The 250700-nt window shown below is 44.1% G+C and overlaps 5 protein-coding genes across 44 annotated transcripts; 2 read left to right on the top strand and 3 right to left on the bottom strand.

The window, feature by feature from the left end:
• Nucleotides 1-8290: 8290 nt before the first annotated feature.
• On the top strand, nt 8291-27581 carry LOC110535648 (chondroitin polymerizing factor 2, non-catalytic subunit). The gene is made up of 4 exons (XM_021620761.3): nt 8291-9617; nt 24098-24662; nt 24847-25029; nt 25681-27581. The coding sequence occupies exons 1-4, from the start codon at nt 9340-9342 to the stop codon at nt 26944-26946; spliced, it is 2292 nt and encodes a 763-aa protein (XP_021476436.3). The 5' UTR covers nt 8291-9339; the 3' UTR covers nt 26947-27581.
• Nucleotides 27582-29517: 1936 nt separating this feature from the next.
• LOC110535649 (SWI/SNF-related matrix-associated actin-dependent regulator of chromatin subfamily D member 3) lies at nt 29518-122680 on the bottom strand. 29 transcript variants are annotated; one of them, XM_021620765.3, is made up of 16 exons: nt 122183-122437; nt 52058-52248; nt 50341-50430; nt 46398-46440; nt 44953-45075; nt 44346-44468; nt 42553-42648; nt 37189-37209; nt 36804-36866; nt 36572-36673; nt 34246-34407; nt 33884-33981; nt 33357-33549; nt 32528-32650; nt 32344-32445; nt 29518-32054 (listed from the first exon to the last, which is right to left on the bottom strand). In XM_021620765.3, the coding sequence occupies exons 1-16, from the start codon at nt 122192-122194 to the stop codon at nt 32001-32003; spliced, it is 1596 nt and encodes a 531-aa protein (XP_021476440.1). In that variant the 5' UTR covers nt 122195-122437; the 3' UTR covers nt 29518-32000. The 29 variants fall into 29 exon arrangements, with proteins under 29 accessions (XP_021476440.1, XP_090046116.1, XP_021476437.1 ...); XM_090189990.1 differs by having other exon boundaries at nt 33414-33549; XM_021620762.3 differs by lacking the exon at nt 122183-122437 and adding an exon at nt 98524-99083.
• Nucleotides 122681-123289: 609 nt separating this feature from the next.
• On the bottom strand, nt 123290-153692 carry LOC110535646 (transcriptional repressor NF-X1). 3 transcript variants are annotated; one of them, XR_005034621.2, is made up of 24 exons: nt 153316-153690; nt 151579-152589; nt 151060-151221; nt 150558-150635; nt 142636-142741; nt 142446-142517; nt 140421-140560; nt 140178-140277; nt 139774-139991; nt 139596-139693; nt 136176-136206; nt 135948-136030; nt 135646-135754; nt 135138-135257; nt 134910-134989; nt 134469-134699; nt 134112-134185; nt 133853-133951; nt 133724-133765; nt 132437-132552; nt 131218-131284; nt 130381-130526; nt 130067-130171; nt 123290-123982 (listed from the first exon to the last, which is right to left on the bottom strand). XR_005034621.2 is itself a non-coding variant. In XM_036935379.2 (24 exons), exons 1-24 carry the CDS (start codon nt 153335-153337, stop codon nt 123907-123909), a joined length of 3369 nt encoding a protein of 1122 aa, XP_036791274.2. In that variant the 5' UTR covers nt 153338-153692; the 3' UTR covers nt 123290-123906. The 3 variants fall into 3 exon arrangements, 1 of the variants encoding a protein (XP_036791274.2); XM_036935379.2 differs by having other exon boundaries at nt 132454-132552; nt 153316-153692; XR_016484464.1 differs by lacking the exon at nt 131218-131284 and having other exon boundaries at nt 132454-132552.
• A 937-nt stretch (nt 153693-154629) lies between these two features.
• Nucleotides 154630-236687, top strand: LOC110535644 (arf-GAP with SH3 domain, ANK repeat and PH domain-containing protein 1). 10 transcript variants are annotated; one of them, XR_016484461.1, is made up of 31 exons: nt 154630-154934; nt 155279-155373; nt 156810-156936; nt 187598-187670; nt 190362-190507; nt 200044-200118; nt 201477-201526; nt 203674-203803; nt 207933-208018; nt 209654-209729; nt 209840-209926; nt 211458-211558; nt 211683-211752; nt 215480-215567; nt 215887-215935; nt 218117-218298; nt 220294-220427; nt 220612-220703; nt 221080-221266; nt 222554-222639; nt 223314-223429; nt 223610-223677; nt 225841-225948; nt 226163-226397; nt 227000-229171; nt 230149-230286; nt 233063-233141; nt 233273-233337; nt 233463-233965; nt 234228-234350; nt 235171-236687. XR_016484461.1 is itself a non-coding variant. In XM_036935374.2 (31 exons), exons 2-31 carry the CDS (start codon nt 155297-155299, stop codon nt 235243-235245), a joined length of 3495 nt encoding a protein of 1164 aa, XP_036791269.1. In that variant the 5' UTR covers nt 154630-154934; nt 155279-155296; the 3' UTR covers nt 235246-236687. The 10 variants fall into 10 exon arrangements, 8 of the variants coding, with proteins under 8 accessions (XP_036791269.1, XP_090046097.1, XP_090046099.1 ...); XM_036935374.2 differs by having other exon boundaries at nt 229103-229171; XM_090189970.1 differs by having other exon boundaries at nt 154712-154934; nt 155279-155369; nt 229103-229171.
• A 2331-nt stretch (nt 236688-239018) lies between these two features.
• On the bottom strand, nt 239019-239596 carry LOC110535645 (elongation factor 1-alpha, oocyte form-like). The gene has a single exon (XM_090189977.1). It carries the CDS (start codon nt 239509-239511, stop codon nt 239095-239097), a length of 417 nt encoding a protein of 138 aa, XP_090046103.1. The 5' UTR covers nt 239512-239596; the 3' UTR covers nt 239019-239094.
• Nucleotides 239597-250700: the final 11104 nt, after the last annotated feature.

Genomic DNA, 250700 nt, shown 5'->3' with positions numbered 1-250700 from the left:
GTTGGTGTCACAGCTCTATATCAGAATGATAGGAAATGAACAAACTTCATTTGAAAACGTGTCCCTTTTCTCCCCAATTCTATTGACCTGGCAGGGTTTTAAATTGTGTTGCACATTAGGCTAAGGGATGTGAAGTACAAATAAGTGCCCGGTCATGGAGTACATAATGGCGGTACCTGCTGGATGAGTCGTGGCTGACCAGCCCCATGCCGCCCTCGTAGTCATTGATGGTGTCAACCAGGGCGTCAATGGTCTTGATGTCCAGGAAAGGCATGTGTGGGTTCTGCCAGGCGAAGCACACCCAACACTTCTGCCCGTTCGACAGGTTTCTTATCGGACTCACCTAGCGGAGTGGACAGAGGTAAGGCACAAGAACGTGTAAGAGTACACATGTTTCTATGCTCTAGAATAACTATTTCATCAATCCAACTTTTTTTCAATATTTATTTTTTCTGGAGAGGTATCTAATTCCATCATGAAGTGCCCATCAGAATACACCACAGGTTAAGGCTTCAATGATTGTGGAGGATTGGATTTTTTTTGTTGTTGCAAGATACAGGGTTTGACAGGAACAGGTATTCCAAAAAACACGGGAAATGCTACAAATTCCTGTACAACAATCATGCCATAGACACTTTCGATATAGGGTTCACTTCAAAACAGTGTTTCTGTACCAGGTGAACAATCTGATTCGGTCTATGCTTCTCTGGTGGTTCATGGGCCCAGACTGAGCTCTTCGATCTCTCCTGTTATTTTCCAGTGTGGCCATAATGGCCGATTTATCTTCCGCATCTCCTTGATCTCTGGGTAGTACTTCATGTACTCCAGAGGAAATAGGTCCAGCTGCTCTGTCATATATCAAATACATTCATATACACATTAACAAGCATAAGTGCTGACCCAGAATAGGTGAAGTACAAAGGCCTTTAGGACTTTGGCTGCAGAGTTGCAACATTCATGCATAAAAGCAGTTTTTTTTGTATGCCTGTCAATCAAAACCCAGTGACCGGCAGGGGATGGCTATCTTTGGGAACACCAGGCAACTTTTAATGTTTCTAGCTGGTGATTTCGGCCAATCTTCACGTAAGAATGTTTCCTAATCATGCCGTCAGTGGGGAGAAGCTGGAGAGCCAAACAAAGAACGAGGGGTATTACCATGTATGCACTACTGTCATTACAATATGGTAAAACAAGAGTTGACTGAAATGGTGCCATCTCCCTCTCCTATCAGGAGTTTGAGTAGTGTAGACTTCCTGCTCCGTTAGGCCCCACCAGAGCCACTCGTGGGTCCAGGTCAACCCCGAACTCCAGGTTCTTGTATACAGTGCCTTACGAAAATATTCGGCCCCCTTGAACTTTGTGACCTTTTGCCACATTTCAGGCTTCAAACATAAAGATATAAAACTGTATTTTTTTGTGAAGAATCAACAACAAGTGGGACACAATCATGAAGTGGAACGACATTTATTGGATATTTCAAACTTTAACAAATCAAAAACTGAAAAATTGGGCATGCAAAATTATTCAGCCCCTTAAGTTAATACTTTGTAGCGCCACCTTTTGCTGCGATTACAGCTGTAAGTCGCTTGGGGTATGTCTCTATCAGTTTTGCACATCGAGAGACTGATTTTTTTTTCCCATTCCTCCTTGCAAAACAGCTTGAGCTCAGTGAGGTTGGATGGAGAGCATTTGTGAACAGCAGTTTTCAGTTCTTTCCACAGATTCTCGATTGGATTCAGGTCTGGACTTTGACTTGGCCATTCTAACACCTGGATATGTTTATTTTTGAACCATTCCATTGTAGATTTTGCTTTATGTTTTGGATCATTGTCTTGTTGGAAGACAAATCTCCGTCCCAGTCTCAGGTCTTTTGCAGACTCCATCAGGTTTTCTTCCAGAATGGTCCTGTATTTGGCTCCATCCATCTTCCCATCAATTTTAATCATCTTCCCTGTCCCTGCTGAAGAAAAGCAGGCCCAAACCATGATGCTGCCACCACCATGTTTGACAGTGGAGATGGTGTGTTCAGGGTGATGAGCTGTGTTGCTTTTACGCCAAACATAACATTTTGCATTGTTGCCAAAAAGTTCAATTTTGGTTTCATCTGACCAGAGCACCTTCTTCCACGTGTCTCCCAGGTGGCTTGTGGCAAACTTTAAACGACACTTTCTATGGATATCTTTAAGAAATGGCTTTCTTCTTGCCACTCTTCCATAAAGGCCAGATTTGTGCAATATACGACTGATTGTTGTCCTATGGACAGAGTCTCCCACCTCAGCTGTAGATCTCTGCAGTTCATCCAGAGTGATCATGGGCCTCTTGGCTGCATCTCTGATCAGTCTTCTCCTTGTATGAGCTGAAAGTTTAGAGGGACGGCCAGGTCTTGGTAGATTTGCAGTGGTCTGATACTCCTTCCATTTCAATATTATCGCTTGCACAGTGCTCCTTGGGATGTTTAAAGCTTGGGAAATCTTTTTGTATCCAAATCCGGCTTTAAACTTCTTCACAACAGTATCTCGGACCTGCCTGGTGTGTTCCTTGTTCTTCATGATGCTCTCTGCGCTTTTAACGGACCTCTGAGACTACCACAGTGCAGGTGCATTTATACGGAGACTTGATTACACACAGGTGGATTGTATTTATCATCATTAGTCATTTAGGTCAACATTGGATCATTCAGAGATCCTCACTGAACTTCTGGAGAGAGTTTGCTGTACTGAAAGTAAAGGGGCTGAATAATTTTGCACGCCCAATTTCAGTTTTTGATTTGTTAAAAAAGTTTGAAATATCCAATAAATGTCGTTCCACTTCATGATTGTGTCCCACTTGTTGTTGATTCTTCACAAAAAAATACAGTTTTATATCTTTATGTTTGAAGCCTGAAATGTGGTAAAAGTTCGCAAAGTTCAAGGGGGCCGAATACTTTCGCAAGGCACTGTATGTGTGACTGGAGGAGGAAGAGACCGTTGAGTGAATAAGAAAGGAACACAAGAAATGAGAGCTCAAACTCCAATAAAAACAGACTCATTGTTTCAGACTGACCTGGTTGTCACTATTTGAAGCTAACATTCTGAACCATGATAACAAGGAGGGGGGGATATTTCCACAGGAAGGAAAATAAAAAGACAGTGTCTATGAGAGAGGGAGCTGATTTCCACCACTGCAACACTAAAACGAGCCATAGTGTGAATAACCTCTGATTTCTTCATAAGAAAATACAGTATTTGTTCAAGAGGAAATTGTGAAAGCCTCTAGAAAGGTTCAATGCATATGAGCAGTTCATTATACGCAACTGCATGATATATTTGTACTTTTAATTAACGATATATAGCCTTTGATTCTTGAATATTATAATTTATAAATGCATCATGGGCTTAGTTCAACTGTTGTTCCCCATCAGAACCAAGACCTCACAAAATGACTACATGCCAAACCAGTTATCATTTTTAAAGATAAAGACATTAATCGCGTTCTAATTAACACATTTATGACCATTTTAAAAACTTCTGTGAAAATCGATATACAGTTGGACTGATCCTACAGCCTTCTTAGACCCTCAAACACTCAAAAATAAATATTAGACATTGTTAAAACATTTGCACGGAAAAAATGACCAGGAAGGGAACGCTTTCCCATAGAATTATATTTAACATTTTGTGAGAAAGTAGCGCCACAATTTACACAAATGACAACACACATGTCACTCAGTTCAGTGCTTCCTAGTTCCATGTATCAAACAGTTATTTCAGTTATATTAAAATCAGGACAATCTGTTGAGTACAGACCCATAAGTTTAATAAATTGTTACAATAACGTAATAACAAAGCTCATAAGCAATAGAATGGCAAAAGTCTTACCAGCCTTGATACATATCAATCAAACACGGTTTATAAAAATAGACACAAATAAATACAAGAACATGTTGCAGTTTAGTACAATAAGCTACACATTTATGACAGGCCTTTTCTATTCAAAACGTTGGAAGCTTTCAACTTTCCAGCTGAAATAATGCAAAAATAATACATTGATGAAATTGCTTTAGAGAGGGACACAGGACGGGGCTATCCCCTCTCCCCCCTCCTGTTTTCACTGGGAACTGAACCGCTTGCAGAAAGAATTAGACAGGACGCAAACGTAACAGATATCAGTATTGATAAAGAGGAATATAAATTCAAGTTATTTGCAGATCATCTCCTGATATACCTGACCAATATTGAAAACTCAGAAACTCAAAACATTAACTCAGAAATTGCTCCAAAAAAATTGCAGATTCATCTAAAATCTCAGCATATAAAATGAACGTGGGGGAAAAAAACCCCGAAATAATTGCGTTAAAGAAAATCTCATGATCTACAGAAATCCTTTAAGTGGACCAAAAAAATCTATGGTTTAGGATGTTTAATAAGTGACAACAAACATATAAAGATAACTATCCTGTTACTGAACAATATGAAAGGAGACCTAATTAAAGGGGAAAATATTCCCATAAATCTTACAGGTAAAATAAACCTCTTTGGAATGGCAATACCAATCACCCCTCTTAAGACATTCTTTAAAAAAATATACTTGGTCACAAGACTTTACATGGCCAAATAAAACTCATAGAATAATAAGGAAAAAGTGTAACATCTTCCTATAAGTCAGAGGCTGCTTTTAACCTTCTAGACATGGAATTGTTTCAACTTGGCTTTTACTTGCGACATATACACTTACACTACCAGTCAAAAGTTTGGACACACCTATTCATTCAAAGGTTTTTCTTCTTCTTTTTTTACATCAAAACTATTAAATAACACATGGAATCATGTAGTAACCAAAAAAGTGTTAATCAAATCAAAATATGTTTTATATTTGAGATTCTTCAAAGTAACCACCCTTTGCCTTGCTGACAGCTTTGCACACTTGGCATTCTCTCAACCAGCTTCACCTGGAATGCTTTTCCAACTGTCTTGAAGGAGTTCACACATATTCTGAGCACTTGAGACCTGAAAATAGCTGTGCAGCAACGCTCCCCATCCAACCTGACAGAGCTTGAGAAAATCTGCAGAGAAGAATGGGAGAAACTCTCCAAATACAGGTGTGCCAAGCTTGTAGCGTCATACCCAAGAAGACTCAAGGCTGTAATAGCTGCCAAACGTGCTTTTTATTGTATTATTTTTTATTTAACCTTTATTTAACTAGGCAAGTCAGTTAAGAACAAAGAAATAGAGGAAGGACTAAAAACAAACAAAATATAACTATTGTAAAATAGATTGTGTCTGTAAAATGTGTATAATATGTATAAACTGAAGGTAGAAGCCTAAGTGTTATTGTTTATTAGTTTACTCCAATTGGGGGAAGGGTGGTAGGGTTTGCTGGGAATAATAAAGGTATATTCTAAAAAAAATGTATGCATATGTATGTGTATGTATATATGGTTATATGTATGAATGTTTATGTATGTATATGTATTGGTATGTACATGTATGTACAGTGGGGCAAAAAAGTCAGCCACCAATTTAGTCAGCCACCAATTGTGCAAGTTCTCCCACTTAAAAAGATGAGAGAGTAATTTTCATCATAGGTACACTTCAACTATGACAGACAAAATGAGAAAAAAAATCCAGAAAATCACATTGTAGGATTTTTAATGAATTTATTTGCATATTATGGTGGAAAATAAGTATTTGGTCAATAACAAAAGTTTATCTCAATACTTTGTTATATACCCTTTGTTGGCAATGACAGAGGTCAAATGTTTTCTGTAAGTCTTCACAAGGTTTTCACACACTGTTGCTGGTATTTTGGCCCATTCCTCCATGCAGATCTCCTCTAGAGCAGTGATGTTTTGGGGCTGTTGCTGGGCAACACGGACTTTCAACTCCCTCCAAAGATTTTCTATGGAGTTGAGATCTGGAGACTGGCTAGGCCACTCCAGGACTTTGAAATGCTTCTTACGAAGCCACTCCTTCGTTGCCCGGGCGGTGTGTTTGGGATCATTGTCATGCTGAAAGACCCAGCCACGTTTCATCTTCAATGCCCGTGCTGATGGAAGGAGGTTTTCACTCAAAATCTCACGATACATGGCCCCATTCATTCTTTCCTTTACACGGATCAGTCATCCTGGTCCCTTTGCAGCAAAACAGCCCCAAAGCATGATGTTTCCACCCCCATGCTTCACAGTAGGTATGGTGTTCTTTGGATGCAACTCAGCATTCATTGTCCTCTAAACACGCCGAGTTGAGTTTTTACCAAAAAGTTATATTTTGGTTTAATCTGACCATATGACATTCTCCCAATCTTCTTCTGGATCATCCAAATGCTCTCTAGCAAACTTCAGACGGGCCTGGACATGTACTGGCTTAAGCAGGGGGACACGTCTGGCACTGCAGGATTTGAGTCCCTGGCGGCGTAGTGTGTTACTGATGGTAGGCTTTGTTACTTTGGTCCCAGCTCTCTGCAGGTCATTCACTAGGTCCCCCCCGTGTGGTTCTGGGATTTTTGCTCACCGTTCTTGTGATCATTTTGACCCCACAGGGTGAGATCTTGCGTGGAGCCCCAGATCGAGGGAGATTATCAGTGGTCTTGTAGGTCTTCCATTTCCTAATAGTTGATTTCTTCAAACCAAGCTGATTACCTATTGCAGATTCAGTCTTCCCAGCCTGGTGCAGGTCTACAATTTTGTTTCTGGTGTCCTTTGACAGCTCTTTAGTCTTGGCCATAGTGGAGTTTGGAGTGTGACTGTTTGAGGTTGTGGACAGGTGTCTTTTATACTGATAACAAGTTCAAACAGGTGCCATTAATACAGGTAACGAGTGGAGGACAGAGGAGCCTCTTAAAGAAGAAGTTACAGGTCTGTGAGAGCCAGAAATCTTGCTAGTTTATAGGTGACCAAATACTTATTTTCCACCATAATTTGAAAATAAATTCATCAAAAATCCTACAATGTGATTTTCTGGATTTTTTTCCTTCTCATTTTGTCTGTCATAGTTTAAGTGTACCTATGATGAACATTACAGGCCTCTCATCTTTTTAAGTGGGAGAACTTGCACAATTGGTGCCTGACTAAATACTTTTTTGTCCCACTGTATATGGATATATATATTTACCAAAAATATATGGGGGATTGGAAATGATGCAGACAATTACATTGATGGAAGCAACAATCTTTCCGCAATATTAAGCTGATCCACCCCTAAAAAAAACTAAAACATTATTGGGCACAGACAACAGCACAAAGGGCAAGCAGGTAGAGACAACACATCACGCAAAGCAGCCACAACTGTCAGTAAGAGTGTCCATGATTGAGTCTTTGAATGAAGCGATTGAGTTAAAACAGTCAGTCCCGTTTGAGTGTTTGTTGCAGCTCGTTACAGTCGCTAGCTGCAGCGAACTGAAAAGAGCAGCGACCCAGGGATGTAGGTACTTTGGGGACTGTAATATTTGTGTTGTAGAGAAATGACCAGGCAGGAGACGGGAGTACAGTTAGTTTTCGCTCTACAGTTCCCGGCACCCTAGTGCGCATGTGCATTTTCTATTAGGTGTAGTAACGTAACACTGCCGCAATACATTACTGCTTTGTAACAGCATAGTAACTAATATAAACAGATGTAGATCCCAGAAACTACAGGGACCTTTAGCAGAATGTCACTGGCAGAACGGGTGTTGTATGTGGAGGATGAGGGCTGCATTAGGCATCTCAGATAGGGGGGAGTGAGGCCTAAGAGGGTTTTATAAATAAGCATGGGTGGGTCTTGCGACGGGTACAAAGAAATGACCAGTTTACAGAAGAGTACAGTGATGTGTTCTATCAGGAGCATTGGTGGCAAATCTGATGGCCGAATGGTAAAGAACATCTAGCTGCTCGAGAGCACCCTTACCTGACGATCTATAAATTATGTCTCAGTAATCTAGCATGGGTAGGATGGTCATCTGAATCAGGGTTAGTTTCAGATTATGGAATGTTGAAAGGATGGATAATAAAGTAATAAGGTAGATATTAAATCAAATGTATTGGTCCATGTTTCAGTTGCATAAGTAATCAGACTATGATTTACAAAATAAAGTAATGATTTGGATATGTGCCCAATGAGTGTTGCCAGCACAACAATCTTTGAAATCAAGTTTGAGTTGAGTCACATAAAAGGAATGATTAGATTCTCTACCCCCTTCAAATTAGATTTTAGCAAAATATTTTCCTCACTACTGTTATGGATGCATACAATGTATCTTTTTGAATGCAAGAAAACGAAGGGAAAAAAATAGAATGAAGCATTCCAAATACGGGGTGGTATTGAATTTGACGGGCATCAGAGACCCCCTCTACAGACGTCTGATGACGACGTGTCTGACAGCATTTTGCCCCACAAGCGCAGTGCAGAATGGATGCAGAATGAGAAGCAATATTTTCAGATAGTACCTTATCCAGTGCACGACACGCTTTCCAGAAGGTTTCTCTCTGACAAGTAGCATTTTTTAAAATTAATTCATGAAGATTTGAAAGAGATGCTTTACTTGGAGGCGGTGAATTATTCACTTTGAGGAAGTGAGAGGAAAAAAAGTCGACTTGGTAAACTACTGTAGCTACATCATTAGCCTGACATAATTTGAAGAAAAGACAGCATGCATGCTGTGTTTCTGTGGATCACGCTGACATGGAATTTCATCGTTTTCTGACCACCTACAGACAAAATATGGATAACTGCGCCTGCATCAACAAAAATGGAGAGGAAAACACACTTTGTTTTGGGGAGAGAACGAAGGACAAACACCGTTAACTAGGTAGCTTGCTACCCGATACCGAGGCTTGGATGTTGTCGTTTTGTCAGGATAGTTATCTAAAACATGAACAACGTTACAGCAGTGTAAAGCCCTGGCTTCATTGTATGTCGCTAGCTAGCTGGGGACACTAGCCAGCCACCTCACTAGCTAGTTAACTCGTAGCAAGCCAATTGCAAATTGTTATTTCAGCTGGCTAGCGTACTTGTTAGCCTACTAGCTAGCTAGATGGTTTATTATTGGACAGAAGCCTATTACAGTAGCTAGGTATTGACTGCTGAAGAGTGGCAGTCAATACAGCTGTCTGTTCAGTGTGCCAAGTTATTCTATAGTAAATACCTTATAGTACCTTATCCTTAAATGGCACTGATAATGATGTAGTGAGCTATCTACTCCATGGTGCAGCACAGCCAGGATTGTGCCAATTTATCAGATTTGACTGAACCTAGCTTGAAAGTGGTTGGCACTTCACCAGAAGGGCGATTACATGGTTTTAAACAGCATTCTACAAATGTTTGTGGAGAATTTCAGAGGAACATAACATAAAACTTGATTGACAGCACTGAAGTCCACCTCTTCGTTATGCATCTTTCCTCCTTCCTGGCCGTGTTCAGGCCTGCTTTCCCCCTTATCCTGGGGCTCTCTTTGGGATGCAGCCTGAGCCTGCTGATGGTCTCCTGGACCCAGGGAGACACATTTGACTCGTGTGGAGATGAACTGGGCAATAGGGGTCTCTTCCTGGGCAGCAACAGGGGAGACCCCCATGGGGACCAGAGAGGTGGTCCTGGGAATGAGGACTTCCAGACACGTGTCATACCATACCACAAGGACCCCAACAAACCACACAAGAAGGTCCTCAGGTGAGCATTTTGGGATGGATGCACAGAGGAATAACACACCCTAGCCTAACACTAGGTTTCAGAGATAAGAGTTTGCAAATGGGGAGGTTTTTCACGTAAAATGGATACCAAACAAAATCCATTGATTTCAAAGTTTAACAAAGCATACAACTCTATGCACAATGATTACTTTTAACAATTTACACAGAGAATTCTACAAGCACATTTATTGGAAGAAAGGTGCAGATGCAAAGTTTTGTAACAGAATTTAGGTAAAATCTTCCTCTGTTTTTAATGTGACCACGTTATCCAAAAATTCATAAATATCTTCTCCAAATTAAGATATAAAGTTGTCTGCAGAAGGAATGGGGTGTCAGCTATGACTTGACACCTTGAGTTTGAAAAGATCTCTTTAGGTTATTGAACTACAATAAGTGAAGTGGATTTACACCCAGTAACAGAATTGCCGTAACATCATTTTATCATGTGTCCCTGATCTATACTACACAGAAATGCATAATTATGGATATGAATGTCATTCTCTTCACGGTGATGTATCCTGAATAGGTACACACAGGTAGAAATATGCAATATCCTCCTTTATGCATATTTGAGTATTATTCTACACACTGGCTATTATTTTAATGAGCTCCGCCAACAAACAAGACCAAATTTGGTTGGTCTGGACCCGACCAATCATAGATGTTTATGTTTCACAAGTTTGGACATCATAGTACAGCAAAGTCGAGTATAGTTCAGAAGAGTATAGTTCAGTACAGTGTACTCAACTCTAATGTTCTCTACTTTGTACTGTACTCTACTCTCCTGACAATCTACTCTACTCAACTGTGCTTGTACTTTGGAACTGTGTGGCGCAGTGGTTTAAGGCACTACATCGCAGTGCTAGAGGCGTCACTACAGACCCGGGTTTGATCCCGGGATGTATCACAACTGGCTGTGATTGGGAGTCCCATAGGGCGGCATACTATTGTCCCAGCGTCGTCTCGGTTAGAGGAGGGTTTGGCCGGGGTAGGCGCTGAAATCCAGGGCAGACTGACCGATTTGATGACAGAATTTAGATTTTGAAAGACTTAATAATTCATATACAAAATTGGTATCAGTAAAAACACTAACTAATTGATAGGTCTACCTTGATAGTTCTGTGAACTTTCATTGTCCTCCCTTCACATGAGGGAAAGAAATTAGACAATATCTTAAAAGATCTGTGGGTTTTTGGTAAAGGAATTTCAAGGCACAAGGCAATGTTTCTTATACTTACAGAAGGCAGAAAAAAGTGTGTATATTAGTTGCCAGGGGTATTTACTTCAATATTATTGTTTTTGTAATACCTTTTAAGACTTTCTGGTAGATGTTTTCTAAGACCCCTTTTATCTGTTTGACAAATCAAAGAATTTAGCTTATTGCACACATATATATATATATATATATATATATATATATATATATATATATATATATATATATATATATATATATATATATACACAGTGCCTTGCGAAAGTATTCGGCCCCCTTGAACTTTGTGACCTTTTGCCACATTTCAGGCTTCAAACATAAAGATATAAAACTGTATTTTTTTGTGAAGAATCAACAACAAGTGGGACACAATCATGAAGTGGAACGACATTTATTGGATATTTCAAACTTTTTTAACAAATCAAAAACTGAAAAATTTGGGCGTGCAAAATTATTCAGCCCCTTTACTTTCAGTGCAGCAAACTCTCTCCAGAAGTTCAGTGAGGATCTCTGAATGATCCAATGTTGACCTAAATGACTAATGAGGATAAATACAATCCACCTGTGTGTAATCAAGTCTCCGTATAAATGCACCTGCACTGTGATAGTCTCAGAGGTCCGTTAAAAGCGCAGAGAGCATCATGAAGAACAAGGAACACACCAGGCAGGTCCGAGATACTGTTGTGAAGAGGTTTAAAGCCGGATTTGGATACAAAAAGATTTCCCAAGCTTTAAACATCCCAAGGAGCACTGTGCAAGCGATAATATTGAAATGGAAGGAGTATCAGACCACTGCAAATCTACCAAGACCTGGCCGTCCCTCTAAACTTTCAGCTCATACAAGGAGAAGACTGATCAGAGATACAGCCAAGAGGCCCATGATCACTCTGGATGAACTGCAGAGATCTACAGCTGAGGTGGGAGACTCTGTCCATAGGACAACAATCAGTCGTATATTGCACAAATCTGGCCTTTATGGAAGAGTGGCAAGAAGAAGGCCATTTCTTAAAGATATCCATAAAAAGTGTTGTTTAAAGTTTGCCACAAGCCACCTGGGAGACACACCAAACATGTGGAAGAAGGTGCTCTGGTCAGATGAAACCAAAATTGAACTTTTTGGCAACAATGCAAAACGTTATGTTTGGCGTAAAAGCAACACAGCTGAACACACCATCCCCACTGTCAAACATGGTGGTGGCAGCATCATGGTTTTGGCCTGCTTTTCTTCAGCAGGGACAGGGAAGATGGTTAAAATTGATGGGAAGATGGATGGAGCCAAATACAGGACCATTCTGGAAGAAAACCTGATGGAGTCTGCAAAAGACCTGAGACTGGGACGGAGATTTGTCTTCCAACAAGACAATGATCCAAAACATAAAGCAAAATCTACAATGGAATGGTTCAAAAATAAACATATCCAGGTGTTAGAATGGCCAAGTCAAAGTCCAGACCTGAATCCAATCGAGAATCTGTGGAAAGAACTGAAAACTGCTGTTCACAAATGCTCTCTATCCAACCTCACTGAGCTCGAGCTGTTTTGCAAGGAGGAATGGGAAAAAATTTCAGTCTCTCGATGTGCAGAACTGAAAGAGACATACCCCAAGCGACTTACAGCTGTAATCGCAGCAAAAGGTGGCGCTACAAAGTATTAACTTAAGGGGGCTGAATAATTTTGCACGCCCAATTTTTCAGTTTTTGATTTGTTAAAAAAGTTTGAAATATCCAATAAATGTCGTTCCACTTCATGATTGTGTCCCACTTGTTGTTGATTCTTCACAAAAAAATACAGTTTTATATCTTTATGTTTGAAGCCTGAAATGTGGTAAAAGGTCGCAAAGTTCAAGGGGGCCGAATACTTTCGCAAGGCACTGTATGTGTGACTGGAGAAGGAAGAGACAGTTGAGTGAATAAGAAAGGAACACAAGAAATGAGAGCTCAAACTCCAATAAAAACAGACTCATTGTTTCAGACTGACCTGGTTGTCACTCTTTGAAGCTAACATTCTGAACCATGATAACAAGGACTGCTTAAAAATATATGCAGAGCTATTGGATCTCTTTTATGAAATCCTCTTTAATAACTGTTATAAAAAATAATGCACCCCAGTGCGAGGCATATGAGTGGTGTTTTCTGGGAACTAACGCTTATGTAACTCGCTAACATTGCCAAATTCGTCATCGATATGTGAATGACGCAAATCATGACTTTCGCTGCAGATGCATCACACGTTGTTTCAAAAGGAAGGCCTTTATAGGCCACTGTCTGTTTGATTCTCACAAATTTTCGTTGTTTGTTCACCCATTTTTAAACGTCTTTTATCTGTTCGTACTGGGTCTAAACCACTCTGATTCATATGACGTAGAATATGTCGGCCTACACTTTTAGGGAACAGATACTATCATTTCTTAGGCTATATGAAAGTTGTTAAAAAAGGAAGGAGAATAATGAGATGGCCAATGCTATTAGACCTCTACTGACATTTCACCCCTTGATAAAGATTTGTTTAAAAAGCCCATGGGCATGTAAAGAACCCTGGCTTGAATACTAACGTGAAGTTCATAGGAGCCCATCAAATTTGGTGTCAAATGAAAGCTAAGAGTCTATATTTGTTTAGATGTAAAGTCCTCTGTTTTTGGGACCTGAGTGTTTCTGGTGCCGGTTCCGACCGACATTTTCATATATAAATCGATATGTGGACACCATAGATCGAAATGGCTTGCATTGAGCGGTAGCCCTGATTCTCACAGACACAGGAGTATGTCTCTTCTGCCTGTGTGATGCAGGATGTGAAATCCGATACCACTTGAAGCGGGGATGTCCCTCCTACCATTTCATTCTCTCTTCCTACTGTCCATCAGAACTCTACATCACAGCATATGTCTGGAATCCTTACATTGTAATGCAGCAGGAGGGAGTGGTTTTGTCGCTGTAGCACATTCAAACAGCGATTTATAGCCAGTCATCTAAAATAGTAGATTAATATGAGATGAAAGGCAAGTTCCTAACGAGTTCAGGAAGCCAAGCTATAGCTCAGTGAGACGTTCACTGTGATGGGGGCAGACGTTTTGATCAAGACAGATCTTTAGAAAATATGCACCTTATCTCTAACACTAAATATACGTACAGTACCAGTCAAAGGTTTGGACACACCTACTCATTCAAGGGTTTTTCTTATTTTATTTGTTTTACTATTTTCTACATTGTAGAATAATATTGAAGACATCACAACTATGAAATAACAATCATGTATAAAACAAATATTATGGAATAATGTAGTAACCAGAAAAGTGTTAAACAAATCCAAATATTTTTTATATTTGAGATTCTTCAAAGTAGCCACCCTTTGTCTTGATGACAGCTTCGCACACTCTTGGCATTCTCTCAACCAGCTTCATGAGGTAGTCACCTGGAATGCATTTCAATTAACAGATGTGCCTTGTTATGTTACTTTGTGGAATTTCTTTCCTGCTTATTGCGTTTGAGCCAATCAGTTGTGTTGTGACAAGGTAGGGCTGGTATACAGACGATAGCCCTATTTGGTAAAAGACCAAGTCCGTATTATGGCAAGAACAGTTTAAATAAGCATAGAGAAACGACAGTCTAAACCACTATTAAAGGACACCAATAAGAAGAAAAGACTTGCTTTGTCCAAGAAACACGAGCAATGGACATCAGACAGGTGGAAATCTGTCATTTCGTCTGATGAGTCCAAATTTGAGATTTTATGGTTCCAACCGCCGTGTCTTTGTGAGACGCAGAGTAGGTGAACGGATGATCTCCGCATGTGTGGTTCCCACCATGAAGCATGGAGGAGGTGGTGTGGGGGGTGTTTTACTGGTGACACTGTCAGTGATTTATTTAGAATTCAAGGCATACTTAACCATCATGGCAACCACAGCATTCTGCAGTGATACGCCATCCCATCTTGTTTGCACTTAGTGGGACTATCATTTGTTTTTCAACAGGACAATGACCCAAAATACACCTCCAGGCTGTGTAAGGGCTATTTTACCAAGGAGGGTGATGGAGTGATGCATCAGATGACCTGGCCTCCACAGCCACCCAACCTCAACCCAATTGAGAAGGTTTGGGATGAGTTGGAACGCAGAGGGAAGGAAAAGCAGCCAACCACATATGTGGGAACTCCTTAAAGACTGTTGGAAAAGCATTCTTCATGAAGCTGGTTGAGAGAATGCCAAGAGTGTGCAAAGCTGTCATCAAGGCAAAGGGTGGCTACTTTGAAGAATCTCAAATATAAAATAATTTTGATTTAACACTTTTTTTGGTTACTACATGATTCCATATGTGTTATTTCATAGTTTGGATGTCTTCACTATTATTCTACAATGTAGAAAATAGTACAAATAAAGAAAAGCCCTTGAATGGCGCAGCGGTCTAAGAAACTGCATCTCAGTGCAAGAGGTGTCACTACAGTCCCTGGTTCGAATCCAGACTATCACATCTGGCCGTGATTGGGAGTTCCATGGCGTCATTGTAAATAAGAATTTGTTCTTAACTGGCTTGCCTAGTTAAATAAAGGTTAACTAAAAAATATATATAATAATAAAATATACAAATTGAAAAATGAGTAGGTGTCCACACTTTTGACTGGTATTGTATATATTAAAATATCGTCTATGTCTCTCAATCATTGTAATGTGGTTGACCTTAATCTAAATGACAATTATAAAAAGTTCAAATTCACCCAGAGCCCTTAGATTGTGTGAAAAAGCCGCACTTAACCGTTGCACTTGAATCAGTCCCACGGTAAATGGCTAAGCCCGCTATGCTATGAAACCATACACTATTGCAGAGACTTTGATATTACTAGCCACAATTGATATGGTGAAAACAATGTGTGGGGAGGCAGAGGCATAGACACTCATATCAATACCTTTGTCAGATAACACTGTGAAACTAATAATTGATGCTATACAGTGCCTTGCGAAAGTATTCGGCCCCCTTGAACTTTGCGACCTTTTGCCACATTTCAGGCTTCAAACATAAAGATATAAAACTGTATTTTTTTGTGAAGAATCAACAACAAGTGGGACACAATCATGAAGTGGAACGACATTTATTGGCTATTTCAAACTTTTTTAACAAATCAAAAACTGAAAATTGGGCGTGCAAAATTATTCAGCCCCCTTAAGTTAATACTTTGTAGCGCCACCTTTTGCTGCGATTACAGCTGTAAGTCGCTTGGGGTATGTCTCTATCAGTTTTGCACATCGAGAGACTGACATTTTTGCCCATTCCTCCTTGCAAAACAGCTCGAGCTCAGTGAGGTTGGATGGAGAGCATTTGTGAACAGCAGTTTTCAGTTCTTTCCACAGATTCTCGATTGGATTCAGGTCTGGACTTTGACTTGGCCATTCTAACACCTGGATATGTTTATTTTTGAACCATTCCATTGCAGATTTTGCTTTATGTTTTGGATCATTGTCTTGTTGGAAGACAAATCTCCGTCCCAGTCTCAGGTCTTTTGCAGACTCCATCAGGTTTTCTTCCAGAATGGTCCTGTATTTGGCTCCATCCATCTTCCCATCAATTTTAACCATCTTCCCTGTCCCTGCTGAAGAAAAGCAGGCCCAAACCATGATGCTGCCGCCACCATGTTTGACAGTGGGGATGGTGTGTTCAGCTGTTGCTTTTACACCAAACATAATGTTTTGCATTGTTGCCAAACAGTTCAATTTTGGTTTCATCTGACCAGAGCACCTTCTTCCACATGTTTGGTGTTTCTCCCAGGTGGCTTGTGGCAAACTTTAAACAACACTTTTTATGGATATCTTTAAGAAATGGCTTTCTTCTTGCCACTCTTCCATAAAGGCCAGATTTGTGCAATATACGACTGATTGTTGTCCTATGGACAGAGTCTCCCACCTCAGCTGTAGATCTCTGCAGTTCATCCAGAGTAATCATGGGCCTCTTGGCTGCATCTCTGATCAGTCTTCTCCTTGTATGAGCTGAAAGTTTAGAGGGACGGCCAGGTCTTGGTAGATTTGCAGTGGTCTGATACTCCTTCCATTTCAATATTATCGCTTGCACAGTGCTCCTTGGGATGTTTAAAGCTTGGGAAATCCTTTTGTATCCAAATCCGGCTTTAAACTTCTTCACAACAGTATCTCGGACCTGCCTGGTGTGTTCCTTGTTCTTCATGATGCTCTCTGCGCTTTTAACGGACCTCTGAGACTATCACAGTGCAGGTGCATTTATACGCAGACTTGATTACACACAGGTGGATTGTATTTATCATCATTAGTCATTTAGGTCAACATTGGATCATTCAGAGATCCTCACTGAACTTCTGGAGAGAGTTTGCTGCACTGAAAGTAAAGGGGCTGAATAATTTTGTACGCCCAATTTTTCAGTTTTTGATTTGTTAAAAAAGTTTGAAATATCCAATAAATGTCGTTCCACTTCATGATTGTGTCCCACTTGTTGTTGATTCTTCACAAAAAAATACAGTTTTATATCTTTATGTTTGAAGCCTGAAATGTGGCAAAAGGTCGCAAAGTTCAAGGGGGCCGAATACTTTCGCAAGGCACTGTATTCGTCACCAGACCCACTGGCTCCAGGTCATCTACAAGTCCATGCTAGGCAAAGCTCCGCCCTATCTCAGTTCACTGTTCACGATGGTAACACGTGCTCCAGCAGGTGTATCTCACTGATCAACTCTAAAGCCAACACCTCATTTGGCTGCCTTTCCTTCCAGTTCTCTGCTGCCTGTGACTGGAACGAATTGCAAAAATCGCTGAAGTTGGAGACTTTTATTTCCCTCACCAACTTTAAACATCTGCTATCTAAGCAGCTAACCGATCGCTGCAGCTGTACATAGTCCATGGCTGAATAGCCCACCCAGTTTACCTACCTCATCCCCATACTGTTTTTATTTATTTACTTTTCTGCTCTTTTGCACACAAGTATCTCTACCTGCACATGATCATCTGATAATTTATCACTCCAGTGTTAATCTGCTAAATTGTAATTATTCACTCCTATGGCCTATTTATTGCCTACCTCCTCATGCCTTTTGCACACAATGTATATAGACTCTTTTTTTTCTCTTTTTTCCTTCTACTGTGTTATTGACTTGTTTATTGTTTACTCCATGTGTAACTCTGTGTTGTTGTCTGTTCACACTGCTATGCTTTATCTTGGCCACGTCGCAGTTGTAAATGAGAACTTGTTCTCAACTAGCCTACCTGGTTAAATAAAGGTTAAATAAAAAAATAAAATGAAAATACTGTGCAGTCTCCCTCTGATGTTTAAAACTTGTGGTATGCTGATTCAGTGCATTAAAAACAAATATTGATCCAGGTTTGATGTGACAGGAGAAATTTAGGTGCACACTGTCGACCATGCCCGCTGACTTTGAGAAGCTCCGACGCGACATGCCTCAAGCAGATCCATCTCATTCGTGGTGGTGAGATAAGGGAAATGATGTCAGACTAATTTGCAACTGACTGTCACAGCCTCTCATTAAATGTATATGATGTTGAGTTGAGAATACAATCAGAAATACTGTTAGAATGTTTTGCAATTGACTGCCATAGCCACAATAAAAAAATACAAATAAAAAAATTAAGTACATTGTTTTTCAATGAGAATTTTCAGTTATCAAAATGAGGTCGTGGGCCCAAAACCTTTGCGAACCCCTGTCCTAAACCAATTTAGAACTGGACCAGAGAGGACAACCCACCTCTCCAGTCTGTCCAGAAGGACATCATGGTAAACAGTGTTGAATGCAGCACTTAAATCCAAGAGTACGAGGACAGAGAGCTGTTTGGCATCTTTGTTGGAGCTAAGATAATTGACCACTTTAACTAAGGCTGTCTCTGTGCCTTGGGGGGCACGAAAACCAAATGGAACATTTTCAAAAATACAGTTGGCACTTAAAAAGTAATTTAGCTGTTTGAAAATCAATTTCTCCAGAATTTTGTTTTAAGAATGGAAGGTTGGAGATTGATTGAAAACTGCTAAAAGCTAAAGACTAGATGACTTTTCTTCTGAAGGCGTTTCACCATAGCAGTTTGTAGTGCAGTGGGGAAAGTGCCCGTGAACAGGGAGGGATTAACAATAGCTTGCATTTCTTCAGATATGCAATAAAAACTGTTTTAAAGAAGGGGTGGGGTAGGATTGAGAAGGCAGGTAAAATACTTAAGTTGTGATATCACTTTCCTGAGCATGTCTGCGTCAACCAGGGAAAATAACTCCACAGTGCCTTTGCGTGGTAGGCACATATCATCAAACTTCTCATCAGGTCTTGCTTGACTGATACTCAGCCTAATGTTTATTATCTTGTCTCTGGCATATGCTGCAATCTCATCACATTTAGATGTGGAGGAATGTTCACATAGGTTTGCGGGGTTAGGATTTATCAGGCCATCAGTGGTCGAGGAGAGCACTCTCAAAATATTCTGATTATTAGTACTCAAGTTAGGCTAATTTTTCTGTCAGGCATTTCTAGTTGTATATATCGAGTGTACAAAACGTTAAGGATACCTTTCTAATATTGAGCTGCACCCCCCCCCCCCCGGCCCCCCTTTGGCCCTCAGAGCAGCCTCAATTTGTCAGGGACTGGACTGTACTGTACAAGGTGTCAAAAGCGTTCCACAGGGATGCTGTCCCATGTTGACTCCAGTTGGCTGGATGTCCTTTGGATGGTAGACCATTCTTGATACACACGGGAAACTGTTGAGTGTGAAAAACCCAGAAGTGTTGCAGTTCTTGACATAAACTGGTGTGCCTGGCATCTGCTCCTATATCCCGTTCAAAGGAACTTAAATATTTTCTCTGCCCATTCACTCTCTGAATGGCACACATACACAATCCATGTCTCGAACGTCTCAAGGCTTAAAAATCATCCTGTCTCCTCCCCTTCATCTGCACTGATTTTAAATGGATTTAACAAGTGACATCAATAAAGGATCATAGGTTTCACCTGGTCAGTCTATGTCATAGAAAGAGCAGGTGTCCTTAATGTTTTGTACGCTGTGTATAGCCAAGTTGCTCTCTCAAAATATCATAGTGGACCTGGAACTTTGACTTTCTCCACTTCTGCTCTGCCTTTCTGCAATTTCTCTTTAATTGATTAGTTTCCTCACTCATCCAAGGGGCTCTCCGTTTAGATGTGTCCCTTTTCAACCTTACTGGAGCTATGGCATCAATGGCCACCCTTACTTTGACATTAAAGTTATGAACTAAGTCATCACAAGAGGACGGCAGAATGGGTGATGGTGTATTGTTCATACACTCAAAATCTGCAGCAACTTCAGAGGTAAGTTAGCGTTTTGTAGCCCTTTCCTGCAATTAATGACCTAAAGAGACATCTTTGGAATGTTATCAATATTTTCCATAATTTCATAATTAATAAAGATTATAAAATAAAATGACATCAGTGTTTCTCTGTCAAACCCACTGGGGAGCCAGGCCCAGCCAATCAGAATGAGTTTTTCCCCACAAAATGGCTAGATTACAAACAGAAATACTTCTCAGTTTCATCAGCTGTCCAGGTAGCTGGGCCTGCAAGCGAAGAATACGGATGTGAAGGTCCTGGGCTGGCATGGTTCCATGTGGTCGGTCTGCGGTTGTGAGGCCGGTTGGACGTACTGCCAAATTCTCTAAAACGACGTTGGGAGGAGGCTTATGGTAGAGAAATGAACATTAAATTATCTGGCAACAGCTCTGGTGGACATTCCTGCAGTCAGCATGCCAATTGCATGCTCCCTCAACTTGAGATATGTGGCATTGTGTTGTGTGACAACTGCACATTTTAGTGGCCTTTTTTTGTCCCCAACACAAGGTGCACCTGTGTATTGATCATGCTCTTTAATCAACTTCTTGATATGCCACACCTGTCAGGTGGATGGATTATCTTGGCAAATGAGAAATGCTCACAAACAGAAAAATAATATTTTTGTGCATATGGAACATTTCAGAGATCTTTAATTTCAGCTCATGAAATATGGGACCAACACTTTAGATGTTGTGTTTATTTTTGTTCCGTATATATAAATTGTAATATTGGGATAAACTCAAAATGTAGTACATTTCAACTCTACTGCTTTTAAGTCCATAGCCATGTGTGTAAGGTGTATACTTTTGTTTCAAATTTGTTTTGTGTAAGACTACCAAGAATCACTCTGTAACCCTGATTTAGCCCACTGCAGTAAAAATGAATGTGTTTAGTTTTACCCTATGCTATGGGCAACAAGGTAGTAAAAAATACACTGTGGTGATCAGATAAAGCAACATCAATAATAGAGTATTTGTCAATAGAAATCCCCTTGGCAATAACCAGGTCCAGAGTATGGCAGCGGTTATGGATGGGCCCAGTAACATGTTGGATAAAGTCCATAGAGCTCAAAATATTAATACGTTCAATGGCCTTGGAGTCAGTATCTTTGTCAACATGAATATTAAAATCGCTCAACACAATGAGTGTATCATAGTTCTCAAGGACAATAGACAATAGCTCAGAGAAATCAGTAAAGAAAGTGGGGCAGTGCTATACAGGGGTATAGCTTACCAAAGATCTGTCACAAGCGTGGACAGCAGAGTACAGTAAAGAAAATTAGAGCAGAGTGTAGGTCAGTACTGTACAGTAGAGTTTAGTACAGTAGAGCACACTACATGGCAGTCTCTATGGGGGTGCCACAGGGTTCAATTCTTGGACCGACTCTCTTCTCTGTATACATCAATGAGGTCGCTCTTGCTGCTGGTGAGTCTCTGATCCACCTCTACGCAGACGACACCATTCTGTATACTTCCGGCCCTTCTTTGGACACTGTGTTAACAACCCTCAAGGCAAGCTTCAATGCCATACAACTCTCCTTCCGTGGCCTCCAATTGCTCTTAAATACAAGTAAAACTAAATGCATGCTCTTCAACCGATCGCTACCTGCACCTACCCGCCTGTCCAACATCACTACTCTGGACGGCTCTGACTTAGAATACGTGGACAACTACAAATACTTAGGTGTCTGGTTAGACTGTAAACTCTCCTTCCAGACCCATATCAAACATCTCCAATCCAAAGTTAAATCTAGAATTGGCTTCCTATTTCGCAACAAAGCATCCTTCACTCATGCTGCCAAACATACCCTTGTAAAACTGACCATCCTACCAATCCTCGACTTTGGCGATGTCATTTACAAAATAGCCTCCAATACCCTACTCAACAAATTGGATGCAGTCTATCACAGTGCAATCCGTTTTGTCACCAAAGCCCCATACACTACCCACCATTGCGACCTGTACGCTCTCGTTGGCTGGCCCTCGCTTCATACTCGTCGCCAAACCCACTGGCTCCATGTCATCTACAAGACCCTGCTAGGTAAAGTCCCCCCTTATCTCAGCTCGCTGGTCACCATAGCATCTCCCACCTGTAGCACACGCTCCAGCAGGTATATCTCTCTAGTCACCCCCAAAACCAATTATTTCTTTGGCCGCCTCTCTTTCCAGTTCTCTGCTGCCAATGACTGGAACGAGCTACAAAAATCTCTGAAACTGGAAACACTTATCTCCCTCACTAGCTTTAAGCACCAACTGTCAGAGCAGCTCACAGATTACTGCACCTGTACATAGCCCACCTATAATTTAGCCCAAACAACTACCTCTTTCCCAACTGTATTTAATTTATTAATTTATTTTGCTCCTTTGCACCCCATTATTTTTATTTCTACTTTGCACATTCTTCCATTGCAAAACTACCATTCCAGTGTTTTACTTGCTATATTGTATTTACCTTGCCACCATGGCCTTTTTTGCCTTTACCTCCCTTCTCACCTCATTTGCTCACATTGTATATAGACTTGTTAATACTGTATTATTGACTGTATGTTGTTTTACTACAACTCTGTGTCGTTGTATCTGTCGAACTGCTTTGCTTTATCTTGGCCAGGTCGCAATTGTAAATGAGAACTTGTTCTCAACTTGCCTACCTGGTTAAATAAAGGTAAAATAAATAAAATAAACATGAGATAATGTACTGCACTGTGCTGTACTGTCCAAACTTGTGAAACAGATTGGTACAAATGTGGTCTTTTTTGGGGGTGGAGCTCATTAGAATAATAGCCAGTGTGTTGAAAGGGGATACCTAGTCAGTTGTACAACTGAATGCTTTCAACTCAAATGTGTCTTCCGCATTTAACCCAACCCCTCTGAATCAGAGATACTTTTGTGTACCTATTCAGGATGCATCACCATGAAGAGAATTACATTTATAATGATGCATTTCTGTGTAGTACATATCAGGGATCCATGATGTCATTCTGTTACCGGGTGTTAATCCACTTCAATAACCATAATATATGTTTTCAAACTCAAGGTGTCATGTCATAGCTGACACCCCACTCTTTGTGCAGACATATTTGAATCATAATTTTGGTTAAATGTAGTCTCTTAAACAGAGGGAGTTTTTACCATCATTCTGTTACCAATTCTGTTTTACATCTGCATTGTATTTTTGTCAAATGTTCCATAGAAATTGTGCATTGTGTATGGTTTGTTTAACTTTGAAATCAATGGTTTTTGTTTGCCATACTTTAAGTATCCAAAAACTCTGATTCTCAGCATCACTCTGTTACTGTGGAATTGACCCCATACAGTTTAATAATCCTACTGTCCTAATCGCTTCTCTCCGAATCACCTCAATGCGGATTATTGGCCTGGATAGTTATAATTAGCCAGTTAACCTAGAGGGTCTGAAGAGACCACCATTTGAACGGTCTGTTTTCAGTCAGTCATGGGACAGAATGATTACATTTTATTGAAGTGTCTTCTTTTATGAAAGGCTTAACCTTAACCGTATTTTGATACCTCTTGAATATGACTATGATCTCCTTTGGTCATAGCCTAAATCCTTACATTTTGCAGAGAGTTAAGTCTACACTGTAGAGTTCAGCAATGATATCCAATCCCAGTACCTAGCCATCTGGACAAGAATGGACACTAGGCGCATTCAAGACTTACATTCTTGACATAGTCATTTACCAGACGTTTTTAAACCAACTTTACTTATAAGAAAAAATAACATTGTAGTTTACAACATTGTAACAACTTTTTATTAGCATATTGTTAAATAGTACATTAGTAAATGCATAGTAAATCACTCCGTAAGACGGAGCCTGTTCCTTATTTCATCTATGTAATAAAATAAATCACCCAGCTCCGCTCAGTAATGAGTGAGTTTGATTTGAAACAGTGAATGTCCCTCTGAACGCCTCCTCTGTGATCAGGACGCGCTACATCCACACGGAGCTGGGCATCCGAGAGCGCCTCCTAGTGGGCGTGCTGACCTCGCGGGCCACCCTCAACACGCTGGCCGTGGCGGTGAACCGCACCGTGGCCCACCACTTCCACCGCACCTTCTTCTTCACGGGCCTGCGCAGCTCCAAGGTCCCCCACGGCATGACGGTGGTGGCCCACGGCGACGACCGGCCCGTGTGGCTGATGTACGAGACGGTACGCCACCTGCACCAGCACTATGGCTTGGACTACGACTGGTTCTTCCTGGCCCAGGACGACACCTACATGCAGGCCGAGAGGCTGGCCGAGCTGGTGGGCCACCTCAGCATGGGACAGGACCTCTACATGGGCCGGTCAGAGGAGTTCATCGGTGGGGAAGAGAGGGCCAGGTACTGCCACGGGGGTTATGGCTACCTGCTCTCCCGCAGCCTGCTGGCCCGCCTGCAGCCCCACCTGGACACCTGCCGCAACGACATCCTCAGCGTCAGGCCTGACGAGTGGCTTGGGCGCTGCATCATCGACTACCTGGGTCTGAGCTGTGTGGAGGTACACCAGGTAAAACACACAGCTAAAACATCATTATTATAAAACATGTTTATAGAGTTGTTCAATAACGATTACCAGTCTTTAAATCAATGCTATGTCATCATGATTTACAGTACTTTGACTACACCCATCAGTTGTCTTACCTGCGGGATGGCTAACATTTCCCTCCCCGCTGTTTGCATGTTACTTACAGGACATGACATATCGCTCCTTTGAGCTGGGGAAGAAAGCAGACCCAGAGCGAGAGGACAGTGCCCAGTTTAAGAATGCCTTCACAGTCCACCCTGTGTCAGAGCCCAGCCTCATGTACCGCCTGCACAAACGCTTCAGCCAGATCGAACTGGACTGGACCTACCTACAGATACAGCAGCTGCAGGTTGATTTTGTTTAATGGAATCAGATGGGCTTTCTGTATGGTTCTGGCTGTTTGAGGAGTCGGCACTGGTGTTGGTTTGACTGGTCACGGGTCCAGTGTGCAAATGTTCAGTTTTCCTACATACCTCACCAATTTCTACAAATATCTACGCCTGGGCAGACATTTCTGTCTGATCCAATATTTAGGCATTTAACAGTGACCAAACCGTTTTGTGAGGATGTGATGTTTGAAATTCCAACATCAATTCATTCTAAATTTACCTGCTAATGTCATTTTGTAAACAATCCGTCAGTTTAAAAGTGTGAACTTTGTAAATCAATTCAATACAACTTTATTTATCTACTCGGGCAATTAAGAATCAAATCACACAAAGTCCTCCACATAGAAAATAGCCTACAGTATACAACAAGCATCACATGATTCCCTAACGCAATACACCCCTCATACAATACATACATAAACAATATACTACGCTTGCAATATTGCTTATAATAAGCTTTGAGAGACGCTGACCAAGAAGAATGTCAACCCATTACAGTTAAACCTTGAATCAACTACCCTCAACATTGTTGATAAATATCCTAGTATTGAAGAAATAAATCTTTATCAAAAGCATCTTAACATGTAAACATGGTTGTGTCTTTTGTCCAGGTCCAGATCAACAACCTGAGTGAGTTGACCCCAGAGGGTAAGGTGGGGGCCATCTGGCCAATCGGGGTCAATCCTCCCTTCATGCCAAAGACTCGTTTCGAGGTCATCAACTGGGAGTATTTCACCGAGGAGCACATCTACTCATGCTCCGACAACGCCCCCAAGTGTGAACTGCGTGGTGCCAACTGGGCCGACGTGAGCGCCGTGCTGGAGACGGCCGTGAAGCACCTCAACGAGCACTACCAGCCCCAGCTGCGCTTCAAGAAACGCCGCCTGCTCAACGGCTACCGGCGCTTCGACCCCACCCGGGGCATGGAGTACGTGCTGGACCTGGCCCTGGAAGCCTTCACACAGAAAGGTCACAGCCAAGTCATCACCAAGCGGGTCAGCCTGCTCCGCCCCCTCAGCACCATTGAGATCATCCCCATGCCCTATGTGACGGAGGCCACCCGGGTGCAGGTCATCCTGCCCGTCACGGTCCGCGAGCAGGACTTTGTGGGTAACTTCCTGGACATGTATGCGATGAACACGCTGGACACGCACGACAATGTCCTGCTCACCTTCCTGTTTGTCTACGACCCCTTTGACGCCCAGCGCGTCAGCGAGTCAGACGTGTTCGCCGGCATCAAGGCCATGATCGGCGAGGTGGAGAAGCGCTACGATGACTTGAGGATCCCCTGGATCAGCGTGAAGACGGAGGTGCCCTCGCAGGTCAAGCTGATGGACATCATCTCTAAGAAGCATCCGGTGGACACGCTCTTCTTCCTGGCCTCGGTGTGGACCGAGGTCAACGCCGACTTCCTCAACCGCTGCCGCATGAACGCCATCAGCAACTGGCAGGTGTTCTTCCCCGCCCACTTCCAGGAGTTCAGCCAGACCATCTTGTACCGCGACCAGCAGACCATGGCCTCCTTCCCCGCCGAGGCCCTGCGCGACGGACGCTTCGACCGCCACGTCTTCGAGGAGGCATGCTTCTACAACGCCGACTACATGGAGTCGCGCACCAAGATGGCCGCTGACATCCTGGACGACGACGAGCTGCTGGAGAGCATGGACGTGTACGAGATCTTCGTGCGCTACTCGGGCTTGCACGTGTTCCGGGCGGTGGAGCCGGCACTAGTGCAGAAGTACGTGCGGCGGGCGTGCAACCCGCGCTTCAGCGAGGACATCTACCACCGCTGTGTGCTCAGTAACCTGGAGGGCCTGGCCTCGCGGTCGCATCTAGCCATGGCCCTGTTTGAGCAGGAGCAGGCCAACAGCACTTAGGGCGTCTAGTGGTACTTTTCCACTGAAGCACTGGTGTCACTCCAGGCTTTTTTCAGGGACAGGCCTCAGAAGGCAACATCTTTGGGCCAAACACAGGTGCAAAGCCTGACAGTGGAAATGCACCATAGGTTTACCATCTAGAATGACTTGATACCTTTGGCCTTCTTTATGAACCTGAACCACACCGCCTAGACTTTTGGACGAGGCATATTATGGGATGTTGAATCTCTAAACGGATCCCTAAGGACCAAGAACCCATGTGCAATCTTAGGCCTGTAAAGACTGAGGAGTGATGTTACAACGTGTGTTCCTGCAAACTGCGTGCAGGCTGGCAGAACTCTGTGCTTTCACTCCAATGGTAGCCCAAGGGGAGCTTCTATCGGTAGGTGATGAATGAACAATGAGCCTTGAGAAAACTGGCATGAGCCATATGTCTTCCTTCATGGCTGTGCTGAATTATAATTCTAATACTGGATTTAAAGAGAAGCCATTGAGTGTATGTGTATTTTCTTTCAATTGACACTTATGTTTATCCCATAGAGAGTGTGATTTGTTTCATGTGGTTTGTTTCATTCCCTAGACAGATAGGGTCTGTTTTTTTTCTACGGATATTTAAGGCAGATGTCGCTTCTGGACTCTTTTCTGATGTTATTTTGGAATCCCAGACCTAGCTATTTCCTTTGCTAGCTACAGTATCTTGTGTGCAGTTCAATGTTTGTTTGAAACACAGTCGTCGTACCGTGCGGTCTCAATTAGAGAAGACAAAACAGAACAGCTTGTTTTTGAGACCTACGGCCACATGACAACGGCAGCTGTTTTTCACTGAGTGATGCATACTTTGCAAGTGAAGATCATGGTTTACAAGCCAAGGACAAGCTAATAGGGTAGGAGATTCTAGTGGTTGATACTCCTCCAGTCATATTCAGAGGTCTGAACTCTGTATTCTTCCTGGCTTGCCTCATAGCCTCACCCTGAGGCAATGTACAGTTTGTACCAAAGTCTGCCTCCTCACATTAAGGTAGTAATCCGGGCTTCCCTAGGTTTTAGCTGGAACTCTTTCACGTGTCCTAGGGGAGGAGTGAGTGAGCTCAGTGCACATTCAGAATGATCACACCCCTTGCGTTACGTGCTCGAGCGTTGCAAAATAAATGTACAAGTACCATGTTATTCAATGACTGCATCCAAAACTGCTCGCGAGTGTCTGCATAGCCAGGCGCTAAAATAGAACTTTGTTATATTTGTGACGCGCTGCAAGTCCCACCTCTCCCATCTCCTCATTGGTTGATAGGAGCATATACCCACATGGGTGATTGATAGATGAGCTGAGGTCCACACTCCAGTCCAGTTGGTGGTGGTAATGCACCTTAATATTGGTTGCCAACCGCTATATAAAGTCCAAAGAAGAGAGATTACTAGAAACTAACTCGGTTTACCCTGTCATCTGTGGATTAATTGTCGAGGACCTTGTGCATTTCAGGTAAAAATAACAACCCAATGTTTATATCCCAAGACAAATAAGCTAGCTAGCTAAATTGCCATGAATGTTTAATGCTTTTCGACCTGTCCCCAAATTAATATAGTCGGTTCAGAGTATCGATTTGATATTTCAACCGGTGTGTCCTGCTCGCGTCTGGTGTGGATGGACAAAATCAACATGCGTGCACACCCGGTCTAGTCAGCATGTTAGCAGGGTGGGTTCTGTCCACTTGGCAGCGGTCCAACAGGGAGTGGGAAAAGCTGTTTCTCCAGAGTGGGGTGCGGGGTTCAGAGAAATAAATGGGCCACTTCACATCCTCTGTCTTCTCCCTTTCTCTCTGGGCAGGAGCGAGGGGATTTTACTGAGGGGCGAAGTTGCCCCCAGTGATCGTCAATTTAGCTAGCTAGCTCATTTGTGTTGGTGATCGTGTGCCCAATAGAGCAGCTTCTTCTTGTTGTTAGCTGTCTGGTCGTTTGCAATAGCCCATCCGTGACAAGGATTGACGAGTTGTGCGTTCAGAGATGCCGTTCTGCATGACGCTGTTGTACTGCACCGTTATGTCTGTTTGCGGCCCACCTGTTAGCTTGCACTATTCTTGCCACTCCTTTAAACCTCTCTCATCAACAAGCTGTTTTTGCCCACAGGACTGCCGCCAACTGGATGTATTTTTTTTTTGTCGCACCATTCTCTGTAAACTTTATACACTGTCGCGCATGAAAAGCCCGGGGGGGGTCAGTCGTTTCTGAGATACTGGAACCGCCACGCCTGGCTCCAAAGATCATACAACGCTCAAAGTCGCTTATGTCACTCGTTTTGCGAATTCTAACGTTCAAACAGTAACTGAATGCCTCGATGCCTGTCTTCCTGCTTTATATGGCAAACCATGACCACGAGACTCGCTGTCTGTAAGAGCGATCTAGTTACGGGAATGGGGTGGTGTACCTAATAAAGTGGCAGACACAAATGGTGTAAAAAGAGAGCTGTGAGGAACATGGACTCTCCACAAAGTCATGCACAGAGACTGCGGTTACCACCTATCCATGTAGGTAGACCAATACACAAATGCGGTTTGTCAGAGAGAGAGGAGCACACAGTTTAAGTACAGTCTTTTTATATTAGTCAAATGATAGGTTTCCATTGTCAGACAGAGGGTGTCAGTGAGTTGTAGTTTCTAGAATGCCCAGCAAGGGGTGCCCAACAGTCAAAGATGCTCCATGACTGCCAAACATACAAGAACATCTGGGTCAAACAAGTATCGATTGACACAATTGAATACAACAACTAGTATGCTCCCTTGATTGGTGAAGTTGACATACATGGAACCTGTAGTGACAAAAACTCTCATATGCAGATAACATCTATGCTGCCTGGGTAGCATACAGGTTTTTAGCAAATGGTTGAAAAAGGCCCCATTCACAAAAGATATTGTCTCAAATCCAGTGCTCTTCAGATCCGCTTCCATGCATTCATGAGGGTATTTACATGTCCTGTTTGAAATGTATAAAACCTGTCCATGCAGCATGCCTAGGTCTTTATGAAATGCAACCTCTTTATGCTGAGTATAGGAGCCCTCAGCCATGTTGAAGAGAATCTTGACACAAAACAAATGTAACAAGGACACAAGTCTGAACGTTACAGAAGACAGCCGTGTCGATTTCAAATCAGAAACTGAAAAGGTTTCTCCCATGACACACAAAACTAGAAGGGCACAGAACGGAGTTGCTGTGGTAGTTAGAGATGAGCAAGCCTTGTATGTAGCGAGATGGAGGCATCATCACTCCCAGCATTCAATTCTATGGTTCTGCCCCATTAAAACTCAACAAGGACCTAAAATACCCCCCCAAGTGTACATAGAGGGACACTAGCATCCCTGTCCTACAGCTTTAAACATATGAAACCCAATCCTTCCCACCCCATATGTCCCGCCGTTCCCTAAACGAAACACACAAACAGGCTGTACAGTTGCCATCAAGGGGAAAAAAATGATATTTACATTCACATATCCCTTAAAAATTTCTTCATATTCAACCTTCAGTTTCAACTGGTAACATAGCTTTATCGAGCTGAGACAAAATCACAGTAACCATTGTTCATTGTCTATTTTAACTAGTATAATACTCTTTTATCGAGACCTTTGGTGACTCCGTCAAAATGGTCAAGGACAAAATACTGTCAGACAGATCCATTTGGGACAGGTAGTTCACAATAGATGTTAACTAAAAAAAATACAATGAACAAAGACCCATTTCTTCATTCATTTCAAATAATAGAATTAGTTACCGGCCAACAATTTTCACAGCAGGCAATGTACAGATGTTGTGGCTGAAGCTTCACTGCCCGCCCCATGATTGTTCAACATAGGAAATGGTGTTGGTTACATCATATTCCAAAATGTGTCCATTGTTAATATTAAAAACACTGGCTTGAGTATTGGGAGAGATCTGTAGCTAATACTGTTCCCAGACATGACTTTTGTAGCGTTATTATGACAGGACAATGAAGCAGCACAAACAATTAACCACTAAAGCTAATCCATTTGCATGGCAATTTGCTGCGACAAGTCCGTCTGGGTGCTTTCTTACAGAGAGCTAGTCTGTGTAAAAGCATACAGGGTGTACTGACTCCAAGGCTCCACGCTATGGCTGCCAAGTGTTAGCACAGTACTTCACCTTGCGCTTACTCATCCTGTCACCATCTATCCTTTCTACAGCCAGCAGATATTGGTGTTAATTGTCATTGTCCCTTTTAACAATCTGCTGAAATACATATTGACTAATACAGAGATCTACTTATACTGTTACATTGTTTTAAGTAAATTACAGAAGAAAGTTGAACGAAATTAAGCTAATCTTAAGATTGCATTTTAGATTAGTTTATAATGAGGGCAAATCTAATTCATGAAAGCTGCCTACCTGGAACAAATTCATGTTTTAAAATGACAGACATCAGCATTTGGGCTTCAGAAGAGAAATGAGCCCAGTCCCACGACCCATTACTTCATACTGTAATCTTCATTCCGCTGGTGTTCATTTGGTTCCACACACACACACACACACACACACGGCTCACATGAACCGTACAGCTAATGATACACTAAAAACAAATGGACACAATCCAAACGGTGTGTGAGTCAAGACACTTGAAACATTAGGTTACAAACAGCCACTTTGGACTCATGAATGAGATGCAGTGGACCATTATGACCGTTTGATTATGTACAGTACTTTTGGATTCAGTCCATCTGGTTGAGATGAGAAGGATCCAAGACACTGATCATTCTGCAGGCAGCTGGTACAATGACTTGTAGTCTCTATGGAAAGACTGACATGCTAGTGGGTGACATTAAAAGTAACCAACCGTGGGCCTGGGATTCCAGGAGTGTGGAGAGAGATGCCCGGTCATGTCCATCAGAGATGAACAGATTGTTAAAGTTTTTTTTTTTTAGATACATGCGATTGGGGATGGGTCAGAGGCCACGGGTCACAGTACTACAGTAATGTGAAGAAAGCATAAAAATAAACTAAAAACACAGGTCTGGGGTCAGATGAAGAGTGCAGCGTGACGTCCGAGATGGCGTTTAGGTGTTCCTCACGGCCAAGGCCTGCTCCAGCTCCTGTCTCCTCTGCTGGATCTGTGAGAGGGAAGTGGCATCAGCATCACACACACAAAGACAACCCGACCTCAATATACCTAAGTGGATACACAGTATCAATCAATCAATTTGTAAAAAATGGTAAATCAAATATTTGATTGCTTGTGAATGTGATAGGCATTGGCAAGACTGGTAAAACAGAGCAGGTACAGCTTCAACACAAAATATGACTTATCTGATCACAATTCCTAGTTTGTGTTTCTACTTGCATGCTGTTGTGCGAGTTATTAAAAGGTTTTAAGGTGCAGCGTCTGGCATTTCTCCTCACCTTGCAGTAGAAGTAGCGACTGACGGCCTCCTGGGACCAGGGCTCGTGGTAAAACGCCGCCCTCCTCTCCTCCTCTGGGTTCCCCACCACGTCTGTCATCATCTGCAGCCAATCAGAGAGCACTGTTGTTCAGGTAGGTGTGTGTGTGTGCGTGCGTGCGTGCGTGTGCGTGCGTGTCTCTCACCTTCAGGTCTCTGCTCTGGGACTTGAGCCAGTCCTGGATGTAGCCTTTAGGATCCCTGGAGAAGCTGAGCATAAAGTCCCTCTGGATCTTCAACTGGTTGATGGACTCAATGGTCTCATGGATCTACAGGGTTCATAATTATCCCTGATGTTAGAGGACAGCTTACACAGATCTAAGCATATGAAAATAACTTTCCAATTTCAATACACCAATTTATTTGAGCCACTGCGTTTCTTCGGAATTTGCATTCAAATAGTAGTGTAAGAAACGGGGGTGACGGTGTAAAGAACAAGGCTTTTCCCACGGGAACATGAAGCCACAACACCTATGTAAAGGTAGATTTACATTGTGGAGATGCGGGAACAACGGTCCCAGCTCTGACAACAGAGATTTTCTCCACACGGCCGACATGCAATTTATACCAGTGCGATTGTTTATGAAGGGTTGGGCTCAATTCCATTTCAATTCCAGTCGATTTAGAAAGTAAACCAAATTTCATTTCCAAGTTTTCCCCATTTGAAAAGCATTTCAGTGTACTTCCAGAATTGAAATGGAATTGCAGAGCATTTCAGTGTACTTCCAGAATTGAAATGGAATTGCAGAGCATTTCAGTGTACTTCCAGAATTTAAATGGAATTGTAGAGCATTTCAGTGTACTTCCAGAATTGAAATGGAATTGACCCCAACCCTGGTGATTGCACTTCGGGCGACAAGATTCTCAGGGAGAATCAGATAGAAATCTATCCGACGCGGTCAGACAGCTCTGAACTCTAATTCACATATAACTGACGGTAATTAGTCGTCACACATCTCCGCAATGTAAATCTACCTTTAAGGTCATCTTGGGTAATTGTGATTGGCTATCCTTCCTGTGTGGTTGTCCCACCTTGTTGTCCAATGAGGCGATCTCCTGCTGGTTGGCGGTGGAGAGCAGGAAGCTGCTCATCTGGCTCTTCAGGGGGTCCTCCACCTCCACGTCAATGTCATAGCATGCCGTCTTCTTCTGGTCATTAGGGTCCACACTGCATGGAGAGGCGGGGAAGGATGGTGAGACTGAGGTTGTTGGCAGCATTTCAAATGTAATAAAAATGAAAAGCCTGGAAGGCAAGAATGCTGGTAGTCTGTATCTTACCAGGATTCTTGCCTCCCAGCCTTTACACTTTAATTGGATTATCTACCATTTGGGACAGTATTAACTGAAGCGCTGTGCCCACATTGTTATCTTATAGCTTTTCAAAATATATTCATCTGCTAGGTTTTTATATTTTTTATTACATAAAAAAATGCCTTTTATGACCAGGCATTCACCCTTCAATTCAAACCAGGAAGGTGTTACAGTAAGTGTGAGCTACTCACCTGATGACGTGGTTGATGACGATGGGGTCAGGGGGCAGGAGGAGGTTGGTGAGACGCTGGGGGATCTCCGAGAACTTGAGCCTCGGGCAGTCAAAGATCTGAGAGGAAGACAATAACATTGCAGAATACAGACCAATCAGCAGGGAAGGGCAAATGTGTGTCTCCCAAATGGCACCATATTCCATTTATAGTGCACTACTTTTGTCTAGGGCCTTAGGGTTCTTGTCGAAATTAATGAATTATATAGGGTGCAATTCAGGACGCAACCAATAACAAAAGGCATACTCTCCCTACTGAAGGTACTATGACAACAGCTAACAAGTAATAGAGTACCAGAGGTGAACTAGAAGGGTGTCGTCTACCTGCTGAAAGTACTTGTCACAGTTGATGTACTCCTTGTCATGGGAGTCCTGCAGCTTGTTGGTCTTGACATACTGCCACAGGGCCTGGATGATACAGGAGCGGGTCTGGGTGTGGATACCAAGCAGCCGAGCCAGACGAGGGTCCAGTTTAAACTGTGGGGGCTGCGGAGAGGTCACAGTCAGTACTAGCCGACTGACCTCAGGAACTATTACAACTGCCAGATGACAGCTGCTTTGGGGACACTTTTGTTAGAGTTTTGTAAGTCTTCTAAATAGATTTTAGCCTCGTGCACGACTGACAATTAAAAGGACTGACAAAGCAGCAGCTACTCTTCCTGGGGTCCAGCCAAATTAAGGCAGTTTATACAATTTTAAAACATTACAATATATTTCACAACAAAACGGTGTGCCCTCAGGCCCCGACCACATACCTACATTACTAAATCCATGTGTATGTATAGTGCGTATGTTATCGTATCTGTGCTTATGTTTGTGTTGCTTCACAGTCCCCGCTGTTCCATAAGGTGATTTTTTTAATCTGTTTTTTAAATCTAATTTTACTGCCTGAGTCAGTTACTTGATGTGGAATAGAGTTCCATGTAGTCATGGCTCTATGTAGTACTGTGTGTCTCCCATAGTCTGTTCTGGACCTCTTGTGGCATGTCTTGTGGGGTATGCATGGGTGTCCGAGCTGTGTGCCAGTAGTCAGACAGCTCGGTGCAGTCAACATGTCAATAAATAAAAGTAGTGATGCAGTCAATCTCTCCTCCACTTTCAGCCAGGAGAGATTGACATACATATTCTTAATATTAGCTCTCTGTGTACATCCAAGGGCCATCCGTGCTGCCCTGTTCTGAGCCAGGTGCGACAAAACTAGGGCCTATAAAACCAGCCTTGTTGATAGTGTTGTTAAGAAGGCAGAGCATCACTTTATTATAGACAGGCTTCTCCCCATCTTAACTACTACTGAATCAATATGTTTGGACCATGACAGTTTAATCTAGTGTTACTCCAAGCAGTTGTCATCTGAACTTGCTCAATATCCACATTATTTATTACAAGATTTAGGGTTTAGTGAGTGTTTTGTTCCAAATACAATGCTTTTAGTTTTATAAATATTTAGGGCTAACTTATTCCTTGCCACCCACTCTGAAACTAACTGCAGCTCTTTGTTGAGTGTTGCAGTCATTTCAGTCGCTGACGTGTATAGCGTTGAACTCTGGCTTTACTCAAGTCAGTGGCATGTAGTTAGTCAAAATTTTAAAAAGCAAAGGGCCCAAACAGCTACCCTGGGGAATCCTGATAATAACTGGATTCTATTTGATAGGCTTCCATTAAAGAACACCCTCTGTGTTCTGTTAGACAAGTAACTCTTTATCCGCATTATAGCTGGGGGTGTAAAGCCATAACACATAAGTTTTTCTAGCAGTAGACTATGATCAATAATGTCAAAAGCTGCACTGAAGTCTAACAAGACAGCCCCCACAATCATTTTATCATAAATTTCTCTCAGCCAATCATCAGTAATTTGGGTAAGTGCTGTACTTGTTGAGTGTCCTTCCCTATAAGCATGCTGAAATTCTGTTGTCAATTTGTTTACTGTAAAATAGCATTGTATCTGGTCAAAATTGTTTCCAGTAAAACATTTTTTATTTTTATTTAACCCCTTTTTTTCTACCCAATTTCATGGTATCCAATTGGTTGTAGTTACAGTCTGATATCTCCCGGACTCGGGAGAGGCGAAGGTCGAGAGCCGTGTGTCCTCCGAAACACAACCCAACCAAGCCGCACTGCTTCTTGACACAACGCACATCCAACCCGGAAGCCAGCCGCACCAATGTGTCGGAGGAAATGCCGTACACCTGGAGACCTGGTCAGCGTGCACTGCGCCCGGCCCGCCACAGGAGTCACTAGTGCGCGACAAGACAAGGATATCCCTGCCGGCCAAACCCTCCCTAACCCGGACGACGCTGGGTCAATTGTGCGTCGCCACATGGACCTCCCGGTCGCGGCCAGCTGCGACAGAGCCTGGGCTCGAACCTCGAATCTCTGGTGTGCGTCGCCTTAGACCATTGTGCCACCCGGGAGGGCTTTACTATTCTTGGGTATCGGAATGACTTTAGCTTCCCTCTAGGCCTGAGGGCACACACTTTCTAGTAGGCTTAAATTGAAGATGTGGCAATATCGTCTGCTATTATCCTCAGTAATTTTCCATCTAGATTGTCAGACCCTGGTGGCTTGTCATTGTTGATAGACAAAAAATTCCCCCCTTCCACACCGACTTTACGGAATTCAAAAGTACAATTCTGGTTTATGGCGCCCCCACCTGGTAGTCCAGCATTAGCAGCAGTGTGCAGCGCACGCTCACGTCCCCTGGCCGCTTCACCTGGAAGCCGTCCGTCTCCTGGGTGGTGGGAGTGCGGTGCCACTAGCAGGAAACACAGAGACAGAAACCCCACCTTGAACACTACCTACAGGCACCGGCCACAGAATTCCAGAATATGTACATACAAACGTGCACACAAAGACGATAAAAGAATACAAAACCAAATGTGTACACTTTCAACGAGCAGCCTTGCTCTCGACCCTTTGAGTATGTTGTCTTTTGGAAGGCTGAATCGCTGTAAAAGAATAGATCATGCATGGTGTGGTAAGGAACTGAGTGAACTATCAAGACAGCAAAGGGTTGATCATTTGTTTTTCCAGAGGCGCTAACGCATATATTGGCATTCAAAATAATAAAATAAATCAGATTGAGAATCACTATATCAGAAGTATTTTACAACCTAACAAGAGCATGGCTTATCAAGTTGAGACTGTACCCCTACCCAAATAAAACCTCTATTTGGCATTACAGTATCAATTTTCTCCTCTGATATCCAGATATCAAACCCTCCCTGGTATTTTATCTATGTGGAAATGTTAGTTGAGTCTGCATCTTACCTTCGCTTTACTGGTCAGCAGCTGAAAAGAAAAACACTTCAAGTTCCCTGCGTTTCAGTGAATTGTAGCCACTTAGCATGCAACACTGGGAGGGAACTGATGGAATGCTTTTCTACTGCTTCACCACTAACTCACTGTAGGGTTTACAAAAATATGTTTTCATTGCTGTGTTGCGGTACATTCCGTTTGATGGACAGATTCATTCCAAGCAAAGCTTTATCTATGCCATCTATCCTTGCTAAAATATTACACGGTGGGAAACCTTGAGAAGTACTCTAACCTCAAAACACTCGAGGAAGCCTTTTGTCAAGTTAGAACACCTTTGTGTGTGAATGTGCTTACAGTGTCAAAAACATGTTTTTACAATTCAGAAAGGTTGGAACCCCAGACACCATTCTCTGGTAAAAAAAAGTTGAATTCTCCGGTAAAGTGGATTCCTCAAGATCTAAAACCCCATTGAATACTAAACTCCGAATACTAAACTCCGTAATAAGCTGTTTAGGACTGGCTGTGTTTTACTGCCTTTTCAGTAAAACATCTGTTCTCAGATGATAACATCCACCAGCTAAGTCAATAAGAGTGATGTCAGATCTTCTAGTAGCCAACAATACCAAAATAGGCAAAATACAGTAGATGAGAATACCCAATGGGCACACACTGGTTGAATCAACATTTCCACGTTATTTATTAACGCATTGTCAAAAATATATTGGATTCTAAAAAAAGTAAATCAACCAGTACTTTCTCAACTCATTTCAAACTCAGTTTCACAATTCCTGACATTTAAATCCTAGTAAAAAAAATCTGTCTTACGTCAGTTAGGATCACCACTTTATTTTAAGAACGTGAAATGTCAGAATAATAGTAGAGTGATTTATTTCAGCTTTTATTTCTTTCATCACATTCCCAGTGGGTCAGAAGTTTACATACACTCAATTAGTATTTGGTAGCATTGCCTTTAAATTGTTTCACTTGGGTCAAACGTTTTGGGTAGCCTTCCACAAGCTTCCCACAATAAGTTGGGTGAATTTTGGCCCATTCCTCCTGACAGAGCTGGAGCAGGTTTGTAGGCCTCCTTACTCACACATGCTTTTTCAGTTCTGCCCACAAATGTTCTATAGGATTGAGGTCAGGGCTTTGTGATGGCCACTCCAATACCTAGACTTTGTTGTCCTTAAGCCATTTTCCACAACTTTGGAAGTATGCTTGGGGTCATTGTCAATTTGGAAGACCCATTTGTGACCAAGCTTTAACTTCCTGACTGATGTATTGATATTGCTTCAATATATCCACATAATTTTCTTTTCTCATGATGCCATCTATTTTGTGAAGTGCACCAGTCCCTCCTGCATCAAAGCACCCCCACAACATGCTGCTGCCACCCCCGTGCTTCAGGGTTGGGATGGTGTTCTTTGGCTTGCAAGCATCCCCCTTTTTCCTCCAAACATAACGATGGTCATTATGGCCAAACAGTTCTATTTTTGTTTCATCAGACCAGAGGACATTTCTCCAAAAAGTACGATCTTTGTCCCCAAACCGTAGTCTGGCTTTTTTATGGTGGTTTTGGAGCAGTGGCTTCTTCCTTGCTGAGCGACCTTTCAGGTTATGTCGATATAGGACTTATTTTACTGTGGATATAGATACTTTTGTACATGTTTCCTCCAGCATCTTCACAAGGTCCTTTGCTGTTCTGGGATTGATTTGCACTTCTTGCAACAAAGTACATTCATCTCTATGAGACAGAATGTGTCTCCTTCCTGAGCGGTATGACAGCTGTGTGGCCCCATGGTGTTTATTCTTGCGTGGTACGTGGTACTTTCAGGCGTTTGGAAATTGCTCCCAAGGATGAACCCGACTTGTGGAACTCTACAAAAAAACATTCTAAGGTCTTGGCTGATTTCTTTTGATTTTCCCATGATGTCAAGCAAGGAGGCACTGAGTTTGAAGGTAGGCCTTGAAATACATCCACAGGTACACCTCCAATTGACTCAAATTATGTCAATTAGCCTATCAGAAGCTTCTAAAGCCATGACATCATTTTGGGGAATTTTCCAAGCTGTTTAAAGGCACAGCGAACTTAGTGTATGTAAACTTCTGACCCACTGGAATTGTGATACAGTGAATTAATCTGTCTGTAAACAATTGTTGGAAAATTTTTGTTGTGTCATGCACAAATGTCCGAACCGACTTGCCAAAACTATAGTTCGTTAACAAGAAATTTGTGGAGTGGTTGAAAAACGAGATTTAATGACTCCAACCTAAGTGGATGTAAACTTCCGACTTCAACTGTACACACACACACCAGAATAAGTGAAGACATCAACACTATTAAATAACAAATGGAATCATGTAGGAACCAAAAAAGGGTTAAACAAATCAAGATATATTTGAGATTCTTAGCTACCCTTTGCCTTGATGACTGCTTTGCACACTCTTGGCATTCTCTCAATCAGCTTCACCTAGAATGCTTTTCCAACAGTCTTGATGGAGTTCCCACATATGCTGAGCAGTTGTTGGCTGCTTTTCCTTCAATCTGCGGTCCAACTCATCCCAAACCATCTCAATTGGGTCAAGGTCAGGGGATTGTGTAGGGCAGGTCATCTGATCTCCATCAGCAGAACTCCATCTCCAGGAGCAGAACTCCATCAATCTCATTGGTCAAGTAGCCCTTACACAGCCTGGAGGTGTGTTGGGTCATTGTCCTGTTAAAAAACAAATGATAGTCCCACAAAGCGCAAACCAGATAGGATGGCGTATCGCTGCAGAATGCTGTGGTAGCAATGCTGGTTAAGTGTGCCTTGAATTCTAAATAAATCACAGACAGTATCACCAGCAAAGCACCCCCACACCATCACACCTCCATGCTTCACTGTGGGAACCACACATGGAGTTTATCTGTTCACCTACTCTGCTTCACAAAGACACCGGTTGGAACCAAAAATCTAAAATTTGGACTCATCAGACCAAAGGACAGATTTCCACCGGTCTAATGTCCATTGCTTGTGTTTCTTGGCTCAAGTAAGTCTCTTCTTCTTATTGGTGTCCTTTAGTAGTGTTTTCTTTGCAACAATTGTACTATGAAGGCCTGATTCACGCAGTCTCCTTTGAACAGTTGATGTTGAGATGTGTCTGTTACTTGAACTCTGAAGCATTTATTTGGGCTGCAATTTCAGAGGCTGGTAACTCTAATGAACTTATCCTCTTCAGCAGAAGTAACTCTGGGTCTTCCTTTTCTGTGGCGATCCTCACGAGAGCCAGTTTCATCTTAGCGCTTGATGGTTTTTGAGACTGCACTTGAAGAAAGTTGAAACAAAGATTCACAGAAGTTGACGGAACTTCCATCAAGCCAATTAGAGGCTGGAGAGGGGCAGGTCAATTAAACCAACATTTCTTTCACATAAAAAGCCTGCTGAGATAAAATGCTGATTAAAAGTATCACTTTTCATTTTTCTCAATAATGATGCCAGAGTCTGACAACTTGCTAAGGCATGGAAGAAGAGGAATTTCTGTGCTTCAGTGCATGAACTGTTTTCCAAAATGTAGACGGATCACCAGCAGAGTCTGAGATAGAAAGTAGCTATATTTAGCATTCTTGAATGTGGAAGTGTATCCATTTCTCAATTGCCTGAAAAGCTTCCAAACAGCTACAGCCAGTTTTTCTAACCTTGGCCCAGGCCTGTTTAATTTTTTTTATTTTTATTATAACTAGATCTGAAAGTTCTATAGAGAACCAAGGATTTGTTCTATTTTTTCACACTACGGTGTTTAAAGGGAGAGCATGTTTGTCTGCCAGAGAGAGAAAAAGAGATGAGAACAATTCTAGAGCTAATTCAGGGTCAGGTATGCAGCTGAGATAGAGGAGAGGTCAGGGTAATACACATCATGAAGAAAACCTTGTGGGGGAAAAATGTCTCTTCATAGTTATACAAGGATCTGTGTTAATCCTTGTGGTTTCTCGAATACAATGACAGGAGAGCGATCGCTGAGATCATTAGCAAAGACACCACTCGACAAATACTTGTGGGGATTATTTGTTAGAATTCGGTCAGTCAGTGAGAAGTTTGCTGGACTTTGTATTAACCCGTGTGGGTTATGCAATCGGTTGAGTCAGGTTAAAGTCAAGAAAAATATTCTTAAAATGGTCTGAGGCCGGAAGAAGCCGATCTAAGTTAAAATCCCCTAAAACCACAAATTGAGATGAAAGAAAAGTTTTTTAAATAGTACCAACATGGTGTCCTTTGTTGGGCAAATCAGCTGTCAATGTTAACTTCATAAATCCAACCTCACTCTGAATTGACATTCACATACAGCCTGGGTAAGAAAAGTTAGAGGATTTACTTTCAACGTTATTTAGGTCATCTACACAAATGAGTATGGATGCTGAGCAATGTCTAAATGTGTTCAGCTGAAACATACACAGCTTGTTTCCAAATCTAAGCACGGTACATAGAGGTAGGCATTTGGATGGTAAACTTGTTCTCACTGAAGTGCATTACCCCTCATTTACCAGTAGGTGTCCCTGTTTAACTTGGACTGTGGCTTCACATTTTATTTCAATATACCCCTTTATTTAGGTTGATGGCATGACGTTGAAACGATGACGTTGATTCAAACATTTTACTATCAACATTGAAACAAGGTCAAATAAAATCTGTCGATTCAAATATAAAAATCAAACATGGAATTTTCTATGCAATTTCAACATATACATAGTTCTGATGATTATATTGATGTAACAACCTGTAAGTCAGGTTAAGTTGAAGTTTACCCTAATTTCAATGTTTACAAGGCAGGTTGAAATGAGACGAAAACAGCACTGGTTGATTACTTTTTTTCAAATCTAATCTATTTTCCATGTTGATCCCACATCACAATACGTTGACAAATTACATTGAAAGAATGTTGATTTAACAAGTGTGTGCACAGTGGGTAGTATATATTTTTTCTCAGAATCATAGCTAGCCTATGGCCTAATCTTCTACAGGGGTGTACATTGTGAGCTGCATTGTAACTAAAGATACGATGCCAAGAGTCTTTAGTGGTTAAACACTATAGTAAACCCCTTGTTTGCCCAAAACCTGCTGAATAGATCTGGATGAGGCTGAAGACCATAGAATTAGAATGAATAGAATGGATGTCCTCATTCATGTTAATTACGCCATTATGAGTGGACTGGGAGCCATTTTGAGGGTCCCCAAAACAGTAAAGCACAAAGCGTCCTCAACTGACATTCCAAAAAATATATTCCATTCTCATTCTATTTCTATGGGCGGAACACAGACAGGGTAAAGGAGACGAGAGTGAGACAGAGAGGACAGAGGGTGCAGGTATATGGTCAGCGGTCATCAGGGAACATGAACTCACCTCTACAAGGTGGTTGTCAGGACCGTATAGGTCTTTGTCCAGCTCAATCACCAGGCTCTTGAAGAAAGAGGAGAATTTCCTCTTCAGCTTCCCAGGCTATGAAATAAAGAGAGGTGGTTAGTTAGTTTAACGTGGACGGAACATTTGGGCTGATATGAACATTTGAAGAGTGTAACACAGGACAAACTCTCACTCACACACACACACACACTTACATTGTAGATAGGGTTTCCCCACTTTGCAAAGCAGTTTGTTGTAGTCTGAAATATGCATACTTTCTTTATGAAACAGGATTTCTCACCACTATTTTAGAGTGGCTAATGCCTGAGAATGCTAGTCCCGGATGTTGCTTATTGCATTCAGCCAATCAAGCTGCAGCAGTCTGTTTACTAACCCTGGCTGAACGCGGGTGCAACATCAGGAAGTAACATTGTCCACTCTAGCATGGTGTTTCATAAAGAAAGTATGCATATTCCCCCCCGTCTTCTAAGAAATAAATGGATTCCTTTGTAGCCTGAATATAGAATGTTTTATGTACAAACCGGTCCACAGGGGAAACAAGTGTATAGCCGGCTGCATGCATTCCCTTTGGACGGTAAGATGAAACTCCATAGCGCCATCTGCTGGCCTTTGGGCTAGGCCCTGGTTTGTTTCCTGGTTACTGAACATCTGTCTCCGGGAGTGATTCCAACTAGACCCCTATGCACTACTGTTGAACACCTGCCTTAGATAACTTGATATACTGTTGTCATTGACTATAGCAACATTTCTAGGACAACAAAGCAGTGATATCATTAAATTTACTGTAGGCCCTAGGGCAAGGGGATGACCAAAGACGTAGAAGGGACCACATACAATGTGAAAACAGGATATTCTCAGAGTTCACTTCCTTAAAAAGTGGGCTGAAAATATTTGTGGGCTCAGAAACCTCAAATAGTTCAAACCACTGTGAAATGACAGCCTTGACTCAAAACTGATGAGAGAATTAGTTGAGCCACCATTTGAAGTCGATCTTACTCTGTGAAAGAAATCTATGGTCATCTTGCTTTTCATGTTGCAGAAATAATCTGTGCAAACGTTTAGCGAAACATTTATCATTCCTCAGAAGGCCTAACAAAACAAACAAATCTTGTTGCTGACTGAAGTGGGCCGACTGTGGAATTGTGGAGATATGTTAGAACTATACAAGACTGCCATACATGAGTGTGGGGCAAACACTCCACAAAGCAGCTCCTGGATCAAAGAGCTAGCAATATTCATACTTGGTTGAATGATTGAGACAAGGCCACAGATTTTTTTTGAAGGTATTTCACCATGGTGAAAAGTACATTTAACCCACCATGCTGCCACATTTCAAATATAGTCCCCCATAAAATAGCAGGTTAGCATTTTTCGTCATGAATCTTGTTCTAGAGGCAGTTCTCCAGAGTGGTCACTAGCTGGCAAAGCCACAAAGTGATAAAATCTGGTGTTAAACTTAACCCTAACCACACTGCTAACCCTAATGCCTAACCTTAAATTTAGACCAAAAATCTTGTTTTCATGATTTTTTTTAACAAAAGCCTCCATGACAAGACTCATCACAATAAACGTCAACCTGCCAGAAAATATGTACTGATTCAGTGGTGGGGATACAGCTCAAAAGAAACCGTGCATAGTCACTATCATACATAGAGGAGACTTCACAATGAGAGGGGGAAAAACTGTACTTTTCTAAACAAAATCAAACAAACCACATCACAATGATTCGATCCAGTGATATTCCATCGTCCTACAGGAAGTGGAATACTCACATCATCCAGTAGCTTCCCCTCAACCCGCAGCTCCCATGATGCAATACTGCCATCCGAGTCGTCAGCGTCGGGCTTGGCAGGGTTGAAGGTGTTGGAGATGTACAGCCTCAGTTTACGCTTTTGCTGTCGACACAAACACAAAGACACTGTTGGAACCAGTGGACATTTCTGGACACATCAGTCTTGGGCACTTTGGTACCAAAGAAAAATACAGAGATGTTTCATGTTCCGTTGTTCAAAGGGCATAGTATTTTCGTATAGGGAAAGGGAATACCTACATAGTCAGTTGCACAACTGAATGATTTCAACCGAAATGTGTCTTCTGCATTTAACCCCACCCCTCTGAACCAGAGAGGTGCAGGAGACTGCCTTAAATCAACGTCATCAGCGCCCAGGGAGCAGTTGTTGTTGGGGGGTTAACTGCCTTGCTCAAGGGCAAAACGGAAGATTCTTCCACCTTGTCAGCTTGAGGATTCAAACCTTTGGGTTACTGGACCAACCGCTAGGCTTTGGGTTACTGGCTCTTAACCGCTAGGCTACCTGCTGCTGCTCGTACAGTAAAGTATATTATAGTAGTGAGATACTTCAGGCCTATGATGCATGTTACCTTCATGGGTCTCTTCAGGGCTTCCTGGATGTCCACCCGTTTACGCATGATGGTCTGGTCCAGTTTACGTTCGAAGGCCAGCAGGTCCATGTAAGCCTGTGACTCGGGGACCAGCTCACGGATCTGATCAGAGGAGAAATCAAACAACCAACTCTTAGTGTCTCGGACGCAATATACTCAATCATATTTAACACTGCCAGTGTATTGCTGTAGAAGAACAAGAATCCTAGTATCCAGTCAAATTGAACTGGGGAAAAAAGATAGTGACAATAAGTCGTGGTATTGACTGAGTTTTGCGTTTTAAGCTTCATTAAAGGTAAGGCATTCTGCCATCAAAGCATGTCTGCACTGCAACGGTGACTGTATTCTCTCAAGCCACCATTTTCCACAAAAAACATTTTCGTCCTTCTGTTACAGGAGTGACGCACCTAATGAAGGTGACAGAGCGGGCAGTGGTGCCCCACAGGAGCTGTGACTGCTCAACACCACTCACTAATTGGTGCACCAGTCCAGCCTTTAGTGGTGCTAAGGCTGCATTTGAAATGCAGCGGGCGCATCAGCGCGAACCCCACCCCTACCCAACCTGCCCCTACCCTCCTTGACACATTACCATACTCATCCCCAGATGGGAGTCCGCACTCTGCCAAGGCTACTTACCAAACTGGGCACAGACTCCCAGATTCTCCCACTGCATTACCCCTCTCCATCCTTCTAATCTGTCTGTCTCTCCCTTCATTGTTCCCTCGATCATCTCATCTCATTCCTTCTCTACCTGCATCTGTCTGTCACCAAGTTGAGGTGTAGTGCAGACAGAATGCAGTGCGGGACATTCCCTGTCCCTGAGCCATGCAGCCATCTCCATCCTCTGTCTGGCTTGTGTTACGATAAGACCCACAGACTACAGAGACACTCATAGGAGAGACTGGGATCAGTATGGGGCTCCAGTCCAGTGCCACCAGCAGCAGCCTTTACAAAATCAATGCCCGGGCTGCGCAGGGCTGAGACGGGGCTGAGACGGGGCATGAAGGGGATAGCGGAGGTTGTGGCGCAGGCAGGCAGAGGATATGGCTAGACGTGGGTTTGTTTAGCCCTGACGCGGACCACACACTAGACCCACCCTCACCTGTGGAGAAGATGTGCCTCCTCAATTGCCTCCTCTAAACCCGAAAGGTTGTTTTATACTGCCTCTGTTTCCTACCAGTCTATTGATTATTCCATTTGAAAATAAGAGGAATCATTACAACAACGGTACCCACCGCCAAGCCTGCGCCAAGCCTCTGATCACCCGAGCATCTCTTTACGCTCCATTTGCAATAACACATAATCATCTGCCCCTCCAAGCCCCTAGATCAAAAACTCACACATGTTCTATTCAACAGAGAATGGATAACAACACGCAAACACTCGAGTTAATGGGAGAAAAATACAAATATACGCAATCTCACCCTCTGTGGGAGAATCTTGTCTGCCATTTTCCTTCTCTTGGCGCTACAGAGAGGGAGAGAAAGACAGAGAGAAAATGGAAAAAGAGAGGATGTTACTATGGTGACTGATAGCGTAGCACCCAGGCCATCTGCTAAAATGCTGGGCCACATCCAGCACCCCAGTGTCCCAGCTGTGTGTGTGTGTGTGTGTGTGTGTGTGTGTAAGCAATGCGGATGTGTGTGTTTTGGGGGATCCAGCAGAGGCAGGACTATGGTATACCACCTGGAGAGCAGGGACCAGTGACACATCTAATACCTCATGCACGCACGCACACACACACACACACACACACACACCTCATGCTGTACCATCCAATGTACAGTATAGCCTTCTCTTTATTAATGCTGTATATTGTTTGTATGTTAGTGAATGTTGGCTCCTACACCAACTGTGGCCATCTCCAGATCCAAATATGTTATGTGACCCCCAATAACAATGCTTCTGAATCCAACTTTCTTCTTTCCGATGAGGAGAAAAGTACAGTCGCCCATAACCCTTGTGATCTTATGTGAAGTTAACGTGACATGTAAAAACACGTGATACCATAAAACCACACGTGGCAACATTTGAACGAGACAAAAATCTCCAGGGGACCATGACACCATCCCAAGAATGTCATTGCCCTTTCGGGAAAACCACAGGATGTGGACAATCACATGATTGCACATGTGGACTATCACACGTTTTCACATTTCCACATGTGTTGCTTGTGAAATGTGGTGATCTGGTGACATAATCCAACAGTTGGGATAGTTATAGTCTGAGGATATGGGAGTACTGTCAAACTGCACCGCTATTTTAGTGATCAGTTATTCTGACTAGTCAGTTATCATTGATTTCATTTACTATATTTCAGCATTTTCAGTTTTTTTTTTGTACAGTTGTTGACAGGGACATGGTGTAGTAGCAGAAAGATTGGAATGGTGAGTTCAAATCCCAGGTTTGTTTTTGTTATTTCACCTTTATTTAACCAGGTCGGCCAGTTGAGAACAAGTTCTCATTTACAACTGCGACCTGGCCAAGATAAAGCAAAGCAGTGCGACAAACAACACAGAGTTACACATAGGAGAAACAAACGTACAGTCAATAACACAATAGAAAAATCTATGTACAGTGTGTGCAAATGTAGAAGAGTAGGGAGGGTAAGGCAATAAATAGGCCACAGAGGTGAAATAATTTCAATTCAGCATTAGGTGAGGACATGTTGAATTATAATTACTGTATAAATAAACACACACAATTTCAAAGTGTGTCAAATATTTCAGTTGAAAACACTATGTTAAATGCACTGTATGTGTACCATAACGGACATGTTCAGGGCATTACCCGTGAAATCTCATGTGGAAAAAAAACACCTTTCGGTAGCATACTTGGCATTCTTTGGGTATGAAAAAATATTGAAAATATAATAAATATTTGAATTTATTGTCTTGGAAATAATTTGTGTTACAACACCTGATGGATTACTTACCATTGGTCCCAGCTAATGCAAATGAGGTGTGCTGGTATGGTTAAGATGCCAAACCTTTCTAGTTCGGTTCTGCAGCTGCAGTCTGTGCCTCCTCAGCGACGCTTGGCTTACACATATATATATATATATATATATTTTTGTTATGAATCGCCGGAAAAGTGGTGCATTGTTAATATTGGGCCCAGATACTGATTTGAGAGAACAAGTTTGAAATAGTGTCATAGGTTTGTGCTCTCTCAAGCTTCCTCAGTACGTCTGGTCGGGGTCCAAGGGATGTCATTTTGGAAGCCCTGTGTTAAGTGAACTATAGGACGGAGACAGACGTGTATGCTTGGGACAGATACAGTTGAAGTCGGAAGTTTATATATACACCTTATCCAAATACATTTAAACTCAGTTTTTCACAATTCCCGCCATTTAATTCTAGTAAAAATCCCCTGTCTAAGGTCAGTTAGGATCACCACTTTATTTTAAGAATGTGAAATGTCAGAATAATAGTAGAGTGATTTATTTCAGCTTTTATTTCTTTCATCACATTCCCAGTGGGTCAGAAGTTTACATACATCAATTAGTATTTGGTAGCATTGCCTTTAAATTGTTTAACTTGGGTCAAACGTTTTGGGTAGCCTTCCACAAGCTTCCCACAATAAGTTGGGTGAATTTTGGCCCATTCCTCCTAACAGAGCTGGTGTAACTGAGTCAGGTTTGTAGGCCTCCTTACTTGCACATGCTTTTTCAGTTCTGCCCACATATTTTCTATGGGATTGAGGTCAGGGCTTTGATGGCCACTCCAATACATTGACTTTGTTGTCCTTAAGCCATTTTGCCACAACTTTGGAAGTATGCTTGGGGTCATTGTCCACTTGGAAGACCCATTTGTGACTAAGCTTCAGCTTCCTGACTGACTGATTTTCCTACCTCATGATGCCATCTATTTTGTGAAGTGCACCAGTCCCTCCTGCATCAAAGCACCCCCACAACATGATACTGCCATCCCCCTTTTTCCTCCAAACATAACAATGGTCATTATGGCCAAACAGTTCTATTTTTGTTCCATCAGCCCAGAGGACATTTCTCCAAAAAGTACGATCTTTGTCCCCATGTGCAGTTGCAAACTATAGTCTGGCTTTTTTATGGCGGTTTTGGAGCAGTGACTTCTTCCTTGCTGAGCGGCCTTTCAGGTTATGTTGATATAGGACTCGTTTTACTGTGGATATAGATACTGTTGTACCCGTTTCCTCCAGCATCTTCACAAGGTCTTTGCTGTTGTTCTGGGATTGATTTGCACTTTTCACACCAAAGTACGTTCATCTCTTAGGAGACAGAACGCGTCTACTTCCTGAGCGGTATGAAGGCTGAGCTGTCCCATAGTGTTTATATTACGTACTATTGTTTGTACAGATGAACGTGGTACCTTCAGGCATTTGGAAATTGCTCCCAAGGATGAACCAGACTTGTGGAGATCTACCATTTTTTTTCTGAGGTCTTGGCTGATTTCTTTTGATTTTCCCATGATGTCAAGCAAAGAGGCACTGAGTTAGAAGGTAGGCCTTGAAATACATCCACAAGTACACCTCCAATTGACTCAAATGATGTCAATTAGCCTATCAGAAGCTTCTGACGCCATGACATTACTTAGTGTGTGTAAACGTCTGACCCACTGGAATTGTGATTATGAATTATAAGTGAAATAATCTGTAAACTATTGTTGGAAAAATCACTTGTGTCATGCACAAAGTAGATGTCCTAACTGACTTGACAAAACTATAGTTTGTTAACAAGAAATTTGTGGAGTGGTTGAAAAACAAGTTAATGACTTCAACCTAAGTGTATGTAAACTTCCGACTTCAACTGTATAGTATGAGGATATGTGAGTAATGTTAAACTGTATTAGACATTGGCACACCAGCAGAGACCTCAGACTCACACAGAAGTATTTTAACAGGGCAGGGCAAAATAATTAGTGTAAGTTAACAGGCCAAATGTTGAAACGCATTGGAGCAACATCGAGGGCTGGCCTGGTTACATTTCAAAGGGATCTGAGTGTCACAAACTGGGAATCACAACCCTCTAGAGATTATGAAACATCGCATCTTACCAAAACAGAAAAAAACAGAGTTGATTAAAGAGGTGTTAGGGCATCCTTTGGTATAGCTGACATTCCTAAAAGAGACACTTGCAGCATAATTTGTTCCCATCATGCCATGCTTCAGTCTACAGCATGCATCTCCACATTCGGAGGTACCCCAATGAACACCTGATAAAGCTTTCCTCATGGGGAGACAAACATGGGGGTTTGTTTGGGGTAACATTTGGGGGTGGGTTGACCGAGCCTACACTCGGAAGTGCTGGGGTTGGGGGTCAGGGGAGAGGGCAGGGCGGCGAGTAAAAACGTGTCAAAAAAACAGACATGCAGCAGAATAAACTCCTACTTTGATCCGAGCGTTGGATCTGATTGGGCATCTCTCATGTCCATCTGCCTCGCTGGCATCTCATTGGCTCCAGGGAATCCCACTGGCTTCCTAAGGGTTGATGTGATTTGAAGGTTGTCCGATTAAAAGAGGTTGGTTGGTGGGACAACACACTAGTGGCAGCAAGCAGGATGTCTGTACTGAAGGACAAACTCGTGGTTGTGTGTACGTCTGGGTAGGTGAGGGTGCGTTAGTATCGGTGCAAGTGTGGAGGTAGTATGTACAGGCATCAGTGTGGGGTGCATCTGTGTGCATGCACACACAAAGTGAGAGAGGAGGACATAGTGGATCCTGGGGATCAGTGGATCTGGGGGCCTCATTTGACACTTGTCTAGCAGGGAAAGGTTCTCATTGGACAGTGTGGAATCATGCTTCACTCACTTCAGTGTTTAGATGGCACACTAACAACAAGCAGACACATTGGTAATGAACACACTGGGACTAAGGCACAGACTAGCACACCGTGGAACAGGGAAACACCCCATCTAGTCCTACTAGGATCCAGGTTGAATTGATAAAAGTAGTGCGTGGGCTTACTGGGCATATCTGAATGCTTCAATGTAGGCCTATAGTCTTTGTGGGTTTTCTATGTGCAAGGTATAGCTGCACCTGAAGCGTTTTCACAGATTATAGGGCTGTCCTGTAATTCTCAGCCCAAAACATCCTTCCTATTGTCTACAATGCAAAAAGTACCAAATTAAATCTGATCTTTGACTCAACTGCAATTACATGAAACTATTTCTAGCATCCTTGTAAATTGAAATTTGAATATGCCCTATTTTTAGAAGCATGGCAGATTTGTATGGGTAGAAAAGTGCTGGCTCGACAGGACGAGCTCAGGTGCATCTAGCCAATAGCCATACGGTTTCAATGACACTGCAAACACAGGTGGCTGTGCTTGTGCTGGGCTGTTGGCTGGGGAGGGGGCTGTCAGCTGCCAGAGGACAAGCATATGCTTTGCCAGAGAAAGTGTCACCTACTGGGTCACCCTGGGACATCGATCGGGCAGGCCCTCAACGGGAGGGAGCCGTGGGGGTAGGGGTGGAAGGCCGACATAGGACAACAATTTTTCTGGCCCTTGTTTGACAAGGCTGCTTAATTGTGAGTGGATCAATTGCACTGTGGATACAGAGAAGGAGAGAGGGAGAATATTGATCTACTCTCTAATAACTACACCTGGCTCTATCACCTCCCTGAGGAATTACTCAGGGCCGGTGGTGTGGTTCTGAGGAACTGTTTTTGTGACTGTCAAGTATTTTTAGAAGCCAGTTCATGGGATACTGATTAGTTTTGGCAAAGATTTTATATCTCATAACCCAGGTTAGCTCTTATTCTGAGGAGTGTAGATGGTTTCCACAATATGCTGACCATGATAGCTAACAGACCACAAAACAGAGGTCATAAATGTGGCTAAACCTAAATCGCCAAGTGTAGATAAGGGGTGAACAGTGTCAGAGTCGTGGATAGGTTGCAATACTAAAGAAAGCAGTAGGGGGAGCACAGATAAGAGAGAGAGCACTCACAGCACAATGCAGGAGTGAGAAACACTAGATAGATGCAGATGGTGAATTGCAGTTATTACACACAGAAACATGACCAGAGGCAGGCATGGAGTAGAGAGGGCTAGGTTGCAGAGGTGAGAGTTGGATCTTGGATGAATCCTGGCAGTGTGACTCACTTTCTGGCCCGGTTCTGTACGTTCTGCTGCTGCTGGTTCTGCTGGGAGGGGGCAGGTCTCTTGCGGCTGGGCTCCATGACCGGGGTGGGCAGGCCGGGCCGCACCGTAGGGCTCCCACTGTACGGGGGGCCGGGGGGGCCCATGGGGGCACCCTGGTGGGGCATCCTAGCTCCAGATGGCATTCCAGGACGCTAGAGATGACAGGAGACATGGTATTAGTTACTGCACATTTCAAATACACAGAAGTAGGGCTGGGCGGTATACCGTATTTTACTATATACACACCGGTATTGATGCTCAGGCCGGTTTGGGTTTTTATTTTACCTTCTATTACGGTATTTCAATGTTTGGTTTGTTAAATGTGATACGTAACTCCAGCGAGTTTAATGTCCGTTTTTAATAGTTTACTCTGTTTGCTACTTGAGCTGTCTTTCTCCCCCTCCTCTTGCTGCAAGCCGTGTCCCACACCAAGCCTGCCCCGTCAATCAAGGAGAGAGCAGCTGCTCGACCACGGAGTCACAAGCACTTTCTTGCCGTTCACTCTGCAGTCTGCATGGTCAGATAGACGCAGAAAGATGGCTGTGACAACGATGCTGCTTTCTATAAGCGTTCTATAAAATACACTATTCGTTTGTGTATCTTACTGTGTGAAAACTACTGTCTGCTGGTTTGTCTTTAGCAAGTTCTATTAGCCACTCATGCTAATCGCTAGTTAGTACATTTAGCAAGCTAGCTAGTCAGTCAGCTAAGAGTCAGAGCAAATGTAGCTAGCTAATACAGCCTGGTCACAGATAGAACAATAAACTAGATGTTTCACAGGATGTATAAATCTGAAGCTTCTGGTTGGCGATGAGAGGAAGCCCAGTTGCCGGCAGTGGGAGAAGATTAGGATTTTGGCCGACATTCTGCAAATTTTCTCATCAATTAAACATTTGATCTCAATACAGTACTGTTCCCAAAACAATCATTTGTTACGAACAGAGTGGACTTGTTTAGCAGACTTTACCCTTTGCCAAAGTTTCAAAACAATTGTATTATTTACAAAGAGTGCAAGGACGAATTTAATTATTGCACACGCACACGTCACAGAAATATGCAAATACATGCTAGAACGTGCCAATAGGACCTCGATAGCTCGCGCTTGGCTCTGCCCACCTCCTTGCTTGTTCTACCAACTATGATTAATTTTCTCCCATTGGAAACAACAGGTTGTGGTCTATCTTGGGTTAGTTATAAAAAATATGTTGCATGTTACCAGTGCTGGTGTAGTCCTAGATAAACATGTTGGTTGTGCAACAGTATCCTCTAAATCGGATAAGAATAGGCAAAGCATTAATATGTTAGTTAGCTAGCTACATGAGGTAAGAAAACATGCAATATAACATCTATTACGTTCCCCTGAAAACACTGAACAACACTTTGGTTCCTACCCTGTCAATTCCTCCCTGGCTTATTCATTCATTGTCATGTAAACAACAATGTATTCAATGTGCTCCCCGCTATATTCCAACGATGGAAAAATAATGATTAATCTAACTCTTTGATTTCATCAGTTCACCAATTAACTATGCCTAGACGTTTTGCACATATCATGCAGCTCTGCTTGGAACAGTGTGGAAATTATAACTAAAGTGCAGGAAATGATGAAATTTGTTTTTGTTTCAAGTTGGATTGAACCGTATAAAATCATCCGAATGGAGAAAGCCCCATTAAAATCACTTTTAATGTGGTGCCACCCTAGAGTCATGAACTACTCAAAGCATATTTAGAATGTGAAAAATATTGTGATATGATATTTTGGTCATATTGCCCAACCATACACAGACGTCATGGTTTGGTATGTAGTGTACACTCATATGACTGGTCTGTATCAGGAGTGTTAAGCCAGGACTGGAACTAAATCATGCACATACCAATGCCTTCCAGGACCGGGAACCCCTGGTTTATGTCCTAACCCAGGTGTAATTTACTCCAGTGAATCCATTAATAAAACATTGAATGAATGAAAACAAGTCGCATAGGAATCATTACACATGAATACTTTCACACTCACTCATGTATCTCTTATTCTTGCTGATTGCAAGATCACTCAAAACACAACCTGAAGAAAGGGCTAACAGTGACCGTGCGCACGCACACACACACACCAAATGTCCAAGTGGCCAACAATCTAGCAGCGGCCTGCAACCCTGTGAAACTGAAGGGGGGGGGGGGGGGTGGCAACACCTGTGGCTGCCTGTCAGTCACTCCGTGTGTCTGTCCCATGGCAACAGCTGTTGTCCCAGGCTGTGTTTGATGCCGTAGCGAACTGCCTGGCTGGAGATGGAATCAAAATGGGGTCAAAAAACTGAATCCAAAGAGCTACCCATTGAGAGAGAACCCTAAGAGCGACCCAATGAGAGGAGAGAACCCAGTGCTACCCAATGAGAGGAGAAAACCCTAAGAGCACGTCATCTCTAGCTGACACCTTTGCTATCAAGTATTGTGTCAATTTAAAACTTGCACAAGGCAGTTCACAGAATTGTCAATTTAAAGAAACGTAGCCAATTTATTCATTACTAAATTTAGCTAACATTACCTTGGTTCGGAAGTCTCGTCCACATCATCATGGCATTGGTAGTTCTTTATGATAGCCACATTAGCAGCAAATTAAATAAACATTTTGGGGGGGTAAATACAGGCAAATATATTGCTAAAAGTCACCTTGTCCTAGAGAAATGTACACGAGTTTTAAAACGTCACACCAGGGTACGTTTACACGAAACACAGCCCTTATTTGAAGTGTTTCTAAAATTCCCTATGGGGGAAAAATGTATGGTGGAAAAACAATTGGAACAATTTCCTTGTTTGACCGCTAGGTTTTATGGGTATTATGACTGATACTGTGGTACTCTATGAGAGGAGAGTTCCAGAGTCCTAGAACTCAATGTGCTACAAGCACAAAAGTAAATAGAAAGAAAAGTAGCTCTATCTCCATTTTGTTATGACATCAATGCTCCATGAGATTAGAAAGTCAATCATTACTTTTTTTGGGAGGGAAACATTTCCTAATACGGCACTTTCCCTAAAAGCGTTGACATGCCATTGCAGAGTGGTAAAATCAACAAAACCACAAAGGGAAAACACTAAGTACATCGTTTAAAGAGGACATTGTATGCCAATCCTAAAGACCAATTTTGATTTAACGTGTGGATAAAATTGTATAATGATGATTCCACAAGGGGAAACTGTGTCACATTGGTTATTTTATGACCATTATTTGAGCGAGGCTAAAAGCCTATTCCTATCTTGACTCCTGTGATAACCCCTTATTCATGGCAAACAATCACCTTTACAACTTAGTATCAAAGTGGCCTTGGTAGGAGAGTTTAAAAGCCTCCTAGGCTGCATCCCAAATGGCTTCCCGTTCCCTATAAATTAACTACTTTTAACCTTATTGGCCCTGGTCAAAAGTAGTGCATTATATAGGGTGAATGGTGCTATTTGGGGCGCAGCCCAACTTTTTTCAACAGTCAGGAAGTGGTTCTGCAGTATGGTTCCCTGGTGGCTGTGAAATGTGGCACCTCACAGAGTGGGAAATGGAGTGACAATAGCCCCACATTACTGACCACCTCCCCAGTTCTGCCGTGAACTCAGGGAGATTCTCATTTAGTCAAAAGACCGTCATCTCCTCGACTCCTCCGTCCCGTCTCCTCCACGACTCGGAAACCGATAAGTGGTTGAGGACAGTGTCTATTCTTTGTTAGGCAAACCCGGAAAAAAAGTGTCCCCCCTCCTTGATATCCCCCTTTCGTAGAGGATAGTCATGTGTATCCTACCGGAGTCCTTTGTGGAAGAGTTTAGATATCTGCCATACCCCCTTTGAATCATCTGTAGTTTTGTCAAGGGGAAAAGCATGCACACATTTAAAAACGATACGCTACTTATCGTTTCATCTATAAAATGTCTGCAACATTTCTTTTTACAACTTTACACACTCATTTTGGGATTCCTCCTCTGTAAAAGTAATTTGCCTGACGACGTGCTAGTGGACAAGGAGAGTCTAGTTTCATACGTTGCCACATTTCTGCTCCTCTCCTCTCCTTCAAACAGAGGCGAGAAGAGGACAGAGGAGTTAGCAAAACCTATAGAGAATCTCCCAATGACAGACAGAACACAGTAACAGGTGATACTGTTCTGCCAAATACGATCTCTGGGATGATCTTGCATCACCCATGTTTTAAGCTAGTGCTTTGACATTTTCCATTAGGGAGAAATGGTGTGGGTTTTCTAATCGACACTAACACTGTTGTGAAATCAAGATAAACCGAGTTGGGGAGTATTGGGAGCTAACATACTGTATGCACATCTACAAATCGCTTATAAAGCACACAAACCCAAACACTATTAATCATCAACAGCAATCCGTTTATTAACTCCATCTTATTTGCGCTAGTCATTTGGTTGAGTGACTGTATGAAATAGGGCTGTGGGAGACGTTAGGTGCAGTTTGTGGCACTACTGTAACCTACGGGTCACCACTGTTTCCACTCTGGGGCTGCAGATGTCTCTGCCTGTCAGAGAGCTCACAGAGCAGTCAAACATATGGTGCTCTGGTAAAAAAGTAGTGCACTATATAGGGAATGTGGTGCCATTTGGGACGGAACCAGGCCCACGTGGGAAAACAGCCGCAGAAACATCCATGTTACGACCAGCATAACATGAGGAACAAATGGCAATAGGAAAACGCCTTATATAGGATCTGTAAAATATATTCTATGCTTGTAGTACTCAAATAACACCAATAGCCACAACAATGCCACAGCCTCTGGCTTTACATTTCTTGAATCAATTGCAGCCAACATTGAGCACCCTCTTAACACAAGGTGATCCCTCGTTAAACCATCAATATGCGCTAAGATCCCCCGCACAGCTGATCTCAATTACAACCGCTATTGGCAACCATTTTACCGCTCCCTAAAGCGGATGTCGGTGTTAAAGGCCCAATGCAGCAGTTTTTATATCAATATCAAATAAGTACCTTACCGTAATAGATTCAGCTGTTGTACAATATCATATTAAACACAGGAAAAACTGAATTTTGACTGCCTTTAACTCTAAGTCCTGGTTGCTGCCAACATTTCTTAAAACTATTTAGACCTCTGGTGGGTATTATCTTTGGTAAATCTAATATTTGAGCTGGATAAGCACAGACTTAACTATTTGACAACCATTCTGTACAAGTGAAATGACATATTTCCTCGTTTACTAGAGAGAATCTACTGTGGCAATATACTCTACACATTTTTATTAATGTGAAGCTTGTGTTGGTATGTTCAATGTATTTTTATATTTGATAACTTGTCTTAAAACATACAGTGAGTGGTCTGCGGAGTGGCGCAGCGGTCTAAGGCACTGCATCGCGAGAGGCGTCACTACAGATCCGGGTTTGATCCCAGGCTGTGTTCGAGCTGGCCGCAACCGGGAGACCCATGAGGCGGTGAACAATTGTCCCAGCGTCGTCCTGGTTAGCGGAGGGTTTGGCCGGCCCGGGATGTCCTTGTCCCATCGCCCTCTAGTGACTCCTTGTGGCGGGACGGGCGCATGTATGCTGACTTTGGTCGCCAGTTGTACAGTGTTTCCTCAGACACATTGGTGCGGCTGGCTTCCAGGTTAAGCGAGCAGTGTGGCTTGGCAGGGTCGTGTTTCAGAGGACGTATAGCTCTCGACCTTCACCTCTCCCGGGCCCGCATGGGAGTTGCAGCGATGGGACAAGACTAACTACCAATTGGATATCATATAAATACAGTATGGGAATGTCTTATCAAAAGGGGTAAATAAAGTATTCCTGAACTGTCTACATCTAAAATTGGTAACTTAACCAAGCCAATCATGACTGAGTTAATATAATCTATATGTTTTCATTAAATTATAGTTTAATCAAGGTATGTCAAATGACAAATTATATTCTAATGTGGCCCAAACAGACGTCTATAATGCACTGTATTGTACTCCACAGTACAGTAGAATATAGTTCAGTACAGGAAAGTAGAGATGTAGGGTATCGCTCCCTAAAGCTGATGCAGCCCCTGAACTGACTCTTATCAACTGTATGCAATAATTTCCTGTGTTGTCTTAGGAATTCAACATTCTCTGTGTTGAACCCCCAATGTCACACCTCTGAGAAGCAGAGGTTCTGTCGTGATTACATCACGTACCTCTAATATCTGATTGCCGGTTAACTTTACAGTAATATTTTTGGTCAACAACTCAGATTTTTAATCAAAATGACTCGGATTCTTCTAAAAAGGGTCTTATCTTACATTCATTGTTCTTACTCTTATGTTCCTGACCTGCTGTGGTGAGATACGCTCTCTCCTTCTCTCTAACTGGGCCATGGCACAGGCCATGGTTTCTTTGTCTCTCTCTCATGCTTGGAATAATGCCTGATAATGCTTTGTAACTTAAGCTTAAACGCCTTGTATGTGAATCCATTCGTTTGACAAAGTAATTGTATATTGCTAATTATCGTTATGGAGTCAGATAAACATTTTAATTGCTTAGTTTTCCTTGGAATACACCCACAGGTACACCTCCACTTGACTCAAATGATGTCAATTAGCCTATCAGAAGCTTCTGAAGCCATGACATTTTTATTTTTTTTCCAAGCTGTTTAAAGGCACAGTCAACTTAGTGTATGTAAACTTCTGACCCACTGGAATTGTGATACAGTGAAATAATCTGTCTGTAAACAATTGTTGGAAAAATTACTTGTGTCATGCACAAAGTAGATGTCCTAACCAACTTGACAAAACTATAGTTTGTTAACAATACATTTGTGGAGTGGTTGAAACACTTAGGTTGGAGTCATTAAAACTAGTTTATGTAAACTTCAGACTTCAACTGTATATATAATATACTGTATATACACATATCAAATCTTACTGCCCCCTACAGAGTACAGATCAGTACATTATAGTATAGTGCTGTACTATACTGGGTCTATATTCTTACAATAAATATTTTTGATTTATACCAGTCTTGGTATTTTCAATGTTCCTGAGAGGTCGATATTTCATTGGGGTCAGGAGTAGAGAACCTAGATGCAGCTGTCTGGAATCTAAATCGTTTGACACAGTAACAACGGAAGACCAACTGATCTGCTGGTTTATTCTTGTGGGTTTTTGGTTTTAACACGCAGGTGCATGTTATCTCCCGTTAGTAGCGTTTTAAGAAGTCCAGCGGCAACATGCAGCTGTGCATTAACTTCTGCCTGTTGGTTGCAATTGATCCCATTAAAATGGAGGCCAGCTAGTCTGTCAGTGAGTTGGAGAGAGGCTGTGGTGGAAGGGAGTCCATGTCCTCTCCCAGTCACAGTCACACAGGTGCAGCTGTCACTGTGTTGGCTGCAGGCAGGCTGGGAGGGAGGAGAAGCAGCTGTGTGGTTTGAGAGAAAGTGGCTCTAACTTTAACAGCCCTGTTGGGGTCTGGGTGCTGCTGGCTGGTCTCTTCCTTTGGTTACCTTGACAAGAAGACCCTGGCTCTTCTCCCCCCCCCCCCCCCCCCCCCACTGTCCACTTCCTATCTCGCAGGAGGGTGGAGCGTTTCCCCTAGACTGGGCATGTGGCCAGACCCCACCGTGCTGTGTGGCCACCCAAGGTAGAGGGAAAGGGGACAACTAGTCAGTTGCCCAACTGAATTCAGGGGACTGGGAGAGGATAGGGGAGAGACCTGATTGAAGGAGTGGTTATACTATAGTGGGCAAATAATGGGTTAACTAGGATGCTGTAAAGTATAGAAAAGGAATGATTGACCGATTGGATGTGCCCAATTGGCTGATTGGATGTGCCCTATTGGCTGATTGGATGTGCCCTATTGGCTGATTGGATGTGCCCTATTGGCTGATTGGATGTGCCCTATTGGGTGGTCCTCCTCTGCAGTATTGTCTTCACAAATCCTAACAAATCCATGCCAACAGCAGCCCCTATCTGATTTCTGTCCTCCACTCTTCCCCGTCTCTCACAACTCTGCCTGCCAGCCAGCAATTCAATCTGCCATGTTGTTGGATATCTGAGACTACCTTTGATGGCGTCTGTAGGAGGGTTGAAGGGGTTTGGAGAGGCCACAGTGTATTTAACCCACATGGGGCTAAAAATGTGATTGGAGAAGCTCTGTAATAGAAGATTCTAAGGGGCATGGCAAATTTCATGATAGCAGTCACACACACACATGCACACAACGTACGTAGTCATACTATGACATTTGAAATGTCTATTCATTTCAAACTTTTGTGAGTAATGTATACTGTCAATTTTTGATTATTTAATTTTTGTTTATCTATTTCACTTGCTTTGGCAATGTAAACATTGTTTCCCATGCCAATAAAGCCACTTGAATTTAATTGACAATTAAAAGAGAGGGAGAGAGAGAGATAGAGACTCAGGGTCGCCCAGTGGCGCCCACCCAACAGGCCTCCAAGACCGGGCCACCTCCAAGAGACCTCTCCCCTATCTCCAAGAGACCTCTCCCCCACTGACTGAAACACCACACATAGAAAGAGTCCTGCAGGAGGCTGGAACACCGGGACCTTCACATAAGTACAACAGTAGGTGTGTGTGAAGGACTGTGGCTGGCCTTTCAGATGGTCTATCTCCAGAGGGGAGATGTGTTGTCTTAGCCTACTGTAGTAAATATTCATAGGGATACGTCTCAAATGGCACCTTATTCCCTTTATAGTGCGCTACGATTTACCAACGCCCTATTGGACTGCATAGAGAACGTTTTGGGACGCACCCTGGTTTTTAAGTCAACTGGGAGTGAAACAGAGAGTAAAATGTCACTGCTCACCACAAACTAACAAACTAAAGATTCCTGCAGTCTAGACAGTCAGCTGGAGTCTCCTAACTCGCCGGCATTGAAGTGAAAGTGATAATCAAGACGATTCTACTCCCTCAAATCTACTGAGAGAAGAGGCAGTTCAGGCATGAAGGAAAATATTTGGGGTAGACATGGAGAGAGCGGTGTAGAGAGAGAGAGAGAGAAAGGTGTAGAGAGAGAGGTGGAGAGAGAGAGAGGTGGAGAGAGAGAGAGGTGGAGAGAGAGAGAGGTGGAGAGAGAGAGAGAGGTGGAGAGAGAGAGAGAGGTGGAGAGAGAGAGAGAGGTGGAGAGAGAGAGAGAGGTGGAGAGAGAGAGAGAGGTGGAGAGAGAGAGAGAGGTGGAGAGAGAGAGGTGGAGAGAGAGAGAGGTGGAGAGAGAGAGGTGGAGAGAGAGAGGTGGAGAGAGAGAGAGGTGGAGAGCGAGAGAGGTGGAGAGCGAGAGAGGTGGAGAGCGAGAGAGGTGGAGAGCGAGAGAGGTGGAGAGCGAGAGAGGTGGGGAGCGAGAGAGGTGGGGAGCGAGAGAGGTGGGGAGCGAGAGAGGTGGGGAGCGAGAGAGGTGGGGAGCGAGAGAGGTGGGGAGCGAGAGAGGTGGGGAGCGAGAGAGGGGGGGAGCGAGAGGAGGTAGAGAGAGAAAGAGGGGTAGAGAGAGAAAGAGGGGTAGAGAGAGAGAGGGGTAGAGAGAGAGGGGTAGAGAGAGAGGGGTAGAGAGAGAGGGGTAGAGAGAGAGGGGGGTAGAGAGAGAGAGGGGTAGAGAGAGAGAGGGGTAGAGAGAGAGAGGGGTAGAGAGAGAGAGGGGTAGAGAGAGAGAGGGGTAGAGAGAGAGAGGGGTAGAGAGAGAGAGGGGTAGAGAGAGAGAGGGGTAGAGAGAGAGAGGGGTAGAGAGAGAGAGGGGTAGAGAGGGAGAGAGGGGTAGAGAGGGGTAGAGAGGGGTAGAGAGAGAGAGGGGTAGAGAGAGAGAGAGGGGTAGAGAGAGAGAGAGGGGTAGAGAGAGAGAGAGGGGTAGAGAGAGAGAGAGGGGAGAGAGAGAGAGAGAGGTGTAGAGAGAGAGATGTAGAGAGAGAGGTGTAGAGAGAGAGGTGTAGAGAGAGAGGTGTAGAGAGAGAGGTGTAGAGAGAGAGGTGTAGAGAGAGAGGGTGTAGAGAGAGAGGGGTAGAGAGAGAGAGGGTAGAGAGAGAGAGGGGTAGAGAGAGAGAGGGGTAGAGAGAGAGAGGGGTAGAGAGAGAGAGGGGTAGAGAGAGAGGAGGGGTAGAGAGAGAGAGGGGTAGAGAGAGAGAGGGGTAGAGAGAGAGAGAGGGGTAGAGAGAGAGAGGGGTAGAGAGAGAGAGAGGGGAGAGAGAGAGAGGGTGGAGAGAGAGAGAGGGGTAGAGAGAGAGGGGTAGAGTTGGGTGTGTGTATGGAGTAGTGTGGGGTGTATTGTGTGTAGGGGGTGTGTGTGAGATGTGGTTGTGTGTGAGGGGTTGTGTGTTGGTGGTGTTGTGTGGAGGGGTGAGTGTGTGGGGTTGTGTGTGTGGTGGGTGTGTGTGTGGGGTTGTGATGTGGTGGGTGTGTTGTGTGGGGGTTGTTGTTGGGGGTTGTGTGTGGGGGGGTGTGTGTGTGGGGGAGTGTGTGTGGGGGGGTGTGTGGGGGGTGTGTGGGGGGTGGTTGTGTGTGTGGGGTGTTTGTGGGTGTGTGGGTGTGTGGTGTGGGTGTGTGTTGTGGTGGGGTTGTGTGGTTGGGTGTGTGTTGTGTGGTGTGTGTGTGGATGGTGGGTGTGTGTGTGTGTGGTGGTGTGTTGTGTGTGGTGGTTGTGTGTTGGTGTGTTGAGAGAGAGAGATAGAGAGAGAGGAGGGATGAGAGAGAGAGGAGGTAGAGAGAGAGAGAGAGGAGGTAGAGAGAGAGAGAGGAGGTAGAGAGAGAGGAGGTAGAGAGAGAGAGGAGGTAAGAGAGGAGGTAGAGAGAGAGAGGAGGTGAGAGAGAGGAGGTAGAGAGAGAGGAGGTAGAGAGAGAGAGGAGGTAGAGAGAGAGGAGGTAGAGAGAGAGGAGGTAGAGAGGAGGTGGAGGGAGAGAGGGGGGTAGGAGAAAGAGGGTGAGAGAGAGAGGGGTAGAGAGAGAGAGGGTGAGAGAGAGGGGTGAGAGAGAGAGAGGGGTGAGAGAGAGAGGGGTAGAGAGAGAGGGGGAGAGAGAGAGAGATGGAGAGAGAGAGGGAGGTAGAGAGAGAAAGAGGGTGAGAGAGAGAGAGAGGGGTAGAGAAGAGAGGGGTAAGAGAGAGAGAGGGGTAAGAGAGAGAGAGGGGTAAAGAGAGAGGTGGAGAGAGAGAGAGGTGGAGGGAGAGGTGTAGAGAGAGAGGTAGAGAGAGAGAGGTGGAGAGAGAGAGAGGTGAGAGAGAGAGAGAGAGGTGGAGAGAGAGAGAGAGGTGGAGAGAGAGAGAGAGAGGAGTGAGAGAGAGAGAGAGGTGGAGAGAGAGAGAGAGGTGGAGAGAGAGAGAGAGGTGTAGAGAGAGAGAGGTGTAAGAGAGAGAGGTGTAGAGAGGTGTAGGAGAGAGGTGGGGGGGGGGTGAGAGAGAGAGGTGTGAGAGGGGGTGGGGGAGAGAGGGGTGGGGAGAGGAGGGGTGGGGGAGGGGTGGGGAGGGGTGGGGGGGGGGGTGGGGGAGGAGGGTGGAGGGATGGAGGGATGGAGGGATGGAGAGAGATGAGAGATCTGGAGAGAGGGTGGATGAGAGAGAGGAGGTAGAGAGAGAGGAGGTAGAGAGAGAGAGAGGAGGTAGAGAGAGAGAAAAAAAAGAGGAGGTAGAGAGAGAGAGAGGAGGTAGAGAGAGAGGAGGTGAGAGAGAGAGAGGAGGTAGAGAGAGAGAGGAGGTAGAGAGAGGAGGTAGAGAGAGAGGAGGTAGAGAGAGAGGTAGAGAGAGAGAGAAGGAGGTAGAGAGAGAGAGAGAGGAGGATAGAGAGAGAGAGAGGTAGAGAGGAGGTGAGAGAGAGAGGAGGTGAGAGAGAGAGGAGGGGGTGAGAGAGAGGAGGTAGAGAGGAGGTAGAGAGAGGAGGTAGAGAGAGAAAGAGGGGTAGGAGAAAGAGGGATGAGAGAGAGGTAAGAGAGAGAGAGAGAGGGGTAGAGAGAGAGAGGGTAGAGAGAGAGAGGGGTAGAGAGAGGGGTAGAGAGAGAGAGGGGTAGAGAAAGAGGGGTGAGAGAAAGAGGGGTAGAGAGAGAGAGGGGTAGAGAGAGAGAGGGGTAGAGAGAGGTGGCGAGAGAGAGAGGTGGAGAGAGAGAGGGGTAGAGAGAGGTGGAGAGAGAGAGAGGTGGAGAGAGAGAGAGGTGGAGAGAGAGAGAGAGGTGTAGAGAGAGAGAGGTGTAGAGAGAGAGGTGTAGAGAGAGAGAGGTGTAGAGAGAGAGAGGTGTAGAGAGAGAGGTGTAGAGAGAGAGGTGGGGAGAGAGGTGGGGAGAGAGGTGGGGAGAGAGGTGGGGAGAGAGGTGGGGAGAGAGGTAGGGGAGAGAGGTGGAGAGAGAGATGGGGAGGGATGTGGGAGAGGTGGTGAGAGAGAGGAGGTAGAGAGAGAGATAGAGAGAGAGGAGGGATGAGAGAGGAGAGGGAGTGAGAGAGAGAGAGAGGAGGTAAGAGAGAGAGATAGAGAGAGAGAGGAGGTAGAGAGAGAGAGGAGGTAGAGAGAGAGAGGAGGTAGAGAGAGAGAGAGGAGGTAGAGAGAGAGAGGAGGTAGGAGGGAGAGAGAGGGTGAGAGAGAGAGAGGAGGTAGAGAGAGAGAGGAGGTAGAGAGAGAGGAGGTAGAGAGAGAGAGGAGGTAGAGAGAGAGGAGGTAGAGAGAGAGGAGGTAGAGAGAGAGGAGGTAGAGAGAGGAGGTAGAGAGAGAGGAGGTAGAGAGAAAGAGGGGTGAGAAAGAGAGGGGTAGAGAGAGAGAGAGAGGGGTAGAGAGAGAGAGGGGTAGAGAGAGAGAGGGGTAGAGAGAGGGGTAGAGAGAGAGGGGTAGAGAGAAAGAGGGGTAGAGAGAAAGAGGGGTAGAGAGAGGGGTAGAGAGAGAGAGAGGGGTAGAGAGAGGTGGCGAGAGAGAGAGAGGTGGAGAGAGAGAGAGGTAGAATCAGAGGGGACTCTTTAGGTAGGTGCTTGTCTCACTCTTCTGGGACAGAGTGTAGTCGTATGCCATCACTGACATTGACCCCTCCTCCATTAGTGCATTCACTGTCAGACCACAGACACCATTGTCAGATCACAGTCAGATCAACGTGTTTCTGAAGAAATTAACCGGCAATATTCATTCAAAAAAACAGCCCAATAAAACTTTACAACATAAACCAATCGTTAGATGGGCTTCCAAACAGTGCAGAGGCATTCATTGAAACATCCAACTCAAATGAAATAATAAACTCTATACAGTTTTTCAATAACTCACAGTACCAAAACAATAAAGATGGTGTCAATTCAGCTACCCAAAACATCAACTGCATATTCCAAAAAGCAGCATCGAAAGCAAATTTGAGAAAACCAAAGCAATGCAACATCAGAAGCAAAAATCAAAATGTTTCTGACAAATGGTTTGATAATGAATCTAAAACAATTAGAAAACACCTAGACAAATGTCAAACAAAAAACATAAGCAGCAAAACAACCAGAGCTACAATTGAATACTTTGAAAGTAAAACAGTCTAAACAAACACTGAAATGCAAGAAATTGAATTATACCAACAAGACACTTGATGAAATTGAAAACGCAAATAACAGAATCAGTTATGGGACATGTGGAACAATTTAAGCACAACAAAGCCACAAGAATAGCCATACAAGATGTAGGAGATTTGGAAAACTTACTGATAATCTATACAAAAACATCCCACAAAAAGACTTAAACCAGAACCAATTAGAAATTAAAGAAAAATTGAACATCCTGGAATCAGTCATTAAAAACAACCAAAATCCATTAGATTACCCAATAACCCAACAAGAACTAAATGAAAAGCTAAAATCTATTAAATCAAAAAAGGCTTGTGGTGTAGACAACATCAGAAATGAAATGTCTGAAAAACAGCACACCTAGTTGCAAAATGCTGTGTTTAAATCTCAACATGGTTTTAACTTGTGGCTGCTTCCCTGATGTCTGGAACCAGGGCTCATCCTATCCACAAAAGTGGAGACAAATCAGACCCCAATAATTAGGGGAATTAGGTCTCAACAGTAACTTCAAAGGTTTCTGTAGCATTTGAATTTGTCAAAAATTCAAACCTTTCTTTAAAAAAAATGTAATAAGTAAATGTAAATTGGCTTTCTTCCCTAACCATCGCACTTGGCCCATATATACACCTTACACACACTAATTAATAAACACGTCCACCAAAAAAAAGAGGGCAAAATCTTTGCTTGTTTTATTGAGCTAAAAACCATTTTGATTCGATTTGGCACGAAGGGCTATTGTACAAAATTGTCCCAAAGTGGGCTTTGGTGGGTGAGGTTTATAACTATTAATAAAATGTATGTACACAGAAAATAAGTGTGCAATAAAAATAGAAGCCAAAGAACAGAATTTTTTTCACAATGTAGAAGTGTGAGACAAGGCTGCAATTTAAGGATCCAATTGTTTTCAACATTTATATCAATGAATTAGCAGACATGTGGACCAATCTTAGGCCCAGACTCACTGTTGACACAGAGGTGAAATACCTACTATATGCTAGTGTTTGGTTCTTGTCTTCGCCAACCAAAGAAGGTGTTCAACAAAACATTAATATTCTGGAGCAATATTGCCATAATTGGGCCCTGGCAGTAAATTTCCAAAAAACTAAAATCATGATTTTCCAAAAAAAACCCAAGTGTCAGAAACAAAAATGTAAAATTCACTGGAACAACACCCTTAATTGAACACACAAAACTTAGCCTCCTGGTCTGACCATATCTGCATCGGGAAACTTTAATATGGCAGTGAAGGCACTCAAAGAAAAAGCCCGCAGAGCAATGTATGCAATAAAAATGAAATTATTCAAAATCAACATCCCAATTAGAATTTGGACTAAAATATTTGACAGTGTAATCCTACCAATAGCACTTTATGGAAGTGAGGTTTGGGGCCACTAAAGAAATAACTCGATTTAGAATGTTGGACAAACATCCAATTGAAACCCTACATGCAGATTTATTCTCAAAATTCTACAAGTAAGAAGAAATACACAACTAATACATATAGGGCGGAGTTGGGCCCATCTCCAGTAATAATAAAAATGCCAAAAGATCATTGAATTCTAGGCACATCTAAATTAAAATCAGAATTAAAGTCTGCAATTTAAAACACTTTGGACCGGCTGGACCAAAACGGGCCACCTAGAATCAGCTGGTGCTGGACCTCACCAATCAAGCTGACACCAGCACTGCTTCAAAAGAAAGAATTCCAATAAACAAAATCATGAACCAATCAAAGGAATCATACTTACAATACTGGAAAAACGAAACAAAATCCCAAAGCCGACTAAATTGCTATCTGACCCTAAACAGAGAATATGAATTGGCTGATTATCTCTACTCTGTCAGAGATACGAAGCAGAGACAGATCCTTACCAAGTACAGGCTGAGTGACCACCGATTGGCAATAGAAACCGGCAGACATAAAAAGACATGGCTACCCAAAGAAGAGCGTGTATGTGGTCACTGCATGACAGGGGAGGTAGAGACAGAGATGCACTTTCTCCTTTACTGTGATAAATATTCCTCACAAAGAGATTCATTATTCACAGAAATGACTACATATATTCCACATTTTTAGGATTCGAACCCAGAGGAAAAACTAAGAATACTCATGGGCGAAGGAGCAATGGCTCCTCTTGCAGCCAAATATGTATTTTCCTGCCATAGCCTGAGGGACACTGAATAATAACATCTGCATAGTAAACAGTAACTTACTTATTATTACTATTATTGTTATTACTATAATTATTAATGTTTACTGTGACTGTTACCATTTTATTGTATTTATTTTTGTATTATTATTTACTACCATTTTATATTATTATTTGCTATCATTTACAATTTTGTTACAATGTATATTGTATACATTGTTGCTTTGGCAATATTGACACAATGTTTTTCATGCCAATAAAGCAGCTTGAATTTGAATTTGAATTTGAATTAAAGGGGTTAAGAAGAGGTGGAGGGAGGGTGGAGAGAGAGAGGTGGAAGAGAGAGAGGTCTAGAGAGAGGTGTAAGAGGGGGGGTCTAGAGAGAGAGGTGTAGAGGGGGGAGAAGGATAGAGAGAGGTGTAGAGAGAGAGGTGTAGAGAGAGAGGTGAGAGAGAGAGGTGGGGAGCGAGAGAGGTGGGAAGCGAGGGAGAGGAGTAGGGAGAGAGAAGGTGGGAGAGAGAGAGGTAGGGGAGGAGAGGAATGAGAGAGAGATGGAGAGAGAGGGTGAGAGAGGTAGAGAGAGAGGTGGTAGAGAGAGAGAGGAGGTAGAGAGAGAGAGAGGAGGTAGAGAGAGAGAGAGGAAGTGAGGGAGTGAGAGAGAGAGGAGGTAGAGAGAGAGAGGTGGAGGAAGGAGGTGAGAGAGAGAGGAGGTAGAGAGAGAGAGAGGTAGAGAGAGAGGAGGAGGTAGAGAGAAGGAGGTAGAGAGAGAGGGAGGAGGATGAGAGAGAGAGGTGGAGGGAGGGAGGGAGGTAGAAAGAGAGATAAGAGAGGAGGGATGAGAGAGAGGAGGTAGAGAGAGAGAGAGAGAGAGGTAGAGGTAGAGAGAGAGAGGTAGAGGTAGAGAGAGAGGTAGAGGTGTAGAGAGAGAGAGATGTAGAGAGGTAGAGAGAGGTGTAGAGAGGTGTAGAGAGGTGTAGAGAGGTGTAGAGAGGTGTAGAGAGGTGTAGAGAGGTGTAGAGAGAGGTAGAGAGAGAGAGAGGTAGAGAGAGAGAGGTAGAGAGAGAGAGAGGTAGAGAGAGAGAGAGAGACTCAGGGTCGCCCAGTGACGCCCACCCAAGAAAACCCAAGAGCTGAGCCAGAAACGAGCCCTCTCAGTAGATGGTGTTGGACCTCACGGACCAACTTGACGCCAGCACTGCTTTCAAAAGAAAGAATTCCAATAAGCAAAATCATGAACCAATCAAAGGAATCATATTTACAATACTGGAAAAACGAAACAAAATCCCAAAGCCGACTAAATTGCTATCTGACCCTAAACAGAGAATATGAATTGGCTGATTATCTCTACTCTGTCAGAGATACAAGCAGAGACAGATCCTTACCAAGTACAGGCTTAGTGACCACCGATTGGCAATAAAAACCGGCAGACATAAAGAAAAGACATGGCTACCCAAAGAGGAGCGTGTATGTGGTCACTGCATTAACAGGGGAGGTAAGACAAGATGCATTTGTCCTTTGTGTGATGAATGTTCCTAGCCAAAGAATAATTATACCACAGAAATGGTTGCATATATCAGAAATTTTACAAATTGAACCCAGAGGAAAAACTAAATACTCATGGGCGAAGGAGCAATGGCTCCTCTGTAAGACCGAATATTGTATTTTCCTGCCATAGCCTGAGGGACACTGAATAATAACATCTGCATAGTAAACAGTAACCTACTTATTTATTACTATTATTGTTATTACTATAATTTGTCATGTTTATGTAGACTGTTACCATTTTATTGTTATTATTTTTGTATTAATTCTGTATTATTATTTACTACAATTTTATATTATTATTTGCTATCATTTATAATTTTGTACAATGTATATTGTATACATTGTTGCTTGGCGATGTTGACACAATGTTTTTCATGCCAATAAAGCAGCTTGAATTTGAATTTAGAGAGGTAGAGAGAGAGAGGTAGAGAATTAGAAAATGCAAGAAGGCCGTTAAATTCTAACCACCTAAAAGGAAATAATGCACCAAAAACCTCCCATAACAAAGCCATCACCTACGAGAGATGAACCTGGAGAAGAGTCCCCTAAGCAAGCTGGTCCTGGGGCTCTGTTCACAAACACAAACACGCCCCTACAGAGCCCCCAGGACAACAGCACAATTAGACCCAACCAAATCATGAGAAAACAAAAAGATAATTACTTGACACATTGGAAAGAATTAACAAAAAAACGGAGCAAAATGGGATGTATCTGGCCCTAAACAGAGAGTACACAGAGGCAGAAATACCTGACCACTGACCCAAAGTCCAGAACTTTGATGTGCAGACTAAGATGGCATCACCTTGCTATTGAGAAAGGCCGCCGTAGGCAGACATGGCTCTCAAGAGAAGACAGGCTATGTGCTCACTGCCCACAAAATGAGGTGGAAACTCAGCTGCACTTCCTAACCTCCTGCCCAATGTATGACCATATTCAAGACATATCCCCTAGGATTTACACAGATCCACAAAGAATTCGAAAACAAATCCAAATTTGAAAAACTCCCATATACTGGGTGAAATTCCACAGTGTGCCATCACAGCAGCAAGATTTGTGACCTGTTGCCACGAGAAAAGGGCAACCAGTGAAGAACACACACCATTGTAAATACAACCCATGTTTATACTTTATTCTGTGTGTCCTTTAACCATTTGTACATCTAAAATCCTGTATATATATATATATATATATATATATATATATATAATATGGTGGGTTTCTTGTAATGTCTTTACTGTTTTGAAACCTCTGTATGTGTAATGTTTACTGTTAATTTTTGTTGTTTTTCACTTTATATCTTCACTTTGTATGTTGTCTACCTCACTTGCTTTGGCAATGTTGACACATGTTTCCCATGCCAATAAAGCCATTGAATTGAATTGAGAGGTAGAGAGAGAGAGAGAGGTAGAGGTAGAGAGAGAGAGAGAGGTAGAGGTAGAGAGAGAGAGGTAGAGGGGTAGAGAGAGAGAGGTGTAGAGATGTGTAGAGAGGTAGAGAGAGAGGTAGAGAGAGAGAGAGAGGTAGAGAGAGAGAGGTAGAGGGGTAGAGCGGTAGAGGTAGAGAGAGAGGTAGAGAGAGAGGTAGAGAGGTAGAGAGAGGTAGAGAGAGAGAGAGGTAGAGGGGTAGAGAGAGAGGTAGAGAGAGGTAGAGAGCAAGGTAGAGAGAGAGAGGTAGAGAGAGAGGTAGAGGTAGAGAGAGGTAGAGGTAGAGAGAGAGGTAGAGGGGTAGAGAGAGAGGTAGAGAGAGGTAGAGAGCGAGGTAGAGAGAGAGAGAGGTAGAGAGAGAGAGGTGGAGAGAGAGAGGTGGAGAGAGAGAGAGGTGGAGAGAGAGAGAGGTGGAGAGAGAGAGAGAGGTGGAGAGAGAGAGAGAGGTGGAGAGAGAGAGGTGGAGAGAGAGGTAGAGAGAGAGGTAGAGGTAGAGAGAGGTAGAGGTGAGAGAGGGAGAGAGGTAGAAAGAGAGGTAAGAGGTAGAGAGAGAGAGGTAGAGGGAGATAGATGTGTAGAGAGGTAGAGAGAGAGGTAGAGAGAGAGAGGTAGAGAGAGAGAGAGAGGTAGAGGTAGAGAGAGAGAGAGGTAAGAGGGAGGTGAGAGAGATGTGTAGAGAGGTAGAGAGAGAGAGGTAGAGAGAGAGAGGTAGAGAGAGAGGTAGAGAGAGAGAGGTAGAGAGAGAGAGAGGTAGAGAGAGAGAGGTGTCAGAGAGAGAGGTGTCGAGAGAGAGGTGTCGAGAGAGAGGTGTCGGAGGAGGGGTGGGGGTGGGGAGGAGAGGGGTGGAGGTGGAGAGAGGTGGGGGTGGGAGGAGGGGTGAGATGGAGGAGGGGTGGAGGTGGAGAGAGAGGTAGAGATGGAGAGAGAGGTAGAGATGGAGAGAGAGAGGTAGAGATGGAGAGAGAGGTAGAGATGGAGAGAGAGGTAGAGATGGAGAGAGAGGTAGAGATGGAGAGAGAGGGGTGGAGAGATGGAGAGAGCGGTAGAGATGGAGAGAGAGGTAGAGATGGAGAGAGAGGTAGAGATGAAAGAAGGATAGAGATGGAGGGGGGTGAGGTGGGAGGGAGGGGTGGGGGTGGGGAGGGAGGGGTGGAGATGGAGAGAGGGGTGGGAGGTGGAGAGAGAGGTAGAGATGGAGAGAGGTAGAGATGGAGAGAGAGGTAGAGATGGAGAGAGAGGTAGATGGAGAGAGAGGTAGAGATGGAGAGAGAGGTAGAGATGGAGAGAGAGGTAGAGATGGAGAGAGAGGTAGAGATGGAGAGAGAGGTAGAGAGAGAGGAGGTAGAGAGAGAGAGGATGAGAGGTAGAGAGGTAGAGAGGGAGAGGTGTAGAGGTAGAGAGAGGTGTAGAGATGTGTAGAGAGGTGTAGAGAGAGGTAGAGAGAGAGGTAGAGAGGTAGAGAGAGGTGTAGAGATGTGTAGAGAGAGAGAGGTAGAGGGGTAGAGAGAGAGAGGTAGAGGGGTAGAGAGAGAGGTAGAGAGGTAGAGAGAGAGGTGTAGAGATGTGTAGAGAGAGAGAGGTGAGAGAGAGAGAGAGAGGTAGAGAGAGAGGTAGAAGAGAGAGGTAGAGAGAGAGGTAGAGGGGGGAGAGAGAGGTAGAGAGAGAGAGAGAGGTAGAGGGAGAGAGAGGATGAGAGAGAGAGGTAGAGAGAGAGGGGTAGAGGGGTAGAGAGAGAGAGGTAGAGAGGTAGAGAGAGGTGTAGAGATGTGTAGAGAGAGAGGTAGAGAGAGGTAGAGGGAGAGAGAGGTAGAGAGAGAGAGGTAGAGAGAGAGGTAGAAGAAGGTAGAGAGAGAGGTAGAAGAGAGAGGGTGAGAGAGAGAAGAGGTAGAGAGAGAGAGAGGTAGAGAGAGAGGTGTAGAGAGAGAGAGGTAGAGAGGTAGAGAGAGAGAGAGAGAGAGTGTAGAGAGAGAGAGGGGTGGGAGAGAGGTAGAGAGAGGTAGAGAGCGGAGGTAGGAAGAGAGTGTAGAGAGGTAGAGAGAGGTAGAGAGAGGTGTAGAGAGGTAGAGAGAGAGGTAGAGAGAGGTGTAGAGCGGTAGAGAGAGGTGTAGAGAGAGAGAGGTAGAGAGAGGGGTAGAGAGAGAGGGGTAGAGAGAGAGAGGTAGAGATGTGGAGAGAGAGAGGTAGAGAGAGAGGTAGAGATGTGTAGAGAGGTAGAGAGAGAGGTAGAGAGAGAGAGGTAGAGAGAGAGAGAGGTAGAGAGAGAGAGAGGTAGAGAGAGAGAGAGAGGTGTAGAGAGGTGTAGAGAGGTGTAGAGAGGTAGAGAGAGAGGTAGAGAGAGGTAGAGAGAGAGGTAGAGAGAGAGGTAGAGAGAGAGGTAGAGAGAGAGGTAGAGAGGAGGTGAGAGGGGGAGGAGAGGTGAAGGAGTGAGAGGGGTAGAGACAGAGGTGAGGAGGAGTGTAGAGATGTGTAGGAGGAAGGATAGAGAGAGAGGTAGAGAGGAGGTGGAGAGAGAGAGGTGGAGAGAGGTAGAGGTAGAGAGAGAGGTAGAGGTAGAGAGAGAGAGGTAGAGGGGTGAGGGAGGGAGTGTAGAGATGTGTAGAGAGGTAGAGAGAGAGGTGGGGAGGGGGGTGGGAGAGAGAGAGAGGTGGAGAGAGAGAGAGGTGGAGAGAGAGAGGTGGAGAGAGAGAGAGGTGAGAGAGAGAGAGGTGGAGAGAGAGAGAGGTGGAGAGAGAGAGAGGTGGAGAGAGGAGGGGTGAGAGGAGGGGTGAGAGAGAGAGGTGGAGAGAGAGAGAGGTGGGGAGAGAGAGGTGGAGAGAGAGAGAGGTGGAGAGAAGAGGTGGAGAGAGAGAGGTGGAGAGAGAGGTGGAGAGAGAGAGAGGTGGGGAGAGAGAGAGGTGAGAGAGAGAGAGGTAGAGAGAGGTAGAGAGAGGTGTAGAGATGGAGAGAGAGGTGTCGAGAGGTGTAGAGATGGAGGGAGTGAGAGAGAGGTGAGGGAGAGATAGGGAGGGGTGGAGGGAGGGGTGGAGAGAGAGGTGGAGAGAGAGGTGGAGAGAGAGAGGTGGAGAGAGAGAGAGGTGGGGAGAGAGAGAGGTGGAGAGAGAGAGAGAGGTAGAGAGGTAGAGAGAGGTGTAGAGATGGAGAGAGAGGTCTGAGAGAGAGAGAGGTGTAGAGATGGAGGGAGAAATCTGAGAGAGAGAGAGGTAGAGATGGAGAGAGAGGTAGAGATGGGAGAGAGAGGTAGAGATGGAGAGAGAGGTGAGAGATGGAGAGAGAGGTAGAGATGGAGAGAGAGGTAGAGATGGAGGGAGGGGTGAGAGAGATAGAAAGAGGTAGAGATAGGAGAGAGAGAGGTAGAGATGGAGAGAGAGGGTGGAGGAATAGGAGAGAGAGGGTGAGAGATGGAGAGAGAGGTAGAGATGGAGAGAGAGGAGTGAGATGGAGAGAGAGGTAGAGATGGAGAGAGAGGTAGAGATGGAGAGAGAGAGGTAGAGATGGAGAGAGAGGTAGAGATGGAGGAGAGAGAGGTAGAGATGGAGAGAGAGGTAGAGATGGAGAGAGAGGTAGAGATGGAGAGAGGGGTGGATGGAGAGAGAGGTAGAGATGGAGAGAGAGGTAGAGATGGAGAGAGAGGTAGAGATGGAGAGAGAGGTAGAGGATGGAGAGAGAGGTAGAGATGGAGAGAGAGGTAGAGAGAGAGAGAGGAGGTAGAGAGAGAGAGGTAGAGGTAGAGAGAGAGAGGTAGAGAGGTAGAGAGGTAGAGAGGTAGAGAGGTAGAGAGGGAGAGGTGTAGAGGTAGAGAGAGGTGTAGAGATGTGTAGGAGGTGTAGAGAGAGGTAGAGAGGTGTAGAGAGAGGTAGAGAGGTAGAGAGAGGTGTAGAGAGGTAGAGAGAGAGGTAGGAGAGAGGTAGAGAGAGAGAGGTAGAGGGGTGAGGGAGAGGATGAGGGTAGAGAGAGAGAGGTAGAGAGGTAGAGAGAGAGGTGTAGAGATGTGTGAGAGAGGTGAGAGAGAGAGGTGAGAGAGAGAGAGGTAGAGAGAGAGGTAGAGAGAGGTGAGGGAGAGAGAGGTAGAGAGAGAGAGGTAGAGGGAGAGAGAGGTAGAGAGAGAGAGAGGTAGAGAGAGGGGTAGAGGGGTAGAGAGAGAGGTAGAGAGGTAGAGAGAGGTGTAGAGATGTGTAGAGAGAGAGGTAGAGAGAGAGGTAGAAGGGAGAGAGAGGTAGAGGGAGAGAGAGGTAGAGAGAGAGAGGTGAGAGAGGTAGGAGGAGAGGATGAGAGAGAGAGAGAGGATAGAGAGAGAAGTAGAGAGAGAGAGAGGGTAGAGAGAGAGGTAGAGAGAGAGGTAGAGAGGTAGAGAGAGAGAGGTGTAGAGAGAGAGAGGTGTAGAGAGAGAGAGAGAGGTAGAGAGGTAGAGAGAGGTAGAGAGCGGAGGTAGAGAGAGGTGTTGAGGTAGAGAGAGGTAGAGAGAGGTGTAGAGAGGTAGAGAGAGGTAGAGAGAGGTGTAGAGCGGTAGAGAGAGGTGTAGAGAGAGAGAGAGGTAGAGAGAGAGGGGTAGAGAGAGAGGGGTAGAGAGAGAGAGGTAGAGATGTGGAGAGAGAGAGGTAGAGAGAGAGGTAGAGATGTGTAGAGAGGTAGAGAGAGAGGTAGAGAGAGAGGTAGAGAGAGAGAGGTAGAGAGAGAGAGAGGTGTAGAGAGGTGTAGAGAGGTAGAGAGAGAGAGGTAGAGAGAGAGGTGGAGGGAGGGGTGAGAGAGAGAGGTAGAGAGAGAGGTAGAGAGAGAGGTAGAGAGAGAGGTAGAGAGGAGGTGGAGAGAGAGAGAGGGAGAGAGAGAGGTGGAGAGAGAGAGAGGTAGAGGGGTAGAGAGAGAGGTAGAGAGATGTGTGAGAGATGTGTAGAGAGGTGAGAGAGAGAGGTGAGAGAGGAGGTGGAGCGAGAGAGAGGTGGAGAGAGGTAGAGGTAGAGAGAGAGAGAGGTAGAGGAGTAGAGAGAGAGGTAGAGGTAGGAAGGTGTAGAAGGAGTGTGAGAGAGAGGTAGAGAGAGAGAGGGTGGAGGAAAGAAGGAGGTGGAGAGAGAGAGAGGTGGAGAGAGAGAGGTGGAGAGAGAGAGAGGTGGAGAGAGAGAGAGAGGTGGAGAGAGAGAGAGGTGGAGAGAGAGAGGTCAGAGAGGTGGAGAGAGAGAGGTGGAGAGAGAGGTGGAGAGAGAGAGGTGGAGAGAGAGAGGTGGAGAGAGAGAGGTGGAGAGAGAGAGGTGAGAGAGAGAGGTGGAGAGAGAGAGGTGGGAGAGAGAGAGGTGGAGAGAGAGATGGAGGTGAGAGAGGTGTAGAGAGAGGTAGAGAGGTAGAGAGAGGTGTAGAGAGAGAGAGAGGTAGAGGGGTAGAGAGAGAGAGAGGTAGAGGGGTAGAGAGAGAGAGAGGTAGAGGGGTAGAGAGAGAGAGGTAGAGAGAGAGAGGTAGAGAGAGAGAGGTGGGAGAGCGAGAGAGAGGTAGAGCGAGAGAGGTGAGCGAGAGAGGTAGAGCGGGGTGGAGCGAGAGAGGTAGAGCGAGAGAGAGGTAGAGCGAGAGAGAGGTAGAGCGAGAGAGAGGATGAGAGAGGTAGAGAGAGAGAGGTAGAGAGAGAGAGAGGTAGAGAGAGAGAGGTGAGAGAGAGAGAGTTAGAGAGAGAGTTAGAGAGAGAGAGGTAGAGAGGTAGAGAGAGAGAGGTAGAGGTAGAGAGAGAGGTGTAGAGAGAGAGAGGTAGAGAGAGGTAGAGAGCGAGGGATAGAGAGGTGTAAGAGAGGTGTGTTAGAGGTAGAGAGAGAGAGAGAGGTAGAGAGAGAGAGAGGTAGAGATGTGTAGAGAGGTAGAGAGAGAGGGGTAGAGAGAGAGATGTGTAGAGAGGTAGAGAGAGAGGGGTAGAGAGAGGTAAGAGGTAGAGAGAGAGGTAGAGAGAGAGAGGTAGACAGAGGTAGAGAGAGAGAGAGGTAGAGATGTGTAGAGAGGTAGAGAGAGAGAGGGGTAGAGAGAGAGGTAGAGAGAGAGAGGTAGAGAGAGAGGGGTAGAGAGAGAGGTGTAGAGAGGTGTAGAGAGGTGTAGAGAGGTGTAGAGAGGTTTAGAGAGGTGTAGAGAGAGAGAGGTGGAGAGGGAGAGAGAGAGAGAGGTGGAGAGAGAGGTGAGAAGGGGTAGAGAGAGAGGTAGAGAGAGGTAGAGATGTGTGAGAGAGGTAGAGAGAGAGGTAGAGAGAGGAGGTGGAGAGAGAGAGGTGGAGGAGAGAGGGTGGGGGTAGAGAGGTAGAGGTAGAGAGAGAGGTAGAGGTAGAGAGAGAGGTAGAGAGAGGTGAGAGAGAGGTAGAGAGAGAGAGAGGTAGAGATGTGTAGAGAGGTAGAGAGAGAGGGGTAGAGAGAGAGGTAGAGAGAGAGAGGTGTAGAGAGGTGTAGAGAGGTGTAGAGAGGTGTAGAGAGGTGTAGAGAGGTGTAGAGAGGTGTAGAGAGGTGTAGAGAGGTGTAGAGAGGTGTAGAGAGGTGTAGAGAGAGAGGTGGAGAGGGAGAGAGAGAGAGGTGGAGAGAGAGAGGTAGAGGGGTAGAGAGAGAGGTAGAGAGAGGTGTAGAGATGTGTAGAGGAGTGAGGGAGGATGAGGAGGTGGAGAGAGAGGGGTGGAGTGAGGAGAGGGGTGAGGTGAGAGAGAGAGGTAGAGGGGTAGAGAGAGAGGTAGAGGGGTAGAGAGAGAGGTAGAGAGAGAGGTGTAGAGGTAGGAGAGGTGGGGGGGGGGTGTGAGGTGAGGAGGGGTGGAGGAGGGAGGTGGAGGGAGGGAGGGGTGAGAGAGAGAGAGGTGGAGAGAGAGAGAGAGGTGGAGAGAGAGAGAGGTGGAGAGAGAGGAGGTGGAGAGAGAGAGAGGTGGAGAGAGAGAGGTGGAGAGAGAGAGAGGTGGGGAGAGAGAGAGGTAGGGAAGAGGGGAGGGGGTGGGGAGAGAGAGAGGTGGGGAGAGAGAGAGGTGGGGAGAGAGAGAGAGGTGGGGAGAGAGAGGTGGAGAGAGAGAGGTGGAGAGAGAGAGGTGGAGAGAGAGGAGGTGGAGGAGGGAGGTGAGAGGAGGGGTGGAGGGAGGTGGAAGGAGGGAAGTAGGGGGAGCGGAGGGGTGGGGGAGCGGGGGTGGGAGGTGGGAGATGTAGAGAGGTGTAGAGATGTGAGAGAGAGGTGTAGAGAGAGGTGTAGAGAGAGAGAGGTAGAGGGATAGAGAGAGAGAGAGAGGTAGAGGGGTAGAGAGAGAGAGAGAGGTAGAGAGAGAGGTAGAGAGAGAGAGAGGTAGAGAGAGAGAGGTAGAGAGAGAGAGGTGAGAGAGAGAGAGGTGAGAGAGAGAGAGAGGTAGAGAGAGAGAGAGGTGAGAGAGAGAGGTAGAGAGAGAGAGGTAGAGAGAGAGAGGTAGAGAGAGAGAGGTAGAGAGAGAGAGGTAGAGAGAGGTAGAGAGAGAGAGGTAGAGGTGAGAGAGGTAGAGGTAGAGAGAGAGGTGTAGAGAGAGAGAGAGGGTGAGGGTGAGAGAGAGGTAGAGGTAGAGAGAGAGGTGTGAGAGAGGTGTAGAGAGGTAGAGAGAGGTGAGAGAGCGGAGGATAGAGAGGTGTAGAGAGGTGTAGAGAGGTGAGAGAGGTGAAGAGAGGTGTAGAGAGGTAGAGAGAGAGGTAGAGAGGTAGAGAGAGGGGTAGAGAGAGAGGGGTAGAGAGAGAGGTAGAGATGTGAGAGAGAGAGAGGTAGAGAGAGAGGTAGAGAGAGAGGTAGAGAGAGAGAGGTAGAGAGAGAGAGGTGAGAGAAAAGATAGAGAGAGAGAGGATAGAGAGAGAGGTAGAGAGAGAGAGGGGTAGAGAGAGAGAGGGGTAGAGAGAGGAGAGGTAGAGAGGAAGGATGGGGAGGACGGAAGGAATCAAGAGGTAGAGAGATGAGAGAGAGAGATAGAAAGAGGTAGAGATAGGAAAGAAGGATGGATGGAGAGAGAGGTAGAGATAGGAGAGAGAGGTAGAGATGGAGAGAGGTAGAGATGGAGAGAGAGGTAGAGATGGAGAGAGAGGTAGAGATGGAGAGAGAGGTAGAGATGGAGAGAGAGGTAGAGATAGAGAGAGAGGTAGAGATGGAGAGAGAGGTAGAGATGAGAGAGAGGTAGAGATGGAGAGAGAGGTAGAGATGGAGAGAGAGGTAGAGATGGAGAGAGAGGTAGAGAGAGAGAGGAGGTAGAGAGAGAGGAGAGGGAGTGAGAGAGAGGAGGTAGAGAGAGAGAGGAGGTAGAGAGAGAGGAGGTAGAGAGAGAGAGGAGGTAGAGAGAGAGAGGAGGTAGAGAGAGAGAGGAGGTAGAGAGGTGAGAGAGAGAGAGAGGGTAGAGAGGTAGAGAGGTAGAGAGGTAGAGAGAGGTAGAGAGGGTAGAGAGGGAGAGAGGGAGAGAGGGAGAGGTGTAGAGGTAGAGAGAGGTTGTAGAGATGTGTAGAGATGTGTAGAGAGGTGTAGAGAGTAGAGAGAGGTGTAGAGAGGTAGAGAGAGAGGTAGAGAGAGAGAGAGGTAGAGGGGTAGAGAGAGAGAGGTAGAGGGGTGAGGGGAGGGTGAGAGAGAGAGAGGTAGAGAGAGAGGTGAGAGAGAGAGAGGTGGGAGAGAAGAGGTGGGCGGGGAGGGGGAGGGGTGGGGGAGAGAGAGAGGTGGAGAGAGAGAGGTGGAGAGAGAGAGAGGTGGAGAGAGAGAGGTGGAGAGAGGAGAGGAGAGAGAGGTGGAGAGAGAGAGGTGGAGAGAGAGGGAGGGGGTGGAGAGGGAGTGGGAAGCGCGAGGTGGGGAGCGAGAGATGAAGAAATGGAGAGAGATGTAGAGAGGTGTAGAGATGTGTAGAGAGGTGTAGAGAGGTGTAGAGAGAGAGAGAGAGGTAGAGGGGTAGAGAGAGAGAGAGGTAGAGGGGTAGAGAGAGAGAGAGAGAGGTAGAGAGAGAGAGGTAGAGAGAGAGGAGGTAGAGAGAGAGAGGAGGTAGAGAGAGAGGAGGTAGAGAGAGAGGAGGTAGAGAGAGAGGAGGTAGAGAGAGAGGAGGTAGAGAGAGAGGTAGAAGTAGAGAGAGAGAGGTAGAGAGGTAGAGAGGTAGAGAGGTAGAGAGGTAAAGAGGTAGAGAGGTAAAGAGAGGAGAGAGGGAGAGGTGTAGAGGTAGAGAGAGGTGTAGAGATGTGTAGAGATGTGTAGAGAGGTGTAGAGAGTAGAGAGAGGTGTAGAGAGGTGAGGGAGGGGTGAGAGAGAGAGGTGAGGGGTAGGAGGGAGGGAGTGAGGGTAAGAGAGAGAGGTGGAGAGAGAGAGAGGTGGAGGGAGAGGTGGAGAGAGAGAGAGGGTGGGGAGAGAGAGAGGTGGGGAGAGAGAGAGGTGGGGAGAGAGAGAGGTGGGGAGAGAGAGAGGTGGGGAGAGAGAGAGGTGGGGAGAGAGAGAGGTGGGGAGAGAGAGAGAGGTGAGAGAAGAGGTGGAGAGAGAGAGGTGGAGAGAGAGAGGTGGAGAGAGAGAGGTGGAGAGAGAGAGAGGTGGAGAGAGAGAGAAATGGGGAGCGAGAGAGGTGGGGAGCGAGAGATGGAGAGAGAGATGGAGAGATGTAGAGAGGTGTAGAGATGTGTAGAGAGGTGTAGAGAGAGGTGTAGAGAGAGAGAGAGAGGTAGAGGGGTAGAGAGAGAGAGAGGTAGAGGGGTAGAGAGAGAGAGAGAGAGAGGTAGAGAGAGAGAGGTAGAGAGAGAGAGGTAGAGAGAGAGAGGTAGAGAGAGAGAGGTAGAGAGAGAGAGGTAGAGAGAGGTAGAGAGAGAGAGGTAGAGAGAGAGAGGTAGAGAGAGAGAGGTAGAGAGAGGTAGAGAGAGAGAGGTAGAGAGAGAGAGGTGAGAGAGAGAGAGGTAGAGAGAGAGAGGTAGAGAGAGGTAGAGAGAGAGGTAGAGGTAGAGAGAGAGGTGTAGAGAAGAGGTAGAGAGAGGTAGAGAGCGGAGGTAGAGAGAGGTGTAGAGAGGTGTAGAGAGGTAGAGAGAGAGAGGTGGGGGGGGGTGGGAGAGAGGTAGAGAGAGAGAGAGGTGGGGTGAGAGAGAGGGGTAGAGAGAGAGGGGTAGAGAGAGAGAGAGAGAGGTAGAGATGTGGAGAGAGAGGTAGGAGAGGTAGAGAGAGAGGTAGAGAGAGAGAGGTAGAGAGAGAGGGGTGCAGGAGGGGTGGAGGAAGAGGATAGAGAGAGAGAGGTAGAGAGAGAGAGAGGTGGGGAGCGAGAGGAATGGAGAGAGGTAGAGATGGAGAGAGAGATGGAGAGAGAGGGGTGGAGATGGAGAGAAGGAGTAGAGATGGAGAGAGAGGTAGAGATGGAGAGAGAGGTAGAGATGGAGAGAGAGGTAGAGATGGAGAGAGAGGTAGAGATGAGGGAGAGAGAGGTAGAGATGGAGAGAGAGGTAGAGATGGAGAGAGAGGTAGAGATGGAGAGAGGGGTGGGAGTGGGAGAGAGAGGTAGGATGGGAGAGAGAGGTAGAGATGGAGAGAGAGGTAGAGATGGAGAGAGAGGTAGAGAGAGAGGAGGTAGAGAGAGAGAGGGATGAGAGAGAGAGGAGGTAGAGAGAGAGAGGAGGTAGAGAGAGAGGAGAGGGAGTAGAGAGAGAGGAGGTAGAGAGAGAGAGGAGGTAGAGAGAGAGAGGAGGTAGAGAGAGGAGGTAGAGAGAGAGGTGAGAGTGAGAGAGAGAGAGGTAGAGAGGTAGAGAGGTAGAGAGGTAGAGAGGTAAAGAGGTAGAGAGGGAGAGAGGGAGAGAGGGAGAGGTGTAGAGGTAGAGAGAGGTGTAGAGATGTGTAGAGATGTGTAGAGAGGTGTAGAGAGTAGAGAGAGGTGTAGAGAGGTAGAGAGAGAGGTAGAGAGAGAGAGAGAGGTAGAGGGGTAGGAGAGAGAGGATAAAGAGGTAGAGAGAGAGGTAGAGGGGTAGAGAGAGGTGTAGAGATGTGTAGAGAGAGAGAGGTAGAGAGAGGGGTAGAGAGAGAGGTAGAGGGAGAGAGAGATTGTGGCAGAGAGAGAGAGAGGTAGAGGGAGAGAGAGGTAGAGAGAGAGAGAGAGGTAGAGAGAGGGGTAGAGGGGTAGAGAGAGAGAGGTAGAGGTAGAGAGAGGTGTAGAGATGTGTAGAGAGAGAGGTAGAGAGAGAGGTAGAGGGAGAGAGAGGGGTGGAGGGAGAGAGAGGTAGAGGGAGAGAGAGGTAGAGAGAGAGAGAGAGGTAGAGAGAGAGAGAGAGAGAGAGGTAGAGAGAGAGAGAGAGGTAGAGAGAGAGAGAGAGGTAGAGAGAGGTAGAGAGGTAGAGAGAGAGAGAGGTAGAGAGAGAGGTGTAGAGAGAGAGAGGTAGAGAGAGAGGTAGAGAGCGGAGGTAGAGAGAGGTGTAGAGAGGTAGAGAGAGGTAGAGAGAGGTGTAGAGAGGTAGAGAGAGAGAGAGGTAGAGAGAGGTGTAGAGAGGTGTAGAGCGGTAGAGAGAGAGAGAGGTAGAGAGAGAGGTAGAGAGAGAGGTGAGAGAGAGAGGGGTAGAGAGAGAGAGAGAGAGGTGTAGAGAGGTGTAGAGAGGTGTAGAGAGGTGTAGAGAGGTGTAGAGAGGTGTAGAGAGGTAGAGAGAGGTAGAGAGAGGTAGAGAGAGGTAGAGAGAGAGAGGTGTAGAGAGAGAGAGAGGTAGAGAGAGAGAGAGAGGTAGAGAGAGAGAGAGGTGAGAGAGAGAGAGAGGTAGAGAGAGAGAGAGGTAGAGAGAGAGGGGTAGAGAGAGGTAGAGAGAGAGGGGTAGAGAGAGGTAGAGAGAGGTAGAGAGAGGTAGAGAGAGAGAGGGGTAGAGAGAGAGAGGGGTAGAGAGAGAGAGAGAGGGGTAGAGAGAGAGGGGTAGAGAGAGAGAGGGGTAGAGAGAGAGAGGGGTAGAGAGAGAGAGGTGTAGAGAGAGAGAGGTGTAGAGAGGTGTAGAGAGGTGTAGAGAGGTGTAGAGAGGTGTAGAGAGGTGTAGAGAGAGAGGTGGAGAGGGAGAGGTGGAGAGGGAGAGGTGGAGAGGGAGAGAGAGAGAGGTGGAGAGAGAGAGAGGTAGAGGGGTAGAGAGAGAGAGGTAGAGAGAGAGGTAGAGGGAGAGAGAGGTAGAGGGACAGAGAGGTAGAGAGAGAGAGAGAGGTAGAGAGAGAGAGAGGTAGAGAGAGAGAGAGAGGTAGAGAGAGAGAGAGAGGTAGAGAGAGAGAGAGGTAGAGAGAGAGAGAGGTAGAGAGAGAGAGGTAGAGAGAGAGAGGTAGAGAGAGAGGTAGAGAGAGAGAGAGAGGTAGAGAGAGAGGTAGAGAGAGAGAGGTACAGAGAGAGAGAGAGGTACAGAGAGAGAGAGAGAGGTAGAGAGGTAGAGAGAGAGAGAGGTAGAGAGAGAAGAGGTGTAGAGAGGAGAGAGGTAGAGACGGAGGTAGAGAGAGGTGTAGGAGGGTGAGAGAGGGGTGAGAGAGGTGTAGAGAGGTAGAGAGAGAGGGTGGGGAGGGAGTATAGAGGTGTGGGGAGAGAGTGGTAGAGAGAGAGAGAGGTAGAGAGAGGGGTAGAGAGAGAGGGGTAGAGAGAGAGAGAGGTAGAGATGTGGAGAGAGGTAGAGAGAGAGGTAGAGAGAGAGGGGTAGAGAGAGAGAGGGGTAGAGAGAGAGGGGTGAGGCAGAAGGCTGGACAGAGAGGGGTAGAGAGAGCGAGGGGTAGAGAGAGAGAGAGAGAGAGGGGTAGAGAGGTGTAGACAGGTGTAGAGAGGTGTAGAGAGGTGTAGAGAGGTAGAGAGAGAGGTAGAGAGAGAGAGGGGTAGAGAGAGAGAGAGAGGGGTAGAGAGAGAGAGAGAGAGAGAGGGGTAGAGAGGTGTAGACAGGTGTAAGAGAGGTGTAGATAGAGGTAGAGAGGAGGTGAGAGAGAGAGAGGTGGAGAGAGAGCGAGGTGGAGAGAGAGAGAGAGGTGAGAGAGAGAGAGAGAGGTGGAGAGAGAGAGAGGTAGAGGGGTAGAGGAGAGAGGTAGAGAGAGGTGTAGAGATGTGTAGAGAGGTAGAGGGAGTGAGGGAGGTGGAGAGGTGGGAGAGGTAGAGGTAGAGAGGTAGAGGTAGAGGTAGGAGGGGTGTAGAGATGTGTAGAGAGGTAGAGAGAGAGGTAGAGAGGAGGTGGAGAGAGAGAGAGGTGGAGAGAGAGAGAGGTAGAGAGAGAGAGGTAAGAGAGGTAGAGAGAGAGGAGGTGGAGAGAGAGAGAGGTAGAGAGAGAGGATAAGAGAGAGAGAGGTAGAGAGAGAGAGAGGTAGAGAGAGAGGTAGAGAGAGAGGTAGAGAGAGAGAGGTAGAGAGAGGTGGAGAGAGAGAGGGGTGGAGAGAGAGAGAGGTGAGAGAGAGAGAGGTGAGAGAGGGGTGAGAGAGAGGAGGTAGAGAGAGGAGGTAGAGAGAGGAGGTAGAGAGAGGAGGTAGAGAGAGGAGGTAGAGGTGAGAGGAGGTCTAGAGGTGTAGAGGTGTAGAGAGGTGTAGAGGTGCCAGAGGTGTAGAGGTGTAGAGGTGTGAGGTGTAGACGTAGAGGTAGAGGTAGAGAGAGAGGTAGAGAGAGAGGTAGAGAGAGAGGTAGAGGAGAGGGGTAGAGAGAGGTAAGAGAGGTAGACGGAGAGAGGTGAGAGAGAGAGTGGTAGAGAGAGAGTGGTAGAGGGGTAGAGAGAGAGAGGTGTAAAGATGTGTAGAGAGGTGTAGAGAGAGGTGAGAGAGGTAGAGAGAGGTAGAGAGAGGGTGAGAGAGGTGTAGAGAGGTAGAGAGAGAGGTAGAGAGAGGTAGAGAGAGAGAGGTAGAGAGAGAGAGGTGTAAAGATGTGTAGAGAGGTGTAAAGATGTGTAGAGAGGTGTGAGAGAGGTAGAGAGAGGTAGAGAGAGAGGTAGAGAGAGAGAGAGGTAGAGAGAGAGGTGGGGAGCGAGAGAGGTGGGAGCGAGAGAGAGAGGTGGGGAGCGAGAGAGAGGTGGGGAGAGAGAGGTAGAGATGGCGAGAGGTAGAGATGGAGAGAGGTAGAGATAGAGAGGTAGAGATAGAGAGGTAGAGATAGAGAGGTAGAGATGGAGAGAGAGGTAGAGATGGAGAGAGAGGTAGAGATGGAGAGAGAGGTAGAGATGGAGAGCGAGGGTGGATGGGAGGAGGGGTGAGATGGAGAGAGAGGTAGAGATGGAGAGAGAGGTAGAGAGAGAGGAGGTGAGAGAGAGAGGAGGTAGAGAGAGAGAAGGAGGTAGAGAGAGAGAGAGGAGGTAGAGAGAGAGAGGAGGTAGAGAGAGAGAGGAGAGAGAGAGAAGAGGTAGAGAGAGAGGAGGTAGAGAGAGGAGGTAGAGAGAGGGAGGATGAGGAGGTAGAGAGAGGAGGTAGAGAGAGGTAGAGGTAGAGAGAGAGGTGAGAGAGAGAGAGAGGTGTAGAGAGAGAGAGAGAGAGAGAGAGGTAGAGAGAGAGAGAGAGGTGGAGAGAGAGAGAGGTGGAGAGAGAGAGAGGTGAGAGAGAGAGAGGTGGAGAGAGAGAGAGGTGAGAGAGAGAGGGTGGAGGGAAGAGGTGGAGAGAGAGAGGTGGAGAGAGAGAGGTGGGGAGAGAGAGGTGGGAGAGAGAGAGGTGGGGAGAGAGGAGAGAGGTGGGGAGCAGAGAGGTGGGGAGCGAGAGGAGGTGGGGGAGCGAGAGAGGTGGGGAGCGAGAGAGGTGGGGAGCGAGAGATGGAGAGAGAGAGAGAGAGATGGAGAGAGGTAGAGAGGTAGAGAGAGAGGTAGAGAGGAGGTAGGAAGAGAGGAGGTAGAGAGAGGAGGTAGAGGTAGGAGGTAGAGAGAGGAGGTAGAGGAGGTGAGAGAGAGGTGTAGAGAGGTGTAGAGGTGTAGAGGGGTGTTAAGGTGTAGAGAGGTGTAGAGGTGTAGAGAGGTGTAGAGGTGTAGAGAGGTGTAGAGGTGTAGAGAGGTGTAGAGGTGTAGAGAGGTAGAGAGGTAGAGGTAGAGGTGGAGGTAGAGGTAGAGAGAGAGGTAGAGAGAGAGGTAGAGAGAGAGAGGTAGAGAGAGAGGTGAGAGAGAGAGGGGTAGAGAGAGGGGTGGAGGGAGGGGTAGGAGGTAGAGAGAGAGGTGAGAGAGGTGAGAGAGAGGAGAGGGGTGAGAGAGAGGTGAGAGAGAGAGAGTGGTAGAGAGAGAGAGTGGTAGAGGGGTAAGAGGAGGGAGGTGTGAAGGTGTAGAGAGGTGTAGAGAGAGGTAGAGAGAGGTAGAGAGAGGTAGAGAGGTGTTAGAGAGGTGTGAGAGAGAGGTAGAGAGGTAGAGAGAGAGAGGGTGAGAGAAGAGGTGGGGGGTGGAGGGGTGGAGAGGTAGAGAGATGGAGGAGGTAGAGGAGGAGGTAGGGAGGTAGAGGTCTGTAGAGAGGTGTAAAGATGTGTAGAGAGAGGTAGAGAGAGGTAGAGAGAGGTAGAGAGAGGTGAGAGAGAGAGAGGTAGAGAGAGGTGGGGAGCGAGAGAGGTGGGGAGCGAGGGAGGTGGGGAGCGAGAGAGGTGGGGAGCGAGAGAGAGAGGTGGGGAGCGAGAGAGAGGTGGGGAAGCGAAAGGGTGGGGAGCGAGAGATGAGAGAGAGAGGAGGGGTGGGGGGGGAGGGGTGGGGTGGGAGGGGTGAGATGGAGAGAGAGGTAGAGATAGGAGAGAGAGAGGGGTGAGATGGAGAGAGAGGTAGAGATGGAGAGCGGGGTGGAGGGATGGAGAGCGAGGTAGAGATGGAGAGAGAGAGGTAGAGATGGAGAGAGAGGATGGAAGGAAGGGGGGATGAGGGAGGTAGAGAGAGAGAGGAGGTAGAGAGAGAGAGGAGGTAGAGAGAGAGGAGGTAGAGAGAGAGAGAGGAGGTAGAGAGAGAGAGAGGAGGTAGAGCGAGAGGAGGTAGAGAGAGAGAGGAGGTAGAGAGAGAGAGGAGGTAGAGAGAGAGGAGGTAGAGAGAGAGAGGAGGTGAGAGAGAGGAGGTAGAGAGAGGAGGTAGAGAGAGGAGGTAGAGAGAGGAGGTAGAGGTAGAGGAGGTAGAGGTAGAGAGGGAGGGGTGAGAGGTAGAGAGGTAGAGAGAGGTAGAGAGAAGGTAGAGAGAGGTAGAGGTAAGAGAGAGGTGTAGAGAGAGAGAGAGAGAGAGAGGTGTAGAGAGAGAGAGAGAGAGAGGTAGAGAGAGAGAGAGGTAGAGAGAGAGAGGTAGAGAGAGAGAGAGGTAGAGAGGGAGAGGGTGAGAGGTGAGAGAGAGAGAGGTAGAGAGAGAGAGGTAGAGAGAGAGAGGTGAGAGGGAGAGAGGGTGGAGAGAGAGAGGTGGAGAGAGAGAGAGGTGGAGAGAGAGAGGTGGAGAGAGAGAGAGGTGAGAGAGAGAGAGGTGGAGAGAGAGAGAGAGGTGGAGAGAGAGAGAGGTGGAGAGAGAGAGAGAGGTGGAGAGAGAGAGAGGTGGAGAGAGAGAGGTGGGGAGAGAGAGTGGTGGGGAGAGAGGAGGGGTGGGGAGAGAGAGAGGTGGGGAGCGAGAGAGGTGGGGAGCGAGAGAGGTGGGGAGCGAGAGGTGGGGAGCGAGAGAGGTGGGGAGCGAGAGAGAGGTGGGGAGCGAGAGAGGTGGGGAGCGAGAGAGGTGGGGAGCGAGAGAGGGAGAGAGAGAGATGGAGAGAGGTAGAGAGGGAGAGAGGTAGAGAGAGAGAGGTAGAGATGGAGAGAGAGGGTGGAGGGATGGAGAGAGGTAGAGATGGAGAGAGAGGTAGAGATGGAGAGAGAGGTAGAGATGGAGGGGTGGAGGATGGAGAGAGAGGGTGGATGGAGAGAGAGGGTGGGAGGGATGGAAGGAGGAGGGTGAGAGAGAGAGAGAGGAGGTAGAGAGAGAGAGGAGGTAGAGAGAGAGAGGAGGTAAGAGAGAGAGAGAGGAGGTAGAGAGAGAGAGGAGGTAGAGAGAGAGAGGAGGTAGAGAGAAGAAGGAGGTAGAGAGAGAGAGAGGTAGAGATGGAGAGAGAGGTAGAGATGGAGAGAGAGGTAGAGATGGAGAGCGAGGTAGAGATGGAGAGCGAGGTAGAGATGGAGAGCGAGGTAGAGATGGAGAGCGAGGTAGATGGAGAGCGAGGGGTGAGGAATGGAGAGCGAGGGTGAGAGAGAGGAGGTAGAGAGAGAGGAAGTAGAGAGAGAGGAGGTGAGAGAGAGGGAGGTAGAGAGAGAGATAGAGGAGGGATGAGAGGAGGTAGAGAGGAGGTAGAGGTAGAGAGAGAGAGGTAGAGAGGTAGAGAGGTAGAGAGAGGTAGAGGTAGAGAGAGAGGTGTAGAGAGAGAGAGAGAGAGAGGTGTAGAGAGAGAGAGAGGTAGAGGGGTAGAGAGAGAGAGGTAGAGAGAGAGAGGTAGAGAGAGAGAGGTAGAGAGAGAGAGGTAGAGAGAGAGGGGTAGAGAGAGAGGGGTAGAGAGAGAGGTAGAGAGAGAGGGGTAGAGAGAGAGAGAGAGAGATAGAGGTGTAGAGAGAGAGAGAGAGAGGTAGAGGGGTAGAGAGAGAGAGGTAGAGAGAGAGGGGTAGAGGGGGTGAGAGAGGTGAGAGAGAGAGGTAGAGAGAGAGAGGTGTAGAGGGGTAGAGAGAGAGAGAGAGAGGTGTAGAGAGAGAGAGGTGTAGGGGTACAGAGAGAGAGAGGGAGAGGGGTAGAGGTGTAGAGAGAGAGAGAGGGGTAGAGGTAGGAGAGAGGTGTAGAGAGAGAGAGAGAGAGGTGTGGGAGGGAGGGGTGAGGGGTAGAGAGAGAGAGGTAGAGAGAGAGAGGTGAGAGAGGGGTAGAGAGAGGGGTAGAGGTAGAGGTAGAGAGAGAGAGGGGTAGAGAGAGAGAGATAGAGGTGTAGAGAGAGAGAGAGAGAGAGAGAGGGGTAGAGAGAGAGAGGTAGAGAGAGGTAGAGAGAGCGGGGTAGAGAGAGAGAGGTAGAGAGAGAGGTAGAGAGAGAGAGGTGAGAGGGGTAGAGAGAGAGAGAGGTGTAGAGAGAGAGAGGGGTAGAGGGGTAGAGAGAGAGAGGGAGAGAGAGAGAGAGGTAGAGAGAGAGAGAGAGAGGGGTAGAGGTGTAGAGAGAGAGAGAGGGTAGAGGTGTGAGAGAGAGAGAGAGAGAGGTAGAGGTAGAGGTAGAGAGGTAGAGAGGTAGAGAGGTAGAGAGGTAGAGAGGTAGAGAGCGAGAGGTAGAGAGGTAGAGAGGTAGAGAGGTAGAGAGGTAGAGAGGTAGAGAGGTAGAGAGGGAGAGAGGGAGAGAGAGAGGGGTAGAGAGAGAGGTAGAGAGAGAGGTAGAGAGAGGGGTAGAGAGAGGGGTAGAGAGAGGGGTAGAGAGAGGGGTAGAGAGAGGGGTAGAGAGAGGGGTAGAGAGAGGTAGAGAGAGAGGTAGAGAGAGAGAGGTAGAGAGGGAGAAGGAGTGTAGAGGGGTAGAGAGAGAGAGGTAGAGAGAGAGGTATAGAGAGAGAGGTAGAGAGAGAGGTAGAAGAGAGAGGTGTAGAGGGGTAGAGAGAAGAAAGAGAGAGGTGTAGAGAGAGAGAGAGAGAGGTGTAGAGGGGTAGAGAGAGAGAGAGAGAGGTAGAGGGGTAGAGAGAGAGAGAGGGAGAGAGAGAGAGAGAGAGAGAGAGAGAGAGAGAGAGAGAGAGGTGAGAGAGGTAGAGAGGTAGAGAGGTAGAGAGAGAGGTGTTGAGGGGTAGAGGTGAGAGAGAGGTAGAGAGAGAGGTAGAGAGAGGGGTGAGAGAGAGAGGTAGAGAGAGAGGAGAGAGAGGTGTAGAGGGGTAGAGAGAGAGTGGTAGAAAGAGAGAGAGAGGTGTAGAGAGGTAGAGAGAGAGAGGTAGAGAGAGAGAGGTGTAGAGAGAGGTAGAGAGAGAGAGGTGTAGAGAGAGGTAGAGAGAGAGGTAGAGGGGGGGGTGGGGAAGAGGTAGAGAGAGAGGTAGAGAGCGAGAGAGGTAGAGAGGTAGAGAGGTAGAGAGGTGGAGAGATGAGGTAGAGAGGTAGAGAGAGAGGGGTAGGAGGGGTAGAGAGAGGGGTAGAGAGAGGGGTAGAGAGAGAGAGGGTGAGAGAGAGAGGGTAGAGAGAGAGAGGTAGAGAGAGAGAGAGGGTGGAGGAGAGGTGTGAGAGAGGGTAGAGAGAGAGGTAGAGAGAGGTAGAGAGGAGAGAGGTGAGAGAGGTGTAAGAGGGTAGAGAGAGAAAGAGAGAGGTGAGAGAGAGAGAGAGAGGTGTAGAGGGTAGAGAGAGAGAGAGAGAGAGAGGTAAAGGGGTAGAGAGAGAGAGAGGGAGAGAGAGAGAGAGAGAGAGAGAGAGAGAGAGGTAGAGAGAGAGAGAGGTAGAGGTAGAGGTAGAGGTAAGAGGTGAGGGAGAGGTAGAGAGAGAGAGAGAGAGGTAGAGAGGTAGAGAGGTAGAGAGAGATAGAGGTAGAGAGAGAGAGAGGTGTAGAGGGGTAGAGGTAGAGAGAGAGGTAGAGAGAGAGGTAGAGAGAGGGGTAGAGAGAGAGAGAGGTAGAGAGAGAGAGAGAGAGAGAGGTGTAGAGGGGTAGAGAGAGAGGTAGAGAGAGAGAGAGGTAGAGAGAGAGAGGTAGAGAGAGAGGTAGAGAGAGGAGTAAGAGAGAGAGAGGTGTAGAGAGAGGTAGAGAGAGAGGTAGAGAGAGAGGTAGAGAGAGAGAGGTAGAGAGAGGGTGAGAGAGAGAGAGGTAGAGAGAGGAGGGGTGAGGGGTGGGAGGGGTGAGAGAGAGAGAGAGGTAGAGAGAGAGAGGTAGAGAGAGAGAGGTGTAGAGAGAGGTAGAGAGAGGGGTGGAGGGAGAGGAGTGAGGAGAGAGAGGTAGAGAGAGAGAGAGGTAGAGAGGGTGAGAGAGAGAGAGAGGTAGAGGTAGAGTGGTAGAGAGAGGTAGAGAGAGAGGTAGAGGAGAGGATGAGGGTGGGGGGAGGTAGAGAGAGAGGTAGAGAGAGAGGTAGAGAGAGAGAGAGAGAGAGAGGTAGAGGTAGAGAGAGAGAGAGGTAGAGAGGTAGAGAGAGAGAGGTAGAGAGGTAGAGAGAGGTAGAGGTAGAGAGAGAGAGAGGTAGAGAGAGAGGTAGAGGTAGAGAGAGAGAGGTAGAGAGGTGGAGGTAGAGAGAGAGAGGTAGAGGTGGAGGTAGAGAGAGAGGTGTAGAGAGGTGTGAGGTAGAGGTAGAGGTAGAGATGTGTGAGGTAGAGAGGTGTAGAGAGGTAGAGGTAGAGAGGTAGAGAGAGAGGTAGAGAGGTAGAGAGAGGGGTGTAGAGGGGTGAGAGGTGTAGAGAGGTGTGAGAGGTGTAGAGAGGTGTAGAGAGAGGTAAGAAGAGGTAAGAGAGGTCTAGAGAGGTGTAAGAAGAGGTAAGAGGTGAGAGGTGGAGGGGTGAGAGGTGAGAGAGGGTGAGAGGTAGAGAGAGGTAGAGGTAGAGAGAGGTAGAGGTAGAGAGAGAGAGGTGTAGAGAGGTGTAGAGAGAGGTAGAGAGGTAGAGGTAGAGAGAGGTAGAGGTAGAGAGGTAGAGGTAGAGAGAGAGAGAGGTAGAGAGAGGTAGAGAGAGAGAGAGAGGTAAAGAGAGGTAGAGAGAGAGGTAGAGAGAGGTGTAGAGAGGTGTAGGAGGGAGGGAGTGAGGAGGTAGAGGTGGGGGTGAGGTGAGGGGTGAGGTAGAGGTAGAGGTAGAGAGGTAGAGGTAGAGAGGTAGAGGTAGAGAGAGGTAGAGGTAGAGAGAGGTGAGGAGTGAGAGAGAGGGTGAGAGGATAGAGAGAGGGTGAGAGGTAGAGAGAGGTGTAGAGAGGTAGAGAGAGAGGTGTAGAGAGGTAGAGAGGTAGAGGTAGAGAGAGGTAGAGGTAGAGAGAGGTAGAGGTAGAGAGAGTTAGAGGTAGAGAGAGTTAGAGGTAGAGAGAGGTAGAGAGAGGTAGAGAGAGGTAGAGAGAGGTAGAGAGAGAGAGGTAGAGAGAGGTAGAGAGAGAGGTAAAGAGGAGTAGATGAGGTAGAGAGAGGTGTAGAGAGGTGTAGAGAGGTAGAGAGAGGTGTAGAGATGTGTAGAGAGGTAAAAGTAGAGAGGTAGAGGGGTAGAGAGAGAGGTGTAGAGAGGTAGCGGTATGGAGTGTGAGGGGTGAGAGGTAGAGAGGTAGAGAGGTAGAGAGGGAGAGAGAGGAAGAGAGGAAGAGAGGAAGAGAGAGAGGTAGAGAGAGAGGTAGAGAGAGAGAGAGAGAGGTAGAGAGAGGAGGGGTGAGAGAGAGAGAGGTAGAGAGAGAGAGAGGTAGAGAGAGAGAGAGAGGTAGAGAGAGAGAGAGAGGTAGAGAGAGAGAGAGAGGTAGAGAGAGAGAGAGGTAGAGAGAGAGAGGTAGAGAGAGAGAGGTAGAGAGAGAGAGATGGAGAGAGGTAGATCTAGAGATGTAGATGTAGAGAGATGTAGAGAGAGAGGTAGAGAGAGGTAGAGAGAGGGGTGAGAGAGAGGTAGAGAGGGACAAGAAGGGACAGAGAGAGAAAGAGGACAGAGAGATCAAGGTTAACTCATCTAGAAGACACACTCATCTGGCTCATCACCTCTACTCATTATTAGCTGGGTCTCTTACCAACATGTATTTCACATTGATCAATGTAGATTAGGATTGAAATAACAGGGAACAATGTGGATACAACCAGAGCGTGCATAGTGGGAATACTATGCTCACCAGCCCTGATAAGGGTACACTTATGCTTAATGCACTTCATCTTAGTACATGAACTGGCCAATACAATGAATGTGATCTTAATGTGCATACTCATATTCCTTCTAACTTAATAGATGGGTAAGGATGTTCAAAGACTTTGTCGAACTGACAATGAAATACATTGACAGTCAGTCTCCAAGCCTTAGGACTTCCATAACCCACACACATTACATCCATAACCCCCACACACACACACACACACATTCATAACCCCCACACACACATCCATAACCCACACACACACACACACACATGCATAACCCCCATACACACATGCATGCAGCCCCCCCCACACACACATCCATCCAGGTCACCCACACATCCCCATAACCCACACATCCATTAACCCACACACATACATATGCGTAACCCACACACATACATTCCATCCATAACCCACACACACACACATCCATAACCCCCCCACACACATCCATAACACACACACATCCATCCATGACACACACACACACACACACACACACACACACATCTATAACACACACATCCATAACCCACACACATACATCCATAACACACACATACGTCCATGCATACACACACACACACATCCAGTAACCCACACATCCATAACCCACACATCCATAACCCACACACACACACACACATCCATAACCCACACGCACATCCATAACCCCCCCCCCACACACACACACCCATCCCCCCACACACACACACATCCATAACCCACACATCCATAACCCACACACACATCCATAACCCACACACACACACACATCCATAACCCACAAACACACACACACACACATCCATAACCCACACACACACCCATAACCCACACACACACCCATAACCCCCCCCCCACACACATAAATAACCCACACACACACATCCATAACCCCCACACACACACCCATAACCACACACACACACAACCCACACACATCAATAACCCACACACACACATCCTTAACCCACACACACACATCCATAACCACACACACACACACACACACCAATAACCCACACACCCATAACCCACACATTCATAACCCACACATCCATTAACCCACACACATCCATCCATCCACACACACACATCCATAACCCACACATCCATAACCCCTCACACACACACATCCATAACCCACACACATCCATAACCCACACACATCCATAACCCACACACACATCCATAACCACACACACACACACACACACACACACATCCATAACCCACACATCCATGACCCACACACACACACATCCATAACCCACACACCCACACATCCATAACCCACACACATCCCCGTTTTAACCCACACACACACACACACACATCCATAACCCACACATCCATAACCCACACACACATCCATAACCCACACACACACACCCATAACACACACACATGTCCCAGTAACCCACACACACATCCGTAACCCACACACATCCAGTAACCCACACACACCCACACCCATAACCCACACCCCACACACACACATCCATAACCCCCCCCCCCACACACACACACACCACACACACACCCATAACCCACACCCCCACCCATCACCCACACACACACACATCCATAACCCACACATCCATAACCCACACATCCATAACACACACACACATCCATAACCCACACACACACCCATAACCCACACACACATCCATAACCCACACGCATCCATAACCCACACACACATCCATAACCCACACACACACCCATCACCCACACACGCACACACCCATCACCCATCACACACACACACACACACACACACATAACCACACACAACCCACACACCCATAACCCACACACACACCCATAACCCACCCCCACACACACACACAAATAACCCACACACACACACACATCCATAACCCACACACACACACATCCATAACCACACACACACACACAACCCACACACACACACACACACATCAATAACCCACACACACACACCCATAACCCACACATCCATAACCCACACACATCCATAACACACACATAACACACATCCATCACACACACATCCATAACCCACACACCCACACACAGCCATCACCCACACATCCATAACCCACACACACACATCCATAACCCACACATCCATAACCCACACACACACACACACACATCCATAACCCACACATTCATAACCCACACACACATCCATAACCCACACACACACCCATAACCCACACACACATCCATAACCAACACACACACACCCATAACCCACACATCCATCACACACACACACACATCCATAACACACACATCCATAACCCACACACCCACACACAGCCATCACCCACACATCCATAACCCACACACACACACACATCCATAACCCACACATCCATAACCCACACACACACACACACACACATACATAGACCCACACATTCATAACCCACACACACATCCATAACCCCCACACACACACCCATAACCCACACACATCCATAACCCACACACACACACCCATTACCCACACACACACATCCATAACCCACACCCACACACCCACACCCATAACCCACACCCACACCCATAACCCACACCCACCCACACATCCATCACCCACACACACACACATACCCATCACCCACACATCCATCACCACACACACATCCATAACCCACACACCCATAACCCACACACACCCATAACCCATAACCCCCCCCCCCCACACACACACACAAATAACTCCACACACACACATCCATAACACACACACACACATCCATAACCACACACACACACAGACCCACACACACACACACCAATAACCCACACACACCACTAACCCACACATCCATAACCCACACACATCCATAACCCACACACACACACATACACATCCATCACACACACATGCATAACCCACACACACATCCATAACCAACACACACACACACACACCCATAACCCACACATCCATAACCCACACACACACATGCATGACCCACACATCCATAAACACACACACACATCCATAACCCACACACACACCCATAACCCACACACACACCCATAACCCACACACATCCATAACCCACACACACCCATAACCCACACACACCCATAACCCACACACACACCCACACCCATTACCCACACACACACACATTAGTAAGCCCACACCCACACACATAACCCACACCCATAACACACACCCACCCACACATCCATCACCCACACACACCCATCACCCACACATCCATCACCACACACACACCCATAACCCCCCCCCACACACACACCAAATAACACACACACACACATCCATAACCCACACACACATCCATAACCACACACACACAACCCACACACACACACCAATAACCCACACACACCCATAACCCACACATCCATAACCCACACACATCCATAACCCCCACACACACACACACATCCATCACACACACGCATAACCCACACACACATCCATAACCAACACACACACACCCATAACCCACACATGCATAACACACACACACATCCATCACACACACACACATCCATAACCCACACACATCCATAACCCCACACACACATCCATAAACACATCCATAACCCACACACCCACACACATCCATCACCCCCACACACATCCATAACCCACACACACACATCCATCCATAACACACACACACATCCATCCATCCTGCACACACACACACACACACACACACCCCCCATAACCCACACACACATCCATAACCCACACACACATCCATAACCCACACACCCATCCATAACCCACACACACACACACACCCATGACCCACACACACACACACACCCATAACCCACACACACACCCATAACCCACACCCATAACCCACACCCCACACATCCATCACACACACCCATCACCCACACACACACAACCCACACACACAACTTGCACACACACACATCCATAAACCCCCCCCCACACACACATCCATAAACACACACACACATATCCATAACCACACACACACACATCCATAACCCACACATCCATAACCACACACACACATCCATCATCCACACACACACACACCCATAACCCACACACACATCCATAGCCCACACACATCCATAACCCACACACATCCATAACCCACACACACACCCACACCCATAACCCACACCCCACACACACACATCCATAACCCCCCCCCCCACACACACACACACACACAACCACACACACACCCATAACCACACACACACATCCATAACCCACACACACATAACCCACACACACACACACACATCCATAACCCACACACACACACACACACACATCCATAACCCACACACACATAACCCACACACACACACATCCATAACCCACACACACACACACATCCATAACCCCACACACACACATCCATAACCCCCCCCCCACACACACACATCCATAACTCCACACACACACACACATCCATAACTCCACACACACACACATCCATAACTCCACACACACACACATCCATAACTCCACACACACACACACACATCCATAACCCACACACACATAACCCACACGCATCCATAACCCACACACACATAACCCACACACACACACACACATCCATAACCCCACACACACACACATCCATAACCCACACACACACACATCCATAACCCCACACACACACACACATCCATAACCCCACACACACACACATCCATAACCCCACACACACACACATCCATAACCCCACACACACACACATCCATAACCCCACACACACACACACATCCATAACTCACACACACACACATCCATAACCCCACACACACACACCCATAACTCCACACACACACACACATCCATAACTCCACACACACACACACATCCATAACTCCACACACACATCCATAACTCCACACACACACACACATCCATAACTCCACACACACACACACACATCCATAACCCACACACACACACATCCATTTCTAACCCCACACACACATCCATAACCCCACACACACACACATCCATAACCCCACACACACACACATCCATAACTCCACACACACACACATCCATAACTCCACACACACACGTCCATAACCCCACACACACATCCATAACTCCACACACACACACACATCCATAACTGCACACACACACACACATCCATAACTCCACACACACACATCCATAACCCCACACACACACACATCCATAACTCCACACACACACACACACACACACACACATCCATGCATTCCACACACACACACACACACACATCCATAACCCACACACACACACACATCCATAACCCACACACACACACATCCATAAGCACACACACACGCACACATCCATCCCTCCCCACACACACGCATCCATCATTTCATCACACACACACACACACACATCCATAACTTCACACACACATCCATAACTCCACACACACACACACACACATCCATAACTCCACACACACACATCCATAACTCCACACACACACATCCATAACCCCACACACCCATAACTCCACACACCCATAACTCCACACACACACCACACACACATCCATAACTCCACACACACACACACACACATCCATAACTCCACACACACACACACACACATCCATAACTCCACAATCACAGCCTTGTGCTTATCATAGGCACTATTGCATTCCCAGGTCAGTTAATGCTGCATATGTTATGACAGCAGTGACAGGCCTTACCATTTCCCCCAACCATGTGAAATTCACCCATTACTATTTATTTTAAATAAGCTCAATGTCCTGCATTTCAAACATAGAAGCATGCTCCAATAACATTCATTAAAACATTATCCACATGACCATACATGATCACAGCAGCGTGCTCATCTTACGACCACTCTGAGACTGTTTTGAGTGAGCTGGTTGCTTCCCCCCCCCCCCCCCCACTCAGTCGCTGACTCCAAGCATGCTCAGTGTGCTCTGATAACCAGGGGGTTGGCTGCTGCTAGCATCTCTCTGTGTCGCTCTCTCCTTCCTTCTCGCTCTTTTTGTTGTTGTTTGCATTCCAAATGGCTGTCCCCCTCCGCTCCCTACTCCTTCCCTCTCTTCTTTAAGAAGAAAACAGTGTGGGATCCAGAGGGCTGGATATAACCTTCACATGGACAGCTATCGCTCTCAGATTGCCTATGCGCCCTCTCACACACGCTTGAGTAGTCACACACACACACACACACACGGGTCCGGCTCCCTCGGTCTCAATGACAGACAGTGCTACTGGGCAACTCACCACTCCATGGACCAGGAACTCAAACAGTTTGCTCTTGGTGGCTTTGCGCGCTCCCCCCGCCGTGTCCTCCATAGCCATTTGCGCCGTCCCCTCGCTTCCCCCTGCTCCTACTACGTCTCCCTCGCTTTCTTTTGTCTTTCCCTCTCCCTCTCTTCCCCTTCACCCGAGCTTTCAAATCCCCTCCCTCGCTTCACTTTCCTCCTCTTTGTGCTCTCCTTTTCTAGCGCCGTCCCTGACTCTGTCGCTCCCCTTCGTTCTCTCTCAACCCTCTTCCCCCCCTCTGTGTTTTTGCAGTGCAGCCCTGTCGAGGCGCCCACTCTGTCTCAGAGCACACTTTTTAGTTGAGCTGCCTTTCAGGAGTAGAAGCCCTGTGGAGAGGGGGAGTGGGGGCCCCGGCAGGGGGGTTTGAGCCGGCCCACCCCTGGCGGACCCCTGCCACAGCTGTTGCATTCCATTCCATTGGTAGATAAGGGCATGCGGTGTGACTGGCTGCCTGTGCCTGGTTGTTTGAGCAAGGGGACTGGGGAGGTTAGTCTCAGACATTCCCACCTCCTAGTGACGAACCCAGAGGCCATGGTCAGCCCCTTCAGCGCAGCACACAACTCATTCTCAAAAAAAGGACACACTGCTCTTAAAGGGGCCACACTGTATATTACTACACAAACAAGAGTGCAGTATCAAACCTAAAACCACTACAACCTGTGTCTCTCAAGTAACAGGATCAAATGTAGCTGAAAATACATTTGCCATCGATACACACTTATATCACGCTATACAACCTATCATATTTATATGGCATAGTACTGTCATTGGTCAGCGAGGCAAAGATTCAGAGAACAGTTCCTGGTTGGACACAACCGTGTGCAACACTGTGTCTAATGAGCCAACTAATCACCTCCTAAGCCCACTTCACAATTGGAGAGGGCCTCGTTCAGAACACCTTCACTTCCTGTCTTTCAATGACCATGTCCTAAATGGCACCCTATTTGCTATGTCATGCTCTTCTATAGAAACATTTTTGAGAAAGGTCATTTGAAAAACGCTATTTTATTTATTGGTTTCTTTTCATTCTGGTAAGATCAGAAAATGCAATGAATTTAAGGTTATTTGTTTAAAATCCAAATCGACAGATTTTAAGGTTGTCATTAGATTTGGGGTGGGATGGGATCGCAAGACATTCTGGTGAAAAAAAATTCTGGTGGAAAAAATGGGATCCCCCACTGAAAAAGTTTTAATACCACTCCCCTAGACAATGAGGTGGCCATGATGGTATGAGGGCCAGGTTGGGAATTCAGCCAGGACACCGGAGTTAACAACCCTACTCTTACAATAAGTGCCTTGGGATCTTTAGTGACCACAGAGAGTCAGGACACCCGTTTAACGTCCCATCCAAAAGACAGCACCTTACACAGGGCAATGTCCACAATCACTGCGCTAGGGCATTGGGATCTTTTGTAGGGACCAGAGTGCCTCCTACTGGCCCTCCAACACCACCTCCAGAAGCATCTGGTCTCACATCCTTGTAAGTAAGCATTTCACTGTAAGGTCTGTTGTATTCGACGCATGTGACAAATACAATTTGATTTGAACCCTAACATTAACCACACTGCTAACACTAATGCAAGCGTTTCGCTACACTCGCAATAACATCTGCTAACCATGTGTATGTGACCAATACAATTTGATTATATTTGAATGCTGACATTAAATTAAGCCCAAAAATGTCATTTTTGTTTTCATTCATTTTTAAGCTGGCCCATCTAGTGGAAATGGCTCAGTTCTGCCTCCAGGGCAAGATTCATGACAAACGTCAACCTGCTGTGTCTGCATGCACGTGGGTGTGACTGCGTGTGTTTTTTGGGACCTTGGAGAGAGAGAGAAAGAGAGAGCGAGGCAGTCTATTGGTCGGGTTACTAAATCGTGGAGAGAGACCTGTCTGTTGCAGACATGGCCGCCGGTCATTATACTGATTCACAGAATCCTCTTCCTCCTCCCCCTCTTCCTCTCGCTCTACCCCCTCTGACTGACCAAACAAGGGAGTGAAATATTAATGAGTTGATTTAAATGACAAAGGGTTGTGAAGTTGAGCAGGATCAAAGGCTTATGACACATGCCGGTTGTTAGGATTGTCACCAGCAGCTCTGTGATATGTGGCCAAGGTGAGAAATGGTAGTGGCACTTGTGGGTTAGAGATAGGAGGGAACAATACCCAGAGCAACTTGCATACATTTTCATACTTTTTTTGTTTGTTGTTGCCATACTGGTCTCCCATGGGAATGCAACACACAACCCTGGCATTGCTAGCGCCATGTTCTACCAACTCAGCCAGACGGGACAAGGGGGGGGGGGGGGTACATGGGACAAAACCAGGGGAAGGGAATACTGTCTGTATTGAGGGTAATCGAGTTCCCACTTCCCTACATTCTGCACTCGGAGCTTAGACTCTATTTCCCACTTCCCTACATTCTGCACTCGGAGCTTAGACTCAAGTTCCCACTTCCCTACATTCTGCACTCGGAGCTTAGACTTGAGTGCTCTGGCAAGCGAGGGAGACTTTCTTGAACAAGGGGACGGCAGTACTGTTCAGTTATTGTAGCCAAGGGCCAACTGGTATGTGGGCCTGTAAACGTCTAGGTCAAAGGTCACGATTCCTCAGCTTTCCCTGGAGTGACTGACCCCTAATGAGGGAGTAGTGGCACCCAGCGCAAATTCACAACTAGCTAGAGGAAACTGAGAAACAGGTTCAAAATAATAGCAAACAGAATCATAGGATAGGTCAAATTAAAGGGTGTGGAGCTAATGGTTTCATAGGACAGGTCAAATGAAAGGGTGTGGAGCTAATGGTTTCATAGGACAGGTCAAATGAAAGGGTGTGGAGCTAATGGTTTCATAGGACAGGTCAAATGAAAGGGTGTGGAGCTAATGGTTTCATAGGACAGGTCAAATGAAAGGGTGTGGAGCTAATGGTTTCATAGGACAGGTCAAATGAAAGGGTGTGGAGCTAATGGTTTCATAGGACAGGTCAAATGAAAGGGTGTGGAGCTAATGGTTTCATAGGACAGGTCAAATGAAAGGGTGTGGAGCTAATGGTTTCATAGGACAGGTCAAATGAAAGGGTGTGGAGCTAATGGTTTCATAGGACAGGTCAAATGAAAGGGTGTGGAGCTAATGGTTTCAAATGATAAACAAAAAAAAAAAATGTCTTCATCTTTTCCAGTTATTGTTTGGTCTTTGAGCCATTCAATAAATGTAATCCATCTATTGGGCAGTGTGCTCTGTCCTCATCCCTGTTTTAAAATGTGTTTTTTCCCCCTTCTTGGTGGCGACACCTACTGTTGAGATGGGTGAAGTGCCTCTTGTTCTTGTGATCTACAGAATATACAGTATGTGCTGCAAAGCCCCATAGATATTGTGGTCTTACGGTTGACTCCATCCTTCGTCCCCTTAAAAGATGGATTTATTTTTTCTTGTGCATGAAAAATCTGTGTTGTAGTGATTATGTTACTTATATTATGCATCTCTTTTCATTTCCAACTAGATATACAGTAGAATAGAAACATCTAAAATGATCTAATCTAAAATAATATAACACAAATATGAATTTGTTCTGGTGTAAGGTCAAGCAAGCACCAAATAAATAGACCTTAAAACAAGCAGAGCCAGAGAGAAACGGTGTCCTTGTTTCTCCAGCAACAGCACGTGGGCGTCAAAAGATAACAAAGGGATCCAACAGTTCAGGAACAGGCATCGTCGGCTTGTGCGCAGGAGTACCCCTTGCTGGACCCCCGCTGTCTTCCTCACCAATAGTCCTACCAATTTCACCAAAATGGTCATATTCCATCCATTCTGTTGCAGATAGGGGGAGGGAGGGGGGGGGGGGGGGGGGGGGGTACCCTGGGTTAAGTGCTTGCAGGGAGCAAAAGTACTATCAATTGCCAGCAGAGGAGGCACATACTGGTGAGCAGACACCCCTGTCTAGGAGGGGGATAGACACAGTCTGCTTAAATGAAAAAGTAACCCTCCCTCACTGACTGTGATGCAGTGTGATGTGGAAATATACTAGACCCAGTCATGAATAATCTATTTCCACACTCTTTCTCCTTTTTGACATTTAAAAAAAAAGGGAACATCCATTTTTTGGACTTTTAAATTAGTTGAAATTGAATCCCAGATTGCCCCTTTAGTGCAATGATGAAGGAGCACAAGGAATTATCATTCCTTAACCGAACCACCTTTCCTACAGTATCGGTCTGATTGAATGGGCACACAGACACAATAGAGTGGTGCGGAGGAGCTCCGCGGACCCTTAGTGTCCGGAAGTCATTTAGCCATTCACTGTGTTAACTGCGATCTGCAGAGTTGATGTTTTCTTATGTCAATAAACTTATGACATTCCTGGATTACTCATTATATTAAGAAAGTCAGATTTAATCAACAAATACAATGCATTCAGAAAGTATTCAGACCCCTTGACTTTTTCCACATTTTGTTATGTTACAGGCCTATTCTAAAATTGATTAAATTGTGTTTTTTTTCTCCCATCAGTCCAATACGCCAATACTCCCATCACTCCCAATACGCCATAATGACAAAGTAAAAAAAACAAACAGAAATATGACATTTAAATAAGTATTCAGAACCTTTACTCAGTACTTTGTTGAAGCACCTTTGGCAGCGATTACAGCCTCGAGTCTTCTTGGGAATGACGCTACAAGCTTGGAACACCTGTATTTGGAGAGTTTCTCCCATTCGTCTCTGCAGATCCTCTCAAGCTCTGTCATGTTGGATGAGGAGCGTCGCTCACAGCTATTTTCAGGTGTCTCCAGAGATGTTCGATCAGGTTCAAGTCCGGGCTCTGGCTGGGCCACTCAAGATTGTTGATTGATGTGGAAAAACATTTATTCAATCCATTTTAGAATAACGCAGTAACGTAACAAAATGTGGAAAAAGTGAAGGGGTCTGAATACTTTCTGAAAGCACTGTATGCTAGTTTTCCTCCTCATTGCCCAACTTTCTAAATAATGCACCCTCAACTTCAAAACTCCTTTGTTAGTTAAGTTATATACCTTAAGTTATATAACTTAAGAAATTAGCTGAAAATAAACGTTTCAATTATTTATTGAATAGTCATGACTGTTTGGAGCTATGTCATGTCGTAAGACAACGGTGGCGAAGGATATCATTGCTACTTAACGCGGCTCCATGTTCAGTTGAGATCCACCGGCGTAGGATTAGCTGGACATTTGGGAACTGTGATAAGGGGCATCCTCTCCCCACTTGGCTATGGGTATGCAGTGATATTGCCAACACAGCCAGATTAATACAGAGTCTTGTACCCTTAAATCTATATAACCATTTATTTTATTTAAATATTTTATTCCCTTTTTCCTCCTCTGTCGAGGCACAGATCTCAGGAAGTGTACCAAAACATTTCTGCAGCATTGAAGGTCCCCAAGAACACAGTGGCCTCCCATCATTCTTAAATGGAAGACGTTTGGAACCACCAAGACTCCTCCTAGAGCTGGCCGCCCGGCCAAAAATGAGCAATCGGGGGAGAAGGGCATTGGTCAGGGAGGTTACCAAGAACCCAATGGTCACGCTGACAGAGCTCCAGAGTTCCTCTATGGAGATGGGAGAACCTTCCAAAAGGTTTCTCCCATCCCACCAATCAGGCCTTTATGGTAGAGTGGCAAGACGGAAGCCACTCAGTAAAAAGCACACGACAGCCTGCTTGGAGTTTGCCAAAAGGCACCTAAAGGACTCTCAGACCATGAGAAACAAGATTCTCTGGTCTGAGGAAACCAAGATTGAACTCTGCATCATTAGGGTTTGGCCGAGGTAAGCCATCATTGTAAATAAGAAATTGTTCTTAACTGACTTGTCTAGTTAAATAAAAGGTTAAATCAAATTAAAATAAAAAGCATGGTCTAATATACCATGGCTTTCAGACAATGAGCATTCAGGGCTCGAACCAGGTTTCAAAATTGTAATTATAAACTGGGTGGTTTGAGCCCTGAATGCTGATTCGCTGAGAGCCGTGATATGAGACCATATACCAGAGGTACGACAAAACTTTTATTTTTACTGCTCTAATTACGTTGGAAACCAGTTTATAATAGCAATAAGGCACCTCGGGGGTTTGTGGTATATTGCCAATATACCATGGCCTTGCGTCGTGCCTATGAACAGTCCTTAGCCGTAGTATATTGGCCATAGACCACATCTCCTCGGGCCTTATTGCTTAAATAAATCCACTTTGTGCATGTACATATCTAGAGATAAATCCAACAGGTGAGTGAGTGATGAAAGTTGGACAAAGGATCATGAAATCTCTGAGCAAGAAACATAAAAAAATAAAAAAAAAATAAAAAAATAAATAATGATAATCTATTTTTCGGGCAATTGTGCTGTTATTATGTGCCAGATGTTACGACTACAAACCGGGGAAAACGGTGAGAAGCGGAGATGGCGGGACCGTTTGGAGGTGCGACCATGGAGTGGGAGGCGGAGAAAAAGTTATGGCTCCTGTACACTAGCACGTGGTAAATTGCCACATGCCGCTTAGGCCGCCCAGAGTGGCTCACTTGTGGGCGTGCTGGCAGCATTCGGCAGCATATAGCAGCACGTTCAATTGTGCGTCAATAATTCAGCATACCAAGTTTGTATGAAGGTCTGGTTATTAAATGGGTAAATAGTTTAATCCATTCTCCATTTCATGAATTTATTCACAGGTAAATAGTAATATGTTCTAAAACACACTTTGCTGCCCTGTTTACAATCGTCCACATGGCTGGGAGAACCTATTCAAGTAAATAAATACATTTAGAAAGTGTAAAAAAAACAACAACGATGTACTATTAGCTAACTAGCTACAGTGCAGGATAACTAATGAAGGGGTCCCAATGAAGAGCAGTGGTTCTCAATCCTGGTGCTGGGGACACAAAGGAGTGCACATTTTTGTTTTTGCCTTAGCACTACACAGCCGATTCAAATGATCAACTCATCATCAAGCTTCAAGCGGTATTTATGTATTCATTTGGGATGCTATCCTTGATATGATCCCGCTATTGTCACATGCATCTATCTATCCAATGTTATCATTATTTGTTTTAAGGGATATTATACTTTAGTAATCCACATTGACCTGGTGATGTAAAAGTCTAATAATGACATTATCTTCCATATTCCTACATTGTAACTGGAGATTCCTTCAAAATGATTGCCTACAGTTACCGTGTAGTAGGGCACTGCGCGGTTGGTTGCCCAGGGCCATCTGGGACTGCCTCCTAGAGGCAGTCCAAGAATTCAGGTGCGTGAAGGCTACCTGTGTCCTTCATAATGTCACAAGGATGGACACGAGGACCAGGAGGGGATCTGCAGCTTGCCGCCATGTGCCAGAGGAGAAGTCTGCTGCTCTGCAGGATGTTTCAAGGATGGGGTCCAACAACGCAGCAAGAGAGAGGCAATCTGTGTGCAGGAGATCTTCACCTCCTACTTCTTCGAAGAGGGTGTTGTTCCCTGGCAACACCATAGACTACACTATGTACAACCAAAGGCTCTTCATAAGCCAGCCACATTGCAATAAGAGTATTATTCCATTTACAGTGTATTGCAAAATGATTCATCCCCCTTTTGGACACTACAGTGAAAATGGTTAACTTTGTTAAAACAAGGCCCCTGAACTCTTGTGTATTTTCTGCATTATGCAATGATATGGGCAGCGACCATGTAACGCTTTTACAACATACAGAAGTGCACTGGTTATCAAGGGGCAAATTATTGACACGTTTTTATGAATTGAGAGACGAGCTTAAAGTTTTCTTTACTGATCATAATTTTCACTTGTCTGACCACTTGCATGATGACGAGTTTCTCACATGACTGGCCTCTCTGGGTGATGTTTTTTTCTTACCTGAATGATCTGAATATAGGATACAGGGACTCAACTATATTCAATGTGCGGGACAAAATTGAGGCTAAGAAGTTGGAGCTCTTTTCTGTCTGCATTAACAAGAACAACACACAGATCTTTCCATCATTGTATGATTTTTTTGTGTGCAAATGAACTCAAGCTTACAGACAATGTCAAATGGAATATAGCAAAGCACCTGAGTGAGTTGGGTGCACAATTACGCAGGTACTTTCCTGAAACAGATGACACAAACAGCTGGATTCGTTACCCTTTTCATGCCCTGCCTCCAGTCCACTTACTGATATCTGAACAAGAGAGAGTCTCATCTAAATTGCGACAAGCAGTTCTGTGAAAATTGAATTTAATCAGAAGCCACTGCCAGATTTCTGGATAAAGCTGAGCACAGAGTTTCTTTCCTTGGCAAATTGCGCTGTTAAGACACTGATGCCCTTTGCAACCACGTACCTACAGTTGAAGTCGGAAGTTTACATACTTCGGTTGGAGTTATTAAAACTCGTTTTTGAACCACTCCACAAATTTCTTGTTAACAAACTATAGTTTTGGCAAGTCGGTTAGGACATCTACTTTGTGCATGACAGTAATGTTTCCAACAATTGTTTACAGACAACAATTATTTCACTGTATCACAATTCCAGTGGGTCAGAAGTTTACATCCACTAAGTTGAATGTGCCTTTAAACAGCTTGGAAAATTCCAGAAAATAATGCCATGGCTTGAGAAGCTTCTGATAGGTTTATTGACATCATTTGAGTCAATTGGAGGTGTACCTGTGGTTGTATTTCAAGGCCTACCATCAAACTCAGTGCATCTTTGCTTGACCTCATGGGAAAATCAAAAGAAATCAGCCAAGACCTCAGAAAATAAATTGTAGACCTCTACAAGTCTGATTCAATTTCCAAATGCCTGATGGTACCACGTTCATCTGTACAAACAATACAACGCAAATATAAACACCATGGGACCACGCAGCCTTCATACCACTCAGGAAGGAGACGCGTTCTGTCTCCTAAGAGATGAACGTACTTTGGTGCAAAAAGTGCAAATCAATTCCAGAACAACAGCAAAGGACCTTGTGAAGATGCGGGAGGAAACGGGTACAAAAGTATCTATATCCACAGTAAAACAAGTTCTATATCGACATAACCTGAAAGGCCGCTCAGCAAGGAAGAAGCAACTGCTCCAAAACCGCTATTAAAAAAGCCAGACAACGGTTTGAAACTGCAGATGGGGACAAAGATCGTACTTTTTGGAGAAATGTCCTCTGGTCTGATGAAACACAAATAGAACTGTTTGGCCATAATAACCATTGTTATGTTTGGAGGAAAAAGGGCTTGCAAGCCGAAGAACACTATCCCAACCGTGGGATATATAACATGTTTATTGTATCAAATGGTTGCCTACAATGGCATATACATTAATAGGCTACTTGATGGCCAACAGAGGCAAATGTATAATTTCTCCACATTTAATGTCAGTTTCATTCATTTCATTTCCCCATTGAAAGAATCATGCAAGGGAGTTCTATAACTTCCATTTCACATTTCCACTCGGGCAGCCCCCGAGACCCAATACCCGAGCATACATTTAAAAAAAACTTTGCTTGATACCATTTTCTTTAAGCAAAGTCAACATTAGAATGCAGTTTAAACCTTCTCCGAGCGAATTTATGTAATGCCCCAAAGTAGTTTCCAGGTGGAAACAGACGTCTCCGTAATGACTGACTCTTTAAATAGCCAACCTACAACTGGTATAAAGTTGTCACGACGTGCTGCTCCCTCTAGTTTACGTGCCTCAGCCAATAGCTATAGTGTTCGTGCTCTCTCAACACACACACACACAACCTCCCGCCAACCGGAACTTCCCACCAACCACTCAGCAACAGCCCGCTTTCACTGCCTGACAATTAGCAGCAGGTCGCAGTGAAATATATATTTTTTCATGAGAAATGCCATGGCGGCCGCGGTGGGATTTAGAAATAGACAAAAATACGCGAATATGACAACAGCTCGGAACAGGATATAGCCGAGTACACATACGCACTAGTCTAACTTTGGTCGTTTCTATGCCCTTTATCAGGAGCTGGCGGGAGGAAAAAAAAGTTTGCTTAAAACAATTCAGAGACTGCAACGAATACATACGAATGACACATATAAGGAGAGCGAATCAATATTAGAATCCTGAAATCAGCTGCAACTGTCAATATTAAAACAAAGCTTAAAAACGATGTTTGAGAACTTGAATCCAGAATGTGAATGGTGAAGTCGCTTCCGGACACGGCTTCCTCACCACTCTATTCTTGTGTAAACACTAGCGAGAGACACAGCACACAGAAGACCGCGTTGAGCATACGGCAGCACAGTTTAATCAATTAGTCATACTGCGAGGGGTCATCAATGACGACATTGTCAAAATCCCAGTCTAAACATAGAACATATCCAACAGGCTATATCTGGTTGATAAATATTCCAAATTGAACAGGCTAGAATGAAAATGTTTTCAAATCTATCGTAATCTATTCACAACTATAAAAGTCCTGGCTTCCAGTATGCAGCTATAAACTAAATGTGATTTCCGTGACGCCAATGCCAACTCGCTGAATAACGACTGATTTTACTTGACAGCGCTGCTCAAAGTGCCGTTGTAGCACTAACAATAAACTGATCAAATAAACGGGGAAATCCATACACAGTCTGGCCAAAGACAGTCTCTCAATACACCCGCTTTGTCTACATTCTCCAAGCATTCACTAGAGAAAGGCGACAATGAGAAGAGAGAAAGAAAGGAGAATGAGAGAAAGGTGTCAGAGATGGAGAAATAGTGGGAACATAAAAATATGTCTTCCAGAAAGTGCTGACACTTGTTTTACAGTATGGTGCTTCCTTCACATACACATAATGTTAGAGTACACACAAACTCCTTCATGTTATCGTCACATTTGGGGTGCCAGAGGGGGAACTGACTGAGGGGACAGGAAGAAGTGTATGGAATAAAAGTCTGTAGCAGCAGATTTGTAATAGTCAGACTGGTACAAACTGGAATTCAAGTTGCACAGAAAATACTTGCATAGTAAGAGAATATTATATATTAGCATAAAGTAGTCATAGGTAGTAGGATAGTAATAGACTATATAATATCAAACTCCATTAGGAAAACAGCTTGATGACATGCAGGAAAAGTATTATTCTATGCAGAGTAAGCATATGCCTAATACTATTAACAGGTGAATGATTGCATGTATTGACACCCAGTATAAAAGTCTAGCAAATCGTCATTCCAGGGATGGTTTCAGGACCTGACCTATTACAGATTTGGGACTAGTTTAGAATAAGACCTTGGTTGCCACAGGAATTATTTGGAACAAAGCATCTTTATCCAGAGAGCATTTACGGTTGAGCTCCTTGGCAGTTGCCCCCTTGCACTGAAAGGGAACATTGTGAGAGTGGATGGAGACTCTGTCCGCAGCCTCACAATGAGCCGAGTTTCCTTGCAGCCTTAGGCGGGCAGCAACACTCAACACACTGCAGGAAGGCTTCTGGACAATACCCAAGGGTATTTCCTGTTTGCTGTCACCATAGCAACCACTTGTCCTACCTTTCTGTTACAGGTAGGGACTTAAACTGGAGCCAATGAGAAACTGGGACAATGTGAAAATATTGCAGTCGCTTTATTTTAACTGTTACAGTAGCTGCTGGTTTAGTGCCAATGTAGACTACTTCAAGCCAAAACTTGAGATGGGTGTTGAGCGAAACCACATATCTGGCTCTGCATAGGCCACAGTAAAGCCCATAGTGGAGATATACAGTAGCTATAGAAGGAGACGTGGCTAAAGTTCAGAAGTCAGGTGCATCCCATTCTTATATTGTGCCCTACTTTGACCAGGTCTCATGGGACGCAGCCGTCCAGTCCCACCCATCCCCTCCCCTACAGGACCTCAGAGCAGCACTGTGTTGCTGGATTAGCCCAGTACAGTACACTGATCCACAGTGAAATGCAGAATCATTGACAGTCAGCCATCATGAATGTACCAGACCCAGTCAGGTGTCTCATCTAAGAAAAATAGTGTTGGGAATACTCTGAATATGCACTGGCAACCTTCTCTCGCTACTGAAAGTCTCCCCTCCCCCTCTGCACTGTAGCCTAGTCTGCATAAAGCTATCCAGCCCATTAGCCCTGATCCTTCAGCACCATTCTGCCCAGGCCGGATGGAAGAGGGAGCAGACAGAACAAGGACATGGTTGAGTCCCAATGGAACCCTATTCCCATTGGGCTCTGGTCAAAAGTAGTGCACTTTGTAGGGAATATGGTGCTATTTGGGACGCATCCCAGGTTCAGAAGGAGGCCTTTCATCAGACTGTTCCCAGTCCAGGATACACTCCAAAAAAATGCTGTGTTGTTTAGATGACCCAACTGCTGGGTTGCAGGCATTAAGTCAGTTAGTTGGGTTGTTTTCTTTAAAAATACAAGGTTGGGTTGTTGATGCATGACACAGTGGGTCAGATCAGAACACTGGAGGAGTGGCTTAGTTGGGGCATGGCTTTCAGGATGTTTTTTGGGCTCCCGTGAGAGTAAATGTAATTCCAGCACATGTGTTCTGTTGTATTGTTATCAAATGTTAAGGTTGAACACTTTTGTAGTTTAATGAGGCTTACACAAGTGTATGAGTTAAGAGCCTATGCTTATCCCAATGTTGGGATAGTTATCACTTTGTAAAAAATAGTATAACATTATTTACATATTGTAGTAGAATATGTAATGTGACAAAATATTAAAGGAAAGTAGACATTTTTAGTATACAATCTTAAAATGATCAACAGGAATTACATTTACTTTCACGGGTGGCCAAAAATAACCACCTGAAAGCCACACCCCTAATAAGCCACGCCTCCTGAAACTAACCTATGGATTAAATTAAAAAAGAGACTCAGCCTGAAAGTGAATAAAAACCCAACTGATGGTTAAATTAACCTGTTTGGATAATCCCAACATGTTGGGTTATTCACGGACCCAAATGGCTGGGTCAAAATAACCCACCGTGTGTTCTGTCCAATATTTATCCAACACTGGGTTACCAAATAACCCAAATCTAGAAAAACTGAAGAGAGACAACATCAGTGGAAGGTATACAAAATAAACTGATTGATTCTATGATTAAAGTATATGGGTTAATTCACCATGCCAAAATGGGACATTGGGGAGGGAATGGGTGAAATGAACTGGAAACAAACGGGTCAGACAGGACTGACGTTGGTTCCCCAATCCAGATCTGATGCTGCATGTGCTTGAGACCCAAAGATGCTCATTAAAATGTTGCAAAACCTATTGTTGCTCGACATGCACTGTCCGAGTCTGACAGTATGGAATATTACATCAAAAGGTACACTCTCAAAAAAAGGTTATTGATGGGTTCTTTGTCAGGGGTGAGCATGATATGTGTAACCATTTTATTTTGCATATCAGAAGGGTTCTTTACTGCTGTGATGGTTGTGAAGAACCATCCTGTTCTTTCCCTCTACACCATGTTTTCCTTTATGCCATGAAATGCGACACTGTTAAAACGTTCCTGTAATTTGATGGTACTCTACAGCCCTTATGGTACTCATGTGATCTTATGTGAAGATAATGTAATAACATGTGACAACAAACTACACGTGAAAATGTGGTCACGTGAAGTGTTCAAAAAACACATGATTTCACATTTGAAATTTCATGTGAAATCATGTGATTTTTCTGTAAGGTAGGGTACTGGTTGCAGTGAAAGTATGGTAAAACACAACAAGCTACTGAATTTGTGTATTTGTTCCAACCGTCAGTGGAAGTGTTGTACCAATTTGAGTGGTTGATGGATATCTTCTCAACGGTTGAGCACCTCTTAAATGTCAGCTCTGCAATCTTCGTAAGAACATGTGACAAAGACATTCAGTTTTAAGAGGTTACTGTGCATTTCACAGTAAATTAATGGCGGTTAGTTGCCTGGTAGTTATTGTAAAATTCCCAGTAACTTAATAGCCAGTTACTGCTAGTAACACTGTACTTTCACTGATCTTTTATGATTATTATTATATTTTTGATTTAATGATCCAGAAAACAATGCATTGGCAGGGCAATTCAAGCACTGCCAATATGCAGTGATAATGTATTGGGCCTATAGCCAAATACACAAACATCATTGCTATAGTACTGTTTTAATAGGTTAATGTTGCATAGGTTTGTTTTTTAAGTCATGTTGAAACAATTCTGAGCGGTAGATCTCGGGTTGCATTTTGACTCAGAAAAGGCTGGTGACCACTGCCCTAGGACAGGGACAAAATGAAGAACCCTTTTCTGGTACTAATTAGCTATTTTTATGAGAGTACTGTACAGAAACTGCATTCCGTCGGTGCTGGTTGGCCTTAGAAAAGATGTGACAAATACCACACCCACCATCAACAGAACTCAAACCAAATTACAAATCACCCTTACCGCCGACATCAATCCATGCAGCTGCCACTGGCCATATCTGGATGGTTTTAATTTGCAACTCGGCTGCACTGCACACTGTCTGGCTGCACACTCTTTCTGGATGCATGGCTCTGGGGGACATGGCGGTGGCGCAGCACTGAGCGTTTGCATTTAACTAGGTCAGCCTTGGTGAACCCAGACCCAGAAACCCAGAAAACCCAGCAACTTTAGCATCCCAGCAACTTTTTGCTTACTTTAAAAAATGTTTTATCTGAAAGGTATTTCCGGCAAACAAAGCCTGTACTTTTATTTCCCCCAACCAACCCAGTCATCATTGCAGTAATGTGTTTAAAAGTCCTGCCAACCCAGTCATCATTGCAGTAATGCGTTTAAAAGTCCTGCCAACCCAGTCATCATTGCAGTAATGTGTTTAAAAGTCCTGCCAACCCAGTCATCATTGCAGTAATGTGTTTAAAAGTCCTGCCAACCCAGTCATCATTGCAGTAATGCGTTTAAAAGTCCTGCCAACCCAGTCATCATTGCAGTAATGCGTTTAAAAGTCCTGCCAACCCAGTCATCATTGCAGTAATGTGTTTAAAAGTCCTGCCAACCCAGTCATCATTGCAGTAATGTGTTTAAAAGTCCTGCCAACCCAGTCATCATTGCAGTAATGCGTTTAAAAGTCCTGCCAACCCAGTCATCATTGCAGTAATGTGTTTAAAAGTCCTGCCAACCCAGTCATCATTGCAGTAATGTGTTTAAAAGTCCTGCCAACCCAGTCATCATTTCAGTAATGTGTTTAAAAGTCCTGCCAACCCAGTCATCATTGCAGTAATGTGTTTAAAAGTCCTGCCAACCCAGTCATCATTTCAGTAATGTGTTTAAAAGTCCTGCCAACCCAGTCATCATTGCAGTAATGCGTTTAAAAGTCCTGCCAACCCCTCGGTAGAAACTTACCCTTTCATCTTACCGGCTTTGGCACCCATTAAATCATGAACATTAATGAACATTCTATTGTTGTTGTCCAACAAACTTGTCCATGTCATTATGAAAAATGATAGCCTATTCACAAAACCGGCAGTCTGCATAGCCGTAATGCTGAAGAGGCATTGGCACGCTTTACACTCTGACAGGTATTGTGCTTACTGAAACTCCCAAAGTTATCCAATCGTTATATGTTAAGTTGAGGGGTATGCTGCTCATCCCCTTCTTTAGTAAAAGTTGGCTCTATTAGCACTGATTACAAAATGGTGCATGTTACGTAGCTTAACAAGTGAATTGTTCTACTCTTCTCTCGCTTAGTAGCCTACTCCCTACCAAAAGCCTGTGACTTGTCTGATAATCAGTTAATGTGATTTTGTTTCACTGAATAGCTTCTGTAAAGGTTAATTGGTCTCTGGCTGGGCAAATAAGTACGTGGAGGTGGTGTAGCTCATTTATTTGCTTGCTCATCTATCACTGATCAGAAACATGCAATAAATCAAGTCTAGGCCTATTATTTTTGCTCTATCGTGTATGGCCAACTCCAAAAGCCAGCGGAGGTTGTGAAATATGAACGAGACTGCTTTCGAAAATACCGATTGCTACTATTTTCTATCGTATCGTCAACAAGGCAGTTAATCCACTGTTCCTAGGCCGTCATTGTAACTAAGAATTTGTTCTTAACTGCCTTGCCTTGTTAAATAAAGGTTAATTACATTTTTTTTATTTAAATAATTGGTACACATACACACTTCACCACAGTGTTCTCCACTCTATATAATATATGTTTATAGATGTGTTGTTTATTTGATGTATTGCTAAAATAAAGGTTCAATAAAACAAAGTAATAAACTTAAGTTCTTACTGATAGAAAAAAACTTCAATAGTGGTAAAGACTGACTTCAAAGAGACCACATTCAAGTCCTCCATCCCCCACAGTCTGATTGCTGCTCTCTCTGGCTCCACAACAACCCCCCGCCCGGCCATCTAGAGGGGTGAATACCCAGCCAGCCTACAAGTCGAGGACGGTAAGTGCTTTACAGCAGAAAAAGACTTGGGACTAGGGACCAGCAGCACAATCTTGTGTTCTAAATACTGTAATTGTAAATAGTGTGTACACTTTTTTTATATATATATTTTTACTTTGTGTGTGGTTTGTGGTGTGTTCACTTATGACATTAGATCAGTGTTGGCTCCTAACTTGGCCCTTATCTTAAATATTTCACTTCTGTGGAGACATTGGATCAGCATTCTTGTCGCGTTTCCTGTTAGTACATTTTATGTAGGGAGGCTAACGATCCATAATGTATGACATTCCTGGGGTTGTGTAAACTTTTGTTTTTTTTATTAGCATAGCATTTTTGTATGTTTTCTATATGTTATGTTCTTGAACATTTATCAATTTGGCCACTTGGGTACATTTGGGCAAATCATGAAGGACACCTGGGTGACTTCATACATGTAGCTTGCTCATTCTTGACTTATCAGTCTGAAAATTTGCACATACACTGTTGCCCTCTTGTGGACACCATCTAAATTACCTCCAGCTTCCTAGCTGAATGTGTTGTGAATTCTCTCTTGCATTTCAATTTCAATTTTTTGATTAAAAAAATAAAAAAATTAAACGGTTGGTTTTTTCTTTGTATTTTCTTTTACCAGATCTAATGTGTTATATTCTCCTACATTCATTTCACATTTCCACAAACGTCTAGGTTTTTCCTTTCAAATGGTATCAAGAATATGCATATCCTTGCTTCAATGCCTGAGCCACGGGCAGTTAGATTTGGGTATGTCATTTAACTGCACATTTTTTGGGTTATCTGTACTTTACTTCATTAATCATTTTACAACTTTTACTTCACTACATTCCTAAAGAAAATTCTGTACTTTTTTACTCCATACATTTTCCCTGACACCCTGCTTAGCAGGACAAAAAAATTGTCCAATTCGCACACTTATCAAGAGAACACCCCTGGTCATCTCTACTCCCTCTGATCTGGCAGTCTCACAACACAAATGCTTTGTTTTTAAATTATGTCTGAGTGTTGGAGGGTGACCCTGGCTATCCGTAAATTTCAAAAACAAGAAAATGGTGCCGTCTGGTTTGCTTAATAAGGAATTTTAAAATATTTGTACTTTTACTTCTACTTTTGATACTTATATTTAGCATTACATTTGATACTTAAGTATATTTAAAACCAAATACTTTCAGACTTACTTTTAGCGAAATACTTCTTACCTACTTTTACTTTAGTCATTTTCTATTAAGGTATCTTTACTTTTACTCAAGTAGTATTTTACTGATGTGACTAACTTTTACTTGTGATATTTTCTATTAAGGTATCTTTACTTTACTCAAGTATGAGAATGTAGTACTTTTTCCACCACTGCTTGTGAGAGACAAGGTAAACTCGGTCCATGTATATTTTGTTACCTATTTATCAGTTGCATTGCTTGGGGATAGAAGCTGTTCAAGAGGCTGTTGGTGTCAGACTTGATGAACCGGTACCTATTGCCGTGTAGCAGCAGAGAAAATAGTCTATGGCCCGTTTCCTGTAGTCCACGATCAGCTCCTTGGTCTTGAGGGCGTTGAGGTTGTTCTTCCGACACTACACTGCCAGGTCATTGACCTCCTCCCTACAGGCCGACTCATCGTCGCCGGTGATCAGACCTACCACGGTCGTGTTATCAGCGAACTTGATAATAGTGTTGGAGTCGTGCGTGGCCATGCAGTCGTGGGAGAACAGGGAGTACAGGAGGGGACTAAGCACACACCCTGTGGGGCCCCTGTGTTAAGGGTCAGTGTGGTGGAGGTGATGTTGCCTAACCCCAACACCTGGTTTCGGCCCGTCAGGAAGTCCAGAATCCAGTTGCTGAGGTGTTCAGACCCAGAGAATGGAGAATGGTGTTGAACGCTGAGCTGTGGTCAATGAACAGCATTCTGTTTGAGACGCTGCCATAACCAGCCTCTCAAAGCACTTCATGATTACAGAAGTGAGTGCTACAGGGCGGTAATCATAGTGTCAGGAAGCCTTATAGTTCTTAAGAACAGGGATGATTGTGGTCATCTTAAAACATGTGGGGATTACAGACTGGGACAAGGAGATGTTGAAAATTACCGCGCACATGCCTGCCAGCTGTTCTGTGCATGCTCTGAGAACGCACCCTGGAATACCATCGGGGCCCGCGGCCTTGCGGGTGTTGACCTGATTAAAGACCCTTCTCACGTCGGCCTCGGAAAGCAAGATCACCCAGTCCTCTGGGTCGGTGACGGCCCACACACTCGGCTCAATGTTGTTGTTGTCAAAGCGTGCATAAAATGCATTGAGTTCGTCTGGTAGAGAGGCATTGTTGGGCAGATCACGGTTGGGTCTTCCTCTGTAATCCATAATGGACTGTAGCCTCTGCCACATGTGACAGGTGTTGGAGCCTGTGTAATATGATTCCACCTTATTCCTATATTGTCCTTTTGCTCGTTCGATGACTCTGCAGAGGTCATAGCGGGCCTTCTTGTACTTATTCATGTCTTCGGGCCAAAGTATCAGGGTTGTCTACGATAGCTCTGTGTGCGGTAGCCCTGCTCTTTAGAGCGTTGGGCCAGTAACCAAAATGTTCGAATCCCCGAGCCAACTAGGTGAAAAGATCTGTCAATGTGCCCTTGAGCAAGGCACTTCACCTTAATTGCTCCTGTAAATTGCTCTGGATGAGAGCGTCTGGTAAAATGACTAAAATGAAAAGAAAAGCCACATACATACAGTATGGGAGTCGGGTCCTTCCATGAAAAAAAGTGCCTTTTGCGTAACAATTGTGTACCAATATTGGATTTGAAAAGCAAGTTATATTAAATTTAGTGGCCTTTAATATTGACCACATGGATAATTCAATACATCTGATTTTTTATATCAATAAAGGCTTGCTAAAGTGCCAGAATTCAGTAGTTTGACATGTCCCTCCGTCAACCCTTTGTCACTTCTAGGAAGATTTTAACCCACTTAATCCCGTGCGGTAAGACTTTTGTTAAAAATATCTTTGTTAAAAGAAACATTGGAACATCTAATAGTTCAATCCTAGAGTAAATGCAGTTGAGCTGGTTTTACTCTTTTTGGCCATTTGCTGGTGTTTTGTGGTGGAAAACATATAGACAGGAAAGAAATGCTTTAACAATTGCATTTTTTTGCAATCATTTGCCACTCCCTGTTGCAAACATCAAGCTTCCATTCACCCTGTCACAAGGGGATTTATGGCTGATTGACCTGATCAAACCCTGTTACGGTTAACCTTTTTCACTTAATAGGCACTTACTATAGTCATTTTTGTATTTAACCTCTTGAGATTCTGCTCTTTATGACAGAATGTTAAAATTAGGTTACACTTCTCAAAAAGGCACCTAATTGCTGGAAAGACCCAACAAGCTAGTCTCCCTACTGTATTGTATTACGTTGACTTGCACACTATTCTAGAATGTTCTTTTTTCTGTACATTCAAACTTTCAGTGAGTTTAGCATTTCTTATCAAGTCCAAGTCTACCAAGCCAATACTGTAGCTCGTTTCCTAGGTAACAAAAGCTTGGCCCTACTTTCATATGTCCAGGGCTTTCCTTGCCAGCCAAATAAGGAAGTGCTCATTGTCCAGTTCTCCCTGCAAGTAATCCTGAACACAAAAGCCATGGACCATTCAATAGGCTGACCTAATATTTGGGGAGAGGGGTCCAAATGTGTCCAAGTTTTAACTGAGGGCCTATGGCAAAGCTTCAAAGACTCGCAAAGGCACCTAGACCCATGCTATTCAAGGTCATTCAGAATCATTCAGAATCTGAAATGCCTTGAACCAGATGACAGAAAGTGGGCTAAGATATTACCAATACCGTACTTACAGTCAAGTACAGCATAAAGCCATGTTCTGAAGAAGTTCTGCTGTGAAGCCAAACCATTAATCATGAGCTAAAATAAAACTACAGGCCCTCCACCAAAACTTTCATCCTCCAGCTCGCTCTCTTGTTGGAATGATGGGTCATCTGTCTACCGCTATTCTAGATTCAACAGAGCAGAGGGAGAGAGGGAGGGAGGGAGGGAAGGAGGGAGGGAAAGAGGGACGGAGCGAGAGGGAGATGTAGAGCGGAGCGATTCTATTAATGTTCAAGCATCCAGTACAGTGACAAAAAGAGACGCTACTCCATCAGGCCTCTTGAGGTGTGACAGTCCCATGCATACAAATGGGACTTCATCACTCTCCGCAGACTTTCAACAGGGTGCAGCAGGGTGGATCATCGGACGCCCTCTCTCAGGGCTCGCGGTAGAGGCTGCCCCCTGCTACAGATATAGGATCAGTTTACCCTACTCACAGCCCTTGGCTTAAACATTAGGTGGATGAAAAAAAAGATCTGCCCACAAACTCATCTGTACCAATGACTGCTGCTGGCCCGAGGGCCATGTCATGCCTATACAGTGGCGTCGCACGCCACAACATCCACGCCTCTTCTGTACATAGACAACAACACGTAAACCAAACTTAAATCATCTTTCAAAAGTTTGTGCTTTATGCTGCTGCCTTGGTGTGAGGTTTTTGCCCTCCCACTCTTAGGCCACATTAGCCGCTGCAACTAATTTTCCAATGAAATCCTTTCAGCAGCTCCACAGTAAGTTCACACATTGCAAGGTGAAATGCTGACTCTGCACTAGGGACAGTACAGAAGCCACACATTCCAACCGGGTTAAAGCATGGAAATCCAATGTTGTTTTTTGTCTTGATGGAATCTAAGCACAAGGGAAGAATGGAATGCCGAGCATACATCTCACCAAAATGCATTGGATTGAAAACTTAATCACGACCACAAGTTGTTTCTAATAACACATAATATGTTAGGATAGTGAATTATAAAGCTTTAAAAAAAATAGCCCTCTAACGTACATGCTTTGCAGCAAAATAGGACACATGATCAATACAAATGCCACCACTACATTCAGAGCCACAGATCTAGTTGACAGTGTTTTGCTAAAAGACCAAGTGAAAGTGCCATATACAGTACCAGTCAAAAGTTTGGATACACCTACCCATTCAAAGATTTGTCTTTATTTTGACTATTTTTTACATTGTAGAGTAATAGTGAAGACCTCACAACTAGGAAATAACATGGAATCATGTAGGAACCAAAAAAAAGTCAAGAAAAATCGAAATATATTTTATACTTGAGTTTCTTCAAAGTAGCCAGCCGTTGCATTAATGACGGCTTTGCACACTCCAATCTTGTACTACATCTCACACAGCTACTCCTAGCACTTGTCTCGCAGTGAGTATTAACATTACAACTAATCAAGACCCCAAAATACAGTAGATATAGAGAGGAGCTTGATTCTGTGCCCATGCCCTTTTCATGAGATCCTGCTATGCATTGATGCAGAAGGCTTCTGAGGCCAGAATGCTATAGTGCATTCCACACGTCCCCGTCTCTGCAAACACCACTGAGCCACAGGCAAAGGAAAGGCCCACATCAGAGGCAGCTGGTAGCACCTTAATTGGGGAGGGCGGGCTCATAGTAATGGCGGGAATGGAATGAATGGTATCAAATACATCAAACATGTGGTTTCCATGTGTTTGATACCATTCCATTCACTCCAGTCTACTGTGGCCTACCGAACTACCACCCCCTTACATCACTAAACCAACACAATCCTAACAGGATAAAGATACCCACTTGCAAATATAGGTTGAAAATATGTTCTAGTATATTGTCTCCCCCCAAGAAAATTGGTCTACCATTACAGCTGAGAAATATATCCAACACCCCTAAAGAACTGGATAATAAGCTTGGGATAATTCTCAGAGCAGTGGGTTCAATAAGGCTGCTTACTGACCCAAAGTGGTCCCACTTTACATTAAATTCCCAAAAATCACAAAGGCAGTTCAGGTACAGTGAAACTCAATACTTACAACTGTCGCCCGTTTGTGGTATACACACTTTCAAGCATTTGCAAATGAGGATAATTAAATATTCTCATCTAAAACAATAATTACATAGTGAGTGGGTGTGAAGCCACAATTGGGGTTTGTTTACAAATCTTATGTTAAAGGCCCAGAGTAGTCTGTTTTTACTGTGTTTTGTATCATATTGTACAACAGCTGATGAAACTAACACTGTTATTTAACTAGGCAAGTCTGATCGGTGCTGGTTGAAAATACAATCTACACAGGACCTTCTGTTGTGGTTTGCATGGGCAGGAGTTTCAGCATGCCTGGTGACATCACCATGCAGTAAATTGGCTAATAAATCAATAACAGAGATAGTGCTAAACCTCTCTGCCAATAACAGTTTTCACTTTTCCCTTCCCCTCTCAGACAGTCCTAGCTAAATTCTTGCTTTCAGAAATAGTTTAGTTAAAAAGCTATTTTTGCCAATTTTAATGTAAAACTATTACAGCAAGGTACTTCATTGTTAGCCGGAAATGATTTGATATAAAAACGGCTGCTTCGGCCTTTATTATATAATTATTTGTGTTGAATAATTACACAACCTACAAACTAACTATTAAATAGGTTTTAGGACACTTGATGTAAAGTGGGAATTATAGTCATACAACAAATAGGCTCAAGTCCATGTCAATTTCATCTAGTCTAATTCTTAGCCATAGGGCACAGGCAGAAGAGAGCAGTGAATGAGAGTCATTTCACACGTTTGTTGTTCTACATGCGTCAAACAGAGAAGGGGAGTGTTGTCTCGTCCAGTGTGCATTCACCTTATTTCTAATCAAGTGTCTGCTTCTCACACAAGTCAAGGTTAACAAGCCGGCCGTGTCTGCAGTGGTTGAAAACGGCGAGGGGTGGAGGTTCAAGGGAGGGGTGAGTAGTCTTGAAAAACCTGAACGTAGCCACTGTGTTGCCTATAGTCAGTCGGGTTTTCGAGACTAAGGCGGGGTGAGGTGCAATTATTGTATAGCCTGGCCTGCTGTATAATGATGATGCATACACGTACACCCATATTTTCAACTTGGTTACATGCGGCAGGATTGTCAATCAATAACATACAAACATAGGCTTTTCGTGGATTAAAGATGGAAATGAAAGGGTAGATTAAACAATTCATCATAAGAAAAGATTTTCAGATACACAATAAACTAGACCCAGTCGAAAACTACTGTGCGCACTAATCCGGTTGGCAATATGCCTTCTGGTGCCGTGGGCTTGGCAGCGCGGAATGGAGTTCTATAATGGTGGAAAATAAATTATTCTCACTATGCAGGGTGAGCACATAGTATAACAGAAAACAGATGTCAAGACAATACAACAAAAAGTGTGCTGCGGGCACAACTCTTACCTTTCTCTCCATTGCTGAGATCCAGTCTGTGCACTCCCAAGCAAACTGAAATAATGTTCCTGAAGATCTGTGCGGTGTTCACTCCTCAACTTCCACACGGCTACTCGATCACTCCCCCATTAGGTAGACTGGTACATCGGCAACTGTAGACACAGTAGGGGAGGGGACGCAGTCTCGGGGATGGAGCGGGGTCTGGTGAAGCTTAGTTCGTTTCAAGAAGCGCAGGCGCGGGTTCTGCTAGAGATAAAATATTATAAACATTTGCGACTAGCAGGGAGTGTCATCAAATTACCGCTTCTACCGTTGACACACACACTGTCTGCCCACTAAAATATTTCACAAGATGTGTAAACCGTTAGAGAATATTAGTCTCTTAATGCAAATGGTTTAATGAAAAGGGCACAAAGGATGACGAGCTGTCTGTAGCGCGTCATGATGCAGTGGGAAATTATACTTCAACGATTTTACCGAGTTCCAATTCATATAAGGAAATCAGTCAATTTAAATAAATTATGCCCTAATCTATGTATTTTTCATGAATGGGCAGGGCGCAGCCATGGATGGACCTGGGGAGCTAGGTCCAGCCAATCAGGAGTTTTTCCCCACAAAAGGGCTTTATTACAGACAGAAATACTTATTACAGACAGAAATAGTCAGATTGTGGAGGTCCTGGGCTGGCATGATTACTTGGTCTGTGGTTGTTGGACATAGGCCGGTTGGACATACTGCCAAATTCTCTTAAACGACGACGTTGGAGGCAGCTTATGGTAGAGAAATGAACATTGAACTATCTGGCAACAGCTCTGGTGGACATTCTCTCAAAACTTAAAGACATCTTTGGCATTGGGTTGTGTGACAAAACAGACCATTTTAGAGAGGCCTTTTATTGTCCCCAGCACAAGGTGCACCCGTGTAATGACCACACTGTTTAATCAGCTTCTTGATATGCCATGCCGGTCAGGTGGATGGGTTATCTTGGAAAAGGAGAAATGCTCACGAATAGGGATGTAAACAAATTTGTGCACAACATTTGAGAGAAATACACTTTGTGCCTATGGAACATTTCTGGGTTATTTTATTTCAGCACATGAAACATGGGACCAACACTTCACATGTTGCGTTTATTTTTTTGTTCAGAAAATATATATGGTCTGTATGATACAGCCCCTTTCATCACCTGTGCATCATAATGTTGATAGTTAAATGCAACCTAATTGATCATGGCCAAAAGAACCCAAACAAACTTTAAAGAACCTTACAGAACGTAATGAGCCTTTCATAAAAAAAATACCTGATTATTATATTATGTATTATCTTGTGGTTTTATTTTATAGCATTTGTAACAATGTCAATACAGGTTCTCTGCATTATATTGGTAAGTCAAGTATCAACACTATTGAAACATTGCTTTATTGAAATAAGGTATTGCGTGTCCCCTCGTCAAATACAACAGTTGCACTTTAGGAACTAGTGAAAATTGTTAACTATTCAAATGCAATCCATGATTATTTTCAAAGTCTGGAGATTTGCTCATGCTATTTGCATATGGCAGTTAAACACTTTTTACTTGGTTACAAAACTAAAATAGTACTGCAGTGATATTTTCTCTTGAAGACAAGCACAACAAATGAGGTGAGATGGCATTACAGATTTCAGACCATCTTGGAGCAGCAGATACATTATTTAGTATTATTACGTCAAGGTTTGCTTGTTTTGGGCCTTTATTAATCCTGGACATCGAAGTAGTCGATTGCCGGCTCTTCTTTGACTGCCTTGGACCAGCTGCTCACACCATCAGTCCTGATGACAAAAACAAGAACCACAGTTAACTAGCTGTAGCTGGATAGCTACAAGTCATTGGGACATTGAGAGCCTACAAACTAAGGTCCAATTCGGGCCCATGTCCTCAGTTCCAATTTAGGCCTGTATGTGTGAGGAGTCTTTCAGTGTGTGGAGTGAGGAGTCGTTCATTGAAAATCCTAGTCATTGGCGACTCCATTACCCGCAGTATTAGACTTAAAAACAAATCATCCAGCGATCATACACTGTTTACCAGGGGGCAGGGCTACCGGCGTTAAGGCTAATCTGAAGATGTTGCTGGCTAAAGTTAAAACTGGCGAGAGGAGAGAGTATAGGGATATTTTTATCCATGTCGGCACCAACGATGTTAGGATGAAACAGTCAGAGGTCACAAAGCACAACATAGCTTCAGCATGTAAATCAGCTAGAAAGATGTGTCGGCATCGAGTACTTCTCTGGCCCCCTCCCAGTTAGGGGGAAGTGATGAGCTCTACAGCAGAGTCTCACAACTCAATCACTGGTTGAAAACTTTTCTACCCCTCCCAAAATATAGAATTTGTAGATAATTGGCCCGCTTTCTGGGAATCACCCCCAAACAGGACCAAGCCTGGCCTGCTGAGGAGTGACGGACTCCATCCTAGCTGAAGGGCTCATCTTATCTACGAACATAGACAGGGCTCTAACTCCACAATGAGATAGCCTGCTGCCTGGCCTGCACCCTCTTACCCAGCCTGCCAGCTTAGTGGAGTCTGCCACCAGCACAGTCAGTGTAGTCAGCTCAGCTATCCCCATTGAGACCTTGTCTGTACCTCGACCTAGGTTGGAAAAAACTAAACCTTGGCGGTGTTCGCCTTAGCAATCTCACTGGAATAAAGACCTCCTCCATTCCTGCCATTATTGAAAGAGATTGTGATACCTCATCTCAAAATAGGGCTACTTAATGTTAGATTCCTCGCTTCCAAGGCAGTTATAGTCAATGAACTAATCACTGATCATAATCTTGATGTGATTGGCCTGACTGAAACATGGCTTAAGCCTGATGAATTTACTGTGTTTAAATGAGGCCTCACCTCCTGGTTACACTAGTGACCATATCCCTCCCGCGCGCATCCTGCAATGCCGGGGGTGTTGCTAACATTTATGAAAGCAAATTTCAATTTACCAAAAAAGAAAACACATTGTCTTGAGCTTCTAGTCATGAAATCCAGGCCTCCTGGGCCATATACAGCGTTCCTCACTGAGTTCTTATCGGACCTTGTTGTCATGGCAGATGATATTCAAATTTTTGAAGTCCACAGACGCACTCCAAAAGGCTTTCAGAGCCATCATCGACTCAGTGGGTTTAGTCCAACATGTCTCCGGACCTACTCACTGCCACAGTCATACTCTGGACCTAGTTTTGTCCCGTGGAATAAATGTTGTGGATCTTAATGTTTTTCCTTATAATCCTAAACTATCGGACCACCATTTATTACGTTTGCAATCGCAACAAATAATCTGCTCAGACCCCAACAAAGGATCATCAAAAGTTGTCCAATAAATTCTCAGATAACCCAAAGATTCCTAGATGCCCTTCCATACTCCCTCTGCCTACCCAAGGATGTCAGAGTACAAAAATCAGTTAACCACCTAACTGAGGAACTCAATTTAACCTTGCATAATACCCTAGATGCAGTCACACCCCTAAAAACAAACATGTGTCATAAGAAACTAGCTCCCTGGTATACAGAATATACCCAAGCTCTGAAGCAAGCTTCCAGAAAATTCGAACGGAAATGGGGCGACACCAAACTGGAATTCTTCAGACTAGCTTGGAAAGACAGTACCGTGCAGTATCGAAGGGCCCTCACTGCTGCTCAATCATCTTATTTTTTCCAACTTAGAGGAAAATAAGAACAATCCAAAATGTATTTTTGATACAGTCGCAAAGCTAACTAAAAAGCAGCATTCCCCAAGAAAGGATGGCTTTCACTTCAGCAGTAATAAATTCATGAACTTCTTTGAGGAAAAGATCATGATCATTAGAAAGCAAATTACGGACTCCTCTTTAAATCTGTGTATTCCTCCAAAGCTCAGTTGTCCTGAGTCTGCACAACTCTTGACACATTGATAAAATAATCATGGCCTCTAAACCTTCAAGCTGCATACTGGACCCTATTCCAACTAAACTACTGAAAGAGCTGCTTCCTGTGCTTGGCCCTCATTTGTTGAACATAATAAACAGTTCTCTATTCACTGGATGTGTAACAAACTCACTAAAAGTGGCAGTAATAAAGCCTCTCGAGGCCAAACATTGACCCAGAAAATATAACTAACTAAATTGGCCTATATCGAATCTTCCATTCCTCTCAAAAAAAATTAAAAAGCTGTTGCACAGCAACTCACTGGCTTCCTGAAGACAAACAAAGTATATGAAACGCTTCAGTCTGGTTTTAGACCCCATAATAGCACTGAGACTGCACTTGTGAAGGTGGTAAATGACCTTTTAATGGCATCAGACCGAGGCCCTGCATCTGTTCTCATGCTCCTAGACCTTAGTGCTGCTTTCGATACCATCAATCACCACATTCTTTTGGAGATATTGGAAACCCAAATTGGTCTACATGGACAAGTTCTGGCCTGGGTTAGATCTGATCTGTCGGAAAGATATCAGTTGGTCTCTGTGGATGGTTTGTCCTCTGACAGTTGACAAATCAACTGTAAATATCGGTGTTTCCTCAAGGTTCCGTTTTAGGATCACTATTGTTTTCACTATATACACTGCTCCAAAAAAATTAAAGGAACACTAAAATAACACATCCTAGATCTGAATGAATGAAATATTCTTATTAAATACTTTTTTCTTCACATAGTTGAATGTGCTGACAACAAAATCACACAAAAATGATCAATGGAAATCAAATTTATCAACCCATGGAGGTCTGGATTTGGAGTCACACTCAAAATTAAAGTGGAAAACCACACTACAGGCTGATCCAACTTTGATGTAATGTCCTTAAAACAAGTCAAAATGAGGCTCAGTAGTGTGTGTGGCCTCCACGTGCCTGTATGACCTCCCTACAACGCCTGGGCATGCTCCTGATGAGGTGGCGGATGGTCTCCTGAGGGATCTCCTCCCAGACCTGGACTAAAGCATCCGCCAACTCCTGGACAGTCTGTGGTGCAAAGTGGCGGTTGGTGGATGGAGCGAGACATGATGTTCAGATGTGCTCAATTGGATTCAGGTCTGGGGAACGGGCGGGCCATCCATAGCATCAATGCCTTCCTCTTGCAGGAACTGCTGACACACTCCAGCCACATGAGGTCTAGCATTGTCTTGAATTAAGAGGAACCCAGGGCCAACCGCACCAGCATATGGTCTCACAAGGGGTCTGAGGATCTCATCTTGGTACCTAATGGCAGTCAGGCTACCTCTGGCGAGCACATGGAGGGCTGTGCGGTCCCCCAAAGAAATGCCAGCCCACACCATGACTGACCCACCGCCAAACCGGTCATGCTGGAGGATGTTGCAGGCAGCAGAACGTTCTCCACGGCGTCTCCAGGCTCTGTCACATCTGTCACGTGCTCAGTGTGAACCTGCTTTCATCTGTGAAGAGCACAGTTCGCCAGTGGCGAATTTGCCAATCTTGGTGTTCTCTGGCAAATGCCAAACGTCCTGCATGGTGTTGGGCTGTAAGCACAACCCCACCTGTGGACGTCGTGCCCTCATACCACCCTCACGGAGTCTGTTTCTGACCGTTTGAGCAGACACATGCACATTTGTGGCCTGCTGGAGGTCATTTTGCAGGGCTCTGGCAGTGCTTCTCCTGCTCCTCGTTGCACAAAGGCGGAGGTAGCGGTCCTGCTGCTGGGTTGTTGCCCTCCTACGGCCTCCTCCACGTCTCCTGATGTACTGGCCTGCTTCCTACGTGGACAGTTTGATTTCACAGAAGTGTGATTGACTTGGAGTTACATTGTGTTGTTTAAGTGTTCCCTTTATTTTTTTGAGCAGTGTATATATATATATATATATATATATATATATATATATATATATATATATATATATATATATATATATATAAACAATGTTAACTTTCACTGCTATGCGGATGACACACAGCTGTACATTGATGAAACACGGTGAAGCCCAAAATTGCCCTCCCTGGAACCCTGTGTTTCAGACATAAGGAAGTGGATGGCTGCAAATGGTCTACTTTTAAACTCGGACAAAACAGAGATGCTTGTTCTAGGTCCCAAGAAACAAAGATCTTCTGTTGAATCTGACAAATAATATTGGTTGTACAGTCGTCTCAAATAAAATTGAAGGACCTCGGAGTTACTCTGGGCCCTGAACTCTCTTTTGACAAACATATCAAGACTGTTTCAAGGACAGCTTTTTTCCATCTCCAACATTCCAAAAATCAGAAACTTTGTCAAGAAATTATGCAGAAAAATGTATCCATGCTTTTGTCACTTCTAGGTTAGACTACTGCAATGCTCTACTTTCCGGCGACCCGGATAAAGCACTAAATAAACTTCAGTTAGTGCTAAACATGGCTGGTAGAAACTTGACTACAACCCAAAAAATGTATCATATTACTCCAGTGCTAGCTTCTCTAAACTGGCTTCCTGTTAAGGCTAGGACTGATTTCAAAGGTTTTACTGCTAACCTACAAAGCATTAGATGGGCTTTCTCCTACCCATCTTTCCAATTTGGTCCTGCCGTACATACCTACACGTACGCTACGGTCACAAGACGCAGACCTCCTTAATGTCCCTAGAATTTCTAAGCAAACAGCTGGAGGCAGGGCTTTCTCCTACAGAGCTCCATTTTTTATGGAATGGTCTGCCTACCCATGTGAGAGACGCAGACTCGGTCTCGACCTTTAAGTATTTACTGAAGACTCATCTCTTCAGTAGGTTCTATGATTGAGTGTAGTCTGGCCCAGGAGTGTGAAGGTGAACGAAAAGGTACTGGAGCGACGAACCACCCTTGCCGTCTCTGCCTGGCCGGTTCCCCTCTCTCCACTGGGGTTCTCTGCCTCTAACCCTATTACAGGGGCTGAGTCACTGGCTTACTGGGGCTCTTTCATACCGTCCCTAGGAGAGGTGCGTCACTTGAGTGGGTTGAGTCACTGATGTGATCTTCCTGTCTGGGTTGGCGCCCCCCCTTGGGTTGTGCGTGGCAGAGATCTTTGTGGGCTATATTCGGCCTCGTCTTAGAATGGTAAGTTGGTGGTTGAAGATATCCCTCTAGTGGTGTGGGGACTGTGCTTTGGCAAAGTGGGTGGGGTTATATCCTGCCTGTTTGGCCCTGTTCGGGGGTATCGTCGGATGGGGCCACAGTGTCTCCAGACCCCTCCTGTCTCAGCCTCCAGTATTTATGCTGCAGAAGTTTGTGTGTCGGGGGCTAGGGTCAGTCTGTTATATCTGGAGTATTTCTCCAATCTTATCCAGTGTCCTGTGTGAATGTAAGTATGCTCTCTCTAATTTTCTCTTTCTCTTTCAGAGGAACTGAGCCCTAGGACCATGCCTCAGGACTACCTGGCATGATGACTCCTTGCTGTCCCCAGTCCACCTGGCCATGCTGCTGCTCCAGTTTCAACTGTTCTGCATGCAGCTATGGAACCCTGACCTGTTCACCGGACGTGCTACCTGTCCCAGACCTGCTGTTTTCAACTCTCTAGAGTAAGCAGGAGTGGTAGAGATACTCTTAATGATCGGCTATGAAAAGCCAACTGACATTTACTCCAGAGGTGCTGGCTTGCTGCACCCTCGCCAACCACGTGATTATTATTATTTGACCATGCTGGTCATTTATGAACATTTGAACATCTTGGCCATATTCTGTTATCTCCACCTGGCACAGCCAGAAGAGGACTGGCCAGCCCTCATAGCCTGGTTCCTCTAGGTTTCTTCCTAGGTTCTGGCCTTTCTAGGGAGTTTTTCCTAGCCACCGTGTTTCTACACCTGCATTGGTTGCGGTTTGGGGTTTTAGGATGGGTCTCTGTACAACACTTTGTGACATCAGCTGATGTAAGAAGGGCTTTATAAATACATTATAAATGATTTCAATGTGTGAGTGCAAAGATGCATGCCTACTTGCTATGTTGTTTGATATGTGCAATGGGTGGGGGAGCCCTTGAGACTCCTATATCTCTCTCTATCAGGGACGTCAGTGTTGAGTTAGGACAGGCAGACTTCCCCCTGCACACAGCAAAAAGTACAGTTACAACATATCCTCAGAATAGCAGAGGCACAGCACTGTCTGAATTGTTCACAATACACATCCCTTCATACAAAATATACCCAGCTGATACTGTTGCACAGACAGTAATTACAAAGTATTTTTGAAGCTACAACATGCATCTATTTTGAGATCGTCATAGATTGTAACGCGCATGTGGAGGCGTTACCTGATGGCGGTGATAACCACGTTGCGTTTGGGTTCGCTGTCGTAGCTCACGCTCTCTACGTTGTAGACCTCAGCCAGCTCGTGGACTATCTTCCTGTGCTCTCTGTTCATTGGGGGGAAGCAGTGGCTCCTCTTGGACAGTTTACCCTGAAAACAGGTTACACACACACACACACGTCACTCAAGACTTCATGTTTCCACTATGAAAGATTGTTCCGAGTCCCCATTTGATTTAAGGTTTAAATAAATGTCCTAATAAACATCGCAAGCTACCGTAGCTGAATTCACTGGACATTATGCTGACTAAATTAGTATTTCCCAATGTTCAGAACCAAAAGGGATAACCGACAAATCGAACCTTTAGCGATCATCATCAATACCCATCGTAATACCCAAGGACATTCAAATACTTCAAGTCTTTCCTGCACTCCTTCAACTAAGGGGACCAGAAGCTTTTAGCTAAATGCAGACTACGCAAACTGAAGGTCCTCTAGTAAGCTGGTAGTGGTTTAGGGAAACCCAGTCATGTATAGGGAAATGCTGGCCCTGTATAAAGTATTTAAATCCACCACCATCTCATCTAACTGCTCTTAAATAATACACGCTGTACTCAATTTAAGTGGGGGGTGACATTTCATGCCAAGGAGGCGTGTGTTTATTCTTGTCCCTGTGCTTTAATTCTGTGTTAAATTCACCCCATCTGTGTTCAAAATGGCAACCAATTCCCCATTTCGTGCACTACTTTTGACCAGGTGATAGGGCTCTGTTCAAAAGTAGTGCACTATTATAAGGAATAGGGTGTTATTCAGCACACAACCTAAGTCTATTGGTCCCTTACCTTGCTGGCCAACTCAACCAGATTCTTGATCTCCTCTTCAACCTCGCTGACAAACTTCAAATCTTTTCTAAATTTGGAAAAATAAGAAATACTTTATGTTGTGATAAAGCAGTGGAGAAGGTGGAAAGTTAAGTTCCTTGGCGTACACATCTTGAACAAACTGACTTGGTCCACCCACACAGACAGCGTTGTGAAGAAGGCGCAACAGCACCTCTTCAATCTCAGGAGGCTGAAGAAATTTGGCTCGTCACCAAAAACAAACTTCTACAGATGCACAATCGAGTGCATCCTGTCGGGCTGTATCACCACCTGATACGACAACTGCTCCACCCACAACCGTAAGGCTCTCCAGAGGGTAGTGAGGTCTGCACAACACATCACCGGGGGCAAACTACCTGCCCTCCAGGACACCTACAGCACCTGATGTCACAGGAAGGCCAAAAAGATAATCAAGGACAACAACCACACGAGCCACTGCCTGTTCACCCCGCTATCATCCAGAAGGTGAGATCAGTACAGGTGCATCAAAGTTGGGACCGAGAGACTGAAAAACAGCTTCTATCTCAAGGCCATCAGACTTAAATAGCCATCACTAACATTGAGTGGCTGCTACCAACATACTGACTCAAATCTCTAGCCACTTTAACAATTAAAAATTGGATGTAATAAATGTATGCACTTTATATAATGTTTATATACTCTACATTACTCATCTCATATGCATGTACTGTACTCTATACCATCTACTGCATCTTGCCATCTTGATGTAATGTATCACTAGCCACTTTAAACAATGCCACTTTTATATGTTTACATACCCTATATTACCCATCTCATGAATATACTGTACTCTATACCATCTACTGCATCTTGCCTATGCCGCACCATCGCTCATCCATATATTTATATGTACATATTCTTATTCATTCCTTTACACTTGTGTGTATAAGGTAGTTGTGAAATTGTTAGATATTACTGCACAGTCGGAACTAGGGGCACAAGCATTTCGCTACATTCACATCTGCTACCAATAAAATGTGATTTTGATTTTAAAGACGTCAATGAAATGTGAAAATGGTGTCTCAGAGCGCACCGGTAGGCTCGAAGTACATCGGTGCCATCAATTGGCCTTCAAATTGGGAAATATTATCCCCATAACATGCACATGAAGACAAAAATATCTGAGAACATTCTCGGCATGCATTGGATAATACATTACATGTATTGGTACACCACCTGGCATCTCCTCGGAGGCTGTCACTATAAGTGGAGGAGGAGGTGCGGATGTTGAAGGGGTCCACTGAAGGGTAACTCTGCAGGGCCACAGCCAATCGCCTGTCAGGACACATACACACAACCGAACATGGGCAGACACTAAGGTCCACTGATCTAAAGAAGACTAGAACAGGAAAAAGCTTGGATGTTGACTGCACATTTTAAGAAAACAAAAATCCATTCGACAGCCTAAAGCAATGTGCTATCAAGTGGCTGTCTGTGTACAGGGCTCCAGACCAGCATTTTCCCCTGGTGCCACTTTTTCAGTTGGTAGCACCAGCTCACAGTTTGGTCACATCAAGTCCCCCCCCCCCCCCCCCACAGCGTTAAGCAATAGGAAAATAAATGTGTAAATCGCTTTATAAAGTCATTCACCGTGCTTTAGATGGTATGATAGAATACTGAGATGTTAGGCTATTCAATAAATAAGTTGTTTAGTCTAACATGTCCAAGAATCCGGTGATTGTCATGAATTGTGGGTTGACAAAAGGGTACGGTTATATTTTACTCTTAAAATATGACTCCAGAATGTTGTTCAATGGAGATGAATTCACCTACTTTATGTGAACTAAAACCATATGTTAAGTATTTTGGGGCCAATTCACCACGAGGAAGTGAAAACACTTACCAGATTAGATCGCTAACACTAAATATAATACCCAGTGCTAGTAGCCATTTATTAAATCAGTAAAAGTAATGTCCTAAATTGTTTTTGCAATTGTAGCCTACTACCCTATGCACTCGCAAGGGCCGATGCGCATTCCACTTTCGCACGCTTCGTATCTCAAAGCCATATCAATTTCTTGCGATCGGTTGTAAAATAGTCTATTTGACAGTTTCAACAGTAGTTGCTTCCAAAACTGTGTTTTTCCAGCAATTCCCGGAGCGCACAACGGGCGGAGAGAGAGAGAGAGAGAGAGAGAGATCGGCTCACTCGTCACAGCAGCAGGCCCTAGTGAATCATGCACATGGGCTTGGCAGACACTTGCATTACAGGAATCGTAAGGATAAAGCACTTCACTGTTTGACCAAATCATGTTTTCAGGCAGCAAAAATGTTTTGAAACTTTTGAGTGAGGTGACCATGTAATGACTGTTAAGCTTGCGCCGATGCGACCAGTTAAGAATTGAATCTCGTACAGCCAAGTCAAAGGGTCGCAAAATGCGACTAAAATGATTGAGGTCTGGAGCCCTGCTGTGTGCGAGCGCACAACAGCTGTGCAAAAACTGACCTGTTCCTTTCCAGTGCAGCACACCCTTCGTCACACTCCAACCTGAGACGGAACACACACATTTTGTACAAGGTAAACAACTATGTTTTGTATGCTATAAGCTTTGAGTCAGGTTTGGTCCCATCTTACTTGGCCTGTTTCATCTCCTTCTTAGTGATTAGACCGATGTCTACAGAGTCACCCAGCTGCATGTCAGACAGCTTACTGGCCATGGCAATGGCAGCATACCTACAGCACAGGGACACATAATGGGAACCACTGGTTGGCACTGCATGCACAGTCAAGTTCGGAAAAGTGAACATGGAATAAGTGAAAACTCTGGTTTAGAGCACGCAAGTTAGTTGTTTGATTCTACTGTACAGGCACATAAGGGCACACGCGCGCACACCTCTGATGGGCACTGGCTGCCTCCGTGCACACTACCGTTTCCTTTCTCCGGCCGCAGTCACACTGTAGCGCCACCTGTGGGACAGACATGGAAACTCATGAAACCCTGGCCACAAGAAGAAGACTGCTGCTGTCCAACACGGCTGCCTGCATCTCCACGTCTGACCCATGTGCCCGAGTATTTGAAGAGCTACGGTCATTTTGGGGGAAATTTTCCACATATTTACAGTCAGAATGTCACCCTAAATGTAGTGCAATCTCTCTATAGCACAGGTGCCACATTTTTGATTTAATTAGCCTTTATTTAACCAGGATAAAATCCCTCGAGTCAGTTGGTTGAACATGAAACTTTTTGTACCTTGGCAGCGCAGGTGTTGCGCGGGCAACTGGTGCCCTTGTGGCAAGGGGCGTTGCAGGGGTGGCCACAGTCGGCACGGGGCAGCACACAGGGCTGGCGGCAGGCGCCTTTGGCCAGACATTCTCCCCGGTGGCAGATGCGGCGGCAGCGGTGGAGGTCACACAGCAGCACCTTGTTGCAGGTCAGACCACAGGAGATGTCCTGCAGGTGGCACGGAATGTTGCTCCTTCGCTGCGGGGGAAGGCTTTGGTGAAGTATCCCAAATAGCACCCTATTCCCTATACAGGACACTACTTTTGACTACAGCCCATAGGGCTCTGGTCAAACGGAGTGTACTATTTAGGGAATAGGGTGCCATTTAGGGCACACGCTATACTTTCAAAGGGAAGCCGGTTGAAGGTTAGATCAATGCAGCCAATAGGCTAAAATCAGGAAAGTTACCTCATGCTTTCCCATGCACCACTTCTGAGTGAGGTAAGTACAGGGTGGGCACTTCTCCTCACTGTGGCAATTATGGAACACTGAGGACATAGACAGTATGAGACGAGCCCGAAGAAATGTTTCATCCCAAATGGCACTAATATATATATATATATATATATATGACTTGCAGTCTTCCAGGTGAATTGTAGTGATTTCTTTGGTTCTAGAGGTAGCTTGATTCTTTACCTTGGTGGTCACACTTGTGCCTCCTGGTACACAGGTTCTTACACTCTAAGGGCTTGGTGCCACAGGCGATTGGGGGGAATAGGACAGTCCCCCCACAGTGGCACGCCAGCTCATCAAAACCTACACACAGGAAACAGGCAGGAAATCAGAGGGATGTGGCCTATGACAACCGGTCTGGCAGGTTACTTAGCTAATGGGGCCATGTGATCTCAATTATCAAGACACAGCATACTGTATCACACTAACACATGTCAATAGGAGACAGTGAAAATTAAGTGGAAGTTAAGATTCACCCTCACTGGTATAGTAAATGGACTTCCTACCCTGTGAAATAGGATGTGCTCTAGACTTAAGCAAGATAAGATATGGTGAGGAACATTGCCATTTGAACCAAAAAGAATCGCAAAGCCTGGATAAAATGACTCAGGCATCTGTGCATCTGCTGGCATGTGAACATCTGTTGGCAGTGCCACTGGGAGTAGCACTGGGAACGTTGACTGGTACTCACTGGTTTGCCAGCAGGGTTGGCAGTTCCCACGGTGACAGAGCTCTTGGCAGCGGTGGAGGCCACAGTTGAGCTTGTAGCCACAGACCAGAGAGCATGTGTGTTCCACACCCTATGGGGCGGGGACATATGTCAGTGTGACACCAGCTAGATAGTAGGCAGGCACATCTGGATGCCCTCTGTAGTGCCATCAATTCATTCCTAATAACTACTACCAAATTCATTCAGGTAACTAATGTATGACTTTTACTTCCTGACTGTGTTCTTTACAAACTGGGTGCCACACACTGCTTTCTGTCACTCACCACACAGCACAGCTCGCCACATTTGTGTCGGCCACAGGAGCGCTTCTTTAGGCAGCGCTTCTCACAGGTAAAAATCAGTCCATCTACAATTGGGAGGAAGGAAAGAGATTAAATTAAGAGGACATTATGACAATGGATGAGGCACTTAAGTACAAGAGAAATCTACTTTTAGTAAGTACAGTGGCAACACCCCCCCACCCCCCCCCAAAAGAATGAAACAAATCTTACCTTCATTCTGGATGGTTGCACAGGGAACATCCTGAAAACAAAGAGTTGGTCTTCAGGGGTTCTCTTTGGTAGAACAGAATTACACCTCCATTTGCAACAGTGCGCATATACAGAACTATTGAATTTGGCGCTGGAGATGGCTGCCGTTTTACAATTCCTTAACCAATTGTGTTATTGTGCGTGTTTTTTCCCGTTATTTGTAACTTATTTTGTACGTAATGTTTCTGCCACCGTGTCTTATGACCAAAAAGAGCTTCTAGATACCAGGACAGCGATTACTCACCCTGTACTGAAGGAATACCTTTTCTTTAACGAGTCAGACAGGAAAGATTTACTTCAGCCGCCCGACAAGACCCTCATCCCCGTCATTCGCAGGAGAGACAAATATCTGGGACCAAGGTCCAGGTGCCTTGTAAGGATCCGGCAGCGAGCGGGTAATCTCCCTTTACCATCGGTCCTATTAGCCAACGTACAATCAATGGAAATTAAAATAGACGAACTACAATCACGTATGTCCTACCAACAGGACATTAAAAACGAATATCTTATGTTTCACGGAGTCGTGGTTGAACGACAACATGAATAAAATACAGCAGGCGGGTTTTAAGCTTTTTCGGCAGGAAAGAACAGCGGCCTCTGGTAAGACAAGAGCTGGCTGTCTATGTATATTGTAACAGCTGGTGCACTAAATCTAAGGAAGTCTCAAGGTTTTGCTCACCTGAGGTAAAGTAACTCATGATAAGCTGTAGACCACACTAGTCACCAAGAGAGTTTTCATCTAAATTCTTGAAAGCTGTCTATTTACCAACACAAACTGATGCTGGCACAAAGATCACTGAGCTGTATACCGCCATAAGCAAACAGGAAAACGCTCATCCAGAGGCGGCGCTCCTGGTAGCCGGGGACTTTAATGCATGTACACTTAAATCAGTTTTACCAAATTTCTATCAGCATGTTAAATGTGCAACCAGAGGTGGAGGTGGGGAGAAAAAAAAAACAAAAAAAAAAACACTCTAGACCACCTTCACTCCACACAAACTCTTCCTCGCCCTCCATTTGGCAAATATGACCATACTTCTATCCTCCTGACTCCTGCTTACAAGCAAAAACTAAAGCAGGAAGCACCAGTGACTCGGTCAATAAGAAAGTGGTCAGATGAAGCAGATGCTATAGGACTGTTTTGCTAGCACAGACTAAAATATTCAGGGATTATTCCGATGGCATTGAGGAGTACACCACATCAGTCACTGGCTTCATCAATAAGTGCATTGATGACGTTGTCTCCACAGTGACCGTACGGCCATACCCAAACTAGAAGCCATGGATTACAGGCAACATCCGCACTGAGCTAAAGGATAGAGCTGCCGCTTTCAAGGAGCGGGACTAACCTGGCAGTTTATAAGAAATCCCGCTATGCCCTCCGACGAACCATCAAACAGGCAAAGGGTCAATACAGGACTAAGATCGAATCGTACTACACCGGCTCCGACACTTGTCGGAGGTGGCAAGGCTTGCTAACTATTACAGACTACAAAAGGAAGCACAGTCGCGAGCTGCCCATTGACACAAGCCTACCAGATGAGCTAAATTACTTTATGCTCACTTCTAGGAAAGTGACACTGAAACACGCATGAGAGCATCAGCTGTTCCGGACGACTGTGTGATCACGCTCTCTGTTGCCGATGTGAGCAAGACCTTTAAACAGGTCAACATTCACAAGGCAGCAGCGCCAGACGGATTACCAGGACGTGCACTCCGAGCATGTGCTGACCAACTGGTAATTGTCTTCACTGATATTTTCCACCTGAGTCTGTAATACCAACATACAGACCACCATAGTGTCTGTGCCCAAGAACACTAAGGTAACCTGCCTAAATGAGTACTGACCCGTAGCACTCACATCTGTAGCCATGAAGTGCTTTGAAAGATTGGTCATGGCTCACATCAACACCATTATCCCAGAAACCCTAGACCCACTCCCAATCTGCATACCGCACCAACAGATCCACAGATGATGCAATCTATTGCACTCCAAGCTGCCCTTTCCCACCTGGACAAAAGGAACACCTATGTGAGAATGCTATTCATTGACTACAGCTCAGCGTTCAACACCATAGTACTCAAAGCGCATCACTAAGCTAAGGACCCTGTGACTAAACACCTCCCTCTGCAACTGGATCCTGGACTTCCTGACCGGTCACCCCCAGGTGGTAAGGGTAGGTAAGAACACGTCCACCACGCTGATCCTCAACACAGGGGCCCCTCAGGGGTGCGTGCTCAGTCACCTCCTGTACTCCCTGTTCACTCATGACTGCATGGCCAGGCACGACGCCAACACCATCATTAAGTTTGCTGATGACACAATAGTGGTAGGCCTGATCACCGACAATGATGAGACGGCCTATAGGGAGGTGGTCAGAGACCTGGCCATGTGGTGCCAGGACAACAACCTCTCCCTCAATGTGATCAAGACAAAGGAGTTGATTGTGTACTACAGGAAAAAGACAGAATGGGAGAGTGCTCATCGACGGGGCTGTAGTAGAGCAGGTTGAGAGCTTCAAGTTCCTTGGTGTTCACGTCAACAAACTATCATGGTCTAAGCACATTAAGACAGTCGTGAAGAGGGCACAACAAAACCTATTCCCCCTCAGGAGACTGAAAAGATTTGGGGTCCTATGATCCTCAATAGGTTCTACGACTGCACCATCAAGAGCATCCTGACTGGTTGCATCACAGCCTGGTAGGGCAACTGCTCGGCCCCGCAAGGCACTACAGAGGGTAGTGCGTATGGCCGAGTACATCACCGGGGCCAAGCTTCCTGCCATCCAGGACCTCTATACCAGGCTGTGTCAGAGGAAAGCCCAAAAAACTGTCAAAGACTCCAGCCACCCTAGTCATTGACTGTTCTCTCTTCTACCGCACAGCAAGCGGTACTGGAGTGCCAAGTCTAGGTCCAAGAGGCTTCTTAACTTCTACACCCAAGCCATAAGACTCCTGAACAGCTAATCAAAGGGTTACCCAGACCCCTCTTTTACTCTGCTGCTACTCTGTTTATTATCTATGCAGTCACTAACTCTACCTACATGTACATATTACTTCAACAACCTCAACTAACCAGTGCCCCCGCACATCAACGCTGTACCGGTACCCCCTGTATATAGCCTCACTATTGTTTTTTTACTGCTGTTTAATTATTTGTTACTTTTATTTTTTATTTTTTTTACTTAACTATTTTTTCTTAAAACTTCGTAAAGTATTCTTGGTTAAGGGCTTGTAAGTAAGCATTTCACTGTAAGGTCTACACCGGTTGTATTCAGTGCATGTGACAAATACAATTTGATTACATTTGAAGACTTTCCCTCACGATACAAGCATGATACAAACACCATATATGTACAGTACTCCTTTTTGGGGACTAACATTGATCTTCGAACCACATCTGCATTTGATGGTGGAGGTGAGTGTGCAGGGGCCACAGCAGCCCTCGTGGCACAGCTTCTCACAGATGTGGATGGTCTCTGTAATGACATGGGAGAACAAGTCAACACATTTAAATCCCATAGAAAGATCATACCTGTGGACACACTGTCGGTCTTACCATTGGATCCACAGGGCAGGGGCTTGTTGCAGGTCTTGCCACAGGAAGGGATGGGGTCAGAGCAGCTGCGGCGCTCAGGGTAGCCCAGCTCCAGGAGCTTGGCCAAGGCCGTCTGCCCACAGGGGCAATTCCTCACCAGCCTGGGGGAGCGTGGGCACGGCTGGCACGGCCCACGGTGGCACACCTGCTTGCATCGGTGGGCCTCACAGTCCAACATCCTGGGAGCGAGAAAATCTTGCGAATCAGAAAATCAATCAATAATATACAAGGCATGATTGGAGCAAGGAAAAGGATGCTCCGCAAATCTGGCTAAGACATTACTGACTAATCTTCAGGCGGAAAGAGATCATATTCTCAAAGTAGCAAACTAAAAAGTTACTTTCTATCTGCTGGTTAGAACGTACTTGCCACATGCTTTCTGACAGGAGAAGTGTCCAGAGCCGTCAAAGCAGTCTTTATCCGTCCCACACAGCACCTCCCGATAGACAACGCCACAGAAGCACACTGCAATAGCACGTCAGCAGGTCAAAGGTTAAGAAAAACAGGAGACTGCATCAGTGTAACGCATTACCACAGCTAAGAGATTGAGACCAGGACAAAGTCATCGCTATTTTTTAGATTATGTGGAACTTCTTGTAGTATCTCACCTTGCTGGACCTGTAGTTGGCACGGCTGGCACAGTCCGCTGTGGCACGCCTGGGTGCAGGTGTGTTCGGTACAGTTGAGGATCAAGTCACACTGCTTGTCACAGTGGATGGCAGTGGCCTGGCCACACCGCATTGGCTGACTGCAGAGAGAAGTACGGATGTATTTTACTGTGAGTGTTTGGGCTGAGGTGCAAAGTTTTTCCTATACCAATTGTTAAACCTTAGTAATAGTGACACAGAAATGACGAACATTTGGCAGCCTAAGCTAAGGTACAGTTGAAGGCTGAAGTTTACATACACTTGGTTGGAGTCATTAAAACTCATTTTTTAACAACTCCAAAGTTCACAAACTGTAGTGTTTGCAAGTTGGTTAGGACATCTACTTTGTGCATGACAAGGCATTTTTCCAACAATTGTTTGCAGACAGATTATTTCACTGGATCACAATTCCAGTGAGTCAGAAGTTTACATACACTAAGTTGACTGTGCCTTTAAACAGCTTGGAAAATTCCAGAAAATTATGTCATGGCTATAGAAGCTTCCGATAGGCTAATTGACATCATTTGAGTCAATTGGAGGTGTACCTGTGGATGTATTTCAAAGCATACCTTCAAACTCAAGTGCCTCTTTGCTTGACAGTATGGGGAAATCAAAAGAAATCAGCCAAGACCTCAAAATACATTTTAGACCTCCACAAGTCTGGTTCATCCTTGGGAGCAATTTCCAAACACCTGAAGGTACCACGTTCATCTGTACAAACAATAGTACGCAAGAATAAACACTATGGGACCACACAGCCATCTGACCTCTCAGGTAGGAGAAGTGTTCTGTCTCCTAGAGATGAACGTGTTTTGGTGCGAAAAGTGCAAATCAATCCCAGAACAGCAAAGGACCTTGTGAAGATGCTGGAGGAAACAGGTACAAAGGTATCTATATTCACAGTAAAACGAGTCCTATATTGACATAACCTGAAAGGCCGCTCAGCAAGGAAGAAGCCACTGCTCCAAAACCGCCATAAAAAAAGCCAGACTACGGTTTGCAACTGCACATGGGAACAAAGATCGTACTTTTTGGAGAAATGTCCTCTGGTCTGATGAAACAAAGATGGCCATAATGGCCATAAAGACCATCGTTATGTTTGAAGGAAAAAGGGGGATGCTTGCAAGTCGATGAACACCATCCCAAACGTGAAGCACGGGGGTGGCAGCATCATGTTGTGGGGTGCTTTGCTGCAGGAGGGACTGGTGCACTTCACAAAATAGATGGCATCAAGCGGGAGTAAAATTATGTGGATATATTGAAGCAACATCTCAAGACATCAGTCAGGAAGTTAAAGCTTGGTCGCAAATGGGTCTTCCAAATGGACAATGACCCCAAGCATACTTCCAAAGTTGTGGAAAATGGCTTAAGGACAACAAAGTCTAGGTATTGGAGTGGCCATCACAAAGCCCTGACCTCAATCCTATAGAACATTTGTGAGCAGAACTGAAAAAGCATGTGCGAGCAAGGAGGCCTACAAACCTGACTCAGTTACACCAGCTCTGTCAGGAGGAAGGGGCCAAAACTCACCCAACATATTGTGGGGAGGTTGTGGAAGGCTATCTGAAGCATTTGACCCAAGTTAAACAATTTAAAGGCAACGCTACCAAATACTAATTGAGTTTTTGTGAACTTCTGACCCACTGGGAATATGATGAAAGAAATAAAAGCTTAAATAAATAATTCTCTATTATTCTGACATTTCACATTCTTAAAACAAAGTGACTGACATAAATAAGACAGGAAATTATTTACATGGATTAAATGTGAGGAATTGTGAAAAACTGAGTTTAAATGTATTTGGCTAAGGTGTATGTAAACTTCCAACTTCAAATGTATGTAAATAAACAGTGGGTAAGTTATTACAATGTAGTTTTGTCCAAGTCCCAAAAGGTACCCTATTCCCTATATAGTGCACTACTTTTGACCAGATCCCTATGGGCCCATTTTGGGACGCAAACATGAGGTCAAGAGGATATACACTACCTGGTTCTTCCACAGATGCAGGCTTTGGTGACAAAGGCAGGACACTGTGGACAAGGTCCGGGGTGACACAAGCTGCAGAGAGAACCACAGAGGCGACACAATCAAGACAACCACTTCATGTTGTTGAACCACAGATTGTTATGTGGTGGTGGGATGAGGTTCGTTATGTATGGGTTGGGTTGTGTCTCACATGTTACAGGGGTGCTTGCAGTCTGCTCCGCTCCTCTTCTTCCCACACATATCTCCACAGCTGTGTGGGATCTCGCTACGCTGGAACTCCGGGTTGGTCACTTTGCCTGTCAATCACACCAGAATAAGGAAACAGTACAGAGAAAGAACTCTGGACAAGGAAATGTATTTCTACTACTTGTTTATTTTATCAGTTCAGTATCATTAAGATGATTATTTGTTTTGTACCATGGCATTGTTGAATACTCTTGATTGTCTTGAAGGGCATTCTAGAGCAGTGGTTCTCAACTGGTTTTGCCTTGGGACCCAAACTGAACCACGTTGTCTCAGTCATGAACCAATATTCGCATTGCGAAAAATAATCAATATACAATCTGGAAAACTATTTTTAATGCTGTATTGAAACTAAATGTAGAAATTATAAAACAAGGGACCAACATGCCCACCTCTAATTGTCAATAAATACATTTTGCCCATACTCTTGATGAAGAATGTTAAACTCACTGGTATGAGACCACTAAATCAACCAAAAAAGCACTACTAATAGCTCTATTGAAAATATATTTTTTTCTGGAATTAAATAATATTTAAAAAATGTAAGTTCATGATCTTTTCTACACACTTTCTACCTGGTTTAACTTGTTTAAGTTCAGACCTGAGTATTTGTTAATACATTCGTTTATATTTATTATTACTTTTACTTAGACACCTGCGACCCATTCAAAAACTCACTTGGGTCGCAACCCACAAGTTCAGAATCGCTGTTCTAGAGCGTGCATTATTTCCTTGTAATGCATGGTAGAATTAAATGGCTATGAAGTGCATTCTTACATGTTCTATGTTTGAGCAGCTTTTGAAAGCAAAAGTTGAATTGAAAACATTCATTGTTGAATTCGATTTTTATAATATCAAGCTAGGATTGATGGTTTGGTTAGCTAAACTAGCAAGTCTGTTTGGTTACCAAGGCAACTATTATCATAGCTATCTAGTACACTTGCAAGCTTCTTCAGTGGATGTTGAACACATTTCTAATATGTTAAATCATAGCCTGGGATAACATGTAAACGGTCTCTGGAAAATAATGCAGCGCCACGGAAGGTGCAACTCCACGCATTAGCCATTGTATTATACCGTAGGGAATTACACAACGGGTGGATCTAATCCTGAATGCTGATTGGTTAAAGACCTCCCATTCCAGGCAGTGTCTATTCCACAAATTACCACCGGCTAAATCTATGACGTTAAAATGACTATTTAATCTGTTCCATCTGACTGCGCAATCCACGGTCTCATCAGCCCAACCAGGCAATTTATAAACTTGATCCCCACTATAGAAATGTATGTAGACATTCTTACATTTCTTTTAGACTAACATTTAGTTTTCAACAGCGGAGATTTGTCGAAACCTTGCGGTCGGTCTCTACGACATTTGAATAATTGTTTCAAAATTCAAATGCAATCCCCAGCTGTTCCATAGTAAAGAACGCATCAGGAGTTGGGATGAAACAAGCAGACAGCATTTCTCAGCCAGTCAAAATCATGAATCAGCTGGCATCATTTATGGATATATACAAAGAAATGTCCATTGAAAAAAGGTCAAAGTGCATCCAGTTTGCAGTCTTTCCAGCTTTAGTTTGAAGTGATTGTGATAGCTGTGTTGTTGGCTAGCTCCTTTGAACAACAGTGTCCTGACGGGAGAGCGAAATTGCACCTCATAAGCTCATTATTATGGATGTATCAAAATAAATGTCTCTGGAAAACAGCTTGAGCAAATGCAGCTACTTTGCTGTTATTCTGGCTGCACTTTTTGACGTGACTAAGTTAGCTACAGTTGGCTGGCTAGCAAGCAAGCAAGCAAGGGATAAGAACATTGCCAGTCAGTATGGCAATGGAACATTTAGAACAAACGTTACAGAACAAAAAGTCTGCACGACTGGGTTACGTCTCTAGCAACCGAACTGATAGAACGAACAACTAGGACTGATAGAACGAACAACTAGGACTGCAACTAGGGCTGTGGAGGTCACAAAATTGTCAGTCGGTGAATGTCAAGCAAATAATGGTCGGTCTCACGGTAATTTACCATTAACATAAACACATTTAGTATCCCCTGGCAAACCACACATTTTAAAAAGTAATAAATCCATGTAATATAGCCTAGGTCCTGATGTGCCAAATGGCTGTGGAAAACACTTTTATTTAGCAGATAAGATTTGTTTACAATTAAATCATAGCCTGGGATAACATGTAATTTCGTGGCATTATTTTATAGTATGAAGAATACAATTGAACAAAGCAAAATAAAATTTACATTTTCTCCAAAGGATTTGAGGGAGTGCGCACATGCATCTATTCTGTGTTGAGATGTTAACAAAGAAATAGGTACTCCCATATGCTTAATTTAGAGTTATTAACTGTAGTTCTACAAACATACAAAAGATGTTCTACTAAGCTCTGCTTAGTTTTTTGCTCAGGCTGTACACACTCCAATTGTCCCTCATTCACAATTTGACAAGCGCTTGATAATGCCTTGAATTTCCCGGCGGCATCCCCTTTTGTGGGCCGTAATCGGGGACACAACTGGGCGCTGACTAAAACAAGATGAGTAGTCCTAACAAACAGCGAAAGCACTTGCTTATGTCAATCTACTATCCCCCATAGTACAAAATTATTATTATTATATTCTGTGCCAGAAATAAATATTCCAAACAGTCTGGGACAGTTGATGATGCGATAGATCCCAAATTAATACAACCACTAGCATGGAAGAAAACGTTTTTAGGCAATGAGGCTGACGCAACGGATAAGAAAGTTTAGCTTAACATGTTGATAGCCTAATAGTTTATTTCTTCACATTATAAGCGCAGTAATGCGCACATGGTAGTAGGCTATAAGCGCAAATGTTCCATTTGCGGAAAACACCATTACCAAAAGTGACCGCAAATGCAATTATGCATGTAATGCTTTTATTATAAAAAGCAGGTGAATGTTTATGGTGAAAATTACCATCCCCAAACTTGAAACTTTGGAATTTCTGCAGAAATGTGTCATAGATGAAGATCAGATCAAGTTTTAAGTCACAACAATAGACAGTGTGCTTCAACTAATAACAATTCTTGTACTTTTCTTGTATATATTGAATACACAATTTAAAACATTCACAGTGTAGGTTGGAAAAAGTATGTGAAGCCCTAGGCTAATGACTTCTCCAAAAGCTAAATGGAATCAAGAGTCAGCTAACCTGGAGTCCAATCAATGAGACGAGATTGGAGATTTTGGTTAAAGCTTCCATGCCTAATTTTTATTTTATTTTTTAAAAACACTAAATTTGAGTTTGCGATTCACAAGAAGCATTGCCTGATGTGAACCATGCCTCGAACAAAAGACATCTCAGAAGACCTAAGATGAATAATTGTTGTCTTGCATAAAGCTGGACAGGGTTACAAAAGTATCTCTAAAAGCCTTGATGTTCATCAGTCCATGGTAAGACAAATGGTCTATACATGTAGAAAGTTCACCACTGTTGCTACTCTCCCTAGGAGTGGCTGCAAGAGCACAGAGCAGAATGCTCCAAGAGGTTAAGAAGAATCCTAGACTATCAGATAAAGACTTACAGAAATCTCTGGAACATGCCAACATCTCTGTTGACGAGTCTACAATATGTAAAAACACTGAACGAGAATCTTGTTCATGGTAGGACACCATGGATGAAGCCACTGCTGTCCCCCAAAAAACATTACTGCACATCTGAAGTTCACAAAAGAGCACCTGGCTGTTCCACAGTGCTACTGGCAAAATACTATGGACAGATGAAGCTAAAGTACAGTTGTTTGGAAGGAACACACAAAACTATGTGATAGTTGTGATACAAACCTTATTAAAACATATAGGGCTATGGGCTAGGCAACACGAGGCGTCTGAAAAGTTGATTTAATAATGTGACATTTGTTTCGATTTAGAATGGACCATTATCATACACCTGTATCGAAACAGGGGCAGCAGGAAAAAACATGTCGTCTATGCACTTACAGTTGAAGTCAGAAGTTTACATACACTTAGGTTGGAGTCATTAAAACTCGTTTTTCAACCACTCCACAAATTTCTTGTCAACTAACTATAGTTTTGGCAAGTCAGGTAGGACATCTACTTTGTGCATGACAAGTATTTTTTCCAACAATTGTTTACAGACAGATTATTTCACTGTATCACAATTCCAGTGGGTCAGAAGTTTACATACACTAAATTCACTGTGCCTTTAAACTGCTCAGGGAAGAAGAAAAAAATGATGTCATGGCTTGAGAAGCTTCTGATAGGCTAAATGACATAAAATAAAATAAAATATTTCACCTTTATTTAACCAGGTAGGCTAGTTGAGAACAAGTTCTCATTTGCAACTGCGACCTGGCCAAGATAAAGCATAGCAGTGTGAACAGACAACACAGAGTTACACATGGAGTAAACAATTAACAAGTCAATAACACAGTAGAAAAAAAAAGAGTCTATATACATTGTGTGCAAAAGGCATGAGGAGGTAGGCGAATAATTACAATTTTGCAGATTAACACTGGAGCGACAAATGATCAGATGGTCATGTACAGAGATATTGGTGTGCAAAAGAGCAGAAAAGTAAATAAATAAAAACAGTATGGGGATGAGGTAGGTAAAAATGGGTGGGCTATTTACCGATAGACTATGTACAGCTGCAGCGATCGGTTAGCTGCTCAGATAGCAGATGTTTGAAGTTGGTGAGGGAGATAAAAGTCTCCAACTTCAGCGATTTTTGCAATTCGTTCCAGTCACAGGCAGCAGAGACCTGGAACGAAAGGCGGCCAAATGAGGTGTTGGCTTTAGGGATGATCAGTGAGATACACCTGCTGGAGCGCGTGCTACGGGTGGGTGTTGCCATCGTGACCAGTGAACTGAGATAAGGCGGAGCTTTACCTAGCATGGACTTGTAGATGACCTGGAGCCAGTGGGTCTGGCGACGAATATGTAGCGAGGGCCAGCCGACTAGAGCATACAGGTCGCAGTGGTGGGTGGTATAAGGTGCTTTAGTGACAAAACGGATGGCACTGTGATAAACTGCATCCAGTTTGCTGAGTAGAGTGTTGGAAGCAATTTTGTAGATGACATCGCCGAAGTCGAGGATCGGTAGGATAGTCAGTTTTACTAGGGTAAGTTTGGCGGCGTGAGTGAAGGAGGCTTTGTTGCGGAATAGAAAGCCGACTCTAGATTTGATTTTCGATTGGAGATGTTTGATATGAGTCTGGAAGGAGAGTTTACAGTCTAGCCAGACACCTAGGTACTTATAGATGTCCACATATTCAAGGTCGGAACCATCCAGGGTGGTGATGCTAGTCAGGCGTGCGGGTGCAGTCAATTGGAGGTGTACCTGTGGATTAATTTCAAGGCCTACCATCAAACTCAGTGCCTCAGGGCTTGACATCATGGGAAAATCAAAAGAAATCAGCCAAGACCTCAGAAAAAAAAATTGAGACCTCCACAAGTCTGGTTCATCATTGGGAGCAATTTTCAAACGCCTGAACGTACCACGTTCATCTGTACAAACATTAGTACGCAAGTATAAACACCATGGGACCATGCAGCCGTCTTACCGCTCAGGAAGGAGACGCGTTCTGTCTCCTACAGATGAACGTACTTTGGTATGAAAAGTGCAAATCAATCCCAGAACAGCAAAGGACCTTGTGAAGATGCTGGAGGAAACAGGTACAAAAGTATCTATATCGACATAACCTGAAAGGCCGCTCAGCAAGGAAGAAGCCACTGCTCTAAAACCGCCATAAAAAAGCCAGATTACAGTTTGCAACTGCACATGGTGACAAAGAAATTACTTTTTGGAGAAATGTCTGATGAAACAAAAATAGAACTGTTTGGCCATAATGACCATTGTTATGTTTGGAGGGAGGCTTGCAAGCCGAAGAACACCATCCCAAACGTGAAGCACGGGGGCAGCAACATGTTGTAGGGGTGCTTTACTGCAGGAGGGACTGGTGCACTTCACAAAATAGATGGCTTCATGAAAAGGAAAATTATGTGGATATATTGAAGCAACATTAAGATATCAGTCAGGAAGTTAAAGCTTGGTTGCAAATGGGTCTTCCAAATGGACAATGACCCCAAGCATACTTCCAAAGTTGTGGCAAAATGGCTTAAGGACAACAAAGTCAAGGTATTGAAGTGGCCATCACAAAGCCCTGACCTCAATCCTATAGAAAATGTGTGGGCAGAACTGAAAAAGCATGTGCAAGCAAGGAGGCCTACAAACCTGACTCAGTTACACCAGCTCTGTCAGGAGGAATAGGCCAAAATTCCCCCAACTTATTGTGGGAAGCCTGTGGAAGGCTACCTTAAAAGTTTGACCCAAGTTTAACAATTTAAAGGCAACGCTAACAAATACTAATTGAGTGCATGTAAACTTCTGACCCACTGGGAATGAGATGAAAGAAATAAAAGCTGAAATAAAATAATTCTCTACTATTATTCTGACATTTCACATTCTTAAAATAAAAAAGTGGTGATCCTAACTGACCTAAGACAGGGAATTTTTACTACGATTAAATGTCAGGAATTGTGACAAACTGAGTTTAAATGTATTTGGCTAAGGTGTATGTAAACTTCCGACTTCAACTGTAAATAGCAAACGGAGGACCCTTTGGTAGCAGGTGGCCTAGTGGTTAGAGCGTTGGGTCAGTAACAAAAATGTTGCTTGATCGAATCCCCGAGCTGACAAGGTAAAAATCTGTTGTTCTGCCTCAGAGCAAGGCTGTTAACCCACTGTTCCCCTGGCGCAGAAGACATGGATGTCGATTAAGGCAGCCCCCCGCACCTCCCTGATTCAGAGGGGTTGGGTTAAATGCGGAAGACATTTCCGCTTAAGGCAGTCAGTTGCACAACTGACTAGGTTTCCCCCATGGTTTATTTTCATGCCAGCCAGGTAGCCTATACTCCTGTTGTAAATATAAGCAATGTGTTTAATATTAGGAAAGTTGAGAAATAAATATAGGCCTAGCCTATGTATGGAAAGCTGATGGGATCCTCTTTTTATTAGCGCCCATCACTCTTGTTTTCTCCCGCAATTGCATAGCCTGTAGAAATGTTGCACAACATGAGATCATGGGCTCTCGAAGTGTTTGATTAGAATTTTGGTTTCCTTTGCATTGATGTCAGATTGATTAGAGTGGACAATACAGTGCTAAGCACCAGGCAGTTAGCATGCTTGGTAGGCTACCATCAGCAGCATTTAAAAAATGTTTAACCTTTATTTAACTAGGCAACCAATTCTTATTTTCAATGACGGCCTAGGAACAGTGGGTTAACTGATTTGTACCTTGTCAGCTCGGGGGTTTGAACTTGCAACCTTACGGTTACTAGTCCAACGCTCTAACCACTAGGCTACCCTGCCGCCCCAGGATAAGAGCTACCCAGCATAAGAGCTTGGAGAAGCCTAACTACTGTGACTAATCGGTCACGTGGAGGCAGTCATACGGTCATCGCAACAGCCCTAGTTGCAACCCTAGGTTTGTGTTGGGACTATAGCTTGTGAAAGGATGGGAAAAGTATGAATAATATATCAAAATAACATTTTTAATGAAAATATGTCAATCATTATTTGAATATGTTGGTAAACCGTTGTATAAAAGTGATAACGCCCTCAAAGCCAGAGTTTGGAGGATATATTAGCACGGTTTGCCGGGCCTCGACAATCTCGGGCCTTATCACTTAAATAATGCATTCTCTAGAATGCCCTTCAAGCCAATGCGACGCGAGTCATTCATTATTTTCCATAGAACGCATAACCCCTTGTTGATTATCCCTTACATAATGAGCAAAGCATCTCAACGAGCAAGGAAGACTAGGGATGCACTACTGTCTGGGAATAATGGCTATTAGCTAATCACTTACCACAGAAGCACTTGTAGGTGTTTGGGGGTTGGAAGACAACATTCTGACAAGCTGGACACCTCCACCCATCATTTGTTTCTGCAAATTAGAACAAAAGCTTGAATATCACATATAGCATCCTTCACAGATCTCTTTAAGAATGATGGTTGTCCACAAAATGTGAACTACATCTTAAATAAAGTTACATCTTATAAAGTTACAATATATTGTGACATTGTTAGTACAGAAGTAACAGCGCACATTAGCTGCAATTAAGATAATAGAAGGCCACTGCAATTAGGATAAGGTCACTGGGGCCGCATTTTTGCTACAGTGGATATTGTAGCCTCATCTGTCGTGCAGAATGTGCACTCCTATATTGTCTGGGTGGAGCAGCAATGTGCTATCTATGGAGGACTATTGTGTTAAAAGTCATGAATAGATGCACAGCTGAATGAGTGACTGCTGGGCAGTGCTTAATTGCACACGTGTCTGCCTGTTGGTCTGTCTGTGTTCGGCCTACCATCTGCCTGTGAGGCTGGGGAGCGGGCCCACTTCTTGATGCAGTTGAGATGGAAGACATGGAAGCAGCTGAGACAGCTCCAGACAGGTGCCATCACCCTGATCACCTCACAGCACACCATGCACTCATACTTCTCCTCGGACAGCTGCTCAATCAGGCAACCTGGACAGAGATGGAGAGAGTCACTAGAGACTCCAAAACATAACCAGCACCAGTCCAGGAGGGTCAGAGCCAGAGTGGACCATAACTGGAGTGGTCTTAATAATGATGGTTCAATCCCAAATGGCATCCTATTCCCTATATAGTGCACTGCTTTTGATCATGGCTCATAGGGCTTTGGTTAAAAGTAGTGCACTATGTAGAGAAAAGGGTGCCATTTGGAACATACAATCAACATGATAACTGCTCTCAGAGCAAACTCATTCACAAATGACCGATCTAATAAAAAATGTTTTCAGATATTCTTTAGCTTAGTGTTTTCATTTGGTTATTTTTTTTTCTGTGAAACTGCCCTCTCACCTGTCTGTGTCTCCTTGCTCTTGTTGGGCATGTTGTTGTCCCCCCTCTTCTGCCCAGGCCTGTAGTCATATTTGGGTGTTCTCCTCTGGCCTCTGTCCTGCAGGGGGGTGCATTTCCCCTGACCGCTCCAGTTGGGCTCTTCTTCAGTGCTGGGGCCCAGTTTGTCATGATGGGCAGGGAGGATGTCTCTGCCGCTGGCTCCCCTTTCAGGCTCCTTCCTCTCCTGGGGATATTCTTTGATCGGCCCCTGGCTTCGCTTTGGCTCTTGGAATTTCTTTCGAGGGTCAACATGGCGGTTCCTGTCCTCGGTCCTACCGCCTTTACGGTTTCTGGTTCCAATTTCTAATGATCGGGTTTCTTCTCTGGGCTCAACCAGATCCCAGCCTCCTCCCCCTCCTCCTGTAGCATGGTTTTCCTGGTTCTCCTGCTTGTCCAGAGAGTGAGGAGGTCCTTTAGAGCTCCTCTCTCCTCTCCGTGGCTCCTGGCTGAACCTCCGGGGCTTTTTAGGCCGGGTGTCCTGGTGGTCTTCGTGGGCAGGCCCCACCTCTCCCCCCCGGCCCCCAGGGTCTCGACGCCAGCTAGGCCCGTCAATGGGGGGTCCCCTCTCCATGTGGAGTGTTCCAGGCCTGTAGCCTCCACCAACCAGTCCATGGTGGCCCCCAGGTAAGCCAAGGGGCCCAGTGCCAATTTCAACCCCAGGCCTATTCCACCTCGGATTCCGGCCCCTTGAGCCCCGGCCACCTCCCCCACAACTTCCATTACTCCCTCTTCCTCGACCCCTCTGTACATCCTCTCTGTGGTGGGGAGGAGGATGGAAGTTTACTAGGACATTGTCATGAGATGATTTGACCCCATGGTGAAAATGGTCTTGCTGTTGCTGCGGCAGTGGGACATAATTATTAGGACTACTCCAAGTACGGTTGTGGTCCACTCTGGCTCGACCCCTCCTGGACTGGTGTTGGTTTTGTTTCTGTCGTGATGAAGGCCCATCTGGATTAAAATCCAGAGAGTCTATATATGAAAAGACATAACCTACGTGTTACTGAGTGGCTTAACATGAGTAGCAACCACGGTGTTAACAAACTTGACAGGCTGCAAGTACATCCTTGACACGAGACGCCAAAGACAAGGCGTTTATGTTGACATCTTCGTTCTCCTCGTCTTTGGAGTCGTGTCAAGGATCTGAGTATGACAGATCACCTCTTCTGGACTTTGATACTAGAGCACGTCATCTAGTTAGACAGACTTTGTTTACCATCATCACATAAGTAGGCAACAACGTTCACTATTTGTTAGAGGTTCTCACTGGCTTTCCTTAGACAAGCAAGGGCATCGCCATTGCTAAAAGTCCGCATGACTCCACCAGTACCTAGCCTAGGCTGTGTAGCTAACTAGCTAAACAGCCAGCTTCTCAAGCTAAAGTTAAATGAACACGCGTCTAACAGTGTGGCCACACTGACAACCAAAGACTAGCGAAGTGAGTCACTGAGTGAGAGAATTTGTCTCAGTCCGCTAGCTTGCTAACGTTAACGTTAACGTAACGTTAGTTAAGCTAATGCAGAGTGCAATTTCACAACTGCGCTCAACACAAACCCTGTCATTTGACTTTGATATGATTGAGCTAAATAGCATGGGAGCTAAGGGTTAACGTTAGCTTTTCTCTTTAAAACTAAAAGGAGCAAGCTAACTAGCCATCAAGCCAAGTTAGCTGCTAGCTAGCCTAATGTTACTTCTTACCTGTGACTGAGCACTCAGCCATTCAACCCCAGCTGATGCAAGTTAGTTGGCAGTGGCTCACGTTCTTCTCCCACCCGAAGGTTTTTACTGTTGTTGGGGGATTAAATGCCACTGTTTGCATGTATTTCCCACAATGAAACATAATAAAACGTCTCCTCTTCTTACATAATTGATATCTCTTGTCTTGTGGTTGGCACGAGCCCCGACGATTCTTCCAGATTCTGCAAAGGGGTTTGAAGTTATGTCACCCAACTTTATTGAGACTCACTGGCAGGACTGGACATCCATCTGCTTGGAATAACCAGCAGGGGGACCCTAGGTCATCATGCACCATGATCCACAGTGTCACCAGTTACCATTGGGTGATACTTTTTCCTGGAGAGAATAGAATGGAATGGAATTAAATATAACTGATCTGAATAGAATAGAACTGAATGGAATAAAAAAAGAATATAACTGAATAGAATAATATATTGTCCCGCATGGAGAAAATTCTTCCCACAGTCTTGTGCAGACAAATGATCCCACCCTTAGGTCTACACACCCATCACATACATAGTGTCTCAGTGAGAAAGCCAGCCAGAAAGACAGACAGGTGCAATAGACTGGTACCTATGGCCTAAGGACAGTCTCTCTTAGCAGTAGTGTAATGGGATCAAGGTCGTCAGAGGCTTCTATAAAGGATTTGTGGACTTGGGTCACTAGGCTGTTGATTTAAAAAATATTTCAGAGATAATGCAACTCTGCAAATGGTTAACTCTCTCTGAGATGATACACAAGGCTATAACAGTTCTGCATAATGAGCTAGGTCAAAGCTTTAGTCTATGCTTTTATTTCAGTCAAGACTTTTTCAGATAATGAGATCTCATCATTGTTTTTATATAGATGAGGTGTCTTAGGGTTGAGTCACTCAGTCGGTTCTGTGAAGATGTCTGTTCAGAAAGTCACCACAGTGAAAAACAGGAAAATTACTGGACACATAACAACCACGTGTATAGGCTTTTTCTGACAGGGAAAAAATATAGTTTTGTAATGGAGAGGTGCCAACTGGGAGCCCCAGTCTGAGGGTAAATGGAGGACAGAAGAGGAAAGATTCCAAATGTTTTTGTTGAACAATATGAATATAGTGTTCTCAAACCCTTTTGTCTTTTATTTCAACAATAAACTTGAAGCTTGACTTCAACAAATAACTGTCTGTGGTTATCTATGACAAATAGCCTAACTTTCCCCCAGCTGTAGTTCAAATCAGCTTCAGGGGGTAAGGAAACTTCTTGGCTTCTTCTGTTTACCAGATCCCACATTTCCTGTTTGACTGCCTTCTGTATTTCCTCAGTTCCTGTGCCATGAGCTCTTAGATCCTGCTCATTGTAAGTGGCTATTTTCCTGCTCACATGGTGGGTTTGGTTTCTCCCTTCCTGCCCCGCGCTGTGACTGATCTTCACGAGATCCTTTGCGGGAGGACATCACTCTCTCCTTCTCTCAACTCTTTACTCTGTTGAATGAATATTAAAAATGAGGCTGAAATGATGCGCGCAGCAAGCAGGCCTATTCTTCTTTGCGTCAATCAAGTGGACATTCCCTCTCTGTTCAGATTCCAAATTGGACGTGCATCGATTTCGGTAAGTTTAGGCGTGGCAGTGTATATTATTTTTCTTTGGAATATGAGCGCTCTTGAAAGGGTTAGAGATAAAAAAAAATTCATACAAATGTTTTATAACTTGTATGTTAGCTACCCAATGAACCTATTAAAAGTTATTTATTAATCTATGCAAAACAATGCTTTCTCATCAGAGTACATTCCAGGGTGGTAAAATTATTTATGAATAGACTAGCTGCCTATGATAGGCATATTATTATATAAAGTTGTGTTGTCTTCATTAATTTTCCTCAGGCTATACCACACTATCTGATGTCTAGAGAGTAACAGAACTTTGCTCATGTGATTCTTATTTATTTGATTTAGGTCATAAGGTGACAGTCAATGAGTCAAGTCATGAGATCCTCCTCTTCCCGTCTGTCAAGTTTCTCTTCTAAAGATTCTTTATGGAATCCGAGTAGGTAAGACCCTCTCAATTCTGTTGGTACTAGCATTCATGTGAAACAGTGTGTCACATCATAATATTCAGAGACTATTCTCTTGATACTTTGTATCTAAAAGCATTCAGTCAAAAACATTTGTGGGTATTTCTCTAGTTTAGTAGCCTGTGTAAATTGACCAGGAGCCTAGCCTATCTGATTAAACACCTCTATTCACTGACAAAGGTTTTTCTCAATGTTGGAGCGACAAAATGAGAACATTCCAATTATTCCATACAGCAGGGTTGCATGCACTTAATTTTATCACCTGCAGGACACACACTTGTAGCACCAGATAATAAAATCCCTATTATGGGCAATGGAAGTTACCATCAATGTGAATGGATAGGTTTTCAGATCTAGTACAGTAACACATTTAAGAGATCTGATAAATATAATAACAATTGTCCAATAAGTAAGCTACAATGTACACCGTTGAGGTTTTTCAGTCAGAAAAAGTATGTTTTAATGCATTTCTTTAGGCTCCAATTAATATAAACTATTGTACATGTTAATAAATAAGCTCATTTTATTTAAATAAAGAACACAGTAGTACAGTCAATTTGTATTTCTAAATATACATATATAATTGGTAAATATCAGTTGCTATAGGCTATTATGATCGTCTAGGCTAATGCTCCGGATGCTTGGAATTGTATATCTTGCCTACATTTTCCTTTTCACATCGCATATTATTCGATGACTTCAGTAGAGCCCCATTAAACGATTGCATAGGTCGGAAATGAAATAGCAGTGGAATTTTTACTGCGGACTGTCTCTGGGTATTATGTCGGAGATCATGGACATGCGCAGAGTTCTTCCTTGTTTGTCCTCATCATCCGAGGTGGGTGGGTGAGCGAGAGAGCGAGAGAGCGGGGAGAGTGGTTGTGAATGTCAAAACTGCGTTCTGCATTAAAAATAGAACTGAAAGAAGATAAGAAAATAAAGGAAATCCTGCAATTCGAGAGAGCACGGATTATGATAGATTACATACAAATATTTCTGATTGTAGAAAGTATTATCGTCAAAAGCCTATCTTAATGAACATCCGCAAAAACGTTATGATGGAATCCGCTATTCTATTTTACAGCAAGGCAGCATAGGACAGTAATTAAGCGTTTGTGTTTTGGTCATTTAAGCAAGGGATACGGGCGAGGGGAGAAGAGAGGAGGGGGGCGAAATTGTGTCCATTCCCGTTTCCCTTGGGGACAGTGAAGACATAGGAGAGAACCAACCAAGTAATTCGAGAAGAGACGCGTCTTTGTTATTTCGATTCTATCTCTAGTTTGTAAACTATCAGTTTTCGACCCAGTCACAGAGTTAGACATCTCGTACTTTTCTTCGCCAGTTGTATTTTCATGATTTAGGATTTTCTCAACAATTCTTGCAATCCTCTTCTGGGCGATTCCCTGCTGAAGGATGCCGGATCAAATATCGGTGTCCGAGTTTCTCTCGGAGACAACAGAGGATTACAATTCTCCCACCACGTCCAGCTTCACGACCCGCCTGCAGAGCTGTAGGAACACAGTCAACGTTCTGGAAGAGGTAAGGCCACATCATGTTAACATTGAGTCAGCCATAGCTGCAGATGGAATTACGTGCAACTTGGTGCCAGAGCGACCATTGCGCATTGATGAATCATGACACTACGCAGATGACATAGCTACAATAGGCATAGGCAACCCAAATTATACAATTTATAGAAATAGCCTATCCTAAACTCCATTTAGTAGTAGCTGGGGCCCGAGCCACTCATTAAAATAGACTCGGCATCTACGTTGGCGTGTCCAAATGCCCATGCCCAAAGTTGTACCTTATTCTGCATAATAACCGCAGAAAGTGTCCTTCGCAGACAGCACTATTCGGATGTGCAAACAATACAAAAACAACATTTCTGTGATAAGCATTCTACCATGGCAACGTTGGATTGTGATGACTTGGAATTATTCTGTTTACATGCCGATTATTATCATTATAAACTGCCTGCTATCAATTGGAATTATTGGCAACTTTGTAACGCTTAATGCCCATTTGCACAAGTTGACATAAAAGCCAAGGGTCATGTGAAAATACAAATCTGTTTAATAGGGTTGGGCATATCCAGATGTACATACCTTTATACCGTTCTTGTGGGTACACGATATTACCGGCAGTGAACACCTAGGGGCGCAATTATTATTATATATATATTTTTAAGTACAAAACAAATTTAGTCAGCAGGGATCTTGATCCAGGAGGGGATTGATTGTCTCTGCTGTAACCAAGAAGATTGATCTCGCAAGCGAGCCACTTAGCTAGCAAGTTAGCAAACCAAATGGATAGCTGGAGCCCTGAGCTGGATTTAATTTATTTGGTCTATCTAAGATTGTTAACTTATGGTTAGTTATAAGCATTGGCTAAGAATCCCCCTGAACTTTAGGGGCCCCAAACCCAATAAAAAATATATATATGTTGAATATATATATATATTTTTTTACAGTATTGAATTTCTGTATTTCAAAATTCTCCGATATACGGTATATACATACGGTATACCACTGAAGCCTAGTTTACTCTCCTTGACAAGCTTGAAGAATCAGTTAGTTCTGTCTCTGCCCTACCCCGGCCTACTAGAAGCAAAACAGCCTATATCCAGTTCATATGTATCCTATTCTTTCAAAGCCTAATAATGTGATGTGAACATGCTCTGTATAACACACTGTCAAAGAACTGTGCTGAGTTACAATGTTACAACATACAATAATGGTATCCAAAATATCAGCATAAATGTTTTTTTTGCATTTTGTAGTGTAGTGATGATGTCATGATAGTCTTCTGTGGTTTGCTCATGCTGAAGCCTATTTTAATTCAGTGCAGTTCGATTAAGCTAGTTTTGCTCCTACTGCTGCTGGCTGGTGTTGCCAGGCAGAGGGGGAGGATTGGATATGATAGAGGAGAGTAGAGTAGCCAGGCTGTAGCAGCAGAGCATGTTGGCTGTCTCCATACAGAGTGGGGGTGGGGACGGATGGAGCAGCAAACCCTCCAGCCTCCAGCCACTCACTGAAAGATATTGGCATTTACAGTGATTCCGAATTGGAATGGCTCCACACATATAGCATTAACATCAGCCTGATTCTGAACCTCAGCATGTTTTGATAGTACTGTGCATCGAGCTGCAGCCTCCCCCTTCAATCGCAATTAGTGCTGGAAGAGCTCGCTCACACGCATGCATGTATGTATGGCCTACGCACACACGCACGCACACACACACACACGCACACACACACACACACACACACACACACACACACACACACACACACACACACACACACACACACACACACACACACACACACACACACACGTCTGATTAGCAAGGTGAGTGTAATCAGGTGAGACAGTTGGAGACCATGGGGAGCCATGCATCCCCATACCACCCCTATCTGGGGTGTCTTTGCCTTTAGGAAATGGGGCAACATAGAAGGCCAGCAGCATGCACCTTTGCCATCCCCTATGAAAACCAACACAATCTCATTTTTGGCTGAATAAAATAGTGATGAAGTCAATCTTGCATCTCTTGAAGTCCCTGGTTTAATGTTCTCACAAAGTGTATATAAATACCAGCCATGGCAGATAATCAATGCTGATAATCATTGCTCTCCCTAATCGATTCTATTATCAGTGTCAGTGGTCTCATCCTCAATTTCCAATGTGTAGTAAGGAGGCAAGAGAGAGAACAGAGAAGTTTTGTAGATTCAGTATTTCAATCCATTGCGTTTTGCCACTCCTCCACGCCAGGAAACAGCAGACTGTCATGTACACTACAGCCAGGCTTGTTGAGAACTAAGACAAATGCTAAGATGTTGCTGCATCCTCTGAAAACAAGGCTAAAGAAACACCCTAAAGTAGTCAGAGAACTTGGGTTTCAATTAAATAACATATAAGACAATCTCTGTTTATTGTTTCTCACCCAATAGTGATAGCAATGTTATTATCAGTGACCTCAAGTTAATAAAGTCCTCCACATAGAAAGAGCCATAGTAAATGGAATATACAGTATACAGTATGCTTAGATGGAAAGTTGATAGTACATGCTGCACAGATGTACGAAATGGTTGACAAATTAGCCTTTTCTCTCAGAATGGCTGGTCATGGGCAATGTGTCATAGCATTTAGAAGTTCCAAATGTCTCTCCCCGAAGGTTTATAGTACAATAATAGAAAAATCTGTAAAACAGAACCGGACCCATGTTTATTCTCCACACGGAGCGCATTTTTTTCGTTTAGTGTAACAAGGAAAGGCTCGCGTCATGAATCACCTTTCTGGCTCTGTGCCTTCCAGCTCAGAATGAGAGACTGCATCACAAACGAAAAACATCTGTTGGATGGGCCGCCATGTGCTCCCTGCCCGGGCTGTAGCGGTAGCCACTCTTAAGTCCTAGCCCAGATCACATGACGGGAACCATTGACTGGCAACAAAAAAAAAAGAGCAGGAACGTATTGTAACGGCTGTCGTGGGTTGAAGAAGGTGAGGACCAAGGTGCAGAGTGGTACGTGTTCATCTTTATTTATGAATTGAACACTGAATGAAAAAAAAAAAGAGCGAATGAACGAAACCGAAACAGTTCTGTCTGGTACAGAATACAAAAACAGAAAACAACTACCCACAAAACCCATGTGGGCAAAAGCTACCTAACTACCACACCCAGCCAAACAAAGAAATACAAAAACATAGAAAAAATAACATAGAATGCCCACCCTAGTCACACCCTGGCCTAACCAAAATAGAGAATAAAAAGCCTCTCTGGCACTCTTTCTTCTTTGAACAAAGACAAGATGCCATTGAATCAAGCTTTTTCCCGAAACATTGATCTAAAATGAGTAAAGAGCAGAACACCTCGTCAGGGTTCCTGCACTGGGATACGACATCCACCTTCTAGATGGCATTCCTCCTCACACACTTTATGGATCTCCAACTCTGTAAAAGTTTTATAGTATTCCAGGACTCCTGCAGCATTGCCATGACCTCTGGAAATAATTTGGGTGAAAAAGGTTAGTCATGTAGTATTTGAAGAGAAACAACCAAAGACATTAATGTATTAAAGTAGGCCTGCTTGTTATTGTCTACATTTTCAACATAACCAGTGAGGAAACTTGGGAGGCCATTCTCTCATCTCTCTCTTCACAGAAATGGTAAAGAAGGCCCCTAATAACTTCTTCCCATCTTCATTCACTCTGTTTGAGTGCAGAGCACTTAGAAAGCCATACCCCAAGACCCGCTCCTGTCCTCACCACACACCTTCTTCCAAGGTCTCCAAGTAATTTCCTCATTATGTTTATGAGGTAAATTATGCAAAGGTTCAGGGTGAATATTTCATGGTGTGACCTGAGTGGGGAGAGCTGACCTGCAAGTAGAGGAGAACAGTCGTCAGCCTCCCTCCTCAGGCTTCTAAACACACAGTCATCTAAAGGTGCAGAGAGGGAGAGCTGCAGCGACATACAAACTTCTTACTCCAACTCCACACCTGAATTATTTATGGGTGGCTGCTTGGAGAGACAAAGAGGTTCACGATTCCCCCCTCATACCAGCACTGACCTTATTAACACAACCCAGTTCGCCCAGTCACAACAGGGAACAGCTCCCTTACGTGTTTACTGTTTATGTTTGGATCAGTGCTAAAATGAAATATGGAAAACAATGAACAGCGAGATGGGCAAGATAGATGGCTAATAATAACCAGAGCCGCGTTCTTATGTGCCGTCTTGGATAACAGGAAGTGACATCATCATGGTGTTGAGGGCAGTAATGGAAGCTTGTTGGGTTAATTCACACCTATGCCCAATAATACATGAGGAATGTTCTAAAGAATGGTTAGACGATATTCATTCTCATCTGCAATTCAATTCCCTGAAAGGTTCAGAGAAATGTGTGGAGAAGGACTTCATGTGCAGACAGGGTTAGTTAAGCTTCCCTCCCTTTCTAAGGGAAATCGTAAGAAGATTTCCGCAGCTTTTTCCAATGAGAAACTTGCAGTTCCAACTTATCCTGATCTTGGCATATTTGACCTCTATTCTCATCCGATACAATGTGGAAATTTTGGTAATATCTATTTGATATTGATATCTATTTGATATATCTATTTGAGACCAATGTTCCCTCTAAAAGCGCAACACGCGCAGCTCCCCGGGACTGCCGGGCAGAAGAAATATCAGCCTGCCCAGAGAAGCACAATATTGAACTTTACTCAACTTTCTAGTTTTCCCTATAGTTAACACGATCAACTTTTCCCTCGATCAACTTTTCCCTCTACCGTGCGAATTGTGATCGAATCAAGGCAATATTAGCCACTTTTAATAGGACGTGCCGAAAACAAAAGGAACTATGAAAGAGATTTTCTTGTAGGCAGAGCGCATTGGAGTAGGATTCTATTGCATTGATAGGCACGACTCAGGCCCATACTCTACACAGACCAGTGCGCCATAACCAATCAGAGCTGCCGTATCCCTATATGCAAATAGTCCATTTCCATATATGGATCTGTGCCATTCACTTTGAACTGGACTGTGTTTACAGCAGGAGTGGTTGTGAGTTGATGTGCTTTTTTTGAGATCACAGCAAGAGCTGCATGTACACGACCGTTCAAAAGTTTGGGGTCACTGAGAAATGTCCTCGTTTTTGAAAGAAAAGCAATTTTTTTGTCCATTAAAACGACATCAAATTGATCAGAAATACAGTGTAGACATTGTTAATGTTGTAAATGACTATTGTAGCCAGAAACGGCCGATTTTTTATGGAATATCTACATAGGCGTACAGAGGCCCAATATCAGAAACCATCACTCCTATGTTCCGATGGCACGTTGTGTTAGCTAATCCAAGTTTATCATTTTAAAAGGCTAAATTATCATTAGAAAACCCTTTTGCAATTATGTTAGCACAGCTGAAAACTGTTGTGCTAATTAAAAAAAGCAATAAAACTGGCCTTCTTTAGACTAGTTGAGTATCTGAAGCATCAGCATTTTTGTGGGTTCGATTACAGGCTCAAAATGGCCTCCAAGTGACCCCAAACTTTTGAACGGTAGCGTATATACAGTGCCTTGCGAAAGTATTCGGCCCCCTTGAACTTTGCGACCTTTTGCCACATTTCAGGCTTCAAACATAAAGATATAAAACTGTATTTTTTTGTGAAGAATCACCAACAAGTGGGACACAATCATGAAGTGGAACGACATTTATTGGATATTTCAAACTTTTTTAACAAATCAAAAACTGAAAAATTGGGCGTGCAAAATTATTCAGCCCCCTTAAGTTAATACTTTGTAGCACCACCTTTTGCTGCGATTACAGCTGTAAGTCGCTTGGGGTATGTCTCTATCAGTTTTGCACATCGAGAGACTGACATTTTTTCCCATTCCTCCTTGCAAAACAGCTCGAGCTCAGTGAGGTTGGATGGAGAGCATTTGTGAACAGCAGTTTTCAGTTCTTTCCACAGATTCTCGATTGGATTCAGGTCTGGACTTTGACTTGGCCATTCTAACACCTGGATATGTTTATTTTTGAACCATTCCATTGTAGATTTTGCTTTATGTTTTGGATCATTGTCTTGTTGGAAGACAAATCTCCGTCCCAGTCTCAGGTCTTTTGCAGACTGCATCAGGTTTTCTTCCAGAATGGTCCTGTATTTGGCTCCATCCATCTTCCCATCAATTTGAACCATCTTCCCTGTCCCTGCTGAAGAAAAGCAGGCCCAAACCATGATGCTGCCACCACCATGTTTGACAGTGGGGATGGTGTGTTCAGATGTGTTGCTTTTACGCCAAACATAACGTTTTGCATTGTTGCCAAAAAGTTCAATTTTGGTTTCATCTGACCAGAGCACCTTCTTCCACATGTTTGGTGTGTCTCCCAGGTGGCTTGTGGCAAACTTTAAACGACACTTTTTATGGTTATCTTTAAGAAATATCTTTCTTCTTGTCACTCTTCCATAAAGGCCAGATTTGTGCAATATACGACTGATTGTTGTCCTATGGACAGAGTCTCCCACCTCAGCTGTAGATCTCTGCAGTTCATCCAGAGTGATCATGGGCCTCTTGGCTGCATCTCTGATCAGTCTTCTCCTTGTATGAGCTGAAAGTTTAGAGGGACGGCCAGGTCTTGGTAGATTTGCAGTGGTCTGATACTCCTTCCATTTCAATATTATCGCTTGCACAGTGCTCCTTGGGATGTTTAAAGCTTGGGAAATCTTTTTGTATCCAAATCCGGCTTTAAACTTCTTCACAACAGTATCTCGGACCTGCCTGGTGTGTTCCTTGTTCTTCATGATGCTCTCTGCGCTTTTAACGGACCTCTGAGACTATCACAGTGCAGGTGCATTTATACGGAGACTTGATTACACACAGGTGGATTGTATTTATCATCATTAGTCATTTAGGTCAACATTGGATCATTCAGAGATCCTCACTGAACTTCTGGAGAGAGTTTGCTGCACTGAAAGTAAAGGGGCTCAATTTTTCAGTTTTTGATTTGTTAAAAAAGTTTGAAATATCTAATAAATGTCGTTCCACTTCATGATTGTGTCCCACTTGTTGTTGATTCTTCACAAAAAATACAGTTTTATATCTTTATGTTTGAAGCCTGAAATGTGGCAAAAGGTCGCAAAGTTCAAGGGGGCCGAATACTTTCGCAAGGCACTGTATTTACCCCAAAAATATATAAGGGATTGGAAATGATGAAGACAATTACATTGATGGAAGCTACAATCTATCTGCAATATTAAAGTTGATCCAACCCCTCCAAAAATGTAAATAAAATAAAAAGAGCTCAAATGTGATCAGACAAACGCACAAGCATAGGATACATAAAATCGAAAGACATACATCTTGAAGGCGAGCCAAGTGCAAGACTGATGACACTGGTGAAATGTTATATCATCACGATGAGCACGAATGTGTTGGGTGGAGGTCAAAGTGGCAGACTGCTGCAAAGTCCAGTTGTATTTGAACCAGCTATTGGAAGTGTCTTTATAGCTGGTGTTTGCTAAGACCAGGGTGAAGATAGCGTGGCTTAGGGATGGGCATTTGAAATTATTTCACTATTCGAATATCACAATTTTTTTTCTGTTATCCGGATAGTCTAAATGCATGGTAAAGAAGAAATAAAGTACATATATTTTTTTAACATCAATGTGAACTTGCACGCACAACTCAGGAGAGGCGGTGTACTCGGCTTGTTGTTTCAGCACAGACAGGTGGGAGAGGGACCGGTGTGTCACAGGAGGGAGAGAGACACAGAGGCCCATTGTAAATACAACCCATATTTATGTTGATTTATTTTCCCTTTTGTACTTTCACTATTTGCACATCGTTACAACACTGTATATATACATAATATGACATTTGAAATGTCTTTATTCTTTTGGAACTTCTGTGAGTGTAATGTTTACTGTTTATTTTTATTGTTTATATCACTTTTGTTTATTATCTACTTCACTTGCTTTGGCAATGTTAACATATGTTTCCATTGCCAATAAAGCCCTTGAATTGAATTGAATTGAATTGAGAAAAAGTAGACAAACCGACTCGCGTAAGTTAGACAAACTTGTTTCTGCTATAGGTCATCTAGCATCTGATCTGGTAGTGTCCGTCTTGACTGCATCAAATTAATGTAAAGAAGCTAGCTAGCTAGCGACACTAGCCAGCTAAGTTAGTTAGCCAGCTAGCTAGCGAGTCTAATTGAGGTTATTTTGCTGTGCTCCCAGTGTCCTTGTCTACAACAACTCAATTCATATTTAACAACAGCCTACCTGTTGATTGATCATTGTGGCCTACTCCTTCTTATTTAGCCAATTTAATTCCGTAATTGTTATTCCATTTGCATTGATTAGCAATCTCCCACTTCACTTGCTACACATGGAGCCTCTGACGGTAGTGCTGCTTTGATTGACCGACAATAACAAGCCACACACGTGAAAAGTGTGTAGGCTACCGGTACATCTTTCTATTGTGAGGCTCACTCATAAAAACTGTCATAAAACTATTGTTTTATTAAAATGTTTAATTGCATGGTCCATCCGATTCTCCATTCGTTCACTTTAAAGACATTAATCCATTGCTACATAATGTATGTAGCAATGCCACATAGATAATATTCATTAGATTTTAGACAATGCCTTTTCATTAAAATATGCCTATCTATCTATCTATCCATCTATCCATCTATCTATCCATCTATCCATCTATCCATCTATCCATCTATCCATCTATCTATCTATCTATCTATCTATCTATCTATCTATCTATCTATCTATCCATCTATCCATCTATCCATCTATCCATCTATCCATCTATCCATCTATCCATCTATCCATCTATCCATCTATCCATCTATCTATCTATCTTTTTTTAATGAATACTCTCGCAAGTAATCAAATACTAATGTCCGTTCAGATATTCTAATATTCTAATAACTGTGGCCATCCCTAGTGTGGCTCAAACAATCACAAAGCCACCAAAGTGGTTAGACTTTGACAAGAGCATACAACTGAAAAATGTTGTCTTCCCCATTTGTCAAAAAATGGGGCACGATTCTAACAGGAAGGGCGGAGAACAGATTTCATTGGCAGGACATGAGTGAACATCCCTTTCTCTGGCCTGGAGCTGGGGGAAGCCTGAACTTTCCGAGCCAGGACAAGGGAAATAGGCGGATGTAACATTTCCAAAAGTAACTGAGGTCAGACTATCTCACATATAAATATTTAAGGCAGCTTTTGTGTGATAGCCTGCCTCAGGTGTTGGCCAGAGAGGGATGCAGGGCAGAGAAGGGGACATGTGTTGAGTTAAGGCTGAAGAGGGTGGCTGCTCAGCCGTGTCGAGTGTGGTCAGGTTCCAGGTTTCAACACTGGCTCAAATCAGTTGTTGATAGGACTTAGACAAGTTGTAAATGCAACAAGTACTGATACTGTGTCATATAATAGCACTCACAGCTATAAAAACAAATACAAAATCATCTGAGACATTTATGGTCTGTTTACATATATTTTAGAGGCTATTTATACAGAAATGGGTATAAAATCTGTATAAACAGTATTTATAATTATATGACAATATTTGACATCTTTCATGGAAAACATTCACCACGGAGCTATCCGCATAAGGCTGAATTGCCTGTCCATGGCCAAGAGAAGCAAAGGTTTCCTCTTAAACCCAACTGTCCACATCAACCCAGTAACCTCAGTGAATGACAGTCACAGAGTTCATGATGAACCATGAACTCCGTTCACTAGATATGGGCTACGCTTGCCTACTCTCTCTCCGTCACCTGAATAAAATGGAGAGCAGGTCAACTTGAGAGTGGCTTGACGTTCCCTTTAAGAAAACTTGACCAAAATGTCAATCACTAACTGAAGTAGCATAGGGTACGAGGCAATTCCTTTCGTGTAACCGAAAACATTTTCAAGTTCAAGACCTCTTAAGCTAAACTCATTCTCTGTTCGTTCACTTCAAAGACATGAATCCAAAATAAATATTTCAGACGCAGTACAAACAGCCACCTCTCATTGAACTACTTTCTTTTGTTATCAACCAAGCCAACTTATTGATTTATAACACCATCAACAGGGAGGAAAATAGTCTGAAAACATTGAAACGGTCACAAAAAGATCTAATAGCCTCTCTCACCAGTGTGATCTAGGTCAGCAATGAGGCCTGAGGGTCTGAGTACAGTAAGCCGAACTCCAATTACGCCAGTAACACAAACAAACCATTCAACTCAAAGTAACAATTGTATTATTAATCTTGCTCTTATCTGATCAGTGATTGGCTGATATCTCTACCACTACCAACTCAGCGTCCTGCCCTCAAACCACAAGCAGTAAATCCAAAGGCATCTGGCTGTGAGACCCGAGGAATGAGCCGCTCACCCCGCTTCAATAAAACACACTATCAGAAGTAGCGTATTATTTCTAGTCCCTAAGTGTTTTCGTTCCATTCCACACCACATGGACCTGAACCATACCAGAGTCACAGCCTAGATTCCTGCGCTTTACATCATTCCTTGACGTTTTCTAAGGACATGTATAAAGTTTTACAGTTTATGGGATTTTGTCGGTGAAAGAGCCGCTATTCCAAAACCACAAGTGTATACATTCTCACTGGCCACGGTGATATCCACACACTTGAGCCGTAGCAAATACCAAACAGGGATATTTTTACTGAGTATCTCCTCACTTTTTCCTCTCAACCTCAGACATGATGGCCTCCCTTCTACTGCATGATAATGTCACATTCAGGAGATAGTCATGTCTGAAGTAGGATCGGTCTAGACCAGTCCTCTTAGACAACATCATGTTAATGTTGTAAGATTTCCTCTCAATGTTGTTATCAACTGTCCTAAGCCAGTGTTAAGGCAGTTCCAGGGGGACAGAGTGACCTCTGTAGGCACCAGGGAAACCTTGCCGTTCTGAGGGAGCAAGCTTGTGTAACTCCACATCTTAGCCAACAAGCCATCTCCTGGCATGCATGTTCAGCACTTCAGATGAAATGCTATATCAAATGCCCAGCTGACAACATACACACAACCGCGTGCACGCACACACACACCGGGGCTCAACACCACCGTCTCCTCTTGAAGCAGAGCGTCAGCGTTGGAGTGTTTACCCCTCAGGCCAGAATAAGAGCATCCATTAGTGTCAACGCTGCCTTCCCCAACCCCCAGGCCTTGACTCTCACAGTCCTAGAGGAAAGCCATTCACCCCAGCACTCATGAACTCATAGAGAAAAGGAGGGGCTTGTTGTAAATGAAGGAAAAGAAAATGCAGATTTAGGGTTCTTTTGTTTCAATACGGGTTCAGACACTGGCCGAAATCCAAGCGTCCCATTGCCAATTTGCCACGCCTCAGGACGAAGACGTGTTGTGACCCGGTTAGGACCCCAACACACCCTTTCCAAACCTCCTTAAAGAAATCCTCCAGGGATATTATCGAATCTATCTGTGGCGTGTCTCTTTCACAGCGGGAGGGTTTGGGGGCTTTGTGTTTGGATGCTGTTTCAGTTTCTTGTTTGTTGGTTTGTTTGCTGTCTGAGAGATCAGGGAAATCGGATAATCGGTCTCTGGTCGGAGCTTCCAGCTGTTGGCCTACCTTCCCTTCCTGCCACAGTTGCACTGCATCATCAAGGGCTATTAGCAGTGGATTAGCCCCTGACCATGTTTAGCTTTTAGGGCTGTGATCCCTGCTCTTTCCCTGATTTAGGCGAAGGGAGGGTGTGGGATACGGAGTGGCCAGGGCGAGGGGGTTTCCACATCTGTCTGGGGCCTTCCATTGAAGACCACTGGTGTTAAACTGACTTGGACACCCCCACCATGCGATCGCCAGCCTTCTCCTCTCGCTCTCTAATGGAGTTCAGCAATGACAGAGCCATCAGATCTGATGGGCTACATGGCACTTTTAAACCGTGACCTCCGATTTAACCCCCCTTGTTACTATGAGAGGTACTGCCTCACAATTTATAATGCTGACAGTTTACCTAACAAACATTTTTTATATAACGGCCCTTTGCATGCACTTTTAAATGACAGTTATGCGGTTGAACTAGCGTGGAAAATGTGATGGGACGTCAGTGTGAGAGAGTCAAGTAATGCAATATGCCGATGTACACTGTTCTGTTTCATTTGCCTGTATGTGACACAGGGGCCAATTCTAAAAAGCCAAAACTACATCATTAATTCAGCTTACCACATCTGTCCTGAGTTGTGAATGTTGTTGAGGTACAAAACCTGCAAACATTGTGTTATGTAAAACCTGGCTATGATGAAACGTCTCATTCTCTTGAATTATTCCATATTCATATGACATTTTCTTGTTGGGAAATTCGCATCTTACCAAACCGAGAAATCAATGCTAGTATAGGTATTTCTAATCGCTGGTTGAGCAGTGCAATAAAAAGTAGAAAAAACATACGATGAAATAGATAAATACACTTTTACACTTTTACACCAAACTGTACGTCTAATTTAACCGCACCCAGTTTGATTGGGGAGTGAGGGGTATGCAGCAGATATTTTCAGTTAAGTAGACACTGAAGCTGTAATAAGTTACAATGCTGATACAGGGCGACAGACACGTCTCCACTGTAAAAGGCATCTAGACATTATTTCCCCTTGCTTCTAGCCTAACATTTGGTTTGCAACAATGAGGGGTTGTACAAACGTTGCTGACTGTCTTTCAACATTTGCAAAATAGTTTCAATATTGAAATTTGATCTCCACCTGTCAGGACGAGACTGACATCTTTTTTTTCAGCCCGTCGAAATCATGACATTCTTATGGATATATACGGTACTCGGCTCCAGCTCGTACCTATGACAGCCATGCTAAAAAAGTAGTTTAGCATGCCCTCTCGTGTACGATTTCTTTATTTCTTTATAGATTATAGCTTCCACCAATGTAATTGTCTGCATCATTTCCAATCCACCATATATATATTGTTTATATATACAGTGCATTTGGAAAGTATTCAGACCCCTTGACTTTTTCCACCTTTTCACAGCCTTATTCTAAAATGTATTAAATCGTTTTCCCCCCCTCATCAATCTTCACACAATACCCCATAATGACAAAGCTTTATTTGTTGCAAATGTATATATATATTTTTTTATTGAAATATGACATTTACATAAGTATTCAGACCTTTTAGTCAGTACTTTGTTGAAGCACCTTTGGCAGCGATTTCAGCCTAGGGTCTTTTGGGGTATTGCGCTACAACTTTGGCACCCCTTTATTTGGGGAGTTTCTCCAAATCTTCTCTGCACATCCTCTCAAACACTGTCAGGTTGGATGGGGATCGTCGCTGCACAGCTATTTTCAGGTTCGATTGGGTTCAAGTCCGGGCTCTGGCTGGGCCACTCAAGGACATTCAGAGATTTGGCCCAAAGCCACTCCTGCATTGTCATGGCTGTGTGCTTAGGATCCTTGCCCTTGAACCTTCGCCCCAGTCTGAGGTCCTGTGCACTCTGGAGCAGGTTTTCATCAAGGATCTCGCTGTACTTTGCTCCGTTTATCTTTCCCTCGATACTGACTAGTCTCCCAGTCCCTGCCGCTGCAAAACATCCCCACAGCATGATTCTTCCACCACCATGCTTCATCATAGGGATGGTGCCAGGTCTCCTCCAGACCTGACGCTTGGCATTCAGGCCAAAGAGTTCAGTCTAATTTCATCAGGCCATAGAATCTTGTTTCTCATGGTCTGAGAGTACTTTAGGTGCATTTTTGCAAACTCCAAGCGGGCTGTCATGTGCCTTTTACTGAGGAGTGGCATTCGTCGGGCCACTCTACCGTAAAGGCCTGATTGGTGGATATGGTTGTCCTTCTGGAAGGTTCTCCCATCTCCACAGAAGAACTCTGGAGCTCTGTCAGAGTGACCATCGAGTTCTTGGTGATGTCTCTGGGTATGGAACGTCATAAGACACATTCATGTGTTTAAAATCCCAAATTGTTTGCATAGTCAACTTAAACACAGCTCTGACACACACACTTACTCACCAGACATGCCACCAGGGGACTTTTCATAGTCCCCAAATCCAGAACAAATTCATGAAAAGATACAGTATTATATAGAGCCCTTATTGCATGGAATTTCCTTCCATCTCATATTGCTCAAATAAACAGCAAATATGGTTTCAAAAAACAGATAAAGCAACACCTGTGTATGCATTGATATGTAGGCTATGTGTGCCTTTAAAAAAAATGTATGTAGTTCTGTCCTTGAGCTGTTCTTGTCTAATGATGTACTGTATTATGTCATTCTGTATTATGTTTCATGTTTTGTGTGGACCCAAGGAAGAGTAGCTGCTGCTTTTGCAACAGCTGATGGGGTTCCTAATAAAATACCAAATACCAAAATACCTGACCAAGGTCCTTCTCCCCCGATTGCTCAGTTTGCCCGGGCGGCCAGGTCTAGGAAGAGTCTTGGTGTTTCCAAGCTTCTTCCATTTAAGAATGATGGAGGCTACTGTGTTCTTGGGGACCTTTAAAACTTCTTGATGCGCCCATCCCGTTATTGGGATAATTTTCGTCAACATCCGCTGAATTGCAGAGCACCAAATTCAAATTAAATTACAAAAAATATTTCATTTTCATGAAATCACAAGTGCAATATAGCAAAACACAGCTTAGCTTGTTGTTAATCCACCTGGCCTGTCAAATTTCAAAAAAGCTTTTCGGCGAAAGCATACCAAACGTTTATGTAAGGACATCTCTCTCAGAAGACAAAACATTACAAACAGCTAGCAGCCAAGTAGATTGGTCACGAAAGTCAGAAAAGCAATAAAATGAATCGCTTACCTTTGATGATCTTCGGATGTTTGCACTCACGAGACTCCCAGTTACACAATAAATGTTCATTTTTTTCTATAAAGATAATTTTTATATCCAAAATACCTCCATTTGGTTGGCGCGTTATGTTCAGAAATGAACAGGCTCGAGCGGTCGCGCCAGGGCAGACGAAAATTTCCAAATAGTAGTATCCGTAAAGCTCGTAGAAACATGTCAAACGTTTTTTATAATCAACCCTCAGGTTGTTTTTACAATATATAATTGATAATATTTCAACCGGACTGTACCTTCTTCAATAGGAGAGAGAAATAAAATGTCTGCTCCAAGCTTTTGCGCATGCAAAACGCTGCTGGCACCCAGCCATACAATGACGCGATGTGATCTTTCTCTCTCATTTTTCAAAATAAATGTCTAAAGACTGTTCACAACATGTGGAGGCCATAGGAAAAGGAATCGGGTTGATATCCCTTTAAATGGAGCGAAGGCAGGCAATGGAACAGAGAGATTTCAGGGAAAACAGCATGCCCGGGGTTGGATTTTCCTCAGGTTTTCGCCTGCAATATCAGTTCTGTTATACTCACAGACAATATTTTGACATTTTTGGAAACTTTAGAGTGTTTTATATCCTATCTGACAATTATATGCATATTCTAGATTCTGGGCCTGAGAAATAGGCAGTTTCATTTGGGTATGTTTTTCATCCAAACATCAAAATACTGCCCCCTACACTCAACAGGTTAATGCTGCAGACATTTTTTGGTACCCTATCCACAGATCTGTGCCTCGTCTCAAAGCTCTACGTACAATTCCTTTGACCCCATGGCTTGGTTTTTGCTCTGACATGCACTGTCAACTGTGGGACCTTATATAGACAGGTGTGTGCCTTTCCAAATAATGTCCAATCAATGTAATTTACCACAGGTGGACTCCAATCAAGTTGTAGAAACATCTAAAGGATGATCAATGGAAACAGGATTCACCCAAGCTCAATTTTGAGTCTCAAAGCAAAGGGTCTGAATACTTGTGTAAATAAGTTATTTTAAGTTTTTATTTGTATTAAATTAGCAAAAATGTCTAAAAAGCTGTTTTTGCTATGGGGTATTGTGTGTAGATAGATGAGTGACATTTTTTCCCCACCCATTTTAGAACAAGGCAGTAACGTAACTAAATATGGAAAAAGGGACGGGGTCTGAATATCTTTCCATTCAGACCCCTTCCTTTTTTCCATATTTTGTTACGTTACAGCCTTGTTCTAAAATGGGTGGGGAAAAAATGTCACTCACATATATATATATATATATATATATATAGTTATCTTTTGTTTGTTTTTAATTGTTTTTAATCCGTTTTGATTTCTATTTGCCATATATTTTTAACTGTGCTGTTTCACAAAAGTTCTGAACCTATATACATTTTATGGACACAGTATATTTTACATTAGTTATCTTGTTGTTTTTAGTCACACCTTTCAGATCCACTCAACCCCTCCCATCTGTCTCTTGACACCGTCCATATTGGATTTCTATTTGCCATATATATTTTTCAACTGTGCTGTGATGCTTCACAAAAGTTCTGAACCTTTCTATTCTCATAGTTTCTACAGATTGTAAATGAAAGATAAATTTCTGTTGCTGAAATAATTATTATATTATTGATCACATTGACTATGACTTTTTCAAAGCTCCCTTAATTGCTATCTGCAGTGTTAGCTCCAGGAAATAGTTGCGATTCTTCAGCCATTCCTGGACCTGTGACCAAAAACTAGCTACATATGGACCGTACCAATATAAATGATCTAAATCTCTGCTACCTCGCAGCAAAATCTGCAGTGCTGGGAAGGCTGTATCCCCCACATATATACAATTACATTCTTTGAAAGAATTTTGTATAATCATTTAAATTGAAAAATTAAACATTTGAATCCGCCGTTTTGTGTCTGCCGTTTTGCATGTCAATTCATAAACCATGTGCCATGGAATCGATACAGCCAACATCTCTTCCCAACAATCTATAGCACAGCTGTCAATTTTTTGGTCCTTAAATAAAATATATTTTTGTTTATCACAATTCTCTTGAACCAATTTTGGTCTTTAATGCATGGCATTACAAACGAGTCTTCTTAAACTAAGGGGGACATTGTGATACCAGGACTCATGTGGGGTTGGGCCTTGAACTCACTACAAGGCACTGCGTCATCTTGAGTGTCAGCCGACTAATGTCAGATAGACAGACAGATAGACAGAATGGTTAGACTAGAGAAACTTGCTGATGTGCGAGACAGCGCATTCACATCTCGGTGGCAACCCCATTACTGTCTGTCTGTACGTGTGACTGATCTTGTTATGAACTGAGTGACAAAGTTATGAACTGAGTGAGTACCAATTGACAGAGAAATCCACACATTTCACAGTAGAGAAATTAATCTAGAGAACACTTCTGTAACTGTGATCTATAACTTATCCACAAAACGCGGTTTACCATAAGTTGCCAGTGAAATACCATGGTGTTACAACTAAGAGAGTGACAGTCAGGCCTGTTGCTTCCTGTTTCCTATGGAAGGAGGGGTGGAGGGGAAATGCCAGGTCTGCTCTGCACTGGGAGGATAAGACCTGGGGCAGGAACTTCAGATCTGCGTCCCAAATGGCATTACTTGTAGTGCACTACTTTTGATCAGCACTGCACTATATAGGGAATAGGGAATAGGGGGGCCATTTGGGACACAACCCAGGAAGTGTTGAAGCTGTAGCTTCTCTACCTTTCCGTCTCCCGTCATGCACAGCCACAATGACCAGCTACCAGCACAATACGAGCTTTCATGGTGGTAGACGTTTCACAGGGGAATCAACACACTGCCATATACTGTGGGCTAGGTTCCCTTTCAGAATATTAGGTATGAAACATCTCTATCCCCTAAACTCTTGTTTTGAGTCATTGAATCACCAATCACACTGGATTGTGTCAGAGCTGAACATTGGCTGTTGGTCGATCAGAACAAAGAATTTACTATATTGAATAGTTTGCAGGCTTTGTGAGGGCATTCTTGCTAGAGCTGAGATGCGTTCTTACTGGTTGCCAGAGGGTGTGGAGGACTGTTAGCCAAGTGAGCTGTGTTCCATTGAACTATTTTGACCCTTGGAGACTGAGCTGAATGCTCAAAGCCAAATTCCCCTCCCTCCTACACATCTAGTGTTTCTCCTCATTGATTTGATGGTAGCACTTGCTTGCGTATATTACAGTATACCTAAAAAAGTGTTTCCACGACAGATTTGAATGAGTCTTTACTGTGCTCTCTGTGATAATGATGTATGCCTAGCGATTTTGAATGGCAGTAATGCCATTGGCAATTGACCTTGTTCAGTCGTAACTGAAATCTATACGGTTGTCACACACGGTCTGTCGCGTCATCGTCAATTAAAAATGGCCTCAATGGTGGTTTGCTCTGTGCGAGAAAAAAAAACGGAAGCTTGTGCTACAGTCGGACAAGGGCCTCTAAAAACCCTACTCCTGTGGTCGCAAGGACCCTGGGTACACAACACATATATCCCTGCCCCTGTAATGTCAAGTCGACATAGCATGTTCCCTACTAATGTAAGAGCATGTTCATATCAAAGCAGAATATTTAATTACCGCAACGCAGACACAGAGAGGATTATGGGTGACCTTTGAAGGGGGTGCCAGCTGCTCCTCTCTCTCTCTCTCTCTCTCTCTCTCTCGCTCTCTCGCTCTCTCGCTCTCTTGCCCTGTAACATGGGCACCATTAGAGAGGCAGTCTTCCTCCTGCTGCTGCTGCATGCGTTGCCTTTGTTCCCTCTGGAGAATTCATCTCAGTCTACTGCCTCTCTGAATAATCATTCATGGATTAGGGTGTCAGGGGGTCCACCATGATGCCTATGACCCTGTCTGTGTCCTTGGTCTACAGTAGCCTATATTCTCATCATGTCATGATAATTTAGTATTTCACGAAGCAAGTACAGACTAGAGATAAACATGTTTGCTAAGATGTAGACAACACAGCTTTCTGCTAAAGCCAAAGCAATTTGTTCCAGAATACAGCCTAATATTTATGAAAAGGGTGTTGATTATACCAACCATACTCTACAAAGTTGCCTTCTCTGTTAATACACAGAACATTTTAGTCTGGATAGGACCACACTGAAGGATCATGTACAGTATGAGAGTATTTGTATGTAGGCTACTAGGTAACGGTACATACACTAGCGCCAGGTCGGGCTCCTGCGTTAGAGAGAGAGAGAGAGAGAGAGAGAGAGAGAGAGAGATCAAAGCACAGTGCAATGGGAGGGCACTAAGGGCACTAAGGGCCCCGGGGCCATACAGTACTGCAGCCATAAATTGTGTAACAGCGACGTAAAACTGTCCAGGGGACAACCAAGACTCGGCCTTAATTGCATCGTGAAATTTAATTAGCTCGACCGACGTTGTAGGGTGCCTCCCCTGTGACCAGCGGAGCCCGATTTCCTGTATTTATGTTGGTGTTTACCATCTCCATAAGTGTGTGTTTGTGTGTGTGTGTGTGTGTGTGTGTGTGTGTGTGTGTGTGTGTGTGTGTGTGTACTTCTACACATCTGAGTGTGTGAGTACTGTTTGTGATACTATCAAATCCTCTTAACCTGAACATTTGTTTTGGCACACCAAACCTCACAGTCATTTAATCTGGCTCTGTGGCGAATGATACAGAATACCCTGCATTGAAAAACACAAAAGTGAAACCTTCGATCTGTGCAGACATTCTACACTTCCACAGAGCACAGAGTTTTTGTAAACAAGCGCATTTCCAAGTAGGCATAAGTAGTGCTGTGAGCCAAGGACAGTGTATGCAGAGTTGCTCTGCCCTCAGCAGCGATAAAAGCATGACATCAGCGTTCTCCTAATTGCGACGCTCTGTGCGGTGAGAGGATCTGGAGGTCAGTATCGCAGGTTGCGTCCCAAATGGCACCCTATTCCCTTTTTAGTGCCCTCCCTTTGACCAGGGCCCATAGGGCTCTGGTCAAAAGTAGTGCACTACTTTTGTAAACAAACATCTGCTTCAATCACAGTACGGATCATAATCAAGGAAATATGGCCTTGTAAATGAGTGCTAGAGACTTCATTACTGTAGGTATAACAGATCGTGTTAGAGTTATCCAGTATTTTATCACCATTTAGACAGTGACCTTGGACAGATGTAGTCAGTGTGTGTGTTTGTTTTTAAGGCTGGCCCCATTTAGTCGACTGGTTTGGTCAATAGAATGTTGGTTGACTTAGATTTCTTTAGTCGAGCAGAAGCAAAAAATGGATAACAAAAACAAATCATGGTGCACAAATTATATTAATTTTAAACAAACAAGTTTTCTCCTGCGTTGGATAACAGTCGCTGTCCGTGGTTCTGAAACACATCAGTGCGCTGTTGAATTGGCGCCTTTTCCTAGACCATGTTTCTATGTGCACAATGGAAAAATTAACCAGCATATTGGTGTTGAGAACAATGTGGAGTCAGCAGCAGAGTTAGGAGACGAGAAAACAGCCCTTGGCTTAATTGTCTAAGAAAAGTGAGGAGAGAGGAAACCCCAACTTAATTAGGTCTATGATCAATAACCTAACTGTTAAATGTGCCTGAATTTATAAATCATCCATATACATATCTACAGAAATAAGACAGATCCTGCTTCTGTTGCCTGTTTGAGTGATCGTTTAATAGCCTACTGATTCTGTGAGCACCAAGCCTCACGAATTTGGCTTTTATTAATCTTTGCTCTGCTGGAATAAACGTTTTTTTTCATTAGACCAGCCTCTCTGGTATTATTTCATTTATTTAGTGTTGTTTAAACTGTTCCAAATGGTCCGATATTTGTATTTTTTATAATAATAACCCTCCCTTTTCCTTTATCTCCTTATTACTATTATTATTATGATCAGCATTATAATAATAACCCTCCCTTTTCCTTTATCTCCTTATTACTATTATTATTATGATCAGCATTATAATAATAAGTAATGTCAATATCATTAGTAGGCTTAGTATAGCAGCGTTGCATAACCACCATCGAGTTGTGGGCCTACACTACCCTTGTAAAAGTCTTCATTCCTTTGGCGTTTTTCCTATTTTGTTGCATTACAACCTGTTATTTAAATTGATTTTTATTTGGATTTCATGTAATGGACATACACAAAATAGTCCAAATTGGTGAAGTGAAATGAAAAGTATAACTTGTTTAAAATAAATTACAATTGAAAAAAACGGAAAAGTGGTGCGTGCCTATGAATTAACACCCTGTGCTATGTAGCCCCTAAATAAGATCTGGTGTAACCAATTACCTTCAGAAGTTACATAATTAGCTAAATAAAGTCCACCTGTGTGCAATCTAAGTGTCACATGATCTCAGTATATATATATACAGTGCCTTGCGAAAGTATTCGGCCCCCTTGAACTTTGCGACCTTTTGCCACATTTCAGGCTTCAAACATAAAGATATAAAACTGTATTTTTTTGTGAAGAATCAACAACAAGTGGGACACAATCATGAAGTGGAACGACATTTATTGGATATTTCAAACTTTTTTAACAAATAAAAACTGAAAAATTGGGCGTGCAAAATTATTCAGCCCCCTTAAGTTAATACTTTGTAGCGCCACCTTTTGCTGCGATTACAACTGTAAGTCGCTTGGGGTATGTCTCTATCAGTTTTGCACATCGAGAGACTGACATTTTTTCCCATTCCTCCTTGCAAAACAGCTCGAGCTCAGTGAGGTTGGATGGAGAGCATTTGTGAACAGCAGTTTTCAGTTCTTTCCACAGATTCTCGATTGGATTCAGGTCTGGACTTTGACTTGGCCATTCTAACACCTGGATATGTTTATTTTTGAACCATTCCATTGTAGATTTTGCTTTATGTTTTGGATCATTGTCTTGTTGGAAGACAAATCTCCGTCCCAGTCTCAGGTCTTTTGCAGACTCCATCAGGTTTTCTTCCAGAATGGTCCTGTATTTGGCTCCATCCATCTTCCCATCAATTTTAACCATCTTCCCTGTCCCTGCTGAAGAAAAGCAGGCCCAAACCATGATGCTGCCACCACCTTGTTTGACAGTGGGGATGGTGTGTTCAGCTGTGTTGCTTTTACACCAAACATAACGTTTTGCATTGTTGCCAAAAAGTTACATTTTGGTTTCATCTGACCAGAGCACCTTCTTCCACATGTTTGGTGTGTCTCCCAGGTGGCTTGTGGCAAACTTTAAACAACACTTTTTATGGATATCTTTAAGAAATGGCTTTCTTCTTGCAACTCTACCATAGAGGCCAGATTTGTGCAATATACGACTGATTGTTGTCCTATGGACAGAGTCTCCCACCTCAGCGGTAGATCTCTGCAGTTCATCTAGAGTGATCATGGGCCTCTTGGCTGCATCTCTGATCAGTCTTCTCCTTGTATGAGCTGAAAGTTTAGAGGGACGGTGTAACGGTTTTCTTGATGAGAAGGAGAGTCGGACCAAAATGCGGCGTGTAGATTGCGATCCATGTTTATTGTGACTATAGCAACATGAATCTAAATACAAACAGTGCAAAATAATAAACGTAATGAAAACCGAAACAGCCTAAACTGGTGCAAACTAACACTAAGGACAGGAACAATCACCCACGACAAACTCAAAGAATATGGCTGCCTAAATATGGTTCCCAATCAGAGACAACGATAAACACCTGCCTCTGATTGAGAACCACTTCAGACAGCCATAGACTTAGCTAGAACACCCCACTAGCTACAATCCCCATACACACCACATACAAAAACCCCATGCCACACCCTGGCCTGACCAAATAAATAAAGATAAACACAAAATACTTTGACCAGGGTGTGACAGAACCCCCCCCCCCTAAGGTGCGGACTCCCGAACGCACCTCAAAACAATAGGGAGGGTCCGGGTGGGCGTCTGTCCATGGTGGCGGCTCCGGCGCGGGACGTGGACCCCACTCAATCAATGTCTTAGTCCCTTCTCCTCGCGTCCCTGGATAGTCCACCCTCGCCGCCGACCATGGCCTAGTAGTCCTCACCCAGAACCCCACTGGACTGAGGAGCAGATCGGGACTGAGGGGCAGCTCGGGACTGAGGCAGCTCGGAACTGAGGGGAAGCTCAGGAGTGAGAGGAAGCTCAGGAGTGAGAGGAAGCTCAGGAGTGAGAGGAAGCTCAGGCAGGTTGATGAATCTACCAGATCCTGGCTGGCTGGCGGTTTCGGCAGATCCTGTTCGACTGGCAGATCTGGAAGAGTCTGGTCGACTGGCAGATCTGGAAGAGTCTGGTCGACTGGCAGATCTGGAAGAGTCTGGTCGACTGGCAGATCTGGAAGAGTCTGGTCGACTGGCAGATCTGGAAGAGTCTGGTCGACTGGCAGATCTGGAAGAGTCTGGTCGACTGGCAGATCTGGGAGAGTCTGGTCGACTGGCAGATCTGGGAGAGTCTGGTCGACTGGCAGATCTGGGAGAGTCTGGTCGACTGGCAGATCTGGGAGAGTCTGGTCGACTGGCAGATCTGGGAGAGTCTGGTCGACTGGCAGATCTGGGAGAGTCTGGTCGACTGGCAGATCTGGGAGAGTCTGGTCGACTGGCAGATCTGGGAGAGTCTGGTCGACTGGCAGATCTGGGAGAGTCTGGTCGACTGGCAGATCTGGGAGAGTCTGGTCGACTGGCAGATCTGGGAGAGTCTGGTCGACTGGCAGATCTGGCTGCTCCATGCTGACTGGCTGCTCCATGATGACTGGCAGCTCTGGCTGCTCCATGCTGCCTGGCTGCTCCATGATGACTGGTAGCTCTGGCTGCTTCATGCTGACTGGCTGCTCCATGCTGACTGGCAGCTCTGGCTGCTCCATGCTGACTGGCTGCTCCATGCTGACTGGCAGCTCTGGCTGCTCCATGCTGACTGGCTGCTCTGGCTGCTCCATGCTGACTGGCTGCTCCATGCTGACTGGCTGCTCCATGCTGACTGGCGGCCCTGGCTGCTCCATGCTGACTGGCGGGCCTGGCTGCTCCATGCTGACTGGCGGCCCTGGCTGCTCCATGCTGACTGGCGGCCCTGGCTGCTCCATGCTAACTGGCAGCTCTGGCGGCTCCTTGCAGACTGGCAGCTCTGGCGGCTCCTTGCAGACTGGCAGCTTTGGCGGCATCCTGCAGACAGGCAGCTCTGGCGGCTCCTTGCAGACTGGCAGCTCCATGCAGACTGGCAGCTCTATGCAGACTGGCAGCTCCATGCAGACTGGCAGCTCCTTGCAGACTGGCAGCTCCTTGCAGACTGGCAGCTCCTTGCTAACTGGCAGCTCTAAGCTAACTGGCAGCTCTAAGCTAACTGGCAGCTCTATGCTAACTGGCAGCTCTATGCTAACTGGCAGCTCTATGCTAACTGGCAGTTCTGAACAGGCGGGAGACTCCGGCAGCGCTGTAGAGAAGGAAGGCTCTAACAGCGCTAAACAGGCGGGAGACTCCAACAGCGCTGAAGAGGAGGAAGGCTCTGGCAGCGCTGAACAGGTGAGAGACTCCGACAGCGCTGGAGAGGAGGAAGGCTCCGACAGCGCTGGACAGGCGAGGCGCACTGTAGGCCTGATGCGTGGTGCTGGCACTGGTGGTACTGGGCCGAGGACACGCACAGGAAGCCTGGTGCGGGGAGCTGCTACCGGAGGGCTGGGGTGTGGAGGTGGTACTGGAAAAACCGGACCGTGCAGGTGCACTGGAGCTCTTGAGCACCGAGCCTGCCCAACCTTACCTGGTTGAATGCTCACGGTCGCCCTGCCAGTGCGGCGAGGTGGAATAGCCCGCACTGGGCTATGCAGGCGAACCGGAGACACCGAGCGCAAGGCTGGTGCCATGTAAGCCGGCCCAAGAAGACGCACTGGGGACCAGCTGCGTAGAGCCGGCTTCATGGCATTAGGCTCGACGCTCAATCTAGCCCGGCCGACACGAGGAGCTGGAATATACCGCACCGGGCTATGCACCCGCACTGGAGACACCGTGCGCACCACTGCATAACACGATGCCTGTCCGGTCTCTCTAGCCCCCCGGTAAGCACAGGGAGTCTGCCCAGGTCTCCTACCTGGCGTAGCCATACTCCCTGTTAGCCCCCCCCCAAGAAATTTTTGGGGCTGCCTCTCAGGCTTCCATCCGCTACGTCGTGCTGCCTCCTCATATCTGCGCCTCTCCGCTTTCGCCGCCTCCAGTTCTTCTTTGGGGCGGCGATATTCTCCTGGCTGAGCCCAGGGTCCTCTTCCTTCTAATTCGTCCTCCCATGTCCATACCTCCTCTTTGGGCTGCTCCTGTTGCCTCTTCTCCTGCTGCACCTTTGGGCGGCTACACTCCCCTGGTTTAGCCCAGGGTCCTCTCCCGTCGAGGATTTCCTCCCATGTCCAGAAATCCTTATTGCGCGTCTCCTCGCGCTGCTCCTGCCTGTTGACACGCTGCTTGGTCCTTTTGTGTTGGGTGATTCTGAAACGGTTTTCTTGATGAGAAGGAGAGTCGGACCAAAATGCGGCGTGTAGATTGCGATCCATGTTTATTGTGACTATAGCAACATGAATCTAAATACAAACAGTGCAAAATAATAAACGTAATGAAAACCGAAACAGCCTAAACTGGTGCAAACTAACACTAAGGACAGGAACAATCACCCACGACAAACTCAAAGAATATGGCTGCCTAAATATGGTTCCCAATCAGAGACAACGATAAACACCTGCCTCTGATTGAGAACCACTTCAGACAGCCATAGACTTAGCTAGAACACCCCACTAGCTACAATCCCCATACACACCACATACAAAAACCCCATGCCACACCCTGGCCTGACCAAATAAATAAAGATAAACACAAAATACTTTGACCAGGGTGTGACAGACGGCCAGGTCTTGGTAGATTTGCAGTGGTCTGATACTCCTTCCATTTCAATATTATCGCTTGCACAGTGCTCCTTGGGATGTGTAAAGCTTGGGAAATCTTTTTGTATCCAAATCTGGCTTTAAACTTCTTCACAACAGTATCTCGGACCTGCCTGGTGTGTTCCTTGTTCTTCATGATGCTCTCTGCGCTTTTAACGGACCTCTGAGACTCTCACAGTGCAGGTGCATTTATACGGAGACTTGATTACACACAGGTGGATTGTATTTATCATCATTAGTCATTTAGGTCAACATTGGATTATTCAGAGATCCTCACTGAACTTCTGGAGAGAGTTTGCTTCACTGAAAGTAAAGGGGCTGAATAATTTTGCACGAAAGTTGTGGAGAAGTACAGATCAGGGTTGGTTATAAAAAATATCTGAAACTTTGAACATCCCACAGAGCACCATTAAATCCATTATAACTTTTTGGCATATATGGCATAACAACAAACCTGCAAAGAGAGGGCCACAGACCAAAACTCACAGACCAGGCAAGGAGGGCATTAATCAGAGAGAAAACAAAGAGACCAAAGATAATAAACTTGAAGGAGCTTTAAAGCTCCACAGTGGAGATTGGAGTATCTGTCCATAGGACCAGTTTTAGCCATACACTCCACAGAGCTGGGCTTTACGGAAGAGTATCCAGAAAAAATAAGGCATGTGGGAGACTCCCCAAACATATACTTTTTTAAAATTCAGCTTTTTGGCCATCAAGGAAAACACTATGTTTGGCGCAAACCCAACACCTCTCATCACCCCGAGAACACCATATTTTTCATTGGCAGGGACTGGGAAACTGGGCAGAATTGAAGGAATGATGGAGGGCGCTAAATACAGGGAAATTCTTGAGGGAAACCTGTTTGTCTTCCAGAGATTTGAGACTGGGACGAAGGTTTGCCATCCAGCAGGACAATGACCTTAAGCATACTGCTAAAGCAACACTCGAGTGGTTGAAGGGGAAACATTTAAATGTCTTGGAATGGCCTAGTCAAATCCCAGACCTCAATCCAATTGAGAATCTGTGGTATGACTTAAAGATTGCTGTACATTAGCGGAACCCATCCAACTTGAAGGAGCTGGAGCAGTTTTGCCTTGAAGAATGGACAAAAATGCCAGTGGTTAGATGTGCCAAGCTTTTATAGACATACCACAAGAGACTTGCAGCTGTAATTGGTGCAAAAGGTGGCTCTACAAAGTATTGACTTTGGGGGGTGAATAGTTATGCATGCTCAAGTTCTGTTTTTGTCTTATTTCTTGTGTCACGAACCGGCTTGAAGTTCGTAACAAAAAGGGAGACAACGTGAAGATAAGGAATAACAAAATATATTTATTAACTGAAGTAAACTAAATACAATTAACAATGGTGTGTGTAGCCAGTAATCAGTAGTGTAAGTGAGTGTTTGAGTGCCTAAATATGATAATGAGGGGTGTTGAAAGGTGCCAAAGCAAACAAACAAAACAGCCACAAAAATGCCATAACCAAACTCTATCAGTGTGTCTGCATGGAGAGAGTCTCCTCAAGGAATGGGGAAGAGGTGTATTTATCCCGGGACACACCCGGGCCCAGGTGTGTCCCATGTCGCTGACGACCCTCCCAGCTCCTCCCGCCGACATCCTAATAAAGAAAACAAGAGCAAAGAGAAATAATATGACAGACAGAGTGGGAGGGTAGTCACACTTGTTTATTTCACAAGAAAAAATATTTTGCATCTTTAAAGTGGTAGGCATGTTGTGTAAATGAAATGATACAAACCCCCCCCCCCCCCCAAAATCAATTTTAACTCCAGGTCGTAAGGCAACAAAATAGGGAAAATGCCAAGGTGTGTGAATACTTTCTCAAGCCACTCTAAGAGCGCATCCTGTTTAGTCTTAATACCGTAACTTACTTAGGCATGTATTTCAATTATTATATAGACTACTGTATCAATCAATAATTTATTTGTTCATATCATCACACAGTATACGAGTCATTCATGATGTGAAATGCAATCAAGCGTTTTTAAATAAAATAACAAAGCAACCTTTGAATGATTAGCTAAAACAATGAATAGGCCAAAACGTTTCAACAGACTCTGGTACACTTATAATTTATTCTGTGTTGTATACATTGTTACAAACGGTCAGAAAAATTATATTGTAATCTAACAGCACCTGTTTGGTACACATAATATGCATGCAGCGCTGGCTTCATACCTTATTTTTCTTCTTCTCCAGTATTTCCCCACAACTAGTTAAATGTATTCCACACATCTGACTTCCCCTTTACCTCCTGGGCAACCAGTAAACATTCCCCCGTTTCCAGTTTATTTGTTCGTCCTCGGCATCCATTTTGCTGTCACATGTGTTACGGTGTTCAGAGTTTGTTATAAACCAATTTATTCATGTGATTATGATATGCTATAGGTCAGGCCTTATTGTCACGTAAAGAGAGCAAAGGGAATTAGAGAAAATTAGAGAATGTTTTTCCTATACAAATTTCGGTAACAACTTTTCAATCAGAAATGGCTGTAATTATGTTGCAGTTTCAGCAACACGGACAGCACGATACACTGCTGATGTTCTGTGGTGGTCACTGCTGCAGGGAGGAGAGAGAGACAACAGATGCTAGTCAGACAGTCAATCGCTGTCTTTTTTTTAACACAGCGCAGCAAATCTGAGCCAGGTCCGGGTCCAAATCAATTGCAGTCGGAATAGTTATTTGTGTCTTAATTATTTCATCAAAAAGTTTGCTTAAAGCATCAGACAAGTGCAGTGCCTATAGTTGATTTGATTAAAACACATAGCATGTATCTACAGTGCCTTGCGAAAGTATTCGGCCCCCTTGAACTTTGTGACCTTTTGCCACATTTTTTGGCTTCAAACATAAAGATATAAAACTGTATTTTTTTGTGAAGAATCAACAACAAGTGGGACACAATCATGAAGTGGAACGACATTTATTGGATATTTCAAACTTTTTTAACAAATCAAAAACTGAAAAATTGGGCGTGCAAAATTATTCAGCCCCCTTAAGTTAATACTTTGTAGCGCCACCTTTTGCTGCGATTACAGCTGTAAGTCGCTTGGGGTATGTCTCTATCAGTTTTGCACATCGAGAGACTGACATTTTTGCCCATTCCTCCTTGCAAAACAGCTCGAGCTCAGTGAGGTTGGATGGAGAGCATTTGTGAACAGCAGTTTTCAGTTCTTTCCACAGATTCTCGATTGGATTCAGGTCTGGAATTTGACTAGGCCATTCTAACACCTGGATATGTTTATTTTTGAATCATTCCATTGTAGATTTTGCTTTATGTTTTGGATCATTGTCTTGTTGGAAGACAAATCTCCGTCCCAGTCTCAGGTCTTTTGCAGACTCCATCAGGTTTTCTTCCAGAATGGTCCTGTATTTGGCTCCATCCATCTTCCCATCAATTTTAACCATCTTCCCTGTCCCTGCTGAAGAAAAGCAGGCCCAAACCATGATGCTGCCACCACCATGTTTGACAGTGGGGATGGTGTGTTGCTTTTACGCCAAACATAACGTTTTGCATTGTTGCCAAAAAGTTCAATTTTGGTTTCATCTGACCAGAGCACCTTCTTCCACGTTTGGTGTGTCTCCCAGGTTGCTTGTGGCAAACTTTAAACAACACTTTTTATGGATATCTTTAAGAAATGGCTTTCTTGCCATCTTGCCACTCTTCCATAAAGGCCAGATTTGTTCAATATACAACTGATTGTTGTCCTATGGACAGAGTCTCCCACCTCAGCTGTAGATCTCCGCAGTTCATCCAGAGTGATCATGGGCCTCTTGGCTGCATCTCTGATCAGTCTTCTCCTTGTATGAGCTGAAGGTTTAGAGGGACGGCCAGGTCTTGGTAGATTTGCAGTGGTCTGATACTCCTTCCATTTCAATATTATCGCTTGCACAGTGCTCCTTGGGATGTTTAAAGCTTGGGAAATCTTTTTGTATCCAAATCCGGCTTTAAACTTCTTCACAACAGTATCTCGGACCAGCCTGGTGTGTTCCTTGTTCTTCATGATGCTCTCTGCGCTTTTAACGGACCTCTGAGACTCTCACAGTGCAGGTGCATTTATACGGAGACTTGATTACACACAGGTGGATTGTATTTATCATCATTAGTCATTTAGGTCAACATTGGATCATTCAGAGATCCTCACTGAACTTCTGGAGAGAGTTTGCTGCACTGAAAGTAAAGGGGCTGAATAATTTTGCATGCCCAATTTTTCAGTTTTTGATTTGTTGAAAAAGTTTGAAATATCCAATAAATGTCGTTCCACTTCATGATTGTGTCCCACTTGTTGTTGATTCTTCCCAAAAAAATACAGTTTTATATCTTTATGTTTGAAGCCTGAAATGTGGCAAAAGTTTGCAAAGTTCAAGGGGGGCGAATACTTTCGCAAGGCACTGTATATATGGAAATATACACGTTAAAAATACGACCAATCAATTGGTCGAAAGAGTAGACGACTCTTTGTCTACCAATATTTGTCTTAGTTGGGGACAGCCCTAGTGTGTTTTCAATCCTATCTCAGCTTTGTGAGATGTATATATTTTTAAAACACCAACGGAATAGCAGAACTAGTAGAATAGCAAGAAGGGCCATGGTCTTGCTCTTTGCGAAACAGAGAAGCATGGAGAAGAGAGGCATTATAAGACACAGCTGCTCTACCTCGGGCACTACTGTCCTAATGATGCTACTGTATGGAACCCTTATATAACAAACAGTTTGGAATTTTATTTGGAATGTTGATAAGCCATATTTCAGGTCATGTGGTGCTTTTTGAGCATTTGATAAATTGTTATGCCAGTTTCTATGCCAGCACTGTAAAAATCTCATAGTGTTCAGGGTTAGCTTCATTCTCTGAAATGACTATAATTTATTGTATAACAATTGTGTTTTGGTTACAAAGTTCAGTCTGTGATGCTATTGTAAATCCTTAACAATCCTCTCTCTCCCTTTCTCTCTCTCTCGTTCTGTGTTTACAGGCTTTGGATCAGGACAGGACTGCGCTGCAGAAGGTGAAGAAATCAGTCAAGGCCATCTACAGCTCAGGCCAAGGTGAGAGAACGCTCTCTTGTCAGTTTTCTAGGCTCATTAACAAGAGGGTTGCGCTTGTGGAAGACATTGAAAAGGGATGATCTCTATATAGACTTTTCTGGGTGAGTAATTATGCCCTCTTATGAAACAAAATATTTCAGCGTTTCAACCTTTTCTCCACATAGTCAGTTTTAGGTTGTTAGTGCCTTGAAGAGGGGGTTTCTAGACCCTTTCTGACCTGGCCCCGCTCAGGTATCCTGTCTGATTTTGGATACAGTTCAATCCCATGTACAATTCCATATACAGCCCTGCAAATAGTCTGAGTAGCCATCTGACTAGATGTTCAGGAGTCTTAGACTTGGCACTCCGGTACCGCATGCCCTGCGGTAGCAGGGAGAGCAGTCTATGACTCGGGTGGCTGGAGTCTTTGGCAATTTTTAGGGCCTTCCTCTGGCACCGCCTGGTATAGAGGTCCTGGATGGCAGGAAGCTTGGCCCCAGTGATGTACTGAGCCGTTTGCACTACCCTCTGTAGTGCCTTGCTGTCGGAGACCGAGCAGTTGCCATACCAGTCAGTTATACAACCCCATGCGCTCGATGGTGCAGCTGTAGAAACTTTTGAGGATCTGAGGACCCATGCCAAATCTTTTCAGTCTCCTGAGGGAGATTAGGTTTTGTCGTGCCCTCTTCACGACTGTCTTGGTGTGCTTGGACCATGTTAGTTTGTTGGTGATGTGGACACCAAGGAACTTAAAGCTCTCAACCTGCTCCACTGTAGCCCAGTCGATGAGAATGGGGGCGTGCTCGGTCCTCTTTTTCCTGTAGTCCACAATCATCTCCTTTGTTTTGATCACATTGAGGGAGAGGTTGTTGTCCTGGCACCACATGGCCAGGTCTCTGACCTCCTCCTTATAGGCTGTCTCATCGTTGTCGGTGATCAGGCCTACCACTGTTGGGTCATTAGCAAATTGAATGATGATTTTGGAGTTGTGCCTGGCCGTGCAGTCATGAGTGAACAGGGAGTACAGGAGAGGACTGAGCACGTACCCATGAGGGGCCCCTGTGTTGAGGATCAGCGTGGCGGATGTGTTTTTACCTACCCTTACCACCTGGGGGCGGTCTGTCAGAAAGTCCAGGATCCATTTGCAAAGGGAGGTGTTTAGTCCCAGGGTCCTTATCTTATTGATGAGCTTTGAGGGCACTATGGTGTTGAACGCTGAGCTGTAGTCAATGAACAGCACTCTCACATAGGTGTTCCTTTTGTCCAGGTGTGAAAGGGAGTGTGGAGTGCCATAGAGATTGCATCATCTGTGGATCTGTTGGGGCGGTATGCAAATTGGAGTGGGTCTAGGGTTTCTGGGAGGATGGTGTTGATGTGAGGCATGCCCAGCCTTTCAAAGCAATTCATGGCTACAGACGTGAGTGCCATGGGTTGGTAGTCGTTTAGGCAGGTTAACATAGTGTTATTGGGCACAAGGACTATGGTGGTCTGCTTAGAACATGTTGGTAATACAGAGTCGGACAGGGAGAGGTTCAGAATGTCAATGAAGTCACTTGCTAGTTGGTCAGTGCATGCTTGGAGTACTCGTAGCAAGCATAGAAGTAGTTTAGCTCGTCTGGTAGACTCGTGTCACTGGGCAGCTCTCGGCTGTGTAGTACGTCAGAGCCGGTATAGTACAATTCGATCTTAATCTTGTATGGATGCTTTGCCTGTTTGATGGTTCGTCGGAGGGCATATGGGGATTTCTTATAAGCTTCAGGGTTAGAGTCCTGCTCCTTGAAAGCGGCAGCTCTAGCCTTTAACTCAGTGCGGATGCTGCCTGTAATCCATGGCTTCTGGTTGGGGTATGTTCGTACGGTCACTGTCGGGACGACGCCATCAATGCACTTATTGATGAAGCCAATGACTGATGTGGTGTACTCCTCAATGCCATGGGAGGAATCCCGGAACATATTCCAGCCAGTGCAAGCAAAACAGTCCTGTAGTTTAGCATCTGCTTCCTCTGACCACTTTTTTATTGATCTTGTCACTGGTGCTTCCTGCTTTCATTTTTGCTTGTAAGCAGGAATCAGGAGGATATAATTATGGTCAGATTTGCCAAATGGAGGGCAAGGGAGAGCTTTGTATGGTCTCTGTGTGTGGATTAAAGGTGGTCCAGAGTTCTTTTTCCTCTGGTTGCACATTAACATGCTGATAGAAACTTGTGACAGATCCTGGTGGGGCTGTACTCCTATAACAATGAATGGGAGACTACCCGCATTGCATCATGCACCAATCATTTTTCCTAATGAAATGGCAGTCTACCAATGCTCCTCTTCAACCCATTCACCCACACCCAGTTAGCAAGATCTACCCCTCTATACTGAGCTTTACAGAAATACCATCTGATTTAAGTTGTAAAAATGATTAGAAACCACACTAAGCTGTTGCATTTGTAACCAGATGATTCAATGGCAAATGTCACCCTTTCCATTCTTGGATCACAATCACCTGTCCCTGGCTGTGTCCTAAATTGCACCATATTCCCTATACACTACTTTGACCAGAGCCCTATGGACCCTTCTATATACTGCACTACTGAAGTTGTGCTTTAAATAGGGAATAGGGTGCAATTTGGGACTCAAAGCCTAGCAACACTACCCTTGTTATCATTATTTCAAATTCAAACAAATGTTAACCTTGGTTGTCTCCCTCTGTCTCTCTCTCTCCCAGACCATGTCCAGAATGAGGAGAACTATGCCCAGGCTCTAGATAAGTTTGGCAGCAATTTCATCAGCAGAGACAACCCTGACCTGGGAACAGCCTTCGTCAAGTTCTCCACCCTGACCAAGGAGCTGTCGACCCTGCTCAAGAACCTGGTGAGACACACAGGACTTTTTTCCAGTTCAGTTACTCATGGCTGGTAATGCTCAGAATGTCCACCATTTAATAGACAAAGAGGTGACAGAGCGAACACCTTCACATGAGGGTTTCCCATCTTGGGATGGACTTGACTTGGGTACAGATGTCATATCTTAATTGGATCACTCTGTTGTCTCAGATAATTCTCCTGCGCAGCAAGGAAGTGTATTCAAGGTTTAAAAAGGCTTCTGAAATTTGTAATTTCCACTTTAAAATGACAGATTTAAGGGCCTCCCGGGTGCACAGCAGTCTAGGGCACTGCATCGCAGCGCTAGCTGTGCCACCAGAGACTCTGGGTTCGAGCCCAGGCTCTGTCGCAGCCGGCCGCGACCGGGAGGTCCGTGGGGCGACGCAAAATTGGCCTAGCGTCGTCCGGGTTAGGGAGGGTTTGGCCGGTAGGGATATCCTTGTCACATCGCACACTAGTGACTCCTGTGGCGGGCCAGGTGCAGTGCATGCTAACCAGGTCGCCAGGTGCTTCCTCTGACACATTGGTGCGGCTGGTTGGGTTGGATAGGCGCTGTGTTAAGAAGCAGTGCGGCTTGGTTGGGTTGTGTTTCGGAGGACGCATGGCTTTCGACCTTCGTCTCTCCCGAGCCCGTACGGGAGTTGTAGCGAGGAGACAAGATAGTAACTACTAACAATTGGATACCACGAAAAAGGGGTAAATTCGAACAAAAAAATTAAGTCAGATTTATCTAAAAATGTGTCAACCACTACGAAAATGTACATGAATTTATAATCAACACAATAATTCACATTTCCTGTTTCTGCAGAATTATTTTCCTGCTGTGAGAAACTGGTCAAATTACAAATGAACACCTGTGTGTGTGTCTGTGCGTGTGTGTGTGCGTACACATGATAGTGCTCTACGTTATACTGAAACTTTTACTAGATCATGAGAGACAGGGAGAGGTTCAGAATCTGTGTTTACTTTCAGTACTTCTGTCAAATGTGTCGCACATCTGATATGGATTGAGAGGATCGAGTCTGTCTAGTATTTTGTCTGAATCTTTTCAAGATGGCAATAAGTAGTAAGCTAGCCAGGCTACACTGACACAAAGCACGCCACTTTTTAGAAGCAAGCGAGAGAGAGAATATGCAGACAGCATGGATTTTTCAAACCAAAACATCATACCTCCACACCTGCAGCTTGTTGACAAAACTGTCTCCAGAAGCAAACTTTGGAATACTTTGCTTACAGAGCAGATGATGAGGGCCAGCCCACTGAAACAACTATGCAAAAGGTGTTACAAAGCAGTGTGCAGTGCAAAGGAGATTTACTTCCATAAATAACATAAAAAATGATTTTACACATGACATTTGCATTGTAGCCTAACGTTATTCTTCTAGCAACTAAATTTGAATAATGTTTTTGTAACAATGGCATGAGCATACAGTATATTCAGCATGACATTCATGTGAGCATTATAATATGATTACAACCCGAAAGTAATGCAAAATGAACTCATAACTTAGCTATGACTGCAATATATTTAGACTACTTTGCATATATTTATTTAGACTACTTTTTAGACTACTAGCAGCAGCCCAGCCAGCCCTTGGGTCATCACTAGTTACTGCAGCCACAAAGTCATAATTTCTACAATGTATCTTCTTTTTTAAATGTATTTTTTATTTTTTTATTTCACCTTTATTTAAGGTAGGCTAGTTGAGAACAAGTTCTCATTTACAACTGCGACCTGGCCAAGATAAAGCATAGCAGTGTGAACAGACAACAACACAGAGTTACACATGGAGTAAACAATAAACAAGTCAATAACACAGTAGAAAAAAAAGAAAAAAAAAAAAAAGAGTATATACGTTGTGTGCAAAGGGCATGAGGAGGTAGGCGAATAATTACAATTTAGCAGATTAACACTGGAGTGATAAATGATCAGATGGTCATGCGCAGGTAGAGGTACTGGTGTGCAAAAGAGCAGAAAAGTAAATAAATAAAAACAGTGTGGGGATGAGGTAAATAAATTGGGTGGGCTATTACAATCTGATTTGAAACCTAAACCTAACCTCAAGCACACTGCTAAATTTATGCCTAACCTTAACCTTAAATAAAAAAAAAAAAGCAAATTTTTGGTTTCATTTTGAATTTGTGGCTGTGGTAACTGGTGACACCCCAGGGATAATCTTTGACCCAGCCCTGGGTGGAGCGTTGCACCCTGGGACTTGAAATGCACTCTGGGAATCGTAGTAGGCTGTGTAAAATATATTGTATTTCAATGAAATGAGCTTCAAAGGTTTTTTTATGTCGTTTTGGAACAACATTATTAATTTAACACCTTAAATTATTTAGCTGTAATGAATAGTGAATCATAGGTCTAATGAATGTAATTTGACCCAATATTATGGCCATAGATGAGCAAATTAACCCTGATATGTATCAAATAACAAAACTACACATTTTAGATGAAACTATAAAATTACATCTAAACTAAGAGTCTCAGATATGGTTTCGCATAAGGCAAATTGTAGATATTCAAGATATGGTTTTATAAAGAATGAAAAATTGAATATAAAATAGAAGTTATTCTATTTGTTATTTCAGTTGTTCTACCATTTTTCAACATATTGTTCAAGATTTGGTATCTGTGTCGAAGTCAAAATTCTGGTATCGTGACAACAATAACGCACGAACGACCGAGCATGTACAGTTGAAGTCGGAAGTTTACATACACTTCAATTGGAGTCATTAAAACTTTTTTTTCAACCATTCCACAAATTTCTTATTCACAAACTATAGTTTTGGCAAGTTGGTTACGACATCTACTTCGTGCAATAACACAAGTAATTTTTCCAACAATTGTTTACAGACAGATTATTTCACTTATAATTCACTGTATCACAATTCCAGTGGGTCAGAAGTTTACATACACTAAGTTGACTGTGCCTTAGAAAACAGCTTTAAAAATTCCAGAAAATGATGTCATGGCTTTAAAAGCTTCTGATAGGCTAATTGACATCATTTGAGTCAATTGGAGGTGTACCTGTGGAAGTATTTCAAGGCCTACCTTCAAACTCACTGCCTCTTTGCTTGACATCAAAAGAAATCAGTCAAGACATCAGATTTTTTTTTAACTCTCCACAATTCTGGTTCATCCTTGGGAGCAATTTCCAAACGCCTGAATGTACCATGTTCATCTGTTCATCAAACAAGAGTACGCAAGTATAAACACCATGGGACCACGCAACCGTCATACCGCTCAGGAAGGAAACGGGTTCTGTCTCATAGAGGTGAACGTACTTTGGTGCAAGAAGTGCAAATCAATCCCAGAACAACAGCAAAGGACCTTCTGAAGATGCTGGAGGAAACAGGTACAAAAGTACTACATGCACAGTAAAACGAGTCCCACATCGACATAACCTGAAAGGCCGCTCAGCAAGGAAGAACCCGCTGCTCCAAAACTGCCATGAAAAAGCCAGACTACGTTTTGCAACTGCACATGGGGACAAAGATCGTACCTTTTGGAGAAATGCCCTCTGGTCTGATGAAACTTAAATAGAACTGTTTGGCCATAATGACCATCGTTATGTTTGGAGGAAAAAAGGGGATGCTTGCAAGCTGAAGAACACCATCCCACCGTGAAGGACGGGGTGGCAGCATCATGTTGTGGGGGTGCTTTGCTGCAGGAGGGACTGGTGCACTTCACAAAATAGATGGCATCATGAGGCAGGAACATTATGTAGATATATTGAAGCAACATCTCAAGACATCAGTCAGGAAGTTAAAGCTTGGGACAATGGCCCCAAGCATACTTCCAAAGTTGTGGCAAAATGGCTTAAGGACAACAAAGTCAAGGTATTGGATTGGCCATCACAAAGCCCTGACCTCAATCCTATAGAACATTTGTGGGCAGAACTGAAAAAGCCTGTGCGAGCAAGGAGGCCTACAAACCTGACTCAGTTTCACCAGCTCTGTCAGGAGGAATGGGCCAAAATCAACTTATTGTGAGAAGCTTGTGGAAGGCTACCTGAAACATTTGACCCAAGTTAAACAATTTAAAGGCAATGCTACCAAATACTAATTGAGTGTATGTAATCTTCTGACCCACTGTGGTGAAAGAAATAAAAGCTGAAATATATCATTCTCTCTACTATTATTCTGACATTTCACATTCTTAAAATAAAGTGCTGATCCTAACTGACAGCAGACAGTTAATTTTTACTTGGATTAAATGTCAGGAAGTGTGAAAAACTGAGTTTAAATGTATTTGGCTAAGGTGTATGTAAACTTCTGACTTCTACTGTATGTCTTCATTAGAGGCGGCTGCAATAGTTCCCCTGAATATTCCAAGCTATTATCAAGTAATTTCTGTTGTTGTTGCAAAAGACCACCCTGACAAAACCGTCATCACAATCACCTCAATATAGGTTACTGCTATAGATTTCCCCTGATATTTATTTAGAAAAACGTGTCCTGTTGGAATCTTGTGTGTGTGAGTGATTGTTGTTGGAAGAAGAGCCTCTCCACCTGTGTGGCTGGCAGTGATATTAGTGTACGTGGATGTTAATGTGAGTGTGTTTCAGAGAGAGGCTGTGTGTGTGAGAGAGACTATGTGTGTGTGTGCGTGCATGTGTGTGTTTCATTGTGTGTGTGTGTGTGTGTGTGCGTGCATGCGTGTGTATCGTTGTGTGTGTGTGTGTGTGTGTATTCGTGTGTATCGTTGTGTGTGTGTGTGTGTATGTGTGTGTGTGTGTGTGTGTGTGTGTGTGTGTGTGTGTGTGTGTGTGTGTGTGTGTGTGTGTGTGTGGTGTGTATGGTGTGTATGTGTGTGTGTGTGTGTGAGAGCTCCCCTGGAACCCTCCTAAATCAGCCACCTGTTGGCTCTGCCTGGGGAGGTGGTATGTATACATGTTGCCTGTAACGGTTGTGAAATGACAAGCATCTCTTGACATTCCTTATATCGATGCTAAGTGGAGACATATTCCTCTGTATCCCTTCCTCTCTCTCTGTCTCTCACGTTATTACACAGACACACTTCTGTGCATGAGATATTTCTAAGACGTACATTTGCATTTATACATTCTTGTGTATCAAGCATTTAGTGTCTGTGTGTGGTCTGTGTCGGTCTCACATACGTAGTTAGATACTGAATTCTTGCATCGCTCACTTTTTATTTATTTATTTTTTATTTCACCTTTATTTACTTAGAAGGCTACCCACATTCATAACCAAGCACAGATGCCCACTGATCTATATTCAGACATACAGTGCCTTCAGAAAGTATTCAGACCCCTTGACATTAACCACATTTTGTTACGTTACAGCATTTTTCTAAAATGGATTAAATAAAAAAAAAGGAAAATCATCAATCTACACACAATACCCCATAATGACAAAGTGATAACAGGTTTTTGACATTTTTGCAAATGTATTAAAAATTAAAAACTGAAATACCTTATTTACATAAGCATTCAGACCTTTTGCTATTAGACTCGACATTGAGCTCAGGTGATTCCGGTTTCCATTGATCATCCTTGAGATGTTTCTACAAATTGATTGGAGTCCACCTGTGGTAAATTCAATTGATTGGACATGATTTGGAAAGGCACACACATGTCTATATAAGGTCCCCCAGTTGACAGTGCATGTCAGAGCAAAAACCAAGCCATGAGGTCGAAGGAATTGTCCGTAGAGCTCCGAGACAGGATTGTGTCGAGGCACAGATCTGGGGAAGGGTATCAAAAAATGTCTGCAGCATTGAAGGTCCCCAAGAACACAGTGGCCTCCATCATTCTTAAATGGAAGAAGTTTGGAACCACCAGGAATCTTCCAAGAGCTGGCCGCCCGACCAAACTGAGAAGTCGGGGGAGAAGAGCCTCAGAGAGGTGAGATTTCCTCTGTGGAGATGGGAGAACCTTCCAGAAGGACAACCATCTCTGCAGAACTCTACCAATCAGGCCTTTATGGTAATGTGGCCAGATGGAAGCCTCTCCTCAGTAAAAGGCACATGACAGCCCGCTTGGAGTTTGCCAAAAGTCACCTAAAGATTCTCAGACCATGGGAAACAAGATTCTCTGGTCTGATGAAACCAAGATTGAACTCTTAGGTCTGAATGCGGAAGGGACTGGGAGACTAGTCAGGATCGATGGAAAGATGAATGGAGCAAAGTACAGAGAGATCCTTGATGAATACCTGCTTCAGAGCGTTCAGGACCTCAGACTGGGGCGAAAGTTCAACTTCCAACAGGAACAATGACCCTAAGCACACAGCCAAGACAATGCAGGAGTGGCTTCGGGACAGGTCCTTGAGTGGCCCTGCCAAAGCCCAGACTTGAACCTGGTCGAACATCTCTGGAGAAACCTGGAAATATCTGTGCAGCAATGCTCCCCATCCCCAACCTGACAGAGCTTGAGAGGATCTGCAGAATGTTTAAAAAAATGTTTTTTGCTTTGCCATTATGGGGTATTGTGTGTAGATTGATGAGGGGGAAAAAAGTCTTTAATCAATTTTGGAATAAGACCGCAACGTAACAAAATGTGGGAAAAGTAAAGGGGTCTGAATACTTTACGAATGCACTGTAGTTGTCATTTGAGTGTTTATTGAATATATCCTTTTGATAAGTGCTCCCCAAGGGCTGGTGTCAGTGTGTACTACTATTGGTAAAAGTATTGATGTTGATAACCCCCTCACATGAACCTGTCATAGATTAATACATCACCATTGGTTATTGACGTTGCTATTATTCTGGTGGACATTTTGCTCTCTCTCTCTCTCTCTCTCTCTCTCTCTCTCTCTCTCTCTCTCTCTGTCGCTCTCTCTTTCTCTCACTCTCTCTCTCTTTCCCTCTCTCTCTCTCTCTCTCTCTCTCTCTCTCTCTCTCTCTCTCTCTCTCTCTCTCTCTCTATGTATGGGGTAAACTCTTCATATGCTGACACTAGTTTGTGGTATTTACCATCCATAAATAAGGGGCCTCTCTCTGGAGAACAGAGTGAGAGGAAGGAGACCACCCTGTTGGTGAGTAGTGAGTAGTGGGGTTGAGCCCAGGTTTCAGGCCAGGCTAAGTAGTATCCATCCACTCCATAAAGTGACACCCCAAATGGCAATCAATTCCCTTTATAGTGCACTGCTTTTGACCAGGGCCCTTAGAACCCCCATAAAGCTCTGGTCAAATGTAGTGCACTATATAGGATACTGGGTGTCATTTGGGATGCAGAAGACAGACCATGGCCAGCTCTAATTGTAGAGCAGCAGCCAATAAGTAGGTGATTGATTTAGACATTGGGTCTTTGCAACGGAGGCACTTAAGCAACACATTAGTGGCCATTAAGTGTTGTTTGTTTCCCGGACCGGAAGGCACTGACCATCACAGTTCTAAATGGAATAAATGCTCAGGAATATTGACCTGCATTGATCAATGTGGTTACAGCGCTGTAAGCAAATGGTAGTCAAATTGTGTTTGCTGATTCCTAAATAGCTTAGCACACTTTTTAAGAGTCTAAAATGTTTTTGCTGGTTCCTAAATAGCCAAGATTGAGTTCACCCCTAGACCGAAGATAATACTGTCAAGGTTTGTTCGGGCCGTCACAAGTATTTGTTGATGTACTCCAGATGATAGCTGAAAGAGTAGATGCCTGACTCTTGCCCTGGTGACCGAGTTACTGAACAACTCTCTCTCTCTTTCTCTTTCTCTTTCTCTTTCTCATCCTAACCCTTTTCTCTCTCTCTCTCTCTCTCTCTCTCTCTCTCTCTCTCTCTTTCGCTCTCTCTCCCTCTCTCTCGCTCTCTCTCTCGCTCTTTCTCTCTCGCTCGCTCTCTCTCGCTCGCTCTCTCTCTCTTTCGCTCTCTCTCTCTCCCTCTCTCTCTCTCTCTCTCTCTTTCGCTCTCGCTCCCCCTCTCTTTCCCTCTCTCTCGCTCTCTCTTTCTCTTTCTCATCCTAACCGTTTTCTCTCTCTCTCTCTCTCTCTCTCTCTCTCTCTCTCTCTGTCTCTCTCTCCCTCTGTGTCTCTGTCTCTCTCTCTCTGTGTCTCTGTCTCTCTCTCTCTCTCTCTCAATTCAATTCAATTCAATTGACTTTATTGACATGGCAAGTTCATTATTACTAACATTGTCAAAGTATACATATCGAAAAATAAAAATAAAATACAAATATATATTTATATAGAATATATATGTATATTTATATAAATAAATGGAGGGACCAACAGCAATAATAGTATTGTGGACATGGGATTACCATTAACAACAACTACAACAACAATATTAATGAGAACAACAATTCATTAAAGCACTGGTAGTGGACCAGTGTCAACATGACTGAGAAGACACATGACATGGTATGAAAGACAAAACAAAACAAGATGGGAAATATTATCGACATTACTTTGCACTTTTCACTGGCTGTCCCGCAGGTTGTGGCAGGAGGACACATACTTTATTTGGCTGCCAAAACTGCACATTTTGGCTTTTCACCCAATAAATATTTTATTGTTTCAAATTCTTTGTATTGAATTATAATTTTGGGAAATAAATATTCTCTTAGGTCTGAGTATTTGTCACAGTGTAATAGGAAATGCAGCTTTGTCTGTACCTCTCCCCTGGAGCAGAGTGAGTACAGCCTGTCCTCTCTGGGCAGCCAGGTTTGTCTGTGACGACCGGTCTCTATAGTCAGACTGTGCTCACTGAGTCTGTACCTAGTCAATGTTTTCCTTAGTGTTCTATCAGTCACATTGGTCAGATAGTCTGCCACCATGTACTGTCTGTTAAGAGCCAAATAGCATTGAAGTTTACTTAGATTTTTTTGTGGTGTCTTTCCAATAGGTGATATATTTTTTATTTTTGTTTTGTGATGATTTGTTTGGGCCAGATTTTCTGAGTGCTGTCCTGAGGCTCTATGGGGTTGGTTTGGGCTGGTGAAATGAGCCTTAGAACCAGCTGGCTGAGGGGACTCTTCTCTTTTTTAATCTCTTGACATTGTAGAGCTGTGTGATGGAATGTTTTGGGGTCACTTGTTTTTAGATGGTTGTGAAATTTGATGGCTCTTTTTTCTATTCGAATGAGGAGAGGGTATTGGCCCAATTCTGCTCTACATGCGTTATTTTGAGTTTTTCTTTGCACTTGCAATAGAGTCTTGCAAAACTCTGCATGCAGTATTTCGATTGGATGCTTGTCCCATTTGGTAAATTCATTATTAGAGATTGGACCACATACTTCACTGCCATATAGAGCAATTGGTTCTATAACTGATTGAAAAATGTTGAGCCAGATTCTAATTGGAATTTCGATTTTGATATTCCTTTTAATGGCATAGAATGCTCTTCTTGCTTTGTCTTTCAGCTCATTCACAGCCATGTGAAAGCTACCTGTGCTGCTGATATTTAGTCCTAGATATGTGTCGTTTTTGGTGTGTTCTAATAGAACTGTGTCCAAATAGAATTTATATTTGTCATCCTTATTTCTCTCTCTCTCTCTCTCTCTCTCTCTCTCTCTCTCTCTCTCTCTCTCTCTCTCTCTCTCTCTCTCTCCCTCTCTCTCCAGCTCCAGAGCCTGAGCCATAATGTGATGTTCACCCTGGACTCGCTGTTGAAGGGGGACCTGAAAGGCGTGAAAGGGGTAAGATTTACAATAAAGACCCTCCTTTCCTTGCTCTCTCCCTCACTCCCGCTCTCTTTCTCTGCCTTACCGCCTAGGGGAGGACCTAGCACTGGAGGCCACTCAGTAGAGCCCACTTAGCAGCTCTGTCGATTCATGTGTATGTTAGTAGTGGCTGTTCCTGCATCATAGCTTGTTCTTCTTCATCTTCTTTTTAAATAGTGAGCCAACTTGTTTTCAGCACTTTTTTATTTCGATGACTGATCATGACTCTCTCTTGTCACAGACATACACTGAGTATACAGAACATTAAGAACACCTGCTCTTTCCATGACATAGACTGACCAGGTGAATCCAGGTGAAAGCTATGGTCCCTTACTGATGTCACTTGTTAAATCCACTTCAGTCAGTGTAGATGAAGGGGAGGAGACAGGTTAAAGATGGATTTCTAAGCCTCGAGGCAATTGAGACATGGATTGTTCAGAGGCTCAAACAAAAATATTTAAGTGTCTTTGAACTGGATATGTTAGTAGGTGCCAGGCGCACCGGTTTGTGTCAAGAACTGCAAAGCTGCTGAAGAACTGCAACGCTGCTGGGTTTTTCACACTCAACCGTTTTCCGTGGACATCCAGCCAATTTGACACAACTGTTGGAAGCATTGAAGTCAACATGGGCCAGCATCCCTGTGGAACACTTTCAACATCTTGAGTCCATGCCCGACAAATTGAGGCTGTTGTGAGGTCAACTCAATATTAAGAAGGAGCTCCTAATGTTTAGTACACTCAATGTATATGGTGAGATATATGTTTGGAACATGGAATCGCAGTAAAATCACAGTATTGAATCACATTATTGAATCTCAACACATATCGAATTGTGTTTATCGCAATACATACCGTATCGGCATCTAAGAATCATGATAATAACTCATCATGAGGTCCCTGGCAATTCCCAGCCCTAGTGTGGTGCGTGTGCCCGTGCTTGTGCGTGTGTGTTTTAGAGAGACAGAGTGGGTGTTTGTGAGAGTGTGCTTGCATTTGAGAGAGAGAAAGAGAGAGAGGTGGAGAAGGGGGAAGGGGGCGGGGGGGACTAGTGGGCCTGACTGTTTAAAAGATCACACTGTAAATCTTTGCGTAAACAGTGTCCCTGTGTTGTGCCTGAAGGCGAGCGCCACGAATAAAGGGGTCATGAACCCGTGAGGTTTGGAAACATGGCGTGGTAGTGGGTTTCCAAAACATAAATTGTGAGGATGAGGCCTTGGCTCCTTGGCTGCAGTGGCGGTGTCGGCCTGTGTTGGAGAGAGAGTTAGCACTGCATTGTGGGATTCCAGATTGACCTCATTACTGCTGTTTACTCATACTCTGTCCTATTTCTTTCAGGACATAAAGAAGCCCTTTGACAAAGCCTGGAAGGATTATGAAGCTAAGTTGTAAGTGTGTTAATAATAAATGTCTACATTAGGGATTAACATTGGTAAACGGGATCCCGGAGAGGGAATACTCTTCACATTTCCCCAAAAAATGTAATGACAAGACCCGGGAAATAAACAAAACAAATCCCCCAATGTCGCACTAATGCAATTCCACAACATACAAAACATGCAGGGAAGCAGATAAAAAAAATAAAATAGCACATAATCCAAAAAAGGTTGTCGCGTGGTAGCCTTTAGCCTAGCATATTTACTTCACACGAAGTCGCCATTCATTCAAAGCACACGCATAATTGACACCGACGGGCTGCACATGCGACCAGAATGCAGTTAATAAACCCTATTGGGAAACCCCTGCAGTAATAGCCTCTAAAATAACGTGTGCCTCTTTGAGCTGTCACTGTGAGTCTTTAGACGGTCACACATCCTGCCCTAGAGGCTGGGTTATTTTCCTATCAAGTATCAATCCCACTGAAACCCCAAATCCTGACTCCTGTTTTGCATGAACATTTGTAACTTTATTCCGTAATCCATAGGTTGCAATGCATTATCAAAGCATGTCTCTCGCCCATGCATGCCAAAATACCGCCTCTATAACATTTCCCCCGCTTCTCTGCGCTGTAGGCCTACTTGGTTCCCATGTGAGAGCATTGGTAGAGAATGTGTGATCATCAAATGGTATGAGAGTAGATAGGGGATATGTTTTTAAACAGAGTCTGTTCTTGTTAAGATACCGTTAAATTTTTCTCCTTTTTTTTTCTCCCTACTGTATTATTGACAGTGTTATTTGTTTATTCCATGTGTAACTCTGTGTTGTTGTATGTGTCGAATTGCTATGCTTTATCTTGGCCAGGTTGCAGTGGTAAATGAGAACTTGTTCTCAACTAGCCTACCTGGTTAAATAAAGTTTAGATATATATATATTTTTTTAAATAATACTATTTCCACTCTCTTCTGCCAGTTATTCATGAGCTGATCTGCTATCTGTATAATCATCAGCTATATAGATTTGGCCAAATATAGGAGATATTCTTTCATTCGTTGAAGGAGGTTATCTAGGAAGCTTAGCAACTTTGGTCGTTTAACTGCCGTGACAAAGTTTGTCTGATTCGACAACGCTATACTCGGGGTGCATCCTGAGCGCGTTCTGTGTCGAGATAGCCTACTGCCAAACTGCACTGAATTGAGGAACGTGAAAACACTCCGATTTTATGGACGCCCTGTTTCGCAAATTCACACCGTCATTGGCGATCAAGATAGTTACTCTATCATGACTAAATATCAGTTTTACTTGCTCTGAAATCTTTACATTGTGGCGCAGCCAATCCGACAAGGTGGTGCAGTACCCCTCTTATTTGGAGAGAACTCTGGAATAGTGACCATATCTTGGTTTTAAACTATTTAAATGGAGACTTCTGATTTTTGCTAAATTTCCCAGGATTCACAAGATAAATATGAATTGTTACTGGTATTGAAACTTGGTGGATTTTGTGGAAAATATTGATCCCGAGTGTAGATGTACATAGCTGTGTTGGGACACCTGGGGTTTGCACTATATATGGTTATGTCTGCATACAGTTGTTTACGGTGTCATGACAATGTCAGAACGGATGGACTGTATATCACACAGAGCAACATGATCATTTAACTGGAATGTTCCACCCTGTGAAAACTCTACTTCTTCCCGGAGAATTCCATCTGATTTAAAGAGTTGTCATGGACTTAAACACTGTCTGTTGGTCTGCCTGGTTTCTCTAACACTGTCTGTCTGTCTGTCTGTCTGTCTGTCTGTCTGTCTGTCTGTCTGTCTGTCTGTCTGTCTGTCTGTTGGTCTGTCTGCCTGCCTGGTTTCTCTAACACGGCCGGTCTGTCTGTCTGTCTGTTGGTCTGTCTGTTGGTCTGTCTGCCTGCCTGGTTTCTCTAACACGGCCGGTCTGTCTGTCTGTCTGTCTGTCTGTCTGTCTGTCTGTTGGTCTGTCTGCCTGCCTGGTTTCTCTGTCTGCCTGCCTGGTTTCTCTAACACGGTCTGTCTGTCCGTCTGTCTGTCTGTCTGTCTGTCTGTCTGTCTGTCTGTCTGTCTGTTGGTCTGTCTGCCTGCCTGGTTTCTCTAACACGGCCGGTCTGTCTGTCTGTCTGTTTAATTTCAGTACAAAGATCGAGAAGGAAAAGAGGGAGCATGCCAAGCAGCATGGGATGATTCGCACGGAGATAACAGGCGCGGAGATCGCTGAGGAGATGGAGAAGGAACGCCGTCTCTTCCAACTCCAGATGTGTGAGGTCAGTAGTGGACACTGGGCACAGACTAATGGGCACTGATTAGGCACAAACTGGGCACTGACTGAGATGTAGAGTATGTAGTTTTCTGTAAACCAATGCTTGTGAGTGAGCTGTATCCCTCTAGAGCAGTGGTATTCAGAGTTGGGGTTGCAACCCCACTAAAATTGCAGTGGGGCCACCAAATATATATATTGTACAGTGGGGCAAAAAAGTATTTAGTCAGCCACCAATTGTGCAAGTTCTCCCACTTAAAAAGATGATAGAGGCCTGTAATTTTCATCATCGGTACACATCAACTATGACAGACAAAATGAGGAGAAAAAAATCCAGAAAATCACATTGTAGGATTTTTTATGAATTTATTTGCAAATTATGGTGGAAAATAAGTATTTTGCCCCACTGTATATATATATATATATATATATATATATATATATATATATATATATATATATATATTATTATATATAAAATAAGTATTTTGCCCCACTGTATATATATATATATATATATATATTATTATATATATATATTATTATTAATTTGTATTTATTTTTTAAACACTATATATAGTTGAAGTCGGAATTTTACATACACCTTAGCCAAATACATTTAAACTCAGTTTTTCACACTTCCTGACATTTAATCCAAGTAAAAATGTCATGTCTTAAGTCAGTTAGGATCACCACTTTATTTTAAGAATGTGAAATGTCAGAATAATAGTAGAGAGTGATTTATTTCAGCTTTTATTTCTTTCATCATATTCCCAGTGGGTCAGACGTTTACATACACTCAATTAGTATTTGGTAGCATTGCCTTTAAATTGTTTAACTTGGGTCAAATGTTTTGGGTAGCCTTCCACAAGCTTCCCACAATAAGTTGGGTGAATTTTGGCCCATTCCTCCTGACAGAGCTGGTGTAACTGAGTAAGGTTTGTGGGCCTCCTTGCTTGCATACGCCTTTTCAGGTCTGCCCACAAATGTTCTATAGGATTGAGGTCAGGGCTTTGTGATGTCCACTCCAATACCTTGACTTTGTTGACTTTAAGCCATTTTCCCACTACTTTGGGAGTATGCTTGGGGTCATTGTCCATTTGGGAGACCCATTTGCAAGTTTTAACTTCCTGACTGATGTCTTGAGATGTTGCTTCAATATATCCACATAATTTTCCTTCTCATGTTGCCATCTATTTTGTGAAGTGCACCAGTCCCTTTTGAGGCAAAGCACCCCCAAAACATGATGCTGCCACCCCTGTGCTTCACGGTTGGGATGGTGTTCTTCGGCTTGCAAGCATCCCCCTTTTTCCTCAAAACATAACGATGGTCATTATGGCCAAACAGTTCTATTTTTGTTTCACCAGACCAGAGGGCATTTCTCCAAAAAGGTATGATCTTTGTTGTGTTGATATGGGACTCGATTTACTGTGGATATAGATACTTTTGTACCTGTTTCCTCCAGCATCTTCACAAGGTCCTTTGCTGTTGTTCTGGAATTGATTTGCACTTTTCGCACCAAAGTACGTTCATCTCTAGAAGACAGAACGCGTTTCCTTCCTGAGCACTATTACGGCTTCGTGGTCCCATGGTGTTTATACTTGCGTACTCTTGTTTGTGCAGATGAACATGATACCTTCAGGCGCTTGGAAATTGCTCCCAAGGATGAACCAGACTTCATCCTTGGGAGACTGATTTCTTTTGATTTTCCCATGATGTCAAGCAAAGAGGCACTGAGTTTGAAGGTAGGCCTTGAAATACATCCACAGGTACACCTCCAATAGGCTAATTGACATCATTTGAGTCAATCTGAAGCTGTCAATCTGAAGCTTCTAAAGCCATGACAACATTTTCAGAAATTTTCCAAGCAGTTTAAAGGCACAGTCACCTTAGTGTATGTAAATGTCTCACCCACTGGAATTGTGATACAGTGAGTTATAAGTGAAATTACCTGTCTGTAAACAATTGTTGTAAAAATTACTTGTGTCATGCACAAAGTAGATGTCCTAACCGACTTGCCAAAACCATAGTTTGTGAATAAGAATTTTGTGGAGTGGTTGAAAAATGAGTTTTAATGACTCCAACCTAAGTGTATGTAAACTTCTGACTTCAACTGTATATACTGTATATATATATTAAAAAAAGAGAAACAAAAATGAAGAGTTCAAATTATTTTATGGGACAATGTACAAATGTTTTTGAGAAAGATCATTTGTAGAAGAAAAGAAAATGGAGTAAATGCATTTATTTGATCTTTTAATTTTGACAAGAGCAAATTAAAATGTAATTTATTGGGTTATTTGTTGTGAAAATGTAAGCGTACCGATTTTAAGGTTGTGTCATTAGAAATTGAATACCACTACTCTAGAGTAAAATAGCAAATTGTAAGAGCGATGCGCTCAGCTGTGCCATCGAACTACCTCCCGGTGGGCGTAAACGCATACTCCACTCTCCCTCTTTATCTGCAGATTATTTGCTCACATTGCATAACGGTACTGATAATTGATATATTAATTAACTTAGTGCTTCACAATGGGATTCTAATTGGCGCCGTTACGGAGGCGCTCCACCCATGCACCTCTATTTCTGTGTGCAGCGAGAGGGGGTGGTTTGCCTCTCTTGGATTTTTAGGGTGATTTCTTACACGTGGGTTGTTGTTGATATTGCTTCCAGTGTTGTGCTAGAGAGGCCCAGTTTTTCCTAGGCAAGTTATAGGGTAAGGAAAACTCCTGACCCTATAAACTTGACTGATAGCAGTGCTAGTATTGTGTGAATTGGTATGGTTACCCCCCCCCCCCCCCCCTCTCCACATTACTCAGTCACCAGATTAGATGCTTTCAGGTTGAATTCCAAATGGCACTCTATTCCCTATATAGTGCACTACTTTGAACCATGGCCCGTAGGGTACTACATACGGAATAGGGTGCCATTTGGGACATAGACTCACTCTCCTATCCCACGCTGCTCTGCTGCTGCTGCTGCTAGTGTGGAGAGGGCCAAGCGATGCTCATCACAGCAGGCTGTATTACTGATCTGAGACCAGCCACTGATACAGTAGCATCCATCCATCGTCTCTCATTCCCACAAAGCCCCCAAACACATGCACCATCAGGCATTCACAACACACACTAAACCCACACCAGACCAATTTGGTTAATCTCTGAGCCGCACACTCTCAGGCATACAAAAGCAATGTGTGTGTGACTGTGTGTGTGTTTTGTTTCAGGGGAGTACGCAAATGTACACACACACACACACACACACACACACACACACACACACACACACACACACACACACACACACACACAGATGACTGCATTGTAAGCAATGGTGCAGAGAAGCTTTGGGAGCACAGGGACAGGGGGGGCTTAGAAGGGCATTCTGGTCTACATAGTGTCCCTTCACGACCTGTTCTAGGTTGTCACGCCATGGGATAAACGTAAGATTAAGATGATGTTGTATTCATTTGTTCGCCGGGCATGAATTTGTTGGTGGGAATTTGTTCTCTATCTTTAGACGGCCTCATTTAGGATGCTAGTCAGGGAAACACACTTTCTCCGGAGGCCCGAGTGGTTTTCTAAAAACCAAATGGAAAAACACAATTCTAGTTATCCATTTCGAACACAGTTTACTGTAAAACCAGGCAAGGGACATCTTTCTCTCATGATATTCTATGTTGGCATTCCTTCCAGTGACGTTTAGATGTTTACCACTTTGTTTCCTGCTCCCACAGACTCCATGCTGTGTTGGCAGTGTAGATCAAAGGATCATCCTCCAGCATTTGGGCATTCTGATAGGATTATCCTTCAAAGTGTTCAGAAGACATATTTCAATATTTCACACCAACACATTTTCTATGGTGGTTTAATAAGGGTGGACCATTTTGCGCTCAGTTTCCATTTATGTGGGTGGGTGCAGGCTTTTGCTTCAGCCAAGCCATGGAGATTTACTGGTTCGTAAATGATAGCCTTCCATTCAAATAAATTATAGCCTTAATTTAAGACCTCCAGTGATTGTCCACCCCTGGTTTAATGTATCACCATGTATAAGCAGTGAAATACTCCAAAATCATGTAACGGAGCATTCTATTTGATGTCAGTTTTCACAAACCACCTCTTGTGTTTTCTCTGCAGTATCTGATCAAAGTCAATGAGATCAAGACCAAGAAGGGAGTGGACCTTCTCCAGAACCTAATCAAGTATTACCACGCACAGTGCAAGTAAGTACATTTATTTATTTTTTAAACCTTTTTCTAGGCAAGTCAATTAAGAACAAATTCTTATTTACAATGACGGCCTACCGGGGAACAGTGGGTTAACTGCCTTGTTCGAGGGCAGAACGACATATTTTTACCTCGTCAGCTCGGGGATTCAATCCAGCAACCTTTTGGTTACTAGTCCAACACTCTAACCTCTAGGTTACCTGCCGCCCCGCACAGTACCGCAGTATATTCCTCCTTTACCATAGTGTGAGACCCCCTCCCAACTAGTGAGATGTGTCTACTTAGATGTGACTAATTGGTGGAAAACACTTAATGTATCGAACATTCACGGGAAAATATGAATCTTTTTCGGAGGGAATTATGTACTCTCTCTCTCTCTCTCTCTTTCCCTCCTCTTTATCCTCCCAACCCCCCCTTCCCTCCATCCCTCTCTCTCTCTCGCTCTCTCTCTCTCTCTCTCTCTCCCTTCTCTTTATCCTCTCAACCCCCCCTTCCCTCCATCCATCCATCCATCCATCCCTCTCTCTCTCTCTCTCTCTCTCTCTTTCTCTCTCCCTCATCTTTATCCTCCCAACCCCCCTTCCCTCCATCCCTCTTTCTCTATCTCTCTCTCTCTCTCTCTCTCTCTCTCTCTCTCTCTCTCTCCCTTCTCTTTATCCTCTCAACCCCCCCTTCCCTCCATCTCTCTCTCTCTCTCTCTCTCTCTCTCTCTCCCTCCTCTTTATCCTCTCAACCCCTCCTTCCCTCCATCCCTCTCTCTCTCTCTCTCTCTCTCTCTCTCTCTCTCTCTCTCTCTCTCTCCCTCCTCTTTTTCCTCTCAACTCCTCCTTCCCTCCATCCCTCTCTCTCGGGTGGGGTGATGGTGCTGCATGATTCACAGGTCTTGGGTAGAGAGGGTTGCGGAGTCATATTTAGCTCTCATAAATATGCATGGGCCTTCATGCCAATGCGTTGTGACAGCCGTGTGGGTTTGTGGGTAAATAACGGCAGTCCCCTGGCTGCGTCACCGACGGGCCTGACAGCCTCAGTGTTGCTAGGTGGTTATGTCACAACAAAACAATGCAGTTTTCTTGTTATCTACTCAACACAAACCTATGGCTGTCCTACTGTTTCTGACGCTGACAGCGAAAAATCACTATGTAGAGGCATGCCTTATAGAACGATGGAAAAATAAAGGTCGAGAAAACTGTAAGCTACAGTAGGATGAGTGGACTGAGGGAGGATTGATGGATGCCTAGAGCGAGGGAGATGGGGAGAGAGAGGTTGTTAGTGGAACTGAGAGGATGCAGAGCTGCATTCTGGTGGGTGCCACTGACACTGGCAGATCCATAATGGATGACAGGAGGTGCTTAGCATTCAGCTCTGGACACAGCCATAGTCAGCCAGAGAGAGACAGGAGAGAAAAAGAGAGAAGGAAAGAGAGAGATAAATCTCTTTGCCAAAAGCCAGAGAGCCAAGCAGTGTTATACACTGCATCAGTATCATTCTCATTCACCCCTCCGCTCCTTATGACCTTCCTAATGCCTATATAAACATTCTATGACACTTGACATTTCTAAATGATGTAAACGATGCTACGCCCTACCAAATGACTGTGAAAATGTCAGTGGAATTCTAATATTCTCTTTGCAGTTTCTTCCAAGATGGCTTGAAGACAGCGGATAAGCTGAAGCAGTACATTGAGAAGCTGGCTGCTGACCTCTACAATGTAAATACCCACCCACAGACTTCTCTCCATCTGATTGCTGCTACTCTACAGACTATTGTTATCCAGACTCATTGTGCGTGTTAATCTCACCCTGTGTATCTCCTTCTCAGATAAAGCAGACCCAGGATGAGGAGAAGAAACATCTGACTGCTCTCAGAGATCTGATCAAGTCCTCCCTTCAGCTGGACCAGAAGGAGGTAGGCAGGAACCAGGCCAAACAGGGCTAAACAGGGCCAATTGGGCCCAAGCGGGCTATAGTTGGCAAACATATAAATTGCATTCCAATTCTCTACCCTTCTCCTGTGCACTCGTACACTACCCCTCGTGGATTTAGATGGAATGGACTGGTGTTAATTTAAGAATATAATGGAAACTCCCTCCAGCCATGCGTTCACAAAATCTTTGCTTGGTAGAGAATCAGACTGTACACTCTTCACCCATAACCCGTAACCATTGACCCTATGGTGGGTGTACCTACTTGCTAGCTTCATGTAGCACAGAGTGACCATCAAGTGCTGTACCATGCTGGTAGCCAGTGTGGTGCCTCACTGGCTGATTGGTGGGGAGCCAGTCACTGTCTTCACTAACCTACCCTAACCTCTTTCTGAGCACTCACTGGTAACAACTGCCTTATACACAAAAACAACAATGTGGTCTTCCCCTCAGTCTTATACCCAAATTGAGATTTGCTTAGTGTATGCTAGCTGCTCACTGTGTTTTGAATGACGATACTGTGTAATAGTGTGCAGAGCCTAGCTGAGATGGACTGGGCTGCCGTGTCGACACAACTGCAAGTCTCTGCTAGTGGCCTCGTCCCAAATGGTACCGTATTCCCTACATAGTGCCCTACTGAACAGGGCCCATACACTCTTAGAAAAAAGGGTTCCAGAAGGATTCTTCGGCTGCCCCTATAGGATAATCCTTTTTTGTTCCAGTCAGAACCCTTTTTGGTTCCAGTTAGAACCCTTTTTGGTTCCACGTAGAACCCTCTGTGGAAAGGGTTCTACATGCAACCCAAAAGGGTTCTACCTGGGTTCTTCAAAGGATTCTGCAATGGAGACAGCCAAAGCACCCTTTTAGGTTCTAGACCCTTGTTTTACAAGAGTGCATGGGCCCTGTTCAGTAGTGCACTATGTAGGGAACTGGGTGCCATTTGGGACGGAACTGACGAGTCATACTAAACATCCTGTGGTTTATAACATCCACATGCTGTCACTCACTCACTACCCCTCTACTTGTAGATATTGTACTGAACTAACACCTACACTCTATGCATGCATGCAGGCACTGTCTCACGCCTACTTCTCAGCTGCTTCTTTCACACTCTCTCCCTCTATCTCTCCCTCTGCTCGCTGCTTGTCTGGACTCAAGTCTAGAAGAGTAAGTGTGCATGATTGGCATGCTTCTGTTGGTCTTGCCTGCGTTTGACTTCTGAGACATTTTGAAGAGCATGCACTCCACTGATTTTTTTTCATTTAATTGTGTGTTTAGAACATGGCTTGCGTCCCAAGTGGCACCCTATTCTCCGTGCAGTGCACTTCTTTGGACCCGAGCCCCGGTGAAAAGCAGTGGACTAAATAGAGAATAGGCTGCCATTTGGGACGGACGCCATGGTCCTTTGAACATCAAACATGAACCGATAAATAAAAACGACCCTGGCCTGCACTCTCCGTAAGAGGCATATTTGGCTGAGTTTTCTGTGTCTGAACACTGTATGTGTTGCCGCAGGACTCCCAGAGTAAGCAGGGTGGCTATAGCATGCACCAGCTGCAGGGCAACAAAGAGTTTGGCTGTGAGAAGAAAGGCTACCTGATGAAGAAGAGTGATGGGTAGGTCACACACACATACACACACACTGAACAGTACTGAACAAGCGTTTATATTAATACACTCAGGTATGCAAAGCCCTTTTCTGATCTTTTGTTGTGCCTTGGTGTTGCTGTCTTCCTCCAGGCTGAGGAAGGTGTGGCAGAGGAGGAAATGTTCAGTGAAGGGTGGCATGCTCACCATCTCTCATGCCACGGTGAGAGGCAAACATACCACACACACACGCGCGCATACACATACACACACACACCTGTGGAGGCTAGATCAGAGGCAACATCCGGTATGAAAGAAGCTGTGTAGAGCACTATCAATCTGGCAGTTGGCAGAGGGGAATCGACATGGATGGGTTGCCAGGGCAACCCCTCAGCGAACCCCTCCCCCACCCTCTCCCATTGCTGTGTTGACTCATCTCTGAGTTTGCTGCTGGCTCTTCTCTTCCCTGGGCCTGTGGATACTGTGGAGTACAGCAGCACTGGATCAGATATTCACTATCTGCTGCCGAGAGCTAATACAATAAGCAATGTTGAGATAGATAGACAGAGACACACGGTGCACATGCGACAGAGAGAGTGCACACAGACACAACTAGCATGTCCCAAATGTTGTATAATTCCACTCTAGATTGCGGTGGATCCCCCAAATATCATAATACTATCATCTCATTTACTGGATATATAGACACCATCCTTTCAAGGAAATGATCTGTAGCCTATGTACGAGTCTGCCTGTCTGCACCTCCAGAAAAAAGAAAACGCACAGAGAATCTATGTACTTATCTTCAGTTCTTTGTCTGATGGCATGTTGCAGCTCCGCTCTGTGTTTATTTCCCATCAGCCCCTGTGGCAGGCCAGGCAGCTGAACTCTGGGTGACCCTGCCTGCGAGGCGCGGTGCCAGCCAGGCAGCCTCACCTCAGGGCTCATTTGGTATTTGTTATTTGGTATTTTATTAGGATCCCCATTAGCTGGTGCGATAGCAGCAGCTACTCTTCCTGTGGTTCACACAAAACATGGAACATGACATACTGTGATACAGAACATTAATAGACAAGAACAACTCAAGGACAACACTACATAAATGTAAAACGTCACACATAGCCAACATATCAATACATACACACAATATCTAGGTCAAATAGGAGGGAGGGAATGTGCGGTGAGGTGTTGCTTTATTTATTTTCTTGGATTTGTTCTGGATTTGGAGACTGTGAAAAGACCCCCCCCCCGCCTGCACAGTTACAATGCAGTGCCCAGTCTACACACGTGCTAGCTGGGCACAGTGATATTATCATATTATGACAGTGGGTACTGTACTGTAGCCAACCCAAAGTGTTGCTGCCTGGACCACAGCCAGTACTGAGGGAATACCTGGGATCCTCCCTAGGCTAGCTATACTGTTGTGTCTAGTGTTTAGGCACTGTGTCCCAAATGGCACCCTATTCTTTATGTAGTTCACTACTTTTGGACTATTGGGCTTTGGTCTAAAGTAGTGCACTACATAGGGAATAGGTTGCCATTTGGGACACATATAGTGCCTCTGGGTCACTGAGTACAAGTTATCATTGTATCATATTTGGTCATTTATTAGTGTCACAATTACAGTATTCTGTGGAACTGTTTCTATTTTCAGAGACGTACAGTAAATGCGGAGAAATCTAATCAATCAATTACTATGGCCTCAGTGATTCTAATGATGTTGTAGAACTGATTGATTCAAGGCCGTGTTTCAAAGCAACAAAAAAAAGGTTATTTGAATCAACATCCTGAGATAAAACGTTAGAAGATATATATTTTTTAAATACAGTATATATACAGAGAGAATAGGCTGGAGTAGTGTTAGTTTCATATACAGTGCATTCAGATGGTATTCAGACCCCTTGACATTTTGTTGTTCTAAAATTGATTTTTTTTCCCAATAACCCATAATGACAAAGCAAAAACAGTTTATTTTTTATTTTTGCAAATGTACACTACTGTTCAAAAGTTTGGGGTCACTTAGAAATGTCCTTGTTTTTGAAAGAAAAGTAAAAATTTTGTCAATTTAAAATAACATCAAATTGATCAGAAATACAGTGTAGACATTGTTAATGTTATAAATGACTATTGCAGCTGGAAACGGCAGATTTTTAGGGATATCTACATAGGCGTACAGAGGCCCATTATCAGCAACCATCACTCCTGTGTTCCAATGTTGTGTGAGCTAATCCAAGTTTATAATTTTAAAAGGCTAATTGATCATTAGAAGACCCTTTTGCAATTGTGTTAGCACAGCTGAAAACTGTTGTTCTGATTAAAGAAGCAATAAAACGGGCTTTTAGACTAGTTGAGTATCTGGAGCATCAGCATTTGTGGGTTCGATTACAGGCTCAAAATGTCCAGAAAACAAAGAACTGTCTTCTGAAACTCGTCAGTCTATTCTTGTTCTGAGAAATGAAGGCTATGAAATTGTCAAGAAACTGAAGATCTCTTACAACGCTATGTACTACTCCCTTCACAGAACAGCTCTGCCAGGTTGGAAGGGGTGCGTTGCTGCACAGCTATTTTCAGGTTTCTCCAGAGATGTTCAATCGGCTTCAAGTCCGGGCTCTGGCTGGGCCACCCAAGGACATTCAGAGACTTGTCCCGGAAAAACTCCTGCGTTGTCTTGGCTGTGGGCTTAGGGTCATTATCCTGTTGGAAGGTGAACCTTTGCACCAGTCTGAGGTCTTGAGCGCTCTGGAGCAGGTTTTCATCAAGTATCTCTCTGTACTTTGCTCTGTTCATCTTTACCTTCGATCCTGACTAGTCTCCCAGTCCCTGGCGCTGAAAAATATCCCCACAGCATGATGCTGCCACCACCATGCTTCACCAAGGGATGGTGGCAGGTTTCCTCCAGATGTGACGCTTGGCATTCAGGCCAAAGAGTTCAGTTTTGGTTTCACCAGAGCAGGGAATCTTGTTTCTCATGATCTAATAGTCCTTTATGTCCCTTTAGGCAAACTCCAAGCAGGCTGTCATGTGCTTTTTTTTGGGGGTGGGGGGGGGCTTCCGTCTAGCCACTCTCCCATAAAGGACTGATTGGTGGAGTGCTGCAGAGATGGTTGTCCCAACTCCACAGAGGAACTCTGTCAGCGTGACCATCGTTTTCTTGGTCACCCTCCTGACCAAGGACGGTGACCCTGATTGCTCAGTTTGGCCGGGCTGCCAGCTCTAGGAAGATTCTTGGTGGTGATGGAGGCCACTGTGTTCTTGGGGACCTTCAATGCAGCAATAAATATTTTGGTACCCTTCCCTAGATCTGTGCCTCAGCACAGTCCTGTCTCGGAGCTCTAGGGACAATTCCTTCGACCTAATGACTTGGTTTTTGCTCTGACATGCACTGTCAACTGTGGGACCTTATATAGACAGGTGTGTGCCTTTCCAAATCATATCCAATCATTTGAATTTACCACATGTGGACTCCAATAAAGTTGTAGAAACATCTCGAGGATGATCAGTAGAGAAAGGATGCACCTGAGCTCAATTTAGAGTGTCATAGCAAAGGGTCTGAAGATATCTGTTTTTCATTTTGTATAAATTTGCAAAAAATTCTCAAAACCTGTTTTTACTTCGTTTTTATGGGGTATTGTGTGTAGATTGCTGAGAATATATATATATTTTTAATAAATTTTAGAATAAGGCTGTAACGTAACAAAATGTGGAAAAAGTATAGGGGTCCGAATACTTCCCGAATGCACGGTATATAGTTTCTTTATTCAGCCGAGACAAAAAGAAATACCCACAATGCCAAACATTAAAATATGAATGGACCTATTACTTTACCACCCCACCCTATCCAGAGTCAGGTAGGCTTGTAGTGTTAGTTTCATAGGACCAATACTGGTCGATGTACAGACTCATTTTCATAATTTCCATCAAGTAGCTAAGTCGTCTGTGTGATTGTGCAGTCCAACAGGCAGCCTGTGAAACTCAACCTGCTCACCTGCCAGGTCAAGCCCTGCGCTGAGGACAGGAAGTGCTTTGATCTAATTTCCCGTAAGTACCCCTCTTACCATAACCCTTATGCCAATACAGCAGTTACTGTGGGTGGTGCATGGGCTGGGTGGCCTGTGAGAGAAGGGGCCTTTTAAAGGACCTCTTATGGACATTCAGAAACAGAAAGAGTCGAAGAGACCATTTTGTGTCATCCCGACTGGCTGTTGAATGGCGTCTCGACATTGAAAGGAAACCTGAAACACGCTGTGCTTGTGAATTACCCAACATGCGCCTCACAACAGGGCTATATTACAGGACATGATTACACAGTGTCTGCTAGGTCCGAGATCACATTCCCCTCTAATCTCTCTGCCCACAGACAACCGGACGTATCACTTCCAGGCTGAGGATGAACCGGAGTTTGTCATGTAAGTGTATCAACACAGTCGATCACATTATACACATTGTTTTACTGTAGTATCCAACTCGAAAGGCAGGTACAAAGTGATACACTGAAGCCATGAACGTGGCCTTGATAATGTAGCAATGAGCTTGAATGATCAGTGAGATTTAACAAAGAAAGACAGCGTCTTTCATGCCCCATTGACAGTGTATTTTTTTACTTAGAGAGAGAAAAAGGACTGCTAGGTGCTAGCAGCAGTAGGGGTTTCTATCTCTCTGGACCTGTGGTTGTCACTTGTTCAGGTGCACAAGCATCATTTACACACACACACACACACACACACACACACACACACACACACACACACACACACACACACACACACACACACACACACACACACACACACACACACACACACACACACACACACACACACACACACACACACACACACACACACACAGTTTCAACCACATTCTGCCACTTCATACCCAATGAACATTAATTGAAATCAATTCCAACTTCTCTGTCTTCCTAAACTGTCAGGGCCCTGACCCTTATGAACCACTGCCTTTAACCACGCTGACATGAACTTTACTGCGACACAATAGGCCTTGCCTCTTAGCCTCGCCTTAGGATACATCCCAAATGGCACCCAATTCCATATGTAGTGCACTACTTTTCACCAGGGCCCATAGGGCGTGGAATAAGTGTTTGAAGAAATGAAACATTTATTATTTGAAAATATAACGTCCCTGCATTATGCAATCACACGTTCGCCCACCCACGCCCTGTGTATCGCAAGTAAACAACCCTTAAAGACACGCGTACACCCATGCATCTTCATAGTCATTTCTTGCTATTTCTCGCATGCTCGCTCGCTCGCACGCACACACACACAAACACACACACACACACACACACACACACACACACACACACACACACACACAGTAACATACTTTAATTAAATAAGACAATGATTGTCACACACTCACACATTTTAAATACTTTATTTGAATCCACAAATCCAGAAATCCACAAATTACATTCAAGTAGGAAGGAGCTGTGCTGTACTGTGCTGTGCTGAACAGCGGGTGGGTTGGCAACAGTAGCAGTCACTTCCTGGCTGATTCATAATGAGCGCACTCAAATAGACGGCTGCGAGGAGTCTGTGCTGTTGAAGGACTTCCTAGGTTAACTAGAGTGTGCGTGTGTGTGTGTGCGTGTGCGCATGTGTGCGCGTGTGTGTGTGTGCAGGGTGTTCAGATGTGTTGGTTGATACAGTAAGCACATTTAGATCATATCTAGGGTGAATGCAAAACAATAAGAACATAACATACTCTTTCCATGACAGACTGACCAGGTGAAAGCTATGATCCCTTACTGATGTTACCTGTTAAATCCACTGCAATCAGTGTAGATGAAAGGGAGGAGACAGGTTAAATAATTTTTATTTTTTTAGCCTTGAGACTATTGAGACATGGATTGTGTATGTGGGCCATTTAGAGGGTCAAAGGGCAAGACAAAGATTGAAGTGTCTTTGAACGGGGGTGTGGTAGTGGGTGCCAGTCGCACCGGTTTGAGTGTGTCTTGAACTGCAACGCTGCTGGGTTTTACACACTCAACAGTTTCCCGTGTGCATCAAGAATGGTCCACCACCCAAAGGACATCCAGCCAACCGGACACAACTGTGGGAAGCATTGGAGTCAACATGGAAGCATTGGTGTCAACATGGAAGCATTGGAGTCAACATGGAAGCATTGGAGTCAACATGGAAGCATTGGAGTCCACATGGAAGCATTGGTGTCAACATGGGCCAGCATCCCTGTGGAACGCTTTCAACACCTTGAAGAGTCCATGCCCCGATGAATTGGGGCTGTTCTGAGGGCAAAAGGGGGTACAACTCAATATTAGAAAGGTGTCCTTAATGTTTTGTACCCTCAGTGTAAACATCAAGGGCTCAAGATAATACAGTATACATATTAATACATACAGTATAGAATATACTGTCAGATGGAGTTGGGAGTTGACCCATCCCCTTGTCTAAAAGCCTCTACCTAAGAGGCTTATGCACACAGAAATCCCCAAAATGCACTCTTCTATATACAATTCTCATACATTTTGAAAACCCTGTGCTCTGTAATAACTCGTTACTCTGTTTGTGCATCTGTCTCTGTGTATGCGTTGTGTGTGTGTGTAGCTGGATCTCGGTGCTATCCAACAGTAAGGAGGAGGCTCTGAACATGGCATTCCGTGGAGGAGAGGACGGAGGAGGAGGAGGAGGAGGAGGAGAGGACGGCCTCGAGGACCTGACCAAAGCCATCATAGATGACGTGCTGCGCATCCCTGGCAACGAAGTCTGCTGTGACTGTGGCGCTGCAGGTACATATACAGTACAATGTTTATGTGTGAGTGTGTGTGTTTGACCGCCACCTCTATGGATTTCCAAGGGCCTTATATTCTATATCCTCCCCTATGTACCACTACTTTGTGCATACTCACCATTCACCTTGTGATAGGAGAAGACAACAACACCGTTGCTTCAGCATTTTATCTCACCCTTGAACTCACACACCCCGATAGGTACTTCATCATCTTCAAGGTTGTCCTTCCGAAATCCCTGCTCAGCCCAACATCGATCCACTGTTCTGCACTGTCATGGCTGCTCCCTATCTCGCTCAGTAGGTGACACCTGAGATATGCTATGCAGCCAGCCTGATGCCTTTAACCAAGCAAGCAGAAAAGTAGCAGCATCAGGGGCCTCTGTATTCTTGATATAACAATGGTGTTGGCCCTTTCTGGCCTCTGTTCCTCCAACCTGATCCTCCCCTGCTGTAAAAACAGACTCCCCAGAGCAGAGACACCCTGGCCTTTTGACTCCCCCAATACACACACACACACACACACACACACACACACACACACACACACACACACACACACACACACACACACACACACACACACACACACACACACACACACACACACACACACACCGCCTCAGTTAATCACCCTATCCACCTCTGTCAGCATAAACACACAGAGCCCCTGAGGGAGTTAGCGGGCGGCTAGCGACAAATAAACCTGTGTTTCTTGCAACATCAACATCATTACATCGCCGTGTTGCATAATTCACACACATCCCCCTCTCTGGCGTGAGTTCATTGCGCCGGTCTGGTCACCATAAGCATACCCGTTGTTTTAAGCATGCTAACAGGCTGCATCCCAAAGTCACGGCATCACAGTGGGAGATGGGGAGCCACATTTGAACCGCTCTCTGATGCTTTCTACTTCATTCTGATGCCTTGCTAAGCTGCTCTCATCCTCCCAGTCGACCAAGCTGCTCCTTTGTAGCTATGCAACACTGTCATACTGTGCAGAGTGACCCCTGGCTATGACAGGGCCCTAAAACGAGTCCTCCAGCTAGTGTACTGCAGGCTCATATATGGTGCTCCTTTGACCCCGTCCTGTCTAAAATAAAACTCTCTAGCGGAGTATTAGTGGCAACTGTTTTGCAGCTCTAGAGCTCTCACCCCACCCTGTGCATCCTGTCATACATGTGCTTTATTGGTGTTTCGTCGCCTCTGAAAGCCTTCCACCTGTCCATCCGCCACAAACCTGTCAAATTCAGACAGGCTAGCAAGCTTAGCAGCTAACAGAACTCAGCCATCTGTAAAGATAGTTTGTTTACGTCTGCGTAGCTGCGTATGGCTCTCAGGCTTGATCTCAGGCTGGGTTTAAGCCACCTTAAGTTGCATCACTCAGGCTTGGCTGTGGTGTCAGTCACTGTAGCGGTTTACAGTGAAGAGCTCAACGCTTCTCTAGCCCTCCACCACATGGCTCTGCTGTCAGAGCATGTTCAGGCATTCTGCTTGACACAGAATGATGCAATGTATTCTAGTTGCTGGGCTCTGGTAGTGCTCCTGAGGTTGCCGAGGCCCTCTAGTGGTGTGTGCTGTTTTTTTGCCACTGCTCACATTGATGGTGATGTTGGACTTTAGTGCAAACTGTGGCAAAACGTTTTGCAACAGAAAACCAAAACATTTATTTCTTATTGGACCAGTTCAGGTTGTCATTCCCTGTTTCAGTCCATTTTCTTTCATTTGAAGCCTAATGAATACCACCCTGAAATAACATGTCAGCTTAGTACTGATAATAGTCAACCCCCTTCAACATTATCATTCTGGATTTCAAATACATACTGTATGTTTATGGTAGTACAAAAAAATATCTGGATTTCTGTTTTTGGAACCAAAACGTCTGTACCTTAAACTGTGAATTCTAGCCCGATTGTGTATTTTTTTTGTAGCCAAGACAGCTATCCACAGGCCTGTTTGCAACAAACTTATGTTGTCATGTTGTCTGTGCCCTTAGATCCAAAATGGCTGTCCACTAACCTAGGCATCTTGACCTGCATCGAGTGCTCTGGTATCCACCGGGAGATGGGAGTGCACATCTCACGCATCCAATCCATGGAGCTAGATAAGCTAGGCACCTCTGAACTCTTGGTGAGTTACATTTTTTTCACAGTAAATCAACATACAAAAATAGATTCAAAAACAGGATAGAAATAAATCAATCTTTATTTTACGATGTGATTATGATTATGACAAATAAAGCAAAGTGCTTACGAGCATCTTAACATTCATCTGTTGACTTGATACTTAGGCAAATGTCTCTCTTCCTTCACAGCTGGCCAAGAACGTAGGGAACAGTAGTTTCAATGAAATAATGGAGGGGAACCTTCCTTGTCCCTCACCAAAGCCCACTTCTTCAAGTGACATGTAAGTACTCAGCATCATCAATAGCAACTACATGAACTGCTTAGAGACTAGAAACTCCATAGAAATTTGACCTCACCTTCACTGGGTGCATAATCTGGTGTATGTTTGAGCTTATGCAGTTAGATGTGTCTGGCAGGAAAAGCCACAGAATTAAATATAACACTAGAATGGCCATGGGCATTCTAGCAACATGCCCCAAAAAATGGCTATCTTGGTCAGGAAAACATTAATGCTAGAAACTGGATAATAGGATCTCTATGGCAAAAGATATCCGCACAAACATTCCAAAACCCTCACCATCTCTTTATTCTACTCTTCTTCTTCTTCTTCTTCTTCTTCTTCTTCTTCTTCTCTCCCCCTTCTCTCCCTCCTACAGGACAGTGAGGAAGGAGTTCATCAATGCTAAGTATGTGGACCACAAGTTTGCACGGAAGACCTGTACCTCCTCGGCAGCTAAGACCATCGAGCTGTGTGAGGCGGTCAAGTCCAGGGATCTGCTGTCTCTCATCCAGGTGTACGCTGAGGGGGTGGAGCTAATGGAGCCCCTGCCTGAGGGTGGACAGGTGAGTCAGACCTCTGACCTCATAGACCCTGGACTGTATTATTAACGCATCTCATTTGATCAGGGCCCATACTCATAAACCGTCTCATAGGATTGCAGATCTAGGATCAGGTCAACCCCTATCCATATAATCTTATTCGTTATGATCCCCAAAATAAAGCTGATCTTAACTCGGCACTCGTACTCTGAGATGCTTTGAATGCAGGCCCTGATCTGGTATGGTGGGTATGATTTGACAATATGAGCACAAGTCTACTGTTTCATAGGGAAATAGTAGGTTGTACTGAGCCTGTAAGGAGGCTGCACTGTACATGGGCAGTAATGAGCAGTCCACAGAGAACAATTGCGTTTTCTACTCCCTTTACTAAGCAGCGTTGGACAAGACAACATTGCTACAGTACTGTGGCCCACTGAACGTTGAACCACGTAGCGATGTGGTGTGCTCTCAGAAGTAGTCCATAGGGAATAGTGGCCAGGGATGTGTCACTGACTCTGTTTGAAGGCGGGCAGAGCTCCCAATCCAGGCTGACTCACTGATATCTAATACATTCCTGTCTGTCAGTGAACCTGATTCCGAGTCTCTCTCCCAAATGGCACCCTATTCCCTTTATAGTGCACTGGCCAAGTCTCTGGTAAAAAAAAGTAGTGCATTATCAAGGGAACAGGGTTCTATTTGGGATGTGTCCTCAGCAGATAGCACATCATTACCCAGAGTCTCAGACAGCGAGAGTCCCAAACAGATACCCCAGCTGTACTCCTAGTGGTTTGTATTATTTTGTCACTGTATGCATACTCTTCCCACTAAGTTTCCTTTCTGGGGACTCACACTTGGAGGCATAATTACCGACGTAGCTACCAGTCATTTTCAATGAAAAGAGTACCAGGAGACACACAGAAACATGCATGTTGCTTGAAGGATACATCCACCAGGAAAAATCTCAACGACTTGATGGCTGATTCTCTCGGCAAGTGTGAGCGTGGACATGTTCAGCTACGACCAGGGAGGTGGTGGTGGTGGCATTTGTTCATATTGGGGAAGGTGTGCTGTAGACTGAAGCCAGCCTTGAATCATCATTTCAGTATCTGCTACCGGCATCGGTACATCCAAATGTTCGCATCACGCTCACAAGTATTGCCTTGGGGGGAGAGAAGCACATTTTAGGAGCCATTTTGTTGTCTGCAGCCTCTTTTTAAATGCTGCAAAAGAGAGAAAGAGAGAGAGAGAGAGAGAGATGTTCTCTCCATGATGTCTTGCATGTCTTTTTCTGTGTGTGATCGCCCCCCTCAGGAGGCCGGAGAGACTGCACTCCACTACTCTGTGCGCACCGCTGACCAGACCTCACTGCATCTAGTCGACTTCCTCGTGCAGAACAGGTAAATTGCCAAATAAGGGAAAATTAAGTGAAAATAAGCATATTATGCCGTACGTGAAGCATTGTGCTGATTGGAAATGAGATTTTAACAGCAGTGAAAACTCACAAGATCACACGCTGTTGTGCTCAAATACTCAAAAATATAACAGAATACTATAAATAAATAGTAATTTCACCATTACGTCATGTAAAATGAAGTCTTAAATGTGAGAATTTGATGGAATGCCTTCATGGAAGCCAGTGTGCTCTCCTCGTCTCTCCACTACTGCAAGAGGAAGATGAGCAGGGTAGTGCTCAGCACAGCTTAGATTCCCACAAGGCAAACAGAACTGGGTCAGGCCGCCACTTGTTCCCCGCCTTAATATAATCCTCTCAGTCTTCTCGATGGTTTACTCCCTGCCTCGCTACCCCTCAGGCAGACCGGGAAATGGAGGATCCTCAGTAATTAATAAGTCTACCTTCACAATTCCATGCTAACACTTGCTAATTGGCTGAATTGTTTTCCATTTGAGGATAGATAAAACACGCTAGTGTGGCTTAGAAGTATATTTAGATGCTTTTATGTCCGATTCTTCTGATCGAAGCGTGAATGATAATGTGACACCTTTACCTCTGTGTTAAAGGGCCTCTGTGGTGTGACCCGTGACATGACCTTGTTGTGTGTTTGTGTCACAGTGGGAACCTGGATAAGCAGACAGAGTGGGGGAACACTGCTCTGCACTACTGCTGCATGTACGAGAAACATGAATGCCTCAAACTACTGCTGAGGGGCAAACCAGCCACTGACATCAGTGAGTAATACACACACACGCACGCACGCACGCACGCACGCACGCACACACACACACACACACACACACACACACACACACACACTTTGATTATGTGAACATGCCTGTTCTCAATCAAAATGGACTTTTGATGGAATGTGTCAGAATCATGTGTAACCAATTTCATGCCGGTTCTTTTAGCCAATCAGAATGGTGAGACGGCACTGGATGTTGCCAGGCGACTGAAGAACAGTCAGTGTGAGGAGGCAGTAAGTATCTCACTGTGAACATGAGCCAATATGCTCCATATCCACCATATGTTTGGCTATTTGTATTATTTGATAGCAACACTCAAAGATGCAATCCTGTTCTTTGTTGAAGAAGTATCCACACTATATCTGATTCTGTAGCAGCACAGTAGACAGTAGTATAGATTGAAGGGACTAGTTGACCACCACATTTTTTGGACACTAGAGGGCAGCAGCCAAAGGCCCACCCAGGGCTGTAGTGACTAGAGAGGAAGAACCTCAATTGCGTTTCCTTGTCTCCTCGCGCCCTCTCTCCTCGCCTCCTCCTTCTTCTTTTTCTTCTTTGGTCCGCAAACAAATGTTATAGGTGCTTGCCTCCACCTACTGTATTGGCTGTGTATCAGCCTACTATTCTGTAGTATGAATTCATTACACTTTGTGAATAAATTGCCCTACCAACTAACCCTACACCCATTAAAACCTCACCACTGTTACACTACTTTGGCCTTATCTGATTCTGCTCCAGGCCAGCAGCTTGGGAGGACGGGACCCTATCATTCAAAACATCTTGTAACTCTTCTGCGATCCCGTACAACCAAGTACTTCTCTCCAGCTGCCACCACAACATCTATCCTCTGTGATTTACGTTCCATATCCTGCGGCACAAATGACAACCATGGAACGCCCAAAAAAGCAACCTTAAGCACATTTTATTCCTATCACTCTCTATTGGTCTCAGCCTACTCACAGGGCTCCTCTTAGGATCTCTCACCCTGGACCCATCGTCCTCTACTACTCTCTTCACCGGCTCAGCATATGACATCTTCTGCACTACTCTTATCCTGGCAACCTCAACCTGCCTTTCTTTCACCAGACACCTCTGATCTCCAGCACCATGGGCACCCCTACAGTTTACATACACAACTTTTTTCAGATATACTACACATTCCTTTGTCTCATGTCCTCCGGCACGCTTCTCACATCTCCCTCCTACAAGCCGGCTGCCACATGACAAATAAGCTTGACACCTAAAACACTGTAATGCATTCGGGAAGCTCTCACGGGATAACTGACACATCCTAACTTGATTTTATCTGGTAAAAACTCTGCATCAAAACTCTGTATTTTCTGTTTCACCACGCTCTCCATCGGGTCTATGTCGCACCAAACGGCGGTCGTCGCAGACATGGAGAATCTTCAACTTCAGTTGATCCTCCTCAACACTTAACACCACTCCAGTTATCACTCCTTTCAACAGCGGCCCTGCTCCAGAGAGGAAAGCAAAGTCACAGTTCTTGTTCCCAGTCGCATATGGCAGAGCGCACGCTCCTTCTGGACGGCAAAAAAAAAACGTTTTAAAAATCGACACGATTCACTTTCACCGACCCAACATTCCCCGACCTCTTCTCCACCGAACCTGACACCACATATGGATCTGCCAGAAGGCAAGGATCCATTCTCTCAAAAAAAATCTCACTCCAACTGGGCCAGATTCATCTTTGTCATCATCAAGACGAGGCTCAAGCTTGGCGGTCTTCACCACACCTGCCGCCACAATTATTTAATCCTCACGCTCGTCACGCTCAAGTTCCTTCTGTAGCTCTTCTAAAAGTTCTGTGGGATCTACCATTTCATATTCCACTTTTCTCCTTTTTTTCCCCGTCCGCCATCTTTACCCCCATCTCATGGCCACACCGGCAGCTATCGCAAAAAGACATCTCTCGTTGCCTCCTTCTCAAAACACATAGGATAAGAAAGTCAAAGGTTCCTCCCCTCTGACCTTTTCCTCCAATGGGTTTTGAGAAGGAGACAAGTAGAGCACGCGATGAGTCAAGGAAATGCAATTGAGATTCTCCCAGAGATGAAACCATTACTGGTGTATGGTTACCGTTGGCACGTGTAGCAGAAAACCGTGAGTTGGTGCTTTGCCATTAGGGATGTTATGTCATGTTTTGCACATCAAAGTAAAGGAGAACAACAATCTTGTTCATGTTGCATGTCATCTATTCATTGTGGTAGATTGTTGGTTAAAATACAGTTCCTTTCGACTGACTTGCTTCGTGGAGTATAATCACAGTGTGTTTTATTTGTACGACCTTTTAAACGTGTAGGTCCTCCTCTGTATTTTATTGTTTCATTGTGGATCCAAATAAAGTAATCAAAACGTGTGTGTGTTTGTCCCAGCTGTTGCAGGCTGCAGCGGGCAAGATTTACCCTCACATCCACGTGGAGTATGAGTGGAGCCTGAGGCTTGATGAGATTGACGAGAGCGATGACGATCTGGATGACAAGGTCGGACTGGGACTTGACGTTCACACACGCCTGGGCATAAGCACACAACTTGAAATCCACACGCGGCGCATAAATGTTTGCGCCAATCTCCTATTGACGTCAATGCATGATTCAGGCCAACGTGAAAGTCAAAGTTCCCAAGTTGACACTCTTCCATGTTGACACTTCCAAGTTGACGCGCCTGTTGTCTCTCTCTTCCCCTCTCTGTCTGCAGCCTAGTCCCATCAAGAAAGACCGCTCTCCCAGGCCGCAGAGTTTCTGCCACGCGTCCAGCATGTCTCCTCATGACAAGCTGTCTCTGCCGGGCTTCATCAGCCACCGGGACAAGCAGCAGCGCATGTCTTACAGCGCCTTCACCAACCAGATGTACTCCGCCTCCACCGACCTCACTTCCTCTTCCTCCCCTGTGGCCGACGCCCCCCCCCTGCCCCCCAGGAACCAAGGCAAAGGTGAGACCTGATTGTGATTGGCTAGGGCCCAGACGCTTATCAGTGTAGGGCGAAGTTACCCCTAGATGCTCATCTTTGGTCAGTTTTGCGTTTTACCCACTCATGGTTATGGATAGGAATGGGGAAAGAGGAAGCTGTTTCTAGATCTGTACCTAGGGGAAACTTCAACCCGGAGCACTCTTATCAGTGTGACAAGCATGACAAGATACATGGAGATATAATGAGATCATGTTTGACCTATCTCCTCTTTTTGCATTGATGTTCATGCAAATTTCTACCTTAAATGCAAATGTCCTAAAGGTTGTGTGGCCAGTTGTGGAATGTTCATTGGATACTCAGCAGGTTGGCTAGCATTTACATAAATGGAGACTTGCAAGTTGTCTCTTATCTCTAACACTGGTACTCAGGAATAACACAGTAATACGGTACTGTTTTGCTCTGTATAAAACATTGTTATCATAACACTAGTTAACCAAGTTGCTGATATGATTAATATTTTCCCCCCTCTCTCTCTCTCTCTCTCTCTCTCTCTCTCTCTCTCTCTCTCTCTCTCTCTCTCTCTCTCTCTCTCTCACACACACATACACACACACCCTTGAGAGGAATGTAATTTGTCAATCAGGGTGGGAAGCGGCTGTCATATAGACTGCTTACACAAGCAAGGCACCTCCCGGGAAATGATGGCTGCAGGCGAGGCGGGAGTGAAAGGGAAAGTGGAGATGCACACAGCCAGATAGGATAATACACCCGGCTGGTCTTTTTAATGCTTCATTATGGGAATCCAGGGGATGCGTCCCAAATGGCACCTTATGCCCTACATAGTGCACTACTTTTGACCAGAGCCCTATGTGATTCCCTATGGGCCCTGGTCAAACAGTGCACTGTATAGGGAATAGGGTGCCATTTGGGACGAAGACCAGCACACTTCCTTATCATCAACACTATCTGACCATATACAAACAGACTCCTGGAGGCAACCAGCAGTCAGCACAATTATAATGAACCATAACATCCTTCCCTGCGGACAGGAGTTAGAACACCAACACTCACACCACAGTTTACTCTTCACTATCCTTGTTACAATACAGAACATTGTTGAAGCCAATACAAACTACTATATGCTTGTTACAATACAGAACATTGTTGAAGCCAATACAAACTACTATATCCTTGTTACAATACAGTACATTGTTGAAGCCAAAACAAACTACTATATCCTTGTTACAATACAGTACATTGTTGAAGCCAATACAAACTACTATATGCTTGTTACAATACAGTACATTGTTGAAGCCAATACAAACTACTATATGCTTGTTACAATACGGTGGGCTACATTGTTGAAGCCAATACAAACTACTATATGCTTGTTACAATACAGTACATTGTTGAAGCCAATACAAACTACTATATCCTTGTTACAATACGGTGGGCTACATTGTTGATGCCAATACAAACTACTATATCCTTGTTACAATACAGTACATTGTTGAAGCCAATACAAACTACTATATCCTTGTTACAATACGGTGGGCTACATTGTTGATGCCAATACAAACTACTATATGCTTGTTACAATACAGAACATTGTTGATGCCAATACAAACTACTATATGCTTGTTACAATACAGTACATTGTTGAAGCCAATACAAACTACTATATCCTTGTTACAATACAGAACATTGTTGATGCCAATACAAACTACTATATGCTTGTTACAATACAGTACATTGTTGAAGCCAATACAAACTACAATATCCTTGTTACAATACGGTGGGCTACATTGTTGATGCCAATACAAACTACTATATCCTTGTTACAATACGGTGGGCTACATTGTTGAAGCCAATACAAACTACTATATCCTTGTTACAATACGGTGGGCTACATTGTTGATGCCAAAACAAACTACTATATCCTTGTTACAATACAGAACATTGTTGAAGCCAATACAAACTACTATATCCTTGTTACAATACGGTGGGCTACATTGTTGAAGCCAATACAAACTACTATATCCTTGTTACAATACAGAACATTGTTGAAGCCAATACAAACTACTATATCCTTGTTACAATACAGAACATTGTTGAAGCCAATACAAACTACTATATCCTTGTTACAATACAGAACATTGTTGATGCCAATACAAACTACTATATCCTTGTTACAATACGGTGGGTTACATTGTTGATGCCAATACAAACTACTATATCCTTGTTACAATACAGAACATTGTTGAAGCCAATACAAACTACTATATCCTTGTTACAATACGGTGGGCTACATTGTTGATACCAATACGCTGTTGAGTGGAGTGAAGAAAACCAGCAACTGCTTTTTACCCACAAGAGATTTTACCCGCAGGTCTCTTTTTAAGTGGTCATTGGAGTAGCTTGCTTAGGCATTTGCTGGTGCAATTTCTCCTCTTTTGCTTTGCTTGTCACTGATGAGATTTTATCGGCTGCTTTATATTGTCGACGTCCCAAAAAGCACCCTATTCCCTATATTAGTGCACTACTTTTGACCAAGGTCTACAAAGGACTCTGGTCAAAGGTAATGCACTACATAGGGAATAGGGTGTACTTTCAAATGCAAACCAGTGTGTGGGAGAAGCTCTTTGAGCTTGACATAGATTATCTCCCACACTCTTCATCCCTGTCTCTCTCTCTCTCTCTGTTTTTATCCTTTCTTTCTCTTTCAGCGCCCCATTTGGCATTCCTCGGCTCTCACTCGCACTACGCCACTCTGGCTGGCACTCGACCATACATCAGTGAATATCCCGTTTTTACATTTTGTCCTGCTGTGTATACATCTGCTGCCCAGTTGTACTAGTAGCACTTTACGTCCCAGTAAAAAAACGGGTGGCGTCTTCAACTTGTAACAATGGCACTGTAGCAGTGTGGTTCGTTGTTATTTGCTTACCCACAGTCTCATGACATTTTGTGACATGTCGAGCTGAGCTGTAAAGTGTTATCATAGCTGACGCAATGACATCATATTCCCTACGTTAGTGCTCTACTTTTGATCAGAGCCCTATGCGGTCTAAAAGTAGTGCACTACATATAGGTAGGCTATAGGGTTCCATTTGGGATGCAGATTGACTTTCCTCTCTGACCGGCTGAGTTCTCTATTAGCCACGTTCTTCTAGCGTCTGTTTCCAGGCTTACACACTGCTGGGAATGGGACTAGCTGCTTCGGGAGAACTTACTGTATGTAGGTCCCAAAATCTCAGGAGTGTGTACATCGTAGGATGCTGCTGAGGGGAGGACGGCTCATAATAATGGCTGGAATGGAGTAAATGGAATTGCACCAAACACATGGAAACCATGCCTTTGGTGTATTTGATACCGTTCCTATTCTGCTCCAGCCATTACCACGAGCCCTTCCTTCCTCCCCAATTAAGAGGCCACCCACCTCTTGTGTTGTACACCCACCTACAAAGATAGGACGAAACGACACACACACACTATACATTGTTCTCTGTTCATCTTCTCTGTTTTCCCATCCAGGATTTTTCTGTTCACCAGTATGCTGTTTTTTTTACCTGCATTGATGTTGTGTTAACATATCTCCCCCACGTTGTCCAGCAACTTTGTTGAACCCTGTCCTGATGGCAAGACACCTCCCTCTCAAACTACCTTCCCCAGCCCCTCACCTTCCTGTTGGTAACCCAGGTGACCGAATGAATGACACCTGTCCATCGCCTGTCCCTTCACTGCATGAGTTTGTATGTTGTCACCCCTCCAGCTCCTCCCTCCACCCTCACCCCTGGAGGCAGCTCCACCCTGTCTAAGAAGAAGCCTCCGCCCCCTCCCCCTGGGCACAAACGCACCCTGTCTGACCCGCCCAGCCCGCTCTCCCACAGTAGAGGGGGCTTATCCGGGGGTGAGTCCTCCCTCTGTGGCCAGACCCAAGCAGGCACATCTGAATACTGCTTGGTCGTCTTTATTAGAAGGACATGATCTATACTACATTCAACTCTCTGGTCCTGGAGAGTCGTAGTGTGTGCAGGCCTTTGGTCCAGCCCAGCACTAACACACATGATTGAACTAAGGTCAATCTAATTGCATACCCACACTGAGGCCCTACAGGACCAGAGTTACCCATATCTGGCCTAGTATTGAGGTTTCCAACCATATTCTCCCCATGACCAGAGTGTTTCAGTGCTGTTTATAAATGACACAGACACAGCCTGATCATTTTGTTGTGTGATGGCAATCCTGTTTAATGTATGTGTTAGATGTCAGATCATTATTTTATTTTTATTTTTTTGTTGTCTTGTCTGTCATGTGATATACAAACAGCATATTACAGTCTCCTCTTACTGTGAGACAACGCCCTCAAACATCATTAGTATGAAAGAAAATGCTGATTATTACCTGAGGAATACCAGATCACTAGCGTACAGCTTCTGTACCTCATAATAGTCCATAATGGTAGCTAATGGAAAGCTCAGCCCCCACCTCTTCTACTATAAAAATTGCATGTTGGGGTACAGCAATATATTTGTATTTGTATACCAGTTATAGTACAGTACATTCGGAAAGGATTCAGACCCCTTCACTTTCTCCACTTTTTGTTACGTTACAGCCTAAAATTGATTGAATTATAATTTTCTCGCATCAAACTGCGCACATTAGCCCAGGCGCCGAAGATGTGGATGTCGATTAAGGCAGCCCCCCGCACCTCTCTGATTCAGAAGGGTAGGGTTAAATGCGGAAGACACATTTCAGTTGAAGGCATTCAGTTGTATAACTGACTAGGTATCCCCCTTTCCCTTTCCCCTTTCCTAATGACAAAGAGAAAAATGTTTTTTTTAGAAATGTTTGCAAATGTATTCACATAAGTATTCAGACCCTTTGCCATAAGACTCGAGGTGAGCTCATTGAGCTCAGGTGCATCCTGTTTCCATTGACCATTCTTAAGATGTTTCTACAACATTATTGGAGTCCACCTGTGGTAAATTCAAATGATTGGACATGATTTGGAAAGGCACACACCTGTCTATATAAGGTCCCACAGTTGAGAGTGCATGTCAGAGCAAAAATCAAGCAATGAGGTTGAAGGAATTGTCAAATCAAATCTTATTGGTCACATACACACGGTTAGCAGATATTAATGCGAGTGTAGCGAAATGCTTGTGCTTCTAGTTCCCGACAATGCAGTAATATCTAACAAGTAATCTAACAATTTCACAACAACTACCTAATACACAGAAATGTAATGGCTATAGAGCTGTAGAGCTCTGAAACAGGATTGTGTCGAGGCACAGATATGGGAAAGGGTACCAAAACATTTCTGCAGCATTGAAGGTCCCCAAGAGCACAGTGGCCTCCATCATTCTTAAATGTAAGAAGTTTGGTACCACCAAGACTCTTCCTAGAGCTGGCCGCCCAGCCAAACTGAGCAATCGGTGGAGAACCCTGGTCAGGGAGGTGACCAAGAACCCAATATTCACTCTGATGGAGTTCTGCTTTGGACATGGGAGAAACTTCCAGAAGGACAACCATCTCTGCAGCACTCCACCAACCAGGCCTTTATGGTAGAGTGGCCAGACGGAAGCTACTTCTCAGTAAAAGGCACCTAAAGGACATAAGAGTCCACTTGGAGTTTGCCAAAAGGCACGTAAAGGACTCTCAAACCATGAGAAATAAGACTCTCTGGTCTGATGAAACCAAGATTGAACTATTTTGCCTGAATGCCAAGCGTCACGTCTGCAGAAAACCAGGTACCATCCCTACGGTGAAGCATGGTGGTGGCAGCATCATGTTTTTCAGCGGCAGGGACTGGGAGACTAGTCAGGATCAAGGGAAATATGAACGGAGCACAGTACAGAGAGATCCTTGATGAAAACCTGCTCTAGAGTGCTCAGGACCTCAGATTGGGGCGAAGGTTCACCTTCCAACAGGACAACGACCCTAAGCATACAGCAAAGACTACGCAGAAGGGGCTTCAGGACAAGTCTCTGAAGGTACTGAGTGGCCCAGCCAGAGCCTGGACTTGACCCCGATCAAACATCTCTGGAGAGACCTGAAAATAGCTGTGCAGCGACGCTCCCCATCCAACCTGACAGAGCTTGAGAGGATCTGCAGAGAAGAATGGGAGAAACTCCCCAAATACTGGTGTGCCAAGCTTGTAGCGTCATACCTAAGAAGACTTGAGGCTGTAATTGCTGCCAAACGTGCTTCAACAAAATACTGAATAAAGGGTCTGAATACTTATGTAAATGTTTTTTAGATTTTTATAAATTTGCCAACATTTCTACAAACCTGTTTTTGTTTCGTCATTATGGGGTATTGTGTGTAGATTGATGAGGGGAAAAAAAACAAATTTGATCCATTTTAGAATAAGGTTGTAACGTAACAGAATGTGGAAAAACTGAAGGGGCCTGAATACTTTCCGAATGCACTATATATCAATATGTTATGTATAGATGAACTTCAAATATTTGTACATAAGAAACATAAGGAATTATTATGAATTATAATAATAATAATTGAATCAGGAGAATTAAATCAAACATACAAGCTGTGCTTATTTAGGTGACCATTTTGGGACTTGGGGAAATATAGGGCTGAATATATTATTAGTGTCTATACATTATTATGTATAGACACTGAGCAGCATAGTTTCATCTTTCACAACCATCTCGATATTTCAGGAAGTGACTCCACCCCTCCTCCTGCGAACAAGATGTCACCTTTGTCCAACAAGTTTGAGGGCATTCCACAGCAGCAAAGGTACATAGACATCCATTTTGGATGCAGGCATTTAGAATATTTTCCAGAATATTGTTTACGTATGATAGCCAGATTGAGAGTTCTGATCGGATCATGTTTCATTAACTTCAAATAACCATCTGTTGTTTTAGCACTACTTCTAGCAACACAAAGTCTACACTTGGTCCAAGGGTTCTACCCAAACTACCTCAGAAAGGTACGTTGAAATGGGATAAGCAATGCCTATAACTGATGGTGGGAGCACATTATTTGTGGCATATGACCCAGCATTAGAGTCAGCATATGTTTAATATAGTACCTGTGTCCTGGTTCTTCTCTTAGTGGCACTGCGTAAGATCGACACCATACACCCATCTATGGACAAACCTGGCCTGCCTCCGGAGGTGCTCCAGAAATCCCCTCCAGGACCTGAATGCCTAACAAAAGCCATCCTTCCCGACAAGCCCCAACTAGGGGACCTTCTCCCCAAACCCCAGCTCTCTGAACTGCCCCCTAAACCTGGAGAACTGCCCCCCAAGCCCCAGCTCGCCAACCTCCCTCCCAAACCCCTGTTAGGGGACCTACCGCCCAAACCCCAGCTCAAAGACCTACCCCCCAAGCCTCAGCTCTCCCAAGACGGCCATCCGAAACCAGGGGCAGCAGATCTGCCCAATCCGAGACCACCCCCTGGAGAGCTTGCGCCGAAGCCCCAGCCCCCCGACTCCCCGGTGGCTAATCAACAGGCAGAGACGGAGAGCCCGTCCCCCCAGGGCAGCGAGGACACCAATGGGAGCCCAGCGTGTGCTCCAGAGACACCAGTGCCCTTGCCCCGGAAGATCAACACGGTAAAGTTCACTCAAGGACACACAGCAGAAACCATAGCACTTTTCTGGTATTATTGAATAATATCTAGGTAGTTCTGCAAATAGTAGTGGGTTCCCACTGGTGGGTTGTGGCCAGTTCCTCTTGGGTTGAGGCCACAGACAGGGTTGTGGTGGCATTGTTAATTGGTGGGTCACAACACAGAATGTTTTGGCAACCAGACCAGTCCACATACTATTGACTTGTCTCTAGTGACATTTTGGTAATGTTCATGTGTGTGTTTAGGGGAAGACCAAATCTCGGCGGGTGAAGACAATCTATGACTGTCAGGCTGACAACGATGATGAGCTGACGTTTGTGGAGGGAGAGGTGATCATAGTGACAGGAGAGGAGGACGGGGAGTGGTGGGTGAGTAACGGCCCCTTATAAGGCTCACTGGTGCTACACTTAAACTGTTACACCCTTACTGGTGTTACCCTAACCCCTTTTCAGCCTAACAGGCTCACTGGTGTGACCTTAACCTAGTCCCAACCTAGCAGGCTCACTGGTGTTACATTAACCTAGTCCCAACCTAGCAGGCTCACTGGTGTTACCTTATCCTAGTCCCAACCTAGCAGGCTCACTGGTGTTACCTTAACCTAGTCCCAACCTAGCAGGCTCACTGGTGTTACCTTAACCTAGTCCCAACCTAGCAGGCTCACTGGTGTTACCTTAACCTAGTCCCAACCTAGCAGGCTCACTGGTGTTACCTTAACCTAGTCCCAACCTAGCAGGCTCACTGGTGTTACCTTAACCTAGTCCCAACCTAGCAGGCTCCCTGGTGTTACCTTAACCTAGTCCCAACCTAGCAGGCTCCCTGGTGTTACCTTAACTAGTTACCACTTTGCCGTACTCACAGCCAAACAGACCTTATAGCAGGCTAAACATTGAACAGGAACACTGTTCGGTGCGGTTGCCCTCACCTAACACGTTATCGCTCTCTCTCTCTCTCTCTCTCTCTCTCTCTCTCTCTCTCTCTCTCTCTCTCTCTCTCTCTCTCTCTCTCTCTCTCTCTCTCTCTCTCTCTCTCTCTCTCTCTCTCTCTCTCTCTCTCTCTCTCTCTCTCTCTCTCTCTCTCTCTCTCTCTCTCTCTCTCTCTCTCTCTCTCTCTCTCTCTCTCTCTCTCTCTCTCTCTCTCTCTCTCTCTCTCTCTCTCTCTCTCTCTCTCTCTCTCTCTGTTTCCTTTCAGATCGGCCACATTGAAGGGCAGACGGAAAGGAAAGGGGCATTCCCAATGTCCTTTGTCCACATCTTAAGTGAATGACAGCCAGATGAGGCTTGCACTATAAACCCCCGCCCTCACCCCTAGTAGTATCCCTGTTCTGTAAATAGCTACTGTAACAACATATGAAACCAGTGTGCTAAAGAAAAAAAACACAAGAAACCGAAGTAAGCTCAACTAGCCACTGGATGCTGAGCACATCCATGTTGTAAATAAAACAAGTATTCTTACCAGTATTATCTTAACCTTAGAGCACGGCCTATGACTGCCATAGCCACTCTCAAAACCTAGCACTTACCCTAAAGTCTTTGTTCATGCTGTTACTGTGTGTACATATATATATATATATATATATATATATATATATATATGTGTGTGTGTATGTATATGTGTATGTATATATATATATATATGTGTATATGTATATATGTATATATATATATATATATATATATATATATATATATATATATATATATATACATATATATTTCTGTGTGTGTGTATATACATGTTTTATTGTACAACCATGTACAATCATACATGTGCTCTCTGCCTGCCAGATAACAGGGCAGCCGTGTTTAAATATTATCTGTAATAATTTTACTGGTGGGCATCACTGATATCATTGCTTGCATTTTTGGAGAAGGACAAATACGAAAGAAACCATGTCACCCATGTCTCACAATTTCGTCATCCTACACCTCCATTAGACTGAAGAGATTCTCATGTCTCCGACTGAAGCGTACCATGATAACTCATGATGAAATACGTCTTCATCCAGTGTGTTCCTTGTCGTTGCTCGCTTTGTGGTGCACATGTATTAGGATTGTTTCAGTATCACACCTGCTGCTACTGTACGGTGGGATATCAGAAGCCCCTGTGGAACCTCACAGGTCACCAGTAGTTCTCTCCTCTTAACACCGTTTCACTGTGTGATCAGTCATCTCCACCTTACTATGTAGACCTTTCTGTGCATGGTAGAAACATGACTGGAATTGAGCAGTGCTATTTAAAAAAAAGCCACTCAGGGTTTGAAGAACCACTTCTGATCGCTACTAACACTCATGAGGACATGGGAAGGTCAATGAGGTCAGTCTAAGCAATAATTGGGGAGAATTCTCAGATGGCCTAGGGAGATTTGAACAAATGTCCATTGACACTTCAAACCCATACAGGGTTAGGTCAATCAGGATTTATACATGGGACAAGAGTCATAAGTGCCACTGTTTAGACAAACTAAGATGTAGCCGGTGTGGACATTCAAATTCATCCAGAAAGAGGCAGTCGAGCAGAAATAAAGTTTGCCTAGCCCAGTGTTATCCTTAGATTGCTGAGTGCTTCTTGGACAGGTCATTGCAACTAGATGGAACTGATAGATGTGTCCTTTCCTCCCCATTGACTAATTCCTCTGGTTTACACTCCATGTAAAGGAATATCAACCCCAATCATTCCATTGTATTAAAGTGTTTTGTTGTAATGGATTTGAATCATTTGCCTTTTTTATATTCCAATAGTAAGAATAAGTGTCACCAACCCAGCTGCCTTAATTTTACTAATGCAAAACGAGAACAGCATGTACAGAAACTAACACTTGTAGTCCCTTCTAAAGAAAAATGACTAGTTGTACAAGATTTGCTACAAATGTACAGAACTTCAGGGAAAGTAAAATACTTATTTCAGTCTGAAGCTTTTTGCACATTTAAACATTGCAGTCTAAAATGCAACAGGCCATTCAATTCCTTAAGTCATTCCAGAGGAGTCAAATGTAAAAGCAACTTCACATTCAAAAACAGTGCCTTGTGTTGCAACACCCACACACACACAGTCAACTTGATGCTTCAAGCTCTTTTCATAACAGAACTGGTGAACTAAAATTCATTCATTTTGAGACATGGCCTTTCTGTGCGTGCTTCTTTGATCCTGATCCACTGACTTGATGACCCCCACAGCAAACATCTGCTTCAAGCACCTTGCTGCAAACCGACCTGAAGGAAGGAACACAGTATTGTCATGTATTGTAAAAACCGAAGTCAGCCATAGTCTAGATCAGAGGCCGACCGATTAATCGGAATGGCCGATTAATTAGGTCCGATTTCAAGTTTTCATAACAATTAAAATCGGTGCAGATTTTTTTTTTTTTTTACAACTTTATTTAACTAGGCAAGTCAGTTAAGAACACATTCTTATTTTCAATGACGGCCTAGGAACGGTGGATTAACTGCCTTGTTCAGGGGCAGAACGACAGATTTTCACCTTGTCAGCTCTGGGATTCAATCTTAACTAGTCCAACGCTCTATCCACCTACCTCACGAGGAGCCTGCCTGTTACGCGAATGCAGTAAGAAGCCAAGGTAAGTTGCTAGCTAGCATTAAACTTATCTTATAAAAAAACAATCAATCAATCATAATCACTAGTTATAACTACACATAGTTGATGACATTACTAGTTTATCTAGCGTGTCCTGCGTTGCATTCACAAAAAAGGACTGTCGTTGCTCCAACGTGTACCTAACCATAAACATCAATGCCTTTCTTAAAATCAATACACAGAAGTATATATTTTTAAACCTGCATATTTAGCTAAGAGAAAGGCTAGCAGGCAATATTAACCAGGTGAAATTGTGTCACGTCTCTTGCGTTCATTGCACACAGAGTCAGGGTATATGCAACTAATTTGCCAGAATTTTACGTAATTATGACATAACATTGAAGGTTGTGCAATGTAACAGCAATATTTAGACTTAGGGATGCCACCCGTTAGATAAAATATGAAACGGTTCCGTATTTCCCTGAAAGAATAAACATTTTGTTTTCGAAATTATAGTTTCCGGATTCGACCAAATGAATGACCTAAGGCTCTTATTTCTGTGTGTTATTATGTTATAATTAAGTCTATGATTTGATATTTGATAGAGCAGTCTGACTGAGCAATGGTAGGCAGCTGCAGGCTCGTAAGCATTCATTCAAACAGCACTTTTGTGCGTTTTACCAGCAGCTCTTTGCAATGCTTCAAGCATTGCGCTGTTTATGACTTCAAGCCTATCAATTCCCGAGATTAGGCTGGTGTAACCGATGTGAAATGGCTAGCTAGTTAGCAGGGTGCACGCTAATAGCGTTTCAAACATCACTTGCTCTGAGACTTGAAGTAGTTGTTCCCCTTGCTCTGCAAGGGCCGCAGCTTTTGTGGAGCGATGGGTAACGCTGCTTCGAGGGTGGCTGTTGTCGATGTGTTCCTGGTTCGAGCCCAGGTAGCGGCGAGGAGAGGGATGGAAGCTATACTGTTACACTGGCAATACTAAAGTGCCTATAAAAACATCCAATAGTCAAAGGTATATGAAGTACAAATCGTATAGAGAGAAATAGTCCTATAATTGCTATAATAACTACAACCTAAAACTTCTTACCTGGGAATATTGAAGACTCATGTTAAAAGGAACCACCAGCTTTCATGTTCTGTGCAAGTAACTTAAACGTTAGCTTTCTTACATGGCACATATTGCACTTTTACTTTCTTCTCCAACACTGTTTTTGCATTATTTAAAATTAAAATTGAATATGTTTCATTGTTTATTTGAGGCTAAATTGATTTTATTGATGTATTATATTAAGTTAAAATAAGTGTCATTCAGTATTGTTGTAATTGTCCTTATTACAAATCCATTTTTTTTTTTAAATTTTTTTTTTAAAAATCGGCCGATTAATCCGTTTTTGGTCCTCCAATAATCGATATCTGTATCAGTGTTGAAAAATCATAATCTAGTCTAGATGGGGAGCACCTGGTGTACAAGCAGCCATTTGTTAAAAGACCAGACATGTAGGAAGGAAAGCCATGTGCTAGTAAAACATTGATCTAGAAAATGTTATGCAGTAACAGCTATAATTTCTAAGCTCACTGCCAGTACCCTGAAAAGATGGTGAGAAGTGTAGTGTACCTCAAGGAGGGTATGTGAAAAAGCTCCCAGGGGGTTCTGTTGGGGATCATCTTGACAGTGGCAGCATCTCCAGACTCCAGGGTCTGGGGAAAGTCCTCTAGCGTCATTCCTGTGCGACGGTCAAGCTTCTCCTTCAGCTCTGCAAAGTGGCAGGTCATGTGGGTGATGTGGCAGTCCAGCACAGGAGAGTAGCCCGTCTTGATTTTGACAGGATGGTTCAGATTATGAGCTGTGGGAAGTAATACAGAACTAAATGAGCACAGTACAAAGTTCTCAGCCACATCTTCGCAGCGGAAGTTCTTCACAGCTATGTTCTTGATGTTGAAGCCCACGTTGTGACCAAGCCCAGCCAGCTCCAGGCCCTGGTGGTGCATCTAAATGGACTTGACCTCTGCAGTAAGCTTTGCAGGGGAGAACGACAGGATCATGCTAGGCTTCTGAATCCCAGTCTTGATCTTCCACACTGGAACCTTTGAACAGTGACATGTACACAGCAGACATCTTTATAAATTAAATCAAAATTCTCTCACTTTCTGAGATGGGAGAATATGCTTGACCCTGGTCCAGCCGAGATTGGAACGAATTACACAGCAGTGGGATCATAGCTGATTCTTGAGGAAAATGCTCACGCTTTGGATCACTTCGTCAAAGTGTTTTGTTTGACAACGAGCGTGTAGGCGAGTCAGGCATGCTCCCTGGTCTGGCCAAACCGGCCTCGAACTCCCCTCTGGCAGCAGACACCACCAGAAGGGCAACATCAGCCTGAAATGAATGGTGAACAAAGGCACAAGATTAGGTTACCACCAAGACCAATCATTCGCATTGGCCTAAACTAGTGATAGACTAGTCCTATGGGGACAGATTGGTGTTACTTTTGCCCCAGCCAACACACCCGACTCCAATAATCAACATCTCTAGTTTAGAATGCAATTACTTTAACCAGCTATGTTTGCTAGAGATGGGAAAAAGTGTGAAACCACACCAGCTCCCGAGGACTGGAGTTTCCCCATCCCTGGCCTAAACTGCAAACCCCCACAGGCAGATAGGCTACCATGGACAGCTTACCTGTGATGACCCAGTGATCATGTTCTTGATGAAATCGCGATGGCCGGGAGCATCAATTATCGTAGTGGTGTATTTGTGGGTGTTGAATTTCAACAATGAAGTGTCAATGGTTATTCCTCACTCCCTCTCCCAGGCATGTTTGAAAGAGCTATTACCCATCTGTAGGAGGATAAATTAAATTAAATCAGCCACAATTGCAGTTGCTCAAGGAAATGTAACTGATGTTGCTCCAATTAGTTTGCTTGCTATTTGTTCCTTACCTGGGCTGCAGTCTTCTCGTACAACACTACAACGTTCAAAGTTATTGCACATTATTGCACATTCTGAAGTTCTATTCTGGAGGCCAGCATCCCGGAGTCGCGCGCTGACATTGAGACTGGTGTTTTGTGGGTACTATTTAATGGCACTGCAGGTTGAGGACTTATGAGGCGTCTGTTTCTCAAACTAGACACTAATGTAATTGTCCTCTTGCTCAGTTGTGCACTGGGGCCTCCCACTCCTCTTTCTATTCTGATTAGAGCCAGTTTGCACTGTTCTGTGAAGGGAGTGGTACATAGTGTTGTACGAGATCTTCAGTTTCTTGGCAATTTCTCACCTAGAATAGCCTTCATTTTGCAGAACAAGAATAGAATGATGAGTTTCAGAAGAAAGGTCTTTGTTTCTGGCCATTTTGAGCCTGTAATCGAACCCACACATGCTGATGCTCCAGATTCTCAACTAGTCTGAAGAAGTCCAGTTTTATTGCTTCTTTAATCAGGACAACAGTTTTCAGCTGTGCTAACAATTGCAAAATGGTTTTCTAATGATCAATTAGCCTTTTAAAATGATGAACTTGGATTAGCTAACACAGGAATGATGGTTGCTGACAATGGGCCTCCGTACACCTATGTAGATATTCCATAAAAAATCTGCCATTTCTGGCTATAATAGTAATTTACAACATTAACAATGTCTACACTGTATTTCTGATAAATTTGATGTTATTTTAATGTACAAAAAAAATGCTTTTCTTTCATAAACAAGGACATTTCTAAGTGACCCCAAACTTTTGTCAGTCGATGACAGTCGATAACGTGGCACGCAACCATTGGTTGATGCACGATGCATGCAACATCTGAGCAGCGGAGCACGACCAAGAGATTCCTTGCTAGCAGGCAGCCTTAGGGAATGTGATTACCATGGCAACAGACATAAACAAACAGCCCCTTCAAACAGAGATCACTACATTGTCAAACAGAAATCATTACATTTCATCTAGCCCAATAATGGACTAGAGGCCCTAACGTTACTCCTTATAGTCCAAGGACCTTACATGTTCTGTTTAAAGGCGAATAGGCTCTGGAAGCCAAAACAGCCAAATACTCCATCTAAACATGAATCAATTCTCAATACACCAGAGGAGGCTGGTGGGAGGCGCTATAGCAGGATTCGCTCATTGTAATGGCTGGAATGGACTAAATGGAACGTAGTCACACATATGTTTGATACCGTTCTATTAATTCCATTCCAGTCTTTACAATTAGCATGTCCTCATATAGCTCCTCACACCAACCTCCTCTGCTGTGCACAGTATTTTTCAGCGACAACATGTTTGGGGTGTTTGTCTTCGTTTACACAAGTGTTCGGGAAACGCAGATAGTTAATTACCACAGGTAGTCCGTCTTCCATCTGTTTTCCATTAACAAGCGCTGTAGCATGGAAATATAGGCCCGTGTGGGAACCCTAACACTGTAAGATTTGTATCAATTAAACATTTTGTTTTTGAAAATTATTTCTCACTGATATGAAACTGTACCACAAGCGATGTTCAGGCCGAGCATTTGATATTGTCATTATATTATTTTAATGATTACTTCATTGGCAAAGTGGGCAAACTTAGGAAGGAAATGCCAACCACGAACAGTGAGCCATCATCTTCATGCATCAAACAACTTATAATGAAAGAAATACATGAAGTTTGAATTTCGTAAAATTAGGGTGTGAAGAGGTGGGGAAATTATTATTATCTATGAATAATGACAAACCTTCTGGCATTGCCGAGTTATTGTAGATAGAGTCAGCTAACATCCTCAGTAGCTTTCTATCTGTCATATCTTTAATCTGAACTTAAAGGAAAGTGTTTGGCCTCAGGCCAGCTCCTAGAAAACTGTTGGAAAAAATTGTGTTTGACTAAATACAATGCTGCAGGCCCTAGTTTGATCTGATCTTGATTATAGTCCAGTCATATGGTCAAAGAAGGACCTAGTTAAGCTGCAGCTGGTCTAGAACAGACCAGCCTGTTTTTCTCTTCATTATAATCAGGGGGCTAATATCAATACTATGCATGCCAGTCCCTCTTGGCTAACAGTTGAGGAAAGACTGACTACATCGCTTCTTGTTTTTTTTAATAAGAAACAGTAATGTGTTGGAAATTCCAAATTGTTTGCATAGTCAACTTACACACAGCACTGACACATACACTTACCCTATGAGACAAGCCACCAGGGCTCTTTTTACAGTCCCGAGGTCCAGAATAAATTCAAGGCAACGTACATTACGATACAGAGCCATGATAGCATGGATTTCCCTGTGGAGCTGCAAAGATCAGAGTATCTGTCCATAGGACCACTTTAAGCCATACACTACACAGAGCTGTGCTTTACGGAAGTGTGGCCAGAAAAAAATAAGCAAACATGTTTGGTGTTCGCCAAAAGGCATGTAGGAGACTCCCCAAACATATGGAAGTATCATGACACAAGGCGAGACCCAGATGCAGCCACAGGAGGAAGATGGTTGGCGTCATAGAATGTTTATTCGTCCAAAAGGAGTAGTCAAGAGAATGGTCGTGGACAGGCAAAAGGTCAAAACCAGATCAGAGTCCAGGAGGTCAGATGAGACTAAAATTGAGCTTTTTGGCCAACAAGGAAGACACTATGTCGGGCGCAAACCCAGCACCTCTCATCCCCCCGAGAATACCATCCACAGTGAAGCATGGTGGTGGCAGCATCATGCTGTGGGGATGTTTTTCATTGGCAGGGACTGGGAAACTGGTCAGAATTGAAGGAATGATGGATGACGCTAAATACAGGGAAATTCTTGAGGGAAACCTGTTTCAGTCTTCCAGAGATTTGAGACTGGGATGGAGGTTCATCTTCCAGCAGGACAATGACCCTAAGCATACTGCTAAAGCAACACTTGAGTGGTTTAAGGGGAAACATTTAAATGTCTTGGAATGGCCTAGTCAAAGCCTAGACCTCAATCCTTTTGAGAATCTGTGGTGTGACTTAAAGATTGCTGTACACCAGCGGAACCCATCCAACTTGAAGGAGCTGGAGCAGTTTTGCCTTGAAGAATGGGCAAAAATCCCAGTGGCTAGAATTGCCAAGCTTATAGAGACATACCCCCTTATGCACGCTCAAGTTTTCTGTTTTTTTTGGTCTTATTTCTTGTTTCTTTCACAATAACACATATTTTGCATCTTCAGAGTGGTTGGCATGTTGTGTTAATCAAATGATACAACCCCCCCAAACATCCATTTTAATTCCAGGTTGTAAGGCAACAAAATAGGAAAAATGACAAGGGGGTACTTTCGCAAGCCACTGTATGTGCACCACATCATTGCTCTGCTGTGTGTGCATGATGTGCCTCTTGCTAGCTGTCAGTCAAATGGTGGGAAATGTAGGGACAATGTCACAACACAGCTTCCAGACAAATAATTAAGGATTTCGTTCCAAATTGCAATAAGACAGCAATTCTGCTCATATAGATTATGCATGTTTTTTTATTTATTTATTTATTTCACCTTTATTTAAACAGGTAGGCTAGTTGAGAACAAGTTCTCATTTACAACTGCGACCTGGCCAAGATAAAGCAAAGCAGTCCAACACAAACAACAACACAGAGTTACACATGGAATAAACAAACATACAGTCAATAACACAATAGAAAAAAAGTCTATATACAGTGTGTGCAAATGAGTTAAGATAAGGGAGGCAAGGCAATAAATAGGCCATAGTGGCAAAAATAATTACAATATAGCAATTAAACACTGGAGTGATAGATGTGCAGAAAATTAATGTGCAAGTAGAGATACGGCAGGGTAGCCTAGTGGTTAGAGCGTAGTAGCCGGAAGGTTGCAAGTTCAAACCCCCGAGCTGACAAGGTACAAATCTGTCGTTCTGCCCCTGAACAGGCAGTTAACCCACTGTTCCTAGGCCGTCATTGAAAATAAGAATTTGTTCTTAACTGACTTGCCTGGTTAAATAAAAGTAAAATAAATAAAAAAAATTAAAAAATACTGTGGTGCAAAGGAGCAAAAAAATAAATAACAGTATGGGGATGAGGTAGTTGGATGGGCTATTTACAGATGGGCTATGTACAGGTACAGTGATATGTGAGCTGCTCTGACAGCTGGCGCTTAAAGTTAGTGAGGGAGATATGAGTCTCCAACTTCAGTGATTTTTGCAATTCGTTCCAGTCATTGGCAGCAGAGACCTGGAAGGAAAGGCGGACAAAGTAGGAATTGGCTTTGGGGGTGACCAGTGAAATATACCTGCTGGAGCGCGTGCTACGAGTGGTTGCTGCTATGGTGACCAGTGAGATGAGACAAGGTGGGGCTTTGCCTGGCAAAGACTTATAGATGACCTGGAGCCAGTGGGTTTGGCGACGAATATGTAGCAAGGGCCAGCCAACGAGAACATACAGGTCACAGTGGTGGGTAGTATATGGGGCTTTGGTGACAAAACGGATGGCACTGTGATAGACTGCATCCAATTTGCTGAGTAGAGTGTTGGAGGCTATTTTGTAAATGACATCGCCGAAGTCAAGGTTCGGTAGGATAGTCAGTTTTACGAGGGTATGTTTGGCAGCATGAGTGAAGGATGCTTTGTTGAGAAATAGGATGCCGATTCTAGATTTAAATTTTGATTGGAGATGCTTAATGTGAGTCTGGAAGGAGAGTTTACAGTCTAACCAGACACCTGGTCAATTAACATAGCAGGTTAGGATATAAGGTTAAGGTTAGGAAAAGGGTTAGTGTTTGCGAAAATGCTCTTCTAATCTGCTGCTAAAAGTCACTTCCGGTAGTAGCTGTATCAAGTGGCGATTTTAGGAAGTCTCAGACTGGGGTTTGAGAAGTCAATGAGAGAAGTGAACAATTCTTCCTTAGTTCATTTCCTTTAAATCTAAAGGCACAACCTAGATTTGAGCCAACATCTTAAGTAGCTGAACATGTTATTATTCCAACCTCACGTTTGAATGGTAAGGCGAAAGCAACCAACTGTGTTGAAGAAAGTTGAGGAGTGAAGTCAGGGGAGGTGCATCTGTGACAGAACGTCGCACAGTAACAGTAAGGTTTGTTTATAATGTCGAATAAACATGTCACCAACCACCATATTACACAATCACACAAACTTAAATCATGTGTGTAGGTCTACATTGTAGAATCAACTAGTGTGAGGGAGCATCAAATATCACATTAATTTGTATACACTCAGTGGACAGTTTATTAGGTACGCGGCTGTGGCTGGTTATATGAAGCAGGCAGAGAGGCTTTGAGGCATTCAGTTACTGTTCGATTGAAATTTAGAATGGGCAATTCGAGTGACCTAAGCGATTTTGAGAATGGTATGATCGTTGGTACATGAGTCCATGGCGCCATCCTTCCTGGTGTCAATGGTACAGACTGGTGGCAGTGGTGTATTGGTTTAGGGAATGTTTTCCTGGCACATGTTAGGTCCCTTGATAACAATTGAGCAAAGTGTCCATACCCCAAATAATTCAGGCTATTCTGGATGTACTAGATGGGTGTACCTAATAATCTGGCCACCGGATGGTCTGGTGGCAAGTTGGTTCTGTTTCAGTCATGTCTTTGGTCACATTCGCGTGGGTCAAACAAATCAAATCAGTGTTTTTATTTGTCACGTGCTTTTGTAATGCTTACAGGATGAAGAACAGTTTCTACAACGGTGTATCTAAGGCTCTGGTCTGTCCAAGAAGTGAGGGTAAACTGCTATCCACTAAATTGTTTTAATTATTATTTTGGGGATAAGGGAGGGTCACATGTTTGTTTTTTCAAGCGTTCAGGGAGGGTTTAGGTCAAATATATTTTTTTGAAGGGAGGGCCATCCATTTACATTTTCATTTTGGAGAGGTCTGATTTTCTCCATGTAACCCTTATTATAAAAAACGTTCACTCCCTAAATGCTTTAAAATTCACAAAAAGCTGATGAAGATTATTTCATAGAACAAAACTAAAAAGATCTCCTAAGCCTGTGTTTCCCACAGACTTCATTTTCAGCGTTTATCCCAAAAACTCTACAAAAGCACAATTTATTTCCACATAGGCTTTGTCCAATGAACCATGGAGTTTATAAAAAAATGTTTTTGCTTAAGCACTGTACATGACAGCAGGAATAGAAATTAAGCTTGCCCGAGGCAAGTACTTTTCAGACTGGGCTAGTAGACAATGTGCCAAACTAACCTGACACAGCAGTGAAATTTTGACTTTACAAACATTGCATCCCACAGATTTAGAAACTGAATGTTACCAGGGCTGGTAGAAATCATGGTCTGCTGGCCAGTGCCCAAAATCCTTATGTTCCATCCCTGCATATCAGTCCCTTTCAGACGACCCCCCTATCATTGTTGGTTCTCCTCAGTGACCTCATAGCTGAGGGTTTTAACTTCCCTCTTGAGAATTAGAATCAGAAGTAATACTTCACCTCTTCTGGGAAATAGTACCCTAGACTGTCCTGATCATCTAGTTGAGCATTCCAGATAATTCCTCCATCCCAGCAGAAATGTCTCGTCCACATAGTAGGATTTTAGATGTGCAGATAGACCAAAGACCAGTCTATTTTACCATGACTATAGTCAAGTCTGTGGATTAAACTATTTTAATACAGCGAGGGAAAAAAGTATTTGATCCCCTACTGATTTTGTATGTTTGCCCACTGACAAAGAAATTATCAGTCTATAACTTTAATGGTAGGTTTATTTGAACAGTGAGAGACAGAATAACACCAACAAAATCCAGAAAAACGCATTTTAATGAGAGAAATAAGTATTTGACCCCCTCTCAATCAGAAAGATTTCTGGCTCCCAGGTGTCTTTTATACAGGTAATGAGCTGAGATTAGAAGCACACTCTTAAAGGGAGTGCTCCTAATCTCAGCTTGTTACCTGTATAAAAGACACCTGTCCACAGAAGCAATCAATCAATCAGATTCCAAACTCTCCACCATGGCCAAGACCAAAGAGCTCTCCAAGGATGTCAGGGACAAGATTGTAGACCTACACAAGGCTGGAATGGGCTACAAGACCATTGCCAAGCAGCTTGGTGAGAAGGTGACAACAGTTGGTGCGATTATTCGCAAATGGAAGGAACACAAAAGAACGGTCAATCTCCCTCGTCTGGGGCTCAATGCAAGATCTCACCTTGGGGAGTTGCAATGATCATGAGATCGGTGAGGAATCAGCCCAGAACTACACAGGAGGATCTTGTCAATGATCTCAAGGCAGCTGGGACCATAGTCACCAAGAAAACAATTGGTAACACACTACGCCAAGAAGGACAGAAATCCTGCAGTGCCCGCAAGGTCCCCCTGCTCAAGAAAGCACATATACATGCCCGTGTGAAGTTTGCCAATGAACATTTGAATGATTCAGAGGACAACTGGGTGAAAGTGTTGTTGTCAGATGAGACCAAAATGACCCCAAGAACACCATCCCCACCGTCAAACATGGAGGTGGAAACATTATGCTTTGGGGGTGTTTCTCTGCTAATCGGACAGGACAACTTTACCGCATCAAAGGGACGATGGACGGGGCCATATACCGTCAAATCTTGGGTGAGAACCTCCTTCCCTCAGCCAGGGCATTGAAAATGGGTCGTGGATGGGTATTCCAGCATGACAATGACCCAAAACACACGGCCAAGGCAACAAAGGAGTGGCTCTTTGTTTTTGGCCGGGTATGGTTCTCAATCAGGGACAGCTGTCGTTGTCTCTGATTGAGGACCATACTTAAGCAGCCTGTTTTCCCAATATGATTGGTGCGTAGTTATTTTCTGTTTAGTGTGTGCTGCACCTGGCGGAGCTGTTTCGGTTGTGCCTTTTGTTACTTTGTTATCTAGTGTTCAGTTATATTTAATAAAATGCCGAACACGTACCACGCTGCACCTTGGTCCTCACCTTCTTCCAGCTATGACAATCGTTACAGATCATTTCTTTGTCAGTGGGCAAACGTACAAAATCAGCAGGGGATCAAATACTTTTTCCCCCTCACTGTATATACAGTATGTTACCATTTTAGTTATTAGCTAGCTAGTATTATTTTTTTCTTCAGATGGGTGAACCGGAAACCCAGTGACAACACTTGGGTCTGCAGGTGCCATTTTCCTGTGGGAAAGAAAAATGGCCCTGTATTTACCAGAAAAGGTGCTCATCCACCATGGCAGAAGAGGAAGATCCGGACTGCGGTTTGGGAAACAAGAACAAACAATGAGGCGTGAGGATTGGGTGTTGAGGGACCACATGTCACATTGTCCAAGGTGGTTTTGTGCTATAATAAAGAATGCGTTTTTTGTCCAGATAAAGATGGTGTTTTAGCATGGAAAAAGATCCACCACTGACCACGTCTCTTTGTTTTCCAGTTCAACAGAGTGCATCCCTCAGGCCTTCCGGTACATGGATAACCTGTGCCCGTGTGATCCGAGCGCAAGAGTCCAGTTGTAGATTACAGCAGATCGAGCTTGCTTGTGGACGGACATATCAGTAGCTCATCAAATGTGATACAATATTGTGTACAACAGTACATTTGAAGATATATCTGTACAGTATGTTTGTCTATGGTTCTCATGACTTATGGTTGGGTGTTGAGGGACTACTTGTCACATTGTCCAAGGTGGGTTTGTGTTACGATAAACAATTTGTTTTCTGTCCAGATGAAGTTGGTGATACAGTTTTGAAAAAGACCCACCACTGACCATTCATTTATTGTCAGTTAATCATTCCACTTAAACTGGCTGGGTAATTAGCTGACAAATGAACATACTGTGCAGATATATCTACAAATTCACCTGGCTAAATTATATTTTGAGGAGTGACATGATGCTGTAATGATACATTTTTAAATGGGCTGGTTTAACAGAAAAATGAGCTAAACGGAAATATCTGCTAACCACTTTAATTATTGCATTATTGCAAATGTTCCAAATGGCCCTGCATTTAACAGAAAAGGAAGCTCCACACGACGACGGGGGTACGAAATAATTTTAACATCACAGATATAAGTTCTCAGACCAGCCATTGTGATTGAACGTACATTAAATACATTACTTTAGTTGGCTGCTTTGAGCAAAACTTGTATGTAATGTAACCTATTCTGGGAGCCTAGTGTGTGTGTGTGAACTATGTGAAATATTTTTGGACCATAGGCTTCCCTGAAAACAGGTACTGACAGGAGGCGCGACAAAAACGCTAGTCCAGTGCCACCCCCATCAAAAAAACTGATTGGAGTAAAACCTCAAGGTAAGAACAAAAACTGATTTGTATGCAAAAACTATTTATAAGATATTTACAGATGTTCACTGTTGCAGTGACAACTTTGGGAGCATGTGGTCCTTGAAAAACTCCTCTAGTCCAGCAATATGAGTCTGCCAAAGGTCGTCACGCTGGATGGGGATGGTGATGGAGGCTATGGTGGTCCACTCAACAAAGAAGCAACTGTCCCTTCCAGTGGAGATGCCCTTGGACATGGTGCCAGTAAGGATAGTCTTCGCGGAGGCGGTAAGACCCTCACTCCTCATGGATATAGAAATCCTTCAACTTCACTGCGTCTTCAATGGTAAATTCTCTTGCACCATACGGACACTTGACCTCCACCACTGCTGTGGTGCCCACCAGACCATCCGGTGAGATACGCAGGATCCCAGAGCCTGTGTCCCAAAGCCCTGACTCCTGCACATCCATCCCCGTAGCCATTTTGAATGCCTTGATACCCTCATCTTCATTATCTGTGCCCCACTTTACAGACAACACCCCATCCAACGACTGTGATCGGAGGGCGAAAAAGTAATGTGCTTGGCCCTAACCACTGCTACAAAATTGCTGGCCGTCAACCTCCTCTCCTTATGGTGTGCCAGTTGAGGTTGGTGCTCTGTCAAACGGTTGCCTGCTGTATAGCCTCCTGCTGCTCCACCGGCAGTGCCATGCCAGCCAAGATACCTGCATGCCCTAGGTGCCCTTCTTTTTAACAATGTCCGGTACAGACAGGTTCTTATGGCTCAGGTTCATGGAGCCACGTACATTTAAACTCAGTTTTTCATAATTCCTGACATTTAATCGGAGTAAAACTTCGCTGTCTTAGGTCAATTAGGATCACAACTTTATTTTACGAATGTGAAATGTCAGAATAATAGTAGAGAGAATGATTTATTTCAGCTTTTATTTCTTTCATCACATTCCCAGTGGGTCAGAAGTTTGCAAACACTCAATTAGTATTGGTAGGATTGCCTATAA

Source organism: Oncorhynchus mykiss, chromosome 11 (genome assembly GCF_057628025.1).
Source record: "Oncorhynchus mykiss isolate SJ-2025 chromosome 11, ASM5762802v1, whole genome shotgun sequence".
NCBI classification, from domain to species: domain Eukaryota; kingdom Metazoa; phylum Chordata; class Actinopteri; order Salmoniformes; family Salmonidae; genus Oncorhynchus; species Oncorhynchus mykiss.
Note: the sequence above shows the minus strand (reverse complement) of the source record. Positions and strands in the feature narration are given on the sequence as shown.

Bases quoted from the DNA above. Each gene is read 5' to 3' on its own strand.
- LOC110535648 (XM_021620761.3), top strand. From the start codon at position 9,340: ATGCATCTTTCCTCCTTCCTGGCCGTGTTCAGGCCTGCTTTCCCCCTT. The intron at 9,618-24,097 runs GTGAGCATTTTG...CTCTGTGATCAG, and splicing joins CCACACAAGAAGGTCCTCAG to GACGCGCTACATCCACACGG. The intron at 24,663-24,846 runs GTAAAACACACA...TGTTACTTACAG, and splicing joins GCTGTGTGGAGGTACACCAG to GACATGACATATCGCTCCTT.
- LOC110535649 (XM_021620762.3), bottom strand. From the start codon at position 98,601: ATGGCTATGGAGGACACGGCGGGGGGAGCGCGCAAAGCCACCAAGAGC. The intron at 52,249-98,523 runs GTGAGTTGCCCA...TGTCATCTCTAG, and splicing joins AGTTCCTGGTCCATGGAGTG to CGTCCTGGAATGCCATCTGG. The intron at 32,446-32,527 runs GTGAGAGACACG...GATTGGCTGCAG, and splicing joins CCCAGAGCAGAGACCTGAAG to ATGATGACAGACGTGGTGGG.
- LOC110535646 (XM_036935379.2), bottom strand. From the start codon at position 153,337: ATGGCTGAGTGCTCAGTCACAG. The intron at 151,222-151,578 runs GTGAGAGGGCAG...ATCTCTGTCCAG, and splicing joins GAGCAAGGAGACACAGACAG to GTTGCCTGATTGAGCAGCTG. The intron at 139,992-140,177 runs GTACGTTCTAAC...TCTCGCTCCCAG, and splicing joins TGTCAGAAAGCATGTGGCAA to GATGTTGGACTGTGAGGCCC.
- LOC110535644 (XM_036935374.2), top strand. From the start codon at position 155,297: ATGAGTCAAGTCATGAGATCCTCCTCTTCCCGTCTGTCAAGTTTCTCT. The intron at 155,374-156,809 runs GTAAGACCCTCT...TCCCTGCTGAAG, and splicing joins TCTTTATGGAATCCGAGTAG to GATGCCGGATCAAATATCGG. The intron at 233,966-234,227 runs GTAAAGTTCACT...GTGTGTGTTTAG, and splicing joins TGCCCCGGAAGATCAACACG to GGGAAGACCAAATCTCGGCG.
- LOC110535645 (XM_090189977.1), bottom strand. From the start codon at position 239,511: ATGCACCACCAGGGCCTGGAGCTGGCTGGGCTTGGTCACAACGTGGGC.